This window comes from Bufo bufo, chromosome 3 (assembly GCF_905171765.1).
Source record: "Bufo bufo chromosome 3, aBufBuf1.1, whole genome shotgun sequence".
Classification (NCBI taxonomy): Eukaryota; Metazoa; Chordata; class Amphibia; order Anura; family Bufonidae; genus Bufo; species Bufo bufo.
Window position 1 is genome coordinate 623,247,240 of NC_053391.1, and position 288,358 is coordinate 623,535,597.

At 45.1% G+C, this 288,358-nt stretch overlaps 2 protein-coding genes and 1 long non-coding RNA gene across 6 annotated transcripts; 2 read left to right on the forward strand and 1 right to left on the reverse strand.

Annotated features, from left to right (window-relative positions):
- The first annotated feature begins 70,291 nt into the window (after positions 1–70,291).
- SPART (spartin) lies at positions 70,292–130,607 on the forward strand. 4 transcript variants are annotated; one of them, XM_040426109.1, is made up of 8 exons: positions 70,292–70,393; positions 101,945–102,759; positions 117,629–117,826; positions 119,885–120,017; positions 121,982–122,176; positions 123,083–123,241; positions 123,329–123,419; positions 128,395–128,587. In XM_040426109.1, the coding sequence occupies exons 2-8, from the start codon at positions 101,947–101,949 to the stop codon at positions 128,585–128,587; spliced, it is 1,782 nt and encodes a 593-aa protein (XP_040282043.1). In that variant the 5' UTR covers positions 70,292–70,393; positions 101,945–101,946. The 4 variants fall into 4 exon arrangements, 3 of the variants coding, with proteins under 3 accessions (XP_040282043.1, XP_040282044.1, XP_040282042.1); XR_005777751.1 differs by lacking the exon at positions 70,292–70,393 and adding an exon at positions 130,143–130,607 and having other exon boundaries at positions 101,947–102,759; positions 128,395–130,026; XM_040426110.1 differs by lacking the exon at positions 70,292–70,393 and adding an exon at positions 125,051–125,096 and having other exon boundaries at positions 101,947–102,759; positions 128,395–128,580.
- Positions 130,608–137,548: 6,941 nt separating this feature from the next.
- On the reverse strand, positions 137,549–149,754 carry LOC120996291. The gene is made up of 3 exons (XR_005777752.1): positions 149,576–149,754; positions 147,071–147,168; positions 137,549–137,759 (listed from the first exon to the last, which is right to left on the reverse strand). It is a non-coding gene; the product is annotated as an uncharacterized LOC120996291 (long non-coding RNA).
- A 77-nt stretch (positions 149,755–149,831) lies between these two features.
- Positions 149,832–213,072, forward strand: CCDC169 (coiled-coil domain containing 169). Its single transcript, XM_040426112.1, has 8 exons — positions 149,832–149,951; positions 153,775–153,857; positions 164,821–164,931; positions 173,365–173,405; positions 177,294–177,392; positions 180,688–180,741; positions 205,478–205,554; positions 212,627–213,072. Exons 1-8 carry the CDS (start codon positions 149,869–149,871, stop codon positions 212,712–212,714), a joined length of 636 nt encoding a protein of 211 aa, XP_040282046.1. The 5' UTR covers positions 149,832–149,868; the 3' UTR covers positions 212,715–213,072.
- The last annotated feature ends 75,286 nt before the right edge of the window (positions 213,073–288,358 follow it).

Here is a 288,358-nt window from a genome sequence, read left to right on the forward strand (position 1 = left end):
AAATGACACCCCAAAACACATTGCCCAACTTCTCCTGAATACGGAGATACCAGATGTGTGACACTTTTTCGCAGCCTAGGTGGGCAAAGGGGCTCATATTCCAAAGAGCACCTTTCGGATTTCACTGGTCATTTTTTACAGAATTTGATTTCAAACTCCTTACCACACATTTGGGCCCCTAGAATGCCAGGGCAGTATAACTACCACACAAGTGACCCCATTTTGGAAAGAAGAGACCCCAAGGTATTCGCTGATGGGCATAGTGAGTTCATGGAAGTTTTTATTTTTTGTCACAAGTTAGTGGAATATGAGACTTTGTATGAAATTTTTTTTTTTTAAAAATCATCATTTTCCACTAACTTGTGACAAAAAATAAAAAATTCTAGGAACTTGCCATGCCCCTCACGGAATACCTTGGGGTGTCTTCTTTCCAAAATGGGGTCACTTGTGGGGTAGTTATACTGCCCTGGCATTTTCCAGGGGCCCTAATATGTGGTAAGTAGGTAAATGACCTGTAAAATCCGAAAGGTGCTCTTTGGAATGTGGGCCCCTTTGCCCACCTAGGCTGCAAAAAAGTGTCACACATCTGGTATCTCCGTATTCAGGAGAAGTTGGGGAATTTGTTTTGGGGTGTCATTTTACATATACCCATGCTGGGTGAGAGAAATATCTTGGCAAAAGACAACTTTTCCCATTTTTTTATACAAAGTTGGCATTTGACCAAGATATTTATCTCACCCAGCATGGGTATATGTAAAATGACACCCCAAAACACATTCCCCAACTTCTCCTGAATACGGAGATACCACATGTGTGACACCACATGTGTGACACTTTTTTGCAGCCTAGGTGGGCAAAGGGGCCTAAATTCCTTTTAGGAGGGCATTTTTAGACATTTGGATACCAGACTTCTTCTCACGCTTTGGGGCCCCTAAAATGCCAGGGCAGTATAAATACCCCACATGTGACCCCATTTTGGAAAGAAGACACCCCAAGGTATTCAATGAGGGGCATGGCGAGTTCATAGAAAAAAAAAATTTTGGCACAAGTTAGCGGAAATTGATTTTTTTGATTTTTTTCTCACAAAGTCTCCCTTTCCGCTAACTTGGGACAAAAATTTCAATCTTTCATGGACTCAATATGCCCCTCAGCGAATACCTTGGGGTGTCTTCTTTCCAAAATGGTGTTATTTGTGGGGTGTTTGTACTGCCCTGGCATTTGAGGGTCTCCGCAATCATTACATGTATGCCCAGCATTAGGAGTTTCTGCTATTCTCCTTATATTGAGCATACGGGTAATGAGATTTTTTTTTTTCCGTTCAGGGTCTGGGCTGAAAGAAAAAAATGAACGGCACAGATTTCTTCATTCGCATCGATCAATGTGGATGAAAAAATCTCTGCCAAAAAAAGAAAAAGGAGGGGAAAGGCGTCTGCCAGGACATAGGAGCTCCGCCCAACATCCATACCCACTTAGCTCGTATGCCCTGGCAAACCCGATTTCTCCATTCACATCAATCGATGTGGATGAATAAATCATTGCCGGGATTTTTTTTTTTATATATACAAAGTGTTTGCCAAAGTATATGAACACCGCCACCTCCTCAGCTCATATGCCTCGGCAAACGTATCTTTTACTGCAGAGGAGAAATCTCGTCTTGCAGCGCCGCATACACCGACTTGCGTGTAATCTGACAGCAGCGCAATGCTTCTGTCCGAATGCACATCAGTGCTGCAGCTAGTCGATCGGTTGGTCCACCTGGAAGGTAAAAAAAAACAAAACAAAAAAGAAAAAACCAGGCCGCAACGCAATAAATTTATTAACTTTTGAACAGAACATATTAAACTTTTTTTTTACTTTTTTAACTGAACATTAACCTTTTTACTTACCGGTATTTTTTTTTTGTTTAGTTTTTTTTACCTTTATAGAACAAACCTCTCCTTCCCCATGGGACAATGTGCAAAGCGCAAATCGCCCAAAGATGTGGCGAAGTACATTATGCACTTTATCCCAGGTGAAAGGAGAGGTTTGCAGCAGCTGTGAGTGTAAGGGCCCTAATAGCCCTGTGTGCCTGTCCTGTGAGATGCAATCCCTATGCTAGGTGTACCTGTGTGTGGTACTTCCGGAAACACTCACCAAAGCATAGGGCAGGGTGGTCAGGACAGTCAGGACAGAAATAGCGGGTGTCACGCCTTATTCCACTCCTGCTACAGACACGACATCTTTTTCGGGGTGACGGTTGGGTTGAGGTACCAGGAACGACACTGGTAGACAGCTAACTACACTGGTGGATGGGGCCACGGAACCTCCTGGATAAAGGAGGTTCTCGATGATCTCTTCCTGGAATTTGAGGAAGGATCGTGTTCTCCCAGCCTTACTGTAGAGAACAAAACTATTATACAGCGCCAATTGAATTAAATATACAGACACCTTCTTATACCAGCGTCTGGTTCTGCGGTAAACTAAATACGGAGACAACATCTGGTCATTGAAGTCCACCCCTCCCATGAGCGCATTATAGTCGTGGACACAGAGGGGCTTTTCAATGACACGGGTTGCTCGCTCAATTTGGATTGTCGTGTCTGCGTGAATGGAGGAGAGCATGTAAACGTCACGCTTGTCTCTCCACTTCACCGCGAGCAGTTCTTCGTTACACAAGGCAGCCCTCTCCCCCCTTGCAAGACGGGTGGTTACAAGCCGTTGGCGGAAGCCCACGCGACTAGTTCGCGCGGTGCCACAGGCGCAAATCCGTTCTAGAAACAAATGCCTAAAGAGGGCCACACTTGTGTAGAAATTGTCCACATAAAGATGGTACCCCTTGCCGAATAAGGGTGACACCAAGTCCCAGACTGTCTTCCCACTGCTCCCCAGGTAGTCAGGGCAACTGACCGGCTCCAGGGTCTGATCTTTTCCCTCATAGATCCGAAATTTGTGGGTATAGCCTGTGGCCCTTTCACAGAGCTTATACAATTTGACCCCATACCGGGCACGCTTGCTTGGGATGTATTGTTTGAAGCCAAGGCGCCCGGTAAAATGTATTAGGGACTCGTCTACGCAGATATTTTGCTCGGGGGTATACAAATCTGCAAATTTCTGGTTGAAATGGTCTATGAGGGGCCGAATTTTGTGGAGCCGGTCAAAAGCTGGGTGGCCTCTGGGACGGGAGGTGGTGTTGTCGCTAAAATGCAGGAAACGCAGGATGGTCTCAAAACGTGCCCTAGACATAGCAGCAGAGAACATGGGCATGTGATGAATCGGGTTCGTGGACCAATATGACCGCAATTCATGCTTTTTAGTTAGACCCATGTTGAGGAGAAGGCCCAAAAAAATTTTAAGTTCGGAAACTTGGACTGGTTTCCACCGGAAAGGCTGGGCATAATAGCTTCCCGGGTTGGCGGATATAAATTGTGTGGCATACCGGTTTGTCTCTGCCACGACTAAGTCCAAGAGCTCCGCAGTCAAGAACAGCTCAAAAAATCCCAGGGCCGAACCGATTTGAGCCGTCTCAACCCGAACTCCAGACTGGGCGGTGAAAGGGGGAACTAATGGTGCGGCTGAAGTTGGTGACTGCCAATCAGGGTTTGCCAGCACCACAGGGACTCTAGGGGCTCTACGGGCCTGTCTGTGCGGTGGCTGCGACGGGGTAACTAGTGCACGTGCCACCGTACCAGCTTCAACTGCCCTTCTGGTGCTCGCCACGTCACCATGTTGTACGGCAGTGCTGGTACTAGGTCCAGGGAGGGCTGCGCTGCTGGTGTATGCCTCACCACGTGATCCGGCAGCGACAGCCCAACTCTGCTGCTCTTGAAGCGGATCCTGCGTAACCTGTGGTCTAGCGACACGGGGCCGGGTACGCCTGGTGCTGTCAGGGACCTCCACCTCCTCGTCCGAACTTTGGGTCAGAGAGCCACTGCTTTCCACAGGTTCATATTCTGACCCGCTAGATTCGTCAGATGAGGGTTCCCACTCCTCATCCGACTGGGTCAGAATCCTGTAGGCCTCTTCAGAAGAATACCCCCTGTTTGACATTTTGGACTACTAAATTTAGGGGTATTCCCTGAGACTACCCAAGAAAAAAAGCAAGCCTGTCTTACAAAGGGGAGGCTAGCGAAGTACCGGAGGCCGCTACGGTTGATAAAAAATATCAAAACTGATTTTTTTATCGCCGCAGAGCGTGTAAAATGAATGTGCAGTGATCAAAAAAATATATATTTTTTGTCACTGCGGTGGGGCGGGCGTGGGTGAACGCACGTGTGGGCGACCGATCAGGCCTGATCGGGCAAACACTGCGTTTTGGGTGGAGGGCGAGCTAAGGTGACACTAATACTATTATTGATCTGACCGTGATCAGTTTTGATCACTTACAGATACTATAAAAGTACAAATGCTGATTAGCAATACACTAAACAGCGAATAAGTGACTGCAGTGCGGTGGGCTGGGCGCTAACTCACGCTAAACTACCTAACCAAGGGGCCTAAACTATCCCTAAAACCTAACAGCCAATACTAGTGGGAAAAAAAAAGTTACAGTTTACACTGATCACTTTTTTTCCTTTCACTAGTGATTGACAGGGGCGATCAAAGGGGTGATCAAAGGGTTAATTGGGGTGCAGGGGGGTGATCTGGGGCTACAGTGAAGTGTTTGGTGTACTCACAGTTCAGTCTGCTCCTCTGCTGGATCCAACTGACGAAAAGGACCAGCAGAGGAGCAGAGAAGCCATATAACAGATCATATTTACTAATATGATCTGTTATATGACTTGTGATTGTATTTTTTGAAAATCTCCAGCCTGCCAGCCAATGATCGTTGCTGGCAGGCTGGTGACGAACTTCTTCTTTAACTTTTGGCGGCCCGCGATGTGCATGCGCGGGCCGGCTTAGAGCGAAATCTCGCGTCTCGCGAGATGACGCGTATATGCGTGACTCTGCGCAGCACTGCCACCTCCGGAACGCGAATCTGCGTTAGGCGGTCCGGAGGTGGTTAAATGTTTCACGTTAAAAAAATATAATAATTCCCCAATTAAGCAATTTCAAAAAAGTGTTGAAAAAATAAAATAGACATATTTTGTATTGCTGCATCCGTAACGACCGGCTCTATAAATATATCACATGATCCACCCCGTCCGATAAACACCATAAAAAATAAAATAAAAACTGCAAAAAAAAATGCCATATTTGTCACCTTACATAACAAAAAGTGCAACTCCAAGTGATTAAAAAGGCATATGTCCCACAAAATGGTTCCAATAAAACCATCACCTCATCCCACAAAAAATTAGCCCCTATATAAGAAAATCGCTCAAAAACTTTAGCTCTCAGAACATGGAGACATTAAAATATAATTTTTTTTGTTTCAAAAATGCTATTATTGTGTTAAAGCGAAATAAATGTAATAAAGTATACATATTAGGTATCGCTGCGTCCGTAACAACCAGCTCTATAAAAATATCACATGACCCTCAGTTGTACACCGTAAAAAAAATAAAAACGGTGCCAAAAAAAAGTCATTTTTTGTCACCTTACATCACAAAAATTGCAACACCAAGCGATCAAAAAAGGCCTATGCCCCCCAAAATAGTACCAATCAAACCTCATCCCGCAAAAAAATGAGACCCTACCTAAGAGAATTGGTCAAAAAATATAAAAAAATATGACTTTCAGACACTGGAGACTCTACAATATGCTTTTTTATCTTCAAAACTGCAATTATTGTGTTAAACTGAAATAAATAAAAAAAGAGTAGACATATTAGGTATTGCCGCATCTGTAACAACCAGCTCTATAAAAATATCACATGACCTAACCCCTCAGGTGAACACCTAAAAAATAAATAATAAAAACAGTGCCAAAAAAGCTATTTTTTGTCACCTGACATCACATAAAGTGCAACACCAAGCAATCAAATAGTCGTATGCCCCCCAAAATAGTACCAATCAAACCATCACCTCATCCTGCAAAAAATGAGACTAATTCTCCTGATAAGTATTGTATGAAAAGTGGCACGTCGGGAACCATCCTGTAGGGTTTAACAGGGATTCCGTCCGGACTAGGGACAGGTATCCGGATGGGGTCGCCCCTTTCAGGGCGGGTGTTCTGTGTAGGTAGGTAGGGTCACCCTAACCCCCTCCCATGATCTAGGGGATTCTAGGGATAGTTGTTCCCCTCCTATCTGCACTGGGCGTCCTTCAAAGTTACTTGTAGTCCTCCACGACCCAATCGGACTAGAAAACTTACTTTCAGGGTTTCCTGAAGGATAAAATGAAGAAACGATTCCGGCACTGTATTTTCTTCCCATTAAAATCTTCCTCTTTATTGGTTTACAGCATTAGTATGCGGACAGTTTCACAAACAAGCAGTTGTTTACGCGTTTCGGAGACCTTCTCCTTAGTCGTAACAATGTGGTCTGTGGGTTTGAAAAATTTAAAGACCCATGTACCCTCCCCCATCTAGTGGGTGGTGGTAACATGACATCATAGCTTAATCATCCCACAGGCTCACACCTGTAGTTTCATTCTCAATGAACACATTGATTAAAATGGCCCCACACGATGCGCTCCGCACTACCCTGCGCTTGGACTATATATATCACCATGGCTGATAAGCCTTTATGTATCAGAAGCTCAAGCACAAGGTGTGAGGAAACGCATCATGTGAATAAGGCATATACAAGATATCATATAAAATAAACTGTAGAGAACTCTACATGCGAAAAAGAGTGGGGGGGGGGGGGTTTCATGGCCACAATCTCCTGTTCGTTATAGTATAAATAAACATGTCATTTTTACATATATGGATTATAATAAACCCTAATTGACAGACATGTGATGAAGTAATTTACCATCCTAGAACATGCGGAGAGATCAAATACAGTCATCAGATACAGATGATTACTGGTAAATATACATTAGTTCTTTCTTTTGGTTGAGACCAATTAGTACCCTCGTATTTAAACGGAAGATCCAGGAGGCCTCTCTCAGAAGTATTTTCTTTTGATGGTCTCCTCCCCTGACTGGCACCGTTACTTATTTTTTAAAAGGACTATATAGTGATACCATGTTGGGGGCACAATCTAATAATAATCTCTCTGGTTCCCAAAAACAGGCTCTGGTGGAATTAGAATCCATGACAGAAGTGGTTATCAAGATAACCTATAAAGGGGATCCATCGTTGTACTGGACAGGAGCGTATACCAGGAACAGGTAGGGGAAATTTTGTGTGAGAAAGCTTGATAAAAATCCCACTTATGGAATACAAATGTGAGTATCACCAACTCATTCAAAAAGGGTTAATTTGGGTTTTTTCTCAACGATACACAATACCGCTTTCTCTGTGTGAATGCACCCTTTAACCCCTATTATGCACGCCTTGCCCAAAGGACACAAAGGGGTGGATCCCCCTCCTTTGCGCCCCATAATTTCTGGCATTGGGTCCTTAACCGAACGCATAGGTAATTGGTTGGATAATATATTGCAGCCCATAGTAAAAAGAATACCGGGGTATCTCAAACAACTAAAAGGAAGATAAAGGACGGCTCACCTCTGACTTAAGATGGCAAGGTGCACCAAACAGATGTTGTACCCTAGTCACCAAAGAACAATTGTAATATAAAAAGGATAGGCACTCATATATCTAGTTCACAGAGTTGGCAAAGCGACTCAAGCAAAGCGACAGTAATTTATTAATGACAATATATATGTACGAATAGATGACAGTATACAAAACATATAATGTCACCATACACAAATGATATTATATAACCTAAACAGAGCTATGACCCCAATATAGGTATAAAATAGATAAAACTCACATAAAATATAAAATATCAGTCCACTGTTATAGCTTGTAGAGAACCGGGGATCCGGTCCAGCATGTGTGAGTGGGACAGAGTCTGGTCAAACTGTGTATTCAGACTATATATGGACTAGCGGACTTGTTATCCTCTGTTAGCTAGAACAGTGACTAATATCAAATGAGTCTCCAGAAATAAAATAATAATACTAATAATAGGTGAATATGAGTACCAAGTACTGGCAAAACATTGAATCAGAAGTGATATTAGATGATACAAAGCAATAACATAATAGTGCATTGAGTGGTGAATACCTATAAGATAAATAAATCAATAGTATATATATATAACAGTGTTCAGATCATTTAAGTGCTAATATCCATGTGGAAATAGAAAAAATAAAAAATAAAATTAGAGCTGAAAATATATAAAGTGTCTCTGGAGAGTCAGCAATATTATATGGATACTTCGTCCCACTAATAGTTCTATTCCTAGAGTTCAGTCTTTCTGTAGTGTTATAACATGTGACCTGGAAATCGGCTTAATCCACACAATTTCCTAGAAGTACACTAGGTTTCAGCAGATATCTGCTTAAGCAGACTTTGGATTCAACATCGCTATTGCGGTGGATGCGGTAATTAAGCAGCAGTACATATACATGCAGCAGTGTTAAGTTGGTTTAGATGTAGCGGTGTTAGGTTGGTTTACTCACGTACAGTCCTGCTATTTCCACCGTGGCGTCCCACGTGGTATAGATTCAGGGTGGACTTGCCTTTGGGCAGCGCAATCAAAGGCTGCCTTGTTGTTTGATAAAAATGCTGTGCAAACTGATATTATAGTTGTGCAAGTCCGGCTGTAAACGAGAGCGCTAGCTGTGTCACGCTGCAAATCCACATCAGGTTTCCTTAATTAAAGTAGGTTTTCCACCTATCTGGATCAGCACTGGTGGTTAAATCTCACCCATCAATCGCTGCACTGTGTCCAAAGAAAACCGCGGTTCATTTATCCTTGGAAAGCGCTTTCTCAGTCCAGCAAATAGTAGAAATATAGCCGGTATTTTATCAGGTCCAATTCCTCCACGCCAGACGCGTTTCGGAGGTTATCCACCTTCTTCCTCAGTGGCTCATTTGGATCTGACTGACTTGCCGGCTATTTATTCACTTTTACATCCAAAGGGCTCCGTGTTAAACCCGAAATGGATCTAGAGAATCTGGATTTCACAGATACAATTTTCATGTGTTGCGGTATTCCTGCGGTATATCTGCGATTTTTTTATACACACATGCGTTTTTTTGTGTTATGTGATCTTGAGTCCACCAGAAACATTACTCATATCTAATTTTTGTTGTAGCTGGTTGCGTTTTGATCTTATATAGATAGTTACATCCAATGTCATACATTATCAGGAACACATTTTTGTTTGTAAAATTGGATATATAAAATCCACTATAGTCTGAAAACTAGAGTACCTTGATATTTTATTCCTTTTTATTTATATTAGCTAGTATATGTAGTGATACTATAATGACTTTAAAAATACTTTATTAAAAACATATTATGAATATATTAAATGGTAGGGAGCATCTGTATTAGGTTTAAAAATTATATAAAATATATAATATAAAATATTTTGAGGTATAATATCAACTGCAAGGTATATGTCCATATCTATATATAAAAAACATTATATTTGAGGGTGACTCAGAGATAGTTCCAACCTGTAGACCAGCTGGCCTAATTTTCTTGATAAGCAGCAAGCTATAGCCAATAGGGGTCATCCCCTAAAATGGTTCGGGCAGAGTAAATAGAAGGATGGTCGGGTGTCTTCGGCCCATGGGGGGTACTAGTCGGGCTGTTTAGCAGCACTATGACCCCCTCTGGACTGGGGGTCTCCGACCCCATTTCATCTATACCATCCTTGTATTTACTCTGCCCGAACCATTTTAGGGGATGACCCCCATTGGCTATAGCTTGCTGCTTATCAAGAAAATTAGGCCAGCTGGTCTACAGGTTGGAACTATCTCTGAGTCACCCTCAAATATAATGTTTTTTATATATAGATATGGACATATACCTTGCAGTTGATATAATACCTCAAAATATTTTATATTATATATTTTAAATACTTTTTAAACCTAATACAGATGCTCCCTACCATTTAATATATTCATAATATGTTTTTAATAAAGTATTTTTAAAGTCATTATAGTATCACTACATATACTAGCTAATATAAATAAAAAGGAATAAAATATCAAGGTACTCTAGTTTTCAGACTATAGTGGATTTTATATATCCAATTTTACAAACAAAAATGTGTTCCTGATAATGTATGACATTGGATGTAACTATCTATATAAGATCAAAACGCAACCAGCTACGACAAAAATTAGATATGAGTAATGTTTCTGGTGGACTCAAGATCACATAACACAAAAAAACGCATGTGTGTATAAAAAAATCGCAGATATACCGCAGGAATACCGCAACACATGAAAATTGTATCTGTGAAATCCAGATTCTCTAGATCCATTTCGGGTTTAACACGGAGCCCTTTGGATGTAAAAGTGAATAAATAGCCGGCAAGTCAGTCAGATCCAAATGAGCCACTGAGGAAGAAGGTGGATAACCTCCGAAACGCGTCTGGCGTGGAGGAATTGGACCTGATAAAATACCGGCTATATTTCTACTATTTGCTGGACTGAGAAAGCGCTTTCCAAGGATAAATGAACCGCGGTTTTCTTTGGACACAGTGCAGCGATTGATGGGTGAGATTTAACCACCAGTGCTGATCCAGATAGGTGGAAAACCTACTTTAATTAAGGAAACCTGATGTGGATTTGCAGCGTGACACAGCTAGCGCTCTCGTTTACAGCCGGACTTGCACAACTATAATATCAGTTTGCACAGCATTTTTATCAAACAACAAGGCAGCCTTTGATTGCGCTGCCCAAAGGCAAGTCCACCCTGAATCAATACCACGTGGGACGCCACGGTGGAAATAGCAGGACTGTACGTGAGTAAACCAACCTAACACCGCTACATCTAAACCAACTTAACACTGCTGCATGTATATGTACTGCTGCTTAATTACCGCATCCACCGCAATAGCGATGTTGAATCCAAAGTCTGCTTAAGCAGATATCTTCTGAAACCTAGTGTACTTCTAGGAAATTGTGTGGATTAAGCCGATTTCCAGGTCACATGTTATAACACTACAGAAAGACTGAACTCTAGGAATAGAACTATTAGTGGGACGAAGTATCCATATAATATTGCTGACTCTCCAGAGACACTTTATATATTTTCAGCTCTAATTTTATTTTTTATTTTTTCTATTTCCACATGGATATTAGCACTTAAATGATCTGAACACTGTTATATATATATATACTATTGATTTATTTATCTTATAGGTATTCACCACTCAATGCACTATTATGTTATTGCTTTGTATCATCTAATATCACTTCTGATTCAATGTTTTGCCAGTACTTGGTACTCATATTCACCTATTATTAGTATTATTATTTTATTTCTGGAGACTCATTTGATATTAGTCACTGTTCTAGCTAACAGAGGATAACAAGTCCGCTAGTCCATATATAGTCTGAATACACAGTTTGACCAGACTCTGTCCCACTCACACATGCTGGACCGGATCCCCGGTTCTCTACAAGCTATAACAGTGGACTGATATTTTATATTTTATGTGAGTTTTATGTATTTTATACCTATATTGGGGTCATAGCTCTGTTTAGGTTATATAATATAATTTGTGTATGGTGACATTATATGTTTCGTATACTGTCATCTATTCGTACATATATATTGTCATTAATAAATTACTGTCGCTTTGCTTGAGTCGCTTTGCCAACTCTGTGAACTAGATATATGAGTATCTCAAACAACTACCTAAAGTTTCCCTATGGTGTCAGGATACAGTGTTTTACTTTTATAACTTAATATACTAATGTCCCTTGGACTAACTTACACCTATTAATCCTGCACCTACCTTAACCTATTAACTTAACCTTTATTTAGATTCCTTTATTAGGTGACTAAGGACTCATTGTTTAAAAGTTCGCCAGTTGGTCTCTAGATTTTGTCACTAGTTTCCTCTGGGTATACACTGTTACCTTACTGGCTGCGCGCTACTGATTGTTAAAACATAAGTTCCACGCTGCCCCCCGACATGTTTCGCCGTGTACCGGCGTCTTCAGGGGTTGGGGACTTTTAAACAATGAGTCCTTAGTGACCTAATAAAGGAATATAAATAAAGGTTGTTAATAGGTTAAGGTAGGTGCAGGATTAATAGGTGTAAGTTAGTCCAAGGGACATTAGTATACTAAGTTATAGGGGTATCTCAAAGACAGGGGATATGTTGCGTGCTATGTACAACTTTGTATGGAATCCACAATACAAATGGGTCACTGTGGATGTGGAAGCTTTGTATCCATCGATGCCCCACAGAGTGGCCCTTTTGGCTTTAGAATTCCACCTCCACAAATATAATGTTTGGTCTGGTACGGCAGTTACATCGACGACCTGCTCATTGTATGGGACGCCGATGTGTCTGCCGTATCGGATTTCAAACACTATCTGAATGATAATATGTATAATTTACGCTTTACTTGCACCGTGGAGGTGGAGTCAATTACTTTCCTGGATTTAAAATTAACTGGTGTTCCGGATGAACCGATTTATACGGAGACCTATAGGAAAAAAACTGCAGGAAACTCCATATTACATGCTAATAGCCATCATCCGGCGCATGTCATAAGGGCCATACCTGTGTGGGGGTTTATGCGCGCACGCAGAAACTGCAGCACAGAAGTAGCTTTTCAAAAGGAATGTGATGCAATTAAAAGGAGATTAAAAATCAGGAGATATCCCATATGCTAGAAAGAGGTATTAACATTGTATCCAATAAATCTAGATATGATTTATTATTCAGATCCAAAAATCCCTTGAGCAAAACTGCAAACCAAAAAAAACTAAAAGTCAGTGAAAATGTGGAAGTACCAAATCAAATCAACAATTGAGTAATAAATATGGACAAGATATAGGTGAGGGATAAATGTAAAAGGGAAATAGAACAGAAAGATCTACCAACATTGGTTTTGACATACAGCCGGCAGTTCAATAAAATACGAGGCATTGTACAGAAATGTCTGCCTTTTTTATTTGCTGATAATATTTTATACAATGCTTTAAAACATGGCTGCAAAACAGTATCCAGAAAAGCAGTGACTATGGCAAGCTCCCTTTCCCCCTCACTATATATAGCCAATAAAGATAAGAAATCACAGAGTATGTGGATCAAATATAAAGGCTTTACGAAATGTGGCAATCACCCGTGTAAAACATGTTGGGCAGACTGGATGGGCCGAATGGTTCTTATCTGCCGACACATTCTATGTAATAATGTATCAGTTACAAAAAGCTTCCAAAATGCTGATCATTCCACAACCTTTCCTATAAAAACATATGCAATAGCACGGGGGTGGTCTATGTCATCCAATGTGTGGAGTGTGATCTAATGTATGTTGGCAGCACCATACGTAAGTTTAAAACTAGGATATTGGAACATCTGAACTATATTTCAAATCCATCCATTTTCAATATATCCGGTGCTGCCAAACGCTTCATCCACGCACACATCCCTCCGTGCATTTGCAATAGAAAAAGTAACGGTGTCAGTCAGGGGAGGAGACCATCAAAAGAAAATACTTCTGAGAGAGGCTTACTGGATCTTCCGTTTAAATACGAGGGTACCAATGGGTCTCAACCAAAAGAGAGAACTAATGTATATTTACCAGTAATCATCTGTATCTGATGTCTGTATTTGATCTCTCCGCATGTTCTAGGATGGTAAATTACTTCATCACATGTCTGTCAATCAGGGTTTATTATAATCCATATATGTAAAAATGACATATAATGAACAGGAGATTGTGGCTCCCACACTCTTTTTCGCATGTAGAGTTCTCTACAGTTTACTTGATATTTTATATGATATCTTGTATATGCCTTATTCACATGATGCGTTTCCTCACACCTTGTGCTTGAGCTTCTGATACATAAAGGCTTATCAGCCATGGTTGATATATATAGTCCAAGCGCAGGGTAGTGCGGAGCGCATAGTGTGGGGCCATTTTAATCAATGTGTTCATTGAGAATGAAGCTACAGGTGTGAGCCTGTGGGATGATTAAGCTATGACGTCATGTTACCACCACCCACTAGATGGGGGAGGGTACATGGGTCTTTACATTTTTCAAACCCACAGACCACATTGTTACGACTAAGGAGAAGGTCTCCGAAAACGCGTAAACAACTGCTTGTTTGTGAAACTGTCCGCATACTAATGCTGTAAACCAATAAAGAGGAAGATTTTAATGGGAAGAAAATACAGTGCCGGAATCGTTTCTTCATTTAATTTTGTCTACATATCCAGGAACTTGCTGGTTGGACTCCGGGCACACGGGATAATATATGACGAGCAGGTGAGCTGAACAAACGTATCTTTACATGTCTTTCCTGAAGGACACCTGATCGTCCTTAACTGCAGCACTCCAAGCTGGTAACACTGTTCCTTTTTTCTTATCACAAATCTTGCCTGTTGTGCTATAGGACTTCAGGTGCCCTATAGTTCCAATAGTTGATTCTTATACTTTGCGTTTAATGTTTCGTCCTTTTTTTTATAGCTGGTACTACCCAGATATTTTATTGTATTTATTAAAAGTTATATTTTAGCTTCCTTTTTGCCCCGGTCTGGGCTTTTGATTTATATAACTAAAAACAGTACAGAAGAAAAGAAAGTCCACAGCACATTCACTTAATTCATATTCCTTGAGGGATTAAAGGATGCAACACCACAAGTGCAGGAACCCTTAATGGACAGCCTACACAAAATAGTAGGATTGACATCATCCAGTGGGATGCCTAGACTTTTTTTATATTACCCCCCTACACACACAAACACACACCCGACCTTCTCATCACCTCTCAGCTCTGACGTGTAACCAAGCAGCACGTGAACCAGCAGTGATGTGCCACTTCAGGACATCTCACAGCTGAGGCCAGTCATTGGCTGCAGTGGAATATGTGATCCTCATCTGCACGGAAGTTGACAGATGGGGGTTCGGAGGTCCAGGAAAGAGCAGCAGGGAACAGGTAAGTATAGACTTATTCACCTCTGGAACCCACTCCTATCTCAAGAATGTAGGCCTCACTGTGTGGGGCACCCTTTTCATTCACTGCTATGGTATGGCCAAAATATGTTTACAAGTCTCATAGCAATAAACAGCAAGAGAGCAAGCCGTGCACACGTGTAAACCCTTCCATTCGCCATGGGACTTCCGAAAATAGGCAATCTCTTTCCATAGCAGTGAATTGAGATAGTCACACGGCTTGCTCGCCATTCATGATTGGGCCCCATTCTTCAGATAGGAGCAGGTCCAAGAGGTGACATTTGCACCTATTGTACATTTATAGCATATCTTATTGATATACCATAAATGTCCAGATGGGACAACCCCTTTAGGTGTCTTATGAGCAACAGGCTTGACAGTTATACTGTACAGTCTCTTTGGTTGTTCTGTCTTCATACACGTTCACACAGTGTGCAGTCTGACATTCAGTATAAACCATTGCTGTCTTCCAAATAAGAGAACTGTTCTCTGTAGTCTAACTTCTTTATTGGCAAAACAGGAGTATTTGATGTGTGATCAATTGTGCGGTAAAACTATAAGAATACAAATAACTTGTATAAGTAAAAAATAGAATGGCATGTACAGTAATATTGCATTAACACTGGGCACATATCCAAAATGGCTGCCTATACATAGGAATACGTGTCTAGCATCTACCAGTTGCAACCTCTTTCCCTAAGTAACACTTATACCTAGCTAAACAGCACTGCATATATAATGTCCCTGAAACAAAGGTAGAATTCTTGCCAGATATGCTTGTACAAGGATTGTGGGGTTTCAAAAGGAGATATGCAGGAGACAGCACTGCTGATGTCCTGTAACATGAAGACTGGAGACTGGGCTTCTCTTTCCCAGGATGCATTACAGTCCCACAATGCTTTGCACCACCCACAAATAAAATAATCTTTATTAACAGAAAAACTAAGTGTAGTACATTTTTAAGACCGCTAGGTGGTGCTATTACCAAACTAATAACTACAGAAATACGAGAATTGCAGCAGAATGAATTAGAAATAAAATAGACGTGATCTGAAATGAATCTCCCTGTGCTGGGGCAGAACATTCCCCGTCTGGTGTCAACATACGCCACTACTGGGTCATTCTGTGTTAGCAACCCATTTTTGTGAATGGTGGGATCAAGCTTTTTCAAAGCATTATTCTTGGAGTCTGTTTGACCTTTGCTGAGGAAGTATATTTCCTTTGCATGACATTCACATGCCATGCCTCTAACTCTGCCCAAAGCATAATTACTGACCTCTGTCAGAACTGCAGCAGCTGGGAATCGGTTAGGTGAGTGTACATTCCTTTATTTTTTTTTCAGCATCCGGAACACCTGGGACCATTCTTTTCCTTGCACTTCAATATCCATTTAAATATTAGCACACAAATCATCGGATTCAGGGGCGTAGCTACCAGGGAAGTAGCTGCTTCGGGGCCTGAGCTCAGAAGGGGCCCAAAGCAGTACTAGCTTGAAGCAGTCAGTGCCATCTTAAGAGCATTATAGGCCCCCGGGCAATACAGTGCACTGGGGCCCTGTCTACACAATCACGCACTAGAATAAAAATGCAAATTATCAATAAGGCGATATTTATTGGTACTTTCAACAAAATCAGTGTTTAACCACCTCCGGACCGCCTAACGCAGGATCGCGTTCCGGAGGTGGCAGCGCTGCGCACAGTCACGCATATACGCGTCATCTCGCGAGACGCGAGATTTCCTGTGAACGCGCGCACACAGGCGCGCGCGCTCACAGGAACGGAAGGTAAGAGAGTTGATCTCCAGCCTGCCAGCGGCGATCGTTCGCTGGCAGGCTGGAGATGTGTTTTTTTTAACCCCTAACAGGTATATTAGACGCTGTTTTGATAACAGCGTCTAATATACCTGCTACCTGGTCCTCTGGTGGTCCCCTTTGTTTGGATCGACCACCAGAGGACACAGGTAGCTCAGTAAAGTAGCACCAAGCACCACTACACTACACTACACCCCCCCCCCCATCACTTATTAACCCCTTATTAGCCCCTGATCACCCCTAATCACCCCTGATCACCCCATATAGACTCCCTGATCACCCCCCTGTCATTGATTACCCCCCTGTCATTGATCAACCCCCTGTAAAGCTCCATTCAGACGTCCGCATGATTTTTACGGATCCACTGATAGATGGATCGGATCCGCAAAACGCATCCGGACGTCTGAATGAAGCCTTACAGGGGCATGATCAATGACTGTGGTGATCACCCCATATAGACTCCCTGATCACCCCCCTGTCATTGATTACCCCCCTGTCATTGATTACCCCCCTGTAAAGCTCCATTCAGATGTCCGCATGATTTTTACGGATGCACTGATTCATGGATCGGATCCGCAAAACGCATCCGGTCGTCTGAATGAAGCCTTACAGGGGCATGATCAATGACTGTGGTGATCACCCCCCTGTCATTGATTACCCCCCTGTAAAGCTCCATTCAGATGTCCGCATGATTTTTACGGATGCACTGATAGATGGATCGGATCCGCAAAACGCATCCGGACGTCTGAATGAAGCCTTACAGGGGCATGATCAATGACTGTGGTGATCACCCCATATAGACTCCCTGATCACCCCCCTGTCATTGATTACCCCCCTGTCATTGATTACCCCCCTGTAAAGCTCCATTCAGATGTCCGCATGATTTTTACGGATGCACTGATAGATGGATCGGATCCGCAAAACGCATCCGGACGTCTGAATGAAGCCTTACAGGGGCATGATCAATGACTGTGGTGATCACCCCATATAGACTCCCTGATCACCCCCCTGTAAAGCTCCATTCAGATGTCCGCATGATTTTTACGGATGCACTGATACATGGATCGGATCCGCAAAACGCATCCGGTCGTCTGAATGAAGCCTTACAGGGGCATGATCAATGACTGTGGTGATCACCCCCCTGTCATTGATTACCCCCCTGTAAAGCTCCATTCAGATGTCCGCATGATTTTTACGGATGCACTGATAGATGGATCCGATCCGCAAAACGCATCCGGACGTCTGAATGAAGCCTTACAGGGGCATGATCAATGACTGTGGTGATCACCCCATATAGACTCCCTGATCACCCCCCTGTCATTGATCACCCCCCTGTCATTGATTACCCCCCTGTAAAGCTCCATTCAGATGTCCGCATGATTTTTACGGATGCACTGATAGATGGATCCGATCCGCAAAACGCATCCGGACGTCTGAATGAAGCCTTACAGGGGCATGATCAATGACTGTGGTGATCACCCCATATAGACTCCCTGATCACCCCCCTGTCATTGATCACCCCCCTGTCATTGATTACCCCCCTGTAAAGCTCCATTCAGATGTCCGCATGATTTTTACGGATGCACTGATAGATGGATCGGATCCGCAAAACGCATCCGGACGTCTGAATGAAGCCTTACACGGGCGTGATCAATGACTGTGGTTATCACCCCATATAGACTCCCTGATCACCCCCCTGTCATTGATCACCCCCCTGTCATTGATCACCCCCCTGTCATTGATCACCCCCCTGTCATTTAGCACCCCTCTGTAAGGCTCCATTCAGATATTTTTTTGGCCCAAGTTAGCAGAATTTTTTTTTTTTTTTCTTACAAAGTCTCATATTCCACTAACTTGTGTCAAAAAATAAAATCTCACATGAACTCACCATACCCCTCACGGAATCCAAATGCGTAAAATTTTTTAGACATTTATATTCCAGACTTCTTCTCACGCTTTAGGGCCCCTAGAATGCCAGGGCAGTATAAATACCCCACATGTGACCCCATTTCGGAAAGAAGACACCCCCAGGTATTCCGTGAGGGGCATATTGAGTCCATGAAAGATTGAAATTTTTGTCCCAAGTTAGCGGAACGGGAGACTTTGTGAGAAAAAAATTAAAAATATCAATTTCCGCTAACTTGTGCCAAAAAAAAAAAATTTCTATGAACTCGCCATGCCCCTCATTGAATACCTTGGGGTGTCTTCTTTCCAAAATGGGGTCACATGTGGGGTATTTATACTGCCCTGGCATTCTAGGGGCCCCAAAGCGTGAGAAGAAGTCTGGTATCCAAATGTCTAAAAATGCCCTCCTAAAAGGAATTTGGGCACCTTTGCGCATCTAGGCTGCAAAAAAGTGTCACACATCTGGTATCGCCGTACTCAGGAGAAGTTGGGGAATGTGTTTTGGGGTGTCATTTTACATATACCCATGCTGGGTGAGAGAAATATCTTGGTCAAATGCCAACTTTGTATAAAAAAATGGGAAAAGTTGTCTTTTGCCAAGATATTTCTCTCACCCAGCATGGGTATATGTAAAATGACACCCCAAAACACATTCCCCAACTTCTCCTGAATACGGCGATACCACATGTGTGACACTTTTTTGCAGCCTAGGTGGGCAAAGGGGCCCATATTCCAAAGAGCACCTTTAGGATTTCACAGGTCATTTACCTACTTACCACACATTAGGGCCCCTGGAAAATGCCAGGGCAGTATAACTACCCCACAAGTGACCCCATTTTGGAAAGAAGACACCCCAAGGTATTCTGTGAGGGGCATGGCGAGTTCCTAGAATTTTTTATTTTTTGTCACAAGTTAGTGGAAAATGCTTATTTTTTTTTTTTATTTTTTTTTCATACAAAGTCTCATATTCCACTAACTTGTGACAAAAAATAAAAACTTCCATGAACTCACATTGCCCATCAGCGAATACCTTGGGGTCTCTTCTTTCCAAAATGGGGTCACTTGTGGGGTAGTTATACTGCCCTGGCATTCTAGGGGCCCAAATGTGTGGTAAGGAGTTTGAAATCAAATTCTGTAAAAAATGACCTGTGAAATCCGAAAGGTGCTCTTTTGAATATGGGCCCCTTTGCCCACCTCGGCTGCAAAAAAGTGTCACACATCTGGTATCTCCGTAATCGGGAGAAGTTGGGGAATGTGTTTTGGGGTGTCATTTTACATATACCCATGCTGGGTGAGAGAAATATCTTGGCAAAAGACAACTTTTCCCATTTTTTTATACAAAGTTGGCATTTGACCAAGATATTTATCTCACCCAGCATGGGTATATGTAAAAAGACACCCCAAAACACATTCCTCAACTTCTCCTGAATACAGAGATACCAGATGTGTGACACTTTTTTGCAGCCTAGGTGGGCAAAGGGGCCCACATTCCAAAGAGCACCTTTCGGATTTCACAGGTCATTTACCTACTTACCACACATTTGGGCCCCTAGAATGCCAGGGCAGTATAACTACCACACAAGTGACCCCATTTTGGAAAGAAGAGACCCCAAGGTATTCGCTGATGGGCATAGTGAGTTCATGGAAGTTTTTATTTTTTGTCACAAGTTTGTGGAATATGAGACTTTGTATGAAAAAAAAAAAAAAAAAAAAAAATCATCATTTTCCACTAACTTGTGACAAAAAATAAAAAATTCTAGGAACTCGCCATGCCCCTCACGGAATACCTTGGGGTGTCTTCTTTCCAAAATGGGGTCACTTGTGGGGTAGTTATACTGCCCTGGTATTCTAGGGGCCCAAATGTGTGGTAAGGAGTTTGAAATCAAATTCAGGAAAAAATGAGGAGTGAAATCCGAAAGGTGCTCTTTGGAATATGGGCCCCTTTGCCCACCTAGGCTGCAAAAAAGTGTCACACATCTGGTATCCCCGTACTCAGGAGAAGTTGAGGAATGTGTTTTGGGGTGTCTTTTTACATATACCCATGCTGGGTGAGATAAATATCTTGGTCAAATGACAACTTTGTATAAAAAAATGGGAAAAGTTGTCTTTTGCCAAGATATTTCTCTCACCCAGCATGGGTATATATAAAATGACACCCCAAAACACATTCCCCACCTTCTCCTGAGTACGGAGATACCAGATGTGTGACACTTTTTTGCAGCCTAGGTGGGCAAAGGGGCCCATATTCCAAAGAGCACCTTTCGGATTTCACAGGTCATTTTTTACAGAATTTGATTTCAAACTCCTTACCACACATTTGGGCCCCTAGAATGCCAGGGCAGTATAACTACCCCACAAGTGACCCCATTTTGGAAAGAAGAGACCCCAAGGTATTCGCTGATGGGCATAGTGAGTTCATAGAAGTTTTTATTTTTTGTCACAAGTTAGTGGAATATGAGACTTTGTAAGGAAAAAAAAAAAAAAAAAAAAAATCATCATTTTCCGCTAACTTGTGACAAAAAATAAAAAGTTCTATGAACTCACTATGCCCATCAGCGAATACCTTAGGGTGTGTACTTTCAGAAATGGGGTCATTTGTGGGGTGTTTGTACTGTCTGGGCATTGTAGAACCTCAGGAAACATGACAGGTGCTCAGAAAGTCAGAGCTGCTTCAAAAAGCGGAAATTCACATTTTTGTACCATAGTTTGTAAACGCTATAACTTTTACCCAAACCATTTTTTTTTTACCCAAACATTTTTTTTTTATCAAAGACATGTAGAACTATAAATTTAGAGCAAAATTTCTATATGGATGTCGTTTTTTTTGCAAAATTTTACAACTGAAAGTGAAAAATGTCATTTTTTTGCAAAAAAAATCGTTAAATTTCGATTAATAACAAAAAAAGTAAAAATGTCAGCAGCAATGAAATACCACCAAATGAAAGCTCTATTAGTGAGAAGAAAAGGAGGTAAAATTCATTTGGGTGGTAAGTTGCATGACCGAGCAATAAACGGTGAAAGTAGTGTAGGTCAGAAGTGTAAAAAGTGGCCTGGTCTTTCAGGGTGTTTAAGCACTGGGGGCTGAGGTGGTTAAACATTAAACACAACGTTTGAACAATATAACATGAGCTTGAAAAGCAAGAAATTGAAAAACAAGACATTACTGATTAAAATTGGACAGTACAAAAACACTAATCATTTATTAAATTTGCGACACTTTTTTGTACAGAATTCCTTTATAACTGGCTTGAAGTCAATGGTTTTTAGGATGTCATTTTCAATGCACATTAGTGAAAGCCAGTTCAAACGATGCTGCCCCATTGTGCTGCGAAGCTCATTTTTTATCAGTTTCAATCTTGAGAACGAACGCTCTCCTGCACAGTTGGTCACCATCATGCACATGAACACTCTGAGTGCAATTTCCACATTCGGAAAAACAGATTTCAAGTTGTCTGAAATTATTTTTCTGTACAATGCAGGACGAGTCTCACAATTTTGATCAAGAATCATGTAGTGCTTGAGATGCTCACATTCATTTAGTAGGTCACCATAATCAAGATCTTTGTGATAAACATTAGCCAGGTATTCACACGTATTTCAGATTTTGATTGAATCTATCCACCTAATACACATTTTGAGTGATACACTTTGTACCCCTACCCTACATCAGTTTCTATGACCAGTGCAGACAGAAGCAGGACATTTGGCCCCCTCTACCCCCCCCCCCCCGCCGTGTATATATAAAAAAAAACAAGAACACATTTACTGCAGCGCTGCTTTCTTACTTGCAAAATTGAGATACAGTCTGACACTGACTGTACTCCTGTCTCAATTGTTCCTCCTCGGCGGCTCTAGCGCGGCTCCTCTTCGTTGCAGCAGACAGGCAGCTCTCGTGAGTGACGTCACACCTCAGGGGGAGGGAAGTCGTGGGCGGTACGGTGGCAGCGACGGCGGTGATGTCTATTGGCTCAGGCTGGCGGGTACAGGTCAGAGGCTGAGAGAGAGCCGCGAGTGTGATCCATGCCCATGCCTGTGTGTGTTAGGCGGCCGTTCCCGCGGGAGGCTGCCGCTGGCCTGCGGCAACGCTGCTAAATGACGGTTGGGAAGTTGGCTGGTGGGTTCACTGGGCAGGCGGGCCCCCAGGCAAGTGGGGCCCCCGGGCAACTGCCCAGCGTGCCCATTCGAAAAGACGGCCCTGGAAGCAGTAATAGATCAGGAAGAAGAGACAGGCTGTAGCTGTGTTGCTCTTCTCCATTTTCAGCTGCAGCCTGCTTATACCACCTTAAAGGGGTTGTCTTATCATGGATATGTCCCCATTGTCTTATACAGTAGGTGTGGGTCACACCGCTGGGAGCCGCACCTATATCGAGAATGGAGCTCCGCAAGGTGGTGGCTGGAGGACTCTGGTAAATGGGAGCTTACCACTCATGTGTATCCTCCGCACCCATTTATTTCTATGAGGCCGACGGAAATAGCCGAGCCAGTGCAATATACACATGTGTGTATATTGTGTGTGTCTATACAGTATATACAGAGCTTGAGAAAGGTTCCGTGAGGGGACTGAAATGTCGCTATGAGATATGTGTGAATAAATACACCTTTTTTCACCATCTACAGAGGAGTGACGTGAACTTTTTTGCATATGTACGTACCCACAATCAAGGGTTGAACGCTGGCACCCGGATTGCTATATACAAGGAGTGCTGCCCTGTTTTGTGAATTTATATATATCTATGTATATATATATATATATATATATATATATATATATATACACGTGTCTGTTTATATATAGTGTGCGTGTATATATCTATATATACACTGCTCAAAAAAATAAAGGGAACACTTAAACAACACAATGTAACTCCAAGTCAATCACACTTCTGTGAAATCAAACTGTCCACTTAGGAAGCAACACTGAGTGACAATCAATTTAACATGCTGTTGTGCAAATGGGATAGACAACAGGTGGAAATTATAGGCAATTAGCAAGACACCCCCAATGGGGTGACCACAGACCACTTCTCAGTTCCTATGCTTCCTGGCAGATGTTTTGGTCACTTTTGAATGCTGGCGGTGCTTTCACTCTAGTGGTAGCATGAGACGGAGTCTACAACCCACACAAGTGGCTCAGGTAGTGCAGCTTATCCAGGATGGCACATCAATGCGAGCTGTGGCAAGAAGGTTTGCTGTGTCTGTCAGCGTAGTGTCCAGAGCAAGGAGGCGCTACCAGGAGACAGGCCAGTACATCAGGAGACGTGGAGGAGGCCGTAGGAGGACAACAACCTAGCAGCAGGACCGCTACCTCCGCCTTTGTGCAAGGAGGAACAGGAGGAGCACTGCCAGAGCCCTGCAAAATTACCTCCAGCAGGCCACAAATGTGCATGTGTCTGCTCAAACGGTCAGAAACAGACTCCATGAGGGTGATATGAGGGCCCGACGTCCACAGGTGGGGGTTGGGCTTACAGCCCAACACCGTGCAGGACGTTTGGCATTTGCCAGAGAACACCAAGATTGGCAAATTCGCCACTGGCGCCCTGTGCTCTTCACAGATGAAAGCAGGTTCACACTGAGCACATGTGACAGACGTGACAGAGTCTTGAGACGCCATGGGGAACGTTCTGCTGCCTGCAACATCCTCCAGCATGACCGGTTTGACATTGGGTCAGTAATGGTGTGGGGTGGCATTTCTTTGGAGGGCCGCACAGCCCTCCATGTGCTCGCCAGAGGTAGCCTGACTGCCATTAGGTACCGAGATGAGATCCTCAGACCCCTTGTGAGACCATATGCTGGTGCGGTTGGCCCTGGGTTCCTCCTAATGCAAGACAATGCTAGACCTCATGTGGCTGGAGTGTGTCAGCAGTTCCTGCAAGACGAAGGAATTGATGCTATGGACTGGCCCGCCCGTTCACCAGACCTGAATCCAATTGAGCACATCTGGGACATCATGTCTCGCTCTATCCACCAACGTGACGTTGCACCACAGACTGTCCAGGAGTTGGCAGATGCTTTAGTCCAGGTCTGGGAGGAGATCCCTCAGGAGACCGTCCGCCACTTCATCAGGAGCATGCACAGGAGTTGTAGGGAGGTCATACAGGCACGTGGAGGCCGCACACACTACTGAGCCTCATTTTGACTTGTTTTAAGGACATTACATCAAAGTTGGATCAGCCTGTAGTGTGTTTTTCCACTTTAATTTTGAGTGTGACTCCAAATCCAGACCTCCATGGGTTGAAAATTTTGATTTCCATTTTTTTTTTGTGTGATTTTGTTGTCAGCACATTCAACTATGTAAAGAACAAAGTATTTCAGAATTAATTCAGATCTAGGATGTGTTATTTTTGTGTTCCCTTTATTTTTTTGAGCAGTGTATATATATATATATATACATATTTATATATAGAGAGAGAGAGACACACACACATATGTGTGTGTGTGTGTGTGTGTGTGTGTGTCTCTCTCTCTCTGTCTGTCTCTATATAAATATATACAGTGGATATAAAAAGTCTACACACCCCTGTTAAAATGTCAGGTTTCTGTGATGTAAAAAAATGAGACAAAAATAAATAATTTCAGAACTTTTTCCACCTTTAAAGTGACCTATAAACTGTACAACTCAATTGAAAAACCAACTGATATCTTTTAGGTAAATGGAATAAAAAATATAAAAATAAAAAAATATGGTAGCATAAGTGTGCACAGGTAGCCAAAGAAAGAGTATAGGCGTGCTCAAACCCTGTCACACCAAGCAAGGACCACGCCAGGAACCACAGCGTTGCTTGAGTAAAAAGAGAAAAAGGTCCAGCTCGGTTAAAATGTTACCTTTATTTTTCAGTGCAGATAAAAGCCAGTTACAGTCCAGTCTACATGTTTCGGATCAGAGACAGTAGCGATCCTTCCTCATGACATACACATACTGAGGAGGGGGATGGATATATAGCTCCTCCACTTGAAAGCAGGTGGACACACTAACTACAAGCCCCTCCTTCAAATGAAATTGACATGTGCTAAAAAGCATGGTTAATTAAAACAAAAGAACACACACAAGTCATGGATCAAAAATTCAATAGTGCAATATCAGGTCTTGTTTCTGATTGAGTCCACTTGGTGTAGTGGACCCCATTTAAAAAATCCAAAAGGACTCACGATTCAAAAGCTTCTTCTTGTAATTACCACCCCTAGGTGGTGGAGTAACCCTTTCCAGGCCTTGCACTATTAAACCCTCTGTGATGCCACCATGCACCACTGAAAAATGCAGGATAACTGCAGACACATTCCTGGCACGTGAATGAGGGATGTTAGAGATGTGCCTGCGTAGTCTAACCTTGAGGCCATTAGTGGTGCAACCAATGTACTGGAGGGAACAGAGAGAACATGAAATACAATACACCACATGAGTGGTGAAACAGTTGATGTACAGTATTGTTTGATAGAAAAACTTTGATTCATGGCATAGGAAAAAACTTCCTTGCCAGGTTGCATATAAGAGCAACACGTGCAGATTTTATGCCCACATTTGTAGCTTCCGAGAAACCGCAACCAAACTGGAGAAGCTCGTATACCCTCAGAATACAAAGAGGGGCAAAGTCTGTTGCCCAGTGTGGGCGCTCTACGGGCTGAGCACAAGATGCCACCCTTCAAGACACTGCGCCATTGGTCATCTGTTGAAAGTACAGGTAAGTGTTTTCTTACTATATTACAGATCTGCGAGTATTGTGCACTATACGTAGTGACAAAACAGGCAGGCGGGAATGCCGTGACTGATCTGAGTTCACAGAGCGACGTGTGCGGTTGTGGTGGGTATATAATAGTGATTGTCTGGGTCTAGAGAGGGCTTCCTTCTGGGCACATGATAAACTGTGCTGGGAATATTGTCTCATTGAGAGGCGGAAGGCAGCAGATCGCATCTCCATGCGGCATGTTGCATCCTGAGTGCAGTTTCGTCTGATGCGAATAAACTCACCCTTAGGGATATTTTTAGCAACATGGGGAGGATGACAAGATGCCGCATGGAGAGTTGTATTTCCCGCGGTTTCTTTGCGAAAAGTGCGGGTGTTAATTGAACCAGTACACTCGTCGCCCTCCAGAGACAAGTCCAAAAAAGAAATATAAGTAGCATGAGAGTGCACAGTAAATTTCAAATTGCACACATTGCAATTCAAAAACTCCTCAAAGAGTAGGTCGTCGATATAACGACCATACCACTCCAGTGAGGATGCCCAGGGATTGGTCGGGGAGAATAGAAATGCATGTTCTCACCAGACCATGTACGCATTGGCCAGGGAGGGGGAGAATTTGGCTCCCATGGAAACTCCCGACAATTGCAGGAAAAACCTGTCATTGAACATAAAAAAGTTATGTTTTAATAAGAAAAAACTTACAATTCTGAAGACTCGGGGGTGCTGGCTTGCTTGGCCTCAGGGGTGCTGGCTGGCTTGGCCGGGCAGAAGGAGTGTGGGAGACTGTGAGGCCTTTTTCTCCAAGCTGCTCCGGATCAGTGCTCTGGGCAGCTGGGCTCCGGGCTGGAATTGGGCACAATAAGAAAAAAATATTTTTCATTGCACCTCAGGTCAGAACGCCTTTTAGACCCCCAATGTTAATCAGACCTCAGCTAACAGCCCCAATAAGATCCCCAATGTTAATAAGACCTCAGATCACACCTCAGCTCAGACCCCAATATGAATGACCCTCAATCAGACCTCAGATAAGAGCCCCATGCCTCATAGCAGCCCCCAGTGCCTCTCCAGCAGCCCCCCAGTGCCTCTCATCAGCCCCCCCAGCGCCTCTCATCAGCCAGTAATAACAGCCCCCCAATCATGTTCCAGTAATAACAGCCCCCCCATCATGTGCCAGTAATAACAGCCCCCCCAATCATATGCCAGTAATAACAGCCCCCCCCAATCATCTGCCAGTAATAACCGCCCCAATCATGTGCCAGTAATAACCGCCCCCCATCATGTGCCAGTAATAACAGCCCCCCCAATCATGTGCCAGTAATAACAGCCCCCAATCATGTGCCAGTAATAACAGCCCCCCAATCATGTGCCAGTAATAACAGCCCCCCAATCATGTGCCAGTAATAACAGCCCCCCCAATCATGTGCCAGTAATAACAGCCCCCCCCCAATCATGTGCCAGTAATAACAGCCCCCCCAATCATGTGATAGATAGGTCTGTTGGGGGGGGGGGGGGGGGTTGAGCAAGATGGGGGAAAGATTCTGAATTCTGTTTTATCCATGTTAAGTTTTAGAAAGCGAAAGGCGAAGAAGGATGATATGGAAGATAGACATTGTGAGATTCTTGATAGTAAGGTGGTGATGTCTGGACCAGAGAGGTAGATTTGTGTGTCGTCAGCGTAGGAGTGATACTGAAAGCCATGGGACTCTATGAGCTGTCGCAGGCCAAAAGTGTAGATAGAGAAGAGCAGGGGTCCTAGGACAGAGCCTTGCGGGACACCAACAGAGAGGGAATGAGACAAGGAGGTGGTGCGGGAGTGGGAGACGCTAAACGTCCGGTCTGTGAGGTATGATGTGATCCAGGAGAGGGCCAGGTCAGTGATGCCAAGAGATAAGAGAGTTTGCAACAGAAGGGAGTGGTCAACAGTGTCGAAGGCAGAGAACAGGTCAAGGAGAAGGGGGGCAGAGTATTGTTTCTTGGTTTTGGCTGTCAGTAGGTCATTGGTGACTTTGGTAAGGGCAGTCTCAGTTGAGTGGTGGGGTCGGAAGCCAGATTGTAGGCGGTCAAAGAGGGAGCAGGAGGAGAGGTGAGAGGACAGTTCAGAATGGACATGTTGTTCAAGTAGCTTTTAGGCCTATGGAAGAAGTGATATGGGGCAATAACTGGAAAAAGAAGATGGATCAAGTGAAGGCTTTTTGAGGATGGGTGTAATGGTAGCATGTTTAAAAGCAGAGGGGAAGACACCAGAGGTTAGTGATAGGTTGAAGAGATGAGTTAGGGCTGGGATAAACACTGTGGTGAGGTTAGGAATGAGGTGGGATGGGATTGGGTCAAGTGCACAGGTGGTCAGGTGTGATCTGGAGAGTAGAGTGGAGAGTTTTTCTTCTGTAGTGGTGGAGAAGTGGGTTTTGGGAGTAGAGGACCGAGTAGTTGTGTGGAGGGTCTGTGGGGACTGTGTAGTGAAGTTTTCTCTGATGTTGACTATCTTTTGTTTGAAATATTTGGTCCTCAGCTGAGAAAAGAGGAGAGGGTGGGGGCGTTGGGGGATGGAGAAGGGAGTTAAAAGTGCTAAAAAGTTGTTTAGGGCTGTGGGCCAGGGAAGATATGAGGGATGAGAAGTAGGCCTGTTTTGCATCAGCGAGTGAGGATTTGAATATGAGGAGGGATTGCTTGTATGTGGTGAAATGATCTTTAGAATGGGATTTCTTCCATCGCCGCTCAGCAGCCCTGTGTTTTTTGGTCAGGTTGGTGTGCCAGGGTTGTCTGTTACATTTTTGGGTTTTGTTGTGTGTGAGGGGGGCAACAGTGTCCAGAGCTGTACTTATTGTGGTGTTATACAGGGTGGTAGCAGCATCTGGGTATTGGAGGGAACAGATGGTAGAGAGTGGGAGAAGAGAGTAAGAAAGCAAGCGAAAGTAGAGATGTTTAAGGTTCCTGCGGGGGGGTGGGGGGGGGGGGGGGGGGGGGGTCATAGTGTGTGGACCTAGGGAGCAGCAGAAGAGACCAATGAAAAGAAGGTGAGTAGGTTGTGGTTGGATAGGGGGAGAGGCAAATTAGAAAGGTTAGATAGGGAGCAGAGGAGGGTAAAGATAAGATCCAGAGTGTGACCATTTCTGTGGGTGGGAGCTCAAGACCACTGTGATAGGCCGAAGGAGGAAGAGAGCGACAGGAGTTTAGAGGCGGCCGAGTGGCAGGTGTCAATAGGGATGTTGAAGTCACCCATGATGATAGTGGGGATGTCGGCAGAAAGAAAGTTTACGGTAGTAGCCAGGTGTTAAAGTGGTCAAGAAAGATGGTAGCTGGGCCTGGGGGGCGGTAAATGATGGCTACTTGAAGGTTGGAGGGAGAGTAGATGCAAACAGAGTGTACTTCAAATGAGGTGAGCGTAATGGAGGGTGGCAGTGGAGTTGGACTGTAGGAGCAGGTGTCTGATAGGAGAAGACCAACTCCTCCACCATGTTTGCAGCCAGGATGGGGGGTGTGAGTGAATTGAAATCCACTATAAGAGAGTGCAGCAGGAGAGGAGGTGTCAGAGGGTGTCAGCCATGTTTCTGTGAGACCCAGAAAGGAAAGATTTTGAGAGATGAAAGGTTCATGAATGTACGACAGTTTGTTACAGACAGAGCGTGCGTTCCATAATGCTCCTGCAAGAGGAACCAAAGGAGCAGGGGTCAGAGGAATGGTTATTAGGTTTAAGGGGTTGCAGAAATTTGTAGAAGGAGATTTGTAGTGGGACGTAGAGGTGATAGTGGGGATTTTCTGAGGGGGGCCTGGATTTGGAGAGATATCACCAGCAATAAGGAGAAGCAGAGAAAGTGTTAATAGGTGAGAAAAGGAGAGGGCAGGAGGTATCTGTGTGTGTTTGGGAAGGAAGTGTTTTATGTTGCCAAACAGGTTTGTGCAAGCTGTCAGATGAGAAGGTAAGATGGAGGAAGAGATGAATAGTTCCTTGCTGTGTGAATGGATGTGGGGATATTTCAGGAGGTTGTGGAAAAGTGGGAAGGGTAAGATGAAAAATTGAAACATTGTTTGCATTAACTATGTCTGTAATTACCTGTGGTCCCCTTCTGGTATAATTCAGTCTGTGCACTTAAGAGTTGCACTTAAGAGATGTTGCATTTGGAAAGACAGTGGCACAGTGTATGCTATATGTGTATAACAAACATATTTCACATGAAAACTTACAATTACTTGGCTTGACCCTTGGGGATCTCGGACACCACTTCAACACTTTGGCTGAGGGGCTCGGTGGAGCCGATTTGTTTTATCCTAAAGAGAAAGATTTCATAATAAGGATTTGGAGAAGGGGCAGTGGGATAGCAGAGCAGAGAGAGGCTGGTGCTGCTACTAGGGAGCTCATACCATGGGGGAGTAATAAAGACCACCATAATGCCCCCCCCCCCCCCCCCCCAGTAGTAATAATTTTCCTTATAATAGACAGTGCAAAAAATACCCCCTTATAATGCCCCCAGTTGAGCTAATGTCCCCTTAGTGCCCCCATAATGTGCCAGTATAAAATACCCCTATATAGTGCCCCCAGTAAATGCACCCATAGTGCTCCTCTCCCCCTTCCTCCTAGTGCCCCCATAATGTACCAGTATAAAATGCCCCATATATAGTGCCCCAGTAGCTGCCCTCAGTGTCCCTCATAATTTGCAAGTATAAAATATCCCTTCTTAGTGCCCCCGTAGATGACTCCATAGTACTCCTCTCACCCCTTCCCCATAGTACCCACCATAATGTGTCCCCGTATAAAATGCTACTTTACAGAGCCCCCCATATAAAATAGCCCTTCTTTGTGGCCTCAGTAGATGCCCCTATAGTGCCCGCCAATAATGTGTCCCAGTATAAAATGCTACTGTACAGAGCCCCCCATATAAAATACCCCTTCCTTGTGGCCTCAGTAGATGCCCCTATAGTACCCACTAATAATGTGCCAGTAAAATGTGCCCCCATAGATGCCCCCCAATCATGTGCCAGTAACAAGAGCACCCCCCAATCATGTGCCAGTAACAAGAGCCTCCCAATCATGTGCCAGTAACAAGAGCACCCCCCATCATGTGCCAGTAACAAGAGCCCCCCCAATCATGTGCCAGTAACAGGAGCCCCCCCAATCATGTGCCAGTAACAAGAGCCCCCCCCAATCATGGGCCAGTAACAAGAGCCCCCCCCCCCCAATCATGTGCCAGTAACAAGAGCCCCCCCAATCATGTGCCAGTAACAAGAGCCCCCAATCATGTGCCAGTAACAAGAGCCCCCCCAATCATGTGCCAGTAACAAGAGCCCCCCCAATTATGTGCCAGTAACAAGAGCACCCCCCATCATGTGCCAGTAACAACAGCCCCCCCATCATGTGCCAGTAACAAGAGCCCCCCCATCATGTGCCAGTAACAAGAGCCCCCCAATCATGTGTCAGTAACAAGAGCCCCCCCAATCATGTGCCAGTAACAAGAGCCCCCCCAATCATGTGCCAGTAACAAGAGCCCCCCCAATCATGTGCCAGTAACAAGAGCCCCTCCAATCATGTGCCAGTAACAAGAGCCCCCCCAATCATGTGCCAGTAACAAGAGCCCCCCCAATCATGTGCCAGTAACAAGAGCCCCCCCAATCATGTGCCAATAACAAGAGCCCCCCCCCAATCATGTGCCAGTAACAAGAGCCCCCCCAATCATGTGCCAGTAACAAGAGTCCCCCCAATCATGTGCCAGTAACAAGAGTCCCCCCAATCATGTGCCAGTAACAAGAGTCCCCCCAATCATGTGCCAGTAACAAGAGCCCCCCCTCCCTTAATGTGCCAGTAAAACTACTGTACATATTTAAAAAAAAAACACTTATACTTACCTCCATGTCAGCGATGCAGGCCTCTTCCGGCCTGTGTCCCGCGCTGTACGGCTCAGGCGGCGCGATAATGTCATTGCGCCGCCTGCACCGGCCTCTGATAGGCTGCAGGCTCTAGACCGGCAGCCTATCAGAGGAAGGGGAAGGGACACGCCTCTCCCTCCCCTGCTCGTCCGCATTTGCAGCACAGCCATCTGTATCGCTGTCCTGAGGACGGCAATACAGATGACTATGGAGATGAGCGCTTCCACAATGGAAGCGCTCATCTCCATGTGCCCCGCCGCCGCCCCCACCTCTGAGCAGCTCGGGGGGGGGGGGGGCAATTGCCCCGTTGCCCCCCTTCCCCCGGATCCGCCAGTGGGTCTGGGCTCTGGCTGGGCCATTCCAAAACTTTAATCTTCTTCTGGTGAAGCCATTGCTTTGTTGATTTGGATGTATGCTTTGGGTCGTTGTCATGCTCAAAGATGAAGTTCATCTTCATGTTCAGCTTTCTAGCAGAAGCCTGAAAGTTTTGTGCCAATATTGACTGGTATTTGGAACTGTTCATAATTCCCTCTAGCCTAACTAGGCCCCAGTTCCAGCTGAAGAAAAACAGCCCCAAAGCATGATGCTGCCACCACCATGCTTCACTGTGGGTATGGTGTTCTTTTGGTGATGTGCAGTGTTGTTTTTGCGCCAAACATATCTTATGGAATTATGGCCAAAAAGTTCAACCTTGGTTTCATCAGACCATAACACCTTTTCCCACATGCTTTTGAAAGACTTCAGATGTGTTTTTGCAAAATGTAACCTTTTTTGGATGTTTTTCTTCCTAAGAAAAGGCTTTCGTCTTGCCACTCTACCCCATAGTCCAGACATATGAAGAATATGGGAGATTGTTGTCACATGTACCACACAGCCAGTACTTGCCAGATATTCCTGCAGCTCCTTTTAAGGGAATCTGTCACCTGCTTTTAGCATTTTAAGCTGTCACCATCGCTATGTTCACTAAAGTACCTTATTTCCAGCAGTCTTCTTTTTACTTTATTTCATTTTGTAGTTTTGATATAAAAGCGCTTTTTATGATATGCTAATGAGGTCCAAGGTGCCCAGAGGGGCTTTTTTTGTTCCCTCTCCGTGCCCAGTGACGCCCCCCTGCAGTGCCCAAGAACGCCTCCTGATTCTGAAATAACCTCCCACAGCCCGGCAAATGGTTCCGCCCCCTCCCCACATCATAGTCTACCTTATAGAAATGCTCCGTCCTTCTTCATGTCGGTGGCCAGAAAAACTGCGCAGGCGCAGTACCGCCTGCGGCCTGCGCGATCATCAACCTCCTGAGGGCAACAGCCTCAAAAGTCTCACTGGGCTGCGCTGAGCCCAGTGATGTAACTGAGTGCTTTTGCCCTGAGGAGGTTGATGATCGCGCAGCGGTACTGCGCCTGCGCGAGTTTTCTGGCCACCGACAGGAAGAAGGACGGGGCATTTCTAGAAGGTAGACTATGACGTGGGGAGGGGGCGGAACCGTTGCCGGGGCTGTGGGAGGTTATTTCAGGATCAGGAGGCGTTCTTGGGCACTGCAGGGGGGCGTCACTGGGCACCGGAGATGGAAAATAACGCCCCTCTGAGCACCTTGGACCCTCATAGCATAACAGAAAAAGCGCTTTTATATCAAAAGGACAAAACGAAATCAAGTAAAAAGAAGACTGCTGGAAATAAGGTACTTTAGTGAACATAGCGATGGTGACAGCCTAAAATGCTAAAAGTAGGTGACAGATTCCCTTTAACCCCTTAAGGACTCAGCCCTATTTCACCTTAAGGACTTGGCCATTTTTTGCAAATCTGACCAGTGTCACTTTAAGTGCTGATAACTTTAAAACGCTTTGACTTATCCAGGCCGTTCTGAGATTGTTTTTTCATCACATATTGTACTTCATGACACTGCTAAAATTGGGTCAAAAAAGTAAATTTTTTTGCATAAAAAAATACCATATTTACCAAAAATTTTGAAAAATTTGCAAATTTCAAAGTTTCAGTTTCTCTACTTCTGTAATACATAGTAATACCCCCAAAAATTGTGATGACTTTACATTCCCCATATGTCTACTTCATGTTTGCAGCATTTTTGGATTGATATTTTATTTTTTGGGGATGTTACAAGGCTTAGAAGTTTAGAAGCAAATCTTGAAATTTTTCAGAAATTTACAAAAACTAAATTTTTTAGGGACCACTACAGGTCTGAAGTCACTTTGCGAGGCTTACATAATAGAAACCAGCCAAAAATGACCCCATTCTATAAACTACACCCCTCAAGGTATTCAAAACTGATTTTACAAACTTCGTTTAACCCTTTAGGTATTGCACAAGAGTTATTGGCAAATGGGGATGAAATTAGCGAATTTCATTTTTTTTGCCTAATTTTCCATTTTAACCCATTTTTTCCACTAACAAAGCAAGGTTAACAGCTAAACAAGACTGTATCTTTATTGCCCTGACTCTGCCGTTTACAGAAACACCCAATATGTGGCCGTAAACTACTGTACGGCCACACAGCGGGGCGTAGAGTGAAAGGTGCGCCGTTTGGTTTTTGGAGGGCTGATTTTGCTGGACTGTTTTTTTTGACACCATGTCCATTTGAAGCCCCCTGATGCACCCCTAGAGTAGAAACTTCATAAAGTGACCCCATCTAAGAAACTACACCCCTCAAGGTATTCAAAACTGATTTTTACAAACTTTGTTAACCTTTAGGTGTTGCACAAGAGTTATTGGCAAATGGGGATGAAATTTGAGAATTTCATTTTCTTGCCTAATTTTTCCATTTTAACCCATTTTTTCCACTAACAAAGCAAGGGTTAACAGCCAAACAAGACTGTATCTTTATTGCCCTGACTCTGCCGTTTACAGAAACACCCCATATGGCCGTAAACTACTGTACGGGCACACAGTAGGGCGTAGAGGAAAGGTGCGCCGTATGGTTTTTGGAAGCCAGATTTTGCTGGACTGTTTTTTTTGACACCATGTCCCATTTGAAGCCCCCCTGATGCACCCCTAGAGTAGAAACTCATAAAAGTGACCCCATCTAAGAAACTACACCCCTCAAGGTATTTAAAACTGATTTTACAAACTTTGTTAACCCTTTAGGTGTTGCACAAGATTTAATGGAAATAGAGATACAATTTAAAAATTTCACTTTTTTGGCAGATTTTCCATTTTAATATTTTTTTTCCAGTTACAAAGCAAGGGTTAACAGCCAAACAAAACTCATTATTTATGGCCCTGATTCTGTAGTTTACAGAAACACCCCATATGTGTTCGTAAACCGCTGTACGGGCACACAGCAGGGCGCAGAAGGAAAGGAATGCCATACGGTTTTTGGAAGGCAGATTTTGCTGGACTGGTTTTTTTGACACCATGTCCCATTTGAAGCCCCCCTGATGCACCCCTAGAGTAGAAACTCCATAAAAGTGACCCCATCTAAGAAACTACACCCCTCAAGGTATTCAAAACTGATTTTACAAACTTTGTTAACCCTTTAGGTGTTGCACAAGATTTAATGGAAAATAGAGATACAATTTCAAAATTTCACTTTTTGGCAGATTTTCCATTTTAATATTTTTTTTCCAGTTACAAAGCAAGGGTTAACACCAAACAAAACTCATTTTTATGGCCCTGATTCTGTAGTTTACAGAAACACCCCATATGTGTTCGTAAACCGCTGTACGGGCACACGGCAGGGCGCAGAAGTAAAGGAATGCCATACGGTTTTTGGAAGGCAGATTTTGCTGGACTGGTTTTTTTGACACCATGTCCCATTTGAAGCCCCCCTGATGCACCCCTAGAGTAGAAACTCCAAAAAAGTTACCCCATTTTAGAAAGTACGGAATAGGGGTGGCAGTTTTGTTGGTACTAGTTTAGGGTACATATGATTTTTGGTTGCTCTATATTACACTTTTGTGCGGCAAGGTAACAAGAAATAGTTTTTTTGGCACGTTTTTTTTTTTTGTTATTTACAACATCATCTGACAGGTTAGATCATGTGGTAATTTTATAGAGCAGGTTGTCGCGGACGCGGCGATACCTAATATGTATACAATTATTTTTATTTATGTAAGTTTTATACAATAACTTCATTTTTAAAAACAAAAAAGTTTAGTGTCTCCATAGTCTAAGAGCCATAGTTTTTTTCAGTTTTTGGGCGATTATCTTGAGTAGGGTCTCATTTTTTGCGGGATGAGATGACGGTTGATTGGCACTATTTTTGGGGTGCATATGACTTTCTGATCGCTTGCTATTACACTTTTTGTGACGTAAGATGACAAAAAATGGCTTTTTTTACACCGTTTTATTTTTATTTTTTACGGTGGTCATCTGAGGGGTTAGATCATTGATATTTTTATAGAGCCAGTCGATACAGACGCGGCGATACCTAATATGTATACTTTATTTTTATTTATTTAAGTTTTACACAATGATTTCATTTTTGAAAAAAAAAAATCATGTTTTAGTGTTTCCATAGTCTGAGAGCCATAGTTTTTTCAGTTTTTGGGCGATTATCTTGAGTAGGGTCTCATTTTTGCGGATGCGATGACGGTTTGATTGGCACTATTTTGGGTGCATATGACTTTTTGATCGCTTGCTATTACACTTTTTGTGACGTAAGATGACAAAAAATGGCTTTTTTTACACCGTTTTTATTTTTATTTTTACGGTGGTCACCTGAGGGGTTAGATCATGTGATATTTTTATAGAGCCGGTCGATACGGACGCGGCGATACCTAATATGTATACTTTATTTTTATTTAGTAAGTTTTACACAATGATTTCATTTTTGAAACAAAAAAAATCATGTTTTAGTGTTTCTTTAGTCGAGAGCCATAGTTTTTTTCAGTTTTTGGGCGATTATCTTGGGTAGGGTATGATTTTTGCGGGATGAGATGACGGTTTGATTGTACTATTTTGGCGTACATGTACTTTTTTGATCACTTTTATTACCTTTTTTGGGAAGTAAGGTGGGCAAAATTTCAATTTTCTCATAGTTTTTATTTTTTTATTTTATGGTGTTTACCGTGCGGGGAAAGTAACATGACCGTTTTATATATCAGGTCGTTACGGACGCGGCGATACCTAATATGTGTAGTGTATATTTTTTTTTTATTCAGTGATGAATGTTTTTTTTTTATCTTAACTTTTTTCACTTTTTTTTTCTTTTTTTTGACCCAGACCACTTGGTTCTTGAAGATCCAGTGGGTCTGATGTCTGTATAATACAGTACAGTACAATATATATTGTTCTGTACTGTATTTTACTTACACTGAACAGATCTATGCTTTAGCACAGATCTGTTCAGCACCATGGACAGCAGGACGCCTGAGCAGCGTCCTGTTGCCATGGGAACCTTCCCCGTCTGCCACAACTTCGCAGACGGGGAAGGGTAAGCACAGGGCTGAGGGGGCTGTCGGGGGCTCTCTCCCTCTCCCATCGGGGGGCTGCAAAGGCACAGCAGCCCCCGATGGTGAGGGAGGGAGCTCCCTGACCGATGACAGTTAACTTTTTCCATACAGCGGTCCGTACGGACCGCGGTATGGAAAGGGTTAACGGCTGACATCTGCACAGATGTCAGCCGTTTATACCAGGTGCCAGCAATGTGCTGGCACCCTGGTATAACCCACTAGAAGCCAACGATCATTCATGGGGAGGCGGGCGGGGATCGCGATCCGCCTGCCGCACAGCCCGCCTCCCGCAACGCCCCCACCGCATGCGACAACCCCCCCCCCCGCACCACCCGCCGGCATCAAATCGTGCAGGGTGCAGGGGGGGGGGTGAAAAAATATGATTTTAGGCACTCCAAAAGTTCTGATCCCCGCGTTCAGGGACCGCGGGGATCAGAAACTGCAAAAAGCGCAGCAAACCGCAGTCTGAATTGACCTGCGGTTTGCTGCGATCGCCGCCACACGGGGGGGTCACATGACCCCCCCTGGCGTTGTCACAGGATGCCGGCTGAATTGATTTCAGCCGAAATCCCCGTTCTGATTAACCCCTGGGGCGCCGGAATACTGATTTCAAGTTAGGACGTACCGGTACGCCCTAAGTCCTAAGGACTCGGGAAATAGGGTGTACCGATACACCCTGCGTCCTTAAGGGGTTAATGTTGCTGTAGGCCTCTTGGTAGCCTCCCAGACCAGTTTTCTTCTCGTCTTTTCATCAATTTTGGAGGGACGTCCAGTCTTGGTAATGTCACTGTTGTGCCATATTTTCTCCACTTGATGATGACTGTCTTCACTGTGTTCCATGGTATATCTAATGCCTTGGACATTCTTTTGTACCCTCTCCTGACTGATACCTTTTAACAATGAGATCCCTCTGAGCTTTGGAAGCTCTCTGTGGAACCATGGCTTTTGCTGTGGGATGCGACTAAGAAAATTTCAGGAAAGACCAACTAGAGCAGCTGAACTTTATTTGTGGGTTAATCAGAGGCACTTTAAATGATGGCAGTGTAGCTGACTGCTGTTTAACATGATTTTGAATGTGATGCTCAATTCTGAACACAGCTACATCCCCATTTATAAGAGAGTGTGCACACTTATGCAATCACTTTTTTTTTTTTTTTTTTTTTTTTTTTTTTTTGTTCTTCCCTCCACCTAAAAGATTTCAATTTTGTTTTTCAATTGATGTACAGGTTATAGGTCACATTAAAGGTTGAAAAAGTTCTGAAATTATTTATCTTTGTTTCATTTTTTTTACAGCACAGAAACCTGACATTTTAACAGGGGTGTGTAGACTTTTTATATTCCACTGTATATATATATATATATATATAATATATATAATAATTTTTATGTATGCAACATAATGTTATCCATATGGTGTCTTTTGTACAGTAAGGGATTGTCCTACCATAATAATGTATACCCTATCATGGATAGAGGAAAGGTATCTGATCGGGGTCCGACTCCTAGAAAGGAAACTGTGATCTCATTCTGATTTCCAGTGGTTAGATCCCCACCAATCAGATACGTATCCTCTATCTTGTGGATTGGGGATGAATTCTTAGGCCTTGTTCACATTTCCATTTTTAACTGCATGCATGCTATAATACAGGAGGCTGGCAGAGGAAGGAGTAGGCAGAGGGTGGGATGGCTACCTGGCAGATGCATGCTGATCCCAACCTCTGCCCACTCCCCTCTCTGCCAGCCTCCTGTACTATAGCCTGCAGTCCATAGCAGCCTCCCCTCTCTGCCCGTTGTGTACTAGTGTTTACTTTGGCACACTTACATATGCACAAAAGCGATGCTAGGATAGTCCCTGGAATGACATTGGTGTGTGCATATGTAAGTGTGCCATAATTAGAATGTCTGCCATCTGTGCAGGTCCTGGGTTTCCAAACAGCGGGCACTTGACCACTGCAGCCAATTACTGGTTGCAGCAGTGATGTATCACCCATGAAGCTTGTAAATGGGTCATGTGCCACACAGGGGACGCGTCACCATCGCGCCAGTCATTGGCTGCAGCGGTCATGTGCCCCTTGTCAAAATTACAGTAAATAAATTTCTGAAAAGCACAAAATAGCCACATGAGTGGGGTTTTCATGGAATGAGGGGGTTGCCAAGAAGTGTGTGTTTGGCAGGGGGGCCCCATACAAAAATTTGCTCTGGGGACCAGTCAGTTCTAGCTACGCCCCTGCTGACTGTAATATGTGGTTAACAGCACCGTTTACAGGACACTTTATAAGGTAAGCATTTACCGGTAGATAAACAGGGTACCGACTTATTTGGATAGCGGTAGTCCCATAGGGCACTGAGTGTCATGTGCCTAAGGGTATTTCCATAGGTCTGTCATGTACTGTACAGTCGTGGCCAAAAGTTTTGAGAATATTAGTTTCACAAAGTTTGCTGCTAAACTGCTTTTAGGCGTTTCAGTTGTTTCTGTGATGTAGTGAAAATAATTACACCGCACTTCATACGTTTCAAAGGCTTTTATCGACAATTACATGACATTGCAAAGAGTCAGTATTTGCAGTGTTGGCCCTTCTTTTTCAGGACCTCTGCAATTCGACTGGGCATGCTCTCAATCAACTTCTGGGCCAATTCCTGACTGATAGCAACCCATTCTTTCATAATCACTTCTTGGAGTTTGTCAGAATTAGTGGGTTTTTGTTTGTCCACCTGCCTCTTGAGGATTGACCACAAGTTCTCAATGGGATTAAGATCTAGGGAGTTTCCAGGCCATGGACCCAAAATGTCAACGTTTTGGTCACCGAGCCACTTAGTTATCACTTTAACCTTATGGCGCGGTGCTCCATCATGCTGGAAAATGCATTGTTCTTCACCAAACTGTTGTTGGATTGTTGAAAGAAGTTGCTGTTGGAGGGTGTTTTGGTACCATTCTTTATTCATGGCTGTGTTTTTGGGCAAAATTGTGAGTGAGCCCACTCCTTTGGATGAGAAGCAACCCCACACATGAATGGTCTCTGGATGCTTTACTGTTGGCATGACACAGGACTGATGGTAGTGCTCACCTCTTCTTCTCCGGACAAGCCTTATTCCAGATGCCCCAAACAATCGGAAAGAGGCTTCATTGGAGAATATGACTTTGCCCCAGTCCTCAGCAGTCCATCACCATACTTTCTGAGCAGAAGATCAATCTGTCCCTGATGTTTTTTTTTGAGAGAAGTAGCTTCTTTGCTGCCCTTCTTGACACCAGGCCATCTTCCAAAAGTCTTCGCCTCATTGTGCGTGCAGATGCGCTCACACCTGCCTTCTGCCATTCCTGAGCAAGCTTTGCACTGGTAGCACTCCGATCCCGCAGCTGAATCCTCTTTAGGAGACGATCCTGGCGCTTGCTAGACTTTCTTGGACGCCCTGAAGCCTTCTTAACAAGAATTGAACCTCTTTCCTTGAAGTTCTTGATGATCCTATAAATTGTTGATTGAGGTGCAATCTTTGTAGCCACAATATCCTTGCCTGTGAAGCCATTTTATGCAACGCAATGAGGCTGCACGCGTTTCTTTGCAGGTCACCATGGTTTAACAATGGAAGAACAATGATTCAAGCATCACCCTCCTTTTAACATGTCAAGTCTGCCATTTTAACCCAATCAGCCTGACATAATGATCTCCAGCCTTGTGCTCGTCAACATTCTCACCTGAGTTAACAAGACGATTACTGAAATGATCTCAGCAGGTCCTTTAATGACAGCAATGAAATGCAGTGGAAAGTTTTTTTGGGATTAAGTTAATTTTCATGGCAAAGAAGGACTATGCAATTCATCTGATCACTCTTCATAACATTCTGGAGTATATGCAAATTGCTATTAAAAAACTTAAGCAGCAACTTTTCCAATTCCAATATTTTATGTAATTCTCAAAACTTTTGGCCACGACTGTATATACTGACAAAGCATCTTATTTCCCCCCTGACTGCGGCAGCTTCTGGCTGTCACATCTGCACTGTCTTATAAAGCCGTTGTGTCCTGAACTACAGTAGAATGACAATTCAACTACCCCATATGATGTTGCCTGAGGAACATTAGCCACAGACATGCTGCCTTTCCCTCTCTATCACCAGACAGATTATATCATTTTTAGTAACAGATCAAAAGCAAGATAAATAGCATGTTTTAATCAAAAATTCTTTATTCTTTAATAGAAAAAAAACTATTTATTCAAAATATCAGATTAATACATACCCCCCCCCCCCCTTATTTTCTGGGTGTCCGCATGGCTGCAACACATGGCAGTGAGAGTGTGTCCATGCACAACGCAGACCTGGAGAACATCAGAAACAATTGACTGCGATGGTCTCTGGGTCCGTGTTCCATGAGACATGGAACAAAATAGGACATTCTGCTCCATGCAGAAAAACGGTGGTGTGAATGACACCACTTACTTCTAGGGGTCTGTGTGCTGTCCATATGCATCAATATGTCTTTCCGTTTTTCACATCTAATAAAAAAATAAAAATTATGAAAAATGCCGTCCCATTGTCTCCAGGCATCACCAGTGAAAAATGGGCCATAACACATGTGGATGGTGTCTGTGTGCTGCCCGTTTTATTCATGCACCCATTGATTCAACGGGCAAGTCAAGAAAAAGGATATGCAAATGAGCTCATAGCAAGCTCTGAGTCCTGATGTAAGGTAGCTATCCTATAAATCAATGTTTGCCCTTTTGCCTGGACTATAAGACTCCTCGCGCCAATTTAAGCGCTCTCTATAAGGAGATACAGTATCCCACACAAAGTGGGCAAGTCTAGTGTGAAAATCAGACCAAAAACAGTGTATGGTGAGAGATGGCCGTGAAGAACATCTGACCTGTGTCAGCGTTCAGTCCATTGTACACTCAGACAGCACATATAAGTGAAAATTGCTCAGATGACTGAGCCTTTGGGTGCTATTTTGTTCTTCCAATTGCAACTAATCCAGCCATTATTACCGTACAATTTACAACTATTTTTCTCCTTTATGTGTGATACTGTATTCTTAAAGGGGTATTCCCATCTCAGACAATGGGGGCAAATCGCTAGGATATGCCCCCATTGTCTGATAGGTGCGGGTCCCACCTCTGGGACTCACACCTACACCGAGAACAGAGAAGTGAATAGTAGTGATTTGGAGCGCACCATCCACAGTGCTCAGCTATTTTTTTATTTTTATTTTACATTAAATTATTTTTTTAAATTTGTGCAAATGCTGTTTTTTTTTTACATCCAACTATTAATTATTTAAATGTTTACATTAAATTGTAAAATATAGCAAATATATTACAGAATTGGTAACCTGTGAGATTTGTAGAGGGCAGTGTGGAAAGACCTGCATGTTTGTTCCTATATATGATGTTTGACTGCCCTCTAGTGGTGGAATGATTAAATAAACTAGTCTTACACTATAGAATTTTTTTTCACTTACATCCCTTACAGCAGCAAAATATGGGGAAATCTCCGCCCTGCGGGCTGATAGGACTGATGGGATGGACTATAAATGAACCACTAAAACCCCACCACTCGTGTTTTTTCTGTCCTACCTCCTCTGGTAGGACAGGTGGAAGTTATGACTGTCTAAGGTACTGTAAGTATTTATTATTTATTATTAAAGCGCCATTCATTCCATAGCGTTGTACATATGATAAGGGGTGCACATACATAATACAGACAATTGCAATAAGCATGAACAAGACGAGTTACAGACTGGTATAGAAGGAGAGAGGACCCTGCCCACGAGGTCTTACAATGTACAAGTGTTACATATGTTACCTTTTAGTGGTGGTAGGGGAAGCATCTTCCTCAGTTCACCTTTTTAGGTTCACTGTTCTTGCTGCCAAGTTTCCTCTGGGCTTGGAACTTTGCATATTGCTCCTTGTCTCAGAGTTCTCACCTTCATTCTGCGCAGGCGCCAGCGTTTCAGCACACGCGCAGTGTAACTCTCTGTCTTCCAGGTACCATCTTTGTTATAGGCTTCCTTTTTCGGAAGTCCATATTACCATTGGAGCGATTAGGGGAAGGGTTCACTTCTTCCTACCTGTGTTTTCTCTTTGAAGAACTTCTGCCTTCAGTGTGTGCTGCCTGCTGTGTGCTCTCACTCCACCTTCTGGTCTTTCTGCAGTATTGCAGTGGTTAGTGTTCTATGTCCTATTTCTCCCATATTAAAACATAACAAAAATGATATATTGAGAGCTAATATATACTCAGGTTCCTTCATGTGGCTGAATTAATGAAAGAAAGGGTAAGACACTTCCAGTTTACCGCTCTGCCCTTCAGCATCTCTTCCACTCCTTTTGAGTTTACAAAGGTGGTCTTCATTGTGCCATATCTGGACTACTTCTAGGCAGACTTAGTGCAGGTATGCACTAAACAGCCGTTGCCTAGATTTTCATGTAAATGTTTATGTAACCCGCAGAAAGCAATAAAGCAAGAAGATTTTTACTACACATTGTTTATGGACTCTTTAAAGACACAGATCACCACTAAGGCCTCTTTCACACGGGCGTTGCGGGAAAATGGACGGGTGCGTTGCAGGAACACCCACGATTTTTCCGCACGAGTGCAAAACATTGTAATGCGTTTTGCACTCGCGTGAGAAAAATCGCGCTTGTTTGGTACCCAAACCCGAACTTCTTCACAGACGTTCGGGCTTGGGATCGGTGTTCTGTAGATTGAATTATTTTCCCTTATAACATGTTATAAGGGAAAATAATAGCATTCTGAATACAGAATGCATAGTAAAATAGCGCTGGAGGGGTTAAATTTTTTTTACTCACCTTAATCCACTTGCTGCGCTGCGGCATCTCGTCTGTCTCCTTCTGTGCTGAACAGGACCTGTGGTGAGCATTCATTCCAGGACCTTTGATGACGTCACTCCGGTCATCACTGATCCATCACCATGGTAAAAGATCATGTGACGTACCATGTGATGACCGAGTGACGTCATCAAAGGTCCTGTAACTGTACTTAATGCTCACCACAGGTCCTATTCAACAAAGGAGACAGAAGAAGATACCGGCTACGCGAGCAAGTGGACTAAGGTGAGTTAAATTATTATTTATTAATTTTTTAACCCCTCAAGCGCTATTTTACTATGCATTCTGTATTCAGAATGCTATTATTTTCCCTTATAACCATGTTATAAGGGAAAATAATAATGATCGGGTCTCCATCCCGATCGTCTCCTAGCAACCGTGCGTGAAAATCGCACCGCATCCGCACTTGCTTGCGGATGCTTGCGATTTTCACGCAACCCCATTCACTTCTATGGGGCCTCGTTGCGTGAAAAACGCACAAAGAGGAACATGCTGCGATTTTCACGCAACGCACAAGTGATGCGTGAAAATCACTGCTCATGTGAACAGCCCATAGAAATGAATGGGTCCAGTAATTCAGTGCGGGTTTGCAATGCGTCACCTCCCGCATCGCTCCGCGCGGAATGCTCGCTCGTTGAAAAGGGGCCTTAGGAGTATGTGGAACTAGAGATCCAAGGCACTGATAGCAGCATCATCAGAGCATTCCAGTAGTGCCAGTCTGCCTCTTGGTTGTTTTTTTCATTGTGCAGATAATCCCTTCAATTTCCATCCTATTTCTGGGACATATAATGGATTTAGAGGAAACAATTTTATCTCTTTCTCCTCCTTGAACTGAGAGAATCCTTCAAGGAGTGACAGTCTACCAGAACGCTATCCTTATAGACAGTCTCCAGACTCCCATGTCTAATGAGTGCCTCCATAGAAGCTGTTCCTTGATCTTGATTCCACATGGGACCTCTACAGTGGGAATTCCTATCGAATTAGGACAAGTCTCCCAACAGTCTGGAAAGGTATTGCCATCTCTCTCTGTCTTCTCTCCAATCTCTAGAATCATGGGTGTAGGAACCCCCAAAAATCTGGGGGGGACAGCATTTTTGCTCGCCGGGTATAAACTTACAGTTCTGAAGACTCAGGGGTGCTGGCTTGGCCGGGCAGAAGGAGTGTGGGAGACTGTGAGGCCTTTTTCTCCAAGCTTCTCCGGATCAGTGCTCTGGGCAGCTGGGCTCCAGGCTGGAAGTGGGCACAAAAGTAAAAAAATATTTTTCATTACACCTCAGGTCAGACTACCAATCAGACCCCCAATGTTAATCAGACCTCAGCTAACAGCCCCAATAAGATCCCCAATGTTAATGAGACCTCAGATCACACCTCAGCTCAGACCCCAATATGAATGACCCCCAATCAGACCTCAAATAAGAGCCCCATGCCTCATAGCAGCCCCCAGTGCCTCTCATCAGCCCCCCCCCCCCCGGGTTCCTCTCATCAGCCAGTAATAACAGACCCCCCAATCATGTGCCAGTAATAACAGACCCCCCCAATCATGTGCCAGTAATAACAGAACCCCCCAATCATGTGCCAGTAATAAAAGACCCCCCCCCAATCATGAGCCAGTAATACCAGACAGACCGCCCAATCATGTGGCAGTAATACCAGACCCCCCCCCCCCCAATCTGTGCCAGTAATTCCAGGCCCCCCCCCCCCCAAATTCCCCAATCATGTGCCAGCCTAGTATAATACCAGGGCCCCCCCCCAAATTCCCCAATCATGTGCCAGTATAATACCAGACCCCCCCAATCATGTGCCAGGAATAACAGACCCCCCAATCATGTGCCAGTAATAACAGACCCCCCAATCATGTGCCAGTAATACCAGACCCCCCAATCATGTGCCAGTAATACCAGACCCCCCCCCCAAATTCCCCAATCATGTGCCAGTATAATACCAGACCCCCCCCCCCAATCATGTGCCAGTAATACCAGACGGTCCAGACCCCCCCCCCCCCCATGTGCCAGTAATACCAGACCCACCCATTCATGTGGCAGTATTGTAATACCAGACCAGACCCCCCAATCATGTGCCACTATACCAGACCCCCCCCCCCCCAATCATGTGGCAGTAATATCAGACAGACCCCCCAATCATGTGGCACCAGTAATACCAGACACCCCCCCCCCCAATCTGTGCCAGTAATTCCAGAGCCCCCCCAAATTCCCCAATCATGTGCCAGCCCAGTATAATACTAGGGCCCCCCCCAAATTCCCCAATCATGTGCAGTATAATACCAGTGCCCCCCTTTTATGTGCCAACTAATTATTGTATATATAAAAAAAAAAATGAACACTTATACTTACCTCGGCTCTTTGGAGCGATGCGATGCAGGCCTCTTCCAGCCTGTGTCCTGACTCCAGCTCTGTACGGCTCAAGCCAGCGCGATGACGTCATCGCACCGCCTACTCCGGCCTCTGATAGGCTGCCGGCCTAGTAGTGCCGGCAGCCTATCAGAGGAACAGGAAAGGGACACACCTCCCTGCCCTGCTCCTCCGCAGCCTTCTGTTTGTATTGCTGTCCTGAGGACAGCGATATAAACAGAAACGGATCCCCATGGAGATGAGCGCTTCGCTTCCCTAATAGAAGTGCTCATCTCAGTGCTTGCCCCGCCGCCGCCGCACACTGCCTGCCGCCGCCGGCCCGCCGCACACAGACACTGCCGCTGGCCTGGCTGGAGCCTGGGGGGGATTTAACCAAACCTGTCCCCCCGACCCCCCCCCACCCCCCCCCCCCCCCCCCCCCCCCCCCCGCTTCCTACGCCCATGTCTAGAATGGTGGAAACATCTAAACAGTGGGAGATCATTAGCCCCAATAACATTGAGCTACATTACCATGGATGCCTCTCAGCTAGGCTTGGGAACACAACTGGATACAACTAATGGTTCAAAGCATCTAGACTTCTGTGGAAAGTTCTCTTCCATCAAGTTCTGAGAGAGCTCAGATCTGTCCGGCTAGCTTTATCCCACTTTCTCCCTCACATTCAGGGAGATGCTATAAAAATTCAGACAGACAATACTAAAGCCGCGGCCTACATAAAATGTCAGGGGGGCACAAAATCTTCTCCACTAATGCAGGAAGCCAAGCTGATTTTTCTTCTTGCAGAAGCTCACCTAAGTTAACATTCGAGAGAACCAAAATGTCTTAATAATAGTAATATTATTATTTATTTGAAAGAGTCATTAATTCAATGGAGCTGTACATAAAGAGAGGGTTATAAATACGATAAAAATGAAACTATTAATAGACTGGTACAGAGGGGGAGAGGACCTTGCCCCGTGAGAGCTTACAATCTATAATGGAAGGGGAAGGACACAGTAGGTGAGGGTAGAAGCTGCTTATCTGGTTGTATGGTGGCAGCATTCTCATTGTAGGTGAATAGGTGGGTTTTCAGGTTGCTTTTGAAGGTTTGGATGTTGGGGAGGAGTCTGATGTGCTGGGGTAGCAAGTTCCAGAGTAGGGGAGAGGCACGTGAAAAATCTTGTAGACAATTGTGTGAAGATTAGATGAGAAGAGAACAGAGGAGGAGGTCCTGTGAGGATCTGAGATTATGTGTGGGGATGTATCAGGAAAGCAGGTGAGAGATATAAGGAGGGCACAGGTTGTGAACAGCTTTTTATGCAGCTGCGATTCCGTATTGGCCCAAGACATCTTGATTCTCCCTCTTGATGCACGTGAGTAGGACTCAGTTCTGGGTTCTCCCCCTAAGGATCGATCTGTTGTCATAGGACAATCTCTAGTACAAAAAACTTTGCAACTAGAGGCTGACAGCATGGAGGTTGATAGGGCCCTTCTAAGATCCCAAAGATTGTCTGAAGGCCTTATAGATACCTTCTCTCAGTCCTGTAATTTTCCTTCTAGAGTCTATTCCAGGATTAGATCTGTTTTTCTACATTGGTGCACAACCAGAGGGTTGTCTGCAGAATTTCCTACAACTCTTGATATTCTGGAATTTCTTCAGCAAGGGTTGGAAAATGTTCTCAGTCCTTCCAGTCCAAATGGCTGCATTATCCAACTCATACAGATTCATCTCGCTCAGCTCCAACATGTAAGAAGATTCTGAAGGTGATCACCAAAATTAGACATATAATATTATACCTAGTATCCTCCAGGGATCTCCCTATAATTCTTGGGGGTTTATGTAGTTCCCCATTTGAGCCAGTAAAATAATGTTCTCTAGCCTATCTCTCTTGGAGGGTAACCTTCTTCCTAGCAGTAACATCTGCCAGGATGGTGAGTGAACTCCAAGCTCTCGACCCTTTTGACCCTGTACATTCTACATAGACGAGTCTACGGCTGCAGCTATCGATTATTTTAGTAATCAAATATTCTACCGATTATCCCAATGATTAATCGAGTACTCTAATAAGAAAAAGCAAATTAAAAGAACATTTTCTTTAAAAACTCATCAGCTCCCCTGCCATCAGTCTCACCCCCCCCCCCGTGCCATCAATTCCCCCTCCAGTGCCATTAGTTCCTCCCCAGTGCCACCAGCTCCCCCCAGAGCCATCAATTTCCCTCCAATGCAATTAGCTCCTCCAGCAGTGCCACCAGCTCCCCCCAGTGCCATCAGTTCCCTCTCCAATGCCACCAGCTCCTCCCCAAATGCCACCGGCTTCCCCATGTCATCAGTTGCTCCCCCTCGCATTGCCATCAGCAACCCCTTCAATGCCACCAGCTCCCCCCTCCCCCAGTACCATCAGCTCGTCCCCGCTGCCATCAGTTCCCCCACTGTCACGGATGGTGTACAGGAAACAAGACAATGCAATATAATCAATGACTCACTGGATCCACAACTAAGGAACAAAAGGGAGAGCCCTGCATGGACCTGACAGACTCTCCCTGACTGCTCAGCCTATGCGAACACCCCAAAGGTGAATGGTCGCATATCCACGTACCTCGACTATCTAACACCTGAAGACCCTACAATAGTGAGGGGACATGACCACCGGCTCCCTACACAGACACGGAGGGAGACAGGGTCACCTGGATCCAGCAAACAGAAAATCACAAATACATATACAGCACTTATCTTGCAGACGACTGGGAACTGGGAACTGAGAACTAGGAACAGCATGCACACACACTCCAGGAAGTTGTATAAGCCGCACACTACTGCATTATGGGGAGGAATTTAAAGGGAAGCAATCAGTCCAACTGCATGACAGCTGAGATAGGCTAACGAGGTGAGGAACTGAAACCAAAACAAGGAAAACTCAAGGAGGAGGTTCTGAACGGTTTCTGTCAGAGCTTCTCAGCTGTCTGGTTGTGACAGTACCCCTCCCTCTACGAGTGGACTCCGGACACTCAGAGCCCACCTTCTCAGGATGGGACCTATGGAAAGCCCTGATGAGACGAGTGGCCTTAATGTCCGTCACTGGGACCCACATCCTCTCCTCAGGACCATAACCTTCCCAATGAACGAGGTACTAGAGAGAACCGCGGACAAGACGAGAATCCACAATCCTAGAGACCTGAAATTCAAGATTCCCATCAACCATAATCAGAGGAGGAGGCAAAGGCAAGGGTACAATGAGTTGAACATAAGGTTTCAATAAGGACTTATGAAAAACATTATGGATCTTCCAAGTCTGAGGAAGATCAAGACGGTAGGCAACAGGATTGATGACAGACAGGATCTTGTAAGGCCCAATAAACCTAGGACCCAACTTCCAGGAGGGAACCTTCAATTTGATATTCTTGGTAGACAACCACACCAGTTCACCAACATTCAGGTCCGGACCAGGCACACGTCTCCTATCTGCCACACGCTTATATCTCTCACTCATGCTCTTTAGATTATCCTGAATCTTTTGCCAAATAGATGACAAAGACGAGGAGAATCTGTCCTCATCAGGTAAACCAGAAGACCCCTCTCCCGAGAAAGTCCCAAACTGCGGATGAAACCCATATGCACCAAAAAATGGGGACTTATCAGAGGACTCCTGACGACGGTTATTTAAAGCTAACTCAGCAAGGGACAAAAAAGAACACCAATCCTCCTGATTCTCCGCCACAAAACAGCGCAGATATGTCTCCAGATTCTGATTGACGCGCTCTGTCTGGCCATTCGACTGCGGGTGTAAAGCAGAAGAGAATGACAACCGAACCCCCAAGCGAGAACAGAAAGCCTTCCAGAATCTGGAAACAAACTGCGTGCCCCTATCAGAGACTATGTCTGAAGGAATACCATGCAATTTGACAATGTGGTCAATAAATGCCTGCGCCAGCGTCTTAGCATTGGGCAAACCAGGAAAAGGGATGAAATGCACCATTTTGCTAAAACGGTCCACCACCACCAGAATCACAGTCTTCCCCGAGGAACGAGGCAGGTCCATTATAAAGTCCATGGACAGATGTGTCCAAGGACGGGAAGGAATGGGTAAGGGAAGGAGAGGACCTGATGGCCGTGAATGAGGGACTTTGGCACGAGCGCAAGTCTCGCAGGCTGCCACAAAACCCTCAACCGACTTACGAAGCGCAGGCCACCAGAATCCGAGCGATGAGATCCAGTGTGGCTCTTGCCCCCGGGTGCCCAGCAAGGACCGTATCGTGGTGTTCCTTAAAAATCTTGTGTCTCAAAGCGAGAGGCACAAACAACCTCCCAGGAGGACAAAGATCAGGAGCCTCTGACTGGGCTGCCTGCACCTCTGCCTCCAATTCAGGAAAAAGAGCAGAGACCACCACACCTTCAGCCAAAATGGGACCCGGGTCTTTAAAATTCCCACCTCCCGGAAAACAACGTGACAGGGCATCTGCCTTCACATTCTTAACCCCAGGGCGGAACGTGACAACAAAATTAAACCTTGAAAAGAACAAAGACCATCTGGCCTGTCTCGGGTTCAGACCCTTGGCAGACTCCAAGTAGGCCAGATTTTTATGGTCAGTAAACACGGTAATAGGGTGTCTGGCTCCCTCTAGCCAATGGCGCCATTCCTCAAAAGCCAACTTGATGGCCAACAATTCCCTATCTCCCACATCATAATTTCTCTCTGCGGAGGAGAGTTTCTTTGAGAAAAAGGCACACGGTTGCCATTTGGCAGGAGAGGAACCCTGAGACAAGACCGCACCCACCCCTACCTCAGAAGCATCAACCTCAACTATGAAGGGTAAAGAAATATCAGGTTGTACCAGGATGGGAGCGGAAGCAAAACTCTCCTTGATATTAGAAAAGGCCTTACGCGCCTCTACCGACCAGGAAGAAAAATCTACCCCCTTTCTGGTCATATCAGTGAGTGGTTTAACAACAGAGGAATAATTCAAAATAAACTTCCTGTAATAATTGGCAAAGCCCAAAAAACGCATCAGCGCCTTCTGATTCTCAGGAAGCTACCACTCAAGCACAGCGCGGACCTTCTCGGGGTCCATGCGAAAACCAGAAGCGGAGAGAAGAAACCCCAGAAATTGAATTTCTGGAACCGCAAACACACATTTTTCCAGTTTCGCGTATAATTTATTCTCCCGCAGGATGAGCAAGACCTGACATAGGTGTTCCTTATGAGTTTTGAAATCAGGAGAAAAAATCAAAATGTCATCCAAATACACTAATACAAATTTTCCCATTAAATGATAAAAAATGCTGTTCACGAAATGCTGAAAAACGGCTGGGGCATTCATCAAACCAAAAGGCATAACCAAATTCTCAAAATGGCCCTCAGGGGTATTGAAAGCCGTCTTCCATTCGTCTCCTTCTCTGACCCTGACCAGGTTGTATGCCCCTCTTAGGTCTAATTTGGAAAAGACTTTAGCCCCAAAACAGGTCCGGGATCAGAGGAAGCGGATAAGGGTCACGAATAGTGATACTGTTCAGCTCCCTGAAATCCAGACAAGGTCTTAAAGAACCATCTTTTTTCTTAACAAAGAAAAAACCAGCGGCAACTGGTGACTTCGAGGGTCGTATGTGTCCTTTTCTCAGACTCTTAGAGATATAAGCACGCATAGCGACCCTCTCAGGTTGGGAAAGATTGTATAGACGAGATTTAGGCAGCTTGGCGCCTGGGATGAGATTAATAGGGCAATCGTACTCCCTGTGCGGAGGCAATTCCTGAACTCCACTCTCAGAGAAGACATCCGAAAATTCAGAGAGGAAAGGTGGTACAGTCTTAGTAGAAACCTCAGAAACAGATGTCATGAGGCAATTCTCTCTGCAAAAGTCACTCCAACCATTTATTTGCCTCGCTTGCCAATCAATGGTGGGGTTATGTTTAGTGAGCCAGGGTAGCCCCAACACTAGAGGAGTAGGCAAACCGCTAAGGACGAAACATGACACATCCTCAACATGAGCATCACTCACAATTAAACGGATATTGTGAACTATGCCCTTTAATGATTTCTGAGAAAGTGGAGCGGAATCAATAGCAAAAACAGGAATATCCTTTCCCAAAGTGCATACCTGGAAACCATGAGTTATTGCAAATTGATTATCAATGAGATTGACAGCTGCTCCACTATCCACAAAAATCTCAAAAAAATGCTCTTGCTCTCTAGCGCCACCCTAGCAGGCAGGACAAAACGGGAACTACAAGCAAACTGAAAACCTTCAATTTCCGCCTCAACCCTGCCAATAGTAACAGACGGAACATTTTTAAAAGATTTTTTCCTTTTTGTTTCTTTATTACTCCCAGAATACTGCCTGAATCTCGTAGAGGGACAAACATTTTCCAAATGATTTATACCTCCACAACAAAAACAAACCCTCCCATGCTGGCTGAATCTTCTACTGTCAGAGGCAATCAACCCCAGCTGCATGGGCTCCTGCTCAGAAGGGGCTGACAGCGACTGAGACCCCTGCGCACAGAATGAGATCGCTGCATTGTCCAGGGACTGAGTATGACAGAAAGGAGAGATCTCTCCTCTCTCTCTAAGACGCCTGTCTTGGACCTGTCTCACTGCCTCCATAACTGTTAGGTCCTAATAAGGGTCATAAAACTACTAGAGGTTCCATTGCTTGTTCAATATATCCTCAATCTACTTAAAGCTGAATTTGGATCTACCCTCACTTCTGAGGGTGAGCTCCACTAGATCACTCGCTACCTCCTTGGCAGAATGATCCCTGATTTGAGCGGGACAGATTTGCTCCGAAATATCCTGGTTCATGAGGAGTATTTCAGGGATCGGATAACCCCTTTAATTCATGCCTCCCAACCATCCCAGATCCTGAAGGACAGTTCTGAGTTACAGCTTATGTCCGCGGTCTTGGAAAGGCTGCAGTTTTTCCCAACTTCAACTATACATGTGTCCTATTGGGGCCTCATACTGTATGTGGGGGGCACTTATGGAGGCCTTCTATTGTGTGGGGGGAACTAATAGGGTATCACTCTGTATTGTGGCACTTATGAAGGCATCATACTATGTGGGGCCCTTTAAGGTGGTGTCACGATAGGTAGGTAAGCGGGGAAATAACCAAACACGGGAAAACGAACAGAACAAACGACTAGGCCCAAAAGCTAGGGAGAAAAGGGTCACCTCCTAGCGATCCCTAAAAGCTTTCCCTAAACTCCTGTGCCCATGTGCATACCCTTAGGGTGGATATGCACATGCCCTCGTGCCTAAAACTAAAACACCCTGGGCAAACCCTAAGCAGCAGGGAAAAGGGAAGAGGAAACCTGCTTCTTCAAACCAGGAGGAAGCAAGCGTCTCCCTAGAGACCTAGATAAACACATAAAGGGAAATGAAGGAAAGGACTTATCTTGAGCAGAGCTGGAGCAGACGATCCACCACAAATCAAGAGCTCCCAGGAAAGAACTATAACCCGCACAGGCCACTGGGGAAGGAGGGATAAATAGCCTCACTAACAATGAAACCCAGTACACCTGAGGGAAGGTGGATCCAGCTCAAACCCAAATCAAAACAAACAAAGAAGTCAGACATGTGCAGCCAGTCTGACAGATCTCCGCACATTCACAGGGCAAGGCATGAATGTACCCCCCCCCCCCCCCCCTTCTATGGGTGACTTCCAGACACCCCGGACCAACTTTATCCGGGTGTGCCCTGTGAAAGGACCTCACCAGATGGCTAGCACTGACATCAGCAGCCGGAACCCACATTCTTTCTTGCACCAGGTACTAGAGAGAACCCCGAAGAACACGTGAGTCGAGAATCTTAGAGATTTCAATCTCCAAATTGCCATCCACCAAGACAGGGGGAGGTGGCAATGGAGATGATTCGACAGGTTCCACATATTTCTTTAATAAAGACCTCTGAAACACATTATGGATCTTCCAGGTCTGCGGAAGATCCAGACGAAACGCCACAGGGTTGACAATTTCAAAGATTTTGTAAGGGCCAATAAATCTTGGATCCAATTTCCAAGATGGTACCTTCAGCTTAATGTTTCTAGTGGACAACCACACCGAATCACCCACACACAGGTCCGGACCAGTCATACGTCTCCTGTCAGCCATCCGTTTAAATCTATCACCCATCTTTTCCAAATTAACTTGGATCTTCCGCCAGATAGATGACAAGGCGGAAGAAAATCTCTCCTCTTCTGGCATCCCAGAAGAACCAGTCCCAGAAAAAGTACCAAACTGTGGGTGAAAACCATATGCACCAAAAAATGGCGACTTATCAGTGGACTCCTGTCTATGGTTATTCAAGGCAAATTCGGCTAGAGACAAGAACGAGGACCAGTCATCCTGGTTCTCGGCAACAAAACACCTCAAATAGGTCTCCAGGTTTTGGTTAGTGCGCTCTGTCTGACCATTCGACTGGGGATGAAAAGCCAAAGAAAAAGACAGTTGAATTCCCAGACGAGAGCAGAACGCTCACCAAAACCTGGAAACAAATTGCGTCCCCCTATCAGACACCACATCAGAGGGAATGCCATGTAGTTTCACAATGTTATCGATAAAAACCTGAGCGAGAGTTTTGTCATTGGGCAAGCTAGGCAATGGTACAAAGTGGGCCATCTTACTGAAGCGGTCCACTACCACCAAAATCACAGTTTTCCCAGACGAACTCGGTAAATCGGTAATAAAATCCATGAACAAATGCGTCCAAGGACGAGACGGGATGGATAAAGGAAGAAGGGATCCTGAAGGCCGAGTGTGAGCCACCTTCCCGCGTGCACAGGTCTCACAAGCGGTCACATAACCCTCCACACCCTTGCGCAACCCTGGCCACCAGAATCTCCGGGAAATAAGATCTATGGTGGATTTGCTTCCAGGATGTCCCGCAAGGACCGTATCATGATGTTCCTTGAACACCTTGTATCGCAGTTCAACAGGAACAAACAACTTGTCTGGAGGACAAGAACCAGGAGCCTCCTCCTGGGCCCCCAACACCTCCATCTCCAACTCGGGGTACAGAGCGGAAACCACCACCCCATCAGCCAAAATTGGAGCGGGATCCTCCGAAAAACAGTGACCATCTAGCCTGTCTAGAATTTAGGCGCTTAGCAGACTGCAAGTAAGCTAAATTCTTGTGGTCAGTATATACCGTAATAGGATGAGTAGCCCCCTCCAACCAACGACGCCATTCTTCAAAGGCCAATTTAATGGCCAGCAACTCTCTATCTCCTACATCATAATTTCTTTCAGCGGCCGAGAGTTTCTTGGAGAAAAAAGCACACGGACGCCATTTGCTAGGGGATGGACAGAACTGCTCCGACCCCCACTTCTGATGCATCAACCTCCACGATGAACGGTTGAAACACATCAGGTTGCATCAGAATGGGAGCAGACGCAAAACATTTCTTAATAGCAGAAAAGGCCTGTAATGCCTCATTCGACCAGACAGAAAAGTCGGCGCCTTTTTTAGTCATATCTGTCAAAGGTTTTACAATGGTGGAATAATTCAAGATGAATTTTCTGTAGTAATTGGTAAAACCCAAAAACCGCATCAGAGCTTTCTGATTCTCAGGCCGGTCCTATTCCAGTACCCCCTGGACCTTTTCGGGGTCCATACGAAAACCAGAGTCAGAAAGCAGGTATCCTAAAAACTGTAGCTCCTGGACAGCAAATACACATTTTTCCAATTTTGCATACAATTTATTGTATCCAAAGGATCGACACCTGTCTCACGTTATCCTGATGGGTCTCCAAATCGGGTTAGTAAATTAGTATATCATCAAGGTAAATAGCAATGAACCTTCCCACTAAATGATGGAAAATATCATTGACAAATCGCTGAAAGACCGCTGGCGCATTAGTTAAACCAAAGGACATGACAAGATTCTCGAAATGACCTTCGGGTGTATTGAAGGCCGTTTTCCACTCATCACCTTCCTTAATTCTGATCAGATTATAAGCTCCTCTTAAATCCAAGTTGGAGAACACCTTGGCTCTGACAATTTGATCAAATAGATCAGAAATCAAAGGAAGGGGATACGGATCACGGACCGTAATGAGATTTAATTCCCGGAAATCTAAACACGGTCTAAGTGATCCGTCTTTCTTGTTTATGAAAAAGAAGCCGGCAGGCACAGGGGACTTAGATGGCCTAATATGTCCCTTTGCCAAACTCTCTGCAATATACTTCCACATAGCTTCTCTTTCATGTTGGGAAAGGTTGTATAGTCGAGATTTTGGCAGTTTAGCTCCAGGGATGAGATTGACCAGACAATCATATTCTCGATGGGGAGGCAGCTCCTGAGCTCCACCCTTCGAGAATACGTCCGCAAAATCAGAGAGAAACTGAGGTAGGACCGTAGTTGACACCCCTGAGATAGAAGCACAAAGACAGTTGTCCGAACAAAATTCACTCCAGCTACTGATTTGTCTTGTTTGCCAGACAATAGTAGGGTTATGCTTTATCAACCACGGAAAACCCAGAACCATCGGAGCAGGCAAGCCCTTCATAACAAAACAAGAAATGAACTCAACATGTGAATCGCCCACCCTTAACTGAATGTCATGAACGATATGAGTAAGACTCTTTTGTGAGAGAGGGGAGGAATCAATAGCAAACACTGGTATCTCTTTATCTAAAGTGCTAGTTCTAAAACCAAGATTTTGGAGGAACTGAAAATCAATAAGGTTTATCCCTGCACCACTGTCAACAAATACCTCAAAATCAAAATTTCCTGAGTCTAGCGTCACCATGGCAGGCAGGAGGAAACGGGTATTGCAGGGAGAATGCATATTTGCTTGCTCAGACTCCCCATTCACACTACCAAGAGTTAGGAAAGTCTTTTTTTTTTGTCTTTATGTGCGTACCTCCGTAGTTTTTCATTACCGCTTTAAGGTTTAACAAAAGGACATGCACAAACAAAATGACCTTCTTTTCCACAGAAGTAACACAGCTTATTCAGCTTCCTAAAATCCCTATCACCTGTTCGAAAGGAAACTGCACTGGCCCAACTGCATAGGCTCCTCTCCTGCCCCAGATTCAAAAGTCATATTACTCTGGGGACTAGGTGGGACAGATCCACTTACAGATGAGAGCCCCCGCTCGAGAGGAAACTTATACCTTTCTCTAAGACGTCTATAAAGCCGCACTGCAAAAGACATGGCCGTCTACAATGAATCGAGATACTCATGAAAAGCAAGGGCATCTTTCAACCTCTCAGATAGCCCCTGACAAAAGTGAATCCGGAGTGCAGGATCATTCCACCCCGAGTCAGTTGCCCATCTTCTAAATTCTGCACAATACGACTCTGCAGTACGTTCTCCCTGTAACAAACTGCGCAGCTTAGATTCAGCCATAGAGACCCGGTCTGGGTCATCATAAATCAAGCCCATGGCTCTAGAAAAAAAATCCACTGACCGGAGGGATGGTGAACCGATCGGCAGAGAAAAAGCCCAGGACTGCGCGTCCCCTTTGAGCAGAGATATAATGATCCCCACTCTTTGATTCTCATCACCAGATGACATCAGCCGCAGACGAAAATACAACCTGCAGGACTCCCTGAACCGAATAAAGTCATCACCACCCCCTGAGAACCTATCAGGGAGAGAGACTTTAGGCTCTAAACAGACCTTATTTCCTCCAACGGCGCCAAACGCCAGAGCATTCTGACACCGTGCAACAGAACTGCGGAGATCAGCAACCTCCAGCGATAATCCCTGCATGCGATCAACCAAGGCATCCATAGCCCCTATTTCGCAAACAGCAGGGATATGGCAGTTTTTTTGGTGGGGAAATAACTAAACATGGGAAAACAAACAGAACAAACGACTAGGCCCAAAAGCTAGGGAGAAAAGGGTCACCTCCTAGCGATCCCTAAAAGCTTTTCCTAAACTGCTATGCCCATGTGCATACCCTTAGGGTGGATATGCACATGCCCTCGTACCTAAAACTAAAACACCCTGGGCAAACCCTAAGCAGCAGGGAAAAGGGAAGAGGAAACCTGCTTCTTCAAACCAGGAGGAAGCAAGCGTCTCCCTAGAGACCTAGATAAACACACAAAGGGAAATGAAGGAAAGGACTTATCTTGAGCAGAGCTGGAGCAGACGATCCACCACAAATCAAGAGCTACCAGGAAAGAACTATAACCCGCACAGGCCACTGGGGAAGGAGGGATAAATAGCCTCACTAACAATGAAACCCAGTACACCTGAGGGAAGGTGGATCCAGCTCAAACTCAAATCAAAACAAACAAAGAAGTCAGACATGTGCAGCCAGTCTGACAGATCTCCGCACATTCACAGGGCAAGGCGTGCCAGCACTCTGTATGGTGGGAACTTATGGGAACTTTCCACAATGTGGGGACACTTAAGGGGCATTTTTTGTGGGGGCATCATACTGCATGGGGGACACCATACTGTTTGGAGAGGCACTAAGGAAGCTTCATACTGTGTCAGGGGCACTAAGTGGACATTCTTACAGTGTTGGCACACTGAAAGGGTATAGAGAGTGGTGATATCGAAGTGTGACCAAAGACCAAAACCTTGGAAAATTATATCACTTGGTTGACCATAGACAGATGGATGGATGCAGTGGCGTAGCGTGGGGGGCGGTCGGGGGGGGGGGGGGGGGGGGCGTTGCCCCGGGCGCAAAATTGCAGAGAATTTCAATGTGTGCCATGGGAGCTTGTCTTCCGTCCCCTCCGTTTAGCCTTATAGGCTTCAGGCTAGTGACCTGAAGCCTAAGCAGTAGAGCGGTGCAGGAGATCGCGATTACCTCACCGTGACCTCCTGAGCTGGGCTCGCGAGATGACGCGGCTCAGGAGGTCACGGTGATGTGTTCGTGACCGCCTGCGCTGGGACGCTTGGAGACAGGCCAGAAGCAGTGATGGAGTAAGGAAGAGAGGTAAGTATTTATTTATTGTTTTAATAGGCAGGCCATGGCATGGACTGGGGGCACTATGGGGGTGGGAGACATTATAAAAGTCGGCAATCATATATGGAAAGGATGGGGGTATGGACTGGGGGCACTATGGGGTCGGGGGACATTATAAAAGGGGGCAATCATATATGGAAAGGATGGGGGTGATGGACTAGGGGTACTATGGGGGTGGGGGACATTATACAAAGGAGGCAATCATAAATGGGAAGGATGGGGTCATTATTACAATAATAATACAAAGGGGGACATAATTATTACAATAATATAGAGGGCCATTATATATAAAAATAATACAGAGGGCATTATACTTATGGGCACTCACTACGGGGGGAGGTTAGGTCTTTTATCTAGTGGCACTACAGAGGGTCATCGTAAATACATGGGGCACTGCAGCGGGTCTTTATAAATACTTGGACCACTATAGGAGGTATTATAACTACTGCAGACAGTATAAGGGACTTTATTACTACTGCATGCTCTTATAGGGGTATCTTATAGAGGGGTCTTGGTACTTCTGGGGGCATTATTATTGAGCACATATTAATGGGAATACTATTGAAGGTACTGTGGGGCAGTGTTCCTCAACTCCAGTCCTCAGGGCCCACCTGCCGGTGATGATTTGAGAGTATCCCACAGAATGAATACCTGTGGTAAGTCCTGATGCACTGACACTAATTATATTACCTGCTCAATACTAAGGAAATCCTGAGCACATGACCGGCAGGTGGTCCCTGAGGACTGGAGAATGGAACTAGCTCAGTATTGGAGGTAGCAGCAGGATGACAGTGTTTAGGCACCAGGAAGGGGAGGATGATAGTAAAGTGAGGAATCTAAAAAAAAAATCTGTGAAACTCTGCAGAGACGAGACACAGCTGAAAGAAGGTGTCATGGCGGTCTACTCTCCGAATGAAGACATTGAGGAAAGTCTACATGACAGGAGATGTCACTGGATGTAAGAGGTAAGTGCTGATGTATTCTCCTGTATATTTTGTAGCAATGTATGTAATGTCCATCCAAATATCTGTTTCATGGTAGGGCGGGGGGGAGGGTGTATATAGAATTTGGCCCACACTGCCTCAGCCCGGCCCCAGACTTCAGGTCACACTGTGTGTGTTCTGAATTCTGGGGCCTCACACCCATCTACTACATTATCTGTACTCAGAGAGTTATCACTGTTATCTGTGGTGTTACATAGGATTGCAAGTGACATCTACGAAATTATCTGTAAAAGGGGCATGGCCACAGGTGGGGGGGGGGGCACAATACTGGGCTTTCCCCAGGTGCTGGCAACCCACCCTACGCCACTGGATGGATGGATGGATAGACAGATAGATAGATAGATAGATAGATAGATAGATAGATAGATAGATAGATAGATAAATAGATAGATAGACCGATATTAGATAGATAGATACCCCGTATTTATCGGCGTATAACACGCACTTTTTCCCCCTGAAAATAGGGGGCAAATCATGTATGCGTGTTATACGCCGATATTCATTGCGCTGTATGAGCCGGGAGAGAGGAGGGGCTGGAGTCCGTAACTAGGGGCGGGGCCCGGTGCAGTCACTGTACTCTTACACCGGGCCCCGCCGCTCACCAAAGTATTTATAAACGTGAATCCTTATCCTGTTATTAAGCTGCCCTCTCCCATGTTCCCATGTCCCCCCTGTATCCCCATAGCACTTACTTAAGCTTCAATAGCAGGCAGAGCGGACGGCAGCAGTAACGTCACTCACTGACGTCGAGCGCCTGCTCCGCCCCCTTTATGAATGAAGCAGGCGGAGCAGACGCGCGACGTCAGTGAGTGACGTTACTGCTGCTGTCCGCTCTGCCTGCTATGGGAGCGTGTGAATCGTAAGTGCTGTGGGGATACAGGGGGGACATGGGAACATGGGAGAGGGCAGCTTAATAACAGGATAAGGATTCACGTTTATAAATACTTCGGTGAGCGGCGGGGCCCGGTGTATTGGGGGACACTGTTATGAGGGGGATCTGTGGATGACATATAGCAGTGTCATCCACAGATCCCCCCCATAACAGTTCCATCCACAGATCCCCCCACCCCATAGCAGTACAATTTGAAATGGACACTGTTATGAGGGGGATCTGTGGATGACATATAGCAGTGTCATCCACAGATCCCCCCCATAACAGTTCCATCCACAGATCCCCCCACCCCATAGCAGTACAATTTGAAATTTATTTTTTTTCCCTGAAATTTCCCTTAAAATGAAGGGTGCGTGTTATACGCCGATAAATACGGTAGATAGATAGATAGATAGATAAACGGATAGATAGACCGATATTAGATAGATAGATAGATAGATAGATATCAGATTGCTAGATCTTAAATGATAGACAGATATTAGATCGATAGATATTAGAAAGATACTGTAGATGATAGATCATAGACGGATAGATAGAATATATAGACAGATACATGACTTGTAGGTCTATCCCTTATTTTATACGATTGTTTAGGTAAAATATTACAGTAACTTTAATTCTGAAGTTTACTTCATAGTTCCTCCAGGTGAGGGGTGAGGCCGGGCACCCATCACATGATATTTGCTTAGGAATCTGGTATCTGTTTTTTTAGTAGCTGTCATGCTGCTATGACTCACAGTTTCCCATGTACACAATACTTTACATGATAATGCAGGTAACATGCTGAGTACCTGGATGATGTCATCAGGCATGTGACTACTATCAACAGGTAATAGGACATCCCTCACACCACACAGTCATGTGGTTATATAAGTCATGTTATATACTATAGCTGTGGACATTTCTTCACAGTCACATAAAGAAGACGGGTCATGTGCTAGCTGTATGCAATTACATATGATGCAATTAGATGTGATGAAGTCCTGACAGATTTAGGCCTTGAGAAATGACTGTATTATAGACAGACTGGACACATGATCAGTGCTGCACAATTTAGGGTACAGTACACAAGGAGTCTTATGGTAGGGATGGACATAATAGTACTCACCAGGCAAGAAAACCTCAAGAGAAATCATAGAAAACAGCTAAAAAGATTACACCCACCCACAGGGCCTATTCTAGTCTTCTGCTGCCTAAGGCTAAAAATTGAAATAGATGAACATTACATACAAGGTAATACAGCACCACATACCTCTTACATCACGTGATGGCTCCACACCAGCAGACCACAAAGGGTGTTAAAGGCAATTTTTTTTATGATTGCATTTTACTCATTTTTGGCTAAAAATCATATTTTCATTTGGCGTTTATTAAAAATATTGAGCCATTCTGTCACAAAGGGTTAACTGCTTTTCTAACTGTGTGACTGGTACTTTCACTTTGAATCAGTCATCTAATAACCCTTATCTCTTAACTATTAAGAAGTCATAAACACTTATGTAAGCCACATTCTTATCAGTGAGATAAGGATTGAACTTTAATGAGTGTTTATAATGTCAGAAAGCAGAGATGAGAAGTCCGTCTTCTCCTGGTCTGACGAAAAAGGTGCTACTAGAGCATCTCAGCTATGAACACAAAAAAGGATTCCATATTGTTAATAAAGACCAATTGAAAAATTATCTTTAGCTCAAAATAAGTACAATGCAATAATAGAAAGAAAGTGCTCCCAAAGGTGTATATAGCCTTTAAGTCGCTATGTCATAATGTGGCTGCCAGTATTAATAATCCCCCAATTAGTGCCCCCAGTAATATTAATGCCTCCATTAGTGCCCCACAGAATTGATAATGCCTCCATTAGTGCCCCCCAGAATTAAAAATGCCCCCATTAGTGCCCCCAGTAATATTAATGCCTCTATTAGTGCCCCCCAGAATTGATAATGCCCCCTATTAGTTCCCCCAGTAATAGTAATGCCTCTATTAGTGCACCGCAGATCTGATAATGCCCCCCATTACTGCCCCCCAGTAATAGTAATGTCTCCTTTAGTGCCCCCCATAATTAATAATTCCCCCATTAGTGCACCCCAAAATGAATAATGCCCCCCACTCGTGCCCCCTCATCCATTTGATCGCACCGCTGTGAACACTCGCTGCTCACTGGAAGCTCAGGACAGGACCTGCGCTCCAGCATGATGACATTTCGCATGTTCTCGTCTGAGCTTCCAGTGAGCAGCGAGTGTGAGCAGCGAGTGTGAGCAGCGAGTGTGAGCAGCGAGTGTGAGCAGCGAGTGTGAGCAGCGAGTGTGAGCAGCGAGTGTGAGCAGCGTTGCGATCAAATGGATGAGGTGAGTTTTTTTTTGTTTTTTTTTGTTTTTTTTTTCTTAACCCAATTCGGGAGGGGCGGGAGTTAAAGGCTGTACTAATGAGCGCTCCACAATGGAAGCGCTCGTTAGTAACAGTCCATATAATAAAATACTGCCATTTATAATTGCTGGTAGAAAAAAATTACCGGGATCGGCAGGAGCATAAAATTACCGGCTTGGCCAGTGAGTTACCGGCCGGGTGGCAACCCTAGCTACAACGCTTAATACTGTGCTTGCTGTGCTCCACTACACTGCAGAAATAACAGTGCTGCACAAATAGTCCTGCCCATATTAATTGTGCTCCCAGACTGCTCTCAATAGTAGTAATGTCCCCTATAGCAATAGCAGGCTATTCCCGCCTGTAGCCTGAGTTCCTATGACCTGTCACAGGCAGTCGCCATGATATTGCAGTGCCCTCCTTTGCCAGATCTCACACAATGAAGTGATCACAAACGCCTGCGTTGTGACTTCATCACGCCATCCCTGGCACAGGAGGTACGGTGATGGCATCACGATCTCCTGGACCGTTCTACTTCTTCATAGGCTTCTGGCCTAGTGGTGTAAGGCCTATGGGGCTGAAACTGCTGGCCCCCCTCATAGGTCAGCCACCACATGAGGCGAGATACTCGCCTTTTGACAGAAGCGGGCCTGCATACACAAAGAATCTGGTTTGGGCTCACAATCACTGATGGAAATCACTGACATGTAAACTAGGCTTTTGACAATTTTCATTTTAAATTATTTCTTACACCACAAGAGGGCATACTAATATATTACTCAGTTCAATGGGAGCTGTAATGATCTGTTTGCAATGAGCTCCCCCTAGAGGTGACTTAAGAAAACCAGTGGATGTAGAGCTCTGCATCAGAAATTCTGGAGCTTTTTTGTTTAAATAAAATGGGATTAAGGTATGCTACTTTATGCCAAACCACCAACATTAACCTCTCATTATATCATAACCCACCAAGAATATTATATAGTTAAATTGAAAATTATTAGTGTGAATAGCTCACTACCTTATCAGTGTGGAGTAGGTGCTCTAGTCAAAACTGATCACCCTTTTAGAAGAAACAGATTGGCAAAATAGGTAAAATAAGACTGGCACTCAAGCATATGTGTACCACATGGAACAATTACAGTTTATTGGATATATTATCCGTGAGAATAAAATGCAAAATACACATAAATGTATAAAAATGTTATAAAACACTGATTGACTCTAAAAGGATCCAAAATATAATAAAACAATCTCTAAGAATCACACAGTGATTTGTGCCTGTAACAATAGTTCACTGGTTCATAGTGAGGATGTACCTAAAAGATCGGGGGGGGGGGGGGGGGGGACTAAGAGAAAAGTATGGATTACTATGTCCCTCTCTTGAACCGCATGTGAAGTTCCTTAGTAGATTATGGAGACACAAAAGTCCAGATAGTATAAAAGGTCCCCTCTAAGTTCTGGGAGTACCGTTTTTTGCGGGCATGAAAAAAGCAACAAAATATTCCTGAAAAACAGTCCACGTATTCAACTTGGAGGTGATTGGTCTCGAAATGCACAATTAGGGCTATATTGGTCCAGTTGTGCAGAGGTAAGACTTGCATAGTCTAGACTTAAATAAGTCATGTGTAAGTCTAATTGTTACGTAGAAGTAGAAGAGGGTTTCAGTGCTGATATTATATTAAACGGTGCTTGTCGTCTTGGCGGTGATGTATTCTCCAGTGTTTCCGTACCGCATCAGACATTGCTACTAATCTCCGTACTGACCGTCTCTGCGATAGCTCGCCGACGTCCTCGCTTGCCGCTGTCATGTGGTCCAGGTCAGGAATCGCGAGATGAGACTTGTAGCTACCGTCTCCAGATTGAAGATGAAATGTCGGACTTCGGAGCGCTCTGCTTCTTTAGTAGGTCCGTACAAATTTATCACTTGATGTTTCCAATGGATGAAAGCAGGGGTAAGTAACGCCAGACGCGTTTCGGCGACTCCGTTCCCCTTCCTCTGTGGCTCTACCCCCATTCGATCGTCATATCCTTTTATATTCCCTCCAGTGATCATCAAAAGCAGGACTGGAGTGAAAATGGTCATTGCGGTTTTGGTTGCGTTTTGCATGCGGTTTATTGTCTTCACATGCGTTTTTTGCATATTGTTTGCACATCACTGCGGTCAAGCTATGTGATACAGGAAAAAAGTCTGCAACGTTGCTATCTTAAAATAAACAAAAAAAACTGGAAAGACAAGTGCACCATATGGTTAGACCCATACTATTTTCATAATCTTGCAGGGTATATGTATATTTAAGATCACCGAACACTGATACGGTCTTCACCGGACAATTTGGGCTTATTTATTGACAGTAGTATTAGGGTATGTGTGCCTATCCCCAAGGCGGAGTTGCACGGCCAGACATGCAACTTGTCATTGGATGAGAGGCACACAACCCGACACTTCAAAGGAATCCAAAAATCTCCAACTCAGCGTTTAGTCCAAGTGGGATCATACTGCCAAAATCATAGATCCCTCTTGACTCAGCTCTGGACATTCTCTCAATATGTTTTCCTCCTCTCCAGTGTTTGTCTATCCTCTCCAATGCCATAAAAGTAAGCCCTCTGGGGTCCTGGTTATGGACCTCTTTAAAGTGTCTTGAGATTGAGTTTTTTAGATATCCTTTTTTGATATTAGATAAATGTTCGGATATCCTCACTTTCAAAGTTCTTTTCGTTCTCTCAATTTTTATCACGCGGGTGCAATGTGTTTTGCACGCGCTTGATAAAAAACTGAATGTGGTACCCAGACCCGAACTTCTTCAAGTTCAGGTTTGGGTTCAAGGTTATGTAGATTGTATTATTTCCCCTTATAACATGGTTATAAGGGAAAATAATAGCATTCTTAATACAGAATGCATAGTACAATAGGGCTGGAGGGGTTAAAAAAAAATAAACTCACCTTAATCCACTTGTTCGCACAGCCGGCATCTCTTCTGTCTTCTTCTTTGAGGAATAGGACCTTTGATAACGTCACTGCACTCATCACATGGTCCATCACATGATCTTTTACCATGGTGATGGATCATGTGACGGACCATGTGATGAGCACAGTGACGTCATCAAAGGTCCTTTTCCTGTGCACAGCAAAGAAGAAGACAGAAGCGAAGCTGGGCTGCGCGATCAAGTGGATTAAGGTGAGTTATATTTTTATTTTTTAACCCCTCCAGCCCTATTGTACTATGCATTCTGTATTAAGAATGCTATTATTTTCCCTTATAACTATGTTATAAGGGAAAATATTAATGATTGGGTCCCCATCCCGATCGTCTCCTAGCAACCGTGTGCGTGAAAATCGCACCGCATCCGCACTTGCTTGCAGATGCTTGCGATTTTCACGCAGCCTCATTTACTTCTATGGGGCCTGCGTTGCGTGAAAAATGCAGAATATAGAACATGCTGCGATTCTCACGCAACGCACAAGTGGTGCGTGAAACTCACCGCTCGTGTGCACTGCCCCATAGAAATGAATGGGTCCGGATTCAGTGCGTGTGCAATGCGTTCACGTCACGCATTGCACCCGCGCGGAAAACTCGCCCGTGTGAAAGGGGGCTGGGTTCACACAGGCGAGATTTCCGTGCACACAAACATATTTTCTTTTCCACATCCTCTACTTCACCGCCGGATTCCCATCGGCCATTTTCCGGCATAAATGACTGGTTTCGGCCCGAAAGAAAACCTTGCATGCAACGTTTTTTGTTCGTCCGACAGCTGGCATTTGCTCAGGATCAGGCAGCCGGAATGGAATGGAGCTTGGATGCAACGATTGCAATGGTGACAATCTTACTGTACCAAAGGCCTAATTTATATATTAAGAAAAAGTGTCAGAACTCAAGAACAGAGCCTCAGAAAAAGTGGTGCTTTAATCAGCTGAACCACGGCTATGTGTCTGTGCAAACGGATAGGGAGGTGGCTGATGATAGATTCCCTTTAAATCCACTCCAGGTTTTGGCTAAAAATAAAAGAGTCAAAATTTGCACAAAAACTGTCCTATGTGAACGTGACCCAAAGTTCCAATAACACAGGTCCAACAGATCAAAAGAGCAACGTGATGACGAGCATTGCAACAAGCAGCACTCAATACAGTTTATCAGAGATCTTCACTTTTACAGCCGGAGGGCAAAGTGCTGAAATACGGTAATAAGGTTTGATAATGAGCTGCCAAACTCTGTCGCGTCACCGGAAGTGACGAGGGTATAGCATTCTGACAGAACACCGCTGCTGTATAAGGCCTCCTGCACACAAACGTTTTTTTTTTCCCGTTTACTGGCCGTTTTTTGCGTTCCGTATACGGTCCGTATACGGAACCATTCATTTTAATGGTTCCGCAAAAAAAACTGAATGTACTCCGTATGCATTCCGTTTCCGTATTTCCGTTTTTCCGTTCCGTTTTAACATAGAACATGTCCTATTATTGCCCGCAAATCACAGTCCGTGGCTCCATTCAAGTCAATGGGTCCGCAAAAAAACGGAACACATACGGAAATGCATCCGTATGTCTTCCGTTTCCGTTCCGTTTTTTGCTGAACCATCTATTGAAAATGTTATGCCCAGCCCAATTTTATCTATGTAATTACTGTATACTGTATATGCCATACGGAAAAACGGAACGGAGAAACGGAACAGAAACGGAAACACAACGGAAACAAAAAACGGAACAACGGATCCGTGAAAAACGGATCGCAAAACACTGAAAAAGCCATACGGTCGTGTGCAATAGGCCTTACGCAGTGATTTTTCCGCACGGAAAAAACATGTGCAATCCCCTCTGTGTGCAGGCTCTCTAACTAAGGCAAACTGAGCACAACTAATGCTCAAAATAAGGACCCATTCACATGGCCGTAAGTGTTTTGCGGTCTGCAAATTGCAGATCCGCAAAACATGGATACTGGCTGAGAGCATGCCACCGGGTTTTTTTTCTCCTGCAGAAGTGTCCTATCCTTTTCTGCAAAAAGGACAAAATAGGACATGTTCTACTTTTATGCGGGGCCACAGAATGGACTTACGGATGGGGAAAGCACACGGGTGACGTAAGAGTGAGGGCTCATGCACACGGCTGTAGCCTGTTCGCAAATTCTGGATCTGCAACACACAGATATTGTCCGCGTGCGTTCTGCATTTTGCGAAAAGGAACGTCCGGCCCATAGTAGAACAGCTTTATCCTTGTCCATGATGTGGACAAGGATACAACATGTTCTATTTTTTATGCAGGGCTGCGAAATAAACATACGGATACCACGTGCTGTCCGCTCCTTTTGCAGCTCCATTGAAGTGAATGGGTCCGCATCAGACCCGCAAAAACTGTGTAACAGATGCGGATAAAAATACGTTTGTGTGCATGACCCCTAAGGCCTCTTGCACACGAACGTTGTGTGCCCGTGGCCGTATTGCGGCCTGCATACAGTGGGACACCGGCCCATGTGCACTCCGCAGCACGGATGCAGAGCCATTCACTTGAATGGGTCCGCAATCACGGAGATGCAGAACAGAAGCACGAATCGGAACCCCACGGAAACACTACGGAGTGCTTCCGTGGTGTTTCTGTCTGTGCCTCCGCACCGCAAAAAAATAGAACTTGTTCTATTTTTTTGCGGTGCGGACGGATCACAGACCCATTCAAGTTGAATGGGTCTCGATCCGTCCCGGCCGTCGCACGGATGTTGCCTGTGCGGTTCCCAATGCACAGAACGGACCCACAATGTTCGTCTGCAAGAGGCCTAAGTGTGAACACAGCATTAGATGCCCTAAGGGCTTTTATTTTTTCGTTGGAAGAAGAAATTTCATCCATACGATGCTTAAAAAAAGGTAGTCGTAGCTCTCCACCGAGGATTTCACACTTTGCATTGCAGAACGTGAAACCCACAGCCATTTCTGCAGCAAAATCCTGCAGTTTTTGCCACAGATCGGCGAAAAAATCTGCAGCAAACTTTACCACTGTATCTTACATCCCATGCGCACACGCTCTTATGGTGGCGCTCTGACTGTTCTTCGGCACCTCAACTTTGTTTTTAGGTTGTCTTTTTTAGGCCTTGTTCACACATCAGTGTTTGATCAGTGATTTCCATCAGAGACTGAGCGGGGCCCGCACTCGGCCTACTTGGTGACTGTGGCTATATCTTGTTGGTTTGAAGCAGGTGTAATGTTCACATGTGTACAACCCACGCACTTGTGTCCCTGCACATGACATTGCCACTTTAAGTAGAACTGTGCTGCTGCCCCTTTAAGCAGTGTTTGTTGCTGGTGCATGCTGGGACAGTGGGCGGTGTAGCAGAGCTGATGTAGGGAAAATCAGCTGCACAAGGTGTAGTGGTGACAGAGCAGTGACAAGACAGAGACGAGCGTGCACTTATACACCAACTGTAAGTATCACTCTGTGTGATGGGAGACCTGGGCAGGGGCAGCGGGGGCACATAATTTGGGGCACCTGTAGCTCACACCAGTACACGGACTACTGCGTCTACTACTGAGGAGTCTTGTGACAGCTTTATTCCAGTGACTTTTGTGGCCTCTGTATAGAGGCCACGGAGATCATGACTAGCCCCAGCATCCAGCAAGGCAGGGGTCATGTCCGGGTCACATATTCCAGCAAAACCTTATTGGTCACTCCTCCCTTGGCTCTTACCTTCAGTGTTAGGGTACTTTCACACATTTACTTTTCCAGCCCTGAGTTCCGTCCTAGGGGCTCAATACTGGAAAAGAACTGATCAGTTTTATCCCCATGCATTCTGAATGGAGAGCAATCCGTTCAGGACGCATCAGGAGGTCTTCAGTGAGGAAATACCGCAGCTGCGGTATTATCTCCGTCCAAAATTCCGGATCAGTTGCTGGATCTGGCATTAATTTACATTGAAATGTATTAGTGCCGGATCCGGCATTAAAAATACTGCAATGCCGGATCCGTTTCTCCGGATGATATCGGGAGTGACGGATTTGTTCTTGCAATGCATCTGTAAGACGGATCCGCATCCAGATCCATCTACAAATGCTGTCTGTTTGCATGCAGATTGCCGGTTCCGGCGACGGAACTCATTGCCGGATCACTCTGCCGCAAGTGTAAAAGTAGCCTTAGTCTTTCAAGGTGACAAGCCACCTCAACGCCTGAGCCCCAGCCCGGTACTCAGGGCTCAGAGGTCAAGAGTAGTGTTGAGCGAACTTGTGTTTTAAGTTCGGCGTCTAAAGTTCGAGTTCAGGTTATCAAAGTATCCCGTTATGGATTCTAAATTCCGTTATGGTCCGTGGTAGCGGAATCCATAACGGGATACTTCGATAACCCGAACCCGAACTACAAACACAAGTTCACTCAACACTAGTCAAGAGGCAAGAAGCCTGCTAGAAGAGATAAACGGCTGCCGGACAGGCAGACACCGGGGCACTTCTCCCCCCCCCCCCCCCCCCCCCCCCCCCCCCCCATCAGGTGTAGTATTTCCCTGCCAAACCAGTCCCCACGGGATGGTGAGAGTAGCTGCTGACATTCCTCACACTTAGAGCCTACTCCTTATAGCAATCATCCCCATCACAGCCCCCTCCCTCCCCTCCACATCAGGTCTAGTATGTCCCCACGGGATGGTGAGAATTCTGGAGTGGTTGCAGACACTTCTGGAGCCCAGCAGACAGACCCTGCTCCTCATAGCCAATCATCCTCACTCGCAGCCCCCTCCCTCCTGCCATGTTTCCAGAGCTCTCCTCCTCCTGTGCCCCGAGTTCATGAGTGCAGGGCCACTTACCAGCCAGCCCATGGCTGCATCCCGGTGCTACCCCCCCACCGCACAGTCCTGTACTCATTAACCCCAGCACTGCCAGCAATAGGCCTGAGGCAGCAATTTCCAGAGCCTCTTCTATAGGAAGTCCCATCCTAAGGACAGAAGTGAGCTGACAGTTGTCACGCATGTCACTAGTCCCCTCTGTAAACTGATCCCTTTGTTAGCCCATCACTTGTGCATCCCAGCACTGTTAACAGTAGGTCCCCTAAATCTGTGAGCCTTGCGGCTACACCTTCATAACCCCCATCTCTCCACCTGTATCATCAGCAAGAGGATCTACCGCAGATAGCTCCCGCTGTCGCACCTCTGCTCCCAGATCCCTTAGGCCTCAACCTCCTCTTTACTCACCAGTGTCCAGCCTCCGCAGCAATGCTTCACCTGCTCACCGTTCCGCTTCACGGCGGCTTCCACTCATTCGCCGGAGCCTTCCCAAGAATCTCTCTGCCACAGCGAGGGACATCACAAACATTGCGACTCCAGTTCAGCCGGTATTCGCCCATAAGAAGGTCACGGTCCAGAGTGTTCACTAGTTGAGTGTTACTGGGACTCGGCGTGGTGGTCACCGATAGTACACATAGCATTAAAAAAGTTTTCTGCCTCTCCAGCTAATGTACAGCACATAATCGCCTATTATTTAAATTTCAGCTATTCTTTTGCTACCCGGTGGCGGAGCAATTGGTAGACAGCGAGAGCCGGTCTTCCTCTATTTCGGGGGCCCCTGCTTGTTTGGTGTCACTGCTGAGCTGGTACCTGGTGAAGTAAAAGAAAAAATCTGGGCCCAACATTATGTAGATGTTTATTATTTAGTCGCCGGACAGAGAATCTGGATGAACCATTTACACGTCCAGGTGACTCGGAGGTAGACAAGTCTAATCTAAACAATCGAGAATTGGCTCAAGGCTTCTCTAAATTTGCCAGGACCCTCTGTGAGCGTTTCCCGGAATTGCCATCTTCCCCATTGTTTTCTTACCTGACATGATCTGGACGGTTGTTCATGCTAGGTTAGATATGACAAGCAGTTCCGCAGTATCCTTGGGATAGCCATGATGTCAACCAGTGACTTCTGGTAATGACTCCTAGTCGTCCTGCATCTAACACCTTTCCAGGAAGGGCTGGTGCAGACAGCGGAGCATCGGCCTACAGAGCCGATCCCAAGATATTAAACCTCCTGTTCCCACTGTGGGGATCACACCTAGCAGTGTGAAGCTTTGAGAATGCAAAACTGGCGACAGCAAAATCCGCGGCTCCTGCCCCCTCTCGTAGGGAGGACACCAGTGACCAGCCTAAGGATGGAACAGAGACTCGCCCATTATCCCAAAACTATCTGGGTTTTGGACTTTCACTCACTGCGACGACCCATCTTTTGCTAACAATGTGAATTCAGCCAAAGATCATCCAGAGGCGGTTGCAAAAAAATAAAAAAATAAAAACTTTTTGCAATTGGAAATCGCTCAGTTGAGTCAAAACTTCATTACTCTTCCTTTGATAGGGCGCTACTCGTATTGCGGCAAGCTGGTCAAGGAACATTGATGGCAAACCCGATCATTGAGTCGGCTTTCCATCTCTTGGCAGTTCACCATGAATGCTTCCACCTGTTTTTCCAGGGACACTACTACTATGATATGAGCTTACCAATGGGATGCTCTATATCCTGTTGCTACTTTGAAATATTTAGCTCTTTCTTACAGTTGGTGGTCTCAGAGGAGCCAGGACGCCCATCTTTACTGCATTATTTAGACTATTTCCTTTTCATAGGCCCAGCATTAGACACTTTCCGTCGCATGCTTGCTGAGATAAAAACAGAGGGTCCACCAACTGTCCTTACATTCTTAGGCATCGAAATCGATGCAGATAGGAAGGTATTTAGTTTACCCCAACAAACAGGCCTCCTGTCCCAAGTCCTGTCTTCCAAAAAGGCTACCCTTAGACAGGTTCAGTCCCTAGTAGCGCATCTCACATTTGCCAGCAGGTTGTTTCCGATGGGCAGAGCATTTTGCCGCAGGCTGTCTCTCGCTACTAAGGGAGTAAAGCAGCCGCACCATTTTTTTAAGGATTACAAAATCTATCAAGCAGGACCTTTCAGCGTGGCACTCCTTTCTGTCAGAATTTACTGGCGCCTCTTGCTGGCAGGAGCCTGAGATCCCAAATACCCATTTAGAACTCTTTACAGATGCAGCACAGGCATGGGGGGGCTACTTTTCAGGGTAAATGGTTTGCTACAGCAGTCGTGGGAAGGGTCACCATTGCTCCGTAATCTGACATGTATGGAGCTCTATCCCATAGTAGCAGCGGTCGTGGTTTGGGGAGAGGAGATGAGAAAAAGACACATAGTATTCTTGACAGACAATATTAGCGTGGTATACATCCTGAATAGGTCTACCTCATCCTCTCTCCCAGTCCTCGCCCGACTGCGCCATTTCATCCTCCGTTGCCTAGAGCTAAATCTCTGGTTTAGGGCAGAACATGTTCCCGGGGTAAGCCAATGATTTAGCAGACTCTGTCCAGATGACCAGGTTTCGCAGTCTGGCTCAACACGCGGAGCAGTCAGCAACTGCAGTGCCACCCTGCTTATGGAACATCGTTTCAGAGAATTGTTGAACCTGGTGAAGGAATCCATAGCTCCTACCACCTTCCGATCCCATTACAGTACCTGGCTGCGATGGCTCGATGTCACAAACACAGAACAGGGGGATACGGGATCATCATAACAGAGTAATCGCCACTCTAGGTCTATTGGAGGCCATGTGGTCTCAAAGAGCCTCTAGAAATAGTTCAGGGCTGGAAAAAATCCTCCTGCGCAAAAACAGACAAACGTTTACCAATTTCCCCTGCCATTTTGAATCGACTACTACTCGCTCTCTGATTCTTCTGAAACACTAATTTTTCCTTCTGCATTTACCCTTTTGCTTTTCGGGGCTTTTTGCATTAGCGACTTCATATCACTACGGACTGCTTTACAAGGCGGTTTACAAAAAGATGATGTCCTCCTATTTTTGGCTGCCGAAATCCAAAACGGATCAGCAGGGAAATGGCCGTATTGTCCCGTTATACACTATTGGAGGCGGTTGCTGCCCTGTTCACAACCTCCGTCAATATCTAAGTAGCAGACCCCCAACAAATGTCTCACTATTTATTCACAGGGACGCCTCAGCTCTTTCCTTATACCAATTCTGCCACATTCTGGCAGCCTGTTTTAGCCGGGCATGGCTGTAAAGATGCCTTTTTCACTACACATTCTTTTCGGATAGGAGCTGCCACCACGCCACGGTTTTTCTCTAAGGTTTGTCTGAAATAGAGATAAAAAATAAATAAAAAATTAGGTGGTTGGAAATCTAACCGATACAAATGCTATGTTCGTCCCAACCTTTTGTAATTTTAGGAACACCGCTTGTTCTGGATCATTGGACATTCTTTTGTGTACTGGGCCAGGAAGCGAGCAACTTGGGATTCCCTCTGTCTCAAGTACAGACTCCGTTGGTCCCAGAAGTAACTCGCATACAGAATCTTTGTCCTTCCCTCGTCATTCTCAATGTACATCTCGGGGGGCAATGACCTGGGCTCTCGGAAGAATGTCCAATTTATACACACCATAAAACAGATTTAGCCAGATGTTGTGCCCTAGTTAATGGCGTTCGCTGGTTTGGTTGAAAATATTTTCCAGACGACCTGGCCTGCGCCTAAAAACTATTTCGCCATGGAGAGGTGCCGTAAAAAAAAACTGAATTTGGGCAGTCTCAGCGTTTGTCCGGCATATTGGTGGTTTTTCCATTTGACATAGGGTGATTAAGGCTGCGTTCACACGGGCGAGATTTCCGCGCGGGTGTAATGCGGTAGGTGAACGTATTGCACCCGCACTGAATCCCGACCCATTCATTTCAATGGGGCTGTTCAGATGAGCGGTGATTTTCACGCATCACTTGTGCGTTGCGTGAAAATTGCAGCATGCTCTATATTCTGCGTTTTTCACGCAACGCAGGCCCCATAGAAGTGAATGGGGTTGCGTGAAAATCGCAAGCATCCGCAAGCAAGTGCGGATGCGGTGCGATTTTCATGCATGGTTGCTAGGTGACAGTCTATTCACTGTATTATTTTCCCTTATAACATGGTTATAAGGGAAAATAATAGCATTCTGAAAACAGAATGCTTAGTAGGTGATCAATTGAGGGTTAAAAAAAAATAATAAATTAACTCGCCTTCTCCTCTTGATCGCGTAGTTACCGGTCTCTTCTTTACTTCTTTAATGATGAGCTGTGGGCTAAAGGACCTGTGGTGATGTCAGATCACATGCTCCAATCACATGGTCCATCACCGTGGTAAAAGATCATGTGATGGATCATGTGATGACCGGAGTGACGTCACCAAAGGTCCTTTACCTGTAATTAATGCTCACCACAGGTCCTGTTCAGCAAAGGAGACAGAAGGAGATGCCGGGCTTTGCGATCAAGTGGACTAAGGTGAGTTAAATTATTTTTTATATTTTTTTTAACCCCTCCAGCGCTAGTTTACTATGCATTCTTTATTCAGAATGCTATTATTTTCCCTTATAACCATGTTATAAGGGAAAATAATACAATCTACAGAACACCGATCCCAAGCCTGAACTTCTGTGAAGAAGTTCGGGTTTGGGTACCAAACATGCCGATTTTTCTCACGCGAATGCAAAACGCATTACAATGTTTTGCACTCACGCTGAAAAATCGCGCATGTTCCCGCAACGCCCGTGTGAAAGAGGCCTTAAATTGATGCAAAATAACTGAGCATAAGGCATGCTTAAAATACAGAAAAACGGAAAACGAAGCGGTGATGTACAGTATATGTATGAAGACATTCTGAGAAAAGCACTTTTTACTCTGTTCATATCGTTTAATCATTAACAAGGTTTCGTACCGGATTATGTGTCGGCTCCGTTGCCAGTTCCAGCCGGTACCTTGTTTTTGAGCATCTGCTCTCCTTCTCCAGGATCTCTCTGTAGGACGTTGTTCCCATGAAGGATTGATATGAAATCAATCCAGTGGCCAGGAGAAGGCTGGATTGTACTTCTGTCACCAAGATGACTGGTCATTATTATTATTATCTTTTTTTTACAATTTTATTATTATAGAGGTTTATTATGTAACACAGCATATGATGACATCACTCGCATGCAGTTTACCCTCTCAATGCCTTTATTACACCATTATTTATTACATTATTATGCAACTAGCGTGATACAATGGGGCAGGTCTACGGCTGCTGTCATAGGGACAGGTTTTTGTGCAGTGTAAAAACTAATTTGGAGTAATTTATCAAAGACAAGCGCTTTACACTTGCCCTTGATATCCGTGTGCGCAGCCGGAGGGTGCACTTAATTAGTGACGAGGCGCCTCCTCCGGCAGTCTGTGCGTCTAGACTGAAATGTACTCCGGACTCGACTCTCAATTTTGGGTGTCATTTACTGATGGCCTCTCCCCCACCACTTCCCCTTTTCAGAAAATGACTAGGGTAGCGTACTAATGAGACTTGTGCCCAAATGTAGAAGCAGTGGCATGCAAAAAGTTGCAACCGCAAAAAAAAAAAAATTTGCGTCAGGTTCCGGTGTAGGGGGTCAAAGCAAAATGACCTCCATTGTCATTAATCTGTGTAATATCTGAGACCTCTCTTTGTTACATGGCTACACCCATGACGTTCCTCTGTAATGTCCCTTAGGGCTACGTTCACACTTGCGTTGTTATTTTCCGGTATTGAGATCCGGCAGAGGATCCCAATATCGGGAAAAAAACATTTCCGTTTTTAGCCCTCATGCATTCTGAATGGAAAGAGATCCGTTCGGGATGCATTGGGATGTCTTCCGTTCCAGCAGAATTTTATTTTGTGACCGGATACAAAACCGCTACAAGCTGTGGTTTTATATAAACCTATAATGTTGTAAAAGAACAAACAACAAAAGAATGCCCAAAATATTCCAAAAATATAATTTATTTAATTGTAATAAATATATCGGCTGCGGTTTTATGTCCGGTCATAAAAATGTTAAAAAAAAATAAAGATCTGGCACCGAAAACAATGTAAGGCCTCCTGCACACGACCGTATGGCTTTTTCAGTGTTTTGCGGTCCGTTTTTCACGGATCCATTGTTCCGTTTTTTGTTTCTGGTCCGTTTTTCCGTATGGCATATACAGTATACAGTAATTACATAGATAAAATTGGGCTGGGCGTAACATTTTCAATAGATGGTTCCGCAAAAAACGAAACTGAAGACATACGGGTGCATTTCAGTATGTGTTCTGTTTTTTTGCGGACCCATTGACTTGAATGGAGCCATGGAACGTGATTTGCGGGCAATAATAGGACATGTTCTATCTTTAAACGGAACAGAAATACGGAAACTGAATGCATACGGAGTACATTGCGTATTTTTTGCGGAACCATTGAAATGAATGGTTCCGTATACGGACTGTATACGGAACGCAAAAAACGGCCAGTAAACGGGGAAAAAAACGGTCGTGTGCAGGAGGCCTAAGTCAATGGTGATAGATCCGTTTTTTTGCGAGCTAAAAACTGTTACCCTTTGACTTGCAATGTATTTAGTTTTAGTTTCTGTTTTGATTTCACACAACCACATCCTAACGGAACGGATGCATCCTGCAAAACCAAAACGGATCCATTTAATTCCTGTATTGAGATCCGGAATTACAAATGCAAGTGTGAAAGTAGCCTTAAATATAAAATTGCAAGCAGGAGCGTAACTACCATAGCGGCAGACCGTGCGACTGCAATGGGGCCCAGTTGGGATCACCCCCTCCTTTACTGGAGGTGAAAACTTGGTCAGGACTCTACCCTATAAGGGTCCATTCACACGTCCTCAAAATGGGTCCGCATCCGTTCCACAATTTTGCGGAACGGGTGCAGACCCATTCATTTTCAATGGGGCCGGAATGTGCTGTCCGCATCCGCACTTCCGCTTCCGTAAAAAAACAGAACATGTCCTATTCTTGTCCTCAATTGCGGACAAGATAAGGCATTTTCTATGAGAGTGCCGGCGATGTGCGGTCCGCAAATTGCGGAATGCACATTGCCAGTGTCCGTGTTTTGCGGATCCGCAGAACACTTACGGACGTGTGAATGGAGCCTAAAGGAACAACTTTTAGCAAATGATGCAGTGGGAAAATGGCCCAAGGGTCATTAAAAGGAGTTAGATGGAAACCCTTCTGTCCTGTGGGGGGTCCTGGTTTGATCCTTGCTGTGGGGCCCTTACTTCTCTGTGTACACCACTGGTAGCAAGTTTCATATTCCAACAATTGTGACTCCTCTGCCCCAGTCCTATTCTTCTGTTAACCCCTACCCATTGCAAAATGTATACAGCGATTATATGAACAGAATATAGAGAGTACTCGGGCCCCTTTCACATCATGTGGACAGATATCTGTATGAGCAGTCGGCTCCCATGCTAAATGTTTGGACGATGCAGCATTAACCCCTTATTGTACACCATAGCAGACATTCACTCTGGGTTTACAATGGCCATTCATTTCTGAAAGCCGCTGTTGTAATTGCACGTGATCAGGGGTAACAATTGTGGACTTGCATGAGCTTTCACATTGTCACAAGCTTGGCCTGGCGCATAGCCAGATGGGAGTGATTATCCTGCTGTGAGCCAGTCTGCTGAGTGATGGGACGAGGTGGACTATTGCCATGTATTTCAACATCCATAAACTTTCTTCTACTTTTCAGATGCAACATTCCAGTCACGACTCAGTGTGTGCACAGATCTAGTGTATATTTATACCAGCGTGTCCGGGACCGGGTATTATAGAAAGCCCCTTGTCATAGAAATATTCAGGTTTTATTTAAAGGATATTTTGGGATTTTATTTTAAAATGCTCCAGTCAATTCCTGGGTGACGTGCCGCACATTGTGCACGTGGTCAGGGCCGTCTTTAATATTGATTGGATCCTGGGCAAGAATTTACTTGGGCCCCCTGGATCCCACCTTCCCACACCCTAGCATGTGGCCACTAGAGGTGTTCCTTGGCAGTAATGTAAATACTGCCTTTTTTTCTGAAAAGGCAGTGTTTACATTAAAAAGCTTGCAGAGACATGTTATAGACACCAGAACTACTACGTTTAGCTGTTGTGGTTCTGGTGACTATAGTGTGCCTTAATATAGAGGGGGGGAAAAAAAGAATCTGCACAAAAGTATCAAATAAAATGGCTGTATCATTATTCTAAAAATCAAAAAAGCACAACTTCTGACACAAATACATAGGGCCAGATTTATCATTACACTTACATTTTACTCCACTTTTAAATATGTCCAAAGTCACTTTTGGCTAAGTCAGATTTACCGTATTAATGGTCCTTTAAGGCCTCATGCACACGACCGTTGTTTTGGTCCACATCCGAGCCGCAGTTTTTGCAGCTTGGATGCGGACCCAGTCACTTTAATGGGGCCGCAAAAAATGCGGACAGCACTCCGTGTGCTGTCCATATCCGTTGCGCCATTGTCACGGTGGGGAGTGGGGGCAACCCCCCACCGTGCGGTGTCAAAGGGTAAAAGGGGATCAGCCTGGCCAAAAGGAGTAATAAGGGAGCAGGTTACCTCCTACAGCGTCCCTAATCCTCTCCCTGACTCCTCACTGTATGAGTGGACCCCAATGGTAGGACGACTCATACTCAGGATTCCTAGAGACCCTAAGTCGCCCTGGTAATCCCTCACCAAGGAGCAGGGAAGAGACGACATGTTCATCCCAGTAATGGAGGAACAGGAGTCTCTATCTGAGGCCAGGCTGCAAGGAAAGGGGAACACCTACAGCATAAGGAGATGGCAGGTAAGCGAAACCAATAACTCACTTACCTGCCACGGACACACTGACTGGAACCCGTGCACAAGTGCTGCTGTCCACACCAACATTAAAGGACGCAGCACACACCACAAACCACACAGAAACCTGAGACAACCATAGCTGCAATAAACATGAGACAGGGGAATATCTAGTAAACATGCTGGACACCAAACCCCACCAGACAAGTAACACCAAACTAGACATACAAACACCCTGAACATAACCCACTCTATACAAATAGGGACAGGAAGGGAAGGAGACACCGGGATAACATTGATGACCACAAGGGTGGCCCTCACTGGACAGATGGAACACCCTAGACTGGAGCAGAGCTCCAGCACCAACGACAGCTGAAGTACAACTGACTCCAGCCAGGCAGCAACAGTGTCACAGCGTACACCATAGGCCGTGACATCCGTTTTGTGGTCCGCCAAAAATATATAACCTGTCCTATTCTTGTCCGTTTTGCGGACAAGAATAGACAGTTATATCAATGGCTGTCTGTGCCGTTCCGCAAATTGCGGAACGCACACAGACGCCGTCCGTGTTTTCCGGATCTGCTATTTGCGGACCACAAAACGCACAACGGTCGTGTGCATGAGGCCTAATACTGTGATAAATGTGGTTTGGTTTGACGGTAGCAGTTTATCCCTCAGTAAGCGGCTTTACAAAAGTCGCGCGTCCTTACAAAAAAGTTGCATGTTCTATTAAAAAGTCGCATAAGATAAGCATGGTCCTCACTGGAGTGAAATTGCGCAATTTTTTGCGACTTTTTAAATTGTCGCAATAGTAAATCTGTCTAGAGATTCATTTACATAAGAAAACACGCCCACTTTCAGAAAACTGGCAAGCATAGCGCAGAGCCAATAAGTCTCTAATTTTTGTGCAGTTTTAGCGATTGCGCAAAAATTTGCAACTTTTTTTCACTCCATTACTTTGACTTGAGCTAATGATAAATTAGATAGTATTTTTCAGATAACTTTTTTTTTTTTGCAATGTGCAGATAGTACTGTACTACTAACCCCTCCAACCACCCAGCACCCTTAGGCTCCATTCACATGTCCGCAAAATGTGTCCGCATCCTTTCCGCAATTTTGCGGAAAGGATGCGGACCCATTCATTCTCTATGGGGACGGAATGTGCTGTCCGCATCCACATTTGCGGATCCGCACTTCCGCATCCGTGCTTCCGTTTCCGCAAAAAAATATAACATGTCCTATTCTTGTCCGCAATTGCGGACAAGAACAGGCATATTCTATTATGTCGGCAATGTGCGGTCCGCAAAATGCGGAACGCACATTGCCGCTTTCCGTGTTTTGCTGATCCGTGACTCTGTGTATCCGCAAAACACATTGCAGACGTGTGAATGGAGCCTAACTCACATAAAACAAGTAATATATAATATAGCTGACAGTGAATTACTGCAAATACTTACAGTTCTGAAGACTCCAGCAGGCTCTGGGCAGCTGGGCTCAGGGCTGGAAGTGCGCCTCGGCTCACCCTAGCGTTGCAGTGCTGACGTATATAAGTTCGTATATGTCTGTAGTCTGGCCTTAGTGGATTATGGGCAGTGCCAACGTTCATAATCCCTAAAACAGTGCCAGCCAGAGAAAAATACTTCTCTCTATGCTCCTGCGCCTCTCTGTTCCTTTTTAACCCCTTAAGGACCTCTACCGTACATATATGGTCCCTAAACATGGCGCCCGCTCGCATGTGTAGCTGGTGCCATAGCCGCCAGGTTTCTGCTATTTTAAGTCGCACGGTTCCGATCCGGTAGCAGTGTTCCCCGACTGAGATCGGGGAACCTGTTACATTACTAAAATAGCCGCATGCCGCATAGCCGCATGCGAAAATTCCCATACAATTTAAAATATAACAACAATATTAACGGCAAGTGGCGTATTGTCACTTCAACTACCCAATAACTACAACTACCCACTTTTATAAAAAGTGATCAAAAAGTCGCACACACTTCAAATTAGTATCATTGAAAAGAACAGACAACGTCCTGCAAAACATGAGCCCTCACACAGTCCCGCACACATAACTACAAAAAAGTTATAGGGGACAGAATATGGTTATAAATTAGTTTTTGTTTTTTTCCTCAAGGTTTTAAAAAAAAAAATTCAGTATTAAACCACAAGAAAAATTCTACAAGTGTGGTATCGTTGTAACCATACTGACCTGGAGAATAAAGATAACGTGTCAATTTTACCGCATAGTGTACATTGCGTTTTTTCCCAATTCTACCGCATTTGGAAAAAAAATTCTGCTTCCTACTACATGGTATGCAACCGTAAATGGTGCCATTAGAAAGTACAACTTGTCCCTCAAAAAATAAGCCCTCATAAGGCTATGTGAATGGAAAAATAAAAAAGTTAGGACTATGGGAAGGCGGGGAGTGAAAAACAAAAACGCAAAAATGGAAAATCCCCCGATCCTTAAGGGGTTAACGAGGTACAATCATAAATAAACTGTACACACGATAAGATAGTAATAGCCGGACTTGGGGGCGTAGCCTTTAGGGGAGGTGAACATGACGGGGGGGCTGGTTTGAGGGAGCCCCCAGGGAAGGTAATTGGCTAGTTTAAGTTATGGGGTTAAATAGTCGAGGGTCGAGGGAGCAAGGGGTTAAATAGTCGAGGGTCCGGTGAAGAAGGAGGCCATTTTATGGTGAATCAGAGCTCCCACCCTTCTTTCCTTTTATGGAGACTGAGCCGAAGGGATGGAGGAGGCGGAGGGGAGGGAGGGGGTGGGGATCATGGGTCTAAATTTGTCACGGCGGCTGTAGTGGTGGGAGGTCCTTGAATTTGGAGAGATTCAGGTGACGAGGATGGGAGGGCTCCACAGTTGGGGCTGGACTCCAATGGCTGGTGGTCGGTTGTGGTGGAATTTGGGCAAGCCAAATATGGGGAACGGGCTGGGGCTGGGGGGTGGAGGGGGGGGCTAGCGGCTAGTAATTAATAGATCAAGGAGGGCGAGTGGAGAATAACCAATACCCCGTCAAGCAAAAATTTACTTATATTCTAACCCATGCCGACATTTGCCTGGTCCCTCTCCAGTCTCTGCTCATGCCGATGCAGTGGCGGCATCTCACGTGAGACTGCAGCGGTAACATCAGTGAGGAATAAACAAGGACCGTCTGGGAATCGGTAACATTTTTATGGGTGTGGAAAACCCATAGCGTTTCTTTATCCTTCCCTCCATATTGGAGTGGCGCCTCTCTCTTCTACTTCCTGGCTCCGTTGCAGGAGGAAAGCTGTTAACGGTGAATTCCCATCTTCTAATATTGTGGTTTATTGCCAGGATGCTCCCTAACCTCCTACACTTTGGGGGAGATTTATCAAAACTGGTGAAAAGGAAAACTGGCTTAGTTGTCCCTAGCAACCAATCAGATTCTAACTATCATTTTTCATTTTTAATAAATCTCCCCTAATTTTATGCGGCAGTTTTTTGGATCCAGCAGAAAGGAGAAATAGATGTCCTTCCTTTCTATTTCTAAGCCTTCTTCTTTCCAACTAGTGTTGAGTGAAGCTAGCTTCTGATGTTACAGCCGAAGTCGCTTCGTTCATAGCCTCGAATTAATACTGTATGGAGATCCGTCTCTGTACAGTATTAGAAAGTATGGGCTCCGAAGAGCCGAAGTTATTCTCGAAGTCATGCGTGACCTCACTGAATAACTTCGGTAATTGATTTTTACAGTGGAAAACCACTTTAAAACTTAAAACCGAAAATCGACTTCAGTTCTGACTGGTACCTCCGAAGGAGAGTTTGGTTTCAAGTTTTAAAGGGGTTTTCCACTTTAAAAATCAATTACCGAAGTTATTCAGCGTAGTCACGCATGACTTCGAGAATAATTAACTTCGTCTCTTCGGATCCCATATATTTTAAGGGTCCATTCACATGTCCGCATCCGTTTCACAATTTTGTGGACTTTCCAGAGGTTGGACATATTAAACCGCCATATACTGTAAGTGAACTGAACAAAGCAATATGGGGGGAATTTATCATTCCTGACATGCCAATTTTTGTGCATAATAAAGTCGAAAACATCATGTTTGCCTTTTTTTGTGTGTGTTTGCAAGTGGAGCCTCTCCGGTGCCCACACCACTTAAAAATAGGAGGGCTTGCCGAGGGAGGGAAGAGCAGGCCTAGTTCAGTTATCTTTATTTGCACCATTTCCGGTGTAAATGAAAGCAAAAAATTTTGTTTAGGCTTTCGAACTGCGCCTAATATGTTATGAGACCTGCACCTCATCATAAATGAGGAGCATCTTCCTGCAGGGGGATCGGAAACCGGTGTAAAACGCTGGTCTGTGATAAATCTCCCCCTAAGTTTCTTCAGGGTCAAAGCCAAATTGTGTTACTCAAAGTGATCTCCGGAGACCGGTTGAGCAATTGATATCCAATATGGTGATCTACTGAGCGCGTAATACAGATGATTTATGGCTCGACTCTCATCAGCTTGTACAAGGATAGGGAACATTTGAGGAGACGTTGGCAAATTGAGCTTCAAGTAAAAAAAAAACAAGCGGTGTTCACGTTCCCATGACTAGAGCAGCTGACGCTCTCCCTGGGTTACTAGATGACAATGTACACATGGAATAACTTAACATTTAGATCAATGCAAAATAATAGAATTAAAATATTGGATCTTATAAGTCACAAGGCACGCGGGGATCCTGGGCTTCTGAACGTGAATTCCTGTATAGATTGTTAATAAGTCTAGATGGTAACATGCTTTCTGTTAAAGGGAACCTGTCAGGTTGAACGCAGTGTCTGATCTGCAGGTTTTAGAGCAGGAGGAGCTGAGCAGACTTGTATATAGTTTTTATTGGAAAAGATTCAGTAAAACCTGTATTTTATACATTTAAATTCCTGCTCATTCTGGGCTTTGAAGTCCAGGGGGCGGTCTTATCAGTGATTGACAGCTATCTCTGTATACACTGATAGGACCGCCTCCCTGACTTCAAAGCGCAGAATAAGCAGGAATTTAAATGTATAAAATACAAGTTTTACAGAATCTTTCCCCAGAAAACTGTCAGTCTGCTCAGCTCCTCCTGCTATATAACAGTGCCTGCAGCTCAGACACCGTGTTCACTATGACAGATTCCCTTTAAACCTGTAAGGCTCGCTGTTTACAAGCAGATTTTTCTCACTAGCTCTGATGTACCGTCACCTACAGAATATGAAAAATCATCTCTCATACAATGTAATATGTAATTATTAGTGCACATGTAGCAATTATCCAACATAATCATATGTATACAGTGTACTCCTACATGGTGTACTCACTCCTTATACGGTGTACTCACGCCTCATAGACAGGGGCGTAACTACCATAGCGGTAGACCAGGCGACTGCTGTGGGGCCCAGGGCAAGAGGGGCCCGAGTCGTAGTTGGGACTATCTCCTCTTCTACTGGAGGTGAAAACTTGGTCAGGACTTTACCCTCTAAAGGAACAACTTTTAGCAAATGAGGCAGTGGAAAAATGGCCCAAGGGTCATTGAAAAGGGTTTAGGCAGAAACCTTTTTGTCCTGCGTGGGAGGCCCGGTTTGATCCTTGCTATGGGGCCCTTACTTCTCTATGTACGCCACCGCTCATACATATACAGTGTACTCACTACTCATACATATAGTGTACTCACTCCTTATACATACCGTATACAGTGTACTCCTCATACATACCGTATACAGTGTACTCATACATACTGTATACAGTGTACTCACTCCTCATACATGTACAGTAAGAAAATGAAAATTGCAGCAAAAATTATAGGTATGTATAATAGCACCATATATCAGAAAACCAATGTTATAACAAAAAAGCCCTATAGCAAGTGCTATGTCTAAAGTTAAGCCCATGCTGTACTCGTACATACAGTAATAATGGATATATATTATATACAAACATACACAGTAAACTCTTGACTATACAGTACACACAAGCTTCGGGATCTGCTAGCAATCTAATGGCCTTGGGGTGGCCATACTGCATAGATATTTCTGGCTGCTGATTTACGTACAGTCAGGCTATCCTCAGGGTTGCTGGCCTAGTTATGTAGGGGATGGACAGGTTGTGTTTCTTGTCCAGTCCTTTGTGTCACTGGAGACGAGCAGCACTTGAGGTTCACGACACGAGACCAACCTGACTGTAATAATGTGTGTGGGGGGGGGGATCAAAAAGCTTGGATTTTTCTTAGGCTTTATTCACACAGGGGGTAATAGTGTTTCAGAAAGGAAAACTGTACGCTCATACATGCTGCATCACTGCCAGTTTGACTATAGATATCCTTATTGATTCTTCTTCTCCCAGAGATAAGCGGCGCCTGGCAACAGCTTTTCTCCTTCAGCTCAATGTTACATTTACAACATTTAATGGTGTAATTTACAGCAGGATAAATCACTGATCAGGAGCTGTTTCCCACCCAGTCTATTAAATACAGACTTATTAGTGCATTTTTATCAGCTTATAATTATAGCAATCACCACAAAACTAAAGGCAGTGTACTGAGACCCTGTAGTCTTGTGTATACCGTATCAGAAGCAGGGCGTCCTGTGTAAGAATTAAAGTGATTTGTAAGCTGTAATTTGCTGTTACATAATCGCTTTGTTCTAATCTGCAGAGCGGGGGTTATGGTGAGTGTGTGCTGTCAACGGTTTTATAGTGGATATGTCTACATAATGCTCATATTATATCCGATTGTGTAATACAAATCATGCTAAGAAAGCAAATCAAAGCAAATATAAAACTTGCACATAATGCACTAGACCAGGGGTCCTCAAACTTTTTAAACCGGGGGCCACTTCACTGTCTCTCAGACCATTGGAGGGCCGGACTATATTTTTTAAAGGGGTATTCCCATCTTGGACAATAGGGGAATATCGTTAGGTGCAGGTCCCACTGCTGGGACCCGCACCTATATAGAGAACGGAGCCCCGAAAGTGAATGGGAGTGTACTGCGCATGCACTGCCCATGCTCCCATTCATTTCTATGAGGCTGGCGGAAATAGCTGAGCCAGCGCTCGGCTATTTTCGGCAGCCCCATAGAAATGAATGGACGGCGGCTGCTTATGCGCAGTGCGCCCTCCTTCACTTTCGGGGCTCTGTTCTCTATATCAGTGCGGGTCCCAGCGGTGGGACCTGCACCTATAGGACAATGGGGGCAGTGTGGACAGTTACCTCTTGCAGGCTTTTCTATTCAGACCAGCTCAGTCCCTGATGGGGTTCTGTTATATCTCCCTATATAACGGGCCAAATTGATACGTTCTAAATCCGAACACTGAAAAGGAAACACTTATCAAATCTTAGTATTTCTATCAAGGAGACCCCTTTAATCAGTAATCTATTTTACACTTCAGTTGACGTTCTGGTTTGGAATGGCTATATAAGCAGGAAGATCCTTTCCATGGGACAACCATGACACTAAAATAGGATCTTCCTGCTTATATAGCCATTCCAAACCAGAACCCCCACTTACAGGCCTCTGCCCCCCCACGTGGACACTTACCTCTTGCAGTCTTTTCTATGAAGACAAGATCAGTCCCTGACGGGGTTCTCCCTATATAACGGACGGGGTTCTCCCTATAACACGGACGGGGTTCTCCCTATATAACGGGCCTAAAAGGAAATGCGTATATAAGTAGGATGCTTTTTTTTTTATCATGGTTGCCCCATGGAAAGAAAACTGGCAGTTGGCTGGATTGGCATGCTCTCAATTGTTTCCCAAAGAGACTTGGATAATGAAATATCAGGCTGCAAGTCTGCATGTCAATAGGTCAGATTCTGACCTATTGAAATGCAGACTGGCACCCTGATATTTCATTATCCAAGTGTCACTCTGACTGACCTGTTGACAGGCAGACTGGCATTTTGTTATCCAAGTCTCTTTGAGTATGAAATGAGAGCATGCCAACCCAGCTAACTGCCCGTTTTTTTTTTTTTCCACTGTCACAGTGGCCGCCATTTTCATGTCCCCCACAGACAAGTGGCCGCCATTTTCATGTCCCCCACAGACAAGTGGCCGCCATTTTCATGTCCCCCACAGACAAGTGGCCGCCATTTTCATGTCCCCCGCATCGGCCCCGCCACCCCCGCATCGGCCCCGCCACCCCCCCCATTGTAAAAAATGCCCACCACACACTGTCTCCCCATTGTTAATATTAAAATGTTAAGTGCCACACTGACGCACCCACAGTTGTCCAGGCTGTCCCTGAGCCTGAGGCTTCTTCTCTCTGCTCCGGGCGGTGATATGAGAAGCAGAGAGCGGGCGGCGGCGGCGCTAACTCACTAACTGCAGGTCACGCGCCTGCGTCGCCTGAGAGGAGCAGGCGAGTGACGTCAGTGAGCAGTCACGTAGCGCCGGAGCAGAGCTGACATCGGAGGGAGGGAGCCAGGGCGCAGGAGGAGGAGAGCAGAGGTGCGCAGGCCCTGAGCATGCTTAAAGGTTAACTGTTAAACAGACCCGGCGGGCCGGATCAGATTCCTCGGCGGGCCGCATGTGGCCCGCGGGCCGTAGTTTGAGGACCCCTGCACTAGACCAACAATTAATAGAGTAAACCATTGCTTTATAAATAGATAAAATAAACCTAAAACAACATATAAAAGGGACATACCTTAGATAACAAATTGACACAAAGGTACTACATAATATAACTGCACATAAGGTACCCTGACGGCTATTCCCACAGCCATAGGAGAAGCTTTGAGAGCAAAACCTACATCAGGGTGTCCAGTGCTTCAGTCGGAATATTTGGTGTGTGTGTGTGTGTGTGTGTGTGGGTGTAAAATATATATATACAAAAAAAGTAGCAGCACACTACTAAATGCACTAAGAATGGGTGAACAGGTGAATGTGTGAACAGGGTCAAATACAGTTGCAAGAAAAAGTATGTGAACCCTTTTGGAATGATATGGATTTCTGCACAAATTGGTCATAAAATGTGATCTGATCTTCATCTAAGTCACAACAATAGACAATCACAGTCTGCTTAAACTAATAACACACAAAGAATTAAATGTTACCATGTTTTTATTGAACACACCATGTAAACATTCACAGTGCAGGTGGAGAAAGTATGTGAACCCTTGGATTTAATAACTGGTTGAACCTCCTTTGGCAGCAATAACTTCAACCAAACGTTTCCTGTAGTTGCAGATCAGACGTGCACAACGGTCAGGAGTAATTCTTGACCATTCCTCTTTACAGAACTGTTTCAGTTCAGCAATATTCTTGGGATGTCTGGTGTGAATCGCTTTCTTGAGGTCATGCCACAGCATCTCAATCGGGTTGAGGTCAGGACTCTGACTGAGCCACTCCAGAAGGCGTATTTTCTTCTGTTTAAGCCATTCTGTTGTTGATTTACTTCTATGCTTTGGGTCGTTGTCCTGTTGCAACACCCATCTTCTGTTGAGCTTCAGCTGGTGGACAGATGGCCTTAAGTTCTCCTGCAAAATGTCTTGATAAACTTGGGAATTCATTTTTCCATCGATGATAGCAATCCATCCAGGCCCTGACGCAGCAAAGCAGCCCCAAACCATGATGCCCCCACCACCATACTTCACAGTTGGGATGAGGTTTTGATGTTGGTGTGCTGTGCCTCTTTTTCTCCACACATAGTGTTGTGTGTTTCTTCCAAACAACTCAACTTTGGTTTCATCTGTCCACAGAATATTTTACCAGTACTACTGTGGAACATCCAGGTGCTCTTGTGCAAACTGTAAACGTGCAGCAATGTTTTTTTTGGACAGCAGTGGCTTCCTTTGTGGTATCCTCCCATGAAATCCATTCTTGTGTAGTGTTTTACGTATCGTAGATTCGCTAACAGGAATGTTGGCATATGCCAGAGACTTTTGTAAGTCTTTAGCTGACACTCTAGGATTCTTCTTCACCTCATTGAGCAGTCTGCGCTGTGCTCTTGCAGTCATCTTTACAGGACGGCCACTCCTAGGGAGAGTAGCAGCGGTGCTGAACTTTCTCCATTTATAGACAATTTGTCTTACCGTGGACTGATGAACATCAAGGCTTTTGGAGATACTTTTATAACCCTTTTCAGCTTTATGCAAGTCAACAATTCTTAATCGTAGGTCTTCTGAGATTTCTTTTGTGCGAGGCATCATTCACATCAGGCAATGCTTCTTGTGAAAAGCAAACCCAGAACTGGTGTGTGTTTTTTATAGGGCAGCTGTAACCAACACCTCCAATCTTATCTCATTGATTGGACTCCAGTTGGCTGACACCTCACTCCAATTAGCTCTTCGAGATGTCATTAGTCTAGCGGTTCACATACTTTTTCCACCTGCACTGTGAATGTTTACATGGTGTGTTCAATAAAAACATGGTAACATTTAATTCTTTGTGTGTTATTAGTTTAACCCCTTAAGGACTCAGCCCTATTTCACCTTAAGGACTTGGCCATTTTTTGCAAATCTGACCAGTGTCACTTAAAGTGCTGATAACTTTAAAACGCTTTGACTTATCCAGGCCATTCTGAGACAGATATTGTACTTCATGACACTGGTAAAATGAAGTCCAAAAAAATAATTTTTATTTATAAAAAAAAAATACCAAATTTACAAAAAAAATTTAAAAAATTGCAAATTTCCAAGTTTCAATTTCCCTACTTCTAGAATACATAGTAATACCTCCAAAAATAGTTATTACTTTACATTCCCCATATGTCTACTTCATGTTTGGATCATTTTGGGAATGATATTTTATTTTTTGGGGATGTTACAAGGCTTAGAAGTTTAGAAGCAAATCTTGAAATTTTTTCAGAAATTTTCAAAAACCCAATTTTTAGGGACCAGTTCAGGTCTGAAGTCACTTTGCAAGGCTTACATAATAGAAACCACCCCAAAATGACCCTATTCTATAAACTACACCCCTCAAGGTATTCAAAACTGATTTTACAAACTTTGTCAACCCTTTAGGTGTTCCACAAGAATTAATGGAAAATAGAGATACAATTTCAAAATGTAACTTTTTTGGCAGATTTTCCATTTTAATAATTTTTTTCCAGTTACAAAGCAAGGGTTAACAGCCAAACCAAACTCAATATTTATGGCCCTGATTCTGTAGTTTACAGAAACACCCCATATGTGGTCGTAAACCGCTGTACGGGCACAGAGCAGGGCGCAGAAGGAAAGGAATGCCATACGGTTTTTGGAAGGCAGGTTTTGCTGGACTGTTTTTTTTTTTTTTGTTTTTTTTTTTTACACCATGTCCCATTTGAAGTTCCCCTGATGCACCCCTAGAGTAGAAACTCCAAAATAGTGACCCCATTTTAGAAACTACGGGATAGGGTGGAAGTTTTGTTGGTACTAGTTTAGGGTACATATGATTTTTGGTTGCTCTATATTACACTTTTTGTGAGGCAAGGCAACAAGAAATGGCTGTTTTGGCACCGTTTTTATTTTTTGTTATTTACAACATTCGTCTGACAGGTTAGATCATGTGATATTTTTATAGACCAGGTTGTCACGGACGCTGCGATACCTAATATGTATACTTTTTTTTTTTTTTATGTAAGTTTTACACAATGATTTAATTTTTTAAGCAAAAAAAATTTTTTTGTGTTTCCATAGTCTGAGACCCATAATTTTTTCAGTTTTTGGGTGATTACCTTGGGTAGGGTATGATTTTTGCGGGATGAGATGACTGTTTTATTAGTACTATTTTGGGGTGCGTGTGACTTTTTGATCGCTGTTGTACTTTTTGTGATGTAAGGTGACAAAAAAATTGTTTATTTAGCACAGTTTTTTTTTATTTTTTACGGTGTTCATCTGAGGGGTTAGGTCATGTGATATGTTTATAGAGCCGGTCGATACGGACACGGCGATACCTAATATGTATATATTTTTTTCTCCTATTTTTTACCAATTTTTTTTTTACTTTTATTTTGGGAAAATGACGTTTTTGTTTATTTTTACTTGAAACTTTAAATTTTTTGGGGGGAAAACCTTTTTTTTTTTTCAACTTTTTTTTTGTCCCACTTTGGGACTTGAACTTTTGGGGGTCTAATCCCCTTTACAATGCATTCCAATACTTCTGTATTGGAATGCATTGGCTGTATGAGTAATACTGTGTTTATTACTCATACAGCTTCCGGCCTGTGAGATCCAGGGGGCTGGATCTCACAGGCTCGTCACCGGAAGGCAGCACTGATGCCTAAGGAAGGCATCGCGCTGCCTTCCATGCCAATGGGTCCCTTCTACAGCCGCATGGGCACCCGATGGCACCACCCGCCGCAACCGCATTTAAAAGCCACAAACCGCAGGTCTGAATTGACCTGCAGTTTGCTGCGATCGTCAATGCGGGGGGGGGGGGGGTCACATGACCCCCCCCCCCGGCGTTGTGACAGGATGCCCGCTGAATGATTTCAGCGGACATCCTGTTCCGATTAACCCCCGCCGCACCGCAATGTAGTTTTAAAGTTAGGGTCCTTAAGGACTCGGCAAACATGGCGTACCGGTACGTCCTAAGTCCTTAAAGGGGTTGTCCGGGATCAAACTTTTTTTTTAAAAACTGCTTACTCACTGTTAGTAGCCAAATCTATCTTCCTAAGATGTTTTTAGGTAGCTTTTGCACTGCTGCATGGCTCCTACAGTCCCCAGCAGACTGTTTACATGCATGTTGTTATGTGCCATCACTTCCTGCTGCAAAGCATTGTGGCTCCCAGTGCAGCTCAGCAGCTCCTGGTGTCTACAGTGTAAGATCACCTCCCTGCACCCGCCCCCCTCATACATATTCAGCCTCCTCCATAGATCCGCCCCCCTCATACATATTCCTCCCCCATAATCTCCTCCCCCCTCTGTCTCTTGCACATGTCATGTGCTCAGTGTTTGCAGACAGTGAACTAACACACAGGGAGCAGCTCCATCTTTCCACAATGGTATCTCATTTTTAGTTTTATGCTTGTGCTAGTTACTCATGGTATACACCCTTAGGGATAGCAGACTGCATCACACTATAAGGGCCACGCTCCCACATCTATCCATAAACATCGCTGACAGCGTCACACTATAAGGGCCACGCTCCCACATCCATAAACATCGCTGACAGCGTCACACTATAAGGGCCATGCTCCCACATCCATAAACATCGCTGACAGCGTCACACTATAAGGGCCACGCTCCCACATCCATAAACATCGCTGACAGCGTCACACTATAAGGGCCACGCTCCCACATCCATAAACATCGCTGACAGCGTCACACTATAAGGGCCACGCTCCCACATCCATAAACATCGCTGACAGCGTCACACTATAAGGGCCACGCTCCCATAAAGATCCCTAAACATGACTGAGAGCTTTACACAATTATAGCAGCTTTGAAACAAAAAAATATTGTTTTAGCGTGTCCATAGTCTGAGAGCCACCATTTTTTTATTTTTTGACCGATTGTCTTAGTTAGGGATTCATTTTTTGCAGGGTTGAGGTGACGGTTTGATTAGTACTATTTTGGGGGACATGCGCCTTTTTGAACGCTTGTTGTTGCACTTTATGTGATGTTAGGTTAAAAAAAAGGCTTTTAAGGTGTTTTTCGGACATGGTGTGTAATGTGATATATTTATGGAGCCGGTTGTTACGGACAAGGCAATACCAAATATGTGTAGGTTTTTTTATTCATTTAATTTTTTTTATGTAATAAATGAACGGATAAAAGACAATTTTTATTTTATTTTTAATTCAAATTTTTTTTTCACTTTCAATTTGTTTGCACGTTCCCTTTTTTTCAGTTTCACTTTTTTTACTGTCACTTTTTTTCACTTTTACTTTTTTTTCATTCCCTTTTTTAAAACTTTCACTTTCATACAGTGCATTGCAATAGTCATCTATTTCAATGCACTGTATTGTCAGTGCTACTTTTGCACTAACAGTGCTTCAGACTAAAAAAAATACCTAGTAGCCATTGGCTCCTGAACTGCAAAATTTAGGAGCCAAATCAAATTTTTAGTCGCCAAATCGAAACCGAATCAAAATTTTGGTATCGTGACAACGCTACGCCGATCAGATCAGCGTAGGGTTGTTTTGAAACCAAAATTTTGATTCGGTTTCGTCACCATAAAAAAGTATTGCGATACTCAATACCGCGCAAAAAAAAAAAAAAAAAGCCGCGTGCATTTCGCATTTTATGAAACATTCGGCCCATAATAGAATAGTCCTATCCTATTTTTTGGGGTGATAAGGTGACTAAAAAATGGCGAATGCTCACCGCATAGGAGATATTTTTTAATAATTTAATAGTTTGGACAGCGCTATGTAATATGTTTATTTATTGTTTATATTTTTTATATGCAAAATTGGGAAAGGGGGGATTTAAACTTAATATTTTAGAGTACTTTCACACTAGCGTTTATCTTTTCCGGCATAGAGTTCCGTCACAGGGGCTCTATACCGGAAAATAACTGATCAGGTATATCCCCAAGCATTCTGAATGGAGAGTAATCCGTTCAGGATGCATCAGGACGTCTTCAGTTCAGTCATTTTGACTGATCAGGTAAAAGAGAAAACCGCAGCATGCTCCGTTTTTATCTCCGGTGAAAAAAACTGAAGACTTGCCTGAATGCCGGATCCGGCATTTTTCCCCATAGGAATGTATTAGTGCTGTGCACATGAGCGGTGATTTTCACGCATCACTTGTGCGTTGCGTGAAAATCGCAGCATGCTCTATGTTGTGCGTTTTTCACGCAACGCAGGCCCCATAGAAGTTAATGGGGCTGCGTGAAAATCGCAAGCAAGTGCGGATGCGGTGCGATTTTCACGCATGGTTGCTAGGATGAAAGTCTATTCACTGTGTTATTTTCCCTTATAACATGGTTATAAGGGAAAATAATAGCATTCTTAATACAGAATGCATAGTAGAAGGTCAATATAATAAACATTGGTGGCGCAGTGCGCCCCCCAACACTCCAGTATAATAAACATTGGTGGCGCAGTGCGCCCCCCCCAACACCCCAGTATAATAGATATTGGTGGCGCAGTGCGCCCCCCCTCAATATAATAAACATTGGTGGCGCAGTGCGCCCCCCAACAACCCAGTATGATAAACATTGGTGGTGCAGTGCACCCCCCTCAATATAATAGACATTGGTGGCGCAGTGCGCCCCCCCCTCAATATAATAAACATTGGTGGCGCAGTGCGCCCCCCCTCAATATAATAAACATTGGTGGCGCAGTGCGCCCCCCCAATATAATAAACATTGGTGGCGCAGTGCGCCCCCCCCCCAACAACCCAGTATGATAAACATTGGTGGTGCAGTGCACCCCCTCAATATAATAGACATTGGTGGCGCAGTGCGCCCCCCCTCAATATAATAGACATTGGTGGCGCAGTGCGCCCCCCCTCAATATAATAAACATTGGTGGCGCAGTGCGCCCCCCTCAATATAATAAACATTGGTGGCGCAGTGCGCTCCCCTCAATATAATAGACATTGGTGGCGCAGTGCGCCCCCCCTCAATATAATAAACATTGGTGGCGCAGTGCGCCCCCCCCAACAACCCAGTATGATAAACATTGGTGGTGCAGTGCACCCCCCTCAATATAATAGACATTGGTGGCGCAGTGCGCCCCCCCTCAATATAATAAACATTGGTGGCGCAGTGCGCCCCCCCTCAATATAATAGACATTGGTGGCGCAGTGCGCCCCCCCTCAATATAATAGACATTGGTGGCGCAGTGCGCCCCCCCTCAATATAATAAACATTGGTGGCGCAGTGCGCCCCCCTCAATATAATAAACATTGGTGGCGCAGTGCGCCCCCCTCAATATAATAGACATTGGTGGCGCAGTGCGCCCCCCCTCAATATAATAAACATTGGTGGCGCAGTGCGCCCCCCCCAACAACCCAGTATGATAAACATTGGTGGTGCAGTGCACCCCCCTCAATATAATAGACATTGGTGGCGCAGTGCGCCCCCCCTCAATATAATAAACATTGGTGGCGCAGTGCGCCCCCCCCTCAATATAATAAACATTGGTGGCGCAGTGCGCCCCCCCTCAATATAATAGACATTGGTGGCGCAGTGCGCCCCCCCCTCAATATAATAGACATTGGTGGCGCAGTGGGCAGTGCCAATGAGAGTTAAAAAAATTTAAAAAAAATTAACTCACCTCCTCCAATTGATCGTCTTCTGTTCTTTCTTCATGACCTGTCAAAGGACCTGTGGTGACATCACTGTGCTCATCACATGATCCATCACCATGGTAATGGACCATGTGATGAGGTCAGTGACGTCACCACAGGTCCTGAAGAAAGAACACTAGACCGGCAGCTACGCGATCAACTGGAGGAGGTGAGTTAATTTTTTAAATTATTTTTAACCCTCATTGGCACTTCCCACTGAGCCACTAATGTTTATTATACTGGGGGGGGGGCGCACTGTGCCACCAACGTTTATTATACTGGGGGGGGGGGCGCACTGTGCCACCAACGTTTATTATACTGGGGGGGGGGGCGCACTGTGCCACCAACATGTATTATACTGGGGGGGGGGCACTGTGCCACCAACATGTATTATACTGGGGGGGGGGGCTGCGCCACCAACATGTATTATACTGGGGGGGGGGGGCTGCGCCACCAATGTTTCTTATACAAATACAGGAGGCGGGTGCCGGAATCAAATAGCCGGCACCCGACCTCTGTGACAGGGAGCTGCGATCAGCAGCAGTTAACCCCTTAGGTACTGCACCTGAAGGGTTAACTCAACTGCAGCTGATCGCAGCTCCCTGTCACAGAGGTCGGGTGCCGGCTATTTGATTCCGGCACCCGCCTCCTGTATTTGTATAAGAAACATTGGTGGCGCAGCCCCCCCCCTCCTCTCCTCTCCTCTCCTCTCCTCTCCTCCTCCCGTCTCTTCATATTGGCGGAGGCAGCGGCGGGGACAGCAGCAGCACAGGGGGGAGGGAGAGACTCCTCCACTGCGCTGCTGAGAACTATCATGTCCTGTGCCCCGCCGCTGTATTGAGCGGAGCTGCGGCGGCGGGTCTAGTCGCAAATGGCGACAAGACTAAAAAGTCTTGTCGCCATTTGTAAATTCAAAGTCTGATTAGCCTTAGGGCCATAGCAACCAGGACGCCTTTGTTAGGCGTCCGGTTGCCATGGCAACGATCGCGCCGCTGCAATCGCAGCAGCAGGGGCGTGATGGTAGAGAGAGGGAGCTCCCTCCTTCTCAACCACATGGATCTGGATGCCGCGGGTGTTAGCTGTTAAAGTTACAGCTAACGCTCTCTGCTGATGGCAGCGGCTCCGTTCCTGAGCCGCTGCCATCAATATCGGCACCGGACTGGAGGGGTGGAGCTTACTGGAGGGGCGGAGCTTAGCGCAATCTTGGCCAGGAGAGTTACTGCCCCTCCAAGACTTTTGAATAATTAATTAGGCTGTCAGTGACGTCACCGGGCTCCCAGAGCAGCGGAAGCGGAAGCTTTCCTCCTCTGCAAGGGACCCGGTACGTCACTGACTGAAAATAATCAGTTACTTCCTGCCATAAAGGTTTTGGGTAAAAAGGGTACTTAGAAACATGCTGAAAAGGTAGGACATGGGTGTATGTAAAGTGTGTGTATGTGCAATGCTATTAAACAATGATCCCTAATCCCGGACAACCCCTTTAAGGGGTTAGCAGACTGTGATTGTCTATTTTTGTGAGTTAGATGAAGATCAGATCACATTTTGTGACCAATTTGTGCAGAAATTCATATAATTCCAAAGGGTTCACATACTTTTTCTTGCAACTGTACATGACACCAATACTTACTATTATATACATACTTAATATACATATAAAATATACATAATTGTTAAATATACATACGTAATGTCATGCATTCCGATAGGCCAACATTGTGTGAGTGTTGGCGATACAGTTTTGTGAGCTGTGAAGCCCTGATTTTAACAGATTGTTTGGGAACCATGTGCAGAACCTGCTGACAACAACCTCCAAATATCTGGGTTGGGTGTTTTAGTGCCATAATGTAAGGGAAATGACCAGTGATGAGTGGCATAGGTAATATTTGAATTTGCAATTTTTCTTGAATTTTTGGCCGAATATTCACCATAAAGTCGCAAATTTGAGAATTTCTGATTGCAACTATGCGCAATTTTATTAAACAGTCAATCACACAAAAGCTGTATGCCGAAAACCAGTATGTGCAACCTAACAACCTATCCATGAGACAGGTACAGTTAGCATGCCTTACAATGGCAGCCTTCTGCACTATAAGACATACAAGACCAGCTCTCTATCCAGGAGGAAAGAGCCAGAGAGCCTCAATGTTGCTTGGTTTAAGTTGGATGGCTTGGGGGACCTAGATCATTATCATTAGGGTGACAAAAATTTTAAATTTTTATTGGGATGCCAGCTAATTCTTCTCTCACTGCTTAGGAGGGCTGCATAAAAATTTTCAGTTTTCTAATTGTCTTAACATTTTATTCTATAACCTTTTCTATACTGTTTTGTCATGTAAACTCATTTTCATAAACTTGGGCATATGCAAATAGTGTTTCAGCTGAAAATCAAGGCAGATTCTGCTAATTTGCATATCTTTCCCATATGCCCAAATTTATGCAAAGGAGTTTACATATCAAATCACTATAGAAAGGTTATGGAATATAATGTTAAGACAATTAGAAAATTTAACATTTTTATGCAGCCCTCCTAAGCAGTGAGAGAAGAGTTAGCTGGCACCCAAAACATTTTTTTGCAATTTTTGTCGCCCTAATAATAATAATAATCTAGGTGCACAGGTCCCCCAAGCCATCCAACATAAATCAAGCAACTTTGAGGCTCTCCAGCTCTCTCCTTCTGGATAGAGAGCTGGTCTTGTATGTCTCATAGTGCACAAGGCTGCCATTGTAAGGTATGCTGACTGTACCTGTCTCATGGATAGGTTGTTGGCTTGCACATAGCCAGCTTTTGGCATACAGCTTTGGTGAGATTGTCTGTTGTAGGTAATGATTTATTTGAAAAAATAAACTAATATAGCATCTATAAAAATAAATTATAAATAATACGTTTTTTAATGATAGGTAAAATAATAACTATAAAGGAAAAAAAGGAATGGCTGATAGCATAAGGATAAAGAGAAGCTATATATAATAAGTGAGAAAAGATTATAGGTTCATCTAGTGATTAAAAAAAAATCTAGAATATTTGCAATTATGAAGATATAGCACTATATTCTAGATCTTTGCAAATTCTCAAAGTGCCGATATTTGAGATAAAAATTCTGCATTCTGTAGCTCTCCAGCTGTTGTAAAACTACAACTCCCACCATGCCCTGCTGTAGGCTGTGTGGGCACGCAAGGAGTTTGTAGTTCTGCAACAGCTGGAGAGCCTCAGGTTGGCCATCTAATCCCTCACACAAATCAACACTAGAAATAACTACCACCAAAAACATTACTCCAGTAAGGCCTCGTGCAAGTGTACCCCTACAGTGTGGCACAGAGACTGCAATACAGGTCTACAGGCAGAAGCATACTGTAGTCTGTGTGCCCTCATGTACAGTTGTGTTCAAAATTATTCAACCCCCACTGAAATTGAGTGTTTTGGCCAGTTTGACATTGATTTTGATCATTTCAGTCATCTTGTTTACAATTAAATCAAAGAGGCACTTGTAAGTCAGACAAATATAACATAACATTTATAATGAAATAACCACAAATGTCTTTTCTGTGCTCACATCATTATCAGTTTTATTCAACCCCCAAGTGACATTCAATCTTCGTACTTAGTACAACATCCTTTTCCAGTTATAACAGCTTTTAAACGTGAAGCATAGCTTGACACAAGTGTCTTGCAGCGATCTACGGGTATCTTCGCCCATTCTTCATGGGCAAAAGCCTCCAGTTCAGTCACATTCTTAGGCTTGCGTGCTGCAACTGCTTTCTTTAAGTCCCACCAGAGGTTCTCAATCGGATTTAAGTCTGGTGACTGCGATGGCCACTTCAAAATGTTCCAGCCTTTAATCTGCAACCATGCTCCAGTGGACTTGGAGGTATGCTTGGGATCATTGTCCTGTTGAAAGGTCCAATGTCTCCCAAGCCTCAGGTTTGTGACGGACTGCATCACATTTTTATCCAATATCTCCTGGTACTGAAGAGAATTCATGGTACCTTGCACACGCTGAAGCTTCCCGTACCTGTAGAAGCAAAACAGCCCCAAAGCATGATTGACCCCCGCCATGCTTCACAGTAGGCAAGGTGTTCTTTTCTTCATAGGCCTTGTTCTTCCTCCTCCAAACATAGCGTTGATCCATGGGCCCAAACAGTTCTAATTTTGTTTCATCAGTCCACAGAACACTTTTGTGGTTTGTCCACATGACTTTTGGCATACTGCAGTCGACTCTTCTTATTCTTTGGAGACAGCAAGGGGGTGCGCCTGGGAGTTCTGGCATGGAGGCCTTCATTACGCAGGGTGCGCCTTATTGTCTGAGCTGAAACTTCAGTACCCACATCTGACAGATCTTTTTTCAGTTCCTCAGCAGTCACACGGGGACTTTTCTCCATTTTGCGCTTCAGGTAGTGCACGGCAGTCGAAGTCAGCATCTTCTTTCTGCCACGACCAGGTAGCGTTTCAACAGCGCCCTGTGCCTTGAATTTGCGAATGATGCTTCCTATGGTGTCTCTTGGTATGTTTAACATCTTTGCAATCTTCTTATAGCCATTGCCCTTCCTGTGAAGAGAAATCACCTCTTCTCTTGTCTTCCTGGACCATTCTCTTGACTTCACCATGTTTGTAAACACACCAGTAAATGTCTAGAAGGAGCTGAGTATCACAGTAAATCTGCCTAATTGGTGCTTATTATGCTTGATTGCTGCTCCTTGACATCCACAGGTGTTTTCAATACCTGATCGAAAACATTTGAATGAACCTCTGTTCTTAAGAGTGGTAGTCTTTAAGGGGTTGAATAATTGTGTCAATGAAGAAATTACAAAAAAAAACATTTAATACTGTATTACAAAAACAATTGATGTCATTTTAGTTGCATTTGGTTCTTTAAAAAGTCCTTGTAAGATTTCATTCTGAACACAATTACAAATGTACACTAAATTCCCTAAAACCCTTTACAGCATTGGGGGTTGAATAATTTTGAACACAACTGTAGTATTTTTGTGCACATTGGCAAGGCAAACTACAATACTACTGTGACTTGAAAAGTCAATACTATGTGCTGCTGCATCAGTAAAGTTTAATGATAATTTCAGCTCTGCTACATCTGTATTATAATAAAATAAGCCTTCTGATAGGCCATATAGACACATATAATGAAGACATTACTATGTACCTCTAGTATATTATGTCCTAATTTTGTTGCTTTCTTTTTCAGTAATGGAAAAGCAGCCCCTTCCAGAAATGCAGGAAAACGCCTTGATTCGAAGTATTGAGGAAGAATACAGGAAAGCGTTCGTCTATATAAACAAAGGTCTAAACACGGATGAAACCGGGTACAAGGAAGAAGCCCGCAACTATTACAAGCAAGGCCAGGAGCATTTGATAAGGGGTCTAAGCGTCTCATTAGAGGGACCTCAGTGCGTTGGTCCAGCTTGGGACGCTGCCAGACAAATGCAAGTGAAGATGAGGGAGACGCTGGAGAACGTCAATACCAGACTAAATATCTTACAGCAGAGTATGGGAGGCTCTGCTATAAACCCTCCTGCTGTGGGTGCTTCTGCCCCAGTACCAACCGTTTACCCATCACTGCCACCAAAAGAGAAAGAAAGACCTGAGAGGCCACCACTGCCCTTGTTACCACCATTCCCTCCACAGCCAGTAAATGGAGTCTCATGTATTGCAACAGACAGTGGAGCAGCACTCAACCCCTTTATAGCAGGGGTTTCTGCCCCCCCAGCATACACCCCCCAGGCCACAGATGGACATTACACAGTTTCCTATGGGACAGAGTCTGGAGAACATTCCATAGTTGGGGATGAGTTCTATGCTATGCCCACGCAGCCACCGCCAGTGCAGAGTCTGGGGGTAGATGCAGAGGAACTTATTCTTATACCTAGAGGGGTGCAGATTTTTTATGTGACCCCAGATGGACTAGTGAGTGCCCCCTCATATCCGGGGTATCTGCGTATTATTAACTTTATGGACACCAGCAGTGAAATGGACCAGAGTCGCCCTCCTGCTTTCCTCCAGGTAAGACATACATATGGCACAGTGTCCCTGAAGAGGGGCAGTACTAGTATCGCCAAAGAAGTTTCCACTAGTAGAGCCGTTTTTAAACCGAAATGTAATTGGTGGGAAAGAGGCCTGGTAGTAAAATTACAAATGGGTCCTTACTTGGTTTTGGTTGATGTCACCACATTTCCACACCCTAAGACAGGGGTTCCTATAGTTGTCCACCGGTGTTCCTTAACATCTCTTTTGTATGAAGCATTATCTGCACAGTAGTTAATGTTTGAATCGGGGCATAACTCTAGGCCTGGTTTAAATGAGGTTCTCGGGGAACATTTGCACCACAATAAGGCAGGATAAATGGGGCTTACCTGAATTGGATGACCACCTCTTGGCAGGTTCCATAGAAGCTGTTAAGTCCAACTCTATGGTCTGTGTACCTTATTTGACTGTCTAATCCAGGGATGGCCAACCTGTGGCTCTCCAGCTGTTGTAAAACTACAACTCCCACCATGCCCTGCTGTAGGCTGATGGCTGTAGGCAGTGTGGGCACACAAGGAGTTGTAGTTTTGCAACAGCTGGAGAGCCTCAGGTTGGCCTCACACAAATCACTTTGGAAGGAGAGATGCAAGAGAAGATTTTAAGGTTGTTGTTAAAGGCTTTATCCCATGATTAATGTAAAAAATGAAAATCTGACATCCTTTGGTATATGACAACCTCTTTCTAACAAACCTAGAACCAGCCCTGTACCTCACATGGGTCCAGAGATCTCCCCATTCATTGTTCTGCTAGATTTATATCAAGCTAACAGCTCAAGGGGAGTGTCTTTTCTGCTGCAGCTCAGGGGGCGTGTCTCAGCTCTCCCTATCACCGCTCAGGAGGCGTATCTCAGCTCTCCCTATCACAGCTCAGGGGGCGTGTCTCAGCTCTCCCTATCACAGCTCAGGGGGCGTGTCTCAGCTCTCCCTATCACAGCTCAGGGGGCGTGTCTCAGCTCCCCCTATCACAGCTCAGGAAGCAGTTGAAGGATGAAACTGAGCATGTGCGGTCTTCTCAGTGAGCAGGACAAATAAATAAAAACAGCAGGTGGCGCGCTATATATATATCTATCTCAGTATATAATATATATATTATTTTTTTTTTTATTGAATAACTCAGTGGCTATACAAAATTTTGAATTACATGAAATTACTAAAGTATTCAGATCCAGGTGCTGGTTTGAAAACTGTAGAATATTTTTCATTGGACAACTTTTAGGCCTCTTTCACACGAATGATACGGACTGTGTCAGAATGCGTTCAGTGAAACTCGCACCATTTTGCACGCAAGTTTAGTCAGTTTTGTCTGCATTTCCATTCAGCATTAGTTTTTTCCGTGCGGGTGCAATCAGTTTTGATGTGTTTTTTAACATGTGAAAAAAAACCTTTAAGATTTACAAAAATTTCCTAGCAACCGTTTGTGAAAAACGCATTGCTTCTGGGTGCAATGCGTTTTTCACTGAAGCCCCATTCACTTCTATGGGACCAGGGCTGCGTGAAAAATGCAGAATAGAGAACATGCTGCGATTCTCACGCAACGCAGAACTGATGCGTGATAAAAGAGCTCATGTGCAAAGACCCATTGAAATGAATGGGGCAGGATTCAGTGCGGGTGCTATGTGTTCACTTTACGAATTGCACCTGCGCAGAAAACTCGCTCGTGTGCAAGGGGCCTTAAAAGGTAAAAATATTGTTTAAAACGGGTCAGTGTGTGGGAAGACCCCACCTCAACAATCCCTTCACCAATCCTGTTCCGAGGCTGTACAGTTCTCCAGTTCCTGCTACTGCGAAGATGTCCCAACACAGGGACATGGGACTGCTGCGGCAGAGGGGGATGGGTGTGGTCATTATTAGGGATGAGCGAATTTCATGTTATGAAATTCGTTTGGTGGTAAAAGCAGAATTGCGCAATGGATTCCATTACCACGGACCATAACGCAATTCTATGACTGAATGCATAACGGAATGTCTTTAGAGGCATTCCCTTATTCATTCCGTCATAATAGAAGCCTATGGGCTGCATAACGGATCTGTCCGGTTTCCGTTATGCAGGGGAGTTGTGCAGCCCATAGACTTCTGTTATGACGGAATGAATAACGGAATGCCTCTAAAGACATTTCGTTATGCATTCCGTCATGGAAATGCATTAGGGTCCGTGGTAACGGAATCCATAACACAATTCTGCTTTTACCATAACACGAAGCGCCAACGAATTTCAAAATATGAAATTCTCTCAAATCTAGTCATTATTAGTGATGAGTGGCATAGGCAATATTCTAATTCACAAATTTTTGGCCGAAAATTTGCAAATTCATGATCTGCAGTCATTGTTTACTTGATTGCGAAAAATCGTCAATGTAATATATTCGCGTTTAGAATATTCAACACTATTTGCAAATACGAATATATAGCACTATATTCTAAATTATTTGCGAATTCTCAAAGTGCCGATATTCGCAATTTTAAATTTCCAATTTGAATATTCGCGCTCAACACTAGTCATTATGCCTTTTTTTTTTTATTTCCCACCGGCTGACCCGTTTTAATGATGTTGCCTAGAGAAAAATAACTACTGTATATTGAATGATTAGTTGTGTAAGGCTACTTTCACACTTGCGGCAGGACGGATCCGACATGCTGTTCACCATGTCGGATCCGTCCTGCGGCTATTTCGCCGTGCCTCCGGACCGCCGCTCCGTCCCCACTGACTATAATGGGGACGGGGGCGGAGCTCCGGCGCAGCACGGCGGTGCACGGCGAAAGGCCGCCGGACTAAAATTACTGCATGTCAGGTTTTTTAGTCCGGCGGCTTTCGCAGTGCACCGCCGTGCTGCGCCGGAGCTCCGCCCCCGTCCCCATTATAGTCAATGGAGACGGAGCGGCGGTCCGGAGGCACGGCGAAATAGCCGCAGGACGGATCCGACATGGTGAACAGCATGTCGGATCCGTCCTGCCGCAAGTGTGAAAGTACCCTAAAGAGGTTTTGTAATGTATAGTTAAACCTCATTATATTATACAAATATGACAAGACAGTAGGTGTATATCAGCACAATAGCCTCCTGGTTAAATATACATGGGTACGATTGGATTACTGACACATTCAGACTGGCACTCGACCTGCATTCTACTTGTTTTTCCATGAGTTCGACTGAAGAGTCTATCATTTGCCACTAGCAGTAGACATTACCCTATGTGATTATTCAGGGTCTGCAGAAAATTTGGATTGGGTTTCTCTTTGTTTTACAAAAACACAAAACAATTGAAGTGAATGGGACTGAACGCGATGCCAAGCACAGCCGCTATACAGTGTACAGGGCTGTGCTTGGTGAGCAGAGAGAAGGCAGCGGCGCTCACAGGAGCACCCATGCCTTCTCAAACAGCTGATTGGCAGGGGTGCCGGGTGTTGGACCCCCACCGATCAGATACTGATGGCCTATCCTAAAGTTAGGTCCTCAGCATCCAAATCTCTTTAAATATATAGAGTAAGACGTGACTGTCCAATCGTGAGCTCAAAATGATAGGAAGGTCAGTTTCTATTGGGGATTTTACCAGCTGTTTATTTTCTGCGGCTCTTTAGCTCAGCTCCATTAGGGTAGAGTCTGTGGTTCCTACAGGGAGTCTGAGACACACCTCCTGGTCCCATTGGTCAGGCTGCTGCTGTCTCCCTCCCCCGAGCAGCTCATCCTCCTCTGATTGGCTGCTGTGCATGGAGAGCTGATTTCTACTATACGAAGGGCAGAATACATATAAAGTACAACGTCAAAAATAGACAAAACAGAACATTCTGCAGTTTTCTCTGAATGAACAGATGGTCCATTAAAAACTGATATGACTATATCCACTGGAGAAAATGTGGCACGTTATATGATAAATTTGGTGCATTTCTATGTCTAACACTTTGGTCTTTTGAAATTAAAAAGGTCATATAATTTTTGCACAAATGAGCCCAAAAAGTCGCAAAGCCCTATTTTAAGGCATTTTGAAGTCAGAATTCTGGAGTGCAGGGAATACATTTCCACATTGACTTAGGCTGGTTTCACACGGGCGTTGCGGGAAAAGGTGCGGGTGCGTTGCGGGAACATGGACGATTTTGCACGCGCGTGAGAAAAATCGGCATGTTTGGGATCGGGGTTGTGTAGATTGTATTATTTTCCCTTATAACATGGTTATAAGGGAAAATAATAGCATTCTTCATACAGAATGCTTAGTACAATAGGGCTGGAGGGGTTAAAAAATAAATAATAATTTAACTCCCCTTAATCCACTTGCTCGCGGAGCCCGGCTTCTCTTTGCTGTGTACAGGAAAAGGACCTGTGGGGACGTCACTCCGGTCATCACATGGTCCATCACATGATCTTTTACCATGGTGATGGATCATGTGATGACCGGAGTGACGTCACCACCGGTCCTTTTCCTGTACACAGCAAAGAAGAGAAGCCGGGCTCCACGAGCAAGTGGATTAAGGCCTCTTTCACACTTGCGTTTTTCCGGATCCGGCGGGCACCTCCGGCAACGGAAGTGCATGCCGGATCCCAACAACGCAAGTGTACTGAAAGCATTTGAAGACGGAACCGTCTTCCAAATGCTTTCAGTGTTACTATGGCACCCAGGACGCTATTAAAGTCCTGGTTGCCATAGTAGGAGTGGGGAGCAGGGGAGCGGTATACTTACAGTCCGTGCGGCTCCCGGGGCGCTCCAGAATGACGTCAGAGCGCCCCATGCGCATGGATGACGTGATCCATGCGCTTGGGGCGCCCTGACGTCACTCTGGAGCGCCCGGGGAGCCGCACGCACGGACAGTAAGTATGCTGCTCCCCCGCTCCCCACTACACTTTACCATGGCTGCCAGGACTTTAGCGTCCCGGCAGCCATGGTAACCACTCTGAAAAAGCTAAATGTCGGCTCCGGCAATGCGCCAAAACGACATTTAGCTTAAGGCCGGATCCGGATCAATGCCTTCCAGTGGGCATTAATTCCGGATCCGGCCTTGCGGCAAGTGTTCCGGATTTTTGCCCGGAGCAAAAAGCGCAGCATGCTGCGGTATTTTCTCCGGCCAACAAACGTTCCGTTCCGGAAGTGAAGACATCCTGATGCATCCTGAACGGATTACTCTCCATTCAGAATGCATTAGGATAATCCTGATCAGGATTCTTCCGGCATAGAGCCCCGACGACGGAACTCTATGCCGGAAGAAAAGAACGCAGGTGTGAAAGAGCCTTAGGTGAGTTAAATTTATTTTTATTTTTTTTAACCCCTCCAGCGCTATTGTATTATGCATTCTATATTCAGAATGCTATTATTTTCCCTTATAACCATGTTATAAGGGCAAATAATAAAGATCGGGTCCCCATCCCGATCGTCTCCTAGCAACCGTGCGTGAAAATCGCACCGCATCCGCACTTGCTTGCGGATGCTTACGATTTTCACACAGCCCCATTCACTTCTATGGGGCCTGCGTTGCGTGAAAAACGCACAAAATAGAGCTTGCTGCGATTTTCACGCAACACACATGTGATGCGTGAAAATCACCGCTCATGTGAACAGCCCCATAGAAATGAACGGGTCCTGATTCAGTACGGGTGCAATGCGTTCAACTCGCGCATTGCACCCGCGAGGAAAACTCGCCCGTGTGAAAGGGGCCTAAGGGTTGTCTCAATAAATCAACCTATTCCCTATCCACAGGAAAGAGGATGTTTATCCCATCAATCTGCACTCAATACTTCATAATGACAATGTAAAAACAGAATGTTAGAAATCTTTGCTCATCTATTAAAGGAAAAACGAAAATCTTGCATTCACATTAATATTCAGACCCTATACTCAGGACAAGCACCTTTTGGCAATGATTACAACCTCCAATCTTCATGGGTATGATTGGGGGATTTTCTGCCATTCTTCTCTGTAGCTTCTCTCAAGCTCTGTCAGGTTTGATGAGGACCATCGGTGGAAAGCCATTTTCAGGTCTCTCCTGAAATGTTCAATTGGGTTCAAGTCAGGGCTCTGACTGAGCCACTCAAGGACATATACAAAATTATCCCCAAGCCTCTCCTGTGTTGTCTTGACTGTGTGATTAAAGGGATTCTGTCATCAGATTTAACCCCTCTAACCTAAACATATGCTCATGTCCAGTCTAATACGAAGAATCCTAAGCTGGCCTTAATAAATCTCACTGTGGCTCTATTTGCCCCAAAAACAGGTTTCTATAACCTGTCAATCACTTACTTAAGGTGCCCAAGGGGAGGTCCGTTAATACAGGGTGCCTGGCCGCACCCCTCGCCGTTCGGTGCCCAGCGCCGCCTTACCATTGCATGATGCTGCCACAATCCTGCTTCACTGAAGGGACGGTATTGGGGAGGTGATGAGCAGTGCCTGGTTTTCTCCAGACATGACTCTTAGAATTAAGGCCAAAAAGTTCTGTCTTGGTTTCATCAGACCAGGGAATCTTTTTTTTTTTTTTTTTTTTTTTTTTTGAAGTCTGAGAGTCCTTTAGGTCCTTTTCTGCAAACTCTAGGTGGGCTTTCATCTTTCTATTACGGAGAGGCTTCTTTCTGGCCAGTGTGCCATAAAGCCCAGATTGGTAGAGTGCTGCAGTGATGGTTGACCTTCTGGAAGTTTTTCCCATCTACACACAGGATCTTTGGAGCTCAGCTAGAGTGGGTTCTTGATCACCTCTCTTACCAAAGCCCTTCTCCCCGATGTATGTAGTTTGGTGGGGTTGCCAGATCTAGGAGGAGTCTTGGTTGTTCTAAACTTTTTCAGTTTAAGAATGATGGAGGTCACTGTGCTCTTGGGAACTTTTCAGTGCAGCAGCATTTTTTTTTTTTTTTACCCTTCTCCAAATCTGTGCCTATCCTTTCTCTGAGCTCTGTAGGCAGTTCTTTCCTCCTCATGGCTTGGTTTTTGCTCTCATAGGCATTGTGAGCTGTGAGATCTTATATAGACATGAGTGGACACGATTTGGAAAGACCTGATCAACTGAATTTAGCACAGGTAGACACCAATCAAGGTGTAGAAACATCTCAAAGATAATCAAGAGAAATGGAAGGCCCCAGAGCTAAATTTCAAGTGTCATAAGAGTTTGAATACTCAGTCAGGTCCATAAATATTTGGACATTGACACAATTCAAAATTTTTGGGCTCTATACACCATGGTGGTGTATAGAGCCAAAAATTTTAGAATTGTGTCAATGGATTTGAAATGAAACTAACAAGATGTGCTTTAACTGCAGACTGTCAGCTTTAATTTGAGGGTATTTACATCTAAATCAGGTGAACAGTGTAGGAATTACAACAGTTTGCATATGTGCCTCCCACTTGTTAAGGGGCCAATAGTAATGGGACAATTGGCTTCTCAGCTGCTCCATGGCCAGGTCTGTGTTATTCCCTCATTATCCCAATTACAATGAGCAGATTAAAGGTCCAGAGTTCATTTCAAGTGTGCTATTTGCATTTGGAATCTGTTGCTGTCAACTCTCAAGATGAGATCTAAAGAGCTGTCACTATCAGTGAAGCAAGCCATCATTAGGCTGAAAAAAACAAAACAAACCCATCAGAGAGATCGCAAAAACATTAGGCATTGCCAAAACAACTGTTTGGAACATTCTTTAAAAGAAGGAACGCATCAGTGAGCTCAGCAACAGCAAAAGACCCGGAAGACCACGGAAAACAAGTGTGGTGGATGACTGAAGAAATCTTTCCCTCGTGAAGAAAACACCCTTCACAACAGTTGGCCAGATCAAGAACACTCTCCAGGAGGTAGGTGTATGTGTGTCAAAGTCAACAATCAAGAGAAGACTTCACCAGAGTGAATACAGAGGGTTCACCACAAGATGTAAACCATTAGTGAGCCTCAAAAACAGGAAGGCCAGATTAGAGTTTGCCAAACGACATCTAAAAAAGCCTTCACAGTTCTGGAACAACATCCTATGGACAGATGAGACCAAGATCTACTTGTACCGGAGTGCTGGGAAGAGAAGAGTATGGAGAAGGAAAGGAACTCCTCATGATCCTAAGCATACCACCTCATCAGTGAAGCATGGTGGTGGTAGTGTCATGGAGTGGGCATGTATGGCTGACAATGGAACTGGTTCTCTTGTATTTATTGATGATGTGACTGCTGACAAAAGCAGCAGGATGAATTCTGAAGTGTTTCGGGCAATATTATCTGCTCATATTCAGCCAAATGCTTCAGAACTCATTGGACGGCACTTCACAGTGCAGATGGACAATGACCCAAAGCATACTGCAAAAGCAACCAAAGAGTTTTTTAGGGGGAAAAAGTAGAATGTTATGCAATGGCCAAGTCAGTCACCTGACCTGAATCTGATTGAGCATGCATTTCACTTGCTGAAGACAAAACTGAAGGGAAAATGCCCCAAGAACAAGCAGGAACTGAAGACAGTTGCAGTAGAGGCCTGGCAGAGCATCACCAGGGATGAAACCCAGCGTCTGGTGATGTCTATGCGTTCCAGACTTCAGGCTTTAATTGACTGCAACCAAGTATTAAAAAGTGAAAGTTTGATTTATGATTATTATTCTGTCCCATTACTTTTGGTCCCTTAACCCCTTAAGGACCGGGCTCATTTTCACCTTAAGGACCAGGCTCATTTTCACCTTAAGGACCAGGCCATTTTTTGCAAATCTGACCAGTGTCACTTTAAGTGCTCATAACTTTAAAACGCTTTGACTTACCCAGGCCGTTCTGAGATTGTTTTTTCGTCACATATTGTACTTCATGACACTGCTAAAATTGGGTCAAAAAAGTTAATTTTTTTGCATAAAAAAATACAATTTTTACCGTAAATTTTGAAAAATTAGCAAATTTCAAATTTTCAGTTTCTCTACCTCTGTAATACATAGTAATACCCCCAAAAATTGTGATGACTTTACATTCCCCATATGTCTACTTCATGCTTGAATTGTTTTGGGAATGATATTTTATTTTTTGGGGATGTTACAAGGCTTAGAAGTTTAGAAGCAAATTTTGAAATTTTCAGAAATCTTCAAAATCCCACTTTTTATGGACCAGTTCAGGTTTGAAGTCATATTGTGAGGCTTAGATAATAGAAACCTCCCAAAAATGACCCCATTCTAGAAACTACACCCCTCAAGGTATTCAAAACTGTTTTTTCAAACTTTGTTAACCCTTTAGGTGTTCCACAAGAGTTAATGGCAGATGGAGAAACAATTTTGAAATTTCTATTTTTTGGAAAATTTTCCAATATAATCAATTTTTTCCAGGAGTAAAACAAGGGTTAACTGCCAAACAACACTCAAAATGGGTTGCCCTGATTCTGTAGTTTGCAAAAACACCCCATATGTGGTCGTAAACTACTGTTTGGCCGAACGGTAGCACATAGAAGGAGGGGAACACCATATGGGTTTTGGAAGGCAGATTTGGCAGGACTGGTTTTGTTTATACCATGTCCCATTTGAAGCCCCCTGTTGCACCCCTAGAATAGAAATTTCAAAAAAGTGACTCCATCTAAGAAAGTACACCCCTCAAGGTATTCAAAACTGGGTTTACAAACTTTGTTAACCCTTTAGGTGTTCCACAAGAGTTAATGGCAGATGGAGAAACAATTTTGAAATTTCTATTTTTTGGAAAATTTTCCAATATAATCAATTTTTTCCAGGAGTAAAACAAGGGTTAACTGCCAAACAACACTCAAAATGGGTTGCCCTGATTCTGTAGTTTGCAAAAACACCCCATATGTGGTCGTAAACTACTGTTTGGCCGAACGGTAGCACATAGAAGGAGGGGAACACCATATGGGTTTTGGAAGGCAGATTTGGCAGGACTGGTTTTGTTTATACCATGTCCCATTTGAAGCCCCCTGTTGCACCCCTAGAATAGAAATTTCAAAAAAGTGACTCCATCTAAGAAAGTACACCCCTCAAGGTATTCAAAACTGGGTTTACAAACTTTGTTAACCCTTTAGGTGTTCCACAAGAGTTAATGGCAGATGGAGAAACAATTTTGAAATTTCTATTTTTTGGAAAATTTTCCAATATAATCAATTTTTTCCAGGAGTAAAACAAGGGTTAACTGCCAAACAACACTCAAAATGGGTTGCCCTGATTCTGTAGTTTGCAAAAACACCCCATATGTGGTCGTAAACTACTATTTGGCTAAACGGCAGGACATAGAAGAAGGGGAACGTCATTTTTGGAAGGCAGATTTTGCTGGACTGGTTTATTGACACCATGTACCCTTTCAAGCCCCCTGATGCACCCCTAGAGTAGAAACTCCATAAAAGTGACCCCATCTAGGAAACTACGGGATAAGGTGGTTGTTGTTTTGGGACTATTTTTGGGGTAAATTTGATTTTTGGTTGCTCTATATTAGTCTTTTTTGAGGCAATGTAACAAAAAAATGTAATTCTAAAATTGTTTCTACATTCACTATTTGGTTTTGTGGAACACCTAAAGGGTTAACATAGTTTGTAAAGTAACTTTTGAATACCTTGAGGGGTGTAGTTTCTTAGATGGGGTCACTTTTTTGGAGTTTCTAGTCTAGGCTACATCAGGGGGGGCTTCTAATGGGACATGGTGTCAAAAAAAAAACTGTCCATCAAAATCTGCCTTCCAGAAACCATATGGAGTTCCCTTCGTTCTATGCCCTGCCGTGCGGCTATATAGCCATTTACGACCACATATGGGGTGTTTCTGCAAACTACAGAATCGGGGCAATAAATATTTAGTTTTGTTTGGCTGTTAACCCTTGCTTTATTACCGGCAAAATGGATTCAAATTGAAATTTTGCCCAAAAATTGGTGTTTTGGCACAGTTTTTATTTTATATTTTTAACACCGTTCATCCGAGGCGTTTGGTCAAAAGTTATTTTTATAGCGACGACTTTTACGCACGCGACGATGCCCAATATGTATGGCTCTCAGACTTTGGAGACACTAAGCAGGCATCCTAAAACTGCGGCCCTCCAGATATTGTAAAACTACAATTCCCACCATGCCCTGCTGATGGCTGTAGGTTGTCTGGGCATGCTGGGAGTTATAGTTTTACAACATCTGGAGGGCCGCAGTTTGAGGATGCCTGCTCTAAAACTAATATTTTTTGGGGAAAGAAAAATTGTTTCCGTGTCTCCAAAGTCTGAGAGCCATAGTGTTTTATGTTCTCTAGTGGACTGTTGAGGATTATAAAAATTTAGTACTCCATGGAAATGTGATACTCCCTGAAGCAATTGATAATGCAGAGGCCCGGATGATCGGGGCAAGTGTCACATTGAGTAGTGGTGTCCTTCCGTATCCCCCTCTTGTGACACACTCTGCACTTTTTTTGGGTTCGTCCCTTCTTTCCAGTATGGGGGACCACACCTGGAAAGTGTTGGCCAGGGACGATCCGGGCGCCTCCAATTCCCGAGGTACTCCGGCCTGCTCTTTCCCGGTCCGAAAAGATCAGGTCTTTGAGGACTGCCTCATAGAACTGGAGGAATGTCCCTGTGCTGCCAGCGCTTCGGGATAGTACAAAAGAGTTGTACATGGCAACCTGTACCAAGTAGACCGCAACTTTTTTGTACCATGCCCGGGTTTTGCGCATGGCGTTATATGGCGTGCGGACTTGATCAGAGAGATCAACTCCTCCCATATACCGATTGTAGTCGACGATACAATCGGGCTTGAGGACCGTTGCCGCGGTACCTCGCACAGGGACAGGGGTGGTGCCGTTACCGTGGATTGTGGACAGCATAAGGACATCCCTCTTGTCCTTATACCTGACCAGCAACAGGTTTCCACTGGTAAGGGCACGGGTCTCACCCCTGGGGATAGGTACCTGGAGGGGGTAGGCAGGGAGGCCGCGTTGATTTTTCCGCACGGTCCCACAAGCGAACGTGGATCTGGCGGCAAGGGACCTGAACAAGGGAATGCTGGTATAAAAGTTATCCACGTACAAGTGGTAACCATTATCCAGCAGTGGGTACATAAGGTCCCACACGAGTTTCCCGCTAACACCCAGAGTGGGGGGACATTCTGGGGGTTCAATACGGGAATCTCGCCCCTCGTACACACGAAATTTGTAAGTGTACCCTGAGGCACTCTCACAAATTTTGTATAGCTTCACGCCATACCTCGCCCGCTTTGTGGGAATGTATTGGCGGAAACTGAGTCTCCCCTTGAACGCAACGAGAGACTCATCAACCGCGACCTCCCTTCCAGGTACGTAGGCCTGCTGAAATGTGGCCCCAAAGTGATCGATGACCGGCCGTATCTTATACAGCCGGTCATAGGCAGGATCACTTCGGGGGGGACATGCTGCATTATCGGAATAATGCAGACATTTCTGGATGGCCTCAAACCGGTGACGTATCATGACCATACTGTACAGTGGGGTCTGGTAGAGTATGTCCCCACTCCAGTATTGCCTGACACTGGGTTTTTGGACTAGACCCATATGCAGCACGAGGCCCCAAAATGTCCTCATTTCGGCTGCACTGACCGGCGTCCAGCCACCGGGTCTAGCCAAAACTGAGCCTGGGTTTTGAGCGACGAACTGTTGGGCGTACAGATTCGTCTGCTCCACCATCAAATTCACCAGTGAGTTACTGAAAAAAAAACTAAAATAGTCTATTTCAGTAAACCCCACTGTGGGAATCTGGATTCCAGGATTGCCAGCAAAATCCGGAATCTCAGGCTCAAAGTCCACTGGGGGACACCAGCTAAGTTCATCGGCAGGGGGCTCCGGTGGACTTATTTGGTGGGCCGGGAAACCAGTACGAACCCCAGGGCGGCTCGTACTAGGGTGGGCCACAGGATCCCTAGCATGTGGGGCCCCTGGCTCCGCCTGGCGGCGTCTCCGCCGCCTTGGTGGCTCATCGTCATCAGATGATGATGAGGAGGATGCGGATGACAAAAGGAATGTGGGGTCATCCTCATCCTCACTGGGGCTCTCAGAGTCGGAGGCAATCTGGGCGTATGCCTCCTCGGCCGAGAACATCCGGTGGGCCATGGGTGTGTGTGCGTGTAGGTGTGCGTGTGTGGCAAACTTTATTATATGTGCGTGTGTGTGGGGGCAACGGGTGTTCGCGTACTAAAAAGTCCAGGCAAAAAAATGGGCAAGTGTTAGAAAAAAAAAAAGTTAAAACTTGCTGATCAGCGGTACAACGCTGATCAGCGGTCGGTGGGGTGGTGGGGCGGGCGATGCGCTAACAGTGGACGGACGCTAAAAAGTGCCGGCCAGTCAGCGCACGCAGAAAAAAAAAAGTGGTGGTGAGTGGGGGGTAGGTGGGGGGGGGAGGCAGGTGGGGGGGGGGGGGGGGAGTGGCTGGTGGGGGGTGGGTGGGGGGGCAAGTGGCAGGAGGGGTCTGGGTTAGGGTTAGATGGAAGTTTGGAAGTTTGGAATAAAAGTACTTTTTTTTTTTTTTTTTCTAACTTACTTTTCCCTTCTTTCCCTGCCTAACGGTGCCTCTCCCTCACTGACCCTAACCTACCTGGGTGGCGATGGGTGCAGGAGGGTGATGGATGCCGATTAGGGGGACACAGGAGCTCGTTCTGGACGGTGCTGCACGGTCAGGGTGCTGGACAGGAAGAGGAGGGGAGAGAGGAGCGCAGGAAGTTTGAATCTCGCGCCTCTCTCCCCTGCACCAATCAGCACCCTGGACAGCGGCATTCAGCACCAGGGCCAGCACCGCCTCTCCAAATCCTCGGACTGCGATAGGTGGTGTATAATTACGCCACCGATCGCAGTCTTTTTCCGGTTCATCGGGTCACAGGACACCCGAATGGACCGGAAACGCAGAAAACCGCAGGTCTGAATTGACCTGCGGTTTTCTGCGATCGCCGATACGGGGGGGTCAAATGACCCCCCCCTGCATTGTTACGGGATGCCGGCTGAATGATTTCAGCCGAAATCCCGTTCCGATTAACCCCTGCGGCGCCGGAGTTCCGATTTTAAGTCAGGACGTACCGGTACGTCCTCGGTCCTTAAGGACTCGGGAAATAGGGCGTACCGGTACGTCCTAGGTCCTTAAGGACTCGGGAAATAGGGCGTACCGGTACGTCCTAGGTCCTTAAGGGGTTAACAAGTGGGAGGCACATATGCAAACTGTTGTAATTCCTACACCGTTCACCTGATTTGGATGCAAATACCCTCAAATTAAAGCTGATAGTCTGCAGTTAAAGAACATCTTGTTTGTTTCAAATCCATTGTGGTGGTGTATAGAGCCAAAAATGTTAGAATTGTGCCGCTGTCCCAATATTTATGGACCTGACTGTATGTCTATGCCAAATTTTACTATTTCCTTTTTAATAAATTTCAAAAAATTCTGTATTCACTTTCTCATTATGGGGTGTTGGAGATTGATTGGGGGGCTTGCATTTTTTTTTTTCTATTTTAGCACAAGTCCGCAACATAAAATGTGTGAAAAGGACTGAAGACTTTCTGAATGCATTGTATTTTACTTGCTTATACAGCGCCAACATATTCTGCAATGCTATACAGACATCATCATCAGTTGCCCCTAGTGGGGCTCACAATCTAGGTCCCCTATCAGTATGTCTTTGTAGTGTAGGAGTAAACCGGTCAACCCAGAGGAAACTCGCACAAACACGGGGAGAACATGCAAACTCCATGCAGATGATGTTCTTGGTCGGATTGGAACCCAGGACCCCAGCACTGCAAGCCACCATGCTGCTCAATATGGTTCACATTGATTTGGTTGCTGAATCTGGGCCTAGTATTGTGTAGGCATCAATGTTACTGAATGCATTCTGTAAAGGTCTCAGAGATATATACAATGTAACTAACGCTAACTGCAGTATGTACCATATGTGAGTGCCACTATATAGTGCTATTTATCGAACTATAACAACTTATAAAAAGTGCTATTTGTTTGGCAGGTGTGTGACTGGCTATATCCCCTCATGTCTAACCAATCTCCGGTGCTACGCTCTAATAATGGGGTGTACATGTTCCCAGACCTGATGTCGCAGGAACCCGGCTCTTACGTGGGGGTGGTGCTTTCCGCTGAGCTTCCAGCCGCTGATCTGGAGCTCTTTGAAGACCTAATGAGACAGATGTCTGACCTGAGAATTCAGGTGAGTGGAAACCAAGGAAAAACCTACCGGTGTGCTGGGAGGGTCATACAGGGAATATGGTCTTTCAGAATGGAATTACTCACTGATTGTGTTCTAGATTAGCTACTCGGACATTAGTGAGACTTGTCACTATCCTTAATCTCTGCTCAGCCCATATTAGAATATCAAATGGACTATATAGGTCCATTATATAAAAATTATGAAAAAAAGCCTTACTGACTTGTCTAAGCCCCTGACGTTCCAGCACTCCTGCTCTAGGGGTCCCAGTAGTCTTTGTTTCCGGTGCTGCAGTGATATTGTCACTCGCTGTTTCACGTGATCTCTGCAGCTAGAATCATGTAAGGTAGTTGGGTACCTCACCCTTGTAGCAACACCGGCACTGCAGTGATGAGCTGCCCAAGTACCTTAGGTGACCAGGGAGATGGGTGATTGGCGGGCATGTGGACTAGTCATTGCCATCATTGCTGCAGTGCTGGAAACAGAGACCCCCAGGTAGAGGTAATCAACATAATTTCAACGAGATGTAGTGCAGAGACACTGACCATGTCACGTCTTTATTACAATTGAGGCTAAAAAAAAGTACTGCCAGATGTCTCCAAGTAAACAAATAGATAACGTCTGGAGAGTGTCCATTGCCTTTGTGCTTAGATTGTTCAAGTGGGTCAGATGGTTTCACACCCACTTTGTGTGGAGGACAGTGTTTTCTTTGTACCCAAGTGTTTCAGAGCCTCATATGGTGCAATCTGGAGACCCTCCAATCCAGTACAAGGGATAATTCTGTGTTTCACTGCTGCTAAAGCAGAAAATACTCATATTTCAGTTCAAAGTTCGCTGGCTTTTTTCTGTAAGAATTATTGTACCAGGCAGAAAAATCAAGACCTTTTTGGGGGCATACCCCCCAACATGTCCAACTAGGAAATTCCCTTTGAGTAGTCTGGCAAGGTACATAAGTGCCTGATGCTCCTACATTAATGCTGAGAGCATCCGATCTTTATGTTCCTGGCTGGTGGCAATGAAGAGGCCTTGGGTGGCCCTTGGGTATTGGCCTACTGGGAAATTATCCTATAGGGTCTGTGGCCAGTCTGCCCCTGAAAGGATCACGGCAGAGGCCAGAGACTGGCTGCAGCAGTCACATGAACGGTGTATGTGATAGTGGCCCTAGAGCAGAGTGGGATTTACTGTGTGAGTATACAATATTATATTTTTTTTTATTGCATACCATTAGCTGCGTTTTGGAAACTTTTTCTCAAAGGGTCACTGTATTTTCAGAAAACTTTTCATATGTCATAGGGATATATCAAAAGTTTTTTTATGCTCGCTGGCAATCTGAGTGCTGAGCCCCCCAGCGATCTCTACAACGATGAGAGAGAAAACCCTACTTAGTGAGATTGGCCCATAGACTTTCTATTGAGTCTGTCTCACTTCCTATCCTGCAGCGAGTAGAAAGAACATGCTAAGTGAGTGCTTCTCTCTCATTCTAGAGATCGTGGGGGTCTCGGCGCTCAGAACCCCACTGATCAAAACTTTTTAAATATCAAAAGTTTACAAAAAGTACTGTGGCCCTTTTTTTAAAATCCCAGAGAGCCCCCTTAATTTATTATTGAGTTTAATGGGGGGGAGGGGGCATATAAATCCTTAGCAGACAAAATTTTTGCATGTTAATTAGTATGAAGAAAAGCCAAAGAATTTTGGACCTGCATCAGAAAACCTGAGCTCCAACGTCTATAAAGATTTATGAACCCAATTAGACTAAAATTAAAGGCACCCCCATTATTAACCCCTTCTTCATATAAAATACTGTAATTTACAATATACTGTGTTAACCTCCTGAGGCACTCCAGTCTACCGCCAACTACATGATCAGTGATTCAGTGCTATATACATAGTTCATCTGTAGGGTTAGATATGCAACACATTGGCCCCAAAGATATCTGATTCAAGGCTAAATTTTTTATATGAATGCAATAAAGGAAGGCTCCGTATTAAACAGAAAAGACGGCTACAATGGCTCATCTTGAGATTTGACTCAACTGTATGTTATTGTGTCTGCTCTTCAAGCCTAGTGAAGCATCAGATGAAGTCATAGACCTGACCCAGACAATTCATGTCGTTGAAATACCCGAACCGACACCAAAAGAGAAGGAAGACTATCCTCCATGGAGTGAGAAGGTTGCCCAGGGAATTCTTCAAGGTAAAGATGATTATAACTGAAACAGGCTTTTCTCTCAGATTATGCATGAAAGGGAGTAAGAAAAACAACTGAAAGGGAATTAAAATGACTTTAATAAGCTGCGGAATGAATAACATTCCTTAGGATATGGAAAGAAGTAAAATGTGAAGACTGATAAAGCGGGAACTTCTAATGCATAGGGACACCAAAATGATTTCTGTAGCTACAGTCGACTCAAACTGCATACTTAGAGGATATCCGCTTACTGAAATAACAAATTTTATTTATTTTTATGTATTTTATGCACTTATATAGCGCTGATATATTCCGCAGCGCTTTACAGACATTAGCATCAAGCTGTCCCCAATGGGGCTCACAATCTAAGGTCCCTATCAGTATATCATTGGAATGTGGAAGGAAATCGGAGAACCAGGAGGAAACCCACGCAAACACGGGGAGAACACACAAACTCGATGCAGATGTTGTCCTTGGTCCGATTCAAACCTAGGACGCCAGCACTGCAAAGCACCAGTGCTAACCACTGAGCCACCGTGCTGCTTAAAGAGGACCTTTCACTGGTCCTGACATAATAATATTAGTACCGGTCAGTGTAGGGCATAATCAGTAGAAGTACCTGCAAAAAATTTTTTTTCAGATCAGTTGCTACGTTCCCCCGCTGTGCCCCTCGTTCTCTATTGCCGCCTTGTATGCTAATTTAGTAGCATTGGTACAGGGAGGAGGAGAGGGCCGTGTTTCTCAAGGGGCATATCCTTCTTCCTGGCTGTGAGCTGCCCAATCGCAATGGAGAGCGTCACAGCCAGAGAGAAGGTGAGCTTTTTTTTTTTTTTTTTCAGGGAGAAGAAGGAGACACCCCTTGAGAAACACAGCAGTCTCCTCCTCCCTGTACCGATGCTAGTAATTAGCATACAGGGCGGCAAAAGAGAACGAGGGGCACAGCTCCCCAACGGAGCAGCCAATCTGAAAGTAAAACCAAACACAATGCAGCAGCACTCTGCAAACAAAATATATGGACTAAGGCTATATTCACTATATAAATAAATGAGGCGCTTGGCAAATATATTTTGATCAAAAAATCATTTGTGCCCATCCACCACTGCAAGATGATCTCAGTCTGGATTGGAGCCCACTCTATTTGATACCTCTCTCTCTGCCTGCTATGGCTGATACAGCAAATTACACTAATCCCCGCTGCAATTTGGAGAAAAACTGGTTTCAATTCATATGCTAATTGGGTCTTAAGTGCATCAAAGACGGTCCTAATTTTTCCCTGTCCACTCCTTCTTCATGTTCACTAAGCGGGTCAGGTGTCTGAATTGTCATCTCACCTGATCCTGGTCAACTTAAAAGGAGAGTGGCAAGCAGAGACTAGAGAAGTGGCTCGGGCCTGGCCTTGGTGCACTGAAAAGGGGCGTCGAATACTGATGACCTATATTCAGGATAGGTCATCAGTATTCTAATACTGGAAACCCCCTTTAAAACCTAATCAACATATGTCCTATTGCAGCCAGTGCATATGGTCACAACTTAGAGTTGTCATGGTAAGCCACAAAGCTGGTGGTCTTGAGGTACATGAGCATTCCTAACCACTGGTTGGGGACTACTGTTCTTGATTGACAGTGTGACATTCTTAACAGTGAAGCACCTTGCTGCCACTTGGACCGACATAACCCCATGTGATCTCAACAGAATTAGTTTTTTGCATAAAAGGTTGTTTTCTATAAGATTCATGAGAAAAAGTCATGTATTGCTCTGCATTTCAAAAATCACATTATTTTCCTGCCACGTGTACATGAGTTCTGAAATTAGAGGCTCCACGGGAAAAAAAAAACCTGTATTTTCCATCACCATGACCATATCTTTGCAGTCTTCAACATGTAAGTTGTTTTACTCATGCTGAAGAAAACGATGGTGTTGATGTTGTTTTTATCTCTTTATTATTTTACAAATCAGTATTTTTTATTTAGGAGCTTCTTGGCTGAGTTGGGGTTTGGTAAAAGGAGCAGAGTTGACTGAAAAAGCCATTCACAAAGGTGCTACCAAGTTAAGAGAGCACATACAGCCTGACGATAAACCACTAGAGGTCAATCCCACAGTGGCCAAAGGTCTCCATGTAGCCAAGCAAGCCACTGGAGGAGCAGTAAAAGTCAGTCAGTTCCTAGGTAAAGAAATAAAGTGCACTGGTAACACCACTAAAAGTGTTTTAATGATCTTTAAAAATTGTGTGCAAATGGTTACATGCAGTAAGATTATTCAATTACTAATGTAGTGTCTGTAGCTGTGATACCCATGTAAGCCAGTGTCACATGCAGTCTCATGACCATGCTCCTTGTTTGACTCGCTACTCTCGACACAGTTATCTCCCTGTTCACCTTCCTGTAATACAGGACATCATATCATATGCCTCCTATCTTCACTGCTCCCTGGCTCTTCTCTCTCGCCTCCTGTCTCTGGAGGGATTGTGTTGTACATGCTGGACAGCAGACAATGCAGTCTCAGTGCAGAACATAAAAGCAGAGCAGACAGTGAGTAATTAAAGCATTTTGCATTATACCTTGCAAAATATGCAGGCAGCTGTATATGGAGGAAATCTCTATGAGAAGTGATTCATGGGAATTGTAGTTCTTCACTTTGGTAATCCCACCCATTGCAAGCCCTGGCGGCATCAAAACAAAGGCGCTATACAGAACCAGGCAAGATGAGAAACATTATTACTTCTGGGCAACGGTGGCAACATCTGGTGAGCATTCAGATACCTATAGGTACATTTCTATAGGCTCAGAAAACCCCTATAAATGTACTATTTTATTTTTTGCCCCTGGTTCCTGGATTATGTAATGTGTAATATAGGAAGTATATATTATAACAGTTGATTAGACAATGACTAATATGGGTAAACCCTTGCCGGTAAACTGATCATACATATGGTGTTATGGGTAAATTCTTCCATAGCAGAGACATCACTTGGTAAAAGTTATGTCTACCATGGAGGTTAATTGCTTCACTAATAAGTGTATCTTTAATTTTTCGGTAATTAACCATGACTAACTGGATTTTCCTTGTACTAGTGGATGGGGTCTGTGCTATAGCAAGTTGTGTTGGGAGAGAGCTGGGGCCACACGTGAAGAAACATGGCAGCAAACTTATCCCTGAATCTCTAAAGAAAGACAAAGATGGGAAATCTCCATTTGATGGTGCCATGGTGGTAGCGGCCAGTGGAGTACAAGGTATTTAAGTGGTTTTAAGGGTAGTCTACGTGCTTTTGTTAATCCACATCTCACAGATAAATTTCTAATGTGTTTTTATCTTATAAGGATTCGCAACAGTTTGGCAGGGTTTGGAGTATGCTGGGAAGAACATTGCCAAGAGCGTGGCCTCAGAGACGGTTCATACGGTCAAATACAAGTAGGTCTCGCCATCTGTGTTGCCATGGTCTACTGGAGATGATGTACAAGTCGTCTTATGCAATCTATATATTCAACTCACATGTCTTCATTTCTCTCTTAACTTCTTGGTAATGTAGTTATGAAGGGAAGACACTCAAGTTGGTATTTGCTGAATATCATGCTCTGCATATAGAGTAAAGCCTCATTCACACATCTGTATTTGGTCAGTGATTTCCATTAGTGATTGTGAGCCAAAACCAGGAGTGGAGCCTTCACGGACATACTGTAAGGTATAAGAGAAATATCTGCACCTGTCCGGTGTTTAGAGCCGCACATGGTTTTGGCTCACAATCACTGACATGTGAATGAGGCCTAATACATTGCCAGGACAAAGCGGCATTAGCGATCACATCTCACTAGTGCCACGTACGTTTGTGGCCAGGGAGTAGTGATGTTACAAGCAGTGCCAGCATGCTGAATTCTAATTACAAGCATGATGAAAGAAGCAAGGTGGACAGCACTCCAAGCAACAACAGATTGGAAGTGGGTGAGCGCCTCCATGTGCATTTGGTCGAACTCGCCTGTGGAGCACCCCAGCTGGTCAGCCCTATGTGAACTGCTTGGTCCAGTAGCAGCCTCTCGGGTAACACACAGCCTTCTTCAAGCCTAGGTCGCGACTGGTTGAAGGTTGTCCACATTTGGCTGACCAGTCTGGGCGCTGCCTCCATCTCTCTCCTTTACTTCAGATATAATTACAGGCGTGATACAGTGTATAAAGTGTCTCGGACTACCGCCACAGTTTGGCAGTCTGAAGCCGCGGTGATGCAGATAACTATGGGTACCATCTAGATTGCAAGTTAAAGCATACATGCCAACATTAAAAAGGCAAATATTGAGACATCTGGTTTGCATTGACATCCTTTAAAGCAATAATTTATGTAGATGGGCCTCGTTCACACAGGTCTTTTTGCCAGCGGAATTTTGGTGTGGATGCTGTGCCAAAAAGTTGCCAGCAGCAGACCTGAATCAGCCCCCCACTGTTTTCAATGGGAGGTCACCCTGCACTTCACACGGCTGCAGTTTAAAGCTGCAATAATGGACACATCCTTTCCTGGTGTGGTGTCTCCTGGAGACTGCGGTGGGTGTCTACTCGTGGTTTACCTCCATTCAATGCGGCTAAAAGCAAGGTCTGCGGCTTTGAAAATGAAAATCCATGGCACAGACTGCATCGTTTTCTGCCTCGGAATAACTGGCAGATTTTTACACTGTCGAAATCCACCATGTGAGCTAGCACTTAGAGGAGACTGGAAAACCCTTTTGATGTCTCAACATTTGGTCACACTAATGGCTTAGGGCTCGTTCACACGAACGTGTGCTGCCCTTTGCCATATTGCGGACCGTTCCGTGGCCATTCCGCATCACTGATGCGGACCTATTCATTTCAATGGGTCCGCAAATCCGGACATGTGGAACACTACGGAGTGCTTTCTGGGGTTCCGTTCCCTGCTTCTGCACGGGTTGAGGAGCTGACAGATTCCCTTTATTGGCATGGCTGCACATGAGATTATCCAAGAGCTTGGTGATTTGGCTAGAAATGAAGACTCCTATCTCTCATCATTATCTGTAACAAGACTAATATTTCTGTTTTAGATACAGGGACCACACTATGAACGAACCTCTGGCTACGAAACCTTAAGTGATTACCACTTATTTCTTGTTTTGATGTCCTCATTTCCTATTTCAATCATTGCTGATTTGGACTTTTTATATAAAATATTATACCCTAAAAAGACCTGCAGGTTTGCATTTTTCATGGAGTTATGTTGTGCTATCACACTGTCATAATGGCACTCGCATTAAGGGTGCCTTCACACAACCGTATTTTCGGACAGTGTCCGCATTTTTTACAGATCGCCCACTGACCTATTAATTTCTACAGGGCTGCAAAAAAAATGCAGACAGCGCATGAATGTCATCCGTGCGGCCGAGCTGCAAATTGTAGAATTTGTCCTATTCTTGTCCGCTTTTCACTGGGGCCCATGAAAAGTGCGGGATGCACACGGACCCCATCTATATTGTGCGGATCCACGATTTTCGAACCAAATAATGGATACTTTTGTGTGAATGCACCCCAAGTAGGACAGTAAGGCTACTTTCACACCAGCGTTTTTGCTGGATCCGTCATGGATCAGCAAAAACGCTTCTGTCATGAAAATACAACTGCCTGCATCCGTTATGAATGAATCCGTCATGAACACCAGTGAAAGTCGATGGGGGAACGGATCTGGCTCCTCATCCCAGGACGCACTTCAAAACGCTGCTTGCTGCGCTTTTGTGTACATCATGGGGATGCAACCAAATGGAATGGAATACATTTTGGTGCACTCCGTTTCGTTCAGTTCAGTTTTGACCCTATTGACAATGAATGGGGACAAAACAGAAGCGTTTTCCCTCGCTGCTGAGATCCTATGACGGATCTCAATACCGGAAATTGAAAACGCTAGTGTGAAAGTAGCTTAAAACTTAAATCAGTGATCCTTCACAAACGAAAAATGTCACAACTGAACACGTGTTACTTTTCAGGGTATAATTTTATCTTGTAATTAAGATATGTATTGTAACATTTGTCAATCTATGAGAATCTAATACCGGGGTGAGCATAACCGAACATCTGGATGGTTAGGCTGGCTCACACAGTTAGAATTTGACACCAAAGGGCATGAAGTGTAAAGCTTCTTACTGACCCTCATTTTCTGAGACGATCCGAGTTTTGCCCAAAAATAAAAGCACATAATTGCACTGTGTGAACAAAGCCTTAAAGGGGTTTATGATTAATGACTGCATAATGAAGAGTCATGCCACCTGTCGATTTATTTGGTATTTTAATTCTTCACAATTTCCAGATCTTTTGCTGTCAGTAACTGGAATTGTTCTTGGTTACATCCAAAAGCGAATAACGCTTACCGACCAAATACTTCTCAGTGCTGAGGGTTTGTTACAGTTTAAGGATTTGGCATTTCTGGGTCCCACGTCGAACGGATACATTTTGTGCCCGTCTGGCCTGTGGAGCCCCGTTCTCAGCTTACCAGTGCAGCGACACCAGTCTGTCCCTTCCTGATAGTTTGCTACAATGAACAGCATCAGACCAAGCTGTATGTTCAGAGGATTTCCTTTTGGAGACAGTCCTGGTGCAGATAACCGGGCAGATTGACGGGAATGAACGTTTGTGTGAATGCTTATTCCGGACAATCTGCCCGTCTAAATGTGCTGCCGATGAACGAGCGAATTCATGTATGAACAAGGCCTGATAAGTATTAAGTCTGTACGTTTTCAGACACTGGATGTTAATCAGAAATGTGTTCAATAAATGACTGCAAACAGATCTGTTGATGGTGCCACTTTTCTGAATAATGTATTTAGTGATTTGGGGCTGGCTGGTGCTTGATTTAACAAAAAACAAGCAGCATCATATTCTGTCAGCACTTTGGACCATGCTAAACTGCTGACAGCACTAGGTAGAGGCTGGGAAGAACAGTACAAACATAAAGCTTTTATTATCAGGAGTAGTGCGACTATGAAGTTTTATTATGTTTTTGCAAGTGCCCAGGAGGTGGAGCGTCACTGTCCAACCAGGACCCCGACTATAGCGGTCACTTTGTATGGAAGAGGGGAGGGGCTGTAAGGCAGATCAATTCAGAGAGCCCTTCCTAGCAAAGCTCCACCTCCTGGCCACTTGCAAGAGCAGAGTCTGGCAGAATAAAACTTAATATTCTCACTTCTCCTGATGATAATCAGTCTACAAAAGGCATGTTTGTCCTTCTCTCCTCAGACCCTACCTAGTGCTGTCAGCAGTTTAGCATAGTCAAAAACGCTAACAGACTCCTTTTTAATTCCAGGTAATATGGGTAGAATCAAACCCGTTCTATAATCTGGTTTACAAATGTGCAATTAAACTGCCAGGAAGTGCAATCCTTAAACAGAACCCAATCTACTCTTGCCCCTTCTTTTATCACTTCTAGATCAGGTCATATATACACTACTCTTAAAGGGGTTTTCCACGGGTACAATATCGATGGCCTACCTTCAGGACAGGTCATTAATATTTTATATGTAGCAGTCAGACTCCATGCCCCCCCCTCCGAACTGCTGTTTGAAGAGTCCACGGTGCCCTGGCACTCACCAGTCATGTGGCCCATGTGCCTGTGCAGCAATACCAAGAGCAGCCACTATACAATGGACAGCGCTGTGCTTTGTATGCCGTGAAGAGGATGCACCTCTCACCGGAGCGCCGTTGCCTCGTCAAACTGCCGATTGGTGGAAGTCTTGGGTGTTGATCCCCAACCAATCAGATACTGATGACCTTTCCTGAGAATAAGACATCAATGTTCTACTCCCGAAATCCCCTTTAAAAAGAGAGCTTACATAAATCTCCCCTATTAGCACTGAAATGACCCTGTAATATGGCTGCATTTTAGCATCTGTATAGCGCCTGCAGCAAAGAGACTCAGCGGTTCTGCTACTCCAAACCTGTTAAAGGATTCTATGGTAGAATCGGTGAGGAACCAGAAGTGTAATAAACTGCAGTGATTTTATGATCCTAGCTCAAAAACGTGCATCAAAAAGTACAAAATAAAAAGCTGCATGTCGGCTCGCCCATAAACCGGGGCAGCAGACTATTCACTAAGCAAGGCTTGTTTGTTGCTCCGTAAAACTTCTGACCCCTGAATCCTGGTCAAAGATTCAGTAGTTTGGACCTTGACCCTCTACTCTTCAAAATACCATTTTTATTACATCTACATGAAGTCACCATTGAAGATCCCCCCCCCCCCCCTTCCCCTTATGCCTATGGGTTTTCCCATCTAATAAAAAGTAATAGGTTTGTGATGCACGTTAGCTGGTGCACTCACTGGTACATTATTTGCACAGTTGTACAGATTGCAGTATTTTATTTTGACTGATTGTTTTTCACTGACCGCATTTTCTTTTTTTTGTAGGTATGGAAAAGATGCTGGTCACGCCACCGACAATGCAGTCAATTCTGCTATCAATGTCGGGGTGACTGCATTTAATATTGACCACATAGGTATAAAAGCAATAGTGAAAAAAACTGCAAAAGAAGCCAGTCACTCCATTCTGGATGAATACAGACTGAAAGAGAAAGAGGACAAGAAGGGCGATCCCCACTGACTGAGTCCTCCAGCGTTCTATGCTGCCTTAACGTGTGACCCTAAACCTCTCGGTGGTTAATACCGTAATATCTGCTTGGTCTGTAATAGTTTGCTTCTGTAAGTTAAAGTAAAACATAAGAGCAAACAACGGGCATGCTAAAAGAAAAAAAATTCCATTGCAAAGATCTAGACATTAGCAATATACTAAAATATCGCCTGTTACAAAAACCCAACAAATCTCCAGTCCATAAAACAAAGGATAATTATTTTTTTTTGTTTTTAGATATTTTTGACTAATTAAAGAGGTTGTCCGTGATTTCCTCAGGATAGGTCATCAATATCGGATTAGCGGATTCAGTCCCAATCCCTGCACCACCGTGTTTGAAGAGGCTGCGGTGCTCTGGTGATGTTGCATTCATTGCTTACGTGGCCTAGGCACAGCTCAGTCCGGGGGGCTAAGCTGCAATACCAAGCACAGCCACTATACGGCGCTGTGCTTGGTAAGCTGTGAAGAGGCCACAGCGATCACCAGAGCACCACGGCTTCTTTAAACAGCTGATCAGCGGGCTGCGAGGAGTCAGACCCCCACCGATCAGATATTTATTGATCACCTCTACTGAGCATAGGCCACCAGGATCAAGATCTTGGAAATCCCATTAGGGTCCATTCACACGTCCACAAGTGTTTGGCAGGAATATTCTACCACGTGCCATAACCCTGGAGAGCATGTGGCCTGGACACGGTACAGATGGGGGGGGGGGGTGTAGTGATTTGGTGCCAGCTTTACAGGTACTACAGATCAGGAAAAAGAAAAACTAGTCCAGCAAGATGGAGAAAAGCAAGTCCGAAATGTATTCAGTTCTAAAAAAAAACAAAAAACTGTAGTCCAGGGACATGTTATAAAAAGTCAGTACAGTAGATTGAGTTTCCTTAGCACTCGCAACGCATAAGCTGCTGATTGGATCTTTTACAACATATCCTAGAACTACAGTTTTATTGGATTTATCATGCTCTGCTGTGAACACAAGCCAAGCCACAAGATGGCCACGGAATATTTTCAAGACTCAAAATGCCAGTGGCACCTCTGCATAAATGCTGCCCTCTGCATTCAGCAAAGCATGCCGCTCAAGACAAACAGTTCCCCTCCGCTCCTGGACTGGGCACACCCAAGTGGTTCCCCTCCGCTCCTGGACTGGGCACACCCAAGTGGTTCCCCTCCGCTCCTGGACTGGGCACGCCCAGGTGGTTCCCCTCCGCTCCTGGACTGGGCACGCCCAGGTGGTTCCCCTCCGCTCCTGGACTGGGCACGCCCAGGTGGTTCCCCTCCGCTCCTGGACTGGGCACGCCCAGGTGGTTCCCCTCCGCTCCTGGACTGGGCACGCCCAGGTGGTTCCCCTCCGCTCCTGGACTGGGCACGCCCAGGTGGTTCCCCTCCGCTCCTGGACTGGGCACGCCCAGGTGGTTCCCCTCCGCTCCTGGACTGGTCACGTCCCGGTTGGTGGTTCCCCTCCGCTCCTGGACTGGGCACGTCCCGGTTGGTGGTTCCCCTCCGCTCCTGGACTGGGCACGCCCAGGTTAACAAATAAATATTCTGAGCAATAATTATCCACATGTTTCAGATTTAACATAAAACTAGCCTAAAACTGCCATGGATGAACTAGAGCGTGCACCAAACCTTTTGGTGTAATAGTGACATATACAGGTACTGTATACATAGAGTGTAGTGAATTTTGTACTTCGGTGGGGTTTGCCTCATTAATACTGAAGCTGCATTTCCTCCTTCATAAATCAAATATAAGTAATACAATAAATCCAAAGATAAATACGTTTATAATAACCAAAGGTCCACGGAAAACTAGAAGCCAGAGTGACGACCAGGATTTGACTTATTTGCACTACCACAGGGTATATACAGTAATGTGTAATAAAGGATAAACTCTAATAGAAAATGGATATTTATATATTTTGTTGAGTGATAGTGTAGAAACAGTAAGAGATTATTAAAGGATTATGTGCAACTTTAATTCTTCTCTGGATTTTTCGTGATTATTTTAAGTTGCAGTGAACTAAGAGTACTTTCACACTAGCGTTATTCTTTTCCGGCACTGAGTTTTGTCCTAGGGGCTCAATACCGGAAAAGAACTGATCAGTTTTATCCCCATGCATTCTGAATGGAGAGCAATCTGTTCAGGATGTCTTCAGTTCAGTCTTTTTGACTGATCAGACTTGCCTGAATGCCAGATCCGGCATTTTTTTCCCCATAGGAATGTATTAGTGCAGGATCGGCATTCGAAATACCGGATCCGTCCTTTCCGGTCTGCGCAGACCGGAAAAAAGGTGAAAAAAATAAATGCTGGATCCGGCGTTTCAATGCATTTTTCAGACTGATCAGTTGGCATACGTTTTTGCCGGATCCGGCAGGCAGTTCCGGCGATGGAACTGCTTGCCAGATCACTCTGCCGCCAAGTGTGAAAGGAGCCTAAGGCTCATGTTATATAATGTGGGGCAGGACGCCATCTAGTGGCGAGTGGCTTTCAACACAAGTGAATACAATGGGAGAGATGTATCACAACTAGTGGATAAGAACAGTGAAGATATTTGTAATCCCCTACAGCCCGTTTCAATAGTATCTGGCAATATAGAAAATCCTACGAGATGCTCTAATAAATACGTTAATGGATGCTATCGTCCCTGTTACGGCATACAAGGGAATGCTCCAAACTCCGAACGGAACCTCACGAATAGCTGCTAGCAGACGAATAGGAAAAGCACCCAAGCGGCTTACACTCCTAGCAATCAGTCTCTAACAGCATACAGTGAATCCCCCCCAAGAACGAGACCAAGCTCCATGTTGAGGGTCAAGCAGTGGACAGCCAGAGCTGTGTGGTTATTGATCTTATATAACATTGGTACACATCAGTACCACCCACAGGGTTTTGTAAAAACAACCAATAAAACACGTACAATACAGTAAAACACTCCCACACAAAATCCTCCCCTCTGCCTGTGATACAATTACCTTACACAATGGGTTGATGTAATTATCACAGGAGAATACACAATGTCTTCTGTCCTGGAGACAACCGAGGAGTAATTCAATTATCTCTCAGGACAAAGGGAAATCGCCAATACACACGTGGAGACAATAGGACAGACATCACTACTCAAATATACAATGTCCCAACCATTACAGTAAACATAGACATTTAACATATCCCCAGATGGCTTGGATCTGAGCGCTCAATATATCCAAACAGCGCTCAGATGCCACAAACACAGTCAAATCTCCATGGGGTTTAAGTTTAGCATGGGCTGATGAGAGGGCCCAGAATCATCAGAGTCAAGAGGCTGGCAACCAGGCTTCTCCACCACCCAGTGGCGAGGTTGGTTTCGCCACATTCCCCCTTTGGCAACGGTTTTTGGTGAAAAAGGTACCCAAGAATCCAAAATGGATTATATAGCTGCACTGATGGCATCTTGGCAAGAACGTTCCACTGTATGAAGCCACACGATTCATCTTAGCTGAAAATAGGGAAGTGTCCGCCCCCAGAAGCTCTAGTAAATGCCCTAATTTTCAGGCGTATCTCACCATGGCAGATTTTGGTAATATAAAGACTTCACAGCCCTGCTATTTATCAGTTTCAGGTGAAATATTTGGAAAGCGTAAAAAGTTCACTCTACAGTGATATAATATCATGAAAGTAGGGCATTTAGGGCCTCTTGCACACGAATGTTGTGTGGCCGTATTGCGGCCCGCATACGGCGGGTGCGCAATACACTGGCACCAGCCCGTGTGCCCTCTGCATCACGGATGCGGACCCATTTACGGAGATGCGAAACGGAAGCACGGATCGGAACCTCACGGAAGCACTCCATAGTGCTTCCGTGGTGTTTCGGTCCGTGCCTCCACACTGCAAAAAATTTGAACTTGCGGTGCGGATGGATCATGGATCCATTCAAGTTGTATGGGTCTCGATCCGTCCCGGCTGCCGCACTGACTACCACAAATTGCGGTCCCCAATGCACTGAACGTATGCACAACGTTCATGTGCAAGAGGCCTTAAGTAGAAGCAGCAATGGTGATTTCCTCATCTCAAACAATTTATTGAAACAAAAGCCAACACCAGTGGTGGGTATACCCCCACAAGATGTCAGTGTCTCAATAACTTGTCATGTGGCCTTCAGCATCTCTTAGGCCTCTTTCACATGGGCGTCGCGTGTGAGGGCAGGATAGGGTGCATTGTGGGAAAATGCAAGATTTTTCCGCGCGAATGCAATGCATTTTGCACGCGCGTGAGAAAAAACGGTATGTTTGGTACCCAGACCCGAACTTCTTCACAGAAGTTCGAGTTAGGTGGTGATGGTGAGTACAATAAAGGAATTCAAGAGGGGCCTGGATGTATTTCTGGAGCGTAATAATATTACAGGCTATAGCTACTAGAGAGGGGTCGTTGATCCAGGGAGTTATTCTGATTACCTGATTGGAGTCGGGAAGGAATTATTTATTCCCCTAAAGTGACGAAAATTGGCTTCTACCTCCCAGTATTTTTTTGCCTTCCTCTGGATCAACTTGCAGGATAACAGGCCGAACTGGATGGACAAATATATTTTTTTCGGCCTTATGTACTATGTTACTAACATGGTTATAAAGGAAAATAATAGTATTCTTAATACGGAATGCTAAGTAAATTAGGGATGGAGGGGTTAAAATTTTTTGGAAAATTAAACTCTCCTCATCCACTTGTTCACGTAGCCCGGCTTGTCTTCTTTCTTCTTCTTTGATGACCTGGGAGGAAAAGGACCTTTGGTGACGTCACTGTGCTCATCACATGGTGATGGATCATGTGACGGACCATGTGATGAGCGCCGTGACGTCACCAAAGGTCCTTTTCCTCCCAGGTCATCAAAGAAGAAGACAGAAGACAAGCTGGGCAGCGCGAACAAGTGGATGAGGTGAGTTTAATATATATTTTTAAAAAATTAACCCCTCCATCCCTAATTTACTTAGCATTCTGTATTAACAATACTATTATTTTCCCTTATAACGGAAAATAATAAAGATCGGGTCCCCATCCCGATTGTCACCTAGCAACCATGCATGAAAATCACACCGCATCCGCACTTGCTTGCGATTTTCACGCAGCCCCATTCACTGCTATGGGGCCTGCGTTGCGTGAAAAACGCACAATATAGAGCATGCTGTGATTTTCACGCAACGCACAAGTGATGAGTGAAAGTCACCACTCATGTGCACAGTCCCATTGGAGTGAATGGGTCTGGGTGCAATGCGTTCACCTCACGCATTGCACCCGTGTGGAAAACTCGCCCGTCGTGTGAAAGAGGCCTTACAGCTTAACCACATCTCATGCTGATCACAAGTCGACTTATTGTCTGCTGAGGCATGGAATCTGACTCTTCTTGAAGGGCAGCCCTCAGCTCATTGAGGTTCTGGGGTACAGAGTTACGAGACTCTACACGGCAAAGCAGCTGATCCCATAGGTTTTCAAGTCTGGAGAAATTACAGGCAACTCCATTTGAGGTCCCCCAGTCTCCAGCAGCCATTCCCTAATGATCCTACCTCGATGAGCTGGTGCATTATCATCCATGAAGATGAAATTAGGCCTGTGCTGTTCATGCAGAGGCACAATGACTGGATTAATGATTTTATTCAAGTAGTATGGGCTTGTAACTGTACCATTCACAAAGTGGAGGGCAGTTCTGTATTGACTAGACACACCTGCCCACACGAAACACCACCACCACCAACGGCTTGTCTGGTGACAACAGTGGCTGATGCATAGCGCTCTCCTTGACATCTCCAACATCGTTGGCGGCCAACATTTCTGCTCAGCGTGAATAGACTTTCATCAATGAACAGCACTGAGGCCCACTGGTCCCTCGTCCAGTGTAGATGCTCTCTGGCCCATGCAAGAAGATGACACCTGTGCCTACTGGTGTGGTCAGGTACCCTTGCAGGTCGTCTAGCACGCAGACCATGCTGATGTAAACTGTTTCAAATGGTATCACCTCCCTTGAATGTGCCTGGAGTTGTGTGGTATTCATCACCCAGTTCCGCAGGGCATTGTTTACAATGACGCGGTCATCAATGTGGCCAAAGGACATCCACTTCTATGCCTTTCTGTGACTCTTCCCTTGTTGCAACCTGCTGATGACACTTTGTGACACTAAGCTCAGTGGTCACTTCCGTCTGAGAACATCCTGCTTGAAGCCTCACAATATCAAGGTACTGTTGATCAATTGTTAGGTGTCGTCTTGGTCTCATGATGTCAAAATGTGAACAGTATGATGAGGAGGACTGTTTAAAACACCAATTCTAATTGAACCAGGAAATGTATTGGGCGATTTATGTATCAAACACCTGTTGTGATTTTTGCCGTTAAGTTGTGCTAAAAAAAGTACTGAAACACTGAACAGTTAGACATGTGCATTCAAAAGTTTAGAGAAGGTCACATTAACTTCACCTGTAAAGGTTAGAGTGCATTTTAGGTTCATCCTGAAATTTCACACACAAGCCAAACTTTATGTGAGTAGTGTATATATGGGCCTTAGATTAATAGAACATATATTTTATGATGACATTTTCTAAATTCCTATGAAACGAAATATACAAACTATGCATACTGTAAAAAATTTATTTTGGAGTTGGTACATTACTGCTACAGGGATCTCAAGTCTCCCGGACTAGATTCGATAGCGGCTCCCTGACACCTGTATGTGAAACAATATATCCCGGAAAGGTTTACTGATAGCAGAGCAGAGAGATAAGAGAAGTGACAGGACAGAGTTTAGATTACAGGTTGAATTAACCCTTTTGGGTCAAATTGGCTTCTCAAGGAGATATATATGTTAAAGGCATTCCTCCTTCTGTCTCATTCAGTAGCTATAGAACTATTGAGAGAGATGAATTTTTTTAAAATACATTTACGCATTTAATCCTCCATTTTAATTATATTATTTACCCCAGTGTTAAATTCACACCCCCTGGATGCCTGTTTTTTTCCTACAGTGGGGTAGATAATTACACACAGGGTTTTAAAGAATAAACTTCCTGACTCAGACCAAGAGCCGACTCAGCGAGTCAGCATGTGAATCGAAGCATCCGCGCATGCGCATTGCGCAACCTAAGCTTCGGTTCACTTGCTTCTTGTCAGCTCAGCGAATGAACCGAAGATTCGATTCATGAATCGGTTAATTTGAATGAACTGATTGAAATGAACCGATTCATGTGAAAGATCCGAACGTCCCATCTCTAGTTTACTCGCAGTAAACCTTTCCGACAACCTGTAGCAGTGTCCCCTTCTCGGCGCGTGCGCACAGTGCAAGAAGAAGCCGATGCCAGCAGTCCTGAGCCTGTGCGCACGCGCGGGATCTCAAAGTGGGAGGAGGGGGAGGGAGAGGCGGCACTGAGGAGTAGAAGGCGGCGCTGGGCACAAACAGCCATGCGTGCGGCCGGGCACCATGCATCCACAGACCTCCGCTGCTTGGGCACCTTAATTCAATGATTGACAGGTTAGTAAAACCTGTTTTTCCGCAGAATAAAGCCACAAATAGCTTTTATAAGGCCACCTTAGAAATCAGAATGCTGCCCTGGACATGAGCAGATGTTTAGCTCACAGGGCTTCTAGGTGGTGACAGAATCCCTTTAATCATATACATAAATATAATTTGGGGCAGGGTAATGAGCCCAGTCCTCCACACCATAGAGCAAAGTGTGCAGATACTGCATATGTCTGGAAAATGTAATAAAAAGTTTGTGGGAAAAAAAAATGAAAACCTCCCTGAAATGAGTTTTTGCAGGTTGGGATGTCTGCTGCTAACCATGCTCATAGGAGCCATTAGAATAAACGTAATGTAGGCCAGACTGTCCAGTTATCATTCAATTGTGGGTTTGTGAAGATAACATAAAAGGGTTGTTCCAGGCAAAAAAGTAAATGTTTCATTGCCTCTCATCCTCCTCCCAGGCCTCAAAGCAAAGTAGAGGTCAGCACATGGGCAGTGAACTAAGATGTCCTTCAATACTTCAACTTTATTAGACGGGTTGTCCAGGCTATAGATATTGATGCCCTATCCTCCCTATCAAATCTGTGGGGGTCAGATACCTTGCAACCCCACTGGTCAGCTTCAGCGCTGAAAACCATACAGTGTGTAGAGCAGAAGACTCCATACAATGTGTAGCTTCCAGCATCAGCTCCCAGCATGGCCACTACACAGCTGATGGAGCCGTCTGCTTGTACCGAGGCCGATCAGTGGGGTGGCGGGTGGCAGACTCCCACCAATCTGATATTTTGGCCTATCCTGGGGACAGGGCATCAATTTCTATAGTCACTCATCTTATAATGATTTAAGGTCCCTAGTATCTGTCATAACATGGGCAGAACACACACATTTTTGCCTAAAAGGTTATAATCTATATTTAATAAAATGCATAGATCTAAATGTTTCTTCTAAGTTACTTAGAAAACCTGCTCCTTTGCCCTGTTGAATTCGACGATTTGCCTACCTTTGACAAAGATGTCTGACTAGAGAGACAAACCCATGTAATGTATGCGGTGTGTTAATATAGCCTCGGGACAGATGTTTCAGCCAAATGCATCATGGGCCAAGGTGCCAAGCAATGCTTCTAGGGCAGGGATCGGCGATCTCCGACACTCTGAAACTACAATTCCCAGAATGCTTCATTCACTTCTATGGGAGCCAAAGAGTGCTGAAGGTTGCTGATCATGTTCTAGGGAGGGGATGTTCGACCTGCGGCCCTCCATCTGTTGCAAAACTATAACTCCCAGCATGCCCTAATAGCTGTAGGCTGTCCAGGCATGCTGGGAGTTGTAGTTTTGCAACCGCTGGAGGGCCGCAGGTTGAGCATCCCTGTTCCAGGGTATAACCTCCATATGAAATCTGTGGCACAGCATTACTGCGGTATACAGCACAGTGTGCATGAACCCTAAACCAAAGACTTTCATCCTGCACAACGGTCAGCATTTATTTAGAATCACATTCCACAATGGGCATTGCTTTGTAGAGGACTTGTGGCTATCCCTGCATGTACATACATGTAATAAACCATGCTGCACATATGACGCTCCATCCTGTGACCGCGGAGTGTCCTTTTATAGAAGGATGTTGCTGAACTCTGGTTTTACAGCTGCAACGCGCACCAGTCTGGACTGAACCTGTAGCAAAAAACATAAAAAGAGCATTTCAGAGGACTAAGAAGAAATGACACAGAGGATACATGTGGCCACATGGAAAGTGAGAGATGACGGCACTACTTATGGGTACGGTTTGAAGACGTTCACCACAGATGTGCCGCTAGAGACGTAGATACGGTATCACCATATCTCACCAGTAGGGCTCATACACACAGCCCCGTTTATTTCTACAGGGCTGCAAAAAACGCACGTGGTAGCACACAGGTACCCGCTCTGCAAATTACAGAACAGGTCCTATTCTTGTCTAACACAATTAGCCATTTCTACTGATGGGAGTGAGAAAAATGTAGATTGCACACTGAAGGTGTCAGCAATAGGGACACGGTCGTCTGCATGGGGCTTTAGTGTCGGCGAAATACCAGCTCGTAATGTAGAATTAGATCCTTTCACTATTGTAAAAAGTGCCTGTGAAACCCTCACTGAAAGATGCGCTAGGGCAGGGATCAGCCACCTTCAGGCACGCCAGCTGCTGTGAAACTACAACTCCCAGCATTCCCACTTGTTCAGCTGTTCTTGTAACACCCATAGAACTGACTGAAGCATTCTGGAAATTGTAGTCTCAGAACAGCTGGAGGTTGCTGATCCCTGCACTAAGTAGCCACCTCAGTTCAGCCCTGTTCACACCACGTACATACTTCCGATGTGTGCTTCTCTATAGACGCGCGTCATCCATCGACTCACAAGGTGGGAGGAATGTAGCATTTGTTCTGTGCAGTTTTATATTTGTTAATTGCACTTTTTTTTTTTTTATAAACTCTTCTCCCCCTGCCTAATTTATTAAGTATCTGCACCACTTTCATGCCCTCTTGCCCATCAGTGTTGCATTTCGACTGCAAAAGGTAACATGGCTTATTTGGAGTAAACCTTCCAACCACATCCATCAATTGAGCGTTTTGCAAATGTCGCAACATTTCTGTGCAAAAAAATTCTAGTGCTAGGGTGGCGTACACACACACAGCGGAAAGACGCAAGAAAATGCACCAGATTTATCACAGGCTACGTACCAAAATCATACATTTAATGACTACCACATTACCAAATTCACCCTATGACTATGCTTTACTACACTGAAAAAAATAATATAAAATATTATATATATATATATATATATATATATATATATATATATATATATATATACACACACACAGTACAGAACAAAAGTTTGGACACACCTTCTTATTGAAAGAGCTTTCTTTATTTTCATGACTATGAAGGCATCAAAACTATGAATTAACACATGTGGAATTATATACATAACAAATAAGTGTGAAACAACTGAAAAAAACCGCAATTAGACTTACCGGTAATTCCGTTTCCTTGAATCCACCATGACGGCCCACATTGAGATTGACCCTTGACCTCTGTAGGGGCAGGAACACATAGAGAGTTTAAGAACCCCCCACCCCTCCACCTCCTCAGTGCTTTACAATTACCCGAAAGGTGGAACAAAAGTAAAAGGATATTGATTCATACCCTTAAACTCCTAAATAATCATCTGCATGTATATGCAACTTATATACAAAAAATTTATTTTTATTTTTTTTGGGAAGGGGAATAGTATGGGCCGTCATGGTGGATTCAAGGAAACGGAATTACCGGTAAGTCTAATTGCGGTTTTTCCATTTCATCCACCATGACGGCCCACATCGAGACATATCAGATAACTAAATGGGTGGGGATATCGCCTGTAAAACCTTCCGGCCGAAAAGAGCTTCATTCGCGTCCGGAAGATTAAGACGATAGTGTCTTACAAAAGTATTAGTGCTAGACCAGGTTGCAGCTTTACAGATCTGGTCCAGCGAGACCCCTCCTTTCTCGGCCCAAGAAGAGGCAGTGGCCCTAGTAGAATGGGCTTTAATATTAACAGGACTGGGTTTGTTCTGGATCTTGTAGCAGCATTCAATAGTGGATTTGATCCATCTGGCTATGGAAGACCTGGCTAACTTCTTTCCTTTATTTTTCCCTGAAAACTGAATAAGAAGGTTGTTATCCACCCTGAAATCTCTGGTAGAATCCAGGTAATGGATAACTATGTCCCTAACATCCAGGAGATGTAACCTATCGCTAGACCCTGTATGTTCGGACCTAGGGATAGAGGGTAGGAAGATCTCCTGCTCTAGATGGAAAGGTGAGACTACCTTAGGGAGAAAACCTGGGTCGAGAGTTAGACGGATATGATCTTTGCTAATTTGGAGGTAGGGCTCTCTACAAGAAAAGGCCTGGATCTCTCCAATGCGTCTGGCTGAGGTGATAGCGATCAGAAAGGCAGTTTTTAGGGAAAGGTGTTTTAAATCGATCTCCGACAATGGTACAAATGGAGGTTTTGTTAGGCCCTCTAGGACGATGTTAAGATCCCAAGTCGGAGCTCTGGATCTCAGAGAGGGTCTCAATCTTGAAACTGCTCTGAAGAACCTCCTGATCCATCTGTGGTTGGCCAGGCTGCAGTCATAGAAGGAGCTCAGGGCAGAAATTTGGACCTTCAGAGTACTAGGTCTCAGGCCTAACTCAAGGCCGCACTGTAGAAAGTCCAAAATCCTGTTGATGGGAGGAGAGGTGGTGTCTGGGTGCTCAACTCCTAACCAGGAACAGTATTTCTTCCAGATCTTAAGGTAGATGGAGGAGGTCACCTTTTTTCTACTCGCCCTCAGAGTAAGTATCACCTTTTCCGAAAGCCCTCTGCTTCTTAATGTCTCGCTCTCAGGATCCAGGCTGACAGTCTGAATATACCTGGGTCTGGATGAAGAAGAGGGCCCTGGACTAGAATATCCCTCTGGAAGGGAATCTCCCACGGATCTTCCAGCGATAGCTGTTTTAGAGTGGAGAACCAACTTCTCTTTGGCCATAGGGGGGCTATCAGGATGAGAGTAGTCGGTTCCTCCAGGAGCTTCTGGACGACCCGAGGTAGTAGTGGTATTGGGGGAAAGGCGTAGGCTAGTTTCCATTTCCATTGAATTGACAGGGCATCGATTGCCCATGGACTGTCTCCTGGGTTTAGGGAGCAGAAACATTTTACCTGCGCATTTCTTCTGGAGGCGAATAAGTCTACCTCTGGACAGCCCCATCATTCTGAGATCCTCTGGAAGATATTCCTGTTCAGAGACCATTCTCCTGGATCTACTGTCTCTCTGCTCAGAAAGTCTGCTACTGTGTTTTCGCAGCCCCTTAGGTGGATGGCGGACAGAGATAAAGCGTTTTCTTCTGCCCAGGAAAAAATTATTTTTGCTATCTCTCCAAGAGGCCGTGACCTTGTCCCTCCTTGGTGACGCAGATAAGCTACCGTTGTGGTATTGTCTGACATTATTCTTAGGTGTCGCCCTTTTAGAAGACACTCTCCTTTTAATAATGCTTCCAGGACTGCGTATAGTTCTCGGTAGTTGGAGGATCTGTCTCTTATCTCGGCAGGCCAGGTACCCTGTAGAAGATGATCTCCTATCTTTGCTCCCCAGCCTCCGAGGCTTGCGTCCGTGATTACTTGAACGACCGGATGGTTCCGCCACTGAAGGCCTCCTAGCAGTCTTCTTTTTACTTTCCACCAATCCAAGTCTGTTTTCACGGCCTGAGGGATCCGAAAAATCCTGTCTAGACTTACTTGTCTTCCGTCCCAAATAGTTAAGATCCAATTTTGGATTACTCTTGTGTGGCTTTGGCACCATGCCACCGAGGGAATGCAGGCGGTTAGGCTTCCCAGGAGACTCATGGCCTTTCTGATGGAGCAATTGCGAGCCCTCTGGAATGTTCTGATTTTCTCTGTCAGTGCAGTAGCCTTGTCCTGAGGGAGGAAGGTCATCAACAGGGACGAATCTAATTCCACACCCAGGAATCTTTTTCTCATGGATGGGGTTAGGGTGGATTTTTTTATATTTATAATCCAGCTGAGGTCTTTTAAGAATTCCGAGAATCTTTGGGTTGCCAGAAGGTTCTCGGATTCTGTCTTGCCCAAAATTAAAAAGTCGTCGAGATATGGAATGATTGTGATTCCTTCCTGACAAAGGTAGGCCACCATCTCTACCACGACTTTTGTGAAGACGCTGGGGGCCGAGGAAATACCGAAAGGGAGGGCGACATATTGGAAGTGATGTATAGACCTGTCTGGTCCTCTTAGAGCGAATCTTAGATATTTTTGGGAAAGATGATGGATGGGGACATGGTAGTAAGCGTCCTTTAGATCGATTGACGACATGAACGCCCCTTTTGGAATCAGAGGGATTGTGGATGGGATGGTCTCCATCCTGAACCTCCTGTATAGAATAGACCTGTTTAGGGGTTTTAGGTTTATTATCGTGCGAAAGGATTGGTCTGGTTTTTTTTACTAAAAAAAGACTGGAATAAAATCCTCTCCTTTCCTCTGGGATAGGAACCTTTTGAATTACCCCTAGCTCTAAGAGGTCCTGGACACCTTGCCAGATTTTCGGAAGATCTGATCTGCTCTGAGGTGTGATGCAGAATCTTCTCGGGGGGACTGATGTGAACTCTATCCTGTAACCCTGAGAGATTACGTTTAGCACCCAGGGATTTGAAGTTACCTGACTCCAGGAGGATAGAAAACCCATCAGTCGCCCCCCTACCCTGGCGTCATTGCTGTTTATTTTGCCTATTCTGGGGATTGAGGATGAAGCCTCTTCCTCTCCCTCCTTTGGGATAACTCCATCGGCCAGACTTCCCTTTCCCCCTGTAGGATCTCAGCTGGGGTTGGTACTGACGAAAGGGCTTCTTTTTTGGTTCTTTATCCTCTGGAAAACCCTTCTTCTTGTCTGCTGCTCCCTCTAGGATCTTATCCAGAGTGGGGCCGAAGACAAATTCCCCTGAAAAGGGGATAGAACAAAGCTTGGCCTTGGATGCCTTGTCTCCAGACCAGGCTTTCATCCATAAAGCCCGTCAGGCTGCGTTAGAAAGAGCAGCATCCTTGGCGGAAAACCGGATGGACTCTGCTGACGCATCGGCCAAAAATGCTGTGGCGGAGCGGAGAAGGGGGAGAGAGTCCCTGATCTCTTCTCTTGGAGTCTTGTTTTTTAGATGCTCGTCCAGTTCTCCTAGCCATATATACATCGCTCTGGCGACGGAGGTAGCAGCAATATTAGTTTTTACCCCAAACATAGCTGACTCCCAGGATTTTTTTAGGAGGCCACCTGCCTTTCTATCCATAGGATCACCTAGCTGAGAGGAATCCTCAAAGGGTAGGGCGGTCTTTTTTACTACCTTGGCCACTTGTAAATCGACCTTAGGCGTCTGGTTGTATATTTTGCTTTCAGACGGGTCAAAGTAGAGCCTATTCCTGAATTCTTTGGGAACACCAAGCCTCTTTTCTGGATCTGACCACTCCTCCAATATCATTTCTTTTATATTTGCATTGATGGGAAAAACAATAGAAGACCTGGATCTAAGACCCCCAAACATCTCATCCTGTACCGTACGGGGCCTAGGAGTATCTTCGATGCCCATAGTGGACCTGACCGCTCGTAGCAACTCCTCCATTTCATCAGCGGAAAAAAAGTATTTTTTATCCTCTTCTAGAATTTCCCCGTCCGACAAGGGTTCCTCATTAGGAAATTGTCTGGATGAGGCGGAGGCCACTTCAACCTCTTCGCCCTCAGAGGAAGAAATAACGGACAGTTTGCGTTTCTTAGAAGGGATGGGGTTGCTGGAGGGGGTAGACAAGGTGGCTAAAGAGGACTTAATCTCGTCTGAAATAAAAGACTTCATTTCAGAGAGTATATCTGGTTGCTCTTCCTTCCAAATTTCCGTAGTGCAAGGTTTGCATAGCCTCTTTTTATAATTTTCAGGGAGACGCTTGGAACAAGCACAGCATTTTAAGGGTTTTGTTTTTGTTTTTAACTCCTTGCTGCCCTGCAGAAGGAAGCAACCAGATATCCCAGCATTAGTAATTCAGGCTAGAAAACTGAAATATACACCCCCCAGAAGGGGACTCACGGTACTGGTGGCAGAAGGATCAGGACCTTCCTGGCGGGGAGCATGTGTCTCAGACATCGCGGTGTAGCAGGCGAGGGGCCGAAAGGAACCGCGGTCTTCTCTTTTTGAAAATCCTGGCGTCTGACGTCATCTAGCTGCGCCCTGTTTGACGGCGTAGGCCTGCGCCGCACCAGCCTACTAAGGCTACTTTCACACTAGCGTTCGGGTGTCCGCTCGTGCGCACCGTTTGAAGGGGCTCACGAGCGGTCCCGAACGCATCCGTCTGGCCCCAATGCATTTTCAGTGGAGGCGGATCCACTGAGAATGCATCCGCCTGCCAGCGTTCAGCCTCCGCTTCGCTCAGTGAGCGGACACCTGAACGCTGCTTGCAGCGTTCGGGTGTCCGCCTGGCCGTGCAGAGGCGAGCGGATCCGTCCAGACTTACAATGTAAGTCAATGGGGACGGATCCGCTTGAAGATGACACAATAGGGCTCAATCTTCAAGCGGATCCGTTCCCCATTGACTTTCAATGTAAAGTCTGAACGGATCCGCTCAGACAACTTTCACACTTAGAAAATTTTCTAAGTTTTAATGCAGACGCATCCGTTCTGAACGGATGCGAACGTCTGCATTATCGGAGCGGATCCGTCTGATGAAACATCAGACGGATCCGCTCTGAACGCTAGTGTGAAAGTAGCCTAAGGGATACGTGCGTCGCCCGGCCCGCTCATAGAGACGCTCCATGCGCCGCACCTGCTCCCCCTGCCGGACACTAGCGCTCGGCCCTCCCCAGAAGGAAAGGACGCAGAGCGCAGCGCGCGATGATCCGAGAAGCCGGCACCTCCAACTGCTTCCTCAAGGAGGGAAGGAAGTATGAAGGTATGGGGAGGACCACAGGCCCCGGCATAAGCCAAGACGAGGGTCCTCGATGCTCCTAGCTGGCCAGCCTTAGCCCCTGCCGCGGGAGGCCAGCTGGAGAACCTATAAAGAAAATAAGGTTATTTTATCCTCCATGAAGGAGGAACTCTCCACATGTTGGCCCCTGTAGGGGCAGGAAAGCACTGAGGAGGTGGAGGGGTGGGGGGTTCTTAAACTCTCTATGTGTTCCTGCCCCTACAGAGGTCAAGGGTCAATCTCAATGTGGGCCATCATGGTGGATGAAATGGAAATATGTCATATTCTAGGTTCTTCAAAGTAGCCACCTTTTGCTTTGATTACTGCTTTGCACACTCTTGGCATTCTCTTGATGAGCTTCAAGAGGTAGTCCCCTGAAATGGTCTTCCAACAGTCTTGAAGGAGTTCCCAGAGATGCTTAGCACTTGTTGGCCCTTTTGCCTTCACTCTGCGGTCCAGCTCACCCCAAACCATCTCGATTGGGTTCAGGTCCGGTGACTGTGGAGGCCAGGTCATCTGGCGCAGCACCCCATCACTCTCCTTCATGGTCAAATAGCCCTTACTTTCAAAGTTTTCCCAATTTTTCGGCTGACTGACTGACCTTCATTTCTTAAAGTAATGATGGCCACTTGTTTTTCTTTACTTAGCTGCTATTTTCTTGCCATAATACAAATTCTAACAGTCTATTCAGTAGGACTATCAGCTGTGTATCCACCTGACTTCTCCTCAACGCAACTGATGGTCCCAACCCCATTTATAAGGCAAGAAATCCCACTTATTAAACCTGACAGGGCACACCTGTGAAGTGAAAACCATTTCAGGGGACTACCTCTTGAAGCTCATCAAGAGAATGCCAAGAGTGTGCAAAGCAGTAATCAAAGCAAAAGGTGGCCACTTTGAAGAACCTAGAATATGACATATTTTCAGTTGTTTCACACTTGTTTGTTATGTATATAATTCCACATGTGTTAATTCATAGTTTTGATGCCTTCATAGTCATGAAAATAAAGAAAACTCTTTCAATGAGAAGGTGTGTCCAAACTTTTGGCCTGTATATATAAAATCAGCCGGTGGGGGGCCAAAAGTACACTGCGTCAGAAGAATGGAGTGAGGACAGAGCCTAAGGTGATCCAAGTTTTGCACCATTTTGCTGGTCACACATCAGGCCATAATAACTGAAATGAATTCCTGGAGTTACACGGATGCTTCACCTCCATTCAGGTTTGCATCATGCGTCCATCCAGCATTTAGGCCCCAAGCCAAGAACCTGGGCTCCTCTGCTGTGTGTGGGGCAGATTTACTAAAAACGGCTAAAAGAGCGTGTAAACGTGGACAGTCGTGGGCCGCGTCCAAAAGTGACTGAAATGCTGCAGATTTTCCGTAGTCATTAGATGACCGGCACAAAGTGAAAGCACCAGTCACACGGCTAGAAAAACTGTTAACCCTTTGTGACAGACCGGCTCAATATTTTTAATAAAGACCAATTGAAAAATGGATTTTTAGCCCAAAATAAGTAAAAAGCGATCATAAAAAAAAAATAAAAAAAATTGTCCCCGAAGGTTTACATAGCCTTTAAGCCACAACGCCTTGTTAGAGGAGTCAAAAAATGTCTTCAGAAATGCAGTGCAAAGCATGTATGCCACGTTGGAGCACACGTTATAGTAAATCTGCACATTCATACAGCAGCTGCTGTGGACATGATGTCTTCAGTGCATGTAATTATGCGCTACATATAGGGGGGGGGGGGACATGGCGGGAATGTACCTCCTGGATTTCCACATGGGAAGTCTGTCATTTGCAGCAGAGGACCCCAACATGGCAGAATACCCATGGGAATTGGGCACAGATTTTGCTGCAGATTTCACCCTGTACATTGGATGAAATATCTTAGGGATGGATGCTCAATCAGCGGCCCTCCAGCTGTTGCAAAACTACACATCCCAGCATGCCCTTAATAGCTGCAGGCTGTCCAGGCATGCTGGGATGTTTGCAACAGCTGGAGGGCCGCAGGTTGAGCATTCCTGGCTTGTGAATATCTGCAGCCTGCACTGAAAACCTCACTGAAAGTCAATTTATGCTGCAGATATTTTTCCCCTTTTCCCATAGTGAGATGCTAAACCTTAAAGGGGTTGTGCAAGAATGGGAGGGACCTGCAAAGGGAAGCGTACTTACATTACTCCCCGCTCCTGCTCCCGGCCTGCAAAGCTCCTCGGGGCTCCAGCGATCTCAACATCCCGTTTGACATCACTGCAGCCAATCACAGAGCGTCAGGCTCCCGTTGCGTCATGACAAATGGTCGCCTGACACCACCACGGCGATGTCCTATTCTTGCACAATCCTAAGTGACACCCTCGGCCCACCTTGCTGAGCCCCATTTACTTGTGCGGCCGATCGCACAAAGGGGCGGCGATATCCCAAAAATGTTCAATGGCGCCGATGCACATTGGTTATTACTAGAACTCCTCACCTGGTGAAAGCTTGTGTTTAATGTCTCCAGGGTCGCGTCGTGCGCCGCCGCTCGCTTCGTGTGCTCGGCCAGAACAGCAGCTTCACTGGTCAATTTCTCTGCAAACAGAAAGGAGAACATTGATATCTTGTTATACAGGGGACCCACGAAAACGATAGTATGACAAGATGAACCAGCAAGTGGATTGGTTTTTTATTAGTTACCCACAAGTCTTAAAAGATGAAGAAAGTGGTCGCCGTCCCGGTCCCTGCACCTTTGGGCAGGTGGCATTATGTTGGCTGATGCTGTGGATGGCGTTTGTGATGTTCTCCTTAAGTTTAGGCTTGAGCTTCGGCTCACAGATCTGAAGTCGCGTGAGACTTCAGTGAATGACTTCGGCATTTCTATCTGTGCATTAAATAGGAATCCGAAGTCGGTTTTGGTAGCGAGGTACCAGCCAGTATTGAAGCCGACTTCGGGTTCCTATGTTAGAATATTTACATCCTAATTCTCGGAGAGCAGATTCAAATCCACACTAACCACTGAAATGGGCAGGAACAAAAGTGGAATCAAAACTTGGGCCGAATATCAAACGGGTTTCCTTATCTCTTTTTTTTTTAGCACAGAAATAACTCGGTGTGAACAGACCCTAATAGACCCTGATCCTCACAGAAGCTGACAGTGTGGAGTTTAAATCTGAAGCATGTCCATGTATGCGGGAGATTTCACATTCAGCAAGACCTCCTGCTGTAATCCCTCCCTGCGCAATGACGTGATGTCACAGTGAAGCCACGTGAGGTGGCGGCTGCAGCAGTCACTATGGACATCACATTGGCACGTACGGAACGGTGGGGGGCTGCAGCAGTCACATACAGACTGCCGGGGGGCTGCAGCAGTCACATTGTTGTATACAGACTGCCGGGGGGGCTGCAGCAGTCACATTGTTGTATACAGACTGCCGGGGGGGCTGCAGCAGTCACATTGTTGTATACAGACTGCCGGGGGGATCTGCAGCAGTCACATTGTTGTATACAGACTGCCGGGGGGCTGCAGCAGTCACATTGTTGTATACAGACTGCCGGGGGGCTGCAGCAGTCACATTGTTGTATACAGACTGCCGGGGGGCTGCAGCAGTCACATTGTTGTATACAGACTGCCGGGGGGCTGCAGCAGTCACATTGTTGTATACAGACTGCCGGGGGGCTGCAGCAGTCACATTGTTGTATACAGACTGCCGGGGGGATCTGCAGCAGTCACATTGTTGTATACAGACTGCCGGGGGGGGGCTGCAGCAGTCACATTGTTGTATACAGACTGCCGGGGGGATCTGCAGCAGTCACATTGTTGTATACAGACTGCCGGGGGGCTGCAGCAGTCACATTGTTGTATACAGACTGCCGGGGGGGGCTGCAGCAGTCACATACAGATTGCCGGGGGGCTGCAGCAGTCACATTGTTGTATACAGATTGCCGGGGGGCTGCAGCAGTCACATTGTTGTATACAGATTGCAGGGGGGCTGCAGCAGTCACATTGTTGTATACAGACTGCCGGGGGGGGCTGCAGCAGTCACATACAGATTGCCGGGGGGCTGCAGCAGTCACATTGTTGTATACAGATTGCCGGGGGGCTGCAGCAGTCACATTGTTGTATACAGATTGCAGGGGGGCTGCAGCAGTCACATTGTTGTATACAGACTGCCGGGGGGGGCTGCAGCAGTCACATACAGATTGCCGGGGGGCTGCAGCAGTCACATTGTTGTATACAGATTGCCGGGGGGCTGCAGCAGTCACATTGTTGTATACAGATTGCCGGGGGGCTGCAGCAGTCACATTGTTGTATACAGATTGCCGGGGGGCTGCAGCAGTCACATTGTTGTATACAGATTGCCGGGGGGCTGCAGCAGTCACATTGTTGTATACAGATTGCAGGGGGGCTGCAGCAGTCACATTGTTGTATACAGACTGGGGGGGGGGGCTGCAGCAGTCACATACAGATTGCCGGGGGGCTGCAGCAGTCACATTGTTGTATACAGATTGCCGGGGGGCTGCAGCAGTCACATTGTTGTATACAGATTGCCGGGGGGCTGCAGCAGTCACATTGTTGTATACAGATTGCAGGGGGGCTGCAGCAGTCACATTGTTGTATACAGACGGCGGGGGGGGGCTGCAGCAGTCACATACAGATTGCGGGGGGGCTGCAGCAGTCACATTGTTGTATACAGATTGCCGGGGGGCTGCAGCAGTCACATTGTTGTATACAGATTGCCGGGGGGCTGCAGCAGTCACATTGTTGTATACAGATTGCCGGGGGGCTGCAGCAGAATCAATAAGGGAAGCACTCGTTGCAGAGTTTGTTACTTTCCTATTTTGAGCCTGAATTTATAGACTTTTTCAGCTCTAGAAAATCCCTTTAAATCTTCCCCTGTATTATTGATGAGGGAACCCGATGCACACAGATGTGCCCTGCAGATTACCGCACATCAGGCACTAGCCCCGACCCTCTCAGTTGCCCCGGGGGGCCCCTCACCCAGCGCAGCCCGCACTCCGCTGTACACCTGCACCGACGGCGTCTCCATGTCTCCCGCGCGCTGCTCTCTGGCAATTAACCGTGTCGCTGCTGCTGCATGACTTTCTCTAAGTCCTCCGGGCTGGTGCAAATTGCCGGTGTTCTCCCGCAGCAACGAAAGGGTCACAGGTCTAAAGCACCACGTGACCAGGGAGGGACCTCGGCGCGGAAGTCATGAGGCGAGGAGAGGGCCACGTGACCAAGTCCTGTTGCTATGGGAACGTCAACAAGGGGCTTGAAACTAGGCATGTGAGATGGAGGGGAGGACGGAGAGGAGCCGGGCGGTCACTGACCCCGAGCGGCGGGCGGAGGAGCTGCTGATGGAGACCAAAATGAAGTGAGAAATGGCGGCCTGGTGTATTGTCAAGTACTGACTGCGGTCTATAGGCTGTGAATGTGCGGGGGGTACACATTACAGGGGGCTGGTCTTAAAGGAGGTTTCCAGCTTTTTATAAAGTTCTTAAATGAAACCCCCCTTTATGGAGTCAAATATGTTTACAAGCCCCCCCCCCCCATGTTGGAGGACACACCACCACTGTGGACAGTCATTGGCTACAGTGTTGCACGTGACCCCCATGGAAGGTCCAATGGAGCCAGAATCAAGCAGCTGGGAGCAGGTAAGTAGCCTCGACTCACTTCAGTAAGTGGCATTTATCATGTAGAGTAGGTTAGGCCCCTGGCAGACGAGCGTGTCCGGATTAGGTCCAGATGCGTTCAGTAAAAACTGTGCGATTTCGCAAGCAAGTCCATTCAGTTTTGTCTGCAATCGCGTTCCGTTTTTATCGCGCGGGTGCAATGCGATTGAATGCGTTTTTCCCGCGCGTGATAAAAAGCTGAATGTATACAAACATCATCTCTTAGCAACCATCAGTGAAAAACCCATCGCATCGGCACTTGCTTGCGATTTTCACGCAGCTCATTCACTTCTATGGGGCCTGCGTGGCGTGAAAATCGCGGGATATAGAACATGCTGCGATTTTCACGCAACGCAAGAGTGATGCGTGAAAACCAGCGCACATGTACACAGCCCCATTGAAATGAATGGGTCCAGGTTCCGTGTGTGTGCACGCGCAATGCATTCGCATCACGCATTGCACCCGCGCGGAATACTCATTCGTGTGAAAGGGGCCTTAATACAAGGCACTTACTAATGTATGGTGATTGTCCATGTTGCCTCCTTTGCTGGCTTGATTCATTTTTCTATCACATTATACACTGCTCGTTTCCATGGTTACAGACCACCCTGCAATCCATCAGTGGTCGTGCTTGCACACTACAGGAAAAAGCATCGGCCTCTATGGTGGCCACAAGGTCCGGTTTTCTGGCTCCCTGTCCTCAGTCCGGCGCAGGGCCTGGAAAGACGCAGGGGTGTCCACCCTTTCAGAGAGCAGCACTGTGAGATGCAGTCACTAGAGCCGCTGACTGAGGGGAGAGAAGCACCCGGCTGCCCCCAGCTCACCTTCTATTCAGAAAGTTCTTCCCTCTCCTCCCCCCTTTTTCCCGCCGGCTGGCGATACGGGCGTGGCTTCAATGAGGTGGGCGTGGCCAGTGAGGTTGGGCTTTCTGGGGTGAAGCCAGTGGCCACCCTATGGCCGGGACCATGGGAGTGCACACAGGCTGGTGCTTTTTTCCTATAGTGTTCAAGCACGACCACCACTGATGGATTGCAGGGTGGTCTGTAACCATGGAAACGAGCAGTGTATAATGTGATGGAAAAATGAATCCAGCCAGCAAAGGAAGCAACATGGACAATCACAATACATTAGTAAGTGCCTTGTGTTCACTTTCTCTACATGATAAATGCCACTTACTGTAGAAAGACAACCCCTTTAAGAACCCCAGCTAATGATGGTACTCCCATCTCTGTAAGTGAGGATACATGGCGCTCCTCCGCGAGAAATGGCGCACAGCGCAAGTAGTCTTGTTCCGTAATACAATAGAAATGAAGACTTGACACGCCAAACCGAAAAATCGTATTTCTATGTATATATACACACTGCTACAACGTTTTGGCCTTACATTATGGACCTTCCATTGCATAAACTGTGGAGAAATCCTTATAATGGCGGCACGTAGCTTGAAACCAGCGTGAGGGTATGTTCACACACGGCTGTAATCCGCTATGAAGACGCCATCATCAGCCTCTCATTAACTTCATGGGAATTCAGCTTCAGACGTCTCCAGAACCTTGAAGCAGAACTCAGTGGGGAAGGGTTAAAATAGCGTCATTTTATGCATTTTTAGCGCCTCGGCCTACTGATCTGCCTCTGTAGTTTAGCTGTGTGAACATACCCTTCATCGGCAGTATTTGGACTGGGCCTCAAAACACGCCTGACTTGATCAGTGTTTTTCATAGAATTTTTTATTTTTTTTTAGGTGTTTTAGCACCTGGCGTTTTTAATGGCGTGTTTTTTGCATGCCTCCCACCCGTGCGTGCCGCCTGTAATGTCACTGCTAGGGATGAGTCAACTTGTGGTTTAAAGTTCGGCGTACAAGGTTCTGGTTATCTAAGAATTCCGTTATGGTTCCCGATAGCGTAACTACCATCGCGGCAGACCACGCGACTACTATGGGGCCCAGGGCAATCGGGGGCTCAGCCTTAGTTGGGATTATCTCCTCTTCTACTGGGGGTGAAAACCTAATCAGGACTTTACCCTCTAAAGGAACTACTTTTAGCAAATGAGGCAGTGGGAAATGGCCCAAGGGTTTAGGAGGAAACCCTTCTGTCCGGTGTGGAAGGCCTGGTCCTTGCTATGGGGCCCTTACTTCTCTATGTACACCACAGAGCGGAACCAAAACGGAATTCATAGATAACCCAGACCCGAACCTTGTACGCCGAACTTGAAACACGAGCTGTATGGGGAAAAAGTGCTGGTTAAAAAAATAATTATAATTGTTTTTACGCTTTCATACATAGGTTTTTGCTGCTATTTTCTGCACTTTTGCATTTTATTGGTGTGTTTTGATGTAAAAATGCCAGTTTTAGATGTTAGCTGAAGGTCTATGGAAAAATGTTACTGTAGTTTTTTTTTTTTGTTTTTTTTTAAAGGGGTTGTCCAGGCTTTTTAATATTGATGACCTATCCTCAGGATAGGTCATCAATATCAGATCGGAGGGGGTCCGACACCCGGCACCCCCCGCCGATCAGCTGTACGGGGAGACGGTGCACACATGCCGTCTCCCGTCTCTCTGTCCGCTGCTGTCCCATAGACATACAGCAGCGGACAGAAGGGAGACGGCACACGTACACGCTGCGCGCACCATCTCCTCATACAGCTGATCGGCAGAGATGTCGGACCTCCTCCAATCTGATATTGATGACTTATCCTGAGGATAGGTCATCAGTATTAAAAAGCTCGGACAACCCCTTTAAGATGTCTTAAAAATGCAGCATTCTAGAGCTCTAGGTGTTTTTTCAGATGTTTTTCTATAGGGAAAAATGCCCTGAAGAAACCACTAGTGCAGGGATCGGCAACCTCCAGCTGTTCTGAAACTACAACTCCCAGAATCCTCCTTTCACTTCTAGGGGAGTTACAAGAATGGCTGAGTAAGTGTGCATGCTGGGAGTTGTAGTTTCACAGCAGCTGGAGTGCCGAAGGTTGCTGATCCCTACGCTAGTGGTAAGACACACTGAGGGACTTCCGAATTTGCAGGGACTGTCCCTGATTTTCAGAGACCGTTTCGGCAAAATCAGGCTGTCCTGGCCGAAAATCTTGTGGCCAGTGATAACTCCGCCCATAAGCGGGTGGTCCAGGGGGCGGAGTTGGGGCGTTTCCCAGGGAAGGGGTTTTGGATGCCCCTATTTTACTAACCTAAACGTAGGTAAGTTTGCATACGCCAGGCTTGGTCTCCCGCACTGGCGACTAGGAGACAGATGCCTCTTAATAAATTAGGGGGATCTCTGCCCTGATACTGAAGTCTGCGTCTGCTGGGGGCCGGCATAGACTTCAGATCTAACTGATGCCACTTTCTGGAGAAAGGTATAGTAAATCCGTCGGACCCTCCCGGTAAGAAAAGTGCAGAGAAGCTTAAAAAGTCGCACATATGGCGTAAAACTATAACTGAATCCAAAAAACACCCAAATAAACGCTTTGAAAAACTCAGGTGACTAAGAAAACTGCGGGCGGTCCTTCATTGACTGGTTGTTTTCTTCTGCTCAGGGAAATGTTACAGGCGTCAGTATCTGATATGAAGAACACGGTCGCAGATCTGGAAAGAAAACTGAGCAGCGTGGAAGATGAAGGTGAAGAAACCTGGGACCGACCCTCGGCCTAATCCATTCCGCTGCCGGGTATTCACACGGTGCATTCGTATCGTATTCTGTGAAAAAGTGACATGACAGCACCATGTGAATACGTCCCTCCAGGGTACGGCCGCACACTTACAGTGAAAAGTCGACTGCAGCAAAACTGACTCCATTTATAGCAGGGGTGCACAACCTTTTTTGGTCTGGGGGCCACATTGTCACATCGCTCTATTTCAAGGGGCCGCAAATAAATAAAAAAATGCCGATCGGCGCTCATTTGCATCAGTCTATTACACAAGCCAATGCAAAGTGATTGAGGAGGAATGATCGCTGCCGCAGTTCTATTGATTATCGGTAGCTGATTACACAGAGAGATGTGCTGCTGATAACTGTACATCTTTCATCCTGATATAATATGCAAATCAGCCGACAAACGAGCGATTCCGTGTTTATCGACCAATCAGCACATGATTATACCGGCCAGATAGAAGATATGAGCGATCCTATGAACACTTTTTCCCAGTAATTGTCCCGAATATCGTGCTGCAGCATGGCCCCTGAAACCGAAGAGTTAAACTTACCTGCTACCCACAGCTCCAGTCCTCCATAGCCATGCACTGCCAGGTGTAAGCAGTGCGGGGACCGGAAGATGGGGGCAGCGCAGAAGACCGGAGCAGGCAAGTATGAACCTTTGGTTTCAGGGGCCATGCTGCAGGAACGGGTTAAAAATCATTTTTGCCTCCTATTCATAAATCAGTGTTTTCCTTCACCGCAGAGGCCGGGGCTCACTGGTTATTACCGCCTCCTGCCCCAAGTTATAGGGGCCCTACAATAACCAGTAAGCGCTTTAACTTTTTTACTAGCGGGGAAGGAGCTCATTGGTTAACCCTTTAATGACCAGGCTTAAAAAAGACCTTATTGACCAGACACTTTTTTGTGATTTAGCACAAGTAGTTGAAACGGCTGTAACGATCTTATTTGTTGAACTACCAAAGTAATTTTTGTAACAATTTTTTACGTGACACATAGGGCTTTATAATTTATTTTTTAGTAGTTTTATTTGGGGGAAACTGCCTAAGGGCTCTTTCACACTTGCGTTGTCCGGATCCGGCGTGTACTCCATTTGCCGGAGGTGCCCGCCGGATACGGAAAAACGCAAGTGAACTGAAAGCATTTGAAGACGGATCCGTCTTCAAAATGCGTTCAGTGTTACTATGGCAGCCAGGACGCTATTAAAGTCCTGGTTGCCATAGTAGGAGCGGGGAGCGGGGGAGCGGTATACTTACAGTCCGTGCGGCTCCCGGGGCGCTCCAGAATGACGTCAGAGCGCCCCATGCGCATGGATGACGTGTCCATGTGATCACATGATCCATGCGCCTGGGGCGCCCTGACGTCGCTCTGGAGCGCCCCGGGAGATGCACGGACGGTAAGTATACTGCTCCCCCGCTCCCCACTACACTTTACCATGGCTGCCAGGACTTTAGCGTCTTGGCAGCCATGGTAACCATTCAGAAAAAGCTAAACGTCGGATCCGGTAATGCGCCGAAACGACGTTTAGCTTAAGGCCGGATCCGGATCAATGCCTTTCAATGGACATTAATTCCGGATCCGGCCTTGCGGCAAGTCTTCAGGATTTTTGGCCGGAGCAAAAAGCGCAGCATGCTGCGGTATTTTCTCCGGCCAAAAAACGTTCCGGTCCGGAACTGAAGACATCCTGATGCATCCTGAACGGATTTCTCTCCATTCAGAATGCATTAGGATAAAACTGGTCAGGATTCTTCCGGCATAGAGCCCCGGCGACGGAACTCTATGCCGGAAGAAAAGAACGCAGGTGTGAAAGAGCCCTTAAACATTTTTAAAAAGTATTTTTTTTTTTCAAACTATAGCTCCTTATTCATTAAATATGCAAACTGATGCCAAAATAAATTATTATAATTAGTTCCCTATTTTGTGTAGGCCATTTTGTTATATAATATGTATAGTTTTACGTGAATGGGTCGGTAATAGTGACGGTTATGGTTGGTGTGGGTGTTTTTATCTTTTTTTATCTTTTTTTTAACTTAATTTTTAATATATTTCTGCTACATGATATGTCCCCCAAGAGGTCATAAAAAGACCTTTGGGGGACACTGACTTTTTTTTTTTTTTTTTTACCTTTTCTTTTTATTTTTTACTTTTATTTGTATTTTATTAATATTTTATTGTATTATTTTTTTTTTATAATTGATTTATTACTTATTTTTTTTAAATATATTTTTGACACATACCGGTAATATGTCCCCCAAGAGGTCATAAAGAGTCTGTTGGAGAACAATGAGCACTCTTTTATTTTGCGCTTTTTCCTTTTCCTTTTTTTATTTTATTTGTATTTTATTTGTATTTTTTTAATTCATTAAATTTTTTTATTTTATTTGGTTAATTTTTATAATTTTTTTAGAACTTTCTACACATTTTTTAAATATATTTTTGCCACATAATATGTTCCCCAAATGGTCAGGGGACAGTGAACATTTTTATTTTTATGAGTTTTTTTTTTTATAATCTTTTTTTGCCACATAATATTTTATTTCTTTTTTTCTTTTATTTGTATTTTATTATATATTTTTTTTCTACTTTTTTTTTTTTATATAATTTTTTTAACTTATTTTTTTTATATATATTTTCTCCACATAATTTGTCCTCAGGAGGTCACTGTAAGACCTTGGGGAGACAATGAGAGACTTTTTTGTTTTACTATTTCCACTGTAACTGGGGCATCCAAAGGAACCCCAGTTACAGGGAAAACCAGCCTCCTGTAGAAGGCAGAGCTCAACTCTGCGCTCCTCTGCCCCAAGCCGCTCATCGCCCCGCTCATCTATCTGAGGGGAAGGCAGAAGCGCTGATAAAGCGCTTCTGCCTTCTCCTCGGCTCTCCGCTGTCACTTACAGCCGGGAGCCCGACCTGCTCCTGCTACAGTGCAGGAGCGGTCATCCATCGTCATGCGGCACTTCAGGCAGATACACAGCTGATCGCACGATCAGCTGTGCTTCTGCCCAGGAAGACGGGGGCCGCAAAATTTTGTGTGCCACAGGTTGTGCACCTCTGGTTTACATGATTTCAAATCTGCACCGCCGGTCAATTTATGCTTCAAATTTTTTACGCTTTTCTTTAAGGGCTCATGCACACGACTGTTGGATGTCCCCTAATAGAACAATCCTATCCTTGTCCGTAATGCTATTGTGTATGTACAGACAAGGAATACACATGGACTCGTTTCCGTGAATTGAAGTGAATTGTTCCACATAAGGGCTGCAAAAAAAAACTACGGAACAGACAAGAAAAAAAAATATGTTTGTGTGCATGAGCCCTAAATCTCACCCTCTTTTCCTGATTCAGCAGATTTGCTACATGAAAATCTGCCGTGTCTCAGTCACCTATAGACATAGCCAAACGTTGAGGAGACGCCACCTCAGATTTTCATGCGGCAGGTCCGCAGCATTGTATAGTACTAGCAAAGTGGTGAGATTCTCCATCCCGACCGCCCATTGACTATAAACGTCCTTGGGCTGTCGGTTTATCTCTGAATGGACGTTCTGGAACATCCATTCAGAGATGGCAGCTGCATGCTAATCGGGGGGGCCGCTGCCGGGTATTCACACGGTGCATTCGTATCGTATTCTGTGAAAAAGTGACATGACAGCACCATGTGAATACGTCCCTCCAGGGTACGGCCGCACACTTACAGTGAAAAGTCGACTGCAGCAAAACTGACTCCATTTATAGCAGGGGTGCACAACCTTTTTTGGTCTGGGGGCCACATTGTCACATCGCTCTATTTCAAGGGGCCGCAAATAAATAAAAAAATGCCGATCGGCGCTCATTTGCATCAGTCTATTACACAAGCCAATGCAAAGTGATTGAGGAGGAATGATCGCTGCCGCAGTTCTATTGATTATCGGTAGCTGATTACACAGAGAGATGTGCTGCTGATAACTGTACATCTTTCATCCTGATATAATATGCAAATCAGCCGACAAACGAGCGATTCCGTGTTTATCGACCAATCAGCACATGATTATACCGGCCAGATAGAAGATATGAGCGATCCTATGAACACTTTTTCCCAGTAATTGTCCCGAATATCGTGCTGCAGCATGGCCCCTGAAACCGAAGAGTTAAACTTACCTGCTACCCACAGCTCCAGTCCTCCATAGCCATGCACTGCCAGGTGTAAGCAGTGCGGGGACCGGAAGATGGGGGCAGCGCAGAAGACCGGAGCAGGCAAGTATGAACCTTTGGTTTCAGGGGCCATGCTGCAGGAACGGGTTAAAAATCATTTTTGCCTCCTATTCATAAATCAGTGTTTTCCTTCACCGCAGAGGCCGGGGCTCACTGGTTATTACCGCCTCCTGCCCCAAGTTATAGGGGCCCTACAATAACCAGTAAGCGCTTTAACTTTTTTACTAGCGGGGAAGGAGCTCATTGGTTAACCCTTTAATGACCAGGCTTAAAAAAGACCTTATTGACCAGACACTTTTTTGTGATTTAGCACAAGTAGTTGAAACGGCTGTAACGATCTTATTTGTTGAACTACCAAAGTAATTTTTGTAACAATTTTTTACGTGACACATAGGGCTTTATAATTTATTTTTTAGTAGTTTTATTTGGGGGAAACTGCCTAAGGGCTCTTTCACACTTGCGTTGTCCGGATCCGGCGTGTACTCCATTTGCCGGAGGTGCCCGCCGGATACGGAAAAACGCAAGTGAACTGAAAGCATTTGAAGACGGATCCGTCTTCAAAATGCGTTCAGTGTTACTATGGCAGCCAGGACGCTATTAAAGTCCTGGTTGCCATAGTAGGAGCGGGGAGCGGGGGAGCGGTATACTTACAGTCCGTGCGGCTCCCGGGGCGCTCCAGAATGACGTCAGAGCGCCCCATGCGCATGGATGACGTGTCCATGTGATCACATGATCCATGCGCCTGGGGCGCCCTGACGTCGCTCTGGAGCGCCCCGGGAGATGCACGGACGGTAAGTATACTGCTCCCCCGCTCCCCACTACACTTTACCATGGCTGCCAGGACTTTAGCGTCTTGGCAGCCATGGTAACCATTCAGAAAAAGCTAAACGTCGGATCCGGTAATGCGCCGAAACGACGTTTAGCTTAAGGCCGGATCCGGATCAATGCCTTTCAATGGACATTAATTCCGGATCCGGCCTTGCGGCAAGTCTTCAGGATTTTTGGCCGGAGCAAAAAGCGCAGCATGCTGCGGTATTTTCTCCGGCCAAAAAACGTTCCGGTCCGGAACTGAAGACATCCTGATGCATCCTGAACGGATTTCTCTCCATTCAGAATGCATTAGGATAAAACTGGTCAGGATTCTTCCGGCATAGAGCCCCGGCGACGGAACTCTATGCCGGAAGAAAAGAACGCAGGTGTGAAAGAGCCCTTAAACATTTTTAAAAAGTATTTTTTTTTTTCAAACTATAGCTCCTTATTCATTAAATATGCAAACTGATGCCAAAATAAATTATTATAATTAGTTCCCTATTTTGTGTAGGCCATTTTGTTATATAATATGTATAGTTTTACGTGAATGGGTCGGTAATAGTGACGGTTATGGTTGGTGTGGGTGTTTTTATCTTTTTTTATCTTTTTTTTAACTTAATTTTTAATATATTTCTGCTACATGATATGTCCCCCAAGAGGTCATAAAAAGACCTTTGGGGGACACTGACTTTTTTTTTTTTTTTTTTACCTTTTCTTTTTATTTTTTACTTTTATTTGTATTTTATTAATATTTTATTGTATTATTTTTTTTTTATAATTGATTTATTACTTATTTTTTTTAAATATATTTTTGACACATACCGGTAATATGTCCCCCAAGAGGTCATAAAGAGTCTGTTGGAGAACAATGAGCACTCTTTTATTTTGCGCTTTTTCCTTTTCCTTTTTTTATTTTATTTGTATTTTATTTGTATTTTTTTAATTCATTAAATTTTTTTATTTTATTTGGTTAATTTTTATAATTTTTTTAGAACTTTCTACACATTTTTTAAATATATTTTTGCCACATAATATGTTCCCCAAATGGTCAGGGGACAGTGAACATTTTTATTTTTATGAGTTTTTTTTTTTATAATCTTTTTTTGCCACATAATATTTTATTTCTTTTTTTCTTTTATTTGTATTTTATTATATATTTTTTTTCTACTTTTTTTTTTTTATATAATTTTTTTAACTTATTTTTTTTATATATATTTTCTCCACATAATTTGTCCTCAGGAGGTCACTGTAAGACCTTGGGGAGACAATGAGAGACTTTTTTGTTTTACTATTTCCACTGTAACTGGGGCATCCAAAGGAACCCCAGTTACAGGGAAAACCAGCCTCCTGTAGAAGGCAGAGCTCAACTCTGCGCTCCTCTGCCCCAAGCCGCTCATCGCCCCGCTCATCTATCTGAGGGGAAGGCAGAAGCGCTGATAAAGCACTTCTGCCTTCTCCTCGGCTCTCCGCTGTCACTTACAGCCGGGAGCCCGACCTGCTCCTGCTACAGTGCAGGAGCGGTCATCCATCGTCATGCGGCACTTCAGGCAGATACACAGCTGATCGCACGATCAGCTGTGCTTCTGCCCAGGAAGACGGGGGCCGCAAAATTTTGTGTGCCACAGGTTGTGCACCTCTGGTTTACATGATTTCAAATCTGCACCGCCGGTCAATTTATGCTTCAAATTTTTTACGCTTTTCTTTAAGGGCTCATGCACACGACTGTTGGATGTCCCCTAATAGAACAATCCTATCCTTGTCCGTAATGCTATTGTGTATGTACAGACAAGGAATACACATGGACTCGTTTCCGTGAATTGAAGTGAATTGTTCCCCATAAGGGCTGCAAAAAAAAACTACGGAACAGACAAGAAAAAAAAATATGTTTGTGTGCATGAGCCCTAAATCTCACCCTCTTTTCCTGATTCAGCAGATTTGCTACATGAAAATCTGCCGTGTCTCAGTCACCTATAGACATAGCCAAACGTTGAGGAGACGCCACCTCAGATTTTCATGCGGCAGGTCCGCAGCATTGTATAGTACTAGCAAAGTGGTGAGATTCTCCATCCCGACCGCCCATTGACTATAAACGTCCTTGGGCTGTCGGTTTATCTCTGAATGGACGTTCTGGAACATCCATTCAGAGATGGCAGCTGCATGCTAATCGGGGGGGCCGCTATAAGTGACAGCAGCGCACCCCAGAGAGAAGGCAGGGACCGTTCCTGGGTGTCCCTGCCTTCTAGATCGCTGTATACACAGCGTTCAATGAGCGCTGTGTATACAGATCAGGAAGCGCTATGCCGCTTCCTTTCCCGGCCCGGTGGTCATGTGACCGCCGGGAGAGTGCAGGAGCTGTCGGGTCTTCCATAGACCCAACATATTATGCTGTACAGCAGGCATGCTCAACCTGCGGCTCTCCAGCTGTTGCAAAACTACAACTCCCATCATTCCCGGACAGCCTACAGAAGGGCATGGTGGGAGTTGTAGTTTTACAACAGCTGGAGGGCCGCAGGTTGAGCATCCCTGCTGTACAGTGCTGTATTCTACAGTACAGCCTCTCTGAGGGGTGTATTTCCCCTGTAACTGGGGCTACTGTGTCAGCCCCAGTTACAAGAGAAATCAATAGTAAAAAAAAAAAGTAAGGTTAAATGTCCCCGAGAGGTCTTGTATGATCTTTTGGGGGACAGAAAGTGTAAAAAAAAAAAAAAAAAAAGTTTCACATAAAAAAAATAAACTCCCCCCCCCCCAAATCCATTATTTAAAAATGTAAAAAAATAGAAGCAAAAAAATAAAATAGACATATTTGGTATCACCGCGTCCACAACGACCAGCTCTATAGTAATATCATATGATCTACCCCATCAGGTGAACGCCGTAAAGAAATAAATAAACATTGGGCCAAAGTAGATTTTTTTGTAAGCTCACCTCCCCAAAACAATAATGTTAATCAATCCAAAAGTTGTTGTACCCCAAAATGGTAGCAATACAAACGTCACCTCATCCCGCAAAAAATGAGCCCCCACACAAGACCATAGCCAGAAAAATAAAAAATATATGGCTGTATGAAAATTGCAACACAAAAACATAATTTTTTTTCTAAAAATGCTCTTAATGTGTAAAAAAAAAAAAAATAGACATATTTGGTATCGCCGCATCTGTAACAATTGGCTCTACAAAAATATCACATGATCTACCCCATCAAGTGAACATTTTTTTTTTTTTTTGTCACCTCACCTCACAAAAACATAATATCAAAAAGTCGTATGTACCCCAAATGGTAGCAATAAAAACATCACCTCGTTACGAAAAAAAAAAGCCGTCATACAAGACTATAGCCAGAAAAAAATATGGCTGTAAGAAAATGGCAACACAAAAACATTATTTTTTTTTCTAAAAATGTTTTTATTGTGTAAAATGTAAAAATAAAAAAAAAACTAGACATATTTGGTATCGTTGCATCCGTAATGACCGGATCTATAAAAATATCACATGATCTACCCCATCAAGTGAACGGTGTAAAAAAAAAAATATGACACCAAACAGCTTTTTTGTGTGACTTCACCTCCCAAAAATGAGATAAAAAGCAACCAGAAAGCCAAACGTACCCCAAAATGGTGCCAATAAAAACTACAGCTTGTCTTATACAAAATAAGCCCTCATGCAGTTTATTACTCTTAAAAACCATGACAGAAAATTCCATGTTAGAGAATCCAGATGCCGCTCCTTCCCTTCTGAGCCCTGGCGTATCCCCAAATAACAGTTTACGACCATAATTGGGGAGTTACTGTATTCAGGAGAAAGTGGGTAGCAAATTGGGGGGGGGAGGGAATATTCTGTTATCTTTTGTGAAAAAGAAAGTTTGGGCCTAAAGCACAATTTTTTTTTGTAAAAAAAAAAAATGTATTTTTTATTTCCACACCCAAGTATTAAAAATTATATGAAACAACTGTTGAGTGAAGTGCTCGTTAAACCCCTTAAAAATTCCTTGGGTGGTGTAGTTTACAAAATGTGTTCACTTTTTGGGGGGTTTTCACTGTGGGGGTACCTCAGGGTCTCTTCAAATGCAGCGTGGTGCCCAAAGACCATTCCAGCAAAATCTGCCCTCCAAAAACCATATGGCGCTCCTTGCCTTCTGTGCCCTGTCGTGTGCCCTGTTTCAGCTGCAAAAACGCATATAATCCATCTGCAGTCAAATCTGCAGCAGACTTTTCAGCTTCAGTGATGTGTGTGGCTGTAAAGCGGTTTTCTGGTCCTTTTATATATCCTCGGGAGAGGCCATCAGTATCTGACTGGCGGGGTCCGACCTCTGCATGCCTGCAGTAGCTGGTGTATGCTACATTCACTTCAGTGGGGGCAGCGCTTCATTAAAGGGGTTCTCCAGGCTTTTAATATTGATGACCTATCCTCAGGATAAGTCATAACTATCAGATCAGTGGGGGTCTGACACCCGGCACCCCCTGCCGATCAGCTGTATGAGGAGACAGTGCCCGCAGTCTCCCTTCTCTCTTCCTGTTTGCTGCTGCTTTGCCATAGATGTAGCAGCAGCGGGAAGACAGACTGTATGTGCGCACTGCCTGCACCATCTCCTCATAGGGCTGATAAGCGGAGGAGCCAGGTGTCGGACCCCCGCCAGTCTGATATTGATGAAAACCAAATTCCACAGCTCACGATCCTCTTACCGCTGCACGGGAAGGGGCAGTCCCCACCGCAAAGTCCAGTTAGATAATCCCAGCAGACGTACTTGATTTAGCGTTGTATTCTTTATTTAAATCATCAAAAAAATATCCAATAACAGGACGCGTTTCAGCTAATTCAGCCTGTCTCAACCTATGGTTGAGAAAGGCTGAATTTGCCGAAACGCATCCTGATATTGGATATTTTTGAGATGAGAGAGGCTGAATTTGCCGAAACGCATCCTGTTATTGGATATTTTTGGGATGAGAAAGGCTGAATTTGCCGAAACCCATCCTGTTATTGGATATTTTTGGGATGAGAAAGGCTGAATTTGCCGAAACCCATCCTGTTATTGGACATTTTTTTGATGATTTAAATAAAGAATACAATGCTCAATCAAGTACGTCTGCTGGGATTATCTAACTGGACAGTCTGATATTGATGACCTATTTTATTGCAAATCGGCAGTTTTGACAAAACGTTTTACTTTTCTACGCCAGTAGTATGTCTTGCTAAGTAAAGTGTGCTTTTATGATTACCAGCATGTGTTAGTACTAATGGAGAAGTCTTTCACAATCCCCAGGAGTCTCTAGTGAGGACTACAGGGAGCTTCAAATCCTTAAAAGCCTAGGAACTTACTGAGAAGATTGACTCGTACTCCATTGAATATCCCGCATATTCGAGTTCTAGGGATTGAAAAGGGCTGACATATGTCGCAAGATTACTGTATGTTTAGGAAGTTGTATTATAATATTACAGAGTTTTTGGAGATTTTCTTTTTCCATCCAATAACACGGAATAGTAATAGCCAAGAGTCCACCAAAACGACGATGTCCGACCAAGGCTTTAGATCTCTTAATTAGCGTTTTGCATTCACATTTTTTTTATAGCAAGAGTCACCAGTCTGCTTCGCTATTCATGCAATCTAAAATCTGACAGACCACATTATAAGTCGATGCCGGAAAGGATCCAACGGATCCACCATGGCTATGTGGTAGTGGGAACTGTTCTCTCTGGCTGCTCATAGTCATCCCCGGTATAGATGGGCACACAGAGGGAGGTTTAGAAGGAGGATGACACCCACACGGTCTACAGCAATGCAGGGCTAGGTTCAGCCATCAGCCCGCCCTAATAGGGGTCACATACACAATAAATCACCTTTCCAATGTCATGTTCTCGGAGGTATAAGTGAAGCGTATTAAAGGCACAGGACTAACACTGTCTGTAATGACTCAATTACTTCTGTACCGCACGGCAGGCAACGAGTGGAAGACGAGATTCGAAACACAAGTCGAGATGAATAAACAGTTGGAAAGACAAATTCATACGCTTCAAGAAAAGTCTGAATACGTACGGGGTAATCCAACTGGTGAGTGACCAGCAGTCTTTTCTGTAGTGGTTGAGTTTTCTTCTATTGTAGTCTTTTTGTATACTATATATTTAAAATGTCAGTAAATAAATGTAAAAAAATACATACCAAAATGTATCCAATCCCCCACTCCCACTCTCCTCATACAGACGGTAGATAGGAAAAAAAAGGAAATTAATTTATTATTACACATTAGATCTCATATCTCTTATGTTCCATATTCAACGGCTTATATTTGAGTTTTTCATATGTCATTTCTAATTTAAAGGCTATGGACACCTTTGGGTACATTTTTAATTAATTAATTTATTTTATGCACTTATATAGCACTACTATATTCCACAGCGCTTTACAGACATTAGCATCCAACTGTCCCCAATGGGGCTCACAATCTATGTTCCCTGTCAGTCTGTCTTTGGAGTGTGGGAGGAAACCGGAGAACTCGGAGGAAATCCACGCAAACACAGGGAGAACATACAAACTCCATGCAGATGTTGTCCTTGGTCGGATTCGAACCTAGGACCCCAGTGCTGCAAGGCACCAATGCTAACCACTGAGCCACCGTGCTGCCCATCTAATGATTTCATTTACTCATTTTGGGCTAAAAATTTTTTTTCAATTAGTCTTTATTAAAAATGTTCTGCAGTTTTTGTGATACACGCAGTTAAAAATCTGTCTATTTGGGGGGGTGGGGGCCAACTACCAGCATGTGAGCACGCATCTGAGATCTGCTCCGATTCCCCTGCCGACTCCTATCCTAGAGTGGACGGTGTGCAAGCGCAAGAGGAAACCCCGCACACCGAAAATGGGTCCAAACAAAGTGCAAACTGCAGCTGAAAAGCTCAAAGAGTACTCCAGACAAGAGGCCCAACATGGCGCCGCCGCGCGTTCACCATCACGCGCGGCGGTCACCCGCAGTCAGGCAGCACAGCAAATGGAAGCAGAGAGCCCAGAGGAACCAGAGTTCACCCTGAAGACAGCCTACAGTCATGTGAAAAAATTAGGACACCCTTTGAAAGCATGTGGTTTTTTGTAACATTTTTAATAAATGGTTATTTCATCTCCGTTTCAACAATACAGAGAGATTAAAGTAATCCGACTAAACAAAGAAAACTGAAGAAAAGTCTTTTCAAGATCTTCTGTAAATGTCATTCTACAAAAATGCCTATTCTAACTGAGGAAAAAGATAGGACACCCTTGCCCCTAATAGCGAGTGTTACCTCCTTTGGCTGAAATAACTGCAGTGAGACGGTTCTTGTAGCCATCTACCAGTCTTCGACATCGGTCTGAGGAAATTTTACCCCACTCCTCAATGCAGAACTTTTTCAGCTGTGAGATGTTTGAGGGGTTTCTTGCACGTACAGCCCTTTTCAAGTCACCCCACAGCATCTCAATGGGATTCAAATCTGGACTTTGACTTGGCCATTCCAGGACTCTCCATTTCTTCTTTTTCAGCCAATCTTTGGTTGATTTACTAGTATGTTTTGGGTCATTGTCATGTTGCATGGTCCAGTTCCGCTTCAGCTTTAATTTTCTAACTGATGGTCTCACATGTTCTTCAAGCACCTTCTGATACACAGTAGAATTCATCGTGGATTCTATGATGGTGAGCTGACCAGGTCCTGCTGCAGCAAAGCAGCCCCAAACCATGACACTTCCACCTCCATGCTTCACAGTTGGTATGAGGTTCTTTTCTTGGAATGCTGTGTTTGGTTTACGCCAAACATGTCCTCTGCTGTTGTGTCCAAATAATTCAATTTTGGACTCATCTGTCCAAAGAACATTATTCCAGAAGTCCTGGTCTTTGTCAACTTTATCGCTGGCAAATGTCAGTCTGGCCTCGATGTTTCTCTTGGAAAGCAAAGGTTTCCTCCTTGCACACCTCCCATGCAAGTTAAACTTGTACAGTCTCTTTCTGATTGTAGAGGCATGTACTTCTACATCAACAGTAGCCAGAGCCTGCTGTAGTTCTCGAGATGACACTTTAGGGTTTTTGGATACCTCTTTTAGCATCTTGCGGTCTGCTCTTGGGGTGAACTTGCTGGGGCGACCAGTCCTGGGCATGTTGGCAGTTGTTTTGAAAGCCCTCCACTTGTAGACTATCTTCCGGACAGTGGAATGGCTGATTTCAAAATCTTTTGATATCTTTTTAAATCCCTTCCCAGACTCATAGGCTGCTACAATCTTTTTTCTGAAGTCCTCTGACAGCTCTTTTGCTCTCACCATGGTGCTCACTCTCACTTCAACAGTCAGGAGCACACCAAACTAAATGTCTGAGGTTTAAATAGGGCAAGCCTCATTCAACATGCAGAGTAACGATCTACTAATTATGTGCACCTGGTGTGATATACCTGTGTGAGATCTGAGCCAATTTAAGAGGGAATACATGTGAGGGTGTCCTATCTTTTTCCTCAGTTAGAATAGGCATTTTTGTAGAATGACATTTACAGAAGATCTTGAAAAGACTTTTCTTCAGTTTTCTTTGTTTAGTTGGATTACTTTAATCTCTCTGTATTGTTGAAACGGAGATGAAATAACCATTTATTAAAAATGTTACAAAAAACCACATGCTTTCAAAGGGTGTCCTAATTTTTTCACATGACTGTATATACAGCTCATGTCAGCGATATCCTCCTGCCAAACATCGCTTACCGGCAAGATTGAGGAGGTGAGGGTGGACCTGGGCCTGCTTCGGCATGATGTCCAGCTGCTTAGAGATCGCGTTATGAATACTGAGGACAGGGTATCTTCACTTGAAGACCTGACCAGGCCCTTGGTGGGCAAGGTTCAAGATCTTGAGCACTCTGTGAATCAGTGGCAGCAGAAGTGTGACGATCTGGAGAACAGAGCCAGACGAAACAACGTCCGAATCCTGGGTCTTCCGGAAAAAGCTGAGGGTCGGGACCCTGCCACTTTTCTCGAGCTCTGGTTCAAAGCATTATTTCCAGAAGCGCCATTTTCCAACGCTTACGCCATAGAAAGGGCGCACAGGGTTCCCGCCAAATCCCCTCCTCCCGGTGCTCCACCGAGGCCTCTCCTTGCGAGATTATTGAATTGGAAGGACAGAGATCTCATCCTTAGCCAAGCGCGGATCAAGCAAGTAATCAAGCATGAAAATGTGACAATCTCTTTATTCCCGGATTTCTCAGCCGATCTACAAAAGAAGAGAGCCACATTTGTCTCAGTCAAGCGGCGACTGTGGGACCTGAATCTGCAGTATTCTATTGCATATCCAACGCGCCTACGTGTAGTGGATGAAGAGAAAACCATATTCTTTGCTGACCCTAAAGAAGCGGAAGATTGGGTCTCCAGGAAATCGGGACGTTCAGGACTGTACTGACCCGCTGGTTGCGTTCATTGTGCAAGTATTACTTCTGTTTGGTGACTTACTGATCGTCATATCACCCACTTATTATTGTGTCTGCGGGTGTGGGTCTCGTTGTTCCGCTAACTGCAAATTTCACTCATGTGGGAGTTAACTCATAGTTTATTTCACCTTATTGTGCATGCCTTGCCACTATATGTGAACATATATTGTTGTTGCTCAATAATTTGGGATGGGAGCACTACCTGCATAGGTACTCTCTCTAATTGCACTATGCAGGTCCCCGAAATATGGGCCCATATACTAGTTGGATCAGACTCCAACGACCATATATTCACCTTGTTACTTCAACGCATTAAGTTATGTTCCTTTAGGATTTGTTTTCTTCAGGTATGGATTTCTTCTCTAGCAGGGTTAGACAGAGGAATTACAGGGCAGTGGTGTATAGTAATGGTTCGCTTCTTTCTAGTGGGAAAAGTAGTAAGACATCCTATAAGATCAGAGATGAACCCGAAATGGCCTCCATGAAAATCCTGTCCTAGAATGTAAGGGGACTGGGGGATCCAAAGAAAAGGATAGCGGTATTCTCACACATTCGCTCCTTTAACCCTCACATTATTGGTCTGCAGGAGACCCACCTGACACCCGAGACCGGGAGTAGACTTAAAAAACCCTGGGTTCAATACCTAGCCAATGCATTTGGAAGTTCACACTCTAGGGGGATTGCTATAATGGTCCATAGTAGTCTTAGATGGGAGGTGCATCAGGTGGTTACTGATTCAGAGGGTCAATATATTTTCCTATATGTGCATATTAACTGTACTCCCTACGTAGTGATGAATGTATACAATCCGTGGCCTGCTTCTACCTCCCTACTGCAAACTGTGATTGGATTTGTCGCACAATACCCCAATGTTAGACTGCTTTGCATGGGCGTTTTTAACATGGTTATGCATTGTGGGATGGATAGATTTCGCGGGGATTCTAGTGTGCATGATGATTCTCCTCCTGATACTGTTCTCTCTAGAGTAGCTGCTGAGATGGGGTGGCTGGATTTGTGGAGGATCAGACATCCGCTAATACAGGAATACTCATGCTTCGCCCCATCCAGGGGAGCTCTCTCCCGGATTGATTATATTTTAGGGAATGCTTTGGTTTACACTGATCTTAATGATGTGAGATACGGGCCCTTCAGACCACTCCCCGATATGGGCCGAGCTTAAACTCTCTGATGTTGCTAGACAGGGAAGGAAGATGCGCATCCACCCCTTCTGGCTGTCTCTTTTTGCTAGCAACGACAGGGTCCCTGATCAGTTGCTGATGTTTTTGGAGGTGCAGGATATTGAGACAGACGGATGCTGCTATGGGATACCTTGAAGGCATATCTGAGAGGTTGTCTCAAATCATCAATATCCTTCATCAAGAAAGACGCGCAGCACAAAGAGGTGGAACTACACACTAGATGCAAGGAGGCAGAGAATGCTTCCACATCCTCCCCAACTGAGACGAATAGACTGGAATGGCCTAACAGTTGCAGACTATACATGATGCATCTGTCAGAAAAAAGTAATCGCAAATCATTCTTTCTCAAACAGCAGACCTTTGAGATGGGCAACCTTCTTGAGGTGCCTCATCCTCGGCTTAGTGATCTGGCTAGAATTGTCTTGGAGGATGATATCACTTTGGATGAGATTAAATTAGCAATCACGGACCTCCCTGCTGGGAAGGCCCCTGGCCCGGATGGCATCCCAATAGAAGTATACTCCAGATACACTGACATATTAGGCCCGCAACTTCACAAACTATATAAGACAGCTTACACCCGTGGACTTTTGTCGGACTCTATGTATGACGCCACAATAGTGGTTATTCTGAAGCCCGATAAAGACCCGCTGGAATGCGGATCATACCGGCCTTTTTCCCTTTTGAATCTAGATTATAAGATTCTCACCAGAGTTCTAGCAAATCGTCTTAATAGAGTGATCACTTCAGTAGTGCATAGTGATCAGTCAGGCTTTATGCCGGGCAGGTCCACCTCTGATAACATCAGGAGAGCCCAGGTGATTGCACAGATAGGGGCGGCTGAGGGGGCTCATTGGGCTATGGCCTGCTTGGACACCGCCAAGGCCTTCGATTCGATTGAGTGGTCATTTCTGCTTGCTGTGCTGAAGAGCTTTGGCTTCGGTCCGAAATTCATCAGGTGGATTGAGATTTTATACAAACGACCGAGGGCAGATATATTAATTAATGGCCATCACTCCAGCTCCTTCCCACTGAATAAGGGCACGAGGCAGGGTTGCCCTTTGTCCCCTCTGTTATTCGCAGTAGCTATAGAACATCTAGCTCTAAGAATACGACAGGATCAGATATACACGGGTATCACCATGGGAGGCAGGTTAGATAAAATAGGACTTTATGCTGACGATTTGCTCCTGTTTATGTCTGACCCCGAGGCATCGCTCCCTAGAGCAATCAAAATTATTGAACAGTTTGGCAGATTTTCCGGGTTGCTCATAAACTGGACCAAATCAGCTATCATGCCTCTCTGGGATCACACCTGGCCGTCTCACTACCACTATCTACCCGTGGTGCATCGTTTTAAATACCTAGGGATAGCAATCACTAGAAATGCACATCTATCATACACTTTGAATATTGAACCCCTGGTGGCTCTCTTTGCAGACAAATTCAAGTCATGGAGATCTCTCCCCCTTTCCATTATGGGCAGATTGAATCTTGTTAAAATGATACTGCTCCCCAAGGGCCTATACATTCTAGCTCATGCGTGCGCTCCCATATCTAAAGGCTTCTTTGATCGTGTTCACGCCATGGTTGCCTCGTTTGTGTGGGGTGGAGCTAGAAGGAAACTATCCTTGGCTGTGCTTCAGAGGCCTAAGACGCAAGGGGGTGCTTCTCTTCCGGACTTCTTTCTTTACTTCTTGGCTGGACAGCTTAAGTTCCTGAGGCCCTGGGCATCATCAGCTGATTTGCCCAATGCTGAGTACTTTCTACAGGAACACTTGCGTCTGGGCACTCTCTGGCCGGTTCTGGAGAATTCAAATTGCCCCCGCGGTCGCTTGCTCCCTCTCCACAGGCTGGCACATCAGGTGTGGCAGGCTTCTAAACTACATTCATATAAGGATCTGCCTGATCTAGTTCCCTTGTGGGATAATCCCATGTTCGCTCATGTGAGTCTGGTGGATGGGGTTGATATGTGGAAGCTCCATGGGATCTGCACACTGGAAGATTTGTATGAGGGTGGGAATTTATGCTCCTTCTCGCAGATGCAGGACAAATTTGGTGTGCCTCGCAATATGTTTTTTAGGTACCTGCAATTGAGACACGCCCTGCAGGCTCAGCTAAGAGTATTGGGGGGGGGGGGGGAATCTCAAAATACCCTTTGATAGGAGTGCTGAGATCGCAGGGTATGAGAGGGTTCATCTCCGCCCTGTACACCCATCTGCTATGCAACCGCATGACAATGAACCCTCTTGCTATTGAAAACAAATGGAAACTATCCATACCCTCTCTGACGGAGGATGATTGGAGTGAGGCGCTCCTTACTCCGACCAGGGTTTCACCCTCTATTAATAATAGATTGATCCAGATGTTTATTCTACATAGGAGCTACCTCACCCCAACCAGGCTGCATAAGATGGGAAGGATCCCTCATAGTAGGTGCCATAGATGCTCGGCGGACTGTGCCGACTTCTGGCATATGTTCTGGGAATGCAGTTATGTCCGCCGCTTCTGGACTTCGCTTCTGGGGGTCTTATCCACAATGGTTCCTGCTGCGATCCCTCATTGTCCCAAACTTTGTATACTCGGGGTGCTGGATGAGGAAACGTGGTCCCATTACAATAGAATATTTTTAGGGGAAGCATTATTCCTAGCTAGAAAAGCTATCGCGCTCCGATGGATGGGAGACAGACCACCATCTCTGGGTTAGTGGAAGTCCCTTGTCAATCACGTAGTATCCATGGAAAACATTGTCTTTAAACACAGGAAGTGCCTGCAGAAATTCCAGAAGGTTTGGGGAGAATAGTGCTCCTCCACATTAACCCCTGCAAACCTCTCATAGGTACTCAGCGACTGACAATCCAAGTTTGGGTTAAGGGGGACGTGTTCAGTTTCTCTTTAATGTGTGAAGTTGTATGCTTTCATTCTCAGCACTTTTTTACATGATTTATTTTGTCTTAAATTGTATGCCCTGTGTCTTGCATCACTCTGTACCTGTGTCATATCATGTTACTCCCCTGCGTGGGAAACTAATATGCTTTATCCTACTTGATTCATACCTGAACGGTTTATCGTTAATAAAACGAGTTTAAAAATCTGTCTATTTGCAGACTGTCCCTCCTGAGTTCTAATATGATTCCTTATGTCTGATCTCCTGACCTCAAAAACAAGCATTTAAGCCGTATTCTTATCACTTTGATCAGAGTTTATCTATAATGAGTGTATATCAGATCGGGAGATTAGAGATAAGGCTCATATGAGCCCACAGACCTCAGGAGGGACAGTCAGCAAATAGACTGATTTTAACCACATGTATCACAAAAACTGGTAAAAAAAATTTTAGAAACCAATTGAAAAAAATATTTTGGCCCAAAATGAGTAAAATGCAATCACAAATGATTGCCCTGAAGGTGTCCATAGCCTTAACCATTTCAAATTATCGGACACTTTTGGGAACATGAATTCATGACTATAACCAAATGGATTAAAGAGAAAACTGTGGTGATCATACTTGCCGGACAGTAGTGTTTGCAGCTGGCCTTACACATAGGGTAATGTCGCCTTACACATAGGGTAATGTCGCCCCGAAGCCACCAGTATCAACAGGAATGGACAATTATGTCATGAGTTCGGGGGCATTGCTGAGCTGCTTGTTTACCGTGGATTAGACAGAAGTAGATCTCTGTTGATGGCTATTGTATGTGTGTGGACAGTTTAGGGTTAGCGGTAAGCGGCCATGTTGATTTCTATAAAATATAGTCAGTGTCTAAGGTGGGAATACCCCTTCTAGGGTAGATAGTTTCCATTAAATGTTTTTTGTATGAATAAATATTGGACACATCCTGTAACGATATTTTCTGCTTTCTTAGATCGGCTATCCTCCATTCGATCTTATGATCAAATGCCTGTGGTAAGTTATTATATTTACTCTCTTTAGATCTACCTCTGTCCTACTCCTTTGTGTCATTTGTCAAGGGGTCGTCCATGGTTTTACAAGTAATGGTGTATCTTCAGAAAAGGCCATCAATAATTGATTGACGGGAACCCAACACCCCTCACCCTCAGTGATCAGAGGTAGATGCGGTAGCTCTGATGCCAAAATTTGGCGCCGTAACTACAAAGCTCTTTGCTGGTTACTGCTCACATTGAGCTCTCTGACACAGCTGATCGGCAGGGGTGTGGGGTGCTGAACCCCCACCGATTAGAGATTGATGGCCTATCATGAGGATAGGCTATCCCTTGTAAAGTTCTGGAATTGTCATGGGCTCAGCTTATCTACCTCTCCTCATTGCATAATGACTGCCATTGGCATTTACCTTTTTACCAGAGGAGCATTGCTTGGCCTATGAGGCTCTTTACACCTAGTAGGCGCCCTCTGTAAAGAGAACTAATACCCCCGAGATGCATATTTTAGGTGACATAAGTAATCTGTAGGTGCATTTCTACAGTTGACCACAGGGAGGCACCATATGCCATAATCACAAGCACATATGAATCTAAAAATGCGTTAAGAAGTAAAATATTTTTGGTCACTTGTCTTCTCTCATCCACAGGGCTCATCCACACAACCATATTTTTGGTCCGCATCCTATGCGCATTTGTGGCGGATAGGAGGCGGACCCATTCTTTTCAACGGGTACACAAAAAATGACGGTGTGCTGTCCGCATCTGTATGTCTGTCCCATAGCCCCGCAAAAATAGAGCATGTCCTAGTCTTGTCTGTTTTGCGGCTAAGGATAGGCATTGTCACAATGGATCCGCAAAAAAAAAAAAAAAAAAGCAGGCCGCAAAATACATATGGTCACGTGAAAGAGGCCTTAGGCCCCTTTCACACGAGCGAGTTTTCCGCGCGGTTGCAATATGTGACGTGAACGCATAGCACCCGCACTGAATCCTGACCCATTCATTTAAATGGGTCTGTGTACATGAGTGTTTTTTTTCACACATCAGTTCTGCGTTGCGTGAAAAACACAGCATGTTCTATATTCTGCATCTTTCACGCAGCCCTGGCCCCATAGAAGTGAATGGAGCTTCAGTGAAAAACGCATTGCCTCCGAAAGCAAGTGCGGATGCGATGCGTTTTTCACTGATGGTTGCTAGGAGATGTTTGTAAACCTTCAGTTTTTTTTATCACGCGCCTCTAAAAACGCATCAAAACACATCGCACCCGCGCAGAAAAAACTGAACATCTGAACGCAATCGCAGACAAAACTGAGTGAACTTGCTTACAAAATAGTGCGAGTTTCACTGAACGCATCCGGACCTAATCCGTCACGCTCGTGTGAAAGAGGCCTTACTATGTCTTTTCCTAGTAACTCATACAGCTGTGGTCTCATTATTGGGATTGTATGTATAATACATTGATTAAATAGATCTTATTCCTGGAGTTCTTACCGGCTGTGCGGCAGTGATACATCACCTTTCTTTACTATTGACCTCTCCGTCTGAGGCTCTCATTGCCTCCCTTATATGATGACACAGCCCCCAAAAAATGACAAGCCTTCCTTCCCTAACATGTCCCATCACATCTCATGTAGGTCACTATGATTTATCCTAATAAGGGTACTTTCACACTTGCGGCAGAGGATTCCGGCAGGCAGTTCCGTCGCCGGACGCAAACTGATGGCATTTGTCCGGATGCGGATCCGTCTGACAAATGCATTGAAATACCGGATCCGTCTCTCTGGTGTCATCCGGAAAAACGGATCCGGTCTAAATTCATTTCGCATTTTTAAAGGTCTGCGCATGCGCAGACCGGAAATCCGGATCCGTTTTGCCGCAACACTTAATGCCGGATCCGGCACTAATACACTTCAATGTAAATTAGGCATTCTGGCAAGTGTTCAGTATTTTTGGCCGGAGAGAAAACAGCAGCATGCTGCGGTATTTTCTCCGTCCAAAAAACGTAAGAGGGACTGAACTGAAGACCTCCTGATGCATCCTGAACGGATTGCTCTCCATTCAGAATGCATTTGGATAAAACTGATCAGTTCTTTTCCGGTATAGAGCGCCTGTGACGGAACTCAGTGTCGGAAAAGAAAAACGCTAGTGTGAAAGTACCCTAAGGCTACATTCACACGGCTGTGCCGTGTTTTGAGGTTTGCAAATTGCGGATCCGCAAAACACTGTTGCCGCCCGTGTGCGTTATTCAATTTACGGAACAGGCGGACAAGAATAGGACATATTCAAATTTCTTTTTGCGGGGCAACGGATGCGGACTGCATCTTTTGCGGTTCCATTGAATTGAATAGGTGAACACCCGAGCCGCAAAACAACGGCCATGTGAATGTAGCCTAATACAGTTAAAGTAATTTCAAGCGTAGCTGTCGCCTCTCCTGACATGTCCGTTTTAGTAACTACTTCCATCCCCATAAAATAACAATTCTGGAGCATCATGGAAATGTAGGAATAAATTGACAGCTCGGTGTTACCAATTCTTTTGTCAATGGGTTGTGTCCCAGCACAGTCAGTCAGACGACGTAGGAGGACACCCTATTGACAAGGAGAATGGTAACACGCAGTTGTTTATTCACACTTCATTTCCAGGAGGAATAACAGAGGAATGACACAACACTGAGTTCTAAAAAAACTATTTGCTCCAAAATAGTTATTTCTTGGGAAATGCAAGTATTTGGTAAAACAGGCAAGTCAGGAGAGTTGAGGGGTTGCACTTTAGGAAGGGTTTCTATAGCACATGTCATAGAACCAACCCCTCCCCCCTTAATTTGCCAAATGTACGGAGAGTTTGAAGGATTTTGGAGCGGAGACAAAAGTTTTGCGCGCAGGACTTTTGTCTTCGATTCAAAAATCTTCCTCTGAGCGGAAACCATTATAGTCTATGGGGTTCATAGGCTCCGTTCGGCTCAGTTATGTATCGAATCCGTCCTTTCCGTTCTCCTGCTCCTATAACGGAGCAGGAGAACGGAAAGGCTGAACGCTGATGTGAACTCAGTCTAAGGCCTCATGCACACGACCGTTGTGTGTTTTTTGCAGTCCGCAAATTGCGGATCCGCAAAACACGGATGGTGTCCGTGTGGGTTCCGCAATCTGCGGAACGGCATGGACAGGACAGCCATTGATATAACTGCCTATTCTTTTCCGCAAAACAGACAAGAATAAGACAGGTTATATTTTTTTCTGCCGGACCACGGAACGGAGAAACGGATGCGGACAGCACATGGAGTGCTGTCAGCATTTTTTGCGGCCCCATTGAAGTGAATGGGTCCGCATCCAAAAACTGCGGCTCGGATGCGGACCAAAACAACGGTCATGCGCATGAGGCCTAAAGGAGTAGATCATAAAAGGAGCGAAAGTATAAAGGACAGATACAACTTTTATTTTATTTTTTTATTGCTACAGGTTTTGGCTTCCAAAATTGCACCAGGAAACCTGACCGTGTGGCCAAACCCTTAAGGTCCCTCTAGACGGGACGATGCAGCAGGCGATTGTCAGGAGGGAAGCGTTCCTCCCCGGCAATCGCCTGCTCGTCAGTGAAGGAGACCGTTGCTATTACATGCAGCGATCTCCTCCCCAGTATGGGGATGAGTGATCAGCAATGCCATCGCTCGTCCACATACAGACTCGTTGTTTGGAAATGATGATTTAGGTGCCTCCACAAACTATCAAAGTACCCGGCAAACGAGCGTTTTCCTCTTTATGGGGTAATCGGCGGCACATGTACACCGCCAGAAGATCGCCAACGACCCATTATCTGGTGGCTCCTCGGCCTGTGTAAAGGGCCCTTCAGGCATAAAATGGCTTCCTTTTCTTCTAATGCCCTTTCTCGTTGGACTTACAGGGAGCATTAAACCAATATCTTAAGCATCTGGAGGAGGAAAAGATCCTAATGGAAAATCAGCTCAAAGATTTTGAACTCCGGATAGATCAAGAAGCAAAGGTAGGATATTTTATGTGTAGTGCATCGTGTCAACTGATTCCCTGTCAGCGCTTGTTGGGAGTTGTAATTTCGCCTCAGGTTGTGGGCCACGTCTGTGTATCCTGACAATTACTAATGGAAAATGTTACATATTTATTTGAAAGAGTTATTAACCATTTGAGGACGGGGCAATTTCTCATTTTTGCATTTTGTTTTTTTCCCTGCCTTCCGGGAGCTATAACTTTTTATTTTTCCAATCACATAGCCATAGGAGGGCTATTTTTTCGCGGGACAAATTGTACTTTCTAGTGGCACCATTTTATATTGCATGCGATTTAATAGGAAGCTAGAAAAAAAATTGAAATGGGGGATAATTGGGTCAGAAAAAATGCAATTCTGCCACAGTTTTCTGGCATTCCTTAGGAGGTAAATCTGACCTGTTACCCTTATTTTCCAGGTCAGTATGATGACAGTATGCCACATTTATATAGTTTTTCTTGTGTTTTAAGAACTTTGGAAAAAAATAATATATATATATATTTATTTTTTTATATTTTTTTTTGCATCGCCGTATTCTGACCCCCATGAGTTTTTTTTTTTATAGTTACTTCTACTGAGCTTTGTCAGGGCACATTTTTTTGCAGGGTGATTGTTGTTTTTTATTGATACTGTATCATTTTGGGGTATGTATGACTTTTGATCACTTTTTGTTAATTTTTTGGGGAGAGGAAGTGCCAAAAAAGCAACAAATCTGCCATTTTGAATTTTTTTTTTCATTACAACATTTATGTTATGGGATAAATCTGTGTCAATTTTAATAGCATGGGTGTTTTACGATTTGGCTGTGCAAATTGTATATTTTTTTGGTTTATTTTTATTGAGAGAAAAGGGGGGTGATTTTGATTATTTTTAAATTTTAAGAAACCTATAGGTCATCAATATCTGATCAGTGGGGGTCTGACACCCAGCACCCCCGCTGATCAGCAGTTTAAAAAGGAGGGGACTTCAACATGCAGTCGTTAGATTGCTGGTCCCATAGACTGCAATGCGGGGCTTCATAGAAACTATTGCTGTGGTAACCTCGGATACTTCAGAGGAACCAAACCTACCAGAAGGAATAAACAACGGTATCTGAGGCATTAAATGTCTGTGATCTGCATTATCGCCGATCACAGACATTTAGCCCCGGGTGACTGCTGCTCGAAACAGCAGAAAGCCGGAAGCTCTAGCATCTGCTCCAGAGCACAGCATTTTTAAAGAACGGACTTGAGCTGTACATGTACAGTTGATGTCCTGAAGGGGTTAATTCCACTGAGCAAAGAGGAGGTATACATACATAATATAAAAGAGAAGTACAATAAGCATGAACTTATTAACAGACTGGTACATAGAGGGAGAGGACCCTGCCCTCGAGAGCTCACAGTCTACAAAGGACCCAGTAGGTGAGGGTAAGAGCTGCCCATCTGGTTGTGTGGTGGCAGCATGCTAATTGTAGGTGGAAGACTTTCCTGAAAAAGTGAGTTTTCAAGTTACTTTTGAAGGTTTGGATGTTGTGGGAGAGTCGGATGTGCTGGGGTAGTGAGTTCCAGAGTATGGGGAAGATTGCGTGTGGGGATGTATCAGAAAAGCAGGTCAGAGATGTAAGGAGGGGACAGATTGTGGACAACCTTATATTGGTTGTCTCCTAGATATCACAAAGAAATGGCTGACATTTTTAAACTTTGCAAAAAAGAGAACACGTTCACTTCTGACTTGTTTGCTGTAGATTTAGCCCTTGTGTCCTCCTGCCTTGCTCATAAGTTTCTCAGTACAGATAGTACAAGTATAAATAATACAGTTACAGATGTAGCAGGGGTGTCACACACTCTTAACTCAAATGTCTTAACTCATCACGTTATCTTGAAACAAAAGCCATTGAAAAGCAATTGCTTAACGCATTTAGTTGCATTTAGTTTAGATAACATCTCTCATAAAGCATGTGTGTTAACCCTGCTACGTCTGTATGTCCATAGATATTTGGACACTGACACAAATTATAAATTTTTTTACCTGTTTCTAAAACATATTCAACTTATAGCTATATAATGGGCATGGACATAAAGTCCGGACTTTTAGCTTTCATTTGAGGGTATCCACATTAAAATTGTATGAAGGGCTTAGAGTTTCAGCTCCTTTACATTTGCACCCTGTTTTTAAAGGGACCAAGAGAATTTGGACAATTGACTCAAAGGCTGTATCATGGGCAGGTGCGGGCAATTCCTTCATTATCTCATTCTCAATTAAGCATATAAAAGGCCTGGAGTTGATTTGAGGTGTGGTGCTTGCATTTTGAAGATTTTGCTGAGAAGTAAACATGCGGTCAAAGGAGCTCTCCATGCAGGTGAAACAAGCCATCCTTCATCTGTGAAAACCGAAAAAACCCATCCCAGAAATTGCTACGCTATTAGGAGTGGCAAAATCTACAGTTTGGTACATCCTGAGAAAGAAAGAAAGCACTGGTGACCCGCAATGCTACTTGATGTAGCATTCTTCACAAGTCTTCCCTATCTGGCAGAGACCTAGTGAACTGTCCTATATAATGTTAAAGGGAAGCTCTGCTGTGAGCTCCTCCAGCATTGATCTCTGTTAGCAGTATAGGCTGCTTGAAACGGCCTGGGTGCATGGTGGTAACATGTGAGAGGTAAGTACATGCACTGTGTGAGAGGGATCCTGCTGCTTCTACTATTACTGGGCAGAAAGTCTATTAACACTACTACTAGGATGAAGGGAGAGGACACTTTGCAGAGGTGGGACCCACACCTGTCTGACATTGGGCCAACTCCTTTAAAGTGGTTATCCAAGCCTGGAAATCCCCCCCCCCCCCCCCCCATATGCCCAGGCCCCTCACACTGATTCTACTTACCTGACTCCCCGTGCTGCACCTGTGTCGGGGGGCAGCCAATGGCAGGCGGTGATGGGGATGAGCCTCCCTAGCATTGCGGGTGAGGCTAGGGAGGCTCGTCGCCGCCTACCATTAGCTGCCCTCCCCAACCCCCCCACGACACCGGATGTTTGCATCCACACACAAGGAGAAGCAGCGGCGCGGGGAGCCAGGTAAGTAGAATCCGTGTGAGGGGCCCGGGCATATGGGGGGGCCATTTCCAGTCTCGGATAACCCCTTTAAGCTTGTTCTTCCAATCGTTTTCTTTTATGCAAAATGATAATAAATTAGCATTGTAGTCTGAGATGAGAACTGTGGTAGGATTAATTAAAATCCAGAAATAAATTCATATTGTATATTCATTCATGTTATCACATTTTCATATTTCTGTTACAGGCGTACTACAAAGTTAATGATGAAAGAAGAATGTATATTTCTGAAATCGCCCAGGTTTGTGATCTTTCCTGTCTCCAAGGTTTTGCAGAAAGGAAGGTTGTCCTGTGTGTGTAACCTCACAAGGTTAAGGTGGATTTAGACGTGCAGAAGAGCAGCGGATTGTCGGGAAGGAAGCGTTTCTTCCCGACATATGGCTGCTCGCTCGGTGGAGGTGAAGCGCTGCATTTACATGCAGCGATCACCTCCACAGTATAAGCACAGGGGATCGCTAATGCGATCACTCGTCCTCATACAGCTGCATTGTTTCTGGGCAGCAGATCGCTGTTTAAACCGCACAATCTGCTGCCAAGAAATGATCATTTAGGTGCCTCCATGAACGATAGTTTCACTCGATGAACGAGCGTTTTATTCATTCATCAGGTGACTGGCTTCTACTTTAGACAGGAAAATGATCTAGACGTGTAAATCCACCTTTAGGTCCCTTGCAGACGAGCGTGAGCGGATTAGGTCCGGATGTGTTGCAGATGCATTCAGTGAAAAATGCGTGATTTCGCAAGCAAATTCATTCAGTTTTGTCTGCGATCGCGTTCAGTTGTTCAGTTTTTGTCATGCGGGTGATACAATTTAATGCGTTTTGCACGCGTGTGCTAAAAAACGGAATGTTTACAAACAACATCTCTTAGCAACTATCCGTGAAAAATGCATTGCATCCGCACCTGCTTGCAGATGCGATGTGATTTTCACACAGCCCCATTCACTTCTATGGGGCCAGCGTTACGTGAAAATCGCATCGCAGATCGCTATTTTCACGCAACGTACAAGTGATGCGTGAAAACCAACGCTCATGTACACAGACCCATTGAAATGAATGGGTCCGGATTACGTGTGGGCGCAATGCGTTCGCATCACACATTGCACCCGCACCGAATTTTCGCTCATGTGAAAGGGGCCTTAGGCCTTATTTACACAGTCAGTGTTTGGTCGGTGATTATGAGATTATAATAAAAAATAATACCATAGAAAAAGCTTGAGTGGCACTACGTGTTTGTCGTAATAGTCCTGTACTGATAACGTCACAAATGCAAACCAAAGCATATATAATAAATCATCCGGTGGTGCTCTGCATTGACGGGCAATATCTTCAAGAGTCCAGTGCACAAGAAAAAGGAAATTGTGGCACTCGCCTTCGGATGTAAAAAACTTTCTTTATTCTTCCATTGTTTAAAAATGGGTCAGCGGGACAGACAACATAAATGTAAATGTAAAAAAAACCGGCAACGGCCGTTTCGCACTTGTATGCGCTTCCTCTGGCCTCGGTCCTATTCACACTGATAGAGCTCTATCAGGGTGAATAGTACAAGAGATTAAAAGATCCCAGGTTCTGGCCCCTAACGGGGGAAATAGATATTAAATAAAAAGTAAAAAAAAACATCAAAATATTAAGTATAAATCAACCAATTTTACATATAAAATATATAAACAATAAATAAATAAATAAATATCGCATATCGCCACGTCTGAAAAGTCCAAACTATTAAAATATGAAAAAAAATGTCCTATGCGGTGAGCGCCGTAACAGAAAAAAAATATATATAAAAACTGCGAGATTCACCATTTTTTTTTTGTCACCTTGTTCCCCCAAAAAATAAGATCGGACTGTTCTATTATGTGTCGGACGTTCCATAAAATGCGGAATGCACGCAGCTTTTTTTGGTGTTTTATTTTTTTCGCTTGGTATCGAGTATCGCAATACTTTTTTATGGTATCGAAACCGAATCCAAATTTTGGTATCGAAACAACCCTAATTCTGACCCCTATAACTTTTTTGTAGTTATGTGTACAGGGCTGTGTGAGGGCTCATTTTTTTGCGGACGATCTGTTCTTTTCAGTGATACCAATTTGAAGTGTGTGCGACTTTTTGATCACTTTTTATAAAAAAAATTATTGGGTAGTGACAAAAAATGGCAAATTGGCTTTTTTTTTTCCCGTTACGCCATTTGCCTTATGCCATTAATATTATTGTTATATTTTATTTGTATGGGCATTTTCGCACAAGGCAATGCCCATGATGTTTCTTTTTTTTTTTTATCGGTTAAGTATTTTTATTTTCAGGAAAGGGGGGTGCTTTGAACTTTTAATGCTTTTTTATTTATTTTCATATTTGTAAAAAAAAAATATCCCTTTTTTTTTTTATTTTTTACTTTTTTAAGTCACCCTGGGTGACAATAACTGGCAATCATTAGATTGGCCATTGTGTTCATCGATGGCTATATAGCCATCATTGAACACTTAATTTGGAATATAACAATACAATACTGCCACCTAGTGGCCTGTATCGGTATATTCCTGAAATAGACACTAAAGCCTGTTTGAGGCTTCAGTCTATTTCAGCGATGTAACAGGTTCCCCGATCTCAGTCGGGGAACGCTGTTACCGGAGCGGAAATGCGCGACTTCCGCTTCCGGATTGATCAGATGCCGTGGTCACATTTGGCCATGGCATCTGAAGGGTAAAATGTATGCGATCAGCCTTATGGCTGATCGCATATATGTGCCGCGGGTCTCTGCTATTTAAAATAGCTGAAAACCTATGGCGCCCGCTACATGTGCAAGTGGGCACCATGTTTAGGGACCAGACTTCCGCCGTACATATACGGGGGAGGTCCTTAAGGGGTTAATGTAGAGAAAGTTAATACAAGGCATTTATTAATGTATTGAGCTATTGAGTCCATATTGCCTCCTTTTCTGGCCTGATTAGTTTTTTCATTACATTATACACTGCTCGTTTCTGGGGGTTCCGACCACCACTGCAGCGCAGGTACGAGGTGGCCGGGATGGAAGCTGCTGTTCATGCATGCCTATGCACGCTCACATGGTTCCAGCCACCAGAGAGGCCATTGCTTTTTCCTGTAGTGCGCAAGCATGACCACCACTGCTAGATTGCAGGGTGGTCGTAACCCTTGCATACAAGCAGTGTATAATGTGATGGAAAAAAAATCAAGCTAGCAAAGGAGGCAATATGGACAATCACAATATATTAGTAAGTGCCTTGTATTAACTTGGACGTATCAATATTTTATTACAGGGCTTATGTGGACTGTGCAGGTTACCTTAACAGAAGGAAGCAAAAGTTTTTGTAATAGGGTTTTCTTTATATATACTGCATTCATCTAAAGTCTTAAAATGAACAGATGAGGCAGCAAAGACACACCAGATGGCAAATCCTTGTTGAAAATGTCCAAGATTGCTAATTGGAAGACTAGTCAGCCACAAAATGCATAGTGATTGGTAATGAAGAGCAGAACTATGTCATGCTCTGATTCATGACACGATATTAAGGCCATTACAGATATATTCTGTTCTGTGTCCACGGAGGCACAGGTGCAGTGCTTTCCATTGCTGGCCAGCTGCAGCTGATACTACAACTCCCAGGCTTGATTGCCAGGGAATGCTGGGAGTTGCAGTTTCGCAAAAGCTAGGGAGTCAAAGTTGGAGACCACAGTATATGCTATACGAAGCACATTGAAAGCTTGTCGGGGGCTGCTTGTCATTTTCTCCAGTGCTATTTTCATCAACCCAGTACAGCAAACTGAAAAAGTGTGAGCTGGAACTTGTGCCATTTATCAGAAAGAGCATGTGATGCAGTATGTGTGTAACCCCAAACCTTACGCCTGAAAGGGATCGTGTGTTACCTTTAAACACCAAATTTCTGTGCTGATTAATTTTATAATATACAGCTGCATTTTTTTGTTACAGAGTTCAAAAACCTCAGCTTAACATACTGCTAATATTAATTTGTTCTGGAACAACAATTTTAATCTCAAAATATTGTAGACCAAGATTGTATTGAAAACTCCCAATAGGTAACAAAGCCTTCAAAATGCCAAAAGGAAGAAAAAAAGGACACTAAACAATTTTGCAGATAATTAATGCAGATGAAAGAAAACAAAAGATATAGCAAATGTTAGAAAGAGCTACAAGTACAGAGCAGTACAGTACACAATAATACAGGTAGAGAGCAGTACAGTTTGTGTAGTACAGGTAGAGAGCAGTACAGTACATGTACTACAGGTAGAGAGCAGTATGGTACATGTAGTACAGGTAGAGAGCAGTACAGTACATGTACTACAGGTAGAGAGCAGTACAGTACATGTAGTACAGGTAGAGAGCAGTACAGTACATGTAATACAGGTAGAGAGCAGTACAGTTTGTGTAGTACAGGTAGAGAGCAGTACAGTACATGTAGTACAGGTAGAGAGCAGTACAGTACATGTACTACAGGTAGAGAGCAGTATGGTACATGTAGTACAGGTAGAGAGCAGTACAGTACATGTAATACAGGTGGAGAGCAGAACAGTACGTGTATTACAGGTAGAGAGCAGTACATACAGTACACAATAATAGAGGTAGAGAGCAGTACAGTATGTGTAGTACAGGTAGAGACAGTGTTGTATCTTGGTTTTATGCTGCCCTAGGCGAGACTAAACTCGGGCACCCCCCTAAAATAAATTTGACGCACCCCTTCCTGTCAAGGCCAAACCCCTTCCTCTGTAAACCCCACCCCTTCCTCTTTAGGCTCCACCCTTTCCTATGCACATTCCTAGTTTGACACAAATATTTTGTATTTTGCAGATGTATAAAAAATATAAAAAAATCTGTAAAATGCAATGTAAAAGTGTGTCAGAAGTTGCGCTTTTTTAATTTTTAGAATAATGATACAGGCAGCCATTTTATTTAATACATTTGTGCTAATTTCTGTGTTGGTTGGAGGGGAGTGAGGGGCAGTATTACACAATCTGTATATGTATAAAAAAAAATATAAAGACTGTGTAATACTGCCCCTCACCCCCCCCCCCCCCCCCCCCCCCAACAGCACAGAAATTAGCACAAATAGATTAAATCAAATGGCTGTATCATTATTCTAAAAATTAAAAAAAGCACAACTTCTAGCACAAATGTATTTTACAGATTACTTTTTATTTTTTTTAAAAAACAATGTGCAGCTAGAGATAGTACAGTATTAACCCCTCCCTAATTCTCCCCCCTCTAACCACCCAACCCCCTTACCCCATAAAACAACTAAGTAATTGATTTTTTGTGAATTACTGTAATTTAAGTACTTACAGTTTTTGAAAACAGCAGGCTTAGGGATCAGTGCATTGGTGGCCGGGGCCTGGCCTCAGTGTTCACGGTGACCGTGTGCAGGATCCATTCTGCACTTGGAGGATATAAGGCTCACCCTAGCGTTGCCGGCTCATGACTCCACCGACGTGTGACGTCACGACTGCAACGCGCGGACGCAAAAGGCAGGGGAGGTCAGGAGGAAGAGGAGGAAGTAAGTCTTTCAACTTCTTCACTATGCGGCACCGGCGATGCCGCTCGCATAGTGAAGGATCGGACAAGGGGCAAAAAAAATATTTTGCATATTGTGTAACTATCACTAAGCAAAAAAGGCATTTTGCCACCCCATTGGCAAGTACCGCCCTAGGCAAATGCCTTGTTTGCCTCGTGATAGATACACCCCTGGGTAGAGAGCAGTATAGTACATGTAGTACAGCTAGAGAGCAGTACAGTACATGTAGTATAGGTAGAGAGCAGTATAGTACATGTAGTACAGCTAGAGAGCAGTACAGTACATGCAGTACAGGTGGATAGCGGTACAGTACATGTACAGGTAGAGAGCAGTACAGTACGTGTAGTAAACTTAGCAGTATAGTACATTTAGTACAGGTAGATAACTGTACAGTACATGAAGTACAGGTAGAGGGCAGTACAGTACGTGTAGTACACTTAGAGAGCAGTATAGTACATTTAGTACAGGTAGATAACTACAGTACATGAAGTACAGGTAGAGAGCAGTACTGTACATGTACAGGTAGAGAGCAGTACTGTACATGTAGTACAAGTAGAGCAGTACTGTACATTTAGTACAGGTAGAGAGCAGTGCAGTATGTTTAATACAGGTAGAGAGCAGTACAGTACGTGTAATACAGGTAGAGAACAGTACATGTACAGGTAACGAGCAGTACAGTACATCTAGTACAGGTAGAGAGCAGTACAAGTAGAGAGCAGTATAGTACATGTATAGGTAGAGAGCAGTACAGTACGTGTAATACAGGTAGAGAGCAGTATAGTACGTTTAGTAGAGGTAGATAACTGTACAGTACATATAGTACAGGTAGAGAGCAGTACAGTGCGTGAAGTACAGGTAGAGAGCAGTACTGTACATGTAGTACAGGTAGAGAGCAGTACAGTACATGTAGTATAGGTAGAGAGCAGTATAGTACATGTAGTACAGCTAGAGAGCAGTATAGTACATGTAGTACAGCTAGAGAGCAGTACAGTACATGCAGTACAGGTGGATAGCGGTACAGTACATGTACAGGTAGAGAGCAGTACAGTACGTGTAGTAAACTTAGCAGTATAGTACATTTAGTACAGGTAGATAACTGTACAGTACATGAAGTACAGGTAGAGGGCAGTACAGTACGTGTAGTACACTTAGAGAGCAGTATAGTACATTTAGTACAGGTAGATAACTACAGTACATGAAGTACAGGTAGAGAGCAGTACTGTACATGTACAGGTAGAGAGCAGTACTGTACATGTACAGGTAGAGAGCAGTACTGTACATGTACAGGTAGAGAGCAGTACTGTACATGTACAGGTAGAGAGCAGTACTGTACATGTAGTACAAGTAGAGCAGTACTGTACATTTAGTACAGGTAGAGAGCAGTGCAGTATGTTTAATACAGGTAGAGAGCAGTACAGTACGTGTAATACAGGTAGAGAACAGTACATGTACAGGTAACGAGCAGTACAGTACATCTAGTACAGGTAGAGAGCAGTACAAGTAGAGAGCAGTATAGTACATGTATAGGTAGAGAGCAGTACAGTACGTGTAATACAGGTAGAGAGCAGTATAGTACGTTTAGTAGAGGTAGATAACTGTACAGTACATATAGTACAGGTAGAGAGCAGTACAGTGCGTGAAGTACACTTAGAGAACAGTATAGTACGTTTAGTACGGTAGATAACTGTACTGTACATGTAGTACAGGCAGAGAGCAGTACTGTACATGTAGTACAGGCAGAGAGCAGTACTGTACATGTAGTACAGGCAGAGAGCAGTACTGTACATGTAGTACAGGCAGAGAGCAGTACTGTACATGTAGTACAGGCAGAGAGCAGTACTGTACATGTAGTACAGGCAGAGAGCAGTACTGTACATGTAGTACAGGCAGAGAGCAGTACTGTACATGTAGTACAGGCAGAGAGCAGTACTGTACATGTAGTACAGGCAGAGAGCAGTACTGTACATGTAGTACAGGCAGAGAGCAGTACTGTACATGTAGTACAGGCAGAGAGCAGTACTGTACATGTAGTACAGGTAGAGAACAGTGTAGCACAGGTAGAGAGCAGTACAGTACGTGTAGTACAGATAGAGAACAGTGTAGCACAGGTAGAGAGCAGTATAGTACATGTAGTACAGGTAGAGAGCAGTACATGTACAGGCAGAGAGCAGTACTGTACATGTAGTACAGGTAGAGAGCAGTACTGTACATGTAGTACAGGTAGAGAGCAGTACTGTACATGTAATACAGGTAGAGAGCAGTACTGTACATGTAGTACAGGTAGAGAGCAGTACTGTACATGTAATACAGGTAGAGAGCAGTACTGTACATGTAGTACAGGTAGAGAGCAGTACTGTACATGTAATACAGGTAGAGAGCAGTACTGTACATGTAGTACAGGTAGAGAGCAGTACTGTACATGTAATACAGGTAGAGAGCTCCTCTGTTTCTGTAACCTACTGTACATAGCAGAAAATGGGAGCTGCGCTGTTTTTCTACCTCCTGAGTTACAGTGTAGATTGCTGTTCTTCGCTGTTTGCATAGACCCAATCACTGTGATTGGGTTGTGCAGCAATTTATGTTGATGACCTATCTTCAGGATAGGTCATCAATATCTGATTGGCGGAGGTCCAACACCCTGCACCCCCACCGATCAGCTGATGGATGAGTAGGCAGCACCCCATGTGAACGCAGCTTCCTCTTCAATACACTGCACTTTGTCTCAGAACTGCAGTGTAATGACGAGTACTCGCTCCATTCACTTGAATAGAACAAGTACTTGTAATTACACTACACCGCCACTCCACAGGAGACGACGCATAGTGTAAAGACCAGGAATCGGTGCTTGCATGGAGCACTGCCTTCTCTAGTGTCAGACCCCCGACAATCAGATATTGATCACCTATCCTGAAGATAGTTCATCAATATAAATCGCTGCACAACCCCTTTAACCTCTTAGCAGTCACGTTAAAATTGGAAAAACCCTCCCAAAAAAGTCACTTTTTTTTTTTTTACTGTAGATTTTTAATGTGTGTCTGCAGTAAATTGTTGGCGCACAACTCAGGGGACACTACAGCATTTTCAAACCCTTAGTGACATCATTAATTTTAGCCTTAAGGACCAATAATATTTTCCCCCTTTTGTGTTCTAGCAGTCATAACTTTTTAATTTTATCTTCAACATTATTTTGCAGGATTAGTTGTAGGTTTTTTAGGAACCATTTTTTGGGGTACATATATAGTGTATTAAATAACTGTTATTATTTTATTTTTAGGGGGAAAGAAAAAAAAACTGCTATTTTTACATTAGTTTGTGGAATTTATTTATGGTGTTCACTGTGAGGTAAAAATATTTATTATGTGGGTCCGTACAATGATAGTGTCACATTTCTATATATTTTATCTCTCCCCCTGCAGGATGTCAGCTCTGTAACTGCTCTCTTATTCTCCTCCAGACTGACGGGGGGGGGACGCTGCTTTAGCTGCTCATATCTCTGGTTTGGTACCAGCTATAGATATGGGCTTTGTATTGTTTGAAAGCTGGCATTTGACAGCAATATCTTCAGCACATGGAAATATATCACTGTTAGAAATTGGGATGCAGTGAACAAAGCTAAAAGTGAAAGTAAAAGCAGGTTTTACCTGGGATTATTCCCGACTCGATTTCTAACAGTGATATCTCCTCTGTGACTTGGACTAATGCTAATCATTTTGCCAGCTTTTAAACAAGACTAGTTCCATGCTTCTAGCTGCTACCATTGAGGAGATATCAGCAGCTAAAACAGCCCTCCCCCTTCCACTTCTGCCCGAGCTCAGCTGGGGCAGAACAGTTAAGTACTTTTCCCACAGTCCGAGGTGAGCTCGGGCAGAACAGTTAGCTGGTTAAGGAAACAGCAGAGTGCCGCCTATTCGGATGTTTCTGTACCTCTGCCTATCCTCATCCAGCAAGTACTCGGGTTATTCCCATCTCAGCCATGAAAGTCTGATATGAGAATAAACCTTACGCGAACGGTTGCAAAAAACTTCGTAATCGTCAGGTGGAAGCCGGGGTCAGGATACCAGGAGAGATGCGCAGTACAGGAGGAGCAGGCAGAGAATCGTCAGGGAACACAGGATCAGGTAAGTATGCAGGAACAAAACAATCACCAGATACCTAGAATTAACAGGCAACCTGTGGCCAGCAGGCTGACTGTATTTATAGTGGGGAGTGAGGGTCATGTGACGTGGCCAGCGTCACATGACCGACAGACAGACAAATTGAGCACCGAGTGATCAGCTCGGCGCTCAAGGCAGACCTAGGAGCAGGGAGCCTCCCAGCTAGCAAAGCCGCCCTGGGAACGAGGCCAAACTCAGATCCTCGCTCCCGAAGCTAAGCAGCAGGTCTGCGGCTGATGGGAGACCGAGTGCGCCTTTGGTGCCCCGTGACAGCTGCTACTGGAAGACAGCAGCCATGTTCTTCTAATCCTGTACAATTTCTTTAAGCAGAATATCCACAAAAACTCAATTTTGACTTAAAAAGATCCAATATCCTACGCTGATTAAGTTCCTCATTGATCGTTATACAGTAGCAGTCAAGTTGCGTGAGTTCCCGTGCACAGACACAATCTCCTTCAGCTGTGCCTGGATTATAAAGAGCTGAACTGCAGCTACACCCAGGACGCCTCATTATGTCCCCCATTCTATGTAACAAATAATGTGGCATCAGCCCAAGTTCGGTCCTGACAGGCTAAGATGTCCAATACTGAGGAGGATCTCCCTGCAATAATACCGTCTTTCACTGACAAGACAACCGGCATTAACTTCTAAGCCTTTAAAGACCGCTATGTGTCTTGATTGATATCTACCCAGTGTGCTGGAAGCAAGTGCTTGCTAGTCGTTCCCCAGTACGAGTGCAGAGTTTAGGGCCTAACCATCCCAAAATGCAGTTTTCTGGTGTATAACTGGCGCAGATTGCAACTCAAAGGCTATTTGCGCTGCTAACCTCGACTTTTCCCCGCTCATGCCAGGTCTAAAATTGTGGGCGGGGAAGGGGACGGGCCGGGAGGCCTGTCTGATATACCATATTCTATGCCTGAGACATCCAGAAAGATTTTACAGCATAATGGTGTTGGGGGAGTATGGAGTGGGCGCAGGACCTGAGCCGGCCCATACGCACCATTTACCTGCTCTGTACAGCTGACACCTGTCCACAGTGACCAGGATCAGAGATGACGTAGTTCCCGGTCATTTAACCCCTCCATTTGGAGGTTCCTCTGATCGCCTCCCGTGGCTAAATTGTGAGGTGCCAATCAGTTGATATGGCAGCCAGGGACATTGTGAAGGCCTAGGCCCAAATGGGTTCTTCACCCTGTGGGGGGCTTTCAGGCACCCTATCAGACCTGAGGAGGAAAGCATACTTACCTGCTCCCCGCCACTGAGTTCTGACTTTTTTGTTCTTCTGTCTGGCATCCAGTAGTCAACATCCAGTCTGACATGGCTGCAGCAGTGATGTCTCCCCCTTGCATCACGTGACCCAGTGACATGACTAAGGCCTCATGCACACGACAGTATTTTTTCACGGTCCGCAAAACGGGGTTCCGTTGGTCCGTGATCCGTGACCGTTTTTTCATCTGTGGGTCTTTCTTGATTTTTGGAGGATCCACGGACATGAAAAAAAAGTAGTTTTGGTGTCCGCCTGGCCGTGCGGACCGAAACGGATCAGTCCTGACTCACAATGCAAGTCAATGGGGACGGATCCGTTTGACATTGAAACAATATGGTGCAATTGCAAACGGATCCGTCCCTCATTGACTTTCAATGTAAAGTCAGGAGTCCCTATTATACCATCGGATCGGAGTTTTCTCCAATCCGATGGTATATTAGAAACATAGAAACATAGAATGTGTCGGCAGATAAGAACCATTTGGCCCATCTAGTCTGCCCAATATACTGAATACTATGGATAGCCCCCGGCCCTATCTTATATGAAGGATGGCCTTATGCCTATCCCATGCATGCTTAAATTTTAACTTGAAGCGTCCCCATCACCATGGGAACGCCTCTATGTTAGAATATACTGTCGGATATGAGTTAGATCGTGAAATTCAGATCCGACAGTATATTCTAACACAGAGGCGTTCCCATGGTGATGGGGACGCTTCAAGTTAGAATATACTAAGAACTGTGTACATGACTGCCCCCTGCTGCCTGGCAGCACCCGATCTCTTACAGGGGGCTGTGATCCGCACAATTAACCCCTCAGGTGCCGCACCTGAAGGGGTTAATTGTGCGTATCATAGCCCCCTGTAAGAGATCAAGGGCTGCCAGGCAGCAGGAGGCAGACCCCCCTCAGACCGCCTCCCTCCCTCTATTGTATTAATTTCATTGGTGGCCAGTGTGCAGCCCCCCCTCCCTCTATTGTATTATTTTCATTGGTGGCACAGTGTGCGGCCCCCCCCAGTCCCCCTCCCTCCCTCTATTGTATTATTTTTATTGGTTGCACAGTGTGCGGCCTCCCCTCTCCCCCCCCCCCCCCTCCCCCGATCATTGGTGGCAGCGGAGAGTTCTGATAGGAGTCCCAGTTTAATCGCTGGGGCTCCGATCGGTAACCATGGCAACCAGGACGCTACTGCAGTCCTGGTTGCCATGGTTACTTAGCAATATTAGAAGCATCATACTTACCTGCTGCGCTGTCTGTGACCGGCCAGGAGCTCCTCCTACTGGTAAGTGACAGGTCTGTGCGGCGCATTGCTTAATGATCTGTCACTTACCAGTAGGAGGAGCTCCCGGCCGATCACAGACAGCGCAGCAGGTAAGTATGATGCTTCTAATATTGCTAAGTAAGGGGAGGCCGCACAATGGCCACCAATGAAAATAATACAATAGAGGGAGGGAGGGGGGGCCGGGGGGGCCGCACACTGTGCCACCAATGAAAATAATACAATAGAGGGAGGGAGGGGGGGCCGCATTGGCCACCAATGAAATTAAAACTGGGGAGGGAGGGGGGTCTGCCCCCTGCTGCCTGGCAGCCCCTGATCTCTTATAGGGGGCTATGATATGCACAATTAACCCTTTAGGTGCAGCACCTGAGGGGTTAATTGTGCGGATCACAGCCCCCTGTAAGAGATCGGGTGCTGCCAGGCAGCAGGGGGCAGTCATGTACACAGTTCGTAGTACAGGTTCTTCTAAAAAAATTAGCATATTGTGATAAAGTTCATTATTTTCTGTAATGTACTGATAAACATTAGACTTTCATATATTTTAGATTCATTACACACAACTGAAGTAGTTCAAGCCTTTTCTTGTTTTAATATTGATGATTTTGGCATACAGCTCATGAAAACCCAAAATTCCTATCTCAAAAAATTAGCATATCATGAAAAGGTTCTCTAAACGAGCTATTAACCTAATCATCTGAATCAACTAATTAACTCTAAACACCTGCAAAAGATTCCTGAGGCTTTTAAAAACTCCCAGCCTGGTTCATTACTCAAAACCGCAATCATAGATAAGACTGCCGACCTGACTGCTGTCCAGAAGGCCATCATTGACACCCTCAAGCAAGAGGGTAAGACACAGAAAGAAATTTCTGAACAATTAGGCTGTTCCCAGACTGCTGTATCAAGGCACCTCAGTGGGAAGTCTGTGGGAAGGAAAAAGTGTGGCAGAAAACGCTGCACAACGAGAAGAGGTGACCGGACCCTGAGGAAGATTGTGGAGAAGGACCGATTCCAGACCTTGGGGGACCTGCGGAAGCAGTGGACTGAGTCTGGAGTAGAAACATCCAGAGCCACCGTGTACAGGCGTGTGCAGGAAATGGGCTACAGGTGCCGCATTCCCCAGGTCAAGCCACTTTTGAACTAGAAACAGCGGCAGAAGCGCCTGACCTGGGCTACAGAGAAGCAGCACTGGACTGTTGCTCAGTGGTCCAAAGTACTTTTTTCGGATGAAAGCAAATTTTGCATGTCATTCGGAAATCAAGGTGCCAGAGTCTGGAGGAAGACTGGGGAGAGGGAAATGCCAAAATGCCTGAAGTCCAGTGTCAAGTACCCACAGTCAGTGATGGTCTGGTCCACTGTGTTTTATCAAGGGCAGGGTCAATGCAGCTAGCTATCAGGAGATTTTGGAGCACTTCATGCTTCCATCTGCTGAAAAGCTTTATGGAGATGAAGATTTCATTTTTCAGCACGACCTGGCACCTGCTCACAGTGCCAAAACCACTGGTAAATGGTTTACTGACCATGGTATTACTGTGCTCAATTGGCCTGCCAACTCTCCTGACCTGAACCCCATAGAGAATCTGTGGGATATTGGGAAGAGAAAGTTGAGAGACGCAAGACCCAACACTCTGGATGAACTTAAGGCCGCTATCGAAGCATCCTGGGCCTCCATAACACCTCAGCAGTGCCACAGGCTGATTGCCTCCATGCCACGCCGCATTGAAGCAGTCATTTCTACAAAAGGATTTCCGACCAAGTATTGAGTGCATAACTGAACTTAATTATTTTAAGGTTGACTTTTTTTGTATTAAAAACACTTTTCTTTTATTGGTCGGATGAAATATGCTAATTTTTTGAGATAGGAATTTGGGGTTTTCATGAGCTGTATGTCAAAATCATCAATATTAAAACAAGAAAAGGCTTGAACTACTTCAGTTGTGTGTAATGAATCTAAAATATATGAAAGTCTAATGTTTATCAGTACATTACAGAAAATAATGAACTTTATCACAATATGCTAATTTTTTGAGAAGAACCTGTATATTCTAACTAGAAGCGTCCCCATCACTATGGGAACGCCTCTGTGTTAGAATATACTGTCGGATATGAGTTTTCACGAAGTGAAAACTCAGCTCTGAAAAAGCTTTTATGCAGACGGATCTTCGGATCCGTCTGTATGAAAGTAACCTACGGCCACGGATCACGGACGCGGATGCCAATCTTGTGTGCATCCGTGTTCTTTCACGGACCCATTGACTTGAATGGGTCCGTGAACCGTTGTCCGTCAAAAAAATAGGACAGGTCATATTTTTTTGACGGACAGGAAACACGGATCACGGATGCGGCTGCAAAACGGTGCATTTTCCGGCACAACGGCCACGGATGCACACAACGGTCATGTGCATGAGGCCTAATAGGGGACATGTCACTGCCTTGACCACATTTCCTGTGTCAAACCAGATGAACAGCCTCTTTAAAAGGGTTTTTCGGGCTCTTGATATTAATGACCTATTCTGAAAATAGGACATCAATATCAAGGCCTGGAAATAGGAAATCGCAGAATCCCCATAGGCTATAATAGTAAACTATAGCAGTCTACGCTTATAGCCTATGTTCAGTAAGAGGGAGCGTCTGATGTGCTGGGGTCTCGAGTTCCAGAGCATGGGAGAGGCATGTGAGAAATCTTGTAGGCGATTGTGTGGAGAACAAAGGAGGAGTTCCTGTGAGGATCAGAGATTACTTATAAGGAAGTATCACAAACAGGGTGAATGTGGAGCAAATCAGTTTTTGAGAAAGGATGGCTGGTGTCAGTGGTGCCAGACAGAGCAGAAACATACCTGTGGATGAGATAAGTGGGATGTGAGATGGGAAGGCAGAGGTGAAATTGATATTCCATGATGTTACATGATGATGTTCAATTCCTGGTATAATTCCTGCCAGTGATGGCCAGTTCGCATTGTTCGTCCGCGAACATATGCGGGCTGCCATCTTTTTTCACAAGTCCGGCAAGGCACAGGTAAGCCCTTACCTGTGCCGCGAGTCAGTCTGAAAACAAATGCGGTCAGCGGGAGCAGGCAGTTCCGAGAACAGCCCGATGAAGGCCCCCAGTGGCTGTTCTTGGAACTGCTTGCTCCCGCTGACCGCACTTGTTTTCAGACCGGCTCGCGCACAGGCACAGGTAAGGGCTTACCTGTGCCTCGCCGGACTTGTGAAAAAAGATGGCAGCCCGCATATGTTCGCGGTCGAACAATGCAAACTGGCCATCACTGATTCCTCCTATACACTTAGATGTTGCACAGAAATGACCAAAATATAAAATATATTTATCCTGCAGAGTGAACACTGTTGTGAAATAAATCAAAATGCCTGAATTGACATTCTTTGATCACCTTGCCCGCTGAAAAAAAAACTAAAAAAGTTGTTTTTTTTCCTTTTTTTAAATCAGATGTTTCTTTATTAACAATTTTCAGTCATTGTTTATAACATTAACATTACAATCTTTTTCTTTTTTTGTAGACAGTAGACATGTACATTATCAGTCATATACAAAATATAATATACACATTATGAAGCACATATCTATAAATGACATGACTCTACATCTCTACATACAAATTCAAGTATTAAAGACATTTCCAATGTGAAAATAAGTGTCTTTTATAAACAAATTAACCCAAACCACCCCCCCCCCCCTCCCAAACCCTACAAGAGCAGGACACATTTATAACATCCTTCTTTTATTACTCCTGGGGTGTTGGCCCCACTATACTCAATAGTAAACCATCTCCCAGCAACAAATTCCAACCATCGATATGTCCCTAGAACATCACCCTCCAGCATCCATTTTTCCATACTGCCGTATTTCAATTCCACGTAAACAGATTCCCAACAAGCTTCTATTCATGCACCACACACCTACTACCATCTGTGGCCTTCTCCCCTTCTGAAATTCACTTCAATATCATAACTATCCTCCAACTTCACTTCACTGCTCTTTTCATATAAAACTCCTTGTAAGCGCTAACCAGGAGCTTCAGCACCCAGAATTATCGATCCAGCTGCCCCAAATCGCTTCAAATTTGGACAGACATTTCCTTTTTTGATATACTCCCCTTTCTAAGCGAATCACTACATTTAGTCTAGCAACATATTCTGATATATCAGGGGGTATGGACTGGATCCACTTTGCTGCTAATGTTTTCCTAGCTTGATATAGCATCCTCTCTATTCCAGTAATTGTAACTGATTGTAGATTATTTTCCGGTATCAAGCCTAGTACACACACTTTGGGTTCCAACTTAAGATTAGCACTATACACCTTGTTCACTAGATGCAGTACCGCCTTCCAGTAGGATGTCAGTGATGAGAACGACCACAGCATGTGCAATAGATCAGCCTCAGCACTTCCACACTTTGGACAGGCCGGGCTATCTCTGTAACCTATTTTATGTAAAAACACTGGGGTCTTGTAAACCCTATGTATTAAATACAGATGGGATAGACGTGCTGCCTCACTAAGGGATAAAGTAGGGGTAAGTTCCACTACCTCCACCCACTGCTCATCCGTGAGTTCACCTAGATCTCTTTCCCACTGACGTCTACTTGTCAGTGGATAGCCCTTAAGAAAGTCCTCCAATAGGGCTTGATATACCATGGAGATTGCTCCCTTTACTGATCCAGCAGCAACCACTATATTTAATGTCTGGTTTGATATAAATGTCACCGGGGCTATCTTAGACTGAGCTTCTAAAGCATGCCTAAGTTGCAAATATCGATAAAACTGTGAAGCGGGCAGCCCAAATTCAGAGCACAATTGTTGATATTGCTTTAAAATTCCACTAGAATAGATATGCCTAGATTCCATACCCCTTTAGTATTCCATTGAGAGAATCCAGTTAGGTCAACCAATTCCTGGAGCGTGGGATTATGCCAAATAGGCGAGATGCTCATTAACCCCGTGATCCCTAAAATACTCCTTGCCTTATTCCATACCTTTCTCATAAGTATCAGGATCGGGATATTTCCCACATTTCCTTTTATTTCTCCTTCAATAGCTGTCAACGGGGGAGACCTATTTGAAGCCCATCTTATCAACCGACCACTCTTCCCTCCCATGTCATCCATTGTCCCCCACCCTTTAAAATGTTGCAATTGGGCCGATAGGAAGTGTAACGGTCCGTTTCAGCAGACAAGGGGTTAAAATCCGTTTAGGCGATGTGCCCCTTTCTGAAAGACAGGCCCAGCTACTGCAGGATACACCAAACTCCCGAACTGGATACAAAGTAGCACTCCCAACTGGAACCTCACGAATAGCTGCTAGCAGACGAACAGGGATCAGCTTACACTTCTGGCAATCGGTCTTCTAACAGCATACAGTGAATCCCCCCAATAACGAGACAAGGCTCCGTGTTGAGGGTCAAGCAGTGGTCTGACTGTACTTCACGTACAGCCTCTTTTATTCATAAACCACAAACATAGTACTGCCCACAGGGGTTTGAAATATAACCAATCAGTAATTTACAACACATACAATGATACAACATCAACCAATCGTTCATACCCCCAGAGGACCAGAATGAAGACTGTGACATAGGACAACATATCCCCACAATGCATCATGGTTCCCTCCTCTCTGTCCCGGAGACAACCTGAGGAGCAATCCAATTATCTCTCAAGACAAAGAGAAGTCACCAATACACATGTGCAGACAATAGGACAGACATCACCCTTTAAACACACAATGGGACAATGGCACAATAGAAACACACCCAGCATTTTCCTCCCAAGCTGACAAGTTACACTTATTATAAGTTGTTACAACTTTGTGAGTTTACGTTGGCCATACATATAACTTACATTAATTTAAACAGTATAACTTTGGGACAAACCTATCCAAAATTCACTTGAATAGGTTCAGGGGTTTAAAAGTTAGTATATGGCCCATAATCCAGGGGCAAGAGGCCAGCAGCCAGCCCTCTCCAAAACCCAGTGGCGAGGTTGGTTTCGCCACAGGAAGTATAGCATGGGATTGGGTAAAGCCAGGCCACCAGCTTCCTTATTCCTTTGTAAAATTTCGTACCTTATTCTACCTCTATTATTTTTCCATATAAATAACCGGAACAGTTGTTGTATTTTGTGGACATAGTGCACTGGGATCCATATGGGGGAATTATGTAAAATATAAAGCAACTGAGGCATAAATATCATTTTTAACAAATTACCTCTACCGATCATAGAGAGAGGCAATTTATGCCAGACAGCAACCTTATTTCTAAATTTCCCTAACAGGGGTAGTAGGTTATTAGGAATATAATCTGCAGGGTTCATTGATACAGTTACTCCAAGGTATTTAAAAGAACGCACCACCTTGAGTTCAGAGAAAGTAGCATGAGTGGTATGCATTTGAGAAGATATTGGGAGAATTACTGACTTATCCCAGTTTCTGAGAAGTCCAGACTGGTCACCAAACTGCGATATTATAGAGATTATAGAGTCTATGGAGTCTACTAGATTACCTACATAGATTAGCATATCATCTGCGTATAGGGATACGCGTTCCTCACTAGAACCCCTCACTAGCCCTCTCATCAATGGAGTAGATCGCAAAATGCATGCCAATTGTTCAATTGCTATCGCAAATAGTAAGGGAGACAACGGACAGCCTTGTCTCGTCCCTCTTTCTAGTGCAACTGTGGGTGATAATTGACCATTCACTCTAATTCTGGCTCTGGGCTCGCGTTTTTTTCCTTTAGTAATAAAGCATAAGAAAAACTTTATATATTTGGTATTGCTGTAGTCCTGCTAACCCTCAGGATAAAGGTAACATGCCATTTTTAGAGCCATAAAAATAAGACCTAAAAACAATAGTGGAATTATGAGGGTTTTCTATTTCGTCTACAAAGAATTTTCGTTCCAATTCTGTATTAAAGGAATTAATCCAACATAATAGGTAATAACTGTATGATCCTGGGGGCCGAACAGCTGGGGCCCCCACGATCAGTAGAATGGGCATGTGCGCCCCTGTTATGGAAGAGTGTGAATGGGCGCACTGCCCCTCCATCTATGGGATTGACGGCTTGCAGTGGGCAGCTATCTCTGTCAGCCCCACTGACTTTGAATGGAGCAGTACTTTGTATGCCTCCTTCCACTCCATTCAAACTTGCTTGGGATCCATCTGCTCGTGACTATGGTTGTCCCAACATTGAAGACCCCAGAGATCTTACGTATATCACCTATCCTATATACAGTATGGGATGTTTTTCTTTGTATAACCCCTTCACATTAGTGCAATCACAAGACGTCTAGGAAAGTTTAGTGGAAAGCACTAAGATTTGTAGATTCTCCCCATAGAGTGTGCGCTCTGTTCTCTGTATAAAATCACTGGTTATGAATTATGGAAATGAACGTGAGCAGGGTACAGGAGGCGCTCTGTATTCTTATCAGAGCTGATGCAGTCTGTGGTTTTATTACGCTCTGGTGATTAAAGACGTAGGCTGAAAGCACTGAGCCCGTCATACGCTATTCTCCAGTGTCTGCCTGTTCACAGCCCAGCTTCCTTCATCTTTATAAAACAGGTCCCTTGTCAAAAGGGGAGCAGAGTGACGCAGTATTTCCTCCAAATCACTGGCTTCCCGCTGATGTTAATTGCCTATCACCATCTAGGAGACACATTAAACTGTTAGCTATTGCTTTGGAAGAGTTATTTTTGTTTAGCAGCAAAAAACGCTCCTTCTACAATACTGAAATAAACCTTAAACGCTTAAAGGACCACCACCTAAAAAAGGCCACCACCTTATTTTGCACGACAGGTCGTCAAATAGTATTGGAAGGTAAAGTCTAGTGCACAGAGCCCCTATAGAGATGCATGGAGTCCCTATAGCTGTTTATGTTGGACCTGTAGGCTGGAGCACCAGGAGGATGAAATGGTAAGAAGTAATCGCCATGACCTTGTGACTGTGGAGAGTCTTGCTACATGTGTTTATTTCCGGGTGCAAACCTCAGATGGACAGCTGTGACATATAGCACTGTACAAGCAAGCGGTGCCATATGTTGCCCATAGGACCCATGCTATCAAAACATATACTACACGGCAGTACAAGACTCTGTATGGAAAAGCACAGTGGACTACACTTTTCTATACAGTTGATAAAGGGTATACTCTCAACAGATGCCAGAAGGACTCTATTTGGGGATCCCTCTCATGACTGGGACCATTGGGATATTATGGGGCAGTGTGAACATATACCCTTATCAACATATTTTTGATGGGTGGATGGTTCTCTGGATGTAATTGTTTTAATTCGCTCCATGTATTCTGCTTGCTGTCCTGGCCCTTAAACTTCCTCCTTTGTTTTGACTTTTAGCATGGCAAACAGCTTTGCTTGAATTTCTCAGTCAGACCATTCACTCTGACCAGAGAGGGAAGGGGGTGAGTGACTCAATTAGAGCACCACACATTACACCAGGCATCCTCAAACTGCGGCCCTCCAGCTGTTGTAAAACTACAACTCCCACAATGCCCTGCTGTAGGCTGATACCTGTAGGCTGTTCGGGCATGCTGGGAGTTGTAGTTTTGCAACAGCTGGAGGGCTGCAGTTTGAGGATGCCTGCATTACACTGATAAGTGGCCTGCTGTTCTTTGGACCAATAGATATCATAGAGCTGTTATCCCAAATCTACTATTAAACTAACAGATAACATATTTTCTTAGCAGCAGCAGTAAATTAACAATGGGTTGCCTATTTTTATAGGATCTACAGAAGGGCAATATTTTGTATTAAAATGGTCACTAACTTTTCACACAACTTTGCATAAATCAGTAGTAGAAGCGACTACAAAAATTTTTGTAATAAGTCTCATCAGAGATAAATGTCTAGTTCTCCAGTTTCTATATCAGCCCAAGTGCTGTATTTCCATCCATACAGGTCAGTACTTCTCTATAATGTTCTCCATGATCTTGGTGCTTCTTCTGAGTGAGTGTGAGAAACGTATAAAATAGATTCTTCTATGTTTTCTGTGTGCAGCAGATGGTAGCTAGTCTCCACCCACCAGCTCTGGGAGGACTGCATATTAAAGATCTAGCATAAATAGGAGAAAACTTCTAAAAATGCTAGATACAAGTGATATAATGGCCAGAATTAGTGTTGTTCCTCTATACACATACTGTACTATTGATTAATGCAAAGTGTGTTAAAAAGTTAGGTACACTTCAGCCTCTTAACCCCTTAAAGGGAACCTGTCACTGGGATTTTGTGTATAGAACTGAGGACATGGGTTGCTAGATGGCCGCTAGGACAACCACAATACCCAGTCCCCATAGCTCTGTGTGCTTTTATTGTGTAAAAAAAACAACGATTTGATACATATGCAAATTAACCTGAGATGAGTCCTGTCTCTAACTCATCTCAGGGACAGGACTCATCTCAGGTTAATTTGCATATGTATCAAATCGTTTTTTTTACACAATAAAAGCACACAGAGCTATGGGGACTGGGTATTGCGGATGTGCTAGCGGCCATCTAGCAACCCATGTCCTCAGCTCTATACCCAAAATCCAGGTGACAGGTTCCCTTTAAGGACCCTGGGATTTTCCATTTTTGCGTTTTAGTTTTTCACTCCCCGCCTTCCCATAGTCCTAACTTTTTTATTTTTCCTTTCACATAGCCTCATGAGGGCTTATTTTTTGTGGGACAAGTTGTACTTTCTAATGGCACCATGTACGGTTGCATAACATGTATTAGGAAGCGGGAAAAAAATTCCGAATGGGGTAGACTTGAGAAAAAACACAATTCTGCTAAAGTTTTTTTTATTTTTTTTACACTGTGCAGTAAAATTGACCTGTTTATCTTCATTCTCCAGGTCAGTACGATACCGCACTTGTATAATTTTTCTTGCGTTTTAATACAGATTTGTTTTTTTAAACCTTTGAGGAAAAAAAAAAATGTTTTATAACCATATTCTGACCCCTATAACTTTTTTGTAGTTACTGTATGTGTACAGGGCTGTGTGAGGGCTCATTTTTTTGCGGGACGATCTTTTCTTTTCAGTGATACCAATTTGAAGTGTGTGCGACTTTTGATCACTTAAAAAATATATATTATTGGGTAGTTGAAGTGAAAATGGCAAATTGGTTGTTTTTATTCTTTTTCCCCTTACGCCATTTTGCCGTATGCCATTAATATTGTTTTATATTTTAATAGTATGAGCATTTTCGCATGCGGCAATGCCCATGATGTTTATTTTTTTTATTGTTCAAGTATTTTTATTTTAAGGAAAGGGGGGTGATTTGAACTTTTAGTTTTAAAAAAAATATATATATATTTGCAAAAACTTTTTTTTTACTTTTTTTAAGTCACCTTGGGTGACAATAACTGGCAATCATTAGATTGACTATTGTGTTCATTGATGTCTATATAGACACCATTGAACACTTCATTTGTACTATACCAATACAATGCTGCCACCTAGTTGGCTGTATCGGTATAGTCATCTAATAAGCACCGAAGCCTGCTTGAGATCAATGTAACAGGTTGCCCGATCTCAGCCGGGGAACGCTGTTACCAGAGCGGAAGTGCACAACTTCCTCTTCCGAACTGCTTAGATGCCGTAGTCACATTTGACCATGGCATCTGAAAGGGAAAATATATGCGATCAGCCTTATGGCTGATCGCATACATGTGCCGCGGGTCTCTGCTATTTAAAAAAGCAGAAACCCGGCGGCTATGGCGCCCGCTGCATGTGTGAGCGGGCGCTATGTTTGGGGACCGGACTTCCGCCGTACACGGTTAAGGACAACCGCCATACATGTATAGCAGAAGTCAGGGGTTTAAACATGGCAAATGCTCAGAAGCTGAGTGGGCACCATAGAAACCTGGTTTGTGCTGGGTTAGATAGAGGGGTAAACCCCTTAATAAAATAGGTTAGTTACACATAGACAGGCAGTGGCTGGGGCAGAGAGAGAGCAGAGGCTCGCTGAGAAGCCTGCCTCTGTACTTTACAGTGTCATATTGGGTGTTCAGTAGGCGTATTCTCTTGAAGCTCAGTGAGTGTTGCTAAAGGGACAATTTAGGGGCAGGTAACAGCCTTAGTGGTTGTTTCCGAGTCTCTCAGTGGGGGCACAGTCTCAGCCAGTGGCAAGAGGCAATAATAACATAGTCTCTTTGAAAAGCCACAGTTCACCCTCCCTCTGGCTTGCGTTGCACCCAGCACCGTGATCAGCAGTGAAGATGGTTACATCTGCCGTTATCACCATGGCTGTCTCTCCACATAAGAGCAGTACCGCACAATCTCCCACAGGCCATGAGATTCCTCTTCCTTGTGACACACTCAATACGGCACACTGTATTCAACACAACTGAATTGCCATTTGCAAACATCACATTGGCTGCCTGGTCTTATTTTTGTAAAGACCAATTGAAAAAAAGATTTTTAGCTCAAAATGAGTACAATGCAATAATAAATATAAATTGCCCCAAACGTGTACATAAACTTTAAACCTATTTTATATCTGATAAAAAGCTTATTTCTAATATACTTTAAATTTTTATTAGTTTTCTTAGTGAAGTTCAGGTGCCTATCATGCTTTGGAATCCGTACACTCCGTACACATATCGGTGGTGTATGGATTCCACAGCGGTCGCTGTACAGGCCAGAGCACGCATCACTGCTCCTACCTGTACCAGCTCCGCTCTCTAAAAGCTCCAATCACCGATGTGGTTGCCAGATTTTAGTCCAGCGAGCGCAGGCAGGAGCAGAGATGTGCTTTGCAGAGGTCCTTCCTGCCTCCGCTCTGCTAAAAGCCTGTAACGACGTGGTAGGCTTTTAGCAGAGTGGAGGCAAAAGCTCACATAGCAGATGGCTGTTCCTCGCTGCGCTCGCTGCACTAAAGGCTGGCATAGCACATCGGTGATGTGCTTTGCAGAGCTTTTAGAGAGCGGAGCTGGTACAGACAGGAGCATTGATGTGTGGCCTGTGCATCGCTTACCAAGCCCCATAGAGGAATCCATAGACCACTTACCGCTGAGGTGTACAAGCTCAGATTCCTGCTCCTAATTTTAGCCTGTGGGGCAGTTAAAGGAAATCCGTCAACAGTGACCTACCTGTCCAGCATAGACACATGATTAAAATGCAGTTTTTCTTTTGTTAATCTGATGTAACACTCCCGAGTTATGATAATTTTTATTAGAATATGCAAATTAGGCCTTTGGTGCAATGGGGCGTCACCATTGCTCTTGTTGCACCCAGGCTCTAATCCTTTCTGTGGCCAGCCCCTTTCTTACTGCTTTACCACTGCCTGGCCCCAACAATCAATGCAGCTAGGAAGGGGGTGACCACAGAAAGAAGCAGAGCTTGGGTGCAACAAGAGCAATGGTGACGCCCTCATTGCGCCTAAGGCCTAATTTGCATATGGAGAAAAAGTATCATAATTTGGGACCAGAGCGTTCCATCAACAAAAGAAAAACTGTGTTTTAATCAGCTGAACCACATCTATGTGTCTATACAAATAGTTTAATAGGGAGGTCACTGGTGACAGATTCCCTTTAACTGCCCCAGTTAGAGCAGGAATCGGAGCTTGTCATTTTTTTTTATTCAAATCTTTGCAGAAAGTTGGCCATGAATTAGTGCTCTTGGATAAAGCATTGCTTCTGGAAATGTACTGCCGCTGAAGGATCCGTGTTGAGCTTTGCGAGTCAGGCCTCAGTGGAGCTCCCAGTAATCGTGTCTCTTCAATCTTAATTGCAGACCTCTGCCGCACAAGAAGCCGTCAAGAAACCGACAACCGATCCAGCACGTGTCACGAGGGAAAAGCAAGCACATAAGTAAGGATAGTTCTAACATCTGGAGGCCGGATGTCAGGTCCTGTGACAATATTTTGTAAAAAATAGCAACATCTTATTAGGCAGGTATATTTTATTAAGCGAGATACCTTTTGCCCCCGGACATACTATGCTATACATCACAGCTCTCTTAGCGCAGCTGCATTCTTCATAAATAAAAAGAAGACGCATACTAAGAGTAACATAGGAGGCGGCAAAGCAAATCTTCCATTGTTAATAGTATTCATTTTTCCACCTCACTGTCCCCACACTGTTTGGCATAGAAAAAAGAAATATCAACTTCAGTCTCCCTGTATTTTTAGGCTTGAATAAGCAGATTTATCTCTGACTCTTAGGCCTCGATTACATTTCCATTTTTCACTGTCCTGCGCTGTCCACGTTTTCTGCTGACAGCACACGTACCCATTGATTTAAATGTGTCTGTTCACATTTCAGTATTTTTTTACTGACCGTGGGTCAGTAAAAAAATCACGGGGACATACACTACTTTGATCCGTGATGCAGACCAAACACGCCCATTGAAGTCCATGCGTCCGTGAAAATCACTGACACACATCCATGTTGTGTCCGTGTTGCGTCCGTTTTTGACTGAAGACTAAGGCCTAGTTCACACGAACGTATGGCTTTTATAGTTTTTTGCGGTCCGTTTTTCACGGATCCGTTGTTCCGTTTTTGAGTTCCGTTGTGTTTCCGTTTCTATTCCGTTTTTTCGTTCCGTTTTTCCGTATGGCATATACAATATACAGTAATTACATAGAAAAAATTGGGCTGGGCATAACATTTTCAATAGATGGTTCAGCAAAAACGGAACAGATACGGATGCATTTCCGTATGTGTTCCGTTTTTTTTGCAGACCCATTGACTTTAATGGAGCCACGGAACGTGATTTGCGGCCAAATATAGGACATGTTCTATCTTTCAACGGAACGGAAAAACGGAAATACAGAATGCATACGGAACACATTCAGTTTTTTTTGCGGAACCATTGAAATGAATGGTTCTGTATACGGAACACAAAAAAACGGCCCGTACACCCGCAGAAAAAAACGTTTGTGTGAACTAGGCCTAATAAGAGATTCTTTGGAAATTCATTTTCAGCTGAGCAACGTCAGTGAATTACAGATGACACACGGATGGTAAAAACAGATACACGGATCCTTCACAGATGAAACACCTGTGCTTTTTTTCAGACATGACACTGACACGGAAATGTGAACAAGGCCTTAGGGTGCATTCACGCATCCGTAAGTGTTTTGCGCTCCACAAAAAAAGGATGTGACATGTTCTTCAGTTCGCTGCAACATACGTACCACGTACCCATGGAAGTCAGTGGGTCTGCACCATGATGCGTCTTGCACATGGCCAGTATCAATGGGTTGCAGACAGCAAAACACTTATGGTCATGTGAATGCCCCCTTAATCTGGCCATACACATTAGACAAATGTTGGCCAAGCCCAGTGTTTTCAGCAGGACTGGCCAGTCATCAAATATGTACGGGGCCCTCCTGACTCTCCCCGGAAGATACATGCAGGGTGGGGAAATAATGATTGGAACGTTAGATTTTACTTGCCTGATCCTTTCGTTCTCAGGAGGCCAGGGGCGTTGCTTGGGTCTGAAAACATCCGGGGCACAAGCTCACTGTATCACGCCCCTGTGAAGCCACGCCTCCATCGCCTGGGTGGGGGGGCCTTCACAGTAGTTATTAACCCCTTTCAGCAGTCCTCCCTTCACAGTAGTTATTAACCCCTTTCAGCAGTCCCCCCTTCAGTGAATGGAGGACTGCTGAAGGGGGTTAATAACTACTGTGAAGGGCCTAGCCGTCTGGGCAACCCCACAGATCATCCCCTCAGTAATCCGTATCCTGCAGTAACTGAACTTTAAATCGGCATTCATCTCATTACTATCTTACTCACTCAGCTCCAGAAACATGCAGTGCGGACGGCGCTTGCTCACTGACATCACGCGCCTGCGCCGCCTAGTGGGAGGAGCAGGCGCGTGATGTCAGTGAGCGAGCGCTGCCCGCACTGCATGTTTCCGGAGCTGAGTGTGTAAGATAGTAATGAGATCATGAGCGCTGATTTAAAGTTCAGTAACTGACTGCAGGATACCGATTAGGATGGCGGGGTTGGTGTAGAGTAGCGCTGCGCTGCGCAGTAGAGTCAGAGTGGCCGGCCCTGCCAGCATAACATTCGGGGCACTGGTCAAAACATCCGGGGCTCAAGCCCCAAATGTTTTGACCTAACGACGCCCCTGCAGGAGGCACCTCTGGTAGCAGCTTTCTCCAAGTGTGCATTTGTATGAGGAGGTTGGGATAAATGCCTGTCAACTGAGCGAGTGCTTGCCGGACAGCTATTTGGTGTGTGCTGTATAGCCGGCCTTACACAGCAGCTATCACAGACTAGTTATTTTCAATATAGAAATAAACATTTTTGAAGACCTATCCTCAGGGCACAGCCATGTAAAGGGCCCACTGTGCCGCCCATCATTCACCATGATTGAAAGTGGTTTTCCATGACTTAACGGAAAATTATCGGAAAGTAAATGTTCCTTCCCGACAGTCGGCTGCTCGTTCAGTGAAGGAGACCGCTGTATTTACATGCAGCAATCTCCTTCACAGTATGAGTACAAGGGATCGCTATTGGCATCCCTTCTCCTCATACAGAATTATGGCTTCTGAGCAGCTGTTTAGACCATGATCGGTGGTGTCTGCATGAACAATAGGAACACCCTATGAACAAGCGTTTCGCTCGTTCATCGCCTGATCGGCGGCACATTTACACGGCCAGATGATCAGGAATGACCATTCACAGGAAATGTTGCTCCCGATAATCTGGGCGATTTATTGGTGCATCTAAATGCACCTTATTACAGAAGATAGATCCTTAAAGGTGTTGTCCGGGCTTTTACTATTCATGACCTATCCTCAGCATAGGTCATCAGTATCAGATCTGCGGGGGTCCGACACCCAGCACCCCAAGCCGATCAGCTGTATAAGAAGACGGGGTGCGCAGTGTCCACGTGCCGTCACCCGTCTCTCTTCCTGTTCACCGCTGCTGTCTATGGCAAAGACCATAGACCGCAGCAGCAGACAGGAAGAGAGAAGGGAGACGGCGCCCCGTCTCTTTATACAGCTAATCAGCAGGGGTGCTGATAGGTCATCAATAGTAAAAGCCCGGACAACCTCTTTAAAGGTTATGGACAACTTTGGGGGCAATTTTTTTCAGTTATTGCATTGTACTCATTTTGAGCAAAAATCTTTTTTTCAATTGGTCTTTATTAAAAATGTAGATCCCCTTGATATTCTCTAGTAGCAGTCTCTGTATTTTTACTGTTTCCCGTCAGGCAACTCAGCTGACGGCTCCTTATCTCTGATCTCTGACCTTATAAACGCCCATTAAAGCTCAATCCTTATCTTATTGATAAGAATGGGACTTAAATGTTTGACCTTTTTAGTCATTTAGAGAACAGGTTTATTAGATGACTGACACAAAATGAAAGTCAGATTCACACAGAAAGACAGTCTGCCCTTGGTGAATGTTTTTAATAAAGGCCAATTGAATAACTGATTTTTAGCCCAAAATGACTAAAATGCAATCATAAAAAAAACTTGTGTACATAGCCTTTAAGTTAGGTCATTGATATTAGATCAGTGGGGGCCACACTCAGATGACTGCAGAGCAGGCTGCGCATCGGCACCAGGAACAGCTCCATACACTGTGTAGTGGCCATGCCTGGTAACTGCAGCTCTCACCCTGTTCACTTGTATGGGACTGAGCTACTACTCTAGATGAAAATACACTAAGGTACACTAACCGCAGCAAATATAGCAATACCATTTTATATTTTTTCGCCATTCTAGGAAGTCTCTACATTGAAGGCCATGTCCTAGTACACTACCTACTGTATTTTCACAAATATCTCATATGCAATAGCCTTTGTGAGTTGAATCGGTATATTATAAAATAATCCACCTTTCATACGTGGCCAGAGATTGACTTTAGATAAAGGAGAACAAGCAGCAGAGAATTGCATGAGAGGTTGTCGGGGCTCAGCGGCCATATTGCCATAATTCCTATGAACTGAACATTTTTGGACCACATTATTATCAGCAGGACGAGCGTTCAAATAAGAGCCGCAAATCGCTTATAAGAAGCTAAATTTCTTAGACGTCTTTTGTCGTTTAATCTCGCATTTAAAAGTAAAGCCTCTGTGCAGATCTCAGCTCAGAAATGATTGAGCGGATTAGAGGAACAGGGGGCCATAGAAGTGAGCAGCACAGGGAGGAAGCAGAAGAGGATGGAATGGTATAACAGGACATACATAGTGACCGGTGAGCATTGTGTGACAAAACGCCGACATTGTTGAGCACTTTTGAATGGGAAAATATGTCCTGATCTGGGCACCCATGGAAGTGTATGGGGTTAAAACTGTACCTCTGTACGCCTCCCATTTCTGATGCAGTCCAAAACCTAAAAATGTGCCATATTCCATCAATTACCTTATTGCAGCTAGGTTGGCTAACTGCTGGTCACGAGGGTAAAATCCCCATATATTAGCATAGAAACAAAGTAGTATTGCTCACCTGAGCTAACAGGGACTGCAGGGTAAGCTCTGCGCAGTAGTGGGGGTGCATGCATGCCCCTGGATCATGAAATGCCGTGTCCACAAGGTAAGTATGGAAAAGGTCCAGCACATTGGTATTAACAGCGCTTACTCAGCGGAATGTGTGCAGCTCAGCACGAAACATGTAAGCGTACTTTTACTTAACAGTGAAAAGAAAAAAACGGATACACGGTCAGTTTTTCATGGCCATTTTGCATCCATGTGTGCATCTATTTTTTGACAGTCTATCCATTTTTAATGAATATTTTGCTTCCGTTTTTGACGACCATTAGAAACAAGTGAATTTCTTTCTTTTTTTAACATCCCGACACCTGCAGAGCCCTCACAGTATACATAATGCCCCCCAGTGTGATTATTGTCCGCCGCTGTGCTCCCCTGTAGTATTAATGTCCTTCCTAACGGCCCCCATTCTGCTTGTGCTGAAAAAAAATAATACCTCATCGACACGTGGGGACACTCGCTCCTCTCTGCAGGCAGCAGGACCCGACGCTTCCAGCGTGATCATGTGATGTCACCACTCAGGTCCTGCTGCCAGTGAGGAGAGAATATCCCCACTCCTGCAAGTGAATGATGTTTTTTGTTTTGTTTTTAACCCCCTGAAAGGCCCTTTTTCACAGTGTACACGTTTTTAACGGGCGTTGGTCGGGTACACTGCTTTCTAAACAACCATTAAGAACAGACCCATTGATTTTGGTGGGGCCCTATTTTTTGACGGCCACTATTCAGTGGCCATTAAAAAAAACAGCCATGTGAATATCCCCGTAGACTTTGGTTGTAAACAAAATGGCGGCGTGACAGTTGTGTTTCATGTTCGTGTGAATGTTTGTTTTTTCTTTTGTTGATCCGAGGCTTCTTTCCCAAATTATGATACTTTTGCTTAATATTCAAATTATTTAGTGCAAGGAGGGCGCCACCATTGCTCTTGTTGCAACCAATCTCCACTTCTTTCTGTGCCCAGCCCCTCCCTCGCTGCTTTGATTGACAGAGTCAGGCAGTGGCAAAGCAGTGAGGGAGGAGCTGGCCACAGAAAGGAGTGAAGCTTGGGTACAACAAGAGCAATGGTGACGCCCTCCTTGCCCTGAAGGTCTAGTTTGCAAACTCTGGAACGGAGACTTAGATGGACAAAAGAAATCAGGTGAACCACCGCTATGAGTCTATGAAAACCGTTAGGGAGATCGCTGGTGACGGACTCCCTTTAATACCAGAGTGCTGGGCTTTTTACATATTTTCCTTGTATATATTAACACAGCAGGTGCCAATAGCCGGCTCTCATCAGCATGGACAACATGTCACCATTCAGCTATGGAACACTGCATATGGGATTCCACTTTTATTTCTCTGATATTTTACAGAGTATGTTAGAATTCTTTGTTGGGCAGTGTCAGGAGTTCAGAGATAAGACAGAGCAGCTCCCCGATGGATTCAGTGTGAAGCGGAGAGTCTGCAAATGTGCTGAAACTGAAAGCTGTAGAAGAAAAACTGCTGAAATAAAGCCCAAGTGAAAAAAATCTTTTATTTTATTTATTTTTTAGCCCAAAATGAGTAGACTGCAAAAATAAAAAAATTAATTGGCTCCAAAGATGTCCATAGTCTTTAAAGGGGTTGTCCAGAACATTTAAAAATAGCAAATCACGCCAAATGTAGAGAATATGCTCAAATAACAAAATACACTCAGAAATACTCACCCAGAAATACTGCTGCTGTTTTGGGGGTCCCAGCAGTCTCTTACAGTGATGACCAGCATGACCACTAGAGCGGCGACACTGGAGCAACACCAAATTTTCCACAGCAATATTTATCTTGTTATTTTAGCATATCCTCTGCATTCAGTGCGATTTTTCAATGTCTGAGGCTCCGCCGCTAAGTATACTTTGGATGATTTACAAGTTTCTTAGTGTTGAGCGAATATTTTTTTTCGGCGTACAAGATTACAAGGTTCAGGTTATCTAAGAATCCCATTCCAGCATAGACTTTTATTATGACGGAATGCCTTTTATAGGCTTCCGGGGTGCATGGCGTCATAGAATTCCGTTATGGTCCGTGGTAGTGGAATCCATAACGGGATTCTTAGATAACCCGAACCCGAAACTTGTATGCCAAACTTGAAAACACAAGTTCGCTCAACACTATTCAGCACATTACAACTTTTTGCAATACACTGTTAGGGATCATGCACATGGCCGTGCCCTTTTTTGCGGTCCGCAAATTGCGGATCCGCAAAAAACGGATGCCGCCCGTGTGCCTACCGCAATTTGCCGGAACAGGAGGCCCATTATAGAAATGCCTATTCTTGTCCGCAAAACGGACAAGAATAGGACATGTCTCATAATTTTTGCGGACCCGTTGAAATGAATGGTTCCGTATATGGACCGTATACGGAATCAAAATACTCTCGTATGCATGAGCCCTAATACTTTTTATTTTCTGCAGAGGTGTGCATAATGCTTCCACCAAGAAACAGACAACAAGTAAAAGGAAAGATGCTACACGGAAGACTACAAAGCAGTCAATCTCCTAAAATGAGACATTAGGCTGTCGACAATCATCTGCTAAAAATGTACTTTGCGTGGGATTTAAACCCATGCCATTGAAAATACACAGAAGACAGCCAGAAGATAGGACAGAAATGTACTGAAGATCTCGTAGCCGGTCCACAAAAATCTGACAAACACATGAAAGATTTACTTCTTGTAGGCTGGAAGTGCAGCGTCCGCTTTCCCTGGCATTTCCATGTGATCGGTTTTGCTTCTCGGCTATTCTGGGTCTCATTCTGGGGGCTGGTACGTATGTATGTTCAGTTGCCAAGGCAATGTAAGGGGTTCATCGGGCTGCATCCATGACACCGTAATAAACCGCTACGCCCTTATGAGTCATGCTTTCAGCTCTAGTCAATTTTGTATAAATTGTCATTTTAATAATATTGTTACGTTTGTTAATATTCTAATAAAACATTTTGCTAGTCTTTGTCTTTTATGATCATTGTGACGTGTAATTAATGGACTATCATTTAGTTTATAATTGACTTTCATTAGACTCTGGGTTTCTCTTTTTCTTTAGAAATAAAGTTTAATACATTTGCCCAAACAAAATGACTACTGCACTTCCCATGGGAGTTGAAGGTGTTATCCCATGATTAATGTAAAAAAATCACAATCAGACATCATACAGCACATGACAACCTCTTTCTAACAAAGCTAGAACCAGCCCTGTACCTGACATGGATCCAGAGATCTCCCCATTCATTGTTCTGCTAGATTTATATCAAGCTGACAGCTCAAGGGGAGGGTCTTTTCTGCAGCAGCTCCGGGGGCGTGTCTCGGCTCTCCCTATCACAGCTCAGGAGGCGTGTCTCAGCTCTCCCTATCACAGCTCAGGAGGCAGTTGAAGGATGAAATTGAGCATGTGCGGCCTTCTCAGTGAGCCAGACAAGAAATAAGAAACAGAACAAACAACAGGTGGCGCTATACAGATACATTTTACTGAATAACTCAGTGGCTATGCAAAATTTTTAATTACATGCAATTACAAAAGTATTCAGATCTAGGTGCTGGTTTGAAAACTGTATAGTGTTTTTCGTGGGACAACCCCTTTGCTAATGTTTTCTAGGAGAATTCTCTGTTCATTCATTTTAAAAGGTGAACTCCAAATAAAAAGTTGAAACCTGAGGGTATTTCTGATGAATAATGTAATAAATTAAAATCAGCTTTCATATAGTTGAAGAGATTCATTGCACTGATCGATGGTAGTCTCCTGGCATGTACTCAATTTTATTTATGTATACTCTATATATATTTTATTGCAGAGATCTGGATTTAAAAGGCTTACACCATGAATAATGTAAAAATGAAAACCAGATCCCATACAAATGCATGACAATCACTTTCTAACACAATTAGAACCAGCCCTGTACCTCACATAAATCCAGAGATTTCCCCATTCATTGCTCTACTAGATTTATATCAAGCTGGCAGCTCAGGCAGTGTGTTCTTTCTCAGGGGTGTGTCCTTTCTGCTGCAGCTGGTATCAGTTGAAGAATGGAACTGAGCATGTGCTTCCATCTCAATGAGCTGGACAAAGAATTGAAAAAGAGCAAACAGCAGGTGACCATGCAGATACATTATATTGAATAACTCAGTGGCTATAAATTTTAATTACATGCAATTACAAAAGTATTCAGATGCAGGGGCTAGTTTGAAAAATTTAGAATATTTTTCGTGGGATGACCCTTCTAATGCAGTTTCCATACAAATTCTAACATACACATTTACTGCTGGGGTTTTTCTGCCCTTCTCTCTCTAACTCTTCATTGATGGTACATAGAATGTATTTTCCAGGATATACACCGTATTTTTCACCTTATAAGATGCATCTGCCTATAAGACGCACCTAGGTTTTACAGGAGGAAAATAAGGAAAAAATATCTTTTCATCAGACATCAGCTCATAGCCCCAATCAGATCCCCAATGTTAATCAGACCTCAGCACAAACCGCCAATGTTTATAAGACCCCCAATCAGACCTCAGATCACAACTCCAATGTGAATAAGACCCTCCCATTCAGACCCCCAATGTGAATGACCCTAAGCAGCCGTCAGATCAGACCTCCAATGTGAATGATCCTAAGCAGCCCTCAGATCAGACCCCCCAATGTGAATATGACCCCCCCAGAAAACCTCAGATTAGAGCCCCATTGTGAATGACTACCCCCCCCCCCCCCTTCCCAAGCAGACCTCAGATCAGAGCCTGATGTAAATGACCCCCAACCAGAACTAAGATCAGCCCCTGGGCTCAGAGGAGACATTTAAAAACAATTAATTTTCCTGCTCCTGAAGCCGCTGCTACTACTGACATCCATGCTCTTTTCGTTCTTCTTGCCTTACGCTTTGCTGTGACCCGAAGCGCCACAGTACACAAACATCCTCACACTGTGCGCAGTCACAGCACAGCGCGTGGCCGAGCAAGACCAGGAAGCACTGCATTCACCGCTCCCCTGTACTCCAGTACTAATGAGCGCTTCCATCACCCCACATCTTCCCCCCACTTTGGGGGGGGGGAGTACATCTTATAGGGCTAAAATATTGACCTGCACAAGTCTGCACAAGCTCTGGTTTATGGACTATAAAATAGGCTGGAACCCAGTTACAATCCAACAGTTGTCCCCATCTTAGGCCTCATGCGCACGACCGTTGTGTGTTTTGCGGTCCGCAAATTGCGGATCCGCAAAACACGGATGGCGTCCGTGTGCGTTCCACAATTTGCGGAACTGCACAGACAGCCATTGATATAACTGCCTATTCTTGTCCGCAAAACGGACAAGAATAGGACAGGCTATATTATTTTTGCGGAACAACGGATGCGGACAGCACACAGAGTTCTGTCCGCATCTTTTGCGGCCCCATTGAAGTTAATGGGTCCGCATCCAAGACGTAAAAACTTCCTCTCTGTTCCAGCAGAGGATTTCACAGTATCCAGCATATCGGGATACTGTTGTTCACTTTCCAGACCCCATTGTCTATAAAGGGATCTGGTGGGGAACCGCTCAGTTTCCAGCATAAATGCCGGGTTTCGACCAGACAAAAACCAGTCAATGCAACAGTTTTGTCCGGCTGAAACATGCCACTCATGCTGGAAATCGGATGGATCCCTGCCAGATCCCACTATAATCAATGGGGTCTAGTGGTGAACGGCATTATCCGCCTAGGATGGACCCAGTAAACTTAGGCAGGCGGCTCCTCTGCCTGACTTGTAAACGCAGATGTGAACCTAGCACTACTCAGTTTAGTGTAATCTGATTTTTTTTTTATATTTTACTATGCAAGCCTTCTACAAGATGATTAATAAATATATTAAAGAGAATAGGGCCCAGTACTGACCCCTCTGGTACCCCACTAATGACAGTGACCAGCCAGTAATGACCCCTGTGGTACCCCCCTATTGACGGTGACCCTCCAATAGTGACCTCTGTGGTACCCCACTAGTGACAGTGACCCTCCAATACTGACCTCTGTGGTACCCCACTAGTGACAGTGACCCCCCAATACTGACCCCTGTGGTATCCCACTATTGACCGTGACCCTCCAGTACTGACCCCTGTGGTACCCCACTATTGACCGTGACCCTCCAGTACTGACCCCTGAGGTACCCCACTAGTGACAGTGACCCAATCTGAGTGTGTACCACTAATAACCACCCTCTGTTTTCCATCACTCAGCCAGTTACTTACCCACTTACAGACGTTTTCTCCCAGTCCGAGCATTATCATTTTATATACTAACCTTTTATGACATCGAACAACTTCCCCTATTTCAGTCTAGAACTCATCTCCTCATAGAATATGATCAGATTCGTTTTACAGAATCAGTCCCTCAAAAACCCATGCTGATACAGTGTTACATACTTTTTCCATTCATTCCTTTAAAACTCTTGTTTACTAACTTGCTAATAAAGGAACAGTCCTACAGAATTAAGTACAGTCTGCTGGTTTGGTTTGCACACATACATATTACACATAATTCTACCTTCCATCCCTTCTGTATTATTAGCAGTGAAGAACTATCATTTAGTTAAAATTGCTCTATTACATTTTTAATTACCCTTTCCATTTGTGAAAAAAAAAATGGAAATCTTCTGTGTTTCGGACTTAATCCTGCTTTTGGCTTACAAATGCTGGTGAAAAATATTGACCAAAATCCGCCCATGTGAAAGTGGCCTTATATAGCATGTTCACATTGTGTACAGTATGTTTGGCATGTACGGTATGCACTTTTTTTTTACTATATTCAAAACTATAGTTTTTCTACACTTTTCAGTATAAGGGAGTCCTGCAAAAAAGTAGATCACATGGTCTGTGATTTTTTTACGGTCATTGGAACGATAAACTCATCTGCAGTTGCCTATATTTTGGCCTATATTTTTGCTGTGTACACCTGAAGATTCTCCTGCCATACAGGCTAACCACAAGTGATTGGCGTCTTAATATTAGATGTGGGATGAGTTTGTAACTTTGTATCACTGCATTAAAGGTTTGCTTTCCTCTATAATCCTTTATGTTCTTTAATATTCAAACATCATTCGGGCCCAACTTCAATTAAAAGCCGGAAAGCAGCCAAACCTCTACATTCAGCTTGAGTACTGTTTGACTTAACCATTTAGGAATATCCGACAATTTCAACAAAGCGTCTGATATTACAATGAATATTTAAAGTGCTGAATAAATGCTATGAGTTTCATGGACATACATTCAGCATGTTACCTTCCAATGCCAGATGTATCCAGTAAATTCATTGGTGTGTCCTGTCAATGCTCTATTATTTATAGTCCTTCAGGAAGTCATGATATGTATCTTAGATGATGAGCATAATTCCATTAGAGCAAACATCTGGGAAACCTTAAACTCTCTGAATTTCACATTTACTGTAGATCTCATCTGCTCATCCACGTGAAGTGTTGTATGGGAATAAGATGTAAGGGTGGTGAACTGTCACAGTGCAAATCAAATACACTTATACTCTGCTTGTTGTTTCACGATAACACCTGCAAAGACTTAACTGTTACAGCGGTGGCTCATGGACAGTGATGGCCAGTTCGGAGTGTTCGCCGACGAACACATACGATCTGCCATCTTTATTCCCAAGTCCAGCGATGCAGAGGTAAGTCCTTTCCTGTGCCTGCGCCGCGAGCCGCTCTGAAACACATGCGGTCACCGGGAGCAGGCAGTTCCGAGAACAGCCCGATGAAGGCTGTTCTCGGAACTGCCTGCTCCCGGTGACCGCATGTGTTTCAGAGCGGCGCAGGCACAGGTAAGGACTTACCTCTGCATTGCCGGGCTTAGGAATAAAGATGGCAGATCGCATGTGTTCGTCGGCGAACACTGCAAACTGGCCGTCACTGCTCATGGACACTGTTGCTCTGCTTATCTGGCGGCACGGGCTCTCTGTCCCCTCCCCTTCTTTCCAGCAGACATGACTCTTCAGTTGCTGCAGCCTGCTTCTTGCCGACAAGTCCTCTCCTTCTCTGCCTTTATGGCGATTGCACACACCTTAATCCGCACCAGCCAATGGCTGGCCACCTTGAGATGCCTGAGCAATAGGTTCTAGTTCACTAGTGTCCTACAAAGGTGTACTGTAGTTAGTGTGTTTGCCAATATACCAATTCTACCTGATTTCCGTAATGACCTTGAGCTACCCGCCCTGACCTTGGACTGGTTAACGGACTGTCTTGTTACCCCGTTGGTCAGCTGTCAACCAAACAGAGAATACTCCAGGAGGTGGTGGCCTGGTGGTCCAGATCCATGTATAGGGATTAAAGGGTGAACACCAGAGGACTTCCAGAATAACGCACTCATCAGTAGCCCCAAGTCAAATTTTTTATTTGACGCAGCGGTTTCATACCGACTGCGTAACACTAGCCCTCTTGATGGAGTATTGTGACATAAAATATGGTGTACTCTACAAAATACAGTAAGACATTTGCTCCTGTTCTCAGTACAGAACTTTTCAAAGTTTGTATTGAAAGCCACAATAAATGCAAATTTGATAGTCATCACAAATTATAACTGGCATAATTAAAGGAGGTTCTCCTCTTTTGCTATATTGATGAACTATCCTCCTATTGAGATGAAGGACAGGGCCATCTTATTGGAGTGAAAGGGACAGAGGAGCTGTAATTACTTGCTGCTGCAATGTCGACGGTGAGCAGCTAAACAGTGAGTAGTACGAGCGCTGTGTTCACTTCAGCAGCTGATCAGCTGGAATGCCAGCGGTTTGACCCCGCTGACCTGATATTGATGACCGATGCTGATATAGCAAAAGCGGAGAACCCCTTTAATTACATGTGTTCCACAGAGGTCAACAGACGAGCTGTGAACAGATTTTGCTAGTCCAAGGATTGGATTCAAAGGGCAATACTGACCATGACATCTAAAGGTTTTGACAGAGGGGCTATTGTGGGGTACCAAATTGTTGTCATTAAGGCTGGTGGACCTAATGAGGGTCCCACGTCTGCCATATTTGTACACCTATTATACCCTGAAAGAGGCAGGGTCTAATAGGATGCATCTCATCCACTTTGCTGCTACTGTAAAACCTTACAGATTTTCCACAATTCTGCAGCAGAAAATTCAGAGTATACAGGCCCAATGCGGTCATGCGCTTAGTCTGATTGGCATAATAAACTAAAATACAGAATATTAGTGATCAAGCCGCTTGGTGTCCAAGTCCCATAGCAGAACTAAAATAATTTTTTTATAAAAAAAAAAGAGGCCTTACCCATGGCAAGGAGTTAAACTGCCATGATTGGAGTTGTCTTTGATCTCAGCAGTTGCAGTAGGAGCACAGCTATGTGTATCAGCCGTGCTCCTGCAACTGATCTTGTGGGTCGAGTGCCGTGCCTATGAGATCACTATGACGTACATATCTGAGATACAGCACAAACTAGCTCCTAGGGGTAAAAGTAATCAGTTACAGGTTAGACAAAGCAACCTTTCAGTAGTTACAGGGAGTAAATTGTGTGTGGCAGTTACAATTCTGCTGTTCCATTTTCAGCTTATGGTTTCTGCAGATTACAGTTCTAGAGTGGAATTTCACTGTGTTTTAACAATAATATTGAATTCAGTTAGAGGTGACTACAATGTACTTCAGCCAGAAGAGGCAGATTCCGGGCTCGGTCTCTTTTCACAGTAAGGCATATAGCTTTTAACCAAACTTTCTTTAGTTAGTTTATTCATGAAACAAGTGAGCCTTGCTGAATCAAGATATAGATTCCAGGTTCGGTCTTTGTTCTCACCAATAGGCATCATTTTCATGGACTTTACACTATTAGATGTGCTGTATTTATTAACTTTTAGCCTAAAGTTCTGCATTTAAATTTATTCACAGAACTCAATATGTCCCTGAAGATTTAATTTACAAAATTCCGGAATCCTGCAGGGGTGCTGTGGAGGCTGAATGAAATTACCAAATATACACCTATAGTAGTGAGTATCCTGAGTGTTGAATGCAGTCTTCCATTCACATCCCTCCTTGATACAAATCACATTGTAGGACCCATGGAGATCCAATCTGGAGAAGAAGCACGATCCCTAAATCTGGTCAAAGGGTTCAGAAATGAGAGGCAGTGGGTAACAATCTTGTTTAGACCCTCCTAGATGATCCATGGTGTTAAGGATCCATCCTTCTTTTTCACAAAGAAGAACCCCGCTCCAGCTAGAGAAGTCGATTTGTGGATGAAGCCCCTCTCCACATTCTTTTTGATATAGGCTGACTAGGCCTGCATCTCAGGCAGACAGGGTATACACTTTCTCTAGGTGGTTGAGCACCCAAAATAAGAAAAATGGCACAACTGAATGACAAGGTCTCAGTTTTTGTTTTCAAACACATCCAAAAATCCTTGTAGGGTGAAAGAATGGTAGAGTTAATATAGACAGAATTTAAAGACAAGGAGAGGGGTCAAGGAAGGGCGTTAAAGGGGTTGTCTCACTTCAGCAAATAGCATTTATTATGTGGAGGATGTTAATACAAGCCGCCAACTAATGTATTGTTATCACTTCCTTTGCTGGCTGGATTCAATTTTCCATCACATTATACACTGCTCATTTCCATGGTTAAGACCACCCTGCAATCAATCAATGGTGGTCATGCTTGCAAAGGAAGCAATATAGATAATAGCACATTAGTAAGTGCCTTGTATTAACTTCCTAATAAATGCTATTTGCTGAAGTGAGACAACCCCTTTAATAAATGTTGAAAACAAAATGGACCTACTGAGTAATTTGTTTGGTTGCCCAACCAATTACTGGTGCATACTGTTTTAGCATGACTGTCCCAAGAACACCAGAGTGCTAGAATGAGGAAGAACTAAAGGGGCAGTCATTGAATATTCAGCCTGCTGGCCAGGGAACAGTCAATGAAACTTTTTGCAGCTCCAGAATCTACAAATGCTTGACGACCTGAAGAGAAATTGGTATTAAGAGTCTGTTGTGCTGAGGATAGCGGTAGCCCATAGGTGATCCTTCCATTCTCACCCAGGGCCTGGAGCTGCTATGCCTTCATTCTGGAACAGTCCATATAGGAATAGACATCCTTCGCACAGTATAAGTTGAGGCCCTCAGACAAATGGAGGGTCCTTTCTGAGGGAAACAGGGTAGTAAGTCCTCTCCTTGGGTGGAGGCTTGGAAGGCATATGGGCATACAGGGCCCAAAAATCTTAAAGGTTTTTTTTTGTTCTTCTTATGTTCCTAACTAGGCAAATGTAACAGCTTTCCAATTAACTCACTTTATCTGCAGTTGCTGGTTTCTGAGATTTGACTGAGGGTCACATGACCTGTGATGTCAGCTTCTCTCCCTGCTCTGATAAAGTTCATTTACAATCCTGTAAAAGAGACGTCACTGTGCTGGCCACGCCCCCCTTTACTGTCGGGCTGTCTGCTCTCTCCTAGGATTCTTAACCCCTTCAGCTGCACAGACTGGGTAGCTGCAGCAGTGACAATTCTGGGCACAGGAGCTGACAGACTAGAGAGAGCATTGCACAAGAAGGTAGGGGGAAGATCCTGTGTGTATTAGCAGTGTCATTATACAGCTGGGACTTGTAGTTCTACACTTACAAGTTGCTGTTGATTCTCCCAGCACTCAGAGCAGCTCTTGTATCCACTCCCTTAGCGGTGTCATTATACAGCTGGGACTTGTAGTTCTACACATAAAACATGCTGCTGAGTCTCCCAGCAGGCAGACATGTCACTCAGGGCAGCACTTGTATTCACTCCCTTAGCAGAGCAGGGGGAGGGGGCAGAGATTGTTTTTATTGCATGTAAACAAAGGGCCAGAAAAGAACCAGGGAAATGAGGAAATATATATATATTTTGGCATAAAACTTGCTTAGCTTAGTTATATATTGCTGCCCATCAGATTTTCAGTGCTATATAAAAAAAAAAATCATAACTCGGACAACCCCTTTAATTCTTCTTTTTAGATCTCATCTTGAAATGTAAATCCACCCTCTGCCAGAGAGATCAGTTCACAAAGGGATGTAGGTTGATCAATTCCCAACAGCTTGTCTTAAATATGACTCCATAGTCTGGCATAGAAAGTTGCTAGTAAGTCCTTGTTTCTCCATGCACTGGTTGATAACCTCTTAGGTTTCCATCTAACTGGGCAGGTGTTGGCAGATTGCTCGAGAGTCCCCAAGTGATAGACTTTTACAGAAGAACTAATAGTGGATCATGTTGCAGGGCAGCAGGCGATGCAGTTGGGGCATAATCCTGCATGTCCACAAGTGAGAGATCACATACAGCCTTAACTCTTGATGACTTGTACTGTAGTAAGTTGAGTCATCAATCCAGCCCTTTCCTCAAGCGGCAGTGGTATAGGTGTCGCTGCACCTTTGGGATCCATGGCCTGATAATTCTATTATTTTCTTTCACCTGGTGATGTGGATCCTTTAAGCCGCTTGCCTGGAAGAGTAGGTCTTGAGCTTCACAGATAGGTGGTGCTAGTACAGTGGGTGGGGAGGCAGATGTAACAGAACTGGACAAACAGTGTCGATCTAGTGCAGTAGAGTTGGATAGAAATATAACAAGAGTTGTAGAAGCAGAGTTGCTTTGGCAGATTAGCAGAGTGGATGCTGCATGGTAGCCGACAGGACAGTGGGAACGTCGGCCACAACCTGAATTATCAGACGGTGTCCCATGTAAAGGTTGAACTACTGCTTTGACCAGAGTATGTTCAAGTTTCTCTTGCAGAGTAGTCGCTGCAGTTCCCTCACTTCCAACATCAACACCACTGCCCCCGTAATCACAAGTCTGCTACTAGAACCGGCAGGAAAAGCTACGTTTTATTTTTACCCATAAGTCAGATGTGAAAGTCACATAACAAAAGTACCAGTATAAAGGCAAAAAACTAAAGTGGAAATGTAGTCAATGGCTGAGATTGTAAGTCAGCAGCCAAGACCTTACAACCAGGGGGAAGTGAAGCAATACAGGTACAGACCAATAGTTTAGAGTGAAGGCATCCAGAAATGCACAAAGAAACTCAGGAAAGTGGGGTTTAAATTTTACATGGCCAGGAGACAAGCCTCGGTGATAGAGAACAGTGCAGAACAGAGATGGAGCCAGGGGAGTTGATAAACTAAGTGTACAGGGGGAATTTATGAATGAATGTACAAGAGACGTACAAAGTTTACAATTTTCTGCTCAGGCATTAAATAAATTTGGCGCATCACTTACTCTAGTGCTCATCTTGTTAAGATTGATCTATGAAATGCCAGTTTTAATAAATTCCCCTCAATACCTTTATAACAATTTATTACTTCAAAATGCAACCATCTGCTTCCTAACTGTATATCACACCTCAGTTTAACGTTTCAATGCAATTTAGACCTTAAAAATGTGTATTTTAAGATGATATTTGGATTAATGTGTAAATTAAAAACTATTAAACTCTATAGACTTGCATGAGACAAGGGATCACACAAGGAACCACAAGTGTCCTTCTTTGACATACATAAAGATGGGAATTATGGATTTGGTCCATGAAGACTTTTTCTTGTGGTGGCTCCCTGTCACGGCCTCTGTTGTGTTCGTCGTGACACGGTTGCCGTGCATGCTTTTGCCTGCTGCAACTTGTAGTTGTTGCACCATGTAGGTGGCTCCTCCTTTCCCCTGGGTCCTTCCCTGTCTGGTGCCGGAGGGGTTAATTATCTGGATGGTGTGGATTTACAGGTAGGTGTGTCTTGGGTGTGGCTTCTTGGCTTTTTATATGTTGTGAGCGTGAGGTCAGTTGCCCTTCAGCCTTTGTGAGTGCTGGAGCGCTGCTCCTATCCTGGATATACCATCTGTCCAGTGGGGGGGGCCTCCTAGATAGACATCAATGTCGCCATGATGTCTCCTTCCCTTGTATCTATGTGTGGTGTGGGTTATGTGCGGGGTCTGTTGTATGTCTAGTTGTTGTTACATTTCTGGCATCTGGGTGTCTGTTTCCAGCATGTTTGCTAGACATTTCTCCTGTGAGTCGGATAACCTCCGGAAGGGGGTGTCAAGGTTCCCCGGAGGGGGAATCACAAGTCGGTGAGCAGCTCTCCCAGGGGCCCCCATGCTTCCTGTCTGCATGGGGGTCCAGTCGTCATTGGGGCCACAGCAGGTAAGTGCATGTTGTTTCCTGGACTCTTACCTGCCTATCCAGTGGCTGTTCACTGGCTGTCCTTTTCCTTGCAGCTAGGTCAGTGGAGACTCCTGTTCATCCATGTCAGGGATAACCAGGTCATCTCCTGCTCCTAACCTCTTTGCAGGGATCTTCAGGGCTACTCAGGGTCCCAGGTTCCTGTGTATGAGCCCACCTACCATCTGGGTCTGCTCATACGGTTAGGAGTCAGGGCCAGGATTAGGGTGGCTTTAGGAGGTGACCTGCTCCACATTCCTGGTGTCCAGGCCTAGCTGCTTCCCTATTTTCACTCCTTATATGGTGGGGAGTTTTCCCCCACTCTCCACCGTGACACTTCCATACCTTTTTATGAAAAATCATGTATGAGTAAATACCTCTCCCTCGTGCACCAGTGGTTGTCTGTTCTTTGGATTGGTGGGGTTACCATCCAATGGACCCAACTATTCTTTTTTGACATATTTGTTTTCATAAAAACTTTATTTTTTTTTTAGGATCTTTAAGTAAACGGGACAGATCTGAAGGATCACAATGAATTTTTAAACAATGCGGGTCATCCTTAATGAAGATAAACATGCTAAATAATGTATAAGGCAAAGGCTACTGTGCCCTGTATTAAGTATTCATGTTGTCTTTCTGGTCTAGTAGATAATCATGCGAGCTCCATGGTCCAGTAGGATGCTCTCACTGAGGGACATGGTAGAGAAAGTTCAGACAACCCATGCATGTGTGCAGTACTATGGCATTAGACATAGCAATCTTCACAGAGAGATGGGTTGACACAATATTTTTATTCAAAACCCTGAGCAGCTAATTCCTAAGATGCAGATGTCAAAGTTGGGCTGAATATTGTCAGCTCTCATTAACTCTGATTCTTTGGGTCTTGTTGCTGCTGATATGTTTTGGGCATTACACAGTAAGTTTCAGAGTTTGGATGAAATGAGACTTGACATTCTAAATTCAGTGGGATCGTATTTGTGGCAGAACATCAGAGTATTCCACCCACTTACCTTTATTACATATAGACTAGGCAATGTTATTATTGCACATTCTCCTATATACTCAGTAAAGGCTTGTCATGTTGCTTGGGATGTTCATAGTACATAAGTCAGCCTAGATTTTTCTCTGTGTTCATGAAGAATGAATTGTATTTTGGAAGAACATAGGGTATGTGTGGTCTGAATTGACATTAAAGGAATATGACACCTAAAGAATAATTTAGTTTTTTGGTTGTCTTCCTGGATGTTGCAGGACACAGTTTATGAAGAGCATCTGATGCTTGCTCACACACTGTCACGGAGGGGAGTGGGGGAAACCCCCCACCGTGCGGTGTCAAAGGGTAAAAGGGGATCAGCCTGGCCAAAAGGAGTAATAAGGGAGCAGGTCACCCCCTACAGCGTCCCTAATCCTCTACCTGACTCCTCACCGTAAGAGCGGACCCCGATGGTAGGACGACTCATACTCTGGATTCCTAGAGACCCTAAGTCGTCCTGGTAATCCCTCACAAAGGAGCAGGGAAGAGACGACCTGTTCATCCCAGTCATGGAGGAACAGGAGTCTCTATCTGAGGCCAGGCTGCAAGGAGGGGGGAACACATACAGCTTAAGGAGATGGCAGGTAAGCGAAACCAATAACTCACTTACCTGCCACAGACACACTGACTGGAACCCGTGCACAAGTGCTGGTGTCCAAACCGATATTAAAGGACACAGCACACACCACAAACCACACAGGAACCCAGGACACCCATAGCTGCAATAAACATGAGACAGGGGAATGTCTAGCAAACATGACACCAAACACCACCAGACATGTAACACCAAACTAGACATACAAACACCCTGAACATAACCCACTCCATACAAATAGGGACAGGAAGGGAAGGAGACACCGGGATAACATTGATGACCACAAGGGTGGCCCCCACTGGACAGATGGAACATCCTGGACTGGAGCAGATCTCCAGCACCAACGACAGCTGAAGTACAACTGACTCCAGCCAGGGAGCCACAGGGGATAAAACCCTAGTGACCACACCCAGCCAGGGAGTTAACTCTTACAGCACCAGACATGACAGAGGGAGGCTACAACTAAAAGGGGAAGTGCACACACAAGCATACCAAACACATAACCACTGGAAACAGCATGAGTGGCAACCATGTCACGGCAATCACCCAGAAGGCCGAGACACTGCCACCGCATGCTCTCACAGCAACACGTTGCCGCGGGCAACCGCAAGTGTGGCAACAGTGTCACAGCGTACACCATAGGCCGTGACACACACTATATCAGTCCAAGTGTAGTTTACAACTACTTCTCAAAGGTGACACTTGTTGCCAAAAAATTGCAAATGTCCTTTTTTTAATCACTGTAAAGCGGTTATCCCATGAAAATCATTACTCTATAATCAATCGAGTATTTTAAATATAGTATTATTGAAATATACAAGCAATAAAAGTTAGCGCCCCCTGCTGTTTTCGCTTCTGGTCCACCTTCTCCTGCATTCAGAGGTGGACGTCACAGATGGACCAGCATCCTCAGTAAGTTTCCCGCTCCGTTCCCCTCCCCCCAGTGCTGGTCTAGTGACCTCATAGTGAAGCAGGTTAAGAGGGCCACACACCTTTCATTCTAAATGTATAGATATATATAGCTATATATCTGTCTAGACAGTGTAGAAGGAAATTGTCAGGGCATTACATAATGTATGTATTTCTGGGGCTGTATATGTGGGGCTATTTTTTTTATGGAAGGGAGGAAGGGGTTAACAAGTCCTAATTGCAATTCTTCCTGGGAGATGAAGGTGCTTGATTGAGCTACTGCCAATCCAAAGAAAGGCAAGCAATACCTCCAGATAATCTGCATGTGGCGCAACCACATATAGAAAATGCATGGATGCATGTTTACATGTAAGGATAAATTATATAATGAGGGCAAAAAGGTTGTTTCAGGAGCCCAATATTTCTGAGGGTGGGGGACCTTACCGGTCTGGTATCCAGTTTATTGGGACTGTCCTAGGAGCAGATGATTTATGGTTGAAAGTCAGGGTCAATATGGCTCCAGTGCAATCCGAAATGATGAATGTAGACTGCAATCTTTACTGAAGAATTTTGTTAAGAATTACTGCTAATTTCTTTCCATTCTGATGGTGGTAGAGAAAGTACAGGAAGGAATCACTAGCCTGGTCTCTCTGGTTTCCTCAAAGGGGTTGTGTCATTTCAGACATTGGTGACCTATCTCTAGGATAGGCCACCAATGTCAGATAGGTGCGAGTCACTTTAAAGAAAACTGCCACAAAAATTGTTATTCCTTGTCCCGTTAGAAAGCTACATGATGTACATTGTAGTGAAGGTAATCTTCTTAGCATTGATTGTCTTTCTGAGTTATTCGCTTTAGGGCTCGTTCACAGAAACGTGTGAAGCCCGTGCTGTGGACCGCAAATTCCGGTCCACAATGCACGGGCACCGTCCGTGGGGCAGGCGCATTGAGATCGCAGACCCATTCACTTGAATGGGTCCGCGATCCTTCCGTTCCGCAAAAAGATATAGCAAGTTCTATCTTTTTGCGGTGCGGAAGCACGGAACGGAACCCCAGAAAGCACTCCGTAGTGCTTCCGTAGTGTTCCGTTCCGTTCTTCCATTCCGCATCTCCGGATTTGCGGACCCATTGAAATGAATGTGTCCGCATCCGTGATGCGGAAAGGCCACGGAACGGTGCCCGTGTATTGCGGATCCGCAAATGCGGTCCGCAATACGGCAACGGGCAGCACACGTTCGTGTGAACGAGCCCTTACTCTGAACCTCATCTGTGTCATGTGACCAACACTCTGACCGTATGTATTTTGCGGTCCGTGGGACGTAAGTGTTGCATCTGGTTTTTATATTTATTTTTTATATGGGGAAAATAAAAATAAACTATTAAAAAAGATCATTAGCATCACCATGTCCTAAAATGGCAGGATTATTAAATCCTTAATTTGAATTATTCTAATTACATTTTTGTTTTTTTTTACACTTATTTCCCCCTAGGGGACTTGAACATGCGATCATCTGATCGCTTCTTCCATTGAGGCCTCATGCACACGACTGGTCCGCAAAAAATGGAAGCCGCCTATGTGCCTTACGCAATTTGCAGAACGGAACGGGCGGCTTATTGTACACAAGCCTATTCTTGTCTGCAAAACGGACAAGAATAGGACATGCTATATTTTGTTTGCGGGGCCTCGGAACGGAGCAACGGAAGCGGACAGCACACGGAGTGCTGTCCGCATCTTTTGCGGCCCCATTGAAGTAAATGGGTCCGCACCCGAGCCGCAAAAACTGTGGCTCGGATGCGGACCATAACTACGATCGTGTGCATGAGGCCTGACTCAAATGATTTGACATTACAGCCTGTGGGAGATTCACTGTCCTTATTACAATCCAGGAAAACCCTTTACTTTTGCATAGTCAAGTAATTTTATACAAGTTATTTTATATAACGTTCTTAAACTTGAGAATGAACTGCAGTCGGTGTAATCACCTACATTTGGATACATGTAAACCAGTTCATTAAATCAAAGGAAACAATGAGCAAATGAAGAGGAATCTCCTCAGGGAAGGATCTATCCTTCCAATTTAAGTAAAAGAATACCGTAATTAAGATTTTCATTTGAGTCATAGATTCTAGTTACAGAAGTTTCTAATTTTACCTCAAGACCTTGCAATGTAATATATGTATGTTCCCTTCCAGTGAGTTCCTCTCAATCCAGTTTGTCCGAGCAGCTGCTCACAAGGACAGACCCACAGCAACCTGCTCCTCAGTACGTACTGTACATGATGTATATTGCACAATGTTAACCCTTGATGTGCTGACACCTCGTATGTATATTTACATTAGTATGACACCCCTTTAATAGAGGTAGACTTCTTTAGGCTACAGTACATGCACACGAAAGTGAAAAATGGCCGTGTGACGCCCGTTTAAGTAACGGCCCTCACATGGCCATTTTTAGCACCAATGAAAGTCTATGGGGCTATTCACATGAGCTTTTTTTTTTTAAGACCTGTGAATAGCGGCCGTCAAAAAATAGGACAGACGAATCTTATTGAAATCAATAGGACCGTTTTCAAAGGCCGCTTAGACAGGAGTGCACCCATCTAACGGCCGTTAAAAAGAGGTACACTAAGACAATGTGGCCTTTTAGGGGTTAAAAATGTAAAAAAAAAATTGCTCATCCACTTGCACGCGCAGAGGCAGTTGCTCCTTTCTCCATTGAAATAGACCTGCCCTCTGCGTGATGACGTCACCACTCCCTCATGCTGGTAGCGCACGGTGACGCCATCACGCTGAGCTAGGAAGCTGTCCTACACTTAGAAGTTATGTAGTGCCCGGCACCTCTACATAACTGCGGCGAATCCACCACCAGTGCAGGGCTTTATTAAAACTGGCTTCTAAAACAATGGTCTTAATAAATGTCCCCAAAAGCATTTGCATTATATAGAAACCCAGGTATTTTCCAATGCTAGTTGGATGGACAGGTTAGCTGGAGCACATAAAAAACGATGGATATTTCCGTGGACTGCTAAATTCCCCTATGGTGTTTTTCATCCATCAGTACATCAGGCTGGCTGATCACATGACTGGACATAATCACACAGCAGCTAAATCCTTATTACCCTAGTTTTAACTTGGACTACCGCAGAGGAGATTGCAAAAGGGACATCATATAGTTTTATCCAACCTTACTGGTAGCCATCTCTGAAAGAAATATAGGATAAGTCATGTAATCTGATGTGATAGTCTGTGCTATACGTACAGAATATATGGTTCACTATATGAAAATATATGTTCTCTCTCAATAGAATATTCATCAAGAAATTATAAGAAATACATTAAACAAAATAAAAAATTAAAATAAATAAACAAACGGCATACTAAAAGAACAATAATATCAACCATTTGTGTAATGACTTATCCCTGCCTCTTTTACTACATACATGCATAGCACTTTACCCTTAAAGGGAACCTGTCACCGGGATTTTGGGAATAGATTCAGCGTGAAGGAGCCCAGCACCACCCCGCATCCTCCAAATCTCCTCCTTGCTCCCCGACGTCACAAAGCTAGAGCGCCGTAATCTCGCGATGCGCGAGCTAGCGCATGCGCAGTGTCAGCATAGTTTTCCTTCCCTGTGCTGGCATCAACCTCAGGGAACAAACTGTGCATGCGCTAGGTCGTGCATCGCGAGATTACGGCGCTCTAGCTTTGTGACGTCGGGGAGCAAGGAGGAGATTCGGAGGATGCGGGGCGGTGCTGGGCTCCTTCACGCTGGACTCATCTCAGGGACAGGACTCCTCTCAGGTTAATTTGCATATCTATCAAATCGTTTTTTTTTTTACACAATAAAAGCACACAGAGCTATGGGGACTGGATATTGCGGATGTGCTAGCGGCCATCTAGCAGCCTATGTCCTCAGCTCTATTTCCAAAATCCAGGTGACAGGTTCCCTTTAAGGCTCATACACACAACCCTGTGCCGACCTTGCCCGTGCTGCACCGACCGTGTGCCCGCCGTCTGCAGACACTTAAATGGGGTCCGCGATCTGCATTCGACAGTCCGCACCCCAAAATGCATGCACTACTTTTTTTGCTGTGCGGAGGCACGAACAGAATACCCACAGAAGCACTATGTAGTGCTTCCGATCTGTGTGTCACGAACTAGAGTGGGGGTAACTCTAATCCGTGTGATGTTAAGTAAATGGAAGCTGCTTGACCAGGACAACAGAATTAGGGAGAAGGTCACCTCCTAGCGCATCCCTAATCTGACCCTGACTCCTAGCTGCATGAGCTGACCCTGATGGTAGGAGGGCTCATACTCAGGAACCTCGCTTCCCTACTATCCCTGGACAGATCCCTGAGCTAGGAGCTGGGTAAGACTACCTGTTCCTCCTGGATACGGACGGACAGGAGTCTAAACTGGCCAAGCTGCAAGGGAATAGAAACATAAACAGCCTATGGATATGGCAGGAGAGTGAAGTACTTCCACCCCTACCTGCCACAGACACACTGACTGGATCCCGTGCTCACAATACACACATACAACAACCTTGTGCACAACAAACAGGGAAAGTGCACACATACTAAGAGAGGATGCCAGGTGCTACCGCATGCCCTTCACAGCAAGCTGCCAAGCGAGCACTCAGGCTGCTATACTGCGAACACAATCATGTTGCCAGCGGCAACCACATGTGAGGCAACATACCAGCAGTCCTCACCATGTGGTTGACAACAGACCAAACCGCAGGCAACTGCATGCGGGTCCAGGAGTCACGACCATAACCATGGTCGTGACACTGTGCCTCTGTTCCTCATAGCATCGTATCTCTTGGATTGCGGACCACTTCAAATGAATAGGACTGCTTCCGTGATACGGTGTGCACACAGGCGGTGCCCATATATTGCGAACCCGCTGTTTGCGGGCTGCAATATGGGAACGGCCGAGGAAAGGCTGTGTGCATGAGCCCTTATAATGATGTTTTCAACAGTATCTGTGTCCTCAGAACAGATACGGGAGATCGCCCCTAGTTCTTGAGTATACAGGCATGGAGCGTGTATAGCAGTATATGGAGGCTGCCCAGCTAGTTAAACCCTAATGTATAATGCTGTACATGTGATCAGCGTTAAGGGGATATATGGAGCGCTCACTCCATACATGGCAGGTGCCCGACATCAGTGACCAGGATCGGTGATGATTCTGATCCCGATCATTTAACCCCTCAGATGCCACTGTCAATAGTGACCATGGCATCTGTGGTGTTAGTGAGACAGGCTCCCACTGTCTTCCGATTGAAGCCCCCAAGGCAGAATCGCAGGCTCCAGTTGGTTGCTATTACAGCCTGGGGTCTGGAGCCTTCTGAAGTTTCTCAGGCCTGTAATGGTTAGATGCCTAAAAAGCCAAATCGGAGGCAAGCCTCTCAGGCAGCCTGTCAAAATCCTATAGACTGCAATAGTATTTATTGCAATCCGTGGGACAAGCGATCAGAAGATCGTATTTTTCCTGCCTGGTCAACATCGTAAAAAAATATAAAATTCCACAATTAGCCATTTTTAGCTTATCCACACCAAAAAAATAAAATAAAAAAGTGATTATAAAGTCGCTCATACCCATTGTAAAAACAAGCCCTCTGTGTATGGAAATATAAAAAAGTAATGGGTGTAAAAATTGGTTTTTATTGTTTAAAAGAAGTGATATAAATCACAGAAAAAAATGCACCAAACGGATATGCCACTGACTATACTGGCTAGTCATACAAGCAGATATTAAAAGCTGAGACTTTTGCCAATATATTCCTGTCAGGAAGATATCCGAGCCCATCATGCACCACGTCACGGTCACTCAGCATGGCAAGGGGTCCTACCACTAAGCTACCTATGCTGTGAACACGATCTGAAGGTGATGTAATCCAGCTCACAGCCAAACTTCCACACAAACGCCTAGCAGGACAACTAGTGCAATGTGAACAAAGCCAGACTGTAAGCCTCACCCATATCAGACCATGTGATGGAGGTTACCAGGTGCAAAGGAGTGTTTAAATGCCAGATAAAGGCACATTCAATACATATAAAACAAAATCACAGAAATATAGTGGCAAATATGGGGGAACTGCTCAAACCCCAAACACTGTAGCGTGTTTCTCATTGGGGGAGCAGCCCCACCGCATGTGGACCGCAGCAAACGACCATCCCCAGCAAAAAATGCATACAATGGAGGATGCCAGCGCGGTCCACATGCACCACAAAGGCATCCTACACAAAACGGAGCATTGTGCGGATGAAAATATAATTATATAAATCACAGAAAAAAATGCACCAAACGGATATGACACTGACTATACTGGCTAGTCATACAAGCAGATATTAAAAGCTGAGACTTTTGCCAATATATTCCTGTCAGGAACACATCGGAGCCCATCATGCACCACTTCACGGTGTCTCAGCATGGCAATGGTCCTACCACTACGCTAACTATGGTGTGAAATGAAAACTATACAAATTTGATATTGTTGTAATCATACTGAGCCGCAAAATAAGGTCGTCATGCCATTTTTAGCTCACCGTAATATGAAAACCCCAAAAACTATGGCTGTTTTTTTTTTTTCCATTTCCCTTCCACAAAGAGTTTTGCAAAATATGGTAAATTAAATGGTGCCAATAAAGAATACAACTCGTGGTGGCCTGTCGAGCATGGCGAAGGACGTCTACAGCTTGAGCTCCCCTGCCATCCTGTAATTATCCTTATTCCCAGACTACACTGAACAACACAGTGACCCACACTGCCAGCGGAAGGACTTCTGCCCTCACCCTGGTCCGTAGCCACGCTGCCAGCGGCTCTTCCCCTGCGCCGGTGGCTCTGGTGAGTCGTGCTCCTTCCTCCTGCAGCAGTGAGGGCGGCCATCTTTCCTGCCGGGAGCGGTGAGTCGGCAATTCCAGACCATCACAGCACACCTCCTGCTGCCTGCGCTAAGTGTCCCCCGTCGCGCCACTGGAGATCTGAAAGGGACACCTCTGCAGGAGCAGCTCCATCTAAAACAGAGAGACTCTGCAATGGAGCCCGGAGACAGCCGGTTGCGATCTTGTCCACACGTGGTGCTTGATCACAGGTGACCAGAAGGGAGCGCTATCTGACAAGCTGGGGAGGAGGTTGGGGGCCCACTGTTCTCAGCAGTGCAGTTTCTAGGTAAAATTTTTCTCAGGGCGAGTGTCAAAAAAACTCCCCCCATCAAAACTGCTCGATGAAATCATATCAGAACTTGCATGAAATACAATCATCAATAATGTGCAAAACCAAAAAACTGTCATGTTAGCATTTAATAACTAACTAAAACCCAATCACAGCAGGTCTCAACTAGCACACGCAAGTAAATGTACAAAAACCAAGTAACATATAAAACCAGATTCAAAGCATAGATGGCAAGGCGGATTACTGTATACTGTACATAAAATGTATGGAGGTTACACCATGCCGGACAATATAACCTCTGTGCCATGCTGTACAATAAACAGTATAACCCCTACACAGTGTAGAGGTATACTGTTTATTGTGTGGCACAGTGTAGGCTATATGTGTATAACAAACATATTTCACATGAAAACTTACAATTTTCATGAGAGACCGTACAAAGGAGGTTGAACGTCGCCTGGGGGAGTTGGAAGACTCTGCATCTGCTACCTCTGAAACTACCAGACATCTGCAACAGCAGGTGAAAATCCTACAGGCCAGAGTGGAAGATGCAGAAAAACGCAATAGAAGAAATAACGTTAGAATTCTGGGACTGCCTGAAAGGGTGGAAGGATCCACCCCAGAGACTTATGTGGAACAACTGATTTGAACCCTCCTGGAGCCCATAGAACTATTGTCAACCTTTGTTGTGGAAAGAGCCCACAGAATTCCTAAAAGACCTCTGCCTCCGGGCTCTGCTCCCAGCCCCTTCAGTATGAAAATTTTTAACTATAGAGATCGGGATGCCATTCTACCAGCAGCCAGGAGAAAGAAGATCATCCAACATGAAAATGCAAAGATCTCCTTCTACCCAGACTTCACAACTGAAGTACAGGAACAATGCAGGCAATTTACCAACGTCTGAGCTCGTCTTCGTGAATTGGGGATCAAATATGCGATGCTGTACCCATCCAAACTGAGGATCCAAAAAGGAAATAGAGCCAGGCTTTTCCAGACTCCAGTAGAAGCGTCAGACTGGATCGATCGACAACATCCGAGATGAAGAAGGACAAGCAGTTCTACAAATAGCTAGTTCAAGTGAACCTTCCAGGGGTTTTGAGAGAATGCCACTGCCCTTACGGTTGTTCCTGTTGTGCAGCTGTGGCACTCTCTGCTGGAAGTGGGATACCTTAGAAATAATGTGTAGTATAATTTAGATAGGGATTAAACTCTACCTTTAGTTAGCTCTTAGTTCAATCGCTCTAGAGGGTACTGTTAAATAACCCTCTATGTTTTAGTTAGGCAAGCAGGGTGCCCCTTAGTCTTCCATAAAGTTTTACTAAGTAGGTTAGGGATCCAAAAGCTCAGACGAAGTTGTGGATGTTCGGGCAGGGTGGGGTTGTGGTACGAAGTTCCAAGTTTTTCATACTTTGGCGTGTTTCTGTGTGTGAATGGGGCAGCGACTCCGACAGACACAGGGTGTGGTGGCACCCCCCTTTTTTTGAATACCCATGGGGGGATGTAAGTTGATCTCCTGGAATGTCCGGTGACTAAATAATAAGGTAAAGAGGTCCTTAGTTTTCAATTACATAAAGAAATATAATCCAGATGTTCTTATCTTCCAGGAAACCCACTTTCGCGGTCAAAAAGTATTGGCACTTAAAAGACCATGCATACGTTGTGTGTATCACGCAACCTATTCTAACTATGCCAGAGGTGTGTCCATACTCGTGAGTATAGCATTGCCGTTTCAGCTGATTTCTGTGCACATTGATCCGTCTGGGAAATTTGTACTGCTACAGGCCGCGATTAGAGGATGTGAGGTTTTGATTGCTGGGATATATGTCCCACCACCTTCTGATAGGGAGATACTAGACCAAATTATGGCCCGGGTAGCTCTACTCCCACCATCTCCACTTTTCCTCCTAGGTGATTTCCATGCCACACTCTATAAACAACTGGACAGGCTACACCCGTGTCACGAGGGTGTCAAGAGCCACGTCTGACTCCGTTATACCCGGGGTCAGGAAGTCGCAGCGGCTGGCTGCGCGTTCGATGTACAAAGACAGTGCTGTTTCGTAATGGTACCTTTCTGGGTTTGCCTTGCAATCCTTTTTGGCTCACTCAGGGATCCGTAGCTTCTCCTCCTCAGCTGTTTCTTGTCCAGCAATCCCAACCTCCTTATATTCCCATCTCCCACTTCTCTGGTTGCCAGATATAGAGCTTCCTGCCTGGACTTCTATACTGACCCACTGGAGCTGAGTAGCTGAGATCCCTGGTTGTTGTTCCAGAGTGTTACCCTCCGGAACCCTGTTGGGCCTTGGTGGTTTCCTGTTGTCGCCCACCTGGGATTATATGTTTGTCTGTATTGTCTGTCCTCTCCTTGGTGTTTTCCTCTTAGTGTCAGTGGTGCGGACTAGTGATCCCACCGCCCTGTTCACTACACAGGGCTCATCTTAGGGAAAGCCAGGGTTTAGGCACGTGATCGGCGTACGGGTGAGGAACCCGTCTAGGGACGTCAGGGCAGTCAGGTGCCAGCCGCAAGGTGAGTCAGGGGTCACCACCTTTCCCTCTCCCTTGGACAGGGCCTTCCCATTTCCCTCCCTTTGTGTGACGCCGGTCATTACAACCCGTCACCCAGGCATAACCTGGCATTGTCTCATCGGGCACAGGCGCAGCATCTCACAGAGGTATGGAGGAGCCTACATCCTGATACCAGACAATTCTCATGTCACTTTTCCTCTGTACATTCACGATCACGTATAGACCTTGCGTTTGCCAATCAGGCAGGACTTGCATAGGTGAGGGCATCTGAGTATCTGCCCTGGGGAATGTCTTACCATGCCACACTTCAAATTACCCTTACACAGCCACTAAGCCGGCCACTTATTAACTGGTGCCTAAACCCTGCTTGGCTGATGGTGCTCCGGGTGGAACAAAAATGCAGGGAGGGATTATCGGAATTCTGGGAAACTAACACAGGTTCCTCTAATCCATTGACAGAATAGGCCGCATGCAAGGCTGTTATGAGGGGAATACTGATAGCAGCGATAGCGACACATAGAGTTGAACTACTCTCCACACGTAGGGGGCTGGAGGAGAGGTTGGCAAGTGCAGAGGAGGCATACACGGTAGACCCTACAGCAGAACATGAGACAGCATGGCTTGCAGCTCAGAGGCTATACACCTTGCACCTGACAGAGTACACACAAAAACGTGCGTTTGCACAGAAACAGTCCATTTTGGTAGAGCCTTAGCGTACTTGGCAAGGACGGAGACCCCACAGACTGTGGTACCAGCAATCAGAACTGAGTTGGGTGAGGTGGTGACTACCCCTGAAGCTATTTGCGAGCAATTTGTCAACTACTACTCTACCCTTTACTCCTCTACAATGGTGAAGCCATTGGAAGAACTGAGACGTTTTCTTGAGGATGCTCCCCTTTCCTCCTTAACTCAGTCGGAGAGGCAGATATTAGACGCCCCCATCACTCCAATAGAAATCCAGACTGCTATTCAGTCTTGGCGCAGGGGAAAACCCCAGGTCCGGATGGCTTTCCGGTCGAGTGGTATAAACTCCATATTGAGGAAGCTAGTCAAAGGCTGAGTAAGTTATTTACATACGCTCGGGAACACAGGTAACTACCTGCATCCTTTAATGAAGCCACAATAGTGGTGATTCACAAAGCTGGGAAGCCGCCGGACTAATACAGCTCTTATAGGCCTATTTCGCTGATAAATACAGTTACCAAACTTGCCATACCCACTCCAGCGCTGGATCGGCCAGGTGTCTCCGGGTAATGCCTTGGAGATGGTCGACCTGGTGGAGCACTACGAGGCCACCAGAAAATCTACAGGGGGGTTCTTTTGGGAGGGGGCCAGTCAAACTCCGGAAATCTCCACCCCAGACCCAGCGGCCAGTGCCAGCAAAACCTGCCCGGGACGTACCCCCTGTAGCCCTACCACAGTGGTCTGCTGGCGATGTCAGGAGCCTGGACACATAAGGGCCGACTGTCCCCATCGGGGTGAACCCATGGACACCAACTATAGCTACCGCCACTCATTATATACAAGGAAGTTGTGTGCCACAGGAACCTCCGACACTTTAGACAATAGCCACCTGTGCCAGGTGAAAGTGGGGGACACTCTGGTGGTGGCTCTGCTGGATTCAGGGAGCCTGGTGTGCCAGGTAAGAGCTGCCCTGGTACGGCCCGCCGAGTATACTGGCCGAAAGGTCGGCGTAGTGTGTATTCATGGAGACTTAAAGGACTATCCCACTGCACTGTTCTCTCTATCAACGGTGGCCAGAAGGTGGACTCATGAGGTGGCCACAAAATTACAGCATGAACTCATAATTGGGAGAGACTTCCCCGGCACTATGGCTGGATACGAAAGTTACCGATACCCGGGAGACAGACGTAACCCTAGCAGAGTGGCCCGGCTCAGGGGGGAGACCAGAACCCTGGGAACCTGACTCCGAATGGCCAGCGGTAGGGGTGACCACCACTTCGGTGGAAGAGGGGGAGACAACCCCGCTAAGTGTGATGGTGGGAGACGTGGAGGACTTGCCGCCGGGTTCGGAGTTGGCAGACCTCAAGGTCTCCGGAGATAATTTTGGTATAGCACAGCACCAGGACCCGAATCTATTCTGAGCCTGGGAGAATGTGGTAGTAGTTGAGGGTGAGCTGCAACAACCGGGGGCCGAGTCTATGTTTCCCCGTTTTGTGGTTCAACAGGAGATGCTGTACCGGGTAAATCAACTACGGGGTGAACATATTGAACAGCTGGTGGTGCCCAAGGCGTATCGCAAGCTCGTGTTGGAGTTAGCCGACCAACATGTTCTTGGGGGACACCTGGGCTAGCAGAAAACGCAGGTCCGGATTCTACAGAGGTTCTACTGGCCCAGTGTGTTCAGAGAGGTGGAAGAGTATTGCAAGTCTTGCCAAACCTGCCAGATAACCAGCCCCCATCCACATTTCTGTAGTCCTCTGGTCCCTCTCCCGATTATTGAGGTTCCATTCGAGTGGATCGCTATGGATCTCATAGGCCCAGTACCGAAGTCCGCTAGAGGACACCAACACATCTTGGTCATCCTCGACTACGCCACTTGACACCCGGAGGAGGTGCTACTACGTCATACATCAGCCAAACTCATAGCTAAGGAGTTAATGGAGATGTTTTCTCGAGTGGGTCTGCCTAAGGAGGTTCCGACTGACCAAGGGACCCTGTTTATGTTCAAGGTCATGAGGGAACTCTATAACTTGCTCCACATGAAACAGTTACGGATGTCCATGTATCATCCGCAAACGGATGGCCTGGTAGAGAGGTTTAATCAAACATTTAAAAATATGTTAAAAAGAGTGGTGTCTAAGGATGGGAGGGACTGTGACCTTCTTCTGCCCTATCTCATGTTCACAGTGCCTCAGGCCTCTACTGGGTTCTCGCCCTTCGAACTGCTGTATGGCAGACACCCTCGCGGTCTGTTGGACGTGGCCAAAGAGGCGTGGGAACAACAACCCACACCGCACAAAAGTATTGTTGAATACGTCACCCAGATGCAAGGACGGATGGAAACAGTGTTACCTCTGGTTAGGGAGCATATGGAGCCAGCACAGCGAGCCCAGAGTAGGGTCTATAATCGGCAGGCTCGGGTCCGGAACTTTACCTCGGGTGATCGGGTGTTGGTTCTGGTACCGACTGTAGACAGTAAGTTACTAGCTAGGTGGCAGGGGCCCTACGAGGTACTTGAAAAAATTGGAGAGGTAGATTACAAGGTACACCAGCCAGGGAGGCGAAAGCCGGAGCAGGTGTACCATGTGAATCTGCTCAAACCATAGAGAGATAGGGAAACCTGTACGGAAGACAGCCCATGACCGGGGTTCTTAGGGTAAGCGGTTTCGGCCCCTCTGTCTGTAGCAAGGGAAGCAGCTGCCACAGTGAAAATTGCTGACAGCCTCTCCTCTAAACAGGCTCAGGAAGCCAGGGAGTTCATTAGTCGGAACACGGATGTATTCTCGGACCTCCCTGGACGCACGCCCATAATCCGGCATGACATTATCACTGAGCCTCAGGCAAAAGTCTGGTTAAAACCGTAACAGGTACCCGAGGCTCGGCGACAAGCCATCTCAGAGGAGGTGCAGCTAATGCTCTAGCTAGGTGTCATCGAGGAGTCAAAAAGTGAATGGGCCAGTCCAATAGTCTTAATACCCAACCCGAATGGGACATTGCGGTTCTGTAACGACTTCCGCAAACTGAATGAGGTGTCCAAGTTTGACGCATATCCCATGCCCCGAGTAGATGAGCTTATTGAGAAGTTAGGCCAAGCTCTGTATTTTTCTGTGTTGGACCTCACCAAAGGGTACTGGCCGATATCGTTATCCATAGCCCCGACTGGGAAAGTCACCTATCTAAAGTACAGGCTGTAGTGGACTCCCTTAGAAAGGTGAACAAAATTTAGGCAATTAGGAATTGTCCCCGACCTGTCACTACTTAGCAAGTAAAGTCGTTCCTGGGTATGGTGGGGTACTATATGAGGTTTGTCCCCATTTTTGCTACAGTCGCCGCAGCATTGACAGGCCTTTTGAAGGGACGCAAGTCAGTGACGGTTCAGTGGAATGAACAGGCGGAAAAGGCTTTTTCCGCTTTGAAGTCTGCCCTGTGTGGGTCCCCGGTATTGGTGACACCTGACTTCAAGAGGGAATTTGTAGTACAGACCGATGCCTCAGAAGTAGGCCTCGGAGCTGTACTCTCTCAGGACATCAATGGGGAGGAACATCCTGTTGTTTTCCTGAGCTGAAAGATTACCCCAGCCAACACTAGGTACAGTATAGTGGAGAGAGAGAGTGCCTGGCCATCAAATGGGCACTCGAATGGGCAATCAAATCTCTCTGCTATTATCTGTTGGGGAGAAAGTTCCGCCTTGTGACCGACCACTCCCCTCTCAAGTGGATGAGCCAAGCCAAAGAGAGGAATGCTCGGGTCACCAGATGGTTCTTGTCGTTACAGAATTTCAAGTTCTCAGTGGAACACAGGGCAGGCCGCTTACAGGGAAATGCAGATGCCCTGTCCCGGGTACACTGTCTGGCAAGTGTTTACCCCCTTAGGGTTTAACAAAGGGGGGAGGTATGTAGGAAGTCGCAAGGGTCCGTCATTGACGGAAGGTATGTGTCACCGACATTCCTGGCCTCGGCGCGGTAAGAGTCGGTAATTTCATGTGTCAGTGGCAGCTAGTGCTGGCTGACATGGTTTTGCTATTTAGTATGGCTGTAAATCCGATCCGGGACGGCTCTTACTGGGAGCAGCCAAAGTGCAGGGTGGGTGGCTTCTCCCCACGTTCCAGGCCGGGTCTTGGTTTGGGCTATAAAGCACAGGCAGCACTTTCAGGTGCAGGAATTTACTCTTCTCTGACAGTGAAGCTCTGTCAGTCTCTGTGTTTGGACCTATGAGTTTGGGCCTGGGTAAAGGCCTGCTACGTTGTTGGCGTGAGAGCAGGTGGTTTCTGCTATGTCCAAGGACTTCTGCATTGCTGCATGGTGTGAACAACCAGACTCAAGGTGACTGTTTTCCTTAAAATTGACTTTTCGTTTTGCTTATCCTTATGTGTGTATAAACACCGAACTGTTTAACCTCTTGCCGTCACACTAACGCCGAAAGGCATCAGTGCGGCGGCTCTCTCAGGTCTCAATGACGCCTATTGGCGTCATCCTGTGAGACCCGAGATTTCACAGCGGCGCGCTGCTCGGAAGTTATATTACAGCCTGCCAGCGATGATCATTCGCTAGCAGGCTGTAGATGTTAAAAATAATCGCATCAGAAAGGTATATTAGATGCTGTTTTTTAACAGCGTCTGATATACCTGCTACCTGCTCCTCTGGTGGTCCCTTTTGCTTGGATCGACCACCAGAGGACACAGGCAGCTCTGTAAGTAGCACTAATCACCACACTACACTACACACACACACCCCCGTCACTTATTAACCCCTTATTAACCCCTGATCACCCCATATAGACTCCCTGATCACCCCCCTGTAAGGCTCCATTCAGACGTCCGTATGTGTTTTACGGATCCGCGGATCCGTGCGCAAAACACGGACACCGGCAATGTGCTTTCTGCATTTTGCGGATCCGCACATTGCCAGAACTATATAGAAAATACCTTTTCTTGTCCGCAATTGCGGACAAGAATAGGACATGTTCTATATTTTTGCGGAACGGAAGTGCAGATCCGCAATTCCGGATAGTAGCGGGACAAAGTCTGTCCCCATAGAAATGAATGGGTCCGCAATTCCGTTCCGCAAAATGCGGAACAGAATTGCGGACGTGTGAATGGGGCCTAAGGGTCCCTTATCACCGCCAGTTAGTTAGCTACTTGTTAGGTAGTTAGCGCCCAGCCCACCGCACCGCAGTCACAGATTAGTCGCTGATTAGCATCATCGCTGTCGCTAATCAGCACTAGTACTATATAGTATCTGTAAGTGATCAAGACTGATCGCAATCAGATCTATATAAGTACATTAGGGTCACCTTAGGCTCTACAAAAAACGCAGTGTTCGTCCGATCAGGCCTGATCTTGTGCGCACACTTGCGTTCAGTCCGCCCCACTGCAGTGACAGAATTTTTTTTTTTCTGATCACTGCAAAAACACCGTAAAATCGCTGCGGCGCTATAAAGATCACTTTTGAGGGGCATGGCGAGTTCATAGAAGATTTTTTTTTTGCCACAAGTTAGCGGAAATTGATTTATTTTTTAGTTTTTTTGTTTTTTCTTACAAAGTCTCATATTCCACTAACTTGTGCCAAATGCGTAATCCAAATGCGTAAAAATGCCCTGTGAAATCCTAAAGGTACTCATTGGAATTTGGGCCCCTTTGCGCATTTTGGCTGCAAAACAGTGTCACACATGTGGTATCGCCGTACTCAGGAGAAGTAGGGCAATGTGTTTTGGGGTGTATTTTTACATATACCTATGCTGGGTGAGAGAAATATCTCTATAAATTGACAACTTTGTATAAAAAAATGGAAAAAGTTGTCATTTACAGAGATATTTCTCACACACAGTATGGGTATGTGTAAAATACACCCCAAAACACATTGCCCTACTTCTCCTGAGTATGGTGATACTACATGTGTAACACTTTTTTGCAGCCTAGGTGCGCAAAGGGGCCCAAATTCCAATGAGTACCTTTTAGGAGGGCATTTTTAGACATTTGGATTCCAGACTTCTTCTCACGCTTTAGGGCCCCTAAAATGCCAGGGCAGTATAAATACCCCACAAGTGACCCCATTTTGGAAAGAAGACACCCCAAGGTATTCCGTGAGGGGCACGGCGAGTTCATGTAAAATTTTATTTTTTGTCACAAGTTAGTGGAATATGAGACTTTGTAAGAAAAAAAAAAAAAAAATATATATATATATATAAATAATAATTTTCTGCTAACGTGTCTTCTTTCTAAAATGGGGTCATTTGGGGGGTATTTATACTATCCTGGCATTCTAGCACCTCAAGAAACATGACAGGTGCTCAGAAAGTCAGAGCTGCTTCAAAATGCGGAAATTCACATTTTTGTACCATAGTTTGTAAACGCTATAACTTTTGCGCAAACCAATAAATATACACTTATTGGATTTTTTTTTAATCAAAGACATGTAGCACAATAAATTCTGACACAAACTTGTATAGAAATGTAATTATATTTGAACAATTTTACCAGATAAATTAAAAAATACACTTTTTTTAAAAAAATTGCGGTCAAATACCACCAAAAGAAAGCTGTATTTGTGAGAAGAAAAGGAGGTAAAATTCATTTGGGTGCCAAGTTGCATGACCGAGCAATAAACCGTTAAAGTTGTGAAGTGCCGATTTGTAAAAAAGGGCCTGGTCACTAGGGGGGTATAAACCTGTGGTCCTTAAGTGGTTAAGTTAAAGACGTTGTCGTTGTCTCTATACTGCGTCCGCAAGCCTATCTACCAGAGCAATTCCCCACAGGAGATAGAGAAAATTGCCAGGCGAGTAGAACATGGTAAAATGGTCTCTGCCTTCTATGGGACTAATATCGTATCAACCTTCGCCTATATCTAAAGCTTTCGCCAAATGGAAAGAGGATATCACGAATTTAGACCTGCGGCAGGAGAGGGAATTGGCCTCTACATGGAGATCATCGGTAATTTGTGCGCAGGATCAGCTGATTCAGGCTAAATGGATACACAGAGTATATTTGACTCTTGTGCGTCTAGCTCGCATATACAAACTCTCATCAGATATCTGTACCAGATGTGGCATTGGCAAACGTTAATGCACATGATTTTGAAGGGACGCAAGTCAGTGACGGTTCAGTAGGATGAACAGGCGAAAAAGGCTTTCTCCGCTTTGAAGTCTGCCCTGTGTGGGTCCCCGGTATTGGTGATACCTGACTTCAAGAGGGAATTTGTGGTACAGACCGATGCCTCAGAAGTAGGCCTCAGAGCTGTACTCTCTCAGGACATCAATGGGGAATGAGGAACATCCTGTTGTTTTCCTGAGCTGAAAGATGTATTCCCTCTAAATGGATACACAGAGTATATTTGACTCCTGTGCGTCTAGCTCACATATACAAACTCTCATCAGATATCTGTACCAGATGTGGCATTGGCAAACGTTAATGCACATGATTTGGGAATGTCCAGTTATTGCAGACTTTTGGGAAGACCTGCACAGATATCTCAATTCCAGACTGGGTCTCCCGGCAGTTATATCCCCAGAAGTTAGTCTACTGGGCCTTGTCAATGACATTATTCCTACCAAATACACTAAAATCTTTTATAGGTTACTACTATTCTATGCTAGGAAGTCCATCCTGCTAAATTGGAAGCCTCCAAAGAGTCCCTCCTTATCCCACTGGACTCAACTCATCAATGCAACTTTACCTATGTACAAATTAACCTTTGAAGCTAGTGGTACACCAGACAGGTTTGAAAAGATTTGGGGCCTCTGGTTGAGTGCCAACTCGGTATCGGAATTACTCATAGACATAACTCTGGTGTCTGCAGGTTGCTGCCCAAGTGAATGTGGTGTGTGAATGTCTGACAGTCTTCGATGGCGACCAATTATATCTAGGACCACTAGGATTACGAGTTAAAGGTGAAATGCACTGTTTCAACAACATCTTAATGCTACATAGCGCCTTTTCCTGACTGCCAGTTAAGGTAGCTGAATGTATTTGTCCTTTTTATTCTGTTATTTTTGAATTTTATTGTTTTGTTATTGTAAACTTGACAAAACAAGAAATAAAACCTATTAAAAAATTAAAAAAGAATACTCGTCCTGCACAAAATTGGCCCTCATAAAGCTATGCGATCGAAAAAATGTAAAAAGTTGTGGCTTTTGGAAAGTATGGTAGGTAGAAAAATTGGCTTGGTTCTTAAGGGGTTGTGGGGTTATGCTCTGGTAGACAGGCTAGTGGACGCAGTATAGAGGCAATCACAAAGTTTTTAACTTAGACAGTTCAGTGTTTATTCACACATAAGGAAAAACAAAATGACCGTTCACAGTCTTGGTGTTTGTTCACACCATGCAATGTCCATAGAACAAAACCTTCACCTGGTTAGCAGCCCACAGCAAGCTTTAGGGGCCTGTTTCCCGGCATGCGGCTCTCCGACCTTTAGCACAAATTCACAGGTCCCAAAACACGGAGACTCCCCAGCTTCTCTGTCAGATGGAGGATAAACCACACCCAGCTGAGACTGCTGGCTGGGTTTTATATAGGCCATAAAAGACCCGGCCTGGAGCGTGGGGAGAAGCCATTCACCCAGAACTTTGGCTACTCCCAGTAAGAGCCGGCCTGGATCTGCTTTACAGCCATACTAACAACAAACAGTGTCAGTCAGCGCTAGCTGCCGCTGACACTTAAAACTACTGTCTCTTACCTCACCGAGGCCAGGAATCTCGGTGACACATACCTTCCATCAATGACGGCCCCTTGCGCCTTCCTACAGGGTTAATATAAAACTGTATGGGGAGATATTCTCCCCTAGAATCAATACTTCACAGAAAACACCCCAAAGCCCCACATATCCCCATAAATGATGCATCCCTGGATAGCTCTGATCTGGGTGAACAACATATCCAGAAATTACCAAGATCCAAGCAGGGGTTCCCGAATTACATGGTAGTCACATTTGACCGACCGCAAGCATGGCTTTCCTGCACAAAGTTTTAGTATATGGGCCATAATCCTGAGGCAAGAGGCTGGCAAACAGGCCCCTACAAAACCTAGTGGTGAGGTTATTTCCACCACACATCTCCCCCTTCCAGGGGAGACTAACCAGGTACCTGACCTCACGCCGGTCCGTACCTGAGTTAGTCTGGCAGCCCACCCGCAACCAAATACTGGACCTGTTGAATTTGGTAGCCTGTCTCTGTCCAGTGAGTCCACCAAGGTTGTGTTGGTAACTGGAACTCCCAGTCTCTGTGTTGCTCTCTGGCTGGGAGTGGAGGCTGCTTTGTGGGCAGAGATCAGCGGTACTCTGCCCTGGTGCCAGCTCGTCATCTGTGCAAACTGGTGTGCAGTCCTGCCCTGTAACAAAGGGACAGGTAGGGCAGAGGCCAGCGGCGCTCTGCCCGGATGCCAGCGCTTTTGCTGGGGTAGCCTGTGGGGAGTCAGGCTCTGGACAAGAGGATAGGGGAGGGCAGAGGCCAACTGCGCTCTTCCGCTGGGGAAGGGAGACGATGCTCTCCTCTCCCTGCAAGGTACACTGCCGCTGGGAAATGGAGACGATGCTCTCCTCTCCCTGCAAAGCATACTGCCGCTGGGGAGCAGGACCGACTGTCCCTACTCCCTGAAACTCCGGCTGCTGTTGGGGATCTGGACCGACCGCCCAGCATCCCTGTAGGGCCGGTGGAGAGACCTCAGTCTCATCTCCACCTGCCATATGGAGTTCCCCCCAGAACCCGTCTATCAGGTCCCCTACCTCTGTAGACGGTAGTGAAGTAGAGGTTAACTCAGCCGGATCTTCCCCGCCGCAGGGCTTTAAGTCTGGGACTGCCACCCCAACTCTCCTGCAGGGTATTCTCAATTACGTGGAGCAGATGTCGGTAGTCCTGCTCCATCCCCCACTCCAGTGTCACTAGATATTCCAAGTCTGGTCTCACCTAGTTGGGGTCAGCCCAATCTTGCATATCCTCTCTGAAGTCATGGATGTCATAAAATCGGGTCTCCGTTGTGCTCCTGAACTCTGGTTCTGTGAAAGACTCCCACAACAGGCCAGGGCCATCGTAATCATACCCCTCCGGGTTGTCGTGCTCTGCCGTCCAGGGTGTATGCCGAGCGGTATACCACCAGAGCGCCTAGTAGGCAGGGCCGGCTCCAGGTTCATGTGGGCCCTTGGGCGATAAATCCCAGTGGGCCCCCATGAGGCATTTTTTTACATTGACATGTCCCCCTGTGGCTCCTACACGGTATAATGACCCCCAGTGGCCCCTATACAGTATAATGACTACTAGTGGCCCTTCACACAGTATAATGAACCCCCAATTCCCCCCCCACTGTATAATGACCACCTGTGGCCCTGCATTCAGAATAATAACCCCCAGTCGCCCCCATTTAGAATAATGACCCCCAGTAGCCCCCACACTGGGGGAATACTGTATGGAGGGGGCTCTGGGGGTATTTATACTGAATGGAGGGTCATTGGTGATCAATACTAAATGGGGGACACTGGGGGTCATTATACTATGTAAAGGGCCCTCACAGTATAATGACCCCACAGTGGCCCTCCATTCAGAATAATGACCCCCAGTCGCCCCCACACTGGGGGTTATACTGTATTGAGGGGGCACGAGGGGTTATTATATTTAATGGGGGCTCTGGTGGTCATTATGCTAAATGGAGGGTCAATGGGGATCATTATACTAAATGGGGGGCACTGGGAGTCATTATACTGTGTAAGGGACCCTCACAGTGTGATGAATGACCCCCCAGTGGCCCCCTCACATACCTATCATTGCAGGGGAGCTGGTGGTCCTGTCATTCACTAACCGCAGCTCCCAGCTCCCCACATGAACCTAGAGCCGGCCCTGAATGACCCCCAGTAGCCCCCACACGGGGGGAATACTGTATGGAGGGGGCTCTGGGGGTCATTATACTGAATGGAGGGTCATTGGTGATCATTATACTAAATGGGGGACACTGGGGGTCATTATACTATGTAAAGGGCCCTCACAGTATAATGACCCCACAGTGACCCTCCATTCAGAATAATGACCCCCAGTCGCCCCCACACTGGGGGTTATACTGTATGGAGGGGGCACGAGGGGTTATTATATTTAATGGGGGATCTGGTGGTCATTATGCTAAATGGAGGGTCAATGGGGATCATTATACTAAATGGGGGGCACTGGGAGTCATTATACTGTGTAAGGGACCCTCACAGTGTGATGAATGACCCCCCAGTGGCCCCCTCACATACCTATCATTGCAGGGGAGCTGGTGGTCCTGTCATTCACTAACCGCAGCTCCCTGCGCTCCTTCTCTCCTCCGGCCCGCTGCAGCAGTGAGCCAGGCCTGGAGGAGAGAAGGAGATGTGCAGTGATGGAGCTAGAACTGACTGGGCCCCACAGCGAAATTTAGTACGCCCCCCTCCCCCCCAATGTGTGTTCACATTACGTTTTTCCTATCGGTTTGATGTATACACATGTGCAGCACTCCACGTTTTTGTATCCTGCAGAGTCAAGTAAAAAATGCATACGTTAACGTATATGTTTTTTTACCATGGAACTGTATGGTGAACGGACGCCACTGTACGGCATCAGTCTGAGGCATCTGTCAATGCAGACATTTTCAGTATGCATTAAATGGATGGCAAAAATGTGATGTGAACCCAGCCCTAGTGTCAGAATAAGCACCAGTACACAGCGGAGCAGCGTGGCGGAGAGGGGAGGCCGCCATGTACTGACATAGCGCTACCTGGTCCTGGTGTTCAGGGATGAGGACTGTGCCCCCAAGGATCATTATCTACTGGGAAATACAGGGCGCAGTATAATACACTAGAATCTATATAATATAAAGATATTAGCCCCACCCCCCGAATAATCATACGATTAGGGGGTCATTTATTATATAGAAATACGTCTATGTTAGGCGTATTTCTGACACAGATGTGGCGCAAAGGTCCTTAACACCGCAATCTGTATCTTTTCCCGCTCATGCCAGGTCTAAAAAAAGTGGTGTGGGCAGAAAGGGATACAGTTATGGCCATCCAGTTATTGGATACCACCGCCATATAGTGATAACACCGCCATATAGTGATAACACGCCATATAGTGATAACACCGCCATATAGTGATAACACCGCCATATAGTGATAACACCGCCATACAAGGATAAAACCACCATACAGTGACCGGATAAAAGGGTATAAGAGGGCACAGTACAGGGAATGACTATGGGCACTGCACAGGGTGTGGTAGGAGGGCACAATGCAGGGTATAAAGGGGCACAGTACGGGGTGGGGGGCACAGTCACATGACCCTGTGATGTTAGAAGGTCCTTATGGTGAATGCGGTTCAGATGCCACCATAATGAGAGGCAGAGGAGTGAGACAGGGGCCCGGGGCCCTGGATGGACAGGAGGGGTGGACACAGCAAGTAGGTTGAAGGGGCTCTGAGGGGGATTCATACAAGAAGTGGAAGGAGGTCTGTGCAGGGCAGCAATAGGAGATAGGAGGGTGGGACAGGAGCCCTGGATACATGAGGGAGGAAAGGAGACAGCAGGGGCTCCATAAGGGTGATATAGGACAGGATATGGGGGGGGGGGGCAGGTGTCATGGAGGCAATCAGCTTAATAAAACAGTAACACAACTAAATAGAATGAAGCAGCCAAGACAAGAGCCAGTCACAGTGCAGACTCACTCACAGACTGTGTTCACACTTCTCTGCTCCAGCTCCAGCCGTGCGGTCTCTCTCCAGTCTCCTCAGGCAGCGTGTGTCCTGTGTAGAGGGGGCGTGTCCTGAGTCTCTGCAGCTCAGAGGGCCCACCAGAGGGGTACTGCGTATGTGAAATGACAGCAGTGAGAGCTCCCATCTGTATTGATGGAAGTGCTCATAGCAGCTCAGTGGGCCCCCCCAGGAGCATTGGGCCCCGGCACTTGCCCGGGGATGCCGGGTTATGACGCCGGCCCTGCTAGTAGGCATTCTGCAGCCACAGCTCCTGTCGCACCCGGAGCTCGAGCTCCTTCACCCACTCCTCCAGGGGCTGCTCTTCCAGGAGGTGCATCCGCAGGGCCAGTCGCGTCTGTCGTCCCTGTTCCTCGCTGGTTAGTCTCAAGCCCCACCGATGCTGTACACCCTCTAGGGCCTCATACCAGACACTGTTCCGGACTGTATCCCAATCGATCAGTTCCTCCTCCTCAAGTCAGGACGCTGTTTGGTTACAAACTGGTTCCATACTGCTGTAGCCAGGGGCGCTGTACGGGGACAAGCGTGGCCCTCAATTTTGTTATTCCATGAACGGTGTTTCAGAGCTGCTTCTCCTCGCACTAGTGTAAGAGGCAGCCCTGAATCAACCAGCAGCATTTCCAGCACTTATATCTATGCAGACTGTCATGTTTTACTCCGGCCGAAAGAGGCCACTGTGACTGAACAGGAACCTGAGTTGTGCTGGCCAGAGGCTAAGAAAGAGTAAGAAGTTTTTCCCGGGCTGTTCTAGAAGTTGCTGGGGCCTTGCTGAGATAACAGGGAGAGATGGACTGCTGAGAGATAACAGTAAAGGACTGGAGCAGCAGGAGGCTATAATAGCTGAGTTTTCCCAGACAGCTGTGGAGCAGCACACAGAGGACTGTACCGTGTGTTCCAGAGGAGTGGGACCGTGTGTCAGAGACCAGTACAAGCCGGATCCTTCCTGCCAGAGCTGAAACTAGGTGAAGATCTGCATCTGCTGTAACCAGAGGGAGAAAGACAGACAAGCAAGCGACCGGACCGGGAGCCAGACTGCATCTTATTGGATCAAGGAGAATCTGCAGAACTGTGAGTGTCACCGGTGCCAAGCTGTGATAGGTTATAGAGAAAGGGACTTTAGATCTGAGTAGCAGGGGTAGATAGGAGTTGTGGCGAAACCAACCTCGCCACTGGGTGCTGGAGAAGCCTGGTTGCCAGCCTCTTGCCCCAAGATTATGGGCCCTTTCATCAGCCCATGCTAAACTTAAACCCCATGGCGATTTGACTGTGTTTGTGGCATCTGAGCGCTGTTCGGATATATTGAGCGCTCAGATCCAAGCCATCTGGGGATAAGTTGAATGTGGGGGTTCTGTTCAGTTTGATAGGAGTAATGTATTTTTGTGTAGTTTTGCTGTTGTGAATAAAGGTATTTTCTGTACCTAGTTGGCTTACCACACCCAGTTAAGCCAATTATCTCACACAGCCTAACTATGTAAAAACTGGTTTTGGGCAGAAAAGCCATGCTTCCTTTGTTCACAAAGGACTTTTACTAACTTTTGAACCCCTGGTCTAATTCGTGCCATTTTTGGATATGTTAAATGTCTGTGTTTACTGTAATGGTTGTGACATTGTATATTTGAATAGTGATTTCTGTCCTATTGTCCCCACATGTGTATTGGCGATTTCCCTTTGTCCTGAGAGATAATTGAATTACTCCCCAATTGTCTCCAGGACAGAAGACATTGTATAAAACTGTGTATTCTCCTGCCTGTGATAATTACATTAACCTATTGTGTAAGGTAATTGTATCACAGGCAGAGGGGGGGATTTTGTGTGGGAGTGTCTGAGTGTATTGTACGTGTTAATTGTTTGTTTTTACAAAACCCTGTGGGTGGTACTAATGTGTAAGAATGTGCATAAGAACAATAAACACACAGCTCTGGCTGTCCACTGCTTTACTCTCAACACGGAGCTTGGTCTCGTTCTTGGGGGGATTCACTGTATGCTGTTAGAAACTGATTGCTAGGAGTGTAAGCCGCTTGGGTGCGTTTCCTATTCGTCTGCTAGCAGCTATTCGTGAGGTTCCGTTTGGAGTTTGGAGCATTCCCTTGTATGCCGTAACAGGAGTATATTAGCTGAGTGTAGCCTGGACTCTGATGTGTTTGCTGCGGAACGCATTTATTCTAACTCTTGTTCAAGTATTCTGTGTAAACCTGTTTATACTGTTAATCCGATTTTCCGGCAGTTACATCTGGTTCTTTAATAAAGCCGGTTTATCTTCAGTCTCATTGTCTGCTGTACTGTACTTGAATCGTGCTTTGCGGTCTCTCCCTTCTCTGACCGCTACAAGTGGCGTTGCAAGCAGGGTACCGTCACAGAGATGGAGGCGGCTGAAGGCAATGTGCATGATGCGAATGTGAGCACCTCAGGCAATGGTGGAACCCCTGCAAGGGCCCTCCCTATTTGCACGTTGTTTAACTTGCTACCCAAATTTGATGGCCAGAACATGTAATTGTCGACTAGGTGTCAAGATCACAGAGCGCTGCTACGATTTACAATGTTCGCCCAGGACTACAAGTAGAAATCGCTTTGGCCGCTCTAGAGGGTGAGGCCCGACAAAATGTTCTACTACAACCGGAAGCCACGCGCAATACATTGAAAGAGATTCCTGGAAGAAATATATGGTTAAACGGCCAGCGCAGGGCACCTCAGGGCGAAATTCTTTTACCGAATTCAGTGGGAAGGCGAAGGTGTCTCGCAGTATGCAATGGCGCTACAGGTAGTGTTGGCCGAGGTGCAGAAAAAAGAGGCGGACGAGGGTAACCACCATGGGAACTGCAGATCGGATCCTGCGGGAACAATTCATTCTGGGACTCTACAGCACTCCCCTGAAATGGGCCCTGCAGGAACGAGTTAGGGTGGACCCTACACTAACCTTTCGACAATATTAGCAGAGGCAGTGGCACGGAGCAAAGAAGAAAGTAGTGTGTCCGGAGTGATATGGACCCAGACCGTCACCTCCCTCGGGTAGTACAAAAGTTGACACAAAAGTATGCACGAAAAGTTGACACACCTGGAAAAACGGATGGAGTTGCGCTATTCCCCTGAAACTGCCTACCCGGCCCAACAACAAATTTATCAGGCGCCCCCATGGGTTCTTTAACCAGAATATCCTCACCCTAATTTACCTTCTCACCAAGCTCCTCAATATCCTCCAAGGAGGCCCGTCAATCAAGTCCTAAGGGCACCCAAAAGTGTCCCAGCACACCAGTCTGTGGGAACGATCCGAGCGCCAGGAAAGGCTACCCTCACCCTCCTCCCTGGACGGGAGACCGTGTTGACGCTACCCGTGGGAACCTTTCACAATCTTGAAGGTATGGAGGTGTTCATCGAACCGACAGCCCTAGGAGAGTTGGGTCAGGATGTCCTGGTGGCCCGAACACTGGGAGTGGTCCAGAATGGACGAGTACCCATAAGAGCTGTTAATATGGGACATCTAGAAGTTTCCTTGATGCCAGGAGTGGAACTGGCTCTTGTGTACCTACATCGGGGAGAAGTACTGAGTCGGAGAGAAGTGACTCTAGCTCCGGTAGGTGGTGCTGTTTGGACCCTGGCAGTTACTGCCAGTGTAGAAGAGGTGCCGACCCCAGAATGGAATGAGAGATACATCTTGGATCAAATGGAAATAGATGTGAAGGCTCTCAGTTCGGACCAACGGCAAGCAGTTGAAAACATGCTGTGGGAGAATCAGGCTGCATTTGCCTGTCACGCCGATGACTTTGGCTGCATGGATGCTATGACACATGAGATACCGACGGGGGACACATCTCCAATTCGGGAAAGATATCGGCAGATTCCGCCCAAGTTGTACCTGGAAGTGAAAACGATGTTTAAACAGATAATAGATTCCGGAGTGGTGCGGGGTAGCCAGAGCCATTGGGCGGCCCCAGTGGTGCTTGTTCAGAAGAAGGATGGCACTATTCGGTTTTGTGTGGATTACCGGCGGTTGAATGCATGCACCGCGCGAGACTTATATCCTCTGCCACGTATCGAGGAGTCTCTGACTGCTCTAGGACGAGCCAAATACTTCTCTACCTTGGACCTGGCGATCGGGTACTGGCAAGTACCAGTGGCCGAGCAAGACAAGGCAAAGACGGCGTTCATACTCCCCATGGGACTATTCGAATTCAACAGGATGCCATTTGGGCTGACTAATGCCCCGGGGACCTTCCAGCGGCTGATGGAGAGATGCCTGGGAGACCTAAATTTTGAAGCCACTCTGATATACCTGGACGATATCATCGTATACTCTGCTACTTTTCAAGAACACCTGAATCGGCTAGGGCAGGTACTCAAGCGACTGCGATCCCATAGCCTGAGGCTGGGTTCACACTTGAGCATTTTACAGCGCATTCAAACGCGCTGTAAAACGCTCAACACATGAAAACCAATGCTTCCCTATGGCCCTGGTTCTCACTTGAGCGTTTTACAGCGCGTTTGAACGCGCTGAAAAACGCCCTACGCTCAAACAAGTTCTTGAGCTTCTTTGGGGCGTTTTGACGCGCGTTTGTGGCCATAGGACACTGCAGTCAATCACACAAACGCGCGTCAAACGCACGTTTACTATTGCAAAAAACGTGCATAAAAACGCGCGAAAAAAACGTGCGTTAAACGCGCATATCAAATACGCTCAGGTCTGAACCCAGCCTGAAGGTAAAGCCAAAGAAGTGTCATCTCTTCAAGAGGGAGATCGAGTATTTGGGCCATAGGGTGTCCCAAGATGGAGTGTTGCCGTCCCAAGACAAAGTGGCTGCAATACAACAATGGCTAGTGCCCAGAACGCTTCGGGAGTTGAAGGCCTTCCTTGGACTGACCGGGTACTACCGGCGGTTCATCAAACACTATGCCAAGATAGCAGGCCCTCTGAATGAGTTGTTGAGAGGAACGGCTGGGCAACCCAAGGGCCAAAGTATTCCCTGGGGGCAGAAGCAGGAAAAGGACTTCCAGGCCCTGAAAGAAGCTCTGACATCGGCCCCCATATTGGTTTATGCTGACTTCGATAAACCATTTCTCTTATCTACTGATGTCAGTCTCTACGGACTCGGGGCAGTCCTGTTGCAGGTACAAGATGGACATGAGAGAGTGATCGCCTACGCCAGTAGATCCTTGCGAGAGACAGAGCGAAACCCCCACAACTACAGTTCTTTCTGGCTAGAACTCCTTGCCCTGGTGTGGGCTATGACGGAGAAGTTTGCAGGATATTTGACAGGAGCTAAGATCTTTGTACGGACTGATAACAATCCCCTGGCCCATCTGGATACTGCCAAGTTGGGAGCCCTGGAGCAACGCTGGGCAGCTCGCCTTGCAAAATATGACTTCTGAATTCGCTACCGTTCCGCTACGGAGAACACTAATGCCGATGGCCTGTCGGGGGTTACTTTTGAGACCCCAGAAGGGGATGTCGATGAACAAAAGGAAGAAGATGAAACTCCGGATTTCCACAAGTTCGTTCTGCCCACAGTTGCGGCCCAGACAAGTGGGGAGGGCCGTAAGCTACCCAAGGCATTGGGGCAGGACTAATCAGGACTGAGGCCGATTACAGGATGAAGATGTTGGACTGAGGCAGATTAAAATCTGGGTAACCCAGTGAAGGAAGCCCAACAGAGAAGTAAGGGCTGACCTGGATGCCGAGATGAAGTCCGTTCTACATCAATGGGACAGACTGGAAATGCACGAAGCTGTTCTGTACTGCAAGTGGCAACAGCCCAATGACCTAGAGGCGAGGTGGCAAGTAGTCATACCCGGAAGCGTGGCATGTGAGATAGCCAAAGAAGCCCATGAATTTGGAGCTCACTTCGGGCCCGCCAAGACTTACCAGTGGCTGCAGCATTATGTGTATTGTCCGCGACTGGAGGCCGTGGTGGAGGAAGTTTGCCGACAGTGTCGAGTGTGTGAACTCACTAAAAGCACGGAACAGAGGGCACCCTTCCAATCCATACAGACTAAAGAACCACTTGAATTATTGATGATAGACTACGAAGGTCCACAGTACTGCCTGGTCATGGTTGACCACTTCTCCAAGTTTGCAGTAGTCTCCCCAACTCGGGATCAGACGGCTGAGTCCGCAGCACGCGCTATCTGTCAGGATTTCATCCGGGTCTACGGGTGTCCAAACCGGATTCACTCAGATCAAGGTGGCGTGCTTTCAAGGAAAAGTAATGGAGGAGCTACACCGACTATATGGTATTAAAAAATCCAGGACGACCCCCCTATCATCCCCAAGGGAATGGGGCCTGTGAACGCTTCAACCGGACGCTGCTACATATGCTGAGAACCCTAGAGGAAGACAAGAGGGCACACTGGCCTGATTACCTGCCGTAACTAGTCTGGGCCTACAATAATCGGGTCCATACCACCACCGGTTACACCCCGTATATGTTACTGTTTGGGAGAGCTGGTAGAGAAATCGTTGAATTGAACCTGGAACAGCCAGACGACCTAATGGAGCGATCAACCACCTCATTGGTGACAGAACACCGTCAGCGACTCAAGACCATCCGCCGTTTGGCAGGCCAGCGGTTACAGGAGAGAACTCATACGGACCACTGAAGCCCGGAGACCGGGTCCTGGTACGAGAAAAACGCCCCAGAGGCAAATTGAGTGAGCGTTGGGAAGTACAGCCATACAAAGTGATCAAGAGAGTGTACCCTAATGGTCAGTTTTACAAAGTGCAGGTTGAAAATGAGGAGTTTGCTTTACAGACTTTACATAGGAATATGCTACGGCCATGCCGGTCCGCAGATCCTGCACCTATTCAGAGGACACCTTCTCCTCCTGCCCCATACCCAGAACGTGTTATCTCCGATGGAAACGAATGTGAAGACTGGTGAACCGTTCCTGACACTGCGGAAGGTCCCCAGGCCGTAGGTGATGAGGCTCCTGCTACAGAACCTCTACCGTCTCGCAGTGAGGAGGAACCCGCGACCACACCCAGATCTCCTGCTGGAAGAGCCCAGGTTAACAACTCCCAGTGGAGAAAGTCAGGTCCTAGCAGATAGTCAAGGCCTCCGGAGATCCAGTAGGTCTACTGCAGGGGTTCCATCAAACAGGTACGCTGCTGATGATTTCATTTGGTCCACCTGTATGTATTGTGGGCAATGTGGTATTGCTGTATAAAAATTGCACTAACCATTATCTTTCTATGGACTATATAGCTAGGCCGAGGACGGCCACCTTTAGGTGGGGAGGCATGTAAGAGGCAGCCCTGAATCAACCAGCAGCATTTCCAGCACTTATATCTATGCAGACTGTCATGTTTCCCTCCGGCCACCAGAGGCCAATGAACAGGAACCTGAGTTGTGCTGGCCAGAGGCTAAGAAAGAGTTAAGAAGTTTTTTACCGGGCTGTTCTACTAGTTGCTGGGGCCTTGCTGAGATAACAGGGAGAGATGGACTGCTGAGAGATAACAGTAAAAGACTGGAGCAGCAGGAGGCTATAATAGCTGAGTTTTCCCAGACAGCTGTGGAGCAGCACACAGAGGACTGTACCGTGTGTTCCAGAGGAGTGGGACCGTGTGTCAGAGACCAGTACAAGCCGGATCCTTCCTGCCAGAGCTGAAACTAGGTGAAGATCTGCATCTGCTGTAACCAGAGGGAGAAAGACAGACAAGCAAGCGACCGGACCGGGAGCCAGACTGCATCTTATTGGATCAAGGAGAATCTGCAGAACTGTGAGTGTCACCGGTGCCAAGCTGTGATAGGTTATAGAGAAAGGGACTTTAGATCTGAGTAGCAGGGGTAGATAGGAGTATATTAGCTGAGTGTAGCCTGGACTCTGATGTGTTTGCTGTGGAACGCATTTATTCTAACTCTTGTTCAAGTATTCTGTGTAAACCTGTTTATACTGTTAATCCGATTTTCCGGCAGTTACATCTGGTTCTTTAATAAAGCCGGTTTATCTTCAGTCTCCTTGTCTGCTGTACTGTACTTGAATCCTGCTTTGCGGTCTCTCCCTCCTTTGACCGCTACACTAGGACGCCATCCCACTACTGCCACCACTGTAATGGATCTTCTGGCACCCCGATGGATGCTCCTAGTGCTTCCCGAGGTCTCCAAGCACTCCACTTGACACCGTAAGCACTGCCGACCCCACGAATCGGCGCAGCTTTTCTGGCGCATGATTATTGGATTCTACATTTTAATCTAATACCATCCATTCACATCTGAGTTCGGGCCACTGTCACAGATTCCGTCAAAAATACCAGACTAAAAAGTCCTGCATGCAAGAATTTTTTGTCCACTAAAGGAGAAGTATCCTGAGTAGACCCTATTATAGTCTATGGAGTCTCTCCAGCTCGAGTTGGTAAATCTGGTCACTGTAATGATCAAGGTATTGCTACGGACTCAGTCATGTCCTGTATCTGGGATTGCACATGTGTGTACAATCCCAACATGAAAACACAACCAGTTGCCACCTTTTCATGATTTAAAGGGTTTCTGTCATCCAAAAAAAATCGATATGTAGCTGGCTGACATTAGCGATGTGCTAATGTCAGCAGAACATAACTGTATGACTATATCTCCCTGCCTGCCGCCATTCGCGCTAAATAATGACTTTTATAATATGCAAATTAGCCTCTAGGTACTAGTGGGGCGTTTCAGCACCTACAGGCTCCGTCCTCTCACGGTTTGGCACGCCCTTGTAAAGGTGATTGACATCCTCAGTCTCCTCCGTGCCCCGCAAATCCCGCGCCTGCGCGTACTTCGCTCACTGCGCCTGCGCCTAATACTAAAATGGACGGCGCAGGCGCGGGAGCAACTCTCCAAAATGCAGCAGCGCCCCACTGGCATCTAGAGGCTCATTTGCATATTATAAAAGTCATTATTTAGCGCGGACGGCGGCAGGCAGGGAGATATAAGTCATACAGTTATGTTCTGCTGACATTACCACATCGCTAATGTCAGCCAGCTACATAACAATTTTTCTGATGACAGAAACCCTTTAAAGCCCATTTACCTATACCGCCTCTATATGGTAGGCGGAGCTAAACAAGTTATGGGTGGGCCGCTATACATGGGCTAGTGCTGTGTGCTTTTCCCTCAGACTAAAATTTGCCAGCCGGCCCCTGAGACAGGGCAAATAGAGAGGTGGTGAAGTGTGCTGTATGTTAGGAGTGATAAGTGGATGACAAGGATGTTAAATGGAATTTCAAGGAAGATAAACACTGAAAAAATAATATTTGGTGTATTTTGTGTATTAAGAAAAAAAACTGCAGCACTCCTGACTTGAAGTAAAGGAAGTGGTCCTTTTATTCATCAAAATACAAGCGAAATGCAACATTTCCAATGTCAGATTCCATAAGGTGTATATGATATAAAGTCTGCATCTGAAGGAATTCCAGCAGGTTAAGTGTTGCTTTAAAAAATCAAGTAATTAGTGCATCAGGGATTCCGACATCCAGGTCTCCCTGGAGAGCATACACCAAAATAAATGACGCCGTGAAAAACCGCACAGCATTCTCGTTGTTAGGCAGCATCTACTGTATAATGCAGGCATCGTACATCCTCCACTTATGCGCCATACGTTGTAGCGTCGTATTGGCTTTCAAACCGTCTCAACATACAAGTCATATATTCAAGTCTATCACCAAAATGGAAATCAACTCAACGTTTCTAGGACCTCACAACTAAATATGACTATAGTCAGACATTAGAGCGTGACATGAGCTGCACCCCATATTTTTATAGAGGGGCGCACCTGGGGAACCAGCACCACAAATATCCAAAGCCTCAATCAGATCATCTAGTCTGTATATCATGGGAATAATACCCGGATACAAGTCATCTGAAGGTGTCTATTTGAGAGTAATTCATAGGGCCGGCAATGTCCCATAAGGGTGACTTTGTGCATCAGCCACTCCTGACCATTTCATCACAAAGGTAGGTACAGAATTACAACGTGGTCAGCATCAGCTTGCCTGTGGTCCGTCAACTCTGCATGTCGTGCCAAATCCACGTACAAAGGTCACATGCCAACATGCTCGGTCCCTATACCGGTGCCGAGTGGCTCACCACAAGTATTGAATAGTGCCATAAGTCCATAGAAAATGTAGAGGAGGAGACAATCTCCAGAACATGAAGATCCAAGGGAGAGCTGTCCGAGCTGCAATCCTGATCCAAAGTAACATTAATCCGTCAGTCTGGAAATCTTCATTCATGTTGGAGAGTTACCTCGTGTCTGTGCAGATAAAATATCGTAATTAAAATCAAAGAAACACTTTCTATAAAACACAGCTATAAATACATACCTATATAATCCTAATATTCCAAGCCCATTATGATGAAATACATTATCAGTCAAAAGTTTGGACATCATTTTCAGTCCTTGGTTTTCTTGTCTTTTTTTATTTTCTACATTGTAGATTCATGTTGAAAACATGAAAATGATGAAGGAACACATATGGAATTAAAGGGCTTCTGTCAGCCCACTAAACAGTTGTTTTTTTTTTTACTAATAATAATCCCTACACTGCGATCTCTGCATACATAAGTTAAATAATCATTTTTGTTCAGTAGAATTTGATAAAAAGCGATTTTTAAAATATGCAAATTACCTTGCTACCAGCAAGTAGGGCGGCTACATCCTCCGACCCTAATGACGCCCCCTCCGCATTGTGATTGACAGGGCCAGCGAACGGAATCATTCTCTGCTGGCCCTGCCTGTTAGCATTCAAAATCTAGCGCCTGCGCTGCGGCCGTACGTATCTTCAATCTGCGCAGGCGCACTGAGAGGTGGCCGCTCTCTCCTCAATGCGCCTGCGCCGGGTGTAGATGTGACGTCATCAGCGCAGGCGCATTGAGGATGGAGCGGCCGAGCGAGTGGCCGTCTCTCAGTGCGCCTGCGCAGATTGAAGATAGGTACGGCCGTGGCGCAGGCGCCAGATTTTGAATGCTAACAGGCAGGGCCAGCAGAGAACGATTCCGTTCCCTGGCCCTGTCAATCACAATGCGGAGGGGGCGTCATTAGGGTCAGAGGATGCGGCTGCTACCAGCAAGTAGCCGCCCTACTTGCTGGTAGCAAGGTAATTTTCATATTTTAAAAATCGCTTTTTATCAAATTCTACTGAACAAAAATGATTATTTAACTTATGTATGCAGAGCTTGCAGTGTAGGGATTATTAGTAAACAAAAAAAAAACGGTTTAGTGGCGTGACAGAAGCCCTTTAAGTAGAAAACAAAAAAGGTGTCAAATCAGAATGGGGGTCAATTATGTATAGAACTGCGCCTGGTTTTGGCTTAAAAAAATTCACAAGGGCCTTTTTTATGACTTTTTAAAATACTGTCGCACAGGCGTTTTGTGCCGCATTCGACACTTAGGAGTGGCGGGGGCCAGGACATCAGCAAGGATATATTTACTAGGGTCAGGGGCCGGAGTACTTTATACCCCAGGTGCATGGACTGCCGGAGATGCATCTAATTTATGACCCTCACAATCTAGAGAACTTAGACTGTGAGCCCCGTTGGGGACAGTGCGATGCTAATGTCTGTAAAGCACTGGGGAATATAAATATATATATATATATATATATATATATATATATATATATATAAATTCTCAAAAGGTTTTGTTCGTAATTGTAAAAATAAAGATTAAATGAAAAAAAGTTTGGCATCTGGGTACTAATAATCTAGATGCAACATATGCCCTAGGGCTGTGACGGCTAACCTCCAGCACTCCAGGCGTGGTAAAACTACAACTCCTAAGATGTACACTTGTTTGGCTGTTCTCAGAACTCCATAGGAATGAATGGAGCATGCTGGGAGTCGTAGTTTCACAACAGCTGGAGTACTGCAGGTTCGCCACCACTGTCCTAGGGGAGTAACACTGGGAGAGTCGTTTGTTGAGAAGGGTCTGGGTGCACTTGTTGCTCCCTTCAGCCCCCACCTGTTGCTGTCAGCAGTTTAGCATGGTCACAAGTGCTGACAGATTCCCTCCAGTTAAAACCAACTAGTGGCACATATCCAGTTCCGTTTTTAGTTTCTGATTGCAGATTTTTTATTGGTTGGGAGGACAGTCATCTTGCCTGAGCTACAGATACAATGGGGGCCGGAGGGGACTCAGTGGGGACATTTATCAATATCTTTACACCACAATAGTGGCATAAAAAAGTAGCAAATTATGGCTCTCGCCATGTTTGCACCATAATTCCCAACTTTTAGAGGTTTTTGCCTCTTTTCAAAAGTGGCAAGAAAAGGTGGAGCTTAGTGGGAGGGGCGTGGCTTACCGCAGTCTGCCGGATGTACTATAAGGTGCACCAGAAACTGGCACATGTTATATCTCAAGTCTGTGCCAGCTCCTGGCTGATGTAGACTTGCGTTTCTCACCCACGGAGTGCCAGAGATGAGCCAAATTTATTTATAGGTATCTGCTTTTTAATAAATTAGGTGCACCTTACTTCAGTGCAACACATTGTAGGGGGGGGGAGGGGTTATCACAAGGGTAACATTTGAAGTCAGTTTGGCTTGTGTCTGCATTGGTGTACTTTGCACAAAATTTATGAAACGTTGCATACTGTTTGTTAAAGGGGTTGTACGCTGTAGTGATGTTGATGACCTTTCCTCAGGATATGTCATCAATATCAGATTGGTGGGGGTCTGACTCCCAGTACCCCTGCCGAACAGCTGATTGAGGGGGCCGCAGCGCTACTGCAAGAGTTGTGTCCTCTTCAATCTTTACCTGCGCGCCGTCTAGATCATAAAGACGGTGCAGTGTAATTACAGTTTCTTCTCCCGTTCAAGTGAATGGGACGAGCAGTTTATAGTTACACTGCTCCTCCGCTACAAGCTAGATGGCGTGCAGGAAAATATTGAAGAGGATATATCACTCGCACAAACACTGAGACACCTTCAAACAGCTGATCGGCAGGGGTGTCGGGAGTCGGACCCCACCGATCTGATATTGATCACCAATATCATTACAGCGCACAACGCCTTTAAATTTGGAGCCTATTCCTAACACTTTGTATTGAAATGTTACTCATTATTTTACGTCACCCCATTAGTGCAGTAAGAAGTTGCACTGATAAATCTGGAGTGAAACACTTACCATAGCTAACCACTGCCACTTTCCACCCAGTTTTCCAAACTAAAGTGAGTGGTGTGAAAATGCAAAAAGTTGCAAGATGCAGAAAAAAGCCCAAAAAGTCACAAAGCCTTATTTAAAGACAAAATAGTGGAGTGCAGGGAGTGATCCATCCCCCCCATGATGCCCAAAGCCTCTCTACTCCCCATCCAAGCGCCTCAAGCTCCAGTTACTGAGAGACAACTGTCATGGTGGACATATGATCAATTGTGCTCTTTTTTATTAACTCCCATTTTCTACCTCCCAATATCCTACACAACATACACAACATGCTGATTTTCAATCATTACTTATCCCATCTACCCCTCCACCTTCCTGTGTATCTACTGTATATGGTATTCTTTCATCCTTTACCAACCTGGGATATCCGCCTCCATGGATCGCTGGGAGCTGGACCTGGATACACATATGAAGAGGCTCAGCAGAAGATCTGCTCATATCCCATGTCTTGAGAATCACCTGCAGAGCCAAGGAGAATAAATATAAATGGTTTCCTGCTGGTATAGGAACCTGGTCACTGTTCACACCTACGCCCTTCTGTCCCTGATACATACATCACTGTGAGAGGACAACCCTTTGACTACATAAATGGTGGGGATATGCATTGATTAAGTAATTCTGGCACTGCATCTTTGAGACCTACTGTACAGTTAGCAGCATTATTGTAACAAACACAGACCCTTTGGCTTTATTGTTCTTGTCTCATCCTATTTCAAAACTGAAGAAATCGATACTCATATTTTCCTTGGTTGTGGCTTGTGGAGATCCACTATAACCCCCTCTAATAGGAGGCAAGCTGTTCCCCCCTCTTGGTAGGAGTGGTCTGGTCCTGCTTCCTGCCAGGAGGGGGAGTTCCGGCTGACACACAGAGAGGAGAGGAAGCACACTCCTGAGCTCCTGCTCCTAAGAAGGATTCTCCAGGAGAATAACTAAAGACTTCCTCAAGCAGATACATCAGAGGAATCAGACAGCAGAGGGAACAGCTAGGACCAGCATAAAAGACACTGCTGTGAGGTGAGGGACTTCTACTAGGCCAGTACAAGTGTTATTTACAGCCATCCAACCTGCCCCCGTAATCCTTACTGGTATCGGAGAATTGCACTTGGAAATTACTCCTATTGAATGTACCTGAAGTTACACTTTGCACTTAGTAAAAAAGACTGTTGTACATTTACTTCAGGCCTCATTCTTCAACACTACATTTCCACTGCACTGATCCCCAGGAAGCAACGGCCTGAGGGATACACTGTGACAAAACATTGATCAGGGCCACTATCACTCCCACCATCTGCATCGGCCCCTCAGGGGCTCGCTGCATATGCTCCAGGCTGCATTTTAGTCTCAGTCTTGCCCTGACATTGCCTTTATATTGTAACACTAGTCTTTTTGTCTGAAGTCCTTGAATGGTCAAATATGATGCTTGGATCCCATCCATATCTGTTCAGCCAGGTATATCACAGGTAGATTTCCCGCCTGTCCTTAGGTGCTATCCTATTATTACATATGAATAACCAGAATCTAGAAGACATATCTGCAATGTTATTCAATGTACAGGGCTACTAGCCAGTACTGTGTAGTAAATAATGATGACCTACCTTTGTATAGGTGAGGTATGGCTTCAGAGAGTCCCCTGGCAGCAGGCGGCTGATCATAAGATATCTGGGAAAAAGTATAATTACATTGTGTAAGATAATATCTGCATGTTCTGATGCTATTATCATAATGTCTTCTTCTAGTCCCGAGCATTTTCATAAGTGGACACCGGACTGCATGAGATTGGTGGGCGACCTGCAGGAGGACATAGTGCAGCCTGGAGTCTACTGACAGCCCAGAATATGTTGTGATTGGTGTTGAGCGAATCGAACTATCCAAAGTGGGCTTCAATCCGAATTTCAGGAAACATTTTATTTGCCACGAAGTCGAAGTTCCTCTCGCTTTGTGGTAACAAATCAATTTTCATTAAAATGGTGGTAATAAAAAATTAAATACTCACCTCATTCATATGCACAAGAAGAGGCCGTCACAGTCATTTTGATTGTAGAAACCGTGCGAAATCTCATGTAGGGTGATTTATGACGTCACTAGGCCGGTGTGCCTGGCCAGCTTAATTATGTCATAAAGTCTCCGCATTAGATTTCGCATGGGATCTCCAATCAAGATGGCCGCAACGGCTTTCTACGCAAACAAATGGATAAGGTGAGTATTTATTTATTTTATTTTTACCCTGATTATCCCCTGAAAGGCCTAAATTGTAGCCTCAGATGCCGCGAACGGTAATGAATGCGGCATCTAAGGGGTTCAATGATGAGTAGTGCGATTGCCGTTCCATGTCATTGCTTCCCTACATACATAGAAATGCGCTTTGTGACAAAGCAATTCGTCACAAATCAAATTTATTTGTGAAATTCGGGAAAGAATCCAAATCAAATTTTTCAAAACTTCCCTCATCTGTAGTTGTGATATTCAGGTCATTGACGGGTAAAACATTGGGTAATTTGACTTCCCTACGGCCTTGTGTGTGATATCAGTCGCCATCAGAGCCTTTAGGATGACATTAGGGGATAGAATTTCTATACGTTGGTATTTACTATGACACTTACATGTACAGGGTGGAGCATCGAGCATGTCAGCCGTCACTGGTGCCACATTCAGATGTTCCAATGTCTGTAAAAGGCATAATGTTCAATGAAATACAACATCCAAATATATATAATAGTAATAATAATATATTCACTTTCAAGGATTGGATTTTCTATTACAGGACAAGTCATAAATGGCGCACATGTTATAATACCAGTGTAAACCCAGGAAAACAACTATCATGGCGGAGAGGTTGCAGTCACACACAGGCCCTGGTGTCTGACACAGCCCAAAAGTGCCCATGCCATGAAAAACTGCTGCACTATTATGGTGTATGATAGATTCAGAGCTCTGGTATATATTTGGCATCATGGCCTGGGAATTTAAGGGATTATCCAGCTTTTCCTAAATGATGGACTATCTTCAGGATAGGTCATCACTAGTTGATCGGCAGTGGTCCGATGCCCCAAACTCCTGCCAATCAGTTGTATGGTTGTAGCTCTGACGCTGGAAGTAGGAAGCAGAAATACACCGCTCCGTCAACTGTACAGTGGAGGAAGCTCCCATTGAAGTCAGTGGAAACAATGCTACAGTGAAAAGCTCTGCCCACTACACAGCTAAATGGCAGGGGTGATAGCCTATCCCAAGAATAGAGCATCGCTTAGCAAAAGCTGCACAACCCTCAAGACTAGGCAATTTTCCGTTTTTTTTTTACTCCCAGCTTTCCCAAAGCCATACTTTTTTATTTTTCCATTCGCATAGCCGTTGCATACAAGGTAGTGGGAAGCGGGATAAAAATTCCAAATGGGGTGAAATTATGGAAAAAATAAAATAAAATTCCGCCATAGTTTTATGGGTTTTCTTTTTACGGTGTTCACTAAACGGTAAAACTGACCTGTTACTTTTATTCTCCGGGTCAGTACCATTACAGCGAAACCACATATGTACAGTTTTTCTTACGTTTTGAAACAGAAATTATAATTTTTTTTCTTTTTGTCGCCATATTCTGATCCCTATAACTTTTTTGTAGTATGTGTGAGGGCTTGTTGTCTGAGGGGCGATCTGCACTTTTCACTGCTTGAATTTTGGTGTTACATTATTATATAGGATATATATTCTTATATTTTAATAGTACTGGCGTTTTCCGCATGTGGCAATGCCCATAATGTTTTTTTTTTAAATTGTTTATGTATTTTTATTTTGGGAAGGGGGGTGATTTGAAATTTAAAATTTTTTTATCTTCATTTTTTTTTTATATTTGTAATAACTGTGTTCCTATGGGGCCCTGCCACAGGCGGGCTCTCTGTAGGAACTAATGTGTGGCAGCCTAGTATCAATCAGCGATACAGAGGTTGCCACACGCACACTCTGGCTCCCCCGATCCTCGCTAGAGGGAGCTGGTGCATGGCCAGGAGTTTGGGCTCCTGGCTTTTGACCTTCCAGATGACCAAGGCATCTGAGGGGCTATGTGTATGTGTTCAACGTTATTGTCCATCGCTCATTAGTATGACTGCATTATGTTTAAAACAGGATTCACCTGACAGCTATGGCACCCTCTTTAAACCCCCCAATGCTGATGTAATTTTACGGTGAAGCAGCGGGAAGGGGTTAAAGTCATGCCTCTATGAACTTAGCCTTAATGGAAAACTATAGGGAAAATAAAGATTGTCTTCTACATTTTTTGGACTATTATATCATTAGTATGTTACTGGATGTAATAGCAGATAAGTTTAGGTGGCAGCTTAGTGATAAGCCTTGCAGCTGGAGGTCACCATACTCTTGTGGTCAGCAGTATGGCCTCCTCCTTGTCTATAATATTATAGGGTGGCAGCTTAGAAATAAGCGTGGCAGCTGGAGGTCACCATGCTCTTGTGGTCAGCAGCATTGTCTCCTCCTTGTCTATAATATTATAGGGTGGCAGCTTAGTGATAAGTCTGGCAGCTGGAGGTCACCATGCTCTTGTGGTCAGCAGCATTGTCTCCTCCTTGTCTATAATATTATAGGGTGGCAGCTTAGTGATAAGCCTGGCAGCTGGAGGTCACCATGCTCTGGTGGTCAGCAGCATTGTCTCCTTGTCTATAATATTATAGGGTGGCAGCTTAGTGATAAGCCTGGCAGCTGGAGGTCACCATGCTCTTGTGGTCAGCAGCATTGTCTCCTTGTCTATAATATTATAGGTTGACAACTTGACAATAGAGACTTGTTATATTTTAATAGATCCATGTTTTGAGAGTCAGAGTGAGAAAAGTGAGACCTCGGGTACTGTGATTTGTGCACCAGAAAGAATATTCAATAATGCTATCACCAATCTGCCTGGAAAATGTGGGTGAGTGCAGAGATGGAGGAGATTGCACTGACCTTGGACTCTCCTACTTCATGCTGATGTCTTCCTTCAGTTGCGGGTGAGGTGGAGAGCTCTCCTTATTCTTTCCGCAGCTCTCCGACACCCGGACCTGATCCCGTTACACAGACGCCGTAAAGGTTTGCATGACAATCTGCATCGGCATCTGCAGGTCAGCTCAATGGTTGCGGTGTCGTACTGAGGCTGAGTCTGTGCTGGTTCTGCTGGTGGATTTTGCTCATCGAGAACCATATCCTGTAATAAATAACCTGGTTATACAGTATATCAGCATTATGTTTATATTGCAGTATACAGTATCTAGTCTCAGGCTGGTCTAGATATAGATTTATATATGTATGTATATTACTTCCTTCCATAGGGGCCTAGATCAGGGTACGGAATCAAGAACATGATTATGGGGCGGCCATCTTGCCTGTGCTGTCAGGGCATCTGTCAGCAGATTTGCGTTTGGCAGCTGAAGGCATCTTGATGATGCTTTAATATATGCAAATGAGCCTCTAGGAGCAACGGGGGTGTTGCCCTTACTCCTAGAGGCTCAGTTCTCTCTGCAACTCCCACACCCTCTGCACTTTGATTACCAGGGCCAGCCATGATGATGTTTACACTGCCTGGCCCTGTCAATCAAAGTGCAGAGAGAGCAGAACCTCTTGGTGTAACGGCAACTCCCCCGTTGCTCCTAGAGGCTTAATTGCATATATTAAAACATCATTTTTCTTAGCAATGCGGACAGATGTCTTCAGCTGCCAAGCGCACTTGTAATGGGTTAGTAATTTCATAGCTACAAATCTGCTGATAAATGTAGAGGTATGCTGTACAGCAGCCATCGTGGTCCACAGACACAATTGGCAGTAGGGGATTGATTTCTACAAAACAAATATAAGTGATATGCCAATTGAATTCTGCCTGTACTGATAATGAGATGACTGCTGAAAAGTAATCAGTACAGTCCAAGAAGTGGCAGCTATATCAGGCTTTGTGGCCAGTGTGAAATCTGCTGGATTTTAGGATTTAAAAAAAAATATATAGTTTGGGACATGGAAAATGAAAAATATCATCAAAAATTTCTTAACAATATTTTTTAATAAAAACTCGATTTAAACAATAGGTAATTTTCTGACGATGCATTTCCTTTAAATACAGCATGTACTATACTTTGCAGCACAACACACATGGCACAGCTACTATGCTGAAATAACTTCCTTTCTTCTGTGTCATACGCCTGATATCTTAACCCCTTAAGGACTTAGGACGTATCGGTACGGCATGGATCCCGAGTCCTTAAGGACCCATGACGTACCGGTACGTCATAACTTGAAATCTGTATTCCGGCGCCCGAGGGGTTAATCGGAACGGGATTTCGGCTGAAATCATTCAGCCGGCATCCCGTAACAATGCAGGGGGGGGTCATTTGACCCCCCCGCATCGGCGATCGCAGAAAACCGCAGGTCAATTCAGACCTGCGGTTTGCTGCGCTTTGTGCAGTTTCTGATCCCCGCGGGCCCTGACCGCGGGGATCAGAAGCTTTAGTGTCCCTAAAATATATATTTTACACCCCCCCCTGCACCCCTGCATGATTTTTTGCCGGCGGGTGGTGCAGGGGGGGAGTTGTGGGCGGTGGGGGCGGTGCGGGAGGCGGGCGGTGCGGCAGGCGGGATCGCGATCCCCCGCCCGCCTCCCTTTGTATAATCGTTGGTCTCTAGTGGGGATACCAGGGTGCCAGCACATTGCTGGCACCCTGGTATAAACGGCTGACATCGATGATGCGATGTCAGCCGTTTAACCCTTTCCATACAGCGGTCCGTACAGACCGCTGTATGGAAAAAGTTAACAGTAAGAGGGAGCTCCCTCCCTCTCCCATCGGGGGGCTGCTGTGCCTTTGCAGCCCCCCGATGGAGAGGGAGAGAGCCCCCAGACAGCCCCCCGAGAGATCCCCTCCTTACCCTTCCCCGTCTGCGAAGTTCTGAGCAGACGGGGAAGGTTCCCATGGCAACAGGACGCCTCTCAGGCATCCTGCTGTCCATGGTGCTGAACAGATCTGTGCTAAAGGCAGAGATCTGTTCAGACAAAGTGTAAGTAAAATACAGTACTGTACAATATATATTGTTCTGTACTGTATTATACAGACATCAGACCCACTGGATCTTCAAGAACCAAGTGGGTCTGGGTCAAAAAAAAAGTGAAAAAAAGTGAAAAAAAAGTAAAAATCCAAAAACACATTTATCACTGATTAAAAATGAAAAAAATAAAATTCCCTACACATGTTTGGTATTGCCGCATCCGTAACGACCTGATCTATAAAACGGTCATGTTACTTTCCCCGCACGGTGAACGCCATAAAAATAAAAAAATAAAAACTATTAGGAAATTGAAATTTTGCCCACCTTACTTCCCAAAAAAGGTAATAAAAGTGATCAAAAAAGTCGCATGTACGCCAAAATAGTACCAATCAAACCGTCATCTCATCCCGCAAAAATCATACCCTACCCAAGATAATCGCCCAAAAACTGAAAAAACTATGGCTCTTAGACTATGGAAACACTAAAACATGATTCTTTTGGTTTCAAAAATGAAATCATTGTGTAAAACTTAAATAAATAAATAAAAAGTATACATATTAGGTATTGCCGCGTCCGTATCGACCGGCTCTATAAAAATATCACATGACCTAACCCCTCAGGTGACCACCGTAAAAAAATAAAAATAAAAACGGTGTAAAAAAAGCTATTTTTTGTCATCTTACGTCACAAAAAGTGTAATAGCAAGTGATCAAAAAGTCATATGCACCCCAAAATAGTGCCACTCAAACCGGCATCTCATCCCGCAAAAAATGAGACCCTACTTAAGATAATCGCCCAAAAACTGAAAAAACTATGGCTCTTAGACTATGGAGACACTAAAACATTTTTTTTGTTTTAAAAATGAAATCATTGTGTAAAACTTACATAAATAAAAAAAATTGTATACATATTAGGTATCGCCGCGTCCGTGACAACCTGCTCTATAAAATTACCACATGATCTAACCTGTCAGATGAATGTTGTAAATAACAAAAAAAAAAACGTGCCAAAAAATCTATTTCTTGTTACCTTGCCGCACAAAAAAGTGTAATATAGAGCAACCAAAAATCATATGTACCCTAAACTAGTACCAACAAAACTGCCACCCTATCCCGTAGTTTCTAAAATGGGGTCACTTTTTTGGAGTTTCTACTCTAGGGGTGCATCAGGGGGGCTTCAAATGGGACATGGTGTCAAAAAAACCAGTCCAGCAAAATCTGCCTTCCAAAAACCGTATGGCATTCCTTTCCTTCTGCACCCTGCCGTGTGCCCGTACAGCGGTTTACGACCACATATGGGGTGTTTCTGTAAACTACAGAATCAGGGCCATAAATAATGAGTTTTGTTTGGCTGTTAACCCTTGCTTTGTAACTGGAAAAAAAATATTAAAATGGAAAATCTGCCAAAAAAGTGAAATTTTGAAATTGTATCTCTATTTTCCATTAAATCTTGTGCAACACCTAAAGGGTTAACAAAGTTTGTAAAATCTGTTTTGAATACCTTGAGGGGTGTAGTTTCTTAGATGGGGTCACTTTTATGGAGTTTCTACTCTAGGGGTGCATCAGGGGGGCTTCAAATGGGACATGGTGTCAAAAAACCAGTCCAGCAAAATCTGGCTTCCAAAAACCATATGGCGCACCTTTCACTCTGCGCCCTACTGTGTGCCCGTACAGTAGTTTACGGCCACATATGGGGTGTTTCTGTAAACTACAGAATCAGGGCCATAAATAATGAGTTTTGTTTGGCTGTTAACCCTTGCTTTGTAACTGGAAAAAAAATATTAAAATGGAAAATCTGCCAAAAAAGTGAAATTTTGAAATTGTATCTCTATTTTCCATTAAATCTTGTGCAACACCTAAAGGGTTAACAAAGTTTGTAAAATCAGTTTTGAATACCTTGAGGGGTGTAGTTTCTTAGATGGGGTCACTTTTATGGAGTTTCTACTCTAGGGGTGCATCAGGGGGGCTTCAAATGGGACATGGTGTCAAAAAACCAGTCCAGCAAAATCTGGCTTCCAAAAACCATACGGCGCACCTTTCACTCTGCGCCCTACTGTGTGCCCGTACAGTAGTTTACGGCCACATATGGGGTGTTTCTGTAAACTACAGAATCAGGGCCATAAATAATGAGTTTTGTTTGGCTGTTAACCCTTGCTTTGTAACTGGAAAAAAAATATTAAAATGGAAAATCTGCCAAAAAAGTGAAATTTTGAAATTGTATCTCTATTTTCCATTAAATCTTGTGCAACACCTAAAGGGTTAACAAAGTTTGTAAAATCAGTTTTGAATACCTTGAGGGGTGTAGTTTCTTAGATGGGGTCACTTTTATGGAGTTTCTACTCTAGGGGTGCATCAGGGGGGCTTCAAATGGGACATGGTGTCAAAAAAACAGTCCAGCAAAATCTGGCTTCCAAAAACCATACGGCGCACCTTTCACTCTGCGCCCCGCTGTGTGCCCGTACAGTAGTTTACGGTCACATATGGGGTGTTTCTGTAAACGGCAGAGTCAGGGCAATAAAGATACAGTCTTGTTTGGCTGTTAACCCTTGCTTTGTTAGTGGAAAAAATGGGTTAAAATGGAAAATTAGGCAAAAAAAAGAAATTCGCAAATTTCATCCCCATTTGCCAATAACTCTTGTGCAACACCTAAAGTGTTAACGAAGTTTGTAAAATCAGTTTTGAATACCTTGAGGGGTGTAGTTTATAGAATGGGGTCATTTTTGGGCGGTTTCTATTATGTAAGCCTCGCAAAGTGACTTCAGACCTGTAGTGGTCCCTAAAAATTGGGTTTTTGTAAATTTCTGAAAAATTTCAAGATTTGCTTCTAAACTTCTAAGCCTTGTAACATCCCCAAAAAATAAAATATCAATCCCAAAATGCTACAAACATGAAGTAGACATATGGGGAATGTAAAGTAATCACAATTTTTGGGGGTATTACTATGTATTACTGAAGTAGAGAAACTGAAAGTTTGAAATTTGCTAATTTTTCTAAATTTTTGGTAAATATGGTATTTTTTTATGCAAAAAAAATTAACTTTTTTGACCCAATTTTATCAGTGTCATGAAGTACAATATGTGACGAAAAAACAATCTCAGAACGGCCTGGATAAGTCAATGCGTTTTAAAGTTATGAGCACTTAAAGTGACACTGGTCAGATTTGCAAAAAATGGCCAAGTCCTTAAGGTGAAATAGGGCTGAGTCCTTAAGGGGTTAAAGGGATTATCTAAACTATAAAACATGCCCCCTGATGCCCGGGCCCCTCATATAGATTATACTTACCCCGCTCCCCGATACCCGCGTTGCTCCTGATCCCCGCACGGCCGCCTCCCCACCACCAGTAAACATACATTTTTGTGTGCAGTCAATTCAATTACCCCACAAACAAGTGTTTCACTCGTTCAACGGGTAATTGTCGGCACATCTGCCCCGCTTGGTAATGCTCGTTAGCAATTATATTTTTGGATTCTAGTCCCGTGTAAAAGGCTCTTTACTAATATTCTTGGTGGAAGTGGCGACATTTTTTAAAAATAAATTCTAATATTTAAGAATGCAAAGCCACAATTACTTGAAAAGCTTTGAGGGATTAGTTAATGTATGATGTTCAGATTTCTGGTGCAGTTGCATTAATTAGATTCTTGGCGATATTTGTCATTCTTCAGCGTTGTAAATATATATAAAGGGATTGTGTCACCATCAAGCATTATATTATTATAGTTCAGCATGAAGAACAAGTTACTTTTGTAATTTACTTTCTTTTACAAAAATGCTCCGACTATTGGCTCATGCACACACCCGTATTTTCTTTCCGTGTCCGTTCCGTTCTTTTTGCGGACCGAATGCGGAACCATTCATTTCAATGGTTCCGCAAAGAAAAACGGAAGTTACACCGTGTGCATTCCGTTTCCGTATGTCCGCATTTCCGTTCCGCAAAAAATTAGAACATGTCCTATTATTGTCTGCATTACGGACAAGGATAGTACTGTTCTATTAGGGGCCAGCTCTTCCGTTCTGCAAAATATGAAATGCACATGGACGTCATACGTATTTTTTAGGGATCCGTTTTTGCGGACCACAAAATATATACAGTCGTGTGCATGAGCCCTATGAGATATTCTCTGTACTTCATTACAATGGCGCCCCCAGTGTTTAATCTGTATAGTAATGTACACGTCCACTACTGAGCTGGATAAGCATGGTCGCACATGCTCAGTTCCATCCTTCAACTGTCACCAGCCATATCTAGTGTTAGAAGCTGTGACAGTTACAAGCAGAGAGCTGCAGCAGAATGGACACAACTTCTAAAAAGAAGACACGTTCCTTGAAAAAGGTGCTGCTCCGTTCCTGGCCGCCCCGGGCCCCACAGGTCCAGGAAGCAGCTTGGTCCGGTGACTGCTGTGGCCAATCACAGACCTCAGAAGTCACAGTATCTTGAATGCTACGTCATTGCTTTCTAAAGCCAGTGTGAAAATCAGAAGATGGATAAATACCTCAGGGCACATAGTATAGCGGGGATCAAGGAATATCCCATTACTCCTGTACTGCTCCGGCATCACAGGCACTGGAAACCACTGTTAATATAACGGGGGCAGCAGAAGTGGATATGATTAGACACAGTAGGCTAATTAAGAAAAAAAGAAGAAAAAACAGGAATATACTGACCTCTGGAATGATAAATCCTGGATAGTACGGATAGTAAGGTGGAATTATTGGTGGTGCCTGAAAAGATAAAGGAGAGGAGATGAATACAGGTCCCACTATATAATTATGTAGTGGCCTCACGGACTAAGCGTGGGCACTACACGAGGGTCAATTGGGGTGTGCGTGACTTCCCCTCACTCGGGACAGGGATGGTATCTCTAACTGTGCATTTTATGTAATTTGCAATGTATTGTATTTATGCCATGTTTCCCTGTATACACATTAACAGGCCTTCCCCCTGTAATTGGTCATCCTAGACACTAGAGGGAGCTAGGGGACCCCTAGTATAAAGGTTCAGGCCCAGACAGGGAGAGAGTTGTTGTTGCATCCAGGGTCAGGAGTCTGCTGAGACAAGCCAGAAGGCTCAAGTCAGAACCTTCTCCTGACATGCAGCTGGACAGCCCAGGCTGTTAGCTGTTACCAGGGGGCTAGTAGAGGGATCCTAGCCTACCTGTGAATCAAGAGAGCCTTAGTTAGCTCTGAAGATGCCCCAGTTGCAGGTGCACCTCCTGGGAGAGATCAGCGGTTACCCTCCAGTCAAGTCAGGACAATACCGGTTCAGATAAGTACCTTGATAGACAGAGGTTATATAGAATGCAGCAAGTGCCGATATTGGAAAAAGAACCGATTTACCAAGGATAAAAGCCAGTATTTAGGCATCCAGCCAGCTAGAATAGCTGAAGGGGATAGAGCAGTGTTTCACTGTAAAGCAGTCGTCACTAGGTTCCTCCAAGTATCTTGCCTGTTTATTTCCTGCTGTCATCTGAAATCTACCTGTTGGTGAAGGATTGTCTGAGGGACTGCATTTCAATCATTTTGTCAATTGTAACTACCTGTATAAAGTTGGGACTGTATCAACCAAGTAAAGGAACGTTTTGGTTTACCCACTGAATCCTCAATTTATTCAACCTGACACTACACGGTGTGCCACCGTCTAAATTGGCACTGGCGTCACGTACATCAAAGGGACCTTGCCCCAGGCACATAAAACACCTGCAACACCCAGGGCACCTCAACCACCACCAGGCCTGGTCCCTAAACACAGAGTGTGCCCCAGAGGACTTTTGTGCCAGCCTCTCCTTCACTGCAGTATGCTTGCCCAGGGTTTCCTGATAAAACTGTGAGTGACCCTCGCTTGCCATTAACCGTGACCTCACAATCGCAATACCCTGCAGGTCTGGCGTACCGCAATTACATAGCAGAACATGTGCAGAATATACAAGTGTCCATGATCTTAAAATGTAAGGAATGATTGACATAATTGACGCATATTTAGAAAGTGTTAAAGGGATATTCCCCGCTGGACATTTATGGCATATTGATAGGACATGTCATAAATGTCCGATAGATCCGGGCTCCACCTCTGGGGCCCGCTTTCTCCATTCACTGCTATGAGACTTCCGAAAATAGCCAAGATCTGGCTCAGCTAATAGTGGTGAATGGAGAGGTGGCTGTACATGTGCCATGTCCGAAAAAAATAACCAAGGATGGGCCCTGCCGTTAATGGAAAGAATGTTGTGCTTGTGCCGTGTCCTCTCCATTGACTGCTATGGGACTTCTGAAAATAGCCGAGCGAGTTGCACTATATTGTCTAAGTTCCATACTAGTGAATGAAAGGGACACTGGCATGCTTGGCCACCTCTCCGTTCACCGCTCTAGGACTCCAGAGAATGTGGGAGCCAAATCATACAGCAGTGAATGGAGAAAGGCGTACATGTGCAGTGTTCTCTGTATTCACAGTTGGACCCTGTTTTTGAGATAGGAGTGGAACCCGCACCTATTGGATATTTATGACATACCTATTGATATGCCATAAATGACCATGGGACATCCCCTTTAATAGGGTAATTTCTTTATATACTAATAAACACGTTTTTTATGGATTAAAGCTGCCCTTACACATTGGACATATATTGGCCAAAGCTGCTGATTCTTTCAAGCCAATGATATAGTGTGCAGTTGGCCAAATTACTGCCTGGTGACAACTATCTAATGTATAATTCGACATTAAAGGGAATCTGTCACCAGTTTTTAACTACTAGGTCCTAACAGCTCTGGGGCATGCCGATGAGTCCGGGCTCCACCTTCATGAGCTCCTGTCTGTCTCTGCCCCCTGATGCTGATTGACAGTTTTTTAAATGTGCAATCAGCAGCAGGTGGACGGAGAACCAGAAGCTCATGAATATCAGGACTCTTTGCATGTACTGGAGCTGTTCAATACAACACTTTAGCAAAACAATTTGGGGTATTTAACCCCTTCAACCACCGTGATGTACCAGTACTGTATGGAGTGGGCTGCTGCAGTACGCCTGCTTCATATGCGGCGGGTCCCATAGGGCTCCAATCAAACAGTCGTACGTACCACAAAAATAGTACCAATAAAAACTAAAGTTCATCCCACAAAAAACAAGCCCTCATACAGCTATGTAGACGGAAATATAAAAATGTTATTAAAATGATGGAGGAAACCAATACCAGACCTCTTTGTCCTAAGTAGCAAAACCTGTCCGAAATAATGGGGCCAAATTTGATCTTTGCTACGGGGACACATCTATTTGTAATTAGCGCCCAACAATTAGCCACATAATTCCATAGATGAGTAGCAAAGAGTAAATCGGGACTAAAGCTGGCCATACACATTAGGAGGACAGGGGGAGAAAAGGATCGGACAAAATGAATATTTTCACCAGATCTTTTTGTTCTCCTGGGGATAAGCCTCCACCAGAAGTGTCTGGCAGCGGCTTTCTCCGCTCTCCGCATAGAATACACAGACATGTGCGGGCGAGCTGAACGTGTATGTGTAAGGGGAAGCCAGGGGGGAGTCAGAGAGAGAACAATCGCAGAACTAAGTTGATCATGGACATTAAATATTAAATTGTATAGTAGCCTTAAAGTGGGTCAGTGAGAGAGAGTCCAGTGATTAAAGTGGCCATATATGATATTGTATTATGGTGAGGAAATCATGAGGAAGCGGAGAAAAAGGGTTTGGAGGACAAAATAGAATACAGTATGTTTATAGCAATTCTCCAGCCAAATCTGTGTGTTACGGCTTATGCACACGACCGTATGTCGGCCGTTTTAGCACCACATCACGGATGTGGACCCATTCACTTGAATGAGTCTGCAATCCAGAAGGGCCGGTGGGTTTTTGTTTTGTGCCTCCACACCACAAAAAAGTAGTGCATGCAGATCCTCCATATCTGAACTCCACGTTAAATATGTGAATGGCCTGAAATGTGATTTGAATGGATTGTGGCTTCTATTGGTGATATGTACATAATGTTTCTATAAGGATTTGCTGCTTACTTTCAGCACTGAAGGAAATGCTCAATTACTAATAGAGGTTGAAGTTAAATGGACATGTTCTTCTGCAGTCTATGAGACAGTGGGTTGCCCACAAGTCTCAAGATCAGAAATCCTAAAATCCACCCACTGACACTGTGCGAGGCATGGCTCTGAGGGAGAGGCTTGAGGGGCTGCTGTGCATGAACACAACCCAGTTTTCACAATCACTTATTTTATTAGTAAGATTTCTTCCCCCAAACAGATATAATGTGCACTACAAGCAAATCTTACCTGTCTGCTATATTCAAAGCTTTGCCCTGGCAGCTGTGGTCCAGAGAGGCCGGACTAGGACGCCAGGTAAGGGGAGGCCGTCATGATGGGTTTTGGTAGGAAGCGCCTGGGTTGGAGTTAGTTAAACTGGGGTGGGGAGGTGTGGTTAGGGTGATTAGGTAGGAGGAGTTAGGGTTTAAATAGAGGTGACCGGCAGTCAGCCGGCACCATTTTGTTGGAAGCAAACTTGGGAGCAGCTTACCATGTCACAGGTGGAGGAGATGCTGCAGCAGCTGAGAGCGGCGGCGGAGGTCAGAGGTCCGGAGTGGCTGCAGGGACAGGTAGCCAGCCTGCTGCAGAAGGGGGGGGGGGGGGGCGGCGGGGATGGCCGCCGGTGCGCCTGAGCCCAGAGGATACCCCCAGGGTCCGGCGCCGAGTTAGGGGCCCCTCAGGGGACCCTCTGCGCCGGGGGGCCAATGTGCACACTCCCTCTAGGTCCTCCCAGCGTGGGAGGAATCCAGGTGTTCGGCGGGGCCCAGTGAGGGGCGGGGCGGCAAGTGCTCCGTCTCAGGCAGCGTGCGACATGGAGGCTGGAGCTGGTACTGCAGGCTCCCCTCTCCAGGCTGGGGGGGAGGGCTGCTCGGCGTGGGAGAGGCAGCAGCAACAGCAGGGGACACGAGGCTGTGCACCAGGAGCGGGGTGGGGTGCACAGGCCTCAGCAGTATGACGGACAGCGTGCTGCTGGTCCTGCCCGCGCGGAAGATGAGGAGGAGGAGGCGTTTTCGGCGCGCAGCGCATCCAGTGTAGAAGATGCTGGGATGCCCGGTCCGAGTGGGAGAGTGGCGTCTGGAGTGGTCGTTCCAGTGACAGCGGGGTCACTTCGTCAGGATTCAGGAATTCCAGCTGCGGGGTTCACAGTGCCCCGGCAGCCAGGTGAGGCGGCATTAGGAGCTTTTCTTGCGCTGGCGCAGGGTTCGGGGTTAGGTGGTTTAGGAGGGGGGCAAAAAGATATGATGGCGGGCTTGGGGAGGCTATTGTCTGGGTTAGCTGGTGTGGATTCTGGGAGTAGTGTGTCAGGCGGGGGGCCTATGCAGGCGTGGGGGATTGGGCCTGTTGGGGGCGTGGAGGCAAGGGGCACGGGTGTCGCAGCGGCAGCTTCCGTATCGGTGCAGACGCAGGCGGGAGGTGAGGACGACCGGCCGCGTGTGGATGATGCGGCCAGGGGGGAGGTTTATGTGTGCTTCGAAGGCCCACTGGGTGCGCACCTGGAACAGGAGGTCAGGGATCGGATTTGGCAAGGGGAGTACGTGGATATATTTTCGCTGCTTCTCCCTGGAGCGTTTTAATCTGGACTTAACGAAGCGGGATGGGTCAAAGAGGGAGGAGGAGGAGAAGCGGCGGGATTTGCAATGGCAGCGGCCAAGGGATTGTGCTTTCTCTTCAATGAAGGGAGTTGCAAGTTCGGGCCCAAGTGCAAGTTTAAGCACGAGTGTTCTTCCTGCGGGGGTGGACACGGGGCCAGCCGTTGTTTTAGGGGGGCGAAGCAGAAGGGGGGTGAGGCTGGTGCAAAAGGGCCGGACGCCGGTGCGGGTGGCCGTGATGGCGGGGTACCTCGATAGATACCCGGAGAGGGGAGCGGCAAAATTTTTGCGGAAGGGGTTTACGGAGGGTTTTAGTATTCCGTCTCGCCCGGCGGAACAGGGGTGTGGGGTCAGGAAGAATTTGCGGTCAGCTTTGGAACACAGGGAGGTAGTATCGGAGAAGCTGACCAAGGAGGTAGCGTTGGGTAGGATGGATGGGCCGTTTTGTGACTTGCCGTGGGAGGATTTGAGGGTTTCCCCTTTGGGGGTGGTGCCCAAGAAGGAGCCGAACAAGTTTCAGCTTATTCATCACTTGTCTTTCCCAAAGGGGGCGTCGGTCAATGAAGGTATTGATCCTGAACTTTGTTCGGTGGTTTATACCTCCTTTGATGCGGCGGTAGGTTGGGTGCGTAAGTTGGGGCCTGGGGCCTTGTTGGTAAAAACGGACATTGAGGCGGCGTTCCGGTTGTTGCCTGTTAACCCAGATAGTTTACACTTGTTAGGTTGTTTCTGGGATGGCGGGTATTTTGTGGATAGGTGTTTGCCAATGGGGTGCTCGGTGTCTTGTGCATACTTTGAAACATTCAGTTCATTCTTGGAATGGGTGGTTAAGGATGTGTCGCTGATCCATTATCTTGATGATTTTTTATGCTTGGGTCCGGCGGAGTCACGTGTTTGTTCATTGTTGTTGTCTACGTTGCAGTATGTTTTTGAGTTGTTCGGGGTGCCGTTGGCGGCAGAGAAGACGGTGGGGCCCACGACGGAGTTGAGTTTTTTGGCCATTGTTATTGACACGGTTAAGATGGAGTGTCGGTTGCCTGAGGAAAAGGTTCAGGATCTGAGGGGGGTTGTGGGGAGTGCACTGAGGACGCACAAGACTCGTCTGCGAGATTTGCAGTCGTTATCGGGCAAATTGAATTTTGCATGTCGGATTATTCTGATGGGGCGGATATTTTGCAGGAGATTGGCGGCTGCTACTGGGGGGGTGGTTGCCCCACATCATTTTATTCGTTTGGGGCAGGAGTTAAAAGGGGATTTGGAGGTCTGGGACAAGTTTTTGTAGGATTTCAATGGCAGGGCATTGGTGTTGGGGGAGGTGGTGGATAGTTTTGACTTTGATTTGTATTCGGATGCAGCCGAGGGGGTAGGTTTCGGGGTTTTCTGTAATGGACAGTGGTGTGCGGGTCAGTGGCCGGAGTCTTGGGTGTTGAGGGGTCGGGTCCGCAATGTTGCTTTGCTTGAATTGTTTCCGATTGTTTTGGCGGTGGTGCTCTGGAGGGATAGGTTTCGTGATAGGAAGGTTCGTTTTCACTGCGACAAAACAACCTGGGGGTGGTGCAGGCGATTAATGGGTTGACGGCTTCTTCTCCCCCTGTGGTTAAGTTATTGCAGCATTTGGTGTTGTGTTGCTTGGAAATTAATGCTTGGATTGTGGCGGTGCATGTGCCAGGGGTTGATAACGGTGTGGCTGACTCTCTTTCTCGTTTGCAGTGGGAGCGTTTTCGGCAACTCGCCCCGGAGGCGGAAGCGGTCGGGTTGGTGTGTCCGGAGTCCCTGTGGGAGCTATTGGAGGTACAGTAGCGGGGCTGTTGAGGGAGTCTTTGAGTGCTGGCACTTGGGCGGCGTACGGTAAGGACTGGAGTGAGTGGGAGGGGTGGTGTGCTGAGCTAGGAGTGGGGGTCGAAGAGGGTGAGATTCCGTTGGTCTTGTTCTTGGGGAATTTAGCTGAAATGGGGAGGTCGGTAGCGCAGGTGAATCGGGTTATGGCGGGTTTGGCATTTGGTTTTAAGCTTAGGGGCCTACCTGATGTCACGAAAACCTTTTTGGTGAGGCAAGTGTTGAAGGGGTGTAGGAGGGGGAAGCAAATTGCTGATCAGAGACGACTGGTTTCATATGCTCTATTATTGCAAATAGGGGAGCAGGTGGGTGTGATTTGTCGGTCGGTGGGTGAGGTAAGGTTGTTTAGATTGGCCTTTTCGTTAGCGTTTTTTGGGGCTTTTCGGCTGGGTGAGTTGGTGTGTCCTAGTGTTAATAGGGCAGGGAGTTTGTGTTGGGGGGATGTGGATTTGTATAGTGACAGGGTGGTAGTGCGGATACGGGTGTCTAAGATAGATAGGGAAGGTAAGGGGTGTAGTGTGTCACTGTTTGGGGTTCCGGGTTGTGGGTTGTGCCCGCTGCGTTGCTTGAGGGAGTACCGGGAGGGTGTAAGTTTTGGGAACATGGGGCCCATGTTGAGGCATGAGGACAGATCGTTTCTGTCGCGATTTCAGTTCGTGGCAGTGTTTAAAAAATGTTTGGGGACGTTGGGAATGGACTCTAAGCTTTTTACGGGTCATTCCTTCAGGATTGGGGCAGCTACAGAGGCGGCGAGGTTAGGTTTGGGCGAGGAGGTGATTAAGAAAATTGGGAGATGGGAATCTTCACGTTTTAAATCCTATGTTCGGTTGGGAGTTTGGTAATCTGGAGTGGTGGCATTAATTTTCTTTTGTTTGTATTGCAGGTGCGGTTTTGGTGTGGATTCTTGGGCATTCATTTGCTTTCTGGGGTGCGCTGCGGGCTGATGTGCGACCGGATGGGAGTCAGCTTGGTTTCAGCAGGGACGAGGCGGTGCTGTGGTGGCTGGGGAGTAGGGGTATGTTGTGGGGAAGTGTGTTGAGGGAGGTGCACCGTTTTGTGAGGTTGGATCGAGCCCCCGAAATTTTAGTGTTGCATGTCGGGGGTAATGACTTGGGGGTTAGACCGTGTCGGGAGCTTATTAAGGATGTTAAGTTTGACCTTTTAAGGTTGTGGTCTCTGTTTCCGGGTATGGTGACTGTTTGGTCCGACATAGTGGCTCGGAAGACGTGGAGAGAAGCGCGTTCGGTTGAGCGAATCAACAAGGCCAGGGTGAAGGTAAATAGGGCTATTGGGAGGTTTATGGCGCGGAATGGAGCAGTAGCGGTTCGGCATACGGATCTGGAAGCAGGGAGTGGTGGTTTTTGGAGGTCGGATGGTGTTCACCTGAATGCGGTGGGCATTGATCTGTGGGCGCTTGGTTTGCAGAATGGAATTGAACGTGCTTTGTGTTTGTGGAGGAACAAGCTGCGCGTTGTTGGCGGTGGGAGATCATAGAAGCTGGTGGTATATGACGGTAGTGGAAATGGGAGGGCCTCAATGGTGGGGCTGGACTCTCATAGTTTCAGGTACTTGGTTAATTGGAGAAGGCGTCCATCAGTTGGTGTCTCCGAGCTGGTGCTTACGGCTGGAGGCAAGATGGAGTTGCCAGGTTGGCTTCTTGTGGATGGTAACATTTTGGGGCTTCTACGATCTCCCTCGTCAGGGGTTAATGTTAATTTAATGTTATTGTTATTTATGGATGTATTTATTTTATTAATAAAACGGCTGCTGTGGCCGATTTAATCCAAGCAAAGTGTGTGGTGTTTTATTGGGATGGTACTTGGATGGGGAAAAAGGGGGAAGTTATGGAGGGCCCTGAGTAAGTAACCAATAACCCTATCAAGAGAGGCCGGACTAGGACGCCAGGTAAGGGGAGGCTGTCATGATGGGTTTTGGTAGGAAGGGCCTGGGTTGGAGTTAGTTAAACTGGGGTGGGGAGGTGTGGTTAGGGTGATTAGGTAGGAGGAGTTAGGGTTTAAATAGAGGTGACCGGCAGTCAGCCGGCGCCATTTTGTTGGAAGCAAACTCCCTCCCTCCCACCCTAAGGTTTGGGGTTGTGCAATATATGGGACAGTGTTACATGTCGCGGCAGTCGTGGCGGTGGGAGATCATAGAAGCTGGTGGTATATGACGGTAGTGGAAATGGGAGGGCCTCAATGGTGGGGCTGGACTCTCATAGTTTCAGGTACTTGGTTAATTGGAGAAGGCGTCCATCAGTTGGTGTCTCCGAGCTGGTGCTTACGGCTGGAGGCAAGATGGAGTTGCCAGGTTGGCTTCTTGTGGATGGTAACATTTTGGGGCTTCTACGATCTCCCTCGTCAGGGGTTAATGTTAATTTAATGTTATTGTTATTTATGGATGTATTTATTTTATTAATAAAACGGCTGCTGTGGCCGATTTAATCCAAGCAAAGTGTGTGGTGTTTTATTGGGATGGTACTTGGATGGGGAAAAAGGGGGAAGTTATGGAGGGCCCTGAGTAAGTAACCAATAACCCTATCATGGGTATTGGTCCTGGGTATAAAAGTTGTACATATAAGTATTTTGTCATTACCAGTGTTGAGCGAAGCGCCCTTTGGATCAAGTCACTTTGTTAAAAACTTCATTTCATTCAAATGTATGGGCTCCACCGAGGTGAAATTTGTTAAGTCCAAAGTCTCCCAAGACTTCGGCATTCAAATCTATAATTTGTAAACCATTTTAAAACTGCAATCTGAAGTCACCTTCGGTATTGACTTCTAGGATGTGAAGCGCGCTTCGCTCAACACTAGTCAGTACAATTACACAATGATAGAGAAGTAATATTAAATGAATAAAAAACATGAGGAGTTAAAAAACATTGCTGCTTTCTTCACAAAACTGGGTCCCTAATACATTTAACTCCTTCCTGACATAGCCATTATTTGGCTTCCTGACCAGGCCATGAGTTTCTTTATGTGGTGATAACTTTGGAATGCTTTTACTTATCCAAGCGATTCTGAGACTGTTTTCCCATCACACATGGTACATCATCTTAGAGGTAAATTTGATCCTTTATTGCTCTCCATTGCTCTCTATGAAGTGAATAAAGGCCTGTATATATGTGAACATAGCCTTGTCAGTTTTGCACATACCTCATGGATGTCAAACAGGTTTCTTCTTGGTGATGGTGGTGGCGCCCTCAACTCATTCCCCTATAGTGAACAAGAGTAAACAATCATGAATTATAATTGTAAATGTTAAGGCAACGTCCTTTGGCCACCACTGCTTCACCCACCGGCCTCCGAATAGACTTGCACTGGCGGGCTTGGCCTCTCCTTCTGTGGCCATTGGGTGCTCACACACTCCCCTTTAGCACTTTAAAGGCCTGAATGCACTCATCCTATTCTGTTCCAGCCTATGGCTTGCTACCTTAGGGAACTAAAGGCACCTTCCGCTGTGGGAGTGTGCCTGAGCAACGGGTTCAATAGCTTGTTACTAAGTTCCTGAAAAGGTGTGCTGTCTCTGTTGTCTGAATGTGTACCGACCTCTGACTGTTTATTTCAATCTGACCCTTTACTGCCTGACTTGACCCTTGCCTGACCTCCATATTGACCCTCTACTGCCTGACCTGACCCATGCTCTACCTTGATCCTTCTCTGCATAGAATGACCTCAGACCATTTACCATTAAGCACATAATCTGGCTACCTGACCTCGTCCTGTCCCTTACTATTATCTTGCCTGATCCCTCAGGGCCCTGCACCGATGTGTCTGACCCCCCTGGACAGGGGCGTAGCTAAAAGCTCATGGGCCCTGGTATAAGAGTTCAGCTTGGGCCCCCGTCCCTCAGTGCTTGTTGGCAAGGGGCAGGGGAGCACATAGCCTTCCTGCTGCCTGAGGCAAACATTGAAAGGGCACCCCCTCATGCCAAATTCTTAACCTAACCCATTCCCTCCAGCCAGAGGTGTAAATTGACCAGTATGCACTTTCTATAATGCCAGTGTCTTATGTGGCACAAGGGCCTTGGGCCCCCTCAGGCTCCTGGTCCCGTTAGCGACTGCTACCTCTGCAGCCCCTATAGCTACGCCCCTTCCCCTGGATAAGCTGTCAATCACACAGGGACTACGGGACTACTTCAAAAGGTAGCGGCCTGGAGGTTCCCCTGCAGCGAAGTCCAGATGTCTGTACAGGGGCTAAAGAGTAAAAACCAGGACTGCCAGGATCTTTAGAAGTTGTGAAATCTGTTGGTTGACACAGTGGTTCCACCACCACTGCTGTAACAGTAATGTATGTGAAATACTAATATTAAATCATTCTGGAGAGACAAGTCATAAATGTTTCCTGGTGAATAACTCATATAAGCAATGAGAAAATATGGAAAGCTTTATTTCTATGAACAAGACGTTATGGAGCTCAGTATACATATATACAGTGTACATATAGAGCAGATGTTATTTCCAGGCCCTACAGAGCCAGGTCTTCTAATGTTCTCCTAATAAAACACAGGTTAGGAAAGGACAGATCAGAAGAGAGAGACAGAGATTTACCATTCTACCATCTAATGATCCATAGAAAGAAGAAATAACGTCCTGGGGAACTGCACACTTCACCATAATACTGGAAATCAATGTTTCCCTATATTAATAATAATATATCCTATTTTTTACTATATTAATAATAGATTCTGATAAGAGGTCTCTTGTTTATCACTGTTTCCATATCTCCCATAAACTATAATAGAGACTGACCAAGTACAAGCACAGCCACCTCTCAGCCTGGAATGAGGGACTGGAGCTGTTTGAAGAGGAGGTGGTGCTCCATGTGAGCAGCTGATTCATACAGCTGATCGGCGGAGATGCCAGGTGTCGGACCCCCGCTGATCAGATGTTGAAGACCCGTCCTGAGGAGAGGTCATCAATATAAAACACCTGCACATCCCCTTTAAATAGAATATAACTTATATGAGATTAGAAAAACATGGCTGCTATTTCCAGACCCAGAACAGTAGATAACTATAACACTTTATAGAAGTCTTCACAACTGAATATCTATAGAAAATACCTCAGCATATTCCTCCATGCTGCTCTCACTTGAGGAAGCTGTCAGAGGTAAAGACCTCGTCATATCGTCCTATAGTGAACACAGAGGAGAGGAGGCAAAAATCAGAAAACACTCCTGTCACCCCAAAACACCCCATTGTCACATGTGGCCCATGAACATTAAAGAGGGCTGGTATAGAGGAGATGTTATAAAGAAGGCAGTACATACAATACCGGGATCCTGCTAAACCATTAAACATATGAATGATACCTAACCTAGTATTGTGTTAAATAATGAAAACTTCCGAACCAGTATAGATTTATCAAGAGTTCAGTATTAATGACCTATCCAATAATCCATCACTATCTGGTCAGTGAGGGTCCTACTCCCAGCACCTCCATCGGTCTACTGTTTGAGGAGTCCTCTACCCTACATTAAGTGCTGCGGCCTCCTTACAGCATACCAAGCACAGCGCGCGCATTGTATAGGGGCTGTGCTTTATATTGCAGCTCAGGCCCTTTAATTTGAACGTGACGTCACTGGCCTAGGAAGAGGTCATTTAGATTTGAATTAATTCTATAGGTTTATTTTAAATAACCATTGAGTTCATCTCATCCCTAGGCCATGATGTAAGTATTGAAGATGAAACATGAAAATGACAACAGAGGAAGCTAAAAAAGTCTTAGATTAATAGATAGATAGATAGATAGATAGATAGATAGATAGATAGATAGATAGATAGATAGATAAATAGATATATAGATTTAATATATTAATTCGATATATTGATAGATATTAGATCAATAAATAGAGATACCTCAGAGTCATAAAATTGTGAGAGTTGGGATGTTACTTTTGGGGGAACCTGAAATAAAATTAGCGGTGAGTGTAATCCATAAGTATAAAAGTTTTACATCGGATCTTCTTCTCCCTTTAATAACACAGACACATACGGGGGTCTGGTAAATCCCTTGAGCCTCTTAGAAGATAATTCTTATCAGTTATAAAGTGGTGTTCACTATGACGGGCATTTCATGTTCTGCTAATTCTATAGGAAATTATTTCTTACATTTAGTAACATAGTACATAACATAGTACATAAGGCCGAAAAAAGACATTTGTCCATCCAGTTCGGCCTGTCATCCTACAAGTTGATCCAGAGGAAGGCAAAAAAAAACCCTGTGAGGTAGAAGCCAATTTTCCTCACTTTAGGGGAATAAAAATTTCTTCCCAACTCCAATCAGGCAATCAGAATAACTCCCTGGATCAACGACCCCTCTCTAGTAGCTATAGCCTGTAATATTATTACACTCCAGAAATACATCCAGGACCCTCTTGAATTCCTTTATTGTACTCACCATCACCACCTCCTCAGGCAGAGAGTTCCATAGTCTCACTGCTCTTACCGTAAAGAATCCTTTTCTATGTTTGTGTACAAACCTTCTTTCCTCCAGATGCAGAGGATGTCCCCTCGTCACAGCCACAGTCCTGGGGATAAATAGATGATGGGATAGATCTCTGTACTGCCCCCTGATATATTTATACATAGTAATTAGATCTCCCCTCAGTCGTCTTTTTTCTAACGTGAATAACCTTAATTTTGATAATCTTTCAGGGTACTGTAGTTGCCCCATTCCAGTTATTACTTTAGTTGCCCTCCTCTGGACCCTCTCCAGCTCTGCTATGTCTGCCTTGTTTACAGGAGCCCAGAACTGTACACAGTACTCCATGTGTGGTCTGACCAGTGATTTGTAAAGTAGTAGGAATATGTTCTCATCACAGGCATCTAT

What these genes read in the sequence shown, in the direction of transcription:
- SPART (XM_040426109.1), top strand. Translation starts at nt 101,947, where the DNA reads ATGGAAAAGCAGCCCCTTCCAGAAATGCAGGAAAACGCCTTGATTCGA. An exon ending in AAAAGTCAGTCAGTTCCTAG is followed by an intron (nt 122,177 to 123,082) that starts GTAAAGAAATAA and finishes TCCTTGTACTAG; the next exon opens with TGGATGGGGTCTGTGCTATA. An exon ending in GTTCATACGGTCAAATACAA is followed by an intron (nt 123,420 to 128,394) that starts GTAGGTCTCGCC and finishes TTTTTTTTGTAG; the next exon opens with GTATGGAAAAGATGCTGGTC.
- CCDC169 (XM_040426112.1), top strand. Translation starts at nt 149,869, where the DNA reads ATGGAGGGGAGGACGGAGAGGAGCCGGGCGGTCACTGACCCCGAGCGG. An exon ending in CTGATGGAGACCAAAATGAA is followed by an intron (nt 149,952 to 153,774) that starts GTGAGAAATGGC and finishes TCTTCTGCTCAG; the next exon opens with GGAAATGTTACAGGCGTCAG. An exon ending in AGGGAAAAGCAAGCACATAA is followed by an intron (nt 205,555 to 212,626) that starts GTAAGGATAGTT and finishes TATTTTCTGCAG; the next exon opens with AGGTGTGCATAATGCTTCCA.